Raw genomic sequence first — 284,107 nt, forward strand, 5'->3', positions numbered from 1 at the left:
GTAGATTTGTTGTCCTGGCCGGGTTTGGCCTCCAGGCACCGGGACCCTTCGTAGACCTGTTGTCCCCGGCCGGACTCGGCCTCCAGGCGCCGGGTCCCTGGGTAGACCAGTTGCCATGGCCGGCCTTGGCCTCCGGCCGACCTGCCTTTGGTAGACCTGTTGTCCATGTCGTCCTTGGCCTCCGCCCGCCAGGCCCTGTGGGTAGACCTGTGTCCCTGGCAGGCCTTGGCCTCCAGGCACCGGGGCCCGGGGTTGACCTGCTGTCTCGGCCCTGTCTTGGCTTACCTCTGCTCGGCCCTTGGGTAGACCTGTTGCCATGGCCTTCCTTAGCCTCCGGCCGACCGGCCTCGTGGGTAAACCTGTTGTCCTGGCCGGCCTTAGCCTCCGGCCACCCGGCCCGTGGGTAGACCTGTTGCCCTGGCAGTCCTTAGCCTCCAGGCGCCCGGCTCCAGGGTAGACCTGTTGTCCGTGCAGGCCTCAGCCTCCAGGCGCCCAGTTCGGGGTAGACCTGTTTCCCTGGACAGCCTCGGACTCCAGACGCCAAGGCCCTGGGTAGACCTGTTGTCTTGGCCCCGTGTTGGCTTTCCTCCGCCCGGCCCCTGGATAGACCTGTCTCCCTGTCCGGCCTTAGCCTCCGGTCGCCCAGCCCTTGGGTAGACCTGTTGCCATGGCCTTCCTTAGCCTCCGGCCGACCGGCCTCGTGGGTAAACCTGTTGTCCTGGCCAGCCTTAGCCTCCGGCCACCCGGCCCGTGGGTAGACCTGTTGCCCTGGCCGTCCTTAGCCTCCAGGCGCCCGGCTCCAGGGTAGACCTGTTGTCCGTGCAGGCCTCAGCCTCCAGGCGCCCAGTCCGTGGGTAGCCCTGTTGCTTTGGATAGCCTCGGACTCCAGACGCCAAGGCCCTGGGTAGACCTGTTGTCTTGGCCCCGTGTTGGCTTTCCTCCGCCCGGCCCCTGGATAGACCTGTCTCCCTGTCCGGCCTTAGCCTCCGGTCGCCCAGCCCTTGGGTAGACCTGTTGCCATGGCCTTCCATAGCCTCCAGCCGACCGGCCTCGTGGGTAAACCTGTTGTTCTGGCCGGCCTTAGCCTCTGGCCGCATAACCCCTGGGTAGACCTGTTTCCCTGGCCGGCCTCGGCATCAAGGCGACGAGCCTCTCTGTAGACCTGTTGCCCTTGCCGGCCTTCGCCTCCGGCCACCCGGCCCGTGGGTAGACCTTTTGCCCTGGCCGGTCTCAGCCTCCAGGCGCCCGGCCTCCGGGTAGACCTGTTTTCCTGAAAGGCCTCAGCCTCCAGGCGCCCAGTTCGTGGGTAGACTTGTTGCCCTGGATGGCCTTGGACTCCAGACGCAAAGGTCCTGGGTAGACCTGTCATCTCGGCCCCGTCTTGGCTTACCTATGACCGGCCCGTGGTTAGACATGTTGTCCTTGCCGGCCTTAGCCTCCGGCCACCCGGCCCGTGGGTAGACCTGTTGTCCTGGTCGGCCTTGTCCTCCGGCCGCCCAGCTCCGTTGGTAGACCTGTTGCCCTGGTCGGCCTCGGCCGCCAGGCGCCGGGCCGCTGGGTAGGCCTGTTGTCCCTGGCTGGCCTTGGCCTCCGCCTGCCCGGCTTGGTGGTAGACCTGTCGTCTCAGGCCCGTCTTGGCTTACCTACGCTCGACCCGTGGGTAGACCTCTTGCCCTGGCCAGCCTCGGCCTTCAGGCGCTGGGCCCGTGGGTAGATTTGTTGTCCTGGCCGGGTTTGGCCTCCAGGCACCGGGACCCTTCGTAGACCTGTTGTCCCCGGCCGGACTCGGCCTCCAGGCGCCGGGTCCCTGGGTAGACCAGTTGCCATGGCTGGCCTCGGCCTCCAGGCGCGGGGGCACAGGGTAGACCTGCTGTCCTCGGCGGGCCTCGGCCTCCAGGCGCCGGGACCGTGGGGAGACTTGTTGCCCATGCCGGCCTTAGCCTCTGGCCGACTGGCCCATGGGTAGACATGTTGCCCTTGCCGGCCTCAGCCTGCAGGCGCCAAGTCCGTGGGTAGACCTGTTGCCCTGGATGGCCTCGGACTCCAGGCCCCGGGGCCCTGGGTAGACCTGTTGTCTGGGCCTCGTGTTGGCTTTCCTCCGCCTGGCCCCCGGGGAGACCTCTCTCCCTGGCCGGCCTTAGCCTCCGGCCGACCGGCCCATGGGTAGACCTGTTGTCCTGGCCGGCCTTGGCCTCCGGCCGACTGGCCCTTGGGTAGACCTGTTGTCCATGTCGTCCTTGGCCTCCGCCCGCCAGGCCCTGTGGGTAGACCTGTGTCCCTGGCGGGCCTTGGCCTCCAGGCACCGGGGCCCTGGGTTGACCTGTTGTCTCGGCCCTGTCTTGGCTTACCTCTGCTCGGCCCTTGGGTAGACCTGTTGCCATGGCCTTCCTTAGCCTCCGGCCAACCGGCCTCGTGGGTAAACCTGTTGCCCTGGACGTCCTTAGCTTCCAGGCGCCCGGCTCCAGGGTAGACCTGTTGTCTGTGCAGGCCTCAGCCTCCAGGCGCCCAGTTCGGGGTAGACCTGTTACCCTGGACAGCCTCGGACTCCAGACGCCAAGGCCCAGGGTAGACCTGTTGTCTTGGCCCCGTGTTGGCTTTCCTCCGCCCGGCCCCTGGATAGACCTGTCTCCCTGGCCGGCCTTAGCCTCCGGTCGCCCAGCCCCTGGGTAGACCTGTTGCACTGGCCGGCCTCAGCCTCCAGGCTCCGGGGCACAGGGTAGACCTGCTGTCCCCGGCAGGCCTCGGCCTCCAGGCGCCGGGACCGTGGGGAGACCTGCTGCCCATGCCGGCCTTCGCCTCTGGCCGACCGGCCCGTGGGTAGACCTGCTGTGCTGGCCGGCCTTAGCCTCCGGCCGCCTGGCACCTGGGTAGACCTGTTGCCCTGGCCGGCCTCAGCCGCAAGTGCCGGGCCCCTGGGTAGACCTGTTGTCCCCTGCCGGTCTCGGCCTCCGCCTGCCCGGCTTGTGGGTAGCCCTGTTGTCTCGGCCCGGTCTTGGCTTTCCTCTGCCCGGCCCGTGGGTCGACCTGCTGCCCTGGCCGGCCTCGGCCTGCGGCCGACAGGCCCATTGGTAGACCTGTTGGCCTGGCCGGCCTCGGCCTCCGCCTGCCTGGCTTGTGGGTAGACCTGTTGTCCTGGCCGGCCCTAGCCTCCGGTTGCCCGGTCCCTGGGTAGACCTGTGGCCCTGGCCGGACTCGGCCTCCATGCGCCGGGTCTCTGGGTAGACAGGTTGCCCTTGCTGGCCTTAGCCTCCGGCGGCCCGGCCCATGGGTAGACCTGGTGTCCTGGCCGGCCTAAGCCCCAAGGGCCAGGCGGCCGGAAGCTAAGGCTGGCCAGCACAGCAGGTCTACCCACAGGCCGGTCGGCCAGAGTCTAAGGCCGGCATGGGCAACAAGTCTCCCCACGGTCCCGGCGCCTGGAGGCCGAGGCCCGCCGGGGACAACAGGTCAACAAAGGGTCCAGGCGCCTGGAGGCCGAATCCGGCCAGGACAACAGGTCTACCCAGGGGCACAGCGCCTGAAGGCCGAGGCTGGCCAGGGCAACAGGTCTACCCACGGAACCGGGCAGCCGGAGGCTAAGGCCGTCCAGGACAACAGGTCGACCCACGAGCCAGGCGGAAGTAAGCGAAGACAGGGCCGAGAAAACAGGTCTACCCAGGGCCCCGGCACCTGGAGGCCGCAGTCTGCCAGGGACACAGGTCTACCCAGCGGGCCAGGCGGCCGGAAGCTAAGGCCGGCCAGGACAACCGGTCTACCCATGGGCCGGTCGGCCGGAGGCCAAGGCCGGCCAGGACAACAGGTCTACCCACAAGCCAGGCAGGCAGAGGCCGTGGCCGGCCAGGCCAACAGGTCTACCAATGGGCCTGTCGGCCGCAGGCCGAGGCCGGCCAGGGCAGCAGGTCTACCCACGGGCCAGTCGTAGGTAAGCCAAGACGGGGCCGAGACGACAGGTCTACCCACAAGCCGGGCAGGCAGAGGCCGAGGCCGGTGGGGGACAACAGGTCTACCCAGGGGCCCGGCGCCTGGCGGACAAGGCCAGCCTTAGCCTCCGGCCAACCAGCTCCGTTGGTAGACCTGTTGCCCTGGCTTGCCTCGGCCGTCAGGCGCCGGGCCCCTGGGTACACCTGTTGTCCTCACCGGCCTCGGCCTCCGGCCGCCAGGCCCGTGGGTATACCTGTTGTCTCGGGCCCCTTCTTGGCTACCTCCACCCAGCCCATGGGTAGACCTGTTGTCTTGGGCCCCGTTTTGGCTTACGTCTGCCCACTCCCGTGGGTAGACCTGTTGCCTTGGTTGGCCTTGGCCTCTGGCCGACCGGCCCATGGGTAGACCTGTTGTCCTGGCCGGCCTTAGCCTCCAGCCGCCCGGCCCGTGGGTAGACCTGTTGTCCTGGCCGGCCTTAGCCTCCGGCCACCCGGCCCGTGGGTAGACCTGTTGCCCTGGCCGTCCTTAGCCTCCAGGCGCCCGGCTCCAGGGTAGACCTGTTGTCCGTGCAGGCCTCAGCCTCCAGGCGCCCAGTTCAGGGTAGACCTGTTTCCCTGGACAGCCTCGGACTCCAGACGCCAAGGCCCTGGGTAGACCTGTTGTCTTGGCCCCGTGTTGGCTTTCCTCCGCCCGGCCCCTGGATAGACCTGTCTCCCTGGCCGGCCTTAGCCTCCGGCCGACCGGCTTATGGGTAGACCTGTTGTCCTGGCCGGCCTTGGCCTCCGGCCGACCGGCCCTTGGGTAGACCTGTTGTCCATGTCATCCTTGGCCTCCGCCCGCCCGGCTTGGTGGTAGACCTGTCGTCTCAGGCCCGTCTTGGCTTACCTACGCTCGGCCCGTGGGTAGACCTCTTGCCCTGGCCAGCCCCGGCCTTCAGGCGCTGGGCCCGTGGGTAGATTTGTTGTCCTGGCCGGGTTTGGCCTCCAGGCACCGGGACCCTTCGTAGACCTGTTGTCCCCGGCCGGACTCAGCCTCCAGGCGCCGGGTCCCTGGGTAGACCAGTTGCCATGGCCGGCCTTGGCCTCCAGGCGCGGGGGCCCAGGGTAGACCTGCTGTCCTCGGCGGGCCTCGGCCTCCAGGCACCGGGACCGTGGGGAGATCTGTTGCCCATGCCGGCCTTAGCCTCTGGCCGACTGGCCCATGGGTAGACCTGTTGCCCTTGCCGGCCTCAGCCTGCAGGCGCCAAGTCCGTGGGTAGACCTGTTGCCCTGGATGGCCTCGGACTCCAGGCCCCGGGGCCCTGGGTAGACCTGTTGTCTGGGCCTCGTGTTGGCTTTCCTCCGCCTGGCCCCCGGGGAGACCTCTCTCCCTGGCCGGCCTTAGCCTCCGGCCGACCGGCCCATGGGTAGACCTGTTGTCCTGGCCGGCCTTGGCCTCCGGCCGACTGGCCCTTGGGTAGACCTGTTGTCCATGTCGTCCTTGGCCTCCGCCCGCCAGGCCCTGTGGGTAGACCTGTGTCCCTGGCAGGCCTTGGCCTCCAGGCACCGGGGCCCTGGGTTGACCTGTTGTCTCGGCCCTGTCTTGGCTTACCTCTGCTCGGCCCTTGGGTAGACCTGTTGCCATGGCCTTCCTTAGCCTCCGGCCGACCGGCCTCGTGGGTAAACCTGTTGTCCTGGCCGGCCTTAGCCTCCGGCCACCCGGCCCGTGGGTAGACCTGTTGCCCTGGCCGTCCTTAGCCTCCAGGCGCCCGGCTCCAGGGTAGACCTGTTGTCCGTGCAGGCCTCAGCCTCCAGGCGCCCAGTTCGGGGTAGACCTGTTTCCCTGGACAGCCTCGGACTCCAGACGCCAAGGCCCTGGGTAGACCTGTTGTCTTGGCCCCGTGTTGGCTTTCCTCCGCCCGGCCCCTGGATAGACCTGTCTCCCTGGCCGGCCTTAGCCTCCGGCCGACCGGCTCATGGGTAGACCTGTTGTCCTGGCCGGCCTTGGCCTCCGGCCGACCGGCCCTTGGGTAGACCTGTTGTCCATGTCATCCTTGGCCTCCGCCCGCCCGGCTTGGTGGTAGACCTGTCGTCTCAGGCCCGTCTTGGCTTACCTACGCTCGGCCCGTGTGTAGACCTCTTGCCCTGGCCAGCCTCGGCCTTCAGGCGCTGGGCCCGTGGGTAGATTTGTTGTCCTGGCCGGGTTTGGCCTCCAGGCACCGGGACCCTTCGTAGACCTGTTGTCCCCGGCCGGACTCGGCCTCCAGGCGCCGGGTCCCTGGGTAGACCAGTTGCCATGGCCGGCCTTGGCCTCCGGCCGACCTGCCTTGGGTAGACCTGTTGTCCATGTCGTCCTTGGCCTCCGCCCGCCAGGCCCTGTGGGTAGACCTGTGTCCCTGGCAGGCCTTGGCCTCCAGGCACCGGGGCCCGGGGTTGACCTGCTGTCTCGGCCCTGTCTTGGCTTACCTCTGCTCGGCCCTTGGGTAGACCTGTTGCCATGGCCTTCCTTAGCCTCCGGCCGACCGGCCTCGTGGGTAAACCTGTTGTCCTGGCCAGCCTTAGCCTCCGGCCACCCGGCCCGTGGGTAGACCTGTTGCCCTGGCCGTCCTTAGCCTCCAGGCGCCCGGCTCCAGGGTAGACCTGTTGTCCGTGCAGGCCTCAGCCTCCAGGCGCCCAGTCCGTGGGTAGACCTGTTGCTTTGGATAGCCTCGGACTCCAGACGCCAAGGCCCTGGGTAGACCTGTTGTCTTGGCCCCGGGTTGGCTTTCCTCCGCCCGGCCCCTGGATAGACCTGTCTCCCTGGCCGGGCTTAGCCTCCGGTCGCCCAGCCCTTGGGTAGACCTGTTGCCATGGCCTTCCATAGCCTCCAGCCGACCGGCCTCGTGGGTAAACCTGTTGTTCTGGCCGGCCTTAGCCTCTGGCCGCATAACCCCTGGGTAGACCTGTTTCCCTGGCCGGCCTCGGCATCAAGGCGACGAGCCTCTCTGTAGACCTGTTGCCCTTGCCGGCCTTCACCTCCGGCCACCCGGCCCGTGGGTAGACCTTTTGCCCTGGCCGGTCTCAGCCTCCAGGCGCCCGGCCTCCGGGTAGACCTGTTTTCCTGAAAGGCCTCAGCCTCCAGGCGCCCAGTTCGTGGGTAGACTTGTTGCCCTGGATGGCCTTGGACTCCAGACGCAAAGGTCCTGGGTAGACCTGTCATCTCGGCCCCGTCTTGGCTTACCTATGACCGGCCCGTGGTTAGACATGTTGTCCTTGCCGGCTTTAGCCTCCGGCCACCCGGCCCGTGGGTAGACCTGTTGTCCTGGTCGGCCTTGTCCTCCGGCCGCCCAGCTCCGTTGGTAGACCTGTTGCCCTGGTCGGCCTCGGCCGCCAGGCGCCGGGCCGCTGGGTAGACCTGTTGTCCCTGGCTGGCCTTGGCCTCCGCCTGCCCGGCTTGGTGGTAGACCTGTCGTCTCAGGCCCGTCTTGGCTTACCTACGCTCGGCCCGTGGGTAGACCTCTTGCCCTGGCCAGCCTCGGCCTTCAGGCGCTGGGCCCGTGGGTAGATTTGTTGTCCTGGCCGGGTTTGGCCTCCAGGCACCGGGACCCTTCGTAGACCTGTTGTCCCCGGCCGGACTCGGCCTCCAGGCGCCGGGTCCCTGGGTAGACCAGTTGCCATGGCTGGCCTCGGCCTCCAGGCGCGGGGGCACAGGGTAGACCTGCTGTCCTCGGCGGGCCTCGGCCTCCAGGCGCCGGGACCGTGGGGAGACTTGTTGCCCATGCCGGCCTTAGCCTCTGGCCGACTGGCCCATGGGTAGACATGTTGCCCTTGCCGGCCTCAGCCTGCAGGCGCCAAGTCCGTGGGTAGACCTGTTGCCCTGGATGGCCTCGGACTCCAGGCCCCGGGGCCCTGGGTAGACCTGTTGTCTGGGCCTCGTGTTGGCTTTCCTCCGCCTGGCCCCCGGGGAGACCTGTCTCCCTGGCCAGCCTTAGCCCCCGGCCGACCGGCCCATGGGTAGACCTGTTGTCCTGGCCGGCCTTGGCCTCCGGCCGACTGGCCCTTGGGTAGACCTGTTGTCCATGTCGTCCTTGGCCTCCGCCCGCCAGGCCCTGTGGGTAGACCTGTGTCCCTGGCGGGCCTTGGCCTCCAGGCACCGGGGCCCTGGGTTGACCTGCTGTCTCGGCCCTGTCTTGGCTTACCTCTGCTCGGCCCTTGGGTAGACCTGTTGCCATGGCCTTCCTTAGCCTCCGGCCAACCGGCCTCGTGGGTAAACCTGTTGCTCTGGACGTCCTTAGCTTCCAGGCGCCCGGCTCCAGGGTAGACCTGTTGTCTGTGCAGGCCTCAGCCTCCAGGCGCCCAGTTCGGGGTAGACCTGTTACCCTGGACAGCCTCGGACTCCAGACGCCAAGGCCCTGGGTAGACCTGTTGTCTTGGCCCCGTGTTGGCTTTCCTCCGCCCGGCCCCTGGATAGACCTGTCTCCCTGGCCGGCCTTAGCCTCCGGTCGCCCAGCCCCTGGGTAGACCTGTTGCACTGGCCGGCCTCAGCCTCCAGGCGCCGGGGCACAGGGTAGACCTGCTGTCCCCGGCCGGCCTCGGCCTCCAGGCGCCAGGACCGTGGGGAGACACTCTGCCCATGCCGGCCTTCGCCTCTGGCCGACCGGCCCGTGGGTAGACCTGCTGTGCTGGCCGGCCTTAGCCTCCGGCCGCCTGGCACCTGGGTAGACCTGTTGCCCTGGCCGGCCTCAGCCGCAAGTGCTGGGCCCCTGGGTAGACCTGTTGTCCCCTGCCGGTCTCGGCCTCCGCCTGCCCGGCTTGTGGGTAGCCCTATTGTCTCGGCCCGGTCTTGGCTTTCCTCTGCCCGGCCCATGGGTCGACCTGCTGCCCTGGCCGGCCTCGGCCTGCGGCCGACAGGCCCGATGGTAGACCTGTTGGCCTGGCCGGCCTCGGCCTCCGCCTGCCTGGCTTGTGGGTAGACCTGTTGTCCTGGCCGGCCCTAGCCTCCGGTTGCCCGGTCCCTGGGTAGACCTGTGGCCCTGGCCGGACTCGGCCTCCAGGCACCCGGTCTCTGGGTAGACAGGTTGCCCTTGCTGGCCTTAGCCTCCGGCGGCCCAGCCCATGGGTAGACCTGGTGTCCTGGCCGGCCTAAGCCCCAGGGGCCGGGCGGCCGGAAGCTAAGGCCGGCCAGCACAGCAGGTCTACCCACAGGCCGGTCGGCCAGAGTCTAAGGCCGGCATGGGCAACAAGTCTCCCCACGGTCCCGGCGCCTGGAGGCCGAGGCCTGCCGGGGACAACAGGTCAACGAAGGGTCCAGGCGCCTGGAGGCCGAATCCGGCCAGGACAACAGGTCTACCCAGGGGCACAGCGCCTGAAGGCCGAGGCTGGCCAGGGCAACAGGTCTACCCACGGAACCGGGCAGCCGGAGGCTAAGGCCGTCCAGGACAACAGGTCGACCCACGAGCCAGGCGGAAGTAAGCGAAGACAGGGCCGAGAAAACAGGTCTACCCAGGGCCCCGGCACCTGGAGGCCGCAGTCTGCCAGGGACACAGGTCTACCCGGCGGGCCAGGCGGCCGGAAGCTAAGGCCGGCCAGGACAACCGGTCTACCCATGGGCCGGTCGGCCGGAGGCCAAGGCCGGCCAGGACAACAGGTCTACCCACAAGCCAGGCAGGCAGAGGCCATGGCCGGCCAGGCCAACAGGTCTACCAATGGGCCTGTCGGCCGCAGGCCGAGGCCGGCCAGGGCAGCAGGTCTACCCACGGGCCAGTCGTAGGTAAGCCAAGACGGGGCCGAGACGACAGGTCTACCCACAAGCCGGGCAGGCAGAGGCCGAGGCCGGTGGGGGACAACAGGTCTACCCAGGGGCCCGGCGCCTGGCGGACAAGGCCAGCCTTAGCCTCCGGCCAACCAGCTCCGTTGGTAGACCTGTTGCCCTGGCTTGCCTCGGCCGTCAGGCGCCGGGCCCCTGGGTACACCTGTTGTCCTCACCGGCCTCGGCCTCCGGCCGCCAGGCCCGTGGGTATACCTGTTGTCTCGGGCCCCTTCTTGGCTACCTCCGCCCAGCCCATGGGTAGACCTGTTGTCTTGGGCCCCGTTTTGGCTTACGTCTGCCCACTCCCGTGGGTAGACCTGTTGCCTTGGTTGGCCTTGGCCTCTGGCCGACCGGCCCATGGGTAGACCTGTTGTCCTGGCCGGCCTTAGACTCCAGACGCCCGGCCCGTGTGTAGACCTGTTGTCTCTGGCCGGCCTTGGCCTCCAGCCGACCGGCTTGGTGGTAGACCTGTCGTCTCAGGCCCGTCTTGGCTTACCTACGCTCGGCCCGTGGGTAGACCTCTTGCCCTGGCCAGCCTCGGCCTTCAGGCGCTGGGCCCGTGGGTAGATTTGTTGTCCTGGCCGGGTTTGGCCTCCAGGCACCGGGACCCTTCGTAGACCTGTTGTCCCCGGCCGGACTCGGCCTCCAGGCGCCGGGTCCCTGGGTAGACCAGTTGCCATGGCTGGCCTCGGCCTCCAGGCGCGGGGGCACAGGGTAGACCTGCTGTCCTCGGCGGGCCTCGGCCTCCAGGCGCCGGGACCGTGGGGAGACTTGTTGCCCATGCCGGCCTTAGCCTCTGGCCGACTGGCCCATGGGTAGACATGTTGCCCTTGCCGGCCTCAGCCTGCAGGCGCCAAGTCCGTGGGTAGACCTGTTGCCCTGGATGGCCTCGGACTCCAGGCCCCGGGGCCCTGGGTAGACCTGTTGTCTGGGCCTCGTGTTGGCTTTCCTCCGCCTGGCCCCCGGGGAGACCTGTCTCCCTGGCCAGCCTTAGCCCCCGGCCGACCGGCCCATGGGTAGACCTGTTGTCCTGGCCGGCCTTGGCCTCCGGCCGACTGGCCCTTGGGTAGACCTGTTGTCCATGTCGTCCTTGGCCTCCGCCCGCCAGGCCCTGTGGGTAGACCTGTGTCCCTGGCGGGCCTTGGCCTCCAGGCACCGGGGCCCTGGGTTGACCTGCTGTCTCGGCCCTGTCTTGGCTTACCTCTGCTCGGCCCTTGGGTAGACCTGTTGCCATGGCCTTCCTTAGCCTCCGGCCAACCGGCCTCGTGGGTAAACCTGTTGCTCTGGACGTCCTTAGCTTCCAGGCGCCCGGCTCCAGGGTAGACCTGTTGTCTGTGCAGGCCTCAGCCTCCAGGCGCCCAGTTCGGGGTAGACCTGTTACCCTGGACAGCCTCGGACTCCAGACGCCAAGGCCCTGGGTAGACCTGTTGTCTTGGCCCCGTGTTGGCTTTCCTCCGCCCGGCCCCTGGATAGACCTGTCTCCCTGGCCGGCCTTAGCCTCCGGTCGCCCAGCCCCTGGGTAGACCTGTTGCACTGGCCGGCCTCAGCCTCCAGGCGCCGGGGCACAGGGTAGACCTGCTGTCCCCGGCCGGCCTCGGCCTCCAGGCGCCAGGACCGTGGGGAGACACTCTGCCCATGCCGGCCTTCGCCTCTGGCCGACCGGCCCGTGGGTAGACCTGCTGTGCTGGCCGGCCTTAGCCTCCGGCCGCCTGGCACCTGGGTAGACCTGTTGCCCTGGCCGGCCTCAGCCGCAAGTGCTGGGCCCCTGGGTAGACCTGTTGTCCCCTGCCGGTCTCGGCCTCCGCCTGCCCGGCTTGTGGGTAGCCCTATTGTCTCGGCCCGGTCTTGGCTTTCCTCTGCCCGGCCCATGGGTCGACCTGCTGCCCTGGCCGGCCTCGGCCTGCGGCCGACAGGCCCGATGGTAGACCTGTTGGCCTGGCCGGCCTCGGCCTCCGCCTGCCTGGCTTGTGGGTAGACCTGTTGTCCTGGCCGGCCCTAGCTTCCGGTTGCCCGGTCCCTGGGTAGACCTGTGGCCCTGGCCGGACTCGGCCTCCAGGCACCCGGTCTCTGGGTAGACAGGTTGCCCTTGCTGGCCTTAGCCTCCGGCGGCCCAGCCCATGGGTAGACCTGGTGTCCTGGCCGGCCTAAGCCCCAGGGGCCGGGCGGCCGGAAGCTAAGGCCGGCCAGAACAGCAGGTCTACCCACAGGCCGGTCGGCCAGAGTCTAAGGCCGGCATGGGCAACAAGTCTCCCCACGGTCCCGGCGCCTGGAGGCCGAGGCCTGCCGGGGACAACAGGTCAACGAAGGGTCCAGGCGCCTGGAGGCCGAATCCGGCCAGGACAACAGGTCTACCCAGGGGCACAGCGCCTGAAGGCCGAGGCTGGCCAGGGCAACAGGTCTACCCACGGAACCGGGCAGCCGGAGGCTAAGGCCGTCCAGGACAACAGGTCGACCCACGAGCCAGGCGGAAGTAAGCGAAGACAGGGCCGAGAAAACAGGTCTACCCAGGGCCCCGGCACCTGGAGGCCGCAGTCTGCCAGGGACACAGGTCTACCCGGCGGGCCAGGCGGCCGGAAGCTAAGGCCGGCCAGGACAACCGGTCTACCCATGGGCCGGTCGGCCGGAGGCCAAGGCCGGCCAGGACAACAGGTCTACCCACAAGCCAGGCAGGCAGAGGCCATGGCCGGCCAGGCCAACAGGTCTACCAATGGGCCTGTCGGCCGCAGGCCGAGGCCGGCCAGGGCAGCAGGTCTACCCACGGGCCAGTCGTAGGTAAGCCAAGACGGGGCCGAGACGACAGGTCTACCCACAAGCCGGGCAGGCAGAGGCCGAGGCCGGTGGGGGACAACAGGTCTACCCAGGGGCCCGGCGCCTGGCGGACAAGGCCAGCCTTAGCCTCCGGCCAACCAGCTCCGTTGGTAGACCTGTTGCCCTGGCTTGCCTCGGCCGTCAGGCGCCGGGCCCCTGGGTACACCTGTTGTCCTCACCGGCCTCGGCCTCCGGCCGCCAGGCCCGTGGGTATACCTGTTGTCTCGGGCCCCTTCTTGGCTACCTCCGCCCAGCCCATGGGTAGACCTGTTGTCTTGGGCCCCGTTTTGGCTTACGTCTGCCCACTCCCGTGGGTAGACCTGTTGCCTTGGTTGGCCTTGGCCTCTGGCCGACCGGCCCATGGGTAGACCTGTTGTCCTGGCCGGCCTTAGACTCCAGACGCCCGGCCCGTGTGTAGACCTGTTGTCTCTGGCCGGCCTTGGCCTCCAGCCGACCGGCCCTTGGGTAGTCCTGTTGTCCATGTCGTCCTTGGCCTCCGCCCGCCAGGCCCTGTGGGTAGACCTGTGTCCCTGGCAGGCCTTGGCCTCCAGGCACCGGGGCCCTGGGTTGACCTGCTGTCTCGGCCCTGTCTTGGCTTACCTCTGCCCGGCCCTTGGGTAGACCTGTTGCCATGGCCTTCCATAGCCTCCGGCCGACCGGCCTCGTGGGTAAACCTGTTGTTCTGGCCGGCCTTAGCCTCTGGCCGCATAACGCCTGGGTAGACCTGTTGTCCTGGCCGGCCTCGGCCTCCAGGCGCCAGGCCCGTGGGTAGACCTGTTGTCCTGGCTGGCCTTAGCCTCCGGCCGCCAGGTTCCATGGGTAGACCTGTTGCACTGGCCGGCCTCGGCCTTCATGCACCGGGCCCCTGGGTAGATCTGTTGTCCCCGGCCGGCCTCGGCCTCGGCCTGCCCGGCTTGTGGGTAGCCCTGTTGTCTTGGCCCCGTCTTGGCTTACGTCCGCCCGGCCCGTGGGTAGACCTGTTGCCCTGGCCGGCATTGCCATCCGGTTGACCGGCCCGTGGGTAGACCTGTTGTCCTTGCCGGCCTTAGCCTCCGGCCACCCAGACCGTGGGTAGACCTGTTGCCCTGGCCGTCCTTAGCCTCCAGGCGCCCGGCTCCAGGGTAGACCTGTTGTCCGTGCAGGCCTCAGCCTCCAGGCGCCCAGTTCGGGGTAGACCTGTTTCCCTGGACAGCCTCGGACTCCAGACGCCAAGGCCCTGGGTAGACCTGTTGTCTTGGCCCCGGGTTGGCTTTCCTCTGCCCGGCCCATGGGTCGACCTGCTGCCCTGGCCGGCCTCGGCCTGCGGCCGACAGGCCCGATGGTAGACCTGTTGGCCTGGCCGGCCTCGGCCTCCGCCTGCCTGGCTTGTGGGTAGACCTGTTGTCCTGGCCGGCCCTAGCCTCCGGTTGCTCCGTCCCTGGGTAGACCTGTGGCCCTGGCCGGACTCGGCCTCCAGGCGCCCGGTCTCTGGGTAGACAGGTTGCCCTTGCTGGCCTTAGCCTCCGGCGGCCCAGCCCATGGGTAGACCTGTTGCCATGGCCTTCCTTAGCCTCCGGCCGACCGGCCTCGTGGGTAAACCTGTTGTCCTGGCCGGCCTTAGCCTCCGGACACCCGGCCCGTGGGTAGACCTGTTGTCCTGGCCGTCCTTAGCCTCCAGGCGCCCGGCTCCAGGGTAGACCTGTTGTCCGTGCAGGCCTCAGTCTCCATTCGCCCAGTTCGGGGTAGACCTGTTTCCCTGGACAGCCTCGGACTCCAGACACCAAGGCCCTGGGTAGACCTGTTGTCTTGGCCCTGTGTTGGCTTTCCTCCGCCCGGCCCCTGGATAGACCTGTCTCCCTGTCCGGCCTTAGCCTCCGGTCGCCCAGCCCCTGGGTAGACCTGTTGCACTGGCCGGCCTCAGCCTCCAGGCGCTGGGGCACAGGGTAGACCTGCTGTCCCCGGCGGGCCTCGGCCTCCAGGCGCCGGGACCGTGGGGAGACCTGCTGCCCATGCCGGCCTTCGCCTCTGGCCGACTGGCCCGTGGGTAGACCTGCTGTGCTGGCCGGCCTTAGCCTCCGGCCGCCTGGCACCTGGGTAGACCTGTTGCCCTGGCCGGCCTCAGCCGCAAGTGCCGGGCCCCTGGGTAGACCTGTTGTCCCCCGCCGGTCTCGGCCTCCGCCTGCCCGGCTTGTGGGTAGCACTGTTGTCTCGGCCCGGTCTTGGCTTTCCTCTGCCCGGCCCGTGGGTCGACCTGCTGCCCTGGCCAGCCTCGGCCTGCGGCCGACAGGCCCATTGGTAGACCTGTTGGCCTGGCCGGCCTCGGCCTCCGCCTGCCTGGCTTGTGGGTAGACCTGTTGTCCTGGCCGGCCCTAGCCTCCGGTTGCCCGGTCCCTGGGTAGACCTGTGGCCCTGGCCGGACTCGGCCTCCAGGCGCCGGGTCTCTGGGTAGACAGGTTGCCCTTGCTGGCCTTAGCCTCCGGCGGCCCGGCCCATGGGTAGACCTGGTGTCCTGGCCGGCCTAAGCCCCAGGGGCCGGGCGGCCGGAAGCTAAGGCCGGCCAGAACAGCAGGTCTACCCACAGGCCGGTCGGCCAGAGTCTAAGGCCGGCATGGGCAACAAGTCTCCCCACGGTCCCGGCGCCTGGAGGCCGAGGCCTGCCGGGGACAACAGGTCAACGAAGGGTCCAGGCGCCTGGAGGCCGAATCCGGCCAGGACAACAGGTCTACCCAGGGGCACAGCGCCTGAAGGCCGAGGCTGGCCAGGGCAACAGGTCTACCCACGGAACCGGGCAGCCGGAGGCTAAGGCCGTCCAGGACAACAGGTCGACCCACGAGCCAGGCGGAAGTAAGCGAAGACAGGGCCGAGAAAACAGGTCTACCCAGGGCCCCGGCACCTGGAGGCCGCAGTCTGCCAGGGACACAGGTCTACCCAGTGGGCCAGGCGGCCGGAAGCTAAGGCCGGCCAGGACAACCGGTCTACCCATGGGCCGGTCGGCCGGAGGCCAAGGCCGGCCAGGACAACAGGTCTACCCACAAGCCAGGCAGGCAGAGGCCGTGGCCGGCCAGGCCAACAGGTCTACCAATGGGCCTGTCGGCCGCAGGCCGAGGCCGGCCAGGGCAGCAGGTCTACCCACGGGCCAGTCGTAGGTAAGCCAAGACGGGGCCGAGACGACAGGTCTACCCACAAGCCGGGCAGGCAGAGGCCGAGGCCGGCGGGGGACAACAGGTCTACCCAGGGGCCCGGCGCCTGGCGGACAAGGCCAGCCTTAGCCTCCGGCCAACCAGCTCCGTTGGTAGACCTGTTGCCCTGGCTTGCCTCGGCCGTCAGGCGCCGGGCCCCTGGGTACACCTGTTGTCCTCACCAGCCTCGGCCTCCGGCCGCCAGGCCCGTGGGTATACCTGTTGTCTCGGGCCCCTTCTTGGCTACCTCCGCCCAGCCCATGGGTAGACCTGTTGTCTTGGGCCCCGTTTTGGCTTACGTCTGCCCACTCCCGTGGGTAGACCTGTGTCCTTGGTTGGCCTTGGCCTCTGGCCGACCGGCCCATGGGTAGACCTGTTGTCCTGGCCGGCCTTAGACTCCAGACGCCCGGCCCATGTGTAGACCTGTTGTCTCTGGCCGGCCTTGGCCTCCAGCCGACCGGCCCTTGGGTAGTCCTGTTGTCCATGTCGTCCTTGGCCTCCGCCCGCCAGGCCCTGTGGGTAGACCTGTGTCCCTGGCAGGCCTTGGCCTCCAGGCACCGGGGCCCTGGGTTGACCTGCTGTCTCGGCCCTGTCTTGGCTTACCTCTGCTCGGCCCTTGGGTAGACCTGTTGCCATGGCCTTCCATAGCCTCCGGCCGACCGGCCTCGTGGGTAAACCTGTTGTTCTGGCTGGCCTTAGCCTCTGGCCGCATAACGCCTGGGTAGACCTGTTGTCCTGGCCGGCCTCGGCCTCCAGGCACCAGGCCCGTGGGTAGACCTGTTGTCCTGGCTGGCCTTAGCCTCCGGCCACCAGGTTCCATGGGTAGACCTGTTGCACTGGCCGGCCTCGGCCTTCATGCACCGGGCCCCTGGGTAGACCTGTTGTCCCCGGCCGGCCTCGGCCTCGGCCTGCCCGGCTTGTGGGTAGCCCTGTTGTCTTGGCCCCGTCTTGGCTTACGTCCGCCCGGCCCGTGGGTAGACCTGTTGCCCTGGCCGGCATTGCCATCCGGTTGACCGGCCCGTGGGTAGACCTGTTGTCCTTGCCGGCCTTAGCCTCTGGCCACCCAGACCGTGGGTAGACCTGTTTCCCTGGCTGTCCTTAGCCTCCAGGCGTCCGGCTCCAGGGTAGACCTGTTGTCCTGTCAGGCCTCAGCCTCCGGTCGCCCGGCCCCTGGGTAGACCTGTTTCCCTGGCCGGCCTCGGCATCAAGGCGACGAGCCTCTCTGTAGACATGTTGCCCTTGCCGGCCTTAGCCTCCGGCCACCCGGCCCGTGGGTAGACCTTTTGCCCTGGCCGGTCTTAGCCTCCAGGCGCCCGGCCTCCGGGTACACCTGTTTTCCTGAAAGGCCTCAGCCTCCAGGCGCCCAGTTCGTGGGTAGACCTGTTGCCCTGGATGGCCTCGGACTCCAGACGCAAAGGTCCTGGGTAGACCTGTTATCTGGGCCCCGTCTTAGCTTACCTCCGCCCGGTCCCTTGGTAGACCTGTCTCCCTGTCTGGCCTTAGCCTCTGGCTGCCCGGCACCTGGGTAGACCTGTTTCCCTGGCCGGCCTCGGCTGCCAGGCGCCGGGGCCCAGGGTAGACCTGTTGTCCCCGTCCGGCCTCGGCCTCCGCCTGCACGGCTCGTGGGTAGACCTGTCATCTCGGCCCCGTCTTGGCTTACCTTTGACCGGCCCGTGGTTAGACATGTTGTCCTTGCCGGCCTTAGCCTCCAGCCACCCGGCCCGTGGGTAGACCTGTTGTCCTGGTCGGCCTTGTCCTCCGGCCGCCCAGCTCCGTTGGTAGACATGTTGCCCTTGCCGGCCTCAGCCTGCAGGCGCCAAGTCCGTGGGTAGACCTGTTTCCCTGGATGGCCTCGGACTCCAGGCCCCGGGGCCCTGGGTAGACCTGTTGTCTGGGCCTCGTGTTGGCTTTCCTCCTTCCGGCCCCTGGGTAGACCTGTCTCCCTGGCCGGCCTTAGCCTCCGGCCGAACGGCCCGTGGGTAGACCAGAGTCCCTGGACGGCCTTGGCCTCCAGGCGCCAGGGCCCAGGGTAGACCTGTTGTCCCCGGTGGCCTCGGCCTCCAGGCACGGGGACAGTGGGTAGACATGTTGCTCATGCTAGCCTTAGCCTCTGGCCGACCGGCCCGTGGGTAGACCTGTTGTCTTGGCCCCGTCTTGGCTTTCCTGCTTCCGGCCCCTGGGTAGACCTGTTGCCCTGGCCGGCCTAGGCGGCCAGGCGCCGGGCCGCTGGGTAGACCTGATGTCCCTGGCTGGCCTCGGCCTCCGCCTGCCCGGCTTGGGGGTAGACCTGTCGTCTCAGGCCCGTCTTGGCTTCCCTACGCTCGACCCGTGGGTAGACCTGTTTCCCTGGCCGGCCTCAGCCTCAAGGCACCGGGCCTCTCAGTAGACATGTTGCCCTTGCCGGCCTTAGCCTCCGGCCGCCCAGCCCGTGGGTAGACTTTCTTCCCTATCCGTCCTTAGCCTCCAGGCGCCCGGGTCCAGGGTAGACCTGTTGTCCTGGCAGGCCTCAGCCTCCAGGCGCCCAGTCCGTGGGTAGACCTGTTTCCCTGGAAAACCTCGGACCGCAGAAGCCGGGGCCCTTGGTAGGCCTGTTGTCTGGGCCTCGTCTTAGCTTACCTCCGCCCGGTCCCTTGGTAGACCTGTCTCCCTGTCCAGTCTTAGCCTCCGGTTGCCCGGCTCCTGGGTAGACCTGTTGCCCTGGCCGCCATCAGCTGCCAGGCGCCGGGGCTCTGGGTAGACCTGTTGTCGCCGGCGGGCCTCGGCCTCCGCCTGCCCGGCTTGTGGGTAGACCTGTCATCTCGGCCCCGTCTTGTCTTACCTACGACCGGCCCGTGGTTAGACATGTTGCCCTTGCCGGCCTTAGCCTCCGGCCTCCCGGCCCGTGGATAGACCTGTTGTCTTGGCCTCGTCTTGGCTTTCCTCCCTTCGGCCCCTGGGTACACCTGTCTCCCTGGCTGGCCTTAGCCTCCGGCCAAGCGGCCTGTTGGTACATCTGTTGCCCTGGCCGGCCTCGGCCTGCGGCCGACAGGCCCGTTGGTAGACCTGTTGACCTGGCCGGCCTCGGCCGCCGCCTGCCTGGCTTGTGGGTTGAGCAAGAATGAGAGAGCGATATGATTGGTCGGTTTGCATGGCATTCCTGCGCTGATTGTTCCAGGCGCTGATTGCTTAGTTCGACGCTGAGGGTGGGGCACGGAAGCAAGTTGGCGTGGCTCATGTGCGGGGCTCCTAGCCCCAGTCTGGGGATCCCAGGCCCATCGCGAGTGGTCTCTGGATCTCCATGTCCTATTTCTGGTGGTCCTAAGCCCATGGGGAGGGGTCTCTGGTGGTCCCAGCCCCATTTCTGGGGAATTTAGGTTCATCGGGAAGGGGTGTGTGGGAGTCCCAGCCTCATTTCTGGAGTGCTCAGTCCATCGGTAGGCCTCTGGGGGTTCCAGCCTATTTCTGGGGTGGTCAGGTTTATGGGGAGGGATGTCTGGGGGTCCCAGCCCCATTTCTGGCGTGCCCAGTCCATATAGAGTGTGATTGCCCCGGGGGGCGCTCTGTAGGTGTCTGTGAGTTTGTCAACTCCCCATCGGGCAACTCCTGATGGCACTCGAGACAGCACCCTGTATCCTCCATCTTGTAGCCATCTACAATGTGCTAAAAAACCTAAAATCTGAACTTCGCACCCATGTGATATACTAAACTACTGCCTACAATCCATCAAATCCCTAAATACTCACTGGCCCGAGGGATGCTCTGTCTGTGTCCTCCCTCATCACCCCTGGGCATTTTCCACTGCTGGCCACCATCCGAGCCTGGTGGGAGCTCTGGGGCTCTTCCGGTGCTCCGCTGCCGCTCCCATCGCCGGGCCTGCACTGAGCCTTGCCCGCCAGCACCGTCCTTTTATAGTCCGGGAGAGCCCCGCCCTCTGGCCGACAGCCAATGGAAGCGCAGTGACGTCATACTGGAGAGGGGCTGTGCATCATGGCCGCTCGTGATGTCACAAAGAAGGAATTAGGCCTGAATGAGAGTGATCAGATAGGTCGATGCAGAAGGCGATCGCATGCTGATTGTTCCAGGTGCTGATTGGTTAGTTCAACACTGAGCCTGGGGTATAGCCGGGAGTGGGTGTGACTCAACTGTGGGGGTCCTAACCCCACTTCTGAAGGTCCCAGCCCCATTTCTGGTGGTCCCAGAGCCATGCGGAGGGGTCTCTGGTGATCCAGGATTCATTTCTGGAGTGCCCGGCCCCATGGAGAAGGGTCTCTGCAGGGTCCCAGCCCAATTTCTGGGGGTTTTAGGTTCTTAGGGAGGGGTCTGTGGGGGTTCCAGCCTCATTTCTGGACTGCCCAGTCCATCGGGAGGGGTCTCTTTGGGTCCCAGCCCCATTTCTGAGGTGTCCAGTCCATAAGGAGGGTGGTTGCCCCGGGGGGTGCTCTCTCGGTGTCTGTGAGTTTGCGGGCCCCACGTCGGGCAACTCCTGAGTGTACTCCAGACAACACCCTGTACCCTCCGTCTTGGACCCATCTACAATCTGCTAAAAAACCTAAAACCTAAACTTCGCCCCCTTGTGACATGCTGAATTGCTCCCTACAATCCATCAAATCCCTAAATGCTCGTTGCCCTGAGGAATGCTCTGTCCGTGTCCTCCTTCCTCTTACCGGCGGGATGCTGTGCCATTCTCCGTGGTCCTCCCAGCACCGTCGTCCTCGTTCAGGAGCGATGCACCGCCGCTCTCGGTGCTCGTTGCCCTGGGGCATGTTCTGTCGGTGTCGTCCCTCCTCACCTTAGGGCAGTCCCCACCGCTGGCCATCCTCCACAGCCGATGGCGGCTCCCAGGTGCTCATGGTGCTCTGCCACCGCTCCCATCGCTGGGCCCGCACTGAGCCCTGTGCTCCGGCACATGCCTTTTATAGTCCGGGCAAGCCACGCCCTCTCGCCGACAGCCAATGGGAGCGCAGCGACATCATAGTGGGGATGGGCTGAGCATCATGGCCACTTGTGATGTCACAATGAAGGAGTTGAGCAAGAATGAGAGAGCGATATGATTGGTCGATTTGAATGGCATTCCCGCGCTGATTGTTCCAGGCGCTGATTGCTTAGTTCGACGCTGAGGGTGGGGCACGGAAGCAAGTTGGCGTGGCTCATGTGCGGGGCTCCTAGCCCCAGTCTGGGGATCCCAGGCCCATCGCGAGTGGTCTCTGGATCTCCATGTCCTATTTCTGGTGGTCCTAAGCCCATGGGGAGGGGTCTCTGGTGGTCCCAGCCCCATTTCTGGGGAATTTAGGTTCATCGGGAAGGGGTGTGTGGGAGTCCCAGCCTCATTTCTGGAGTGCCCAGTCCATCGGTAGGCCTCTGGGGGTTCCAGCCTATTTCTGGGGTGGTCAGGTTTATGGGGAGGGATGTCTGGGGGTCCCAGCCCCATTTCTGGCGTGCCCAGTCCATATAGAGTGTGATTGCCCCGGGGCGCTCTGTAGGTGTCTGTGAGTTTGCCAACCCCACATCGGGCAGTTCCTGCTGGCACTCGAGACAGCACCCTGTATCCTCCATCTTGTAGCCATCTACAATGTGCTAAAAAACCTAAAATCTGAACTTCGCACCCATGTGATATACTAAACTACTGCCTACAATCCATCAAATCCCTAAATACTCACTGGCCCGAGGGATGCTCTGTCTGTGTCCTCCCTCATCACCCCTGGGCATTTTCCACTGCTGGCCACCATCCGAGCCTAGTGGGGGCTCCGAGGCTGTTCCGGTGCTCCGCTGCCGTTCCCATCGCTGGGCCTGCACTGAGCCTTGCCCGCCGGCACTCGCCTTTTATAGTCCGGGAGAGCCCCCCGCCCTCTGGCCGACAGCCAATGGAAGCGCAGTGACGTCATACTGGAGAGGGGCTGTGCGTCATGGCCGCTCGTGATGTCACAAAGAAGGAGTGGGGCCAGAATGAGAGAGTGATCAGATAGGTCGATGCAGAAGGCGATCGCGTGCTGATTGTTCCAGGTGCTGATTGGTTAGTTCAACACTGAGCCTGGGGTATAGCCGGGAGTGGGTGAGGCTCACCTGTGGGGGGCCTAACCCCACTTCTGAAGGTCCCAGCCCCATTTCTGGTGGTCCCAGAGCCATGCAGAGTGGTCTCTGGTGATCCAGGACTCATTTCTGGAGTGCCCGGCCCCATGGAGAAGGGTCTCTGCAGGGTCCCAGCCCCAATTTCTGGGGGTTTTAGGTTCTTAGGGAGGGGTCTGTGGGGGTTCCAGACCCATTTCTGAGGTGTCCAGTCCATAAGGAGGGTGGTTGCCCCGGGGGTGCTCTGCCGGTGTCTGTGAGTTTATGAGCTCCACATCGGGCAACTCCTGAGTGTACTCCAGACAACACCCTGTACCCTCCGTCTTGGACCCATCTACAGTCTGCTAAAAAACCTAAAACCTAAACTTCGCCCCCATGTGACATGCTGAACTACTCCCTACAATCCATAATCACTGTCCCTGCACCCCCTTTCCTTGGCTCTTAGCCTCTGAACCTCCTTTCCAACTCTACCAGCTCTTCATGTTGCCCCTTTCCTTGGCCTGTGGGCCCCCCTGGATCCCCAAACTTTCACTTTTAGCCCCCTCAGCTCACCCACATCTCCATGTCACCCCAGTTCTCCACTCCCCGCAGTTCCTGAAGTGGCACTGTTGGAGCCCAGCCCGGAGGTCCCGCAGTCCTTGATTGTGGGGGACGTGGACGGGACTCCCAGCGAGCGCTGTGACAGCGAGCGGGGCAGAATGGAGCCGCAGACAACGGGGATCTGGGTGGGAGCTGAGCTGGGACTTTGGGATAGCCAGAGCTGGGATATTAGGCTAGCCAGAGCTGGGACATTGGGATAGCCAGACTTTGGATACTGGGATAGCCAGAGCTGGGACTTTGGGATAGCCAGACTTTGGATATTGGGATAGCCAGAGCTGGGACAATGGGATAGCCAGACTTTGGATATTGGGACAGCCAGAGCAGGGACATTGGGATAGCCAGACTTTGGATATTGGGATAGCCAGAGCTGTATATTGGAACAGCCAGAGCTGGGATACTGGGATAGCCAGAGCCAGGATATTTGGAGAGCCAGAGCCAGGACATTGGTATAGCCAGAGTTGGGATATTGGGATAGACAGAGCTGGGACATTGGGATAGCCAGAGCCAGGATATTGAGATAGCCATAGCCGGGACATTGGGATAGCCAGGGCCAGGATATTGGGATAGCTAGAGCCGGGACATTGGGACAGCCAGGGCTGTGATATTGAGATAGCCAGAGCTGGGCCATTGGGATAGCCAGAGCCAGGATATTGGGATAGCCAGAGTTGGGATATTGGGATAGACAGAGCTGGGATATTGGGGTAGCCAGAGCCAGGATATTGAGATAGCCAGAGCTGGGACATTGGGATAGCCAGAGCCAGGATATTGGGATAGCCAGAGGTGGGATATTGGGATAGCCAGAACCAGGATATTGGGATAGCCAGAGCTGGGATATTGGGATAGACAGAGGTGGGACATTGGGATAGCCAGATCTGGCTCAAAGACAGGAATCAGCCTGTGGCCAACAGTGACCTGGAGACGGGGCTGGTACAACCAGAGCGGGGGGAGTGGGGGGAGCTGGGGGCTGGGATGGGATCTGTGGGAATGGAGGACTCTGAGGGGCTGGGATGGGATCTCTGGGGATGGGGGGGATCTCTGGGGCTGGGATGGGAATCCAGGGAGCTCCAAGGGGCTCTCTGTGGCTGGGACACGACTCCATGGGTCCGTTCTATCCTCGTTCCCAGGTCTCCACACGCTGCAGGTGGTTTCCAGCTGTGACCTCCTATCCAACGGAGCGTCCATGGATCCACCGGTATGGCTACGAGGGCTGGGATTTCATCTCCTTCCAGCTGGGATCCGGGAGATTTGCAGTGTCCGACGGTGCCGCCTGGATCACCCACAGGTTCTGGGAATCCAAAGGGATCATGGTGGAGCAGATGAAGCATTACCTGGGACACACCTGTGTGGAAGGGCCCCCAAAATACATCAGATATGGTCGGGAGGCTCTGGAGCACAAAGGTGGGTGTGAGAGGGGAAAGAAATGGGGGATTCAAGAATGGGGGACTTGGGAATGCAGGAAATGCCATGGAATTTCCATGGGCCAGATCTCACTCTCATCCCAGTCAGGTGAGAATTGCATGGATGGATCTCCCCTCTAACCCACTGCCATGGGAATTCCATGGGGAAATGATTTGAATTGATGACCAATGCAATGAGAGCAGTGCAATGAGAAGTAATCCCTGCTGGGATTCCATGGGACACCAATCCCAATCCTTTGCCCAGGTCGGCTCTGCTGTGCCCGTGACAGCGCCAGGGGAGTGCCCTGTCCCTGCCCTGAGCCCAGCACGAGCCTTTCCTTGGGTGTTGTGTGCCCTGCCCGGGGCAGGAGGGCACTGCCGGAGCAGCTTTGGTGGCCCCGGGCACCCGGCCAGGCTGCAGCCACTGCAGGGCTCCTGGGGAATGTTCCAGAGCAGAGCTGAAAGCAAACAACAGTTTCTGGAGGGGATTCTGACCCTGGGCCTGTGCTGGGACCCCAAGGGCAACAGCCCAAAGTGCTGGAGCTCAGTGTCCCTCGGCCAGGCCGTGTTCCCTGGCTGTGCCCTGTCCCTCGGCTGTGCCCTGTCCCTGTCTCCTGTCCCTTTGCTGTCCCCTGTCCCTGTCCCCTGTCCCTCAACTGTGCCCAGTCCCTTGGCTGTCCCCAGTCCCCTGTCCCTTGGCTGTCTCCTGTCCTTGTCCCCTGTCCCCTGTCCCTCAGCTCTGTGGGGCCACTGGTGACAACAGGACCTGGGGCAGCCCGGGGGGAGAACAACCCTGAGCCTCAGCTGGGCCAGTTCCCCCAGTTCCCCCCAGGACACTCCCAGCATGGGCCCTGTGGCTCCCAGTCACCCCCAGTATGGTCCCAGTCACTTCCAGTTACACTCAGTGTAATCCTAGTATCATCCTGGTCACTTTCAGTGTGATCCCAGTATCATCCCAGCATGTTTCCAGGTGTTCCGATTTACCCCTACTATAGTTCCAGGGACTGCCAGTTTGATTCCAGTCCTTCCCAGTATCATCCCAGTATGAACCCAGTCACTCTCATTACAGTGCCATATGCCCCCAGTATGGTCCCTGTCACTCCAAGTCACCCAGTTGATCCCAGTAGCTTCCAGTATGATTCCAGTTGCTCATTGCCACTCCCAGTCACCTCCAGCATGATCCAGTCACTTTCTATATATTCCATTTTCCCCAACATGGTCACAGTTGCCCTCAGCCTGCTCCAGGTCACTTCCAGTATGATCCCAGAATGACTCCAGTCACCCTCAGTGTGGTGCCAGTTGCTCCCAGTATGATCCCATTTGTTCCCAGCATGGTCCCATTTCCTCCCAGTATGATCCCAGCTGCCTCTAGCACAGACCCAGTCACTCCCAGTATGATCCTACTCTGATGCCACAGTGATCCCAGTGGCACCCAGCATGGTCCCAGTTGCTCCCAGTGTGATCCCAGTTGCTCTCAGTGGTCGCTCACATAGACCCAGTCACTCCAAGTGTGATCCCAGTATGTGTCCACTATGATCCCAGTCTTCCCCACCATGATCCCAGTCAATCCCAGTTGCCCCCAGTGTAGACTCAGTCACTCCCAGTTGCTCCAGGTGCCCATAGCCGAGACTGTGACTCCATCTCCAAAATTCCCTAAATCCAATGACTGGTCCCAGACAAAATCTGACATTCCTGACAAGTCTGGCTGGCCTTGGCCTAGTGAGGCTCTCACCTGCCTTCCAAGCACTGGGGCTCTGTGCTTTCCTTCCTATGGAAAAGAACTGTCCTTCTCGTCCAGGTGCCCATGGCAAGAACTGGGATTTCACCTCCAACACTGCCTGTTGTGACAGACTGGAGGCGATTGTTGGCTGGAAACATTTCATGTGTGGGGAGGAAGGGGCAGGTCCAGCCTTGCCCTGCCCTGGAACCCCAGCACTGCCCTGCCCTCGAACCCCAATCCCCCCAGAGCCTCTATCCCAGCCCAGCAGTGTCTGCCAGTCCCTGGCACAGCACAGGCAATGCTCCACAGCCACCTCTGGAGCCCCCAGCCCAGCTCCTGAGTGACCAAATGACCCCAAGTCCCACCTGGGGGAGGGCCCAGGAACACCAAGGGGTATTTAAGGCTGAGCACAAGGCAAGCACACATCTTGACCCTACCTCCTCTTGGAATTTCTATCTGAACACCACTGGAATCCAGGAGTTGGTAGCTGTCTGTGTGCTTCTCTATATATTTTTTTTTGTCTTTCTCTCTTTCTGTCGTCTTCTACTTCAATCCACTTACAAATGTTGATTACCTTACAACTGAACAGGCGGAGTGTTTGGGAAGTGAATGGGCCAAGTTAATGCTCTGAGAAGTGTTTTTTGTTCATTGAATGTTATATTAAACCTTTTGCCAAAGTTTCTCTGATCTTCTAAAGTTGCCAGTAAAGGCTGTTTTGTTGTTTGGAGCTCCTGAGAATCTCTTATTGGTATTTCTCCTGTTCATCCAACTCAGAGGACACAAACAATTGTAATTCCTCCTAAATGTTTCCTTGAGAGAGTTGTTTGGGGGATGGGGGTCAGGGCTTGTGTGTGCTGCTTGGCACAGCCCAGGCAGGGCTTTCACAGCCACATTCCACACTCCATTTCCCAGCTGGAGCCGCTGGTGCCTCTGAGTTCTGCTGCCCCAGCCCCAGGGACGCTCTCCTTTTCTGCCCATTCCCCCACGGTCTCTGGGCAGGGATGGCCTCAGTGGGGGCTGCTGACATCCTCAGCAACTTGGAGGCTGCTGCTGAATTTTACTGCTCCAGAGGCTTCTTCAGCCTTCAGCTCTTCAGTTCAGCAATTCAGTGTCCCAGAGCTCATTAACATTCAGAACAGATTAACAAGCCAAACCTCTGGGAATAATGTAAGTGTTCAAATAATTTGTGGTTAATTAGACCAATTACAAAAGCCTCTTCAAAGTGAATACACTAGATTTAAAAAGTCAGTGAGAAAAGATTTTTTTGGTCCTGTTTATTTTTTTTTTCCCTTTTAATACATTGATATGTGCACTCTCCTATTGACACTGAATCCAAGTACCTCCTCATGCAGTTGGAACAGATATGAAAATCAAGACCCTTCATGGCTGACAATCAGTCAGACTCTGTCCCTACCCCCACCCCACCGTCTCCCCCATCCAAGCCCTGGCACTCAGAGCAGCCTTGTGCAAATCTGAGCTCCCTCCAGCCCAGGCTGCACCTGCAGGTTTCAGCTCCTTGGCTCCAACTCCCACCTGCTTTCCCTGGAGAACGAGCTGCCCGAGACACAGAGGGATGTTCATTTCTTGTCAGCCAACAAAGCCAAGGGAAGGCACAGCTCCACCAAATGCAAAAGTCATTCCTCTGCTGGATATTAAATCCACTTTGCACAGCAGACAGTCTCAGAGCAATGGAAAACACCTTCTGTGCCCAGCACAGATTCCAAGGCCCCCCAACCCCTCCCTGCCCTGATTCTGCCCAGATTTGCTCTTTGCACACAGGAGTCACAGGCTGAAGTCAGGAGCTCCCTCCATGCCCAGAGGGGGGAAAAGAGAGAAAGTGGATGAAGAGCTCTCCTGTGCAGAGCCAAGGTCCAAGTGCCCCTGCAGTGGGAACCACAACTCATCAGGTTTGTGTCCTTTGGGCTCAGGGATGGTGACACTCAGAGATACAGAAAGGTTTCTTGCCAACAAACACAAGTTGAACATTTGAACAGTTTAATAACCATCACAGCTCTTCCCTCAGCTCTCTGTGATGTCCCAGCAGCATCTGACATGTCCCCCATCCCCAAGGGATTTTTGTACAGGAACAGTTTTAGACAAAGACACAAGAAAAGGTAATTCTACGATAGATATGAACACTAATGAAGATGTTGACTAATATGTTTTTTTTTTGAACTTCGGAAAGATTGGACCACTCCCTAAAGCTCAAAGCACGAAACCAGTCAGTTGAGAGGCACTTGAATGACCAGAAAGCATCTGGAGGAGAAATACTTGGAGCAATAGGAAGTACATAGATCCAGCTGGTCAAGTGAAGAGATTTCCTTAAACAAGGCCATTTAAACAGGAGAGTGGGAAACACCTGAAGGAAGAGGGAGATGATATAATAAACAGAATATTGGTGACTCAAGTAGATAGGAAGATCAGTATTTCTTCTCCTTCTCCCATCAGTACACTTCCAGGAAATTCCTGTTCCTGGAGGGAAAACTTTGCTATTTCTTAAAAATACTCAAGTGACCTAGATAATAAAAATGTGCCTGTATATTAAAAATATAAAAGATATTAAAACTTTTGCCCCGTTTCCAGGCAGACACCAGCTGTGTGCCCATGACCAGGCAGTGCCACTTGTGCCCTGAGGTGCCGAGCTGGGATTGGATCTCTCAGAGAGGAGCTGAGGGAGACCAGAGCACCTTGCAAGCTGCAGGTCCCTGCCAGCCCCGCAGGGCTCCTGTGCCATCAACATCTGCTCTGCTCCAGCCTGAAACAGGGCCCGGCATGGTGCCGGGACCATCAGAGAGCTGAGGTGTGTGCTGGAATTCAGTGCCCTCCCCATGGCACTTTCTGGGACACAGGAACTCTGCTCTGGGTAGATGGAGGGAGGTCCAAGTGCTACCACTGGAGTGGGAACCACAACTCATCAGGTTTGTGTCCTTTGGGGTCGGAAACTGGTGAGACTCAGAGGCACAGAAAGTTTCTCTTCATGGCCAACAGACCACGATTGAACAGGACACAATTTAATAACAATCACACTCATCCCTGAGCTATGTGCAACGTCCCAGCAGTGTCTGATGAGTCCACCATCCACAAGTGATTTCCATATTAAAATTAATTTTAGACAAATGTAGTTCTGTGATAAATAATAAACACAATTAAGATCTTGTATCAGAATGCTTGTCCTGGAGTGGGGGCAAAAAAGCTCAGAACACTTCCTGATTTGCAAAGGTGTCAGTGGTGGATGGAGAAGGGAGGTCAGGCTGCTTTTGCTGTTGAGGAAATGCTGAAACCAGCCTGACTCATTTCATCTCCTCCTGGCCTGGCTGATCTCCCCTCTTGCCCCTTCCACCCATTGGCTTCTGTCTCCCACCAGGGCCGCCGGTGAAGAGCCTGGCTCTGTGTTCTCCATCCCCTCCTCGCTGGCACTGCCAGGCTGGGATGAGGAGCCCCTCAGCCTTCCCTGCTCGGGGCTGGACAAGCCCAGCTCCCTCAGCCTCTGCTCACAGCCCAAGGGCTCCAGCCCCACCTTGGAGGCCCTTCCCTAACCCTGCTCCAGCTGCCAGACATCTTTCCTGCCCTGGGGAACCCAAACCAGGCCACAGGGACCTGGATAATCCACGTCCTTGATATCCTGGTCACACAGCCCTGGCCCCTTTTCCCCATGTCAGACTCTGGGGGGGATCCTGTGGAACATCCTTTGGTGGGGGCTGTGGCTCCAGGTGGACCGGGGTGATACCAGGGGACAGGGACCCCGCTGGGCATGAACAGCATTGGACTTGTTGGGAGAAACTGTGAGGGGGAGCTGGGGCGGAGTGACCAACCCAGTGACCTCACACAGCCCTCCTGGGATGTCACACAGCCCCTCTGTGATGTCACAGCCTGCTCTGTGATGTCACAGAGATGGCCTATGATGGCAAAGCTTCTTGATGATTTCACATAACCTACTCTGTGATGTCATAGCCCACTCTGTGACCTCATGTTACCAGATGATAAATTGTCTCCACCAGGTGAGCTGACACCTGGAGCTTGTTCTCCAAAACCCCAGGCCTATGGAAACCACACAATGCCCATTGTGTCAGAAGGGGAACTGGAAGTTCACCAGCCTCAGCGTCCTGCCAGCTCAGCCAGGCCCACTGGAACATTGGGGTCCACGACCACCAGGGACCACCAGAGAGACCCCCAGGACAGAAGAGATCATGGGTAAAGGGGAGGGGAAATATGTCAATGATTCTGGGGAAATGATTATCAGATGTGTGTTTAGTCCAGGACAATCAGTGAATATGTGTGCAAAATACAGAATATGAACAGAAACTTTCCTGTACTCAGCATGCTCAGCTTTGGGAGGAGCTATCCCGCGTGCACCCGGCTGAATAAAGAATGCTGCTTCTTAATGCTGCATTGGTGTGAAGGAGTTTTCTGTTTTACCAAATTTTTGGTAACACTCCCACTCCCAAGGAAAGCTCTGTCTCCTGCTGCTCACAAACAGAGAAGGGCTGGTGGCAGATGTGGGGGTCAGAGGCTGCCTGGGGCACAGTGACCAGGAAATAATCAAGTTTTCAATGATCTGTGAAAGAAGGAGGGGCAGCAACAAAACTTCCACACTGAAATTAGGAAGGGCAGACTTTGGCCTATTTAGGATGCAGATTTGGGGAGCACCGAATCAGGTACGGATTTTTTAAAGGGAAACAGCCCTTAAAAACAAAGGGGTCCAGGGAGGATGGACACATTTCAAGAAAGTAATCTTGAGGGGGATGGAGCAGCCTGTGCCACTGTGGCCAAAGATGAGCTGGTGAGGAAAATGACTGCCCTGGCTGCCCGTGGAGCTTTTGTGGGAAGTCAGGGGAAAAAAGGACCGGCAACTCAGGAAGTGTTTAAGGATGTTGTTAGGTCATGCAGAAAGACAAGTTGACAGGTGAAAGCTCAATTAGAACTCAACCTGGTAGCTTCTGTAAAAAAAATAAAAAATGTTTTTATAAAAAATTTTATGGCAAAAGGAGGAGGAAGGAGAAGTTCTACTTTTTATTGGATGCAGTGGAGAATATAGCAACTAAAGATAAGGAAAAGGCCGAGCAACTTAACATCTTGTTTGACTCAATTATCAATATAACGACAGGTTGTCCTCAGGACAAGAGTTCTCCTGGGCTGGTAGATGGGCACAGGGAGCAGAACAGCCCCCTGTAATCCAGGAGGAAGCAGCTGGTGACCTGCTGGGCCACTCAGATGCTCACAGGTGTATGGGATCAGATGGGATCCATCCTAGGGGGATGAGGGAGCTGGTGGATGAGCTCCCCAAGCTGCTCTCCATCATTTACCATCAGTCTTGGCTCACCAGGGAGGTCCCAGAGCACTGGAGGTGCCAGTGTGAGCCCATCCCCAAGAATGGCTGGGAGGAGGATCTGGGGAACTCCAGGCCTGTCAGCCTGACCTCAGTGCCCGGCAAGGTTCTGGAACAGATCACCCTGAGTGCCATCACAGGGCAACCACAGGATGGCTGAGGGGTCAGAGCCAGCCAGTATGGATATCAATGTCTGCATGGATGATCTGCATGACGGGATGGAGTCCAGCATCAGCAAATTTGCAGATGACACCAAGGTGGGTGTGGGTGTGGATGTGCTGGAGGATAGGAGGGCTCTGCAGAGGGACCTGGACAGGCTGGATCCAGGGGCCAAATACAACAAGGTGAGGTTAAACAAGTCTATGTGCTGATTCTTGCACTTTGGCCACAACATGGAGGGGCTGGATCATGTCCAGAGAAGGGCTACAAGTCTGGTGAGGAGCTGAAACTTTGGCAAAAGGTTTAATAAGACATTCAATGAACAAAAAACACTTTTCAAAGCTGTATATTGGTCCATTCAACTTCACAAACTCTAAGCCATCTGAGTTTTAAGTTACTCAAAATGTTCAAGAGGACAGAAATAAAAGAATAAGAGACAGATAACAGAGAATGATGAAAAAGATTTAGAGAAGCACACACAGAGCTACCAACTCCTGGATTCCAGCACTGTTCAGATGGAAATTCCAAGAGGAGGTAGGGTCAAGATGTGTGCTTGCCTTGTGGTCAGCCTTAAATACCCCTTGGTGTTCCTGGGTCCTTCCCCCAGGTGGGACCTGGGGTCATTCGGTCGCTCAGGAGCTGGGCTGGGGGCTCCAGAGGTGGCTGTGGAGCATTGCCTGTGCTGTGCCAGGGACTGGCAGACACTGCTGGGCTGGGATAGAGGCTCTGGGGGGATTGGGGTTCGAGGGCAGGGCAGTGCTGGGGTTCCAGGGCAGGGCAAGGCTGGACCTGCCCCTTCCTCCCCACACAGGAAATGTTTCCAGCCAACAATCTCCTCCAGTCTGTCACAACAGGCAGTGTTGGAGGTGAAATCCCAATTCTGGCCATAGGCACCTGGACAAGAAGGACAGTTCTTTTCCATATGAATGAAAGCCCCAGGTCTTGGCTCATTTCTGGTTTGATTGCCTGGATTCTGTTTGGTTTTGTTGTAGCTTTGTTTCATTTTCTGTACCTGCAGTGTCCAGTCAGGAGCAGAGTGACTCTTGCCAAGGAACTTTGTGGTGCTGTCGCTTAATATTAAATCTGGTTTTTGCTGATCCCTTGCTGGGGATTTTTTCAGCGCTCTCAAGCCCTCGTTGGTAACAGGGTGAAGGAGCTCTGGCCCAGGCTCTGGCCCTGGGGGACACGGGGACGCTGCCGGGGGGTCCCTATCCCCTTGTCCCGCCCCCCACAGCCCCAGCCCCCGTCCCCGTGTCAGGCTCTGGGGTCGATCTCGTGGAACATCCTCTGGGGGAGGCTGCGGCGCCGGGGGCAGGGAGACCCGGGGGGACAGGGGACCCCGCTGTGCACGAGCAGCGTTGGACTTCTCTGGGGGAACTGGGAGGGGGGGCTGGGGTGGAGTGACCTCACACAGCCCCTGTGGTGTCACACACCCCTGTGATGTCACACAGCTGCCCGGTGATGTCACAACCCACTCTCTGTTGTCACAGAGCCACCCTCTATGATGGCAGGATCTACTCTATTGCCTTATACCCTTCTCTATGATGTCACAGCCTGCCCTGTGATGTCACAACCCCCTCAGTGATGCCACAAAACCCTCCCTGTGATGTCATGCTGCCACTCTGTAATATCACAGCACACACTTTGACCTCACTGCCTGCTCTATGATGTCGTACAGCCATGCCATGATGTCACAGCCTGCTCTGTGATGTCACACAGTCCCCTCTGTCATGCCATAGCTGCTTGATGACCTCACACAACACGCTCTGTGATGTCATAGCCCAGTTTTTGACCTCACACAACCCACTCTGTGCAGTCACACAGCCCCTCTCTGACATCACAGCTGCTCTGTGCCTCCGTGACACAGCCACAGAGGTGCTGCTGTGACACAGCCCCCTCTGGGACACCCCACAGCCCCTGCCAGTGCTGAGCCCCTGTGAGCTCTGTCTGTGCCCTGCTCGTGTCCCTGGGGTGCCCTGGCAGTGCCCCAGCCCTGCTGGGCTGTGCACAGGAGCTGCTCCTGGCCAGAGCTGTCTCTCTGCAGCGCTGCCCTTGCCAGGAGCTGCCTCTGGGCCAGGAGCCCGGCCCAGCTCAGCAGCACAGACACAGCACCAGGACTTTAATGACCTCTGGGGCTTTGGTGCTGTTTGCATCAGACCCAGTCCCTCAGAGTGTGCTCAAAGAGCTTCTCAAGAACTCAAAAAGTCAGATTCAAAGTCCAAATTTCTTTAACTGTAAATGGGTTCCACTCAAGGACACAATTCATATCAAAGTGTCCCCAGGCCCCAGGCAGAGCAGAGAACTGGAGGCACTGATGACAGGTGGGGACAAACAAGGCAAAGGTGTCTCTGGCGCTGAGCAAACCTGGATGTGTCTCAGGAATGCAAAGGGCCAAGGCTGAGCCCCAGCCCCTGGCAAGGCAGATCCTGTCCCTCCCTCCTTGCTCAGGGCTCTTCCCGGGATGGGCACTGCCATGTGGGGATGTGCCATGCCAAGGGCAGGACCATGGGGCGGCCCCTGCCAGGCTGCTGAGCAGGGACAAGGAGGCCATGAGGCCCCAGGGCTGCAAGGGTCACTTGTCCCCTCGTGGCCTCAGGCCCAGGGCCAGCAGCCATGGCCAAAGGGCTGCACAGGTTGGCTCTGTCAGGGCCTTGCAGCTGCTGCACATCCCTGTGCCCTCTGCAGCCCAGGCTGTCCTGCGGTGTCCCTGCCCTGGCCTCTGTCCCTGCAGGCTGTCGTCATCCCCCGGCTGCCCCACCTCGCTGGCCCCTTCCTTTGCTGACAGCTCTGCCTCCTGCCTGCCCCTGCCTGGCCACACAAAGCCTTGGCCTTGAGACCCAAAGGGTTCATTCCATTTTTACCGTGCCTGTGAACTTCCAGCACAGGAACAAGGCATGCAGGGGCTGCTTTCCCAGCAAGGATGGCTGGAAGAGAAGAAGAAGACATCTGGCTCAAGGGTGCAGTGATAGAGAAAACAAGGACTGAATTTGGGAACTTGGGGTGGGATTTATGGAAATGGGTAAATTGTAATTGGCATTTAGCGACCGTATATGAGCAACACACTGGTAGAATTACATGTCCACGTCAGGTTAGGAGTTATCCCATGTTAGACCTCAGGCCTGAATAAACGATCCCCTCTGAAATAGCAAATGAGTGTTAAGGAGCCTCATTCTGATATTTCAGAGATTTGGTGGCAGCGGGGCCTCACAGAACCAAGGAGTCAGCTGTGACACTGAGCAAACTCATGGAACAAAGGGTCCATGGTGACACAGCAGAACCCCATGGAACCAAAATCCATTTTGGCACATTGGGGCCACACTGAACCAATGGTCCATTGTGATACTGTGGATCCAAGGAGACCATTGTGACACTGAGAAACCTCTTGGAACCAAGGGGCCATTCTGACACAGCAAGGCCTCGTGGAGCCATGGGTCCATGGTGACACTGTGAATCCAAGGAGGCCATTGTGACTGAGGAACCTCATGGAACCAAGAGTCCGTTGTTCCACTGTGGATCCTATGGAACCAAGGGGAGCACAGTGACATTGCGGGGCCTCATGGAACAATGGAGACTCTTCTGACACTTTGGACCCACTGGAGCCACGAGACCATTAGAGCATGGCAGGGCCTCGTGGAATCAAGGGCACTACAGTGAACACTGTGGGTGTCCATGGGATGAAGGGGCCATTCTGACACCGTGGAACCAAGGATGCCATTGTGACACTATGGGGCATCATGGAACCACAGGTCCACTGTGACACAGCAGGGTCTCATGGAACCTTGGAGGCCTTTTAGACACTATGAGGCCTTGTGACACCAAGGAGGCATTGTGGCACTCCAGAGCCCTGTGCAGCCAAGGGGACCATAGTGACTCTGTGGGGCTCAGTGAAACCAATGCTCTGTTGTGACACTGCAAGGCCCTATGGCATCATGGAGACCATTGTGACACCACAGGCCCCATGGATCCAAGGAGCCATTGTGACACTACAGGCCCCATGGATCCAAGGAGCCATTGTGACACTACAGGCCCCATGGATCCAAGGAGCCATTGTGACACTACAAGGCCTCACTGAACCAAGGGGCCATTGTGACACCATGGAGTCTTGGCAGGGCAAGGGGCATTTGTCACACTGCGTGGCACCATGGAACCAAGGAGTCCATTGTGACACTTCAGGGCCCCATGGAACTAAGGACCCATGGAACAGTGCAGGACTCCATGGAACCAAAGGTCCACTGTGACATTGCGGGGCCTCATGGAATCCTGGAGGCCATGGTGACACTTTGAGGCCTCGTTGAATCAAGGGGCTCTGCAGGGCCTCATGGAACCAAGGAGACCCTTCTGACACTGGGAGTCCCCATGGAACCAAGGGTCCATTGTGATCCTGAGGCACCAAGGACACCCCTGTGACACTGCAAGGCCTCATGGAAGCAGGGGTTTGGCCTCCCAGGGGGAACCTGACAGGTCCAGCTGATCTTGGAATGTTGAGGGCTGCCTCTCATCTGTCCCTGGAGAACTGGAGCTCTGTGCTTTCCTTCCTATGGAAAAGAACCATCCGTCTTTCCAGGTGCCCACAGCCAAAACTGATACTCCTCCTGAAAAATTCCCTATATGCAAGGGTTCTCCCAGACAAAAGCTGGCAGGACAGACACCTCTGGTTGGCCTGGTCCTCTGGTGGTCACCTCTCATCTCAAGGAAGTCCTGAGGAAAGTATTTGAGCAGGTTTGACTGCTGGAACATCAATGAGTCTCTCATCCTCTAAAAAACTCAGATGCTCTTCTGATCATATGTGTCTTTTCTTTCTCATTGTGTCTTATGCATGAAATACTATTTTCAGCTAAAAAATATTATTCTTCTCACTCTACTAGTGTTTGCTGACACAAAACAGCTCATCTACATATGGATCCAGGTCACCTGTATAAGCAAACACAATAAGGAATCCAGCAAGAATTGTTTGTCTCTGCTCCCATCTGTCACGTCTCCTCTGGAGCTGGAGGTGCAGCCCCAGCACTCGGGAGGGCTCAGGGGCTCACCAGCTCAGCTCCCACACAGAGAACTTGCAGACCCGGGGCTGTTCTCCTTGGCCCCTGCACGCTCAGCCAGGCTGAGATGGACACTGATGGTTTCTGTGCCAGGCTCTCTGAGCCCAGCCCAGCTCCCTGCAAGCTCTGCCAGCTGCCCTGAGCTCTGTGCAGCACCAAGGGCCTCTCCCCAGCACAGCCCAGCCGGCTCTGGCCCCACAGCTCTGCTCAGCCCAGGCTGCTCTGGCCACTGGCCCCACGGCCTCAGCCCCTGGCCAGGGCACAGCAGCAGCTGCAGCTCAGCCAGGACTCAGCCCCAGCCATGGGGGAAGGGGCTTGGCCAAGGCCAAAGGAGGCTCCCTGGGTGCCCTGCTCCCCTCGGGCTGAGGTGCTGAGAGCTCTGCAGCCCCTGCTGCCATCCCATCTGCCCAGGCCAGCACAAGAGCCCCGGCCTTGGGGCCCTCCAGAGCTGCTCCTGCTCCAGGCCCAGGGCCCATCCCAGAGCTGGGGCAGCCACAAAGCTGTGCCCATTGCTGGTCATTGCTGCTCTGATGGGGATGGATCCTCAGCCACTTGGAGGTTGCTGATGAATTTTACTACTCCAGAGGTCTCTTCTCTCTTGGGCTCTTCAGTTCAGGAATTCAGTGATTTGTTTAAAACTCCCAAAGAAAAAATGCCGCTGGGAATTATGGTAGCTTTCAATTCTTCTGTGGTTAATTAGACAGATTTCAGAAGTGTATTCAAAGTGAATAGACTGTATCGAAATAGTTTGTCCAGTTTCCTTTTCCTGTTTAGAGATGGATATCAGCAATGTCCAATTGATATTGACCCCCAGCACCTCCTAATGCAGTCTGAATAAATGTGAAAATCAAGACCCTTCATGGTTGACAATCAATAACACTTTGTCCCCAACCCCTCCCCACCATTTCCCTCATCCAACCCCTGGCACTCAGAGCAGCTGAGGAATGGAGTCACACCCAGGGGTGTCCCCAGGGCTCAGGATTGGGGCCAGGTCAGAGAAATCTCTTGATTGCTGATCTGGACGAGGCCATCGAAGGCACCCTCAGTCAGTTCCCAGGTGAGCCCAAGCTGGGTGGGAGTGTGGCTGTGCTGGAGGGCAGAAGCTCTGCAGAGGGATCTGGACAGGCTGGAGCCATGGGCCCAGGACAATTGGATGAGGTTCACCAAGGCCAAGGGCCGGGTCCTGCCCTGGGCTCACAACCACCCCAAATCCCTTGCTGTGCCCTGCCCCTGATCCCCACAGCTTGTCCTGTTTCCTTCATCCCTGCATTGCCAGGGACTTTCTGGGACAAGGGAACTGTGCTCTGGGGATGGAGGGAGGTCCAAGTGCCACCACTGGAGTGGGAACCACAACTCATCAGGTTTGTGTCCTTTGGGGGTCAGGACCTGGTGAGACTCAGAGGCACAGAAAGCTTCTCTTCATGGCCAAGAGACCATGGTTGAACAGGACACAATTTAATAACAATCACACTCTTCCCTGAGCTATGTGCAACATCCCAGCAGCGTCTGATGAGTCCAGCATCCACAAGTGATTTCCATATTAAAATTGATTTTATACAAACATGGTCTTGTGATAGATATAAACACAAATAATTTCTTGTATCAGGATGCTCGTCCTGGAGTGTGGGTAAAACAGCTCAAACATTTCCTGATTTGCAAAGCTGTCAGTGGTGGATGGAGAAGGGAGGTCAGGCTGCTTTTGCTGTTGAGGAAATGCTGAAACCAGCCTGACTCATTTCATCTCCTCCTGGCCTGGCTGATCTCCCCTCTTGCCCCTTCCACCCATTGGCTTCTGTCTCCCACCAGGCCTCCCGGTGAAGAGCCTGGCTCTGTGTTCTCCATCCCCTCCTCGCTGGCACTGCCAGGCTGGGATGAGGAGCCCCTCAGCTTTCCCTGCTCGGGGCTGGACAAGCCCAGCTCCCTCAGCCTCTGCTCACAGCCCAAGGGCTCCAGCCCCACCTTGGAGGCCCTTCCCTAACCCTGCTCCAGCTTCCAGACATCTTTCCTGCCCTGGGGAACCCAACCAGGCCACAGGGACCTGGATAATCCACGTCCTTGATGTCCTGGTCACACAGCCCTGGCCCCTTTTCCCCATGTCAAGCTCTGGGGTAGATCCTGTGGAACATCCTTTGGTGGAGACTGTGGCTCCAGGTGGAGTGGGGGGATACCGGGAGACAGGGACCCCGCTGGGCATGAACAGCATTGGACTTGTTGGGAGAAACTGTGAGGGGGAGCTGGGGCAGAGTGACCAACCCAGTGACCTCACACAGCCCTCCTGGGATGTCACACAGCCCCTCAGTGATGTCACAGCCTTTTCTGTGATGTCACAGCCCATTCTCTAATATCACACAGCTGGTCTCTGATGTCACAGCCAACTCAGTGATGTCATAGTCTGTTCTGTGATTTCAGACCTCTGCCGTGTGATGTCACAGCCATCTCTGAGAGGTCACAGAGGCAGTTTTTGTCATAGCTGCTCGATGACCTCACAAAAAACACTCTGTGATGTCATGGACCATTCTGTCATAGATCACTCATGTGATGTCATAGCCCACTCTGTGACCTCATGTTACCAGATGATAAATTGTCTCCACCAGGTGAGCTGACACCTGGAGCTTGTTCTCCAAAACCCCAGGCCTATGGAAACCACACAATGCCCATTGTGTCAGAAGGGGAACTGGAAGTTCACCAGCCTCAGTGTCCTGCCAGCTCAGCCAAGCCCACTGGAACATTGGGGTCCACGACCACCAGGGACCACCAGAGAGACCCCCAGGACAGAAGAACACATGGGTAAAGGGGAGGGGAAATATGTTAATGATTCTGGGAAAATGATTATCAGATGTGTGTTCAGTCCAGGACAATCAGTGAATATGTGTGCAAAATACAGAATATGAACAGAAACTTTCCTGTACTCAGCATGCTCGGCTTTGGGAGGAGCTATCCCCTGTGCACCCGGTTGAATAAAGAATGTTGCTTCTTAATGCTGCATTGGTGTGAAGGAGTTTTCTGTTTTACCAAATTTTTGGTAACACTCCCACGCCCAAGGAAAGCTCTGTCTCCTGCTGCTCACAAACAGAGAAGGGCTGGTGGCAGATGTGGGGGTCGGAGGCTGCCTGGGGCACAGTGACCATGAAATAATCAAGTTTTCAATGTTCAGTGAAAGAAGGAGGGGCAGCAACAAAACTTCCACACTGAAATTAGGAAGGGCAGACTTTGGCCTATTTAGGATGCAGATTTGGGGAGCACCGAATCAGGTACGGATTTTTTAAAGGGAAACAGCCCTTAAAAACAAAGGGGTCCAGGGAGGATGGACACATTTCCAGAAAGTAATCTTAAGGGGGAAGGAGCAGCCAGTCCCAGTGTGGCCATAGATGAGCTGGTGAGGAAAATGACTGCCCTGGCTGCCCGTGGAGCTTTTGTGGGAATTCAGTGGAAAAAAGAGTGTGCATTAACTTTGGACAAATGGTCAGGCAACTTAGCAAGTGTTTAAGGATGTTGTCAGGTCATGCAGTAAAAAAAAAAAAGAAAGAGGTGTAATCTCAATTAGAGATTAACCTGGCCACTACTGTGAAAAAAAAATAAATATGTGTCTATGAATATATTAATGGCAAAATGTGGAATAAGCTGAACCTCTACTCTTTATTGGATGCAGTGGAGAATATAGGAACTAAAGATAAGGAAAAGTCCAAGCTACTTAACACCTTGTTTGTATTAATTTTCAATATTAGGACAGGATGTCATCAGGACAAGAGTTCTCCTGAGCTGGCAGATGGGGTCAGAATGCAGAACAGGCCTCTGGAATCCAGGAGGAAGCAGCTGGTGACCTGTTGGGCCACTCAGATACTCACAGGTGTGGGATCAGATGGGATCCATCCTAGGGGGATGAGGGAACTGGTGGATGAGCTCCCCAAGCTGCTCTCCATCATTTACCATCAGTCCTGGCTCACCAGGGAGGTCCCAGAGCACTGGAGGTGCCAGTGTGACCCCATCCCCAAGAAGGGCTGGGAGGAGGATCTGGGGAACTCCAGGCCTGTCAGCCTGACCTCGGTGCCCGGCAAGGTTCTGGAACAGATCACCCTGAGTGCCATCACAGGGCACCCACAGGATGGCCGAGGGGTCAGAGCCAGCCAGCGTGGATTTCAATATCTGCATGGATGATCTGCATGAGGGGATTGAGTCCAGCATCAGCAAATTTGCAGATGACATAGAGCTGGGTGTGGGTGTGAATGTGCTGGAGGATAGGAGGGCTCTGCAGAGGGACCTGGACAGGCTGGATCCAGGGCCCAAATCCAACAAGGTGAGGTTTAACAAGTCCAAGTGCCGGGTCCAGCACTTTGGCCACAACAACCCCTGCAGTGCTCCAGGCTGGGGACAGAGTGGCTGGACAGCAGCCAGGCAGAAAGGGACCTGCAGGGACTGATGGACAGCAGGCTGGACATGAGCCAGCAGTGTGCCCAGGTGGCCAAGAAGGCCAATGGCTCCTGGCCTGGATCCGGAATGGTGTGGCCAGCAGGAGCAGGGCTTCTGTGCCAGCCCTGATCTGCCCCCAGCTCTGCACACAGACATTGCTGCTGCAGCTCCAGAGGAGCGAACAAAAGGAGGATTTCTGGTGAAAACTTTCCTGGGAGATCCTTTAGTTCATTTAAAGCCACTGACAGCACAGCTCCTCATTGACACCATCTGGGGCCACAGCAAAGGTTGAGAGAAACAAAATGAGAAATGGCACAAGGAATGGCCTTTGTGGACAATCTTAAAAAACTAAAACACAGGGGAAAAACCCCACAACCAAACCAACAGGAACAATCAAAGATGACTTTTCTTACAAATGATTTGCAGAAGCTGGCCAGCAATTTTGTCAGTGCTACCCAGAGTGCTTTTGTCACAGGAAACTCAGACTTTTTGTCACAGGCATCATGATTAGCAGATCTTGAAATGCTCTCAAGTCCCTGAGCACTAAGTCACGGAGAATTAAAGTCACACAGGCCACTTCTGCAGTTCTCAAACACAGCCCTGTTGCTGCTGCTGCTGCTGCTGAAATAGAATCAACTGACAGAGGCCATCACAGAAATTGCCTCTGGAGTGTCAAATCTAATAAAAAAATCCACCAGGAGAAAGAGAAACCAGAACTTCTCGACACACTTCATTGTTTCTTCCGAGCAGCAGAAGAAAATGGAGATGCCCAGAGATATTTCCAGCCGCTGCTGATCCCAGTGGAGCCCAGCCTGCTGCCCAGTCCCAGCAGGAACCTGAGCCCAGCCCAGGGAGCTCCTGCAGTGTCGGGAGCTCAGCGCACGCGGAGCCGGGCCCAGAGCCCCGGGCACGGCACAGACAGAATGTCCTGTGGCCCAAACCTCCTGCTCCTGCCTCACAGCACCCAGCGTTCTCCCCCTCCTGCTCCTCTCCCAGCACGGCACACATTCCAGCTCGGAGGAGGCTTCCCCAGAGAGGGCTCCGGCTCCTGTTTCAGCCTCAGTGTCCCTGCAGAGAAGCAGGGCATCTTTCAGGCACTTCCACAAGCTCCGGGTTCCCATTTCATGGGGAATCTAGGATGAAAATGGCCTTGTTAGGAAGGACAAAAGCGGAGGGAGTGGACTGAAAATTATTAGGAAAAAAATGACCATTCTTACAGACAAAGATCACCACGTCATTGCCTGCATTTCTCCTTTTCAGATTCTTTCAGTCATCTCCTGAGAGATCCAGCTTGGTCTGGTGCTTGTCATTGATTGATTGAACTCTTGAATTATATCAGTGCATGAGACGTAGAAGCATCTAAAGTGAATACAGAAACGAACTCCCCTGTCAGCCCATTTTCATCTTCTACATCACTTTCAAGATGCCCATGGGGATGTTGGAATGATTATCCCACAGCTCTCCATTTCTGGCTGCAGGCTCTGCAGATTCTTTCTCTGCATTCAGTCAGGCTTGCATTCCCTAATAATTTCCGGTAGCCCGTCATGGATTCTTACGGTATCACAGTAACAATGAAAACCTCACCGATGGCACAACTGCCCAGCCCACAAGGAAAAGAAAGAACAAGCTGTCAAGTTTTTCTAATATTAGTCCTGCTTTGCTGTAAGAGTCGTGCTGCACTCACGGTGTGGAAAGCCAAGAGAAGCTGCAGCTGGTGGCACATGTTGTGACAGGAGCTGCACCTCGTTCTCCAGGAAAGGTTCTTGGAAAGAGCAAACAGGACTGTGGAGAAGATTCTGGGAAAACTGAATGAGCTTTTAGGAAATGAAATGAAAATGGAAAGAAACAATCCAAGATGTTTTCCTCTGTTTATTTTTATGCTCCCCTTTTCCATCTTGCACTGCTTCTCCATCCCATTAATCCAACTGGATCTCACCTCTAAGATCCATGACATGGCAAGTTTGAGACACTGTAAAATACCATGAGCTACACACACTTTGCCTTCCCCTGGTTTTCTTGGAAAGCAGTGCTGGAGACTAAGTGCAGTGATTGGGTCAGGCACAAATTCTGCATTCAGGGAATGTGCTCCGATAGTGTTTGACCCTCAGCAGGGACAATGCACAGCAGCGACCAAGAGGATTTCTGTGCCGCTGTGCAGGAGTCCAGACTCTGGGTCTGGGCTGAACACGGCAAAGTTCCCGTGTTTGGACAGGCTCAGGGGCTGCCCCCGGGGAGCGGGGGGCTGGGCGTGGGGGCGAGTGGTCAACGGAAAAACGGACACGGGGACAAACGGCCCCGGAGCTTCAGTTGCAGCAGCAGCAGCAGCGGCGGCAGCAGCAGCGGCGGCAGCAGCAGCAGCAGCGGCGGCAGCAGCCAAAGCAGCGATTTTGTTGATTCCCTCTTGATTCTCCTCTCCTTCTCCCGCTGTCCCGCACCGTCTCCCGCTCTCCCTTTCCCGCTGTTCCCTCCTCTCCCAGTCTCCCTCTCCCCATTCCCGGCCGGGCCATGCCCCCGGCCCGCCCCCGGCTCCGGGCGGGGCTGCCCCATCCCCGCCCCCGGCCGTCCCGCCGGGGTCTCGCCTCCGCCCGGCTCTGGCCGTGCTGGCGGTGGCGCTTCTGGGCGGGCATCGCTGCCTGGGGCTGGGGCGGCATCGCCTCCCTCTGGCTCCGCCTGGCCCGAGCCTGGCCCCGGCCCCGGCTCCTCCCGGGCCCCGTGGAGGACACACGCGGCGCGGCCGCTGCCGCCGCCTCCGCTGCGGCTTCCCCGGCCCGAGCTCCGCCGCTCGGCAGCGCGGCCGCCGCCCCCGAGCCGCCGCTGTCCCGTTGCCGGGAGCGAACGCCTGGGGAGGGCCGGCCCGGGGCGGTCGGGGGGCGCTCGGGGGCCGCTCCTGGCCCCGGGCCGAGCGCTGACAGCCGCGTCCCGCCCGCAGGGAAGGCGCAGCAGGGCCTGAAGGAGCGGTACCGGCTGGGTTCACTGCTGGGCAGCGGCGGCTTCGGCAGCGTCTTCGCGGCCACGCGGCTCTCGGACGGCGCCCCGGTGAGCGGCGGGGCCGGCGGCGGGCGGAGGAGGAGGAGGAGGAGGAGGAGGAGGAGGAGGAGGGGGAGGAGGAGAAGGGAGAGGGGGAGAGGGGGGAGGAGCAGGAGGAGGAGGAGGAGGAGGATGGGGCTGGAGCTGGGGCTGGGGCTGGGGCTGGGCATGGCGGGCGGCGAGCTCAGCCCGCTGCTGCTCTTGGCTTGCAGGTGGCCATAAAAAGGGTGCCAAGGAACCGCGTCCGGCACTGGGGCGAGCTGGTGAGTGAGCGGGGCCAGCGGCAGAAGCCGGGCCGTGCCGGCGGGGATGAGCCGAGGCCCAGCAGGGTGGGAGCCACCAGGACGCCTCGAGGGAGAGCGGGCGTGGGGCCAGCGCAGGGCGCAGAGCATCCCGGGCTGGGTGAGGAGTTCCTGACCCCTGGCACGGCATCAGCCCCACTGACAGCATCGTGCTCCTCCTGCAGCCCGACGGCACCAGCGCACCCCTGGAGATCGTGCTGCTGGACAAGGTCTCCACTGGCTTCCCCGGTGTCATCCAGCTGCTGGAGTGGCTTCAGCTCCCCAAATACATCTTGATCGTGCTGGAACGCCCGAAGCGGTCTCAGGACCTGCATCATTTCATTCGGGCACGGGGGTTCCTGTCCGAGGAGGTGGCACGGGATCTGTTCCGCCAGGTGCTGGAGGCCGTGCAGCACTGCACCAGCTGTGGGGTCCTGCACAGGGACATCAAACCACAGAACATCCTGGTTGACCTGGCCACCGGGCAGGCCAAATTGATTGACTTTGGCTGTGGCACCTACCTGCAAGACACAGCCTACACTCGCTTTGCAGGTGAGCCCACGCAGGGGTGTGCTCTCGGTCCTGGCATCTCATGGCCCAACATCTCACAGCCCAAGCTGGCTGTGGCAGCAGGGATTCTCCCTTTTGCTGCCCTTCATGGCACTGAGATTTCAGCTGAGTTGCATTTGAGCAGGGCTGGGTGGGGAGCCAGCTTCCAGCCCTGCTGGCAGACTTTGCCCACCACTCTGGGCAGGACTGGGTCTGGGGCTGGGGCAGCCAGCCCAACAAAAACATGGGTGGGTGGGGGTAGCAGAGAGGGGGGCCGTAACCTGTGTCCCAGCTGGTTTGGTGTGCAGGTGACAAAGGGCTTGGACTGCTCCACTCACCTGGTTTGTTTTGGATTCATGATGTTTTTTGGGCAGTGCAGGCAGGGAGGATGAAGGCATGGTTTTCCCAAGAACTGGGTGGTTTTTTCCTCCTCATGGTTGGGCCTTGCCAGGACTTCTGCTGCCCTCTTCCAACCCCAGTGGCTTCTTTTCCAACCCCGAGTCTGTACACAAGTCCCAGGTGCTGGCCAGAGGGCAGCGGTCACCCCGTGTGCCACTGGGGCAGCCCCCACACGCCCAGGGATGCTGGGGCCAGGCTCTGGGAGCAGCAGCATCCCCCTGATGAACCCCATCTGTATTCCACAGGAACACCGTCATACAGCCCCCCGGAATGGATCCACTTTGGATTTTACTATGGCAAGCCAGCTACCATCTGGTCCCTGGGCATCCTGCTACACCAGATGGTCTGTGGGGAGCACCCTTTCAGGAGGAGCCAGAACATCAGCTGGGACCATCAGCTCTCGCTGCCAGGACGGCTCTCTCAAGGTGGATCCTCATCTCTGGCCACGGGGGCAATGCCAGTGCTGGGAGACAGCAGCAGCTCGTGAGCATCCTGCTCTGGCAGCTGCTGAGGAGGTGGCACATGTCCTGCTCTCCTGCTCTCCTCCAAAACAGGGAATTGATGGGGAAGTTTAGGCCCAGCTCTGAGCACATCCAGCATGGCCTGGGCACGGGAATAGTGGGGCAAAGCCAACAGGAGCCTTCTCCAGCTGACCGGCGGGTTCTGGTTTCTCTGCCCAGAGTGCCAAGATGTGATCAGGCGGTGTTTATCCATGCTGCACTCGGACAGGCCCTCGTTAGAAGAGCTGTTCTGTGATCCCTGGCTGCAGGATATTGATCGGCCCTAGAAAAAGGGAGAGAGCCACAGGCACACTTTGATGCAAGGCCCTGGTAAGTTGCAGCTCCACACATGCCTTGGCAATCAGAAGCAAAGGAACCCAAACATTTTGTCCTGCGTGTGTCACTGCCCAGGGGTCATCAGATGGGGACACGCAGCCCTTGTGCTGGAGCTGAGCTGCTCTGCCCAGCACTGGTGGCCGCCATCTGAGCTGGTTTTGCTTGTCCTGGTTCCCTGACAGCTCTGGGCCCTGGGCAGAACCCAGACAGCCTGGGCTCACCCCCAGGGAAGGAGAAGGAGCCCCTGGAGAAGCTGTACCAGGTGGGGCTGCTGCTGCTGCTGGGGACAGCGAGAACGACATCAATGATGACAACCTCTTCCTCCACCTGGCCACCGGCAGCTGAGGATGATGGACTTCGATTCTGGCACCTTCTCCAAAGCCAGGCTCCACAGGAAATTTGCAGGTGAGTCTACACACAGGGGAATGCTCCCAGATTTGGGCATTGCACAGCCTGGCCAGGAACCAAAGGTTCCCCCTTTGCTGGGGTGGATGCAGCTGATCCTTCAGTCGGCTGCCAGGCTGCTTTTGGCAGGGCTGGGGGATGGGCTGGGGCGGTGATGAAATGGGAGTGGGCTCCTGGCCCTGCCAACAGCCCCCAGCACCCACCGTGCCCCGGGCTGGGGCTGGGGCTGGGGCAGCCAGCCCGACACAAACAAACCCCCATGGTGGGAGCAGAGGTGGGACTCCAGAACCTGTGCAGGGGCTGCTTTGCTCTGCTGGCAAGGAAGGGCTTTGGATGCTCCACTGCCCCTGTTTGCTTTGGGATCACCGTTATTTTGGGGGGCAGTGCAGGGGGGAAGGGAGAAAGCCTGGGCTTCCCTCACCTGTGGGTGGGTTTTTCCCTGGCATGCAGGGGTTGGGCCTTCCTCAAGTCCCTGACAGTAATATGATTTTTGACCTTTTTTCTTGTTCCCCTCTGTAATCTATTTTCAATAATTTGTTGTGTGTTTTTCTAGAGGAACCGTTCTAGCTGGGGTCCAGTCTGGATCAGGAAGTGCTTGGGGGCAGCTGTGAGCGTGGATGGGCCGTGCCCTTGGAGAAGGCTGAGGACATGGTTTGGGACCGGCTTTTCTTCCAGCGGGGGATGGCGTCAGGTGGGTCCCGTCTGCTTGGCATGGTGGGATCAGAGCTTTGGGGAGATGGCAGCGAGCACAGGAGCATCCTGCTCTGGGCAGCTGCTGAGGGCTGGATGTGCCGTGGCCGGCTGCAGGCTGGGCACATGTCCTGCCCTCCTGCTCTGCTCCCACAGGCAGCAGGGATGGGCAGCTCTGGGCACAGCTCTGGGCACGGCCAGCATGGCCTGGGCACCGCGGGCGGCTGGGACAAGGGGACAGGAGCCTTCAGCTGACGGGCGCTTTCTGGTTTCTCTCCTTGCAGCCGGGCTCTGCAGGTGCTGAGGCTGCTCTGGGCTCTGCCAGGGCTCTGCTGGAGCTCAGCAGCGGGCCGCAATCAGCCAAAGAAGAAATGGGGTGACCTGCAGCACAGACCTGCTTGAGCATTTCAGCAACACAGCTCAAGGTTGCAGAGTGTACGCCTCCCAGGGAAAACATGACACCACCCCAAAATAAACTTGTTCAATAGCTTCTGAAATGAAATCAGTCTGGGATGATCCCAAATGACATTTTGCAGCTTGCTCAAGCTGTATCTCGGCCCTTCTCTGAACTGTTCTCTCCCCCACCTGCCTTGTACTTCCCAACTGCTCCCTCTTTTCCCCCAGTGAGTTCCCAGCCCATGGCAGTCTCCATCACACTGTTGCCTTCCTTGATGCCCCTCACCACAAGGAAGGCTGAGCCCCAGGCTTAGGGACTCATCCTGTCACTGGCTGAGGAGCAGCAATGTCTCAGAGGTCCAGTGGGATTTTAGTGTCATTCAGAGCTGCTCTCCAGCCCTCAGCTCTCCTCACTGCTGAGTTCCCACTCCCTTGTCCTCGTCCTTGCAGCAGGATGAGCTCTGTGAATCCCCTTGAGCCTCCCCACTCTTCCCAGCCCATGCACCCCCCTCAGTTAGGCTGAAGCTGCAGCTTCTCTGTCTCCTGTGGCACACCAGTCCAGTCCCCTGTGCGGGGAGCCCCAGCCCCAGAGCACAGCACTCAGCAGTGCAGTCCAGGCTGGAGCAGCTGCCCTGCAGCCCTGGCTTGGCTCTTTGTGGCAAGGGAATGCTCGCTGTTTGCAGCTGTCCCTGCAGGATGGCCCCAGGGCAGAGCCCTGCCGGGCTCCCACTGCAGCCCCTGAAGCTTGGGGCAGACAGTGGTCCCAGAACCGAGGTTCACAGGGAGCACCCAGAGCTGTGGCTTGCAGTCAGTGTTGGGAAATGTTGTGTTCTCATCTCCTGCAGCCTGTGGGGAAAGCCACCTGTGCTGCCAAACCTGTGTGTGCCAGGCCTGTGTGTGTCAGGGGCTCTTGGATGTCTCTGTACCCATGGACAGAAGGCTCTGTGTGTGCCAGGGGCTCTTGGATGTCTCTGTACCCATGGACAGAAGGCTCTGTGTGTGCCAGGGGCTCTTGGATGTCTCTGTACCCATGGACAGAAGGCTCTGTGTGTGCCAGGGGCTCTTGGATGTCTCTGTACCCATGGACAGAAGGCTCTGTGTGTGCCAGGGGCTCTTGGATGTCTCTGTATCCATGGACAGAAGGCTCTGTGTGTGCCAGGTGCTCTTGGATGTCTCTGTACCCATGGACAGAAGGCTCTGAGTGTGCCAGGGTTTCCATAATATCTCTGTACCCATGGGTATGGAATAGCATGGGCCCTGAAAGTGTCAGTCCTGTTGCTTGCACGCTCCTTCCTTTGTATACAAGACGCATCCATGCACACCCCAAAGTACAGATACATTAAAACATCTGGGAGGGACAGAGATTTCCCCCAGGGCTCTAACTTGGGCATAACTCACCTTTTAGCCGGTGGCCAGGGGATTTTTTTCCCAGCTCTGTGTGAGAAGGTGTCCAGGAGCTGAAGGAGCAGCATTTAGAAGCAATTTCAGGATTTCTAGGCAGGAAGTGGAGCTGACCACATAACTCGCCGTATTCATCAGGATGTGCTGCTGGTTCTTTGGGAATATGGCCCAATGGAGACACGAGCCTTGGAAAAATCCCAGCGCTCTGTGGATTTGTGCAAAGGGGGAGCAGCAGAAACACTTTGTGTCTGCTCTGGGGACACAAAGCCCAAGGAGCTGCGATGGCAGAGGGTGACCTGGGCTGGTGGCAGGTGAAGTCCTGGTTCATGACATCCCAGAGTGGCACAGGACAAAGCTCCAAGCACTCCCAACCCCACTGATGAAGTCTTTGTGATGCTGCGCATCCTATAGGAAAAGCTGCTGTCACACAATGCACTGGGATTTGTAAGTTTCATTTTCAATACTTTAGGTCCAAGTTTCAAACTGCAATATTTTTGCACTCAAGACACAATCGTGCACAATCCATCTCTCATCCTCCTATTGCTTCAACTCCAATTAAAAAAAAAATCCTAATATTGGAACAAAACCCAAAGTCTTTAAAAAAGGATGCTGAGGTCAGTCCGTAAGATGGATCCAGGCCATCAGAACATGCACAAAGTAAATGAGTTCTCCCTTTAAAAAGATCAGTTACTTCTTAATCCAAAGTTACAGAATATTTTCACTACACATTTGTTTCTTGTTTTTCATATTTTTCTCATTTTTCTTTTCCTTTCTTTTTTTTAAGAAGATAACACATTCTGAAAAAGAAATGTACAGCAAAATGAGATACATTTCTGATAAACAATGAAAATATTTACTCCTCTGTTTACTTTTCTCTGGATACCCCGATGTAAAAAATCTAGCAGATATGAGCAGAGGTGTCAAGTGTTTGCTTTGGACTAAGCTGGAGTTCAGCACTGCTGACATCCTGCTCCAGCCAAGAGCTGCAGAATTCTTTTGCACATCTCGAGCCATGTGTTTGCAGGCACAGCACCTGCAGTGCTGACACACCAGTGCATGTGAATAACTCTGTTACTCCCTCACAGAATTTGGGCTCTGCCCCAGAACGAGGTGCTCCAGCCCTTGGCTCCTGGTTCCCGTGGGGAGCAGCTCCCTTCCCTCTGGCTGAGCTGCTCAGGCAGAGCCCGGCAGCTCCTGGCCCTGCAGGGCTGAGGCTTTTCCCCGTTGCTGGGCACAGACGGATGGAGCAGCACTGCTGGACACGGGCACACAGAGGGACCAGCAGCAGCTGCCTTTGGCCACCTGAGGCTCCAAGGCCCAAACTCTGAGCAGACAGAGCTGGAAGAGACTCGCAGGCTCCCTGCTGGCTCTGCTGCCCCACTTGTGCCCACCTGGGAGCCCCCAGGGCCAGCAGGGACTTGAGATGGCAGCCCTGGGCTCCTGGAGCTTGTGCAAGGAACAGAGCTGGGGACTCCCTGTCCATGGGGAGCTTCCAGATGGAAAAGGCAGCTGTACCCAGGCAGCTCCAAGGGCAGAGAAAGGAGGGTCTCGTCCCCTGGATCCGTGCCAGTCCCACAGTCCTGGGCAGCAGCCACCGAGCCCTGGGGGAGCAGAGGGCACAGCAAGAGGGACAAAAGCAGGCAAGGTCAGAGACTGGAGAGAGCCAGACCCGGCAGCAGGAACAGCTGCTCCATTGCACTCTTGGAGAAAGCTCCTGGCTGGTTCAAAGCGCTGAAAGGCGTGCAGGGCAGAGAGGAGGCCACACCAAACACTGCTCCTGTTTCCACAGCCTCCCCTCTCCGTGTCCCAGAAGGAATTGGATGGACTGCGTTCTTCTCCCCGAGTCGTCCGGTTCAGCACGAGCAGCTGAGCACCAGGAGCTGAAGGAGCTGAAGCCTCAGGCCACAAGAGCTGGGCCTGAGGAGACTTTGTGAGCAAATGAATGCTGCTAACATGGACCTGGCTGAATGCAGCAGATAGACTCATGGAATTGTTATGTGTATTTTAGATAATTCGTGCTTGTGAGAAATAGATTTATGAAATATGTTATATTGGTAAGAAATATTCTGTAAGTTTTTTTAAGCACCCCACCAAGGACGGGAAGGTTGCTTCACAGTATTTCAAACCCGCAGCTGGCAGCAGGGAGAAGAGGACCTAATTTGCAAACGAATGGACGTGGCCGGCTCTGAGATGGGTGCTTTTCAGCACTGGTGGGTTCCTTTTTCTCCCTGGTGCTACACTACAGCTCCTGGCATGTAGATGTTAGCAAAAAGGATTCTCTTTGAGGAAAGATCTAATACTCAGATCCTTTGGCATTCATCATTTTTCAAGTATCTTATGTTACATTTTACATATCTGTCGTGGTTTGACATGGAAATGAACTTTTTCAGGAAGTTGGGTCAAACCAATCAGTGGTCAGGTTTGGATATTGGCACACTATTTTGAATTCTTCTGATGAAAAGCACCTACTTGGCTGCAGGCTCTTTACTGCCAAGCTCTCAGCAGGGTGGCTGGCTGGAGGTTTGCTTTGTCCCTCATCAGCTTCAAGGAGAAACCATCTCACCACCACAGTGACTGCTCAATGTCCCAGTGCAGAATTTTTAAAACACCGGGCTTCTGTTCCCCTCCTATTCTCCAGCATCAGCCAAGGTATTTCAGAATGTTTGTATTGATTTGCTGAATCCTTCTGGACATTTAGAAAGTAAAACATTACTGAACTGCTTTGCTGGCTGCTTTTGTTTTATTGGTAGCTGCACATTTGAGCTGGTAAAACGGTTTGCTGTTGCTATTCCAAAATTTGTTCACTAACCTACCATGCTATTCTATATGCTAATCTTTTTGTTTCTCTCTTCATTCTCTTTCCCTCACGCATCTCCATTCTCCTCTTTTTCTCATTTTATGAGCCAATTCTCTTTCTCTAATTCCCTTTTTCTGCGTCAAATCCCATATATACCAAAGTGTCCGAGATTTTACTCTGCAAGTTGTTGTATGTAATAAACTTCTGTATATCTTATCCAGCTGAACACAATGGCACCACTTACACGCCCTAAGTGACATGTACATGTTTGGAACGCCCAACGAGAAACACGCTATAAGTAGTTGAGAGTGAGATAACCAGAACCATCAGGGAGATACATCTGAATACCGAACTCCAGGAGCACGATCGATCGGACGGGTTCTGTTCAACTTGCCACAGTGAAGGAACTCCACATGAATAGGTGCAGCCCAGAAAAGAAGAAAGAGACTTTGCCTCAGGCAAGAAAAACCATATATAAATCACTTGGACAGAACAGTCGGGGTGAACATAGGGGACCCTATGCTGTAGTGGCCAAACCTGTGTCTCACCCAGCGCCGATCCCGGGCTCGGCACTGACCTTTTTTTGATAGTGGCTTTTCGTTGTTATTCTCTAAATTTATATTTGGACAATTTAATAAATTTTCTTTAATTAATAAATTGGAGCATTCATTTATAACAATCTTGAATCCATCTATAACATACTAAAAATCCTAAAGCTTAAATTTCTTACCCATGTGACATACTAAACTCCTCTCTACAATCTCTACAATCTATTTCACACTTTTGTGGTTTCTAGTTTACCTTGAGGCTTTGGAAGTTTTCTCCATGAATGAGGGTCAAAGTCAGTGCTCCCCTGGGGGTCAGGACACCCCAGAGCAGACAGAGAAATCCTCCCGGTGTCCTGGGTTTCTACATCATCCCTTCCTCCTTTATTCATTATACACAATTCACAAAGTTCTATTGTGACATTTGGGTCTTGGCCAGTCCTTTTCTGTAGGGTATTCAGTGTCACAGTGAGCAGCCAAAGGTGACATATTAGCATTGTCAGCCTTATTTCACATTATCAATTTTAAATTCTATCTGAAAAAAAAATGTATAATAATGTTCTATTTTTATATAACTGTTATTATGATGATAATAATAGTATTATATTTCACTTGCACAAATGAACCTCAGCTCAAGTTTTAACCTTCCTCTGTCCCTTCATGTGGGAGCATTCCAAAAGCAATTCTTCCTTCTGTTGGTGCTGTTTCCAATGTGCCATTTACAAACTTCACCCACATATTCCCAAACCCACAATTCTTTGCCTTCTTCCACATGCAATTTTTGGATGCATTTGAAGACAACCAGGGGTTCAGCCTCTTTTAACAGAGTGCCCCACTGCTGACACCAGTGCTCTGACCTCAGCCCACTCCAGAGCCAGGGAACTCCAGGGAAGGGCTTCCCATCTGGGAATTTCTGATGGGACTGATTCCTCACATTTACATTTAAAAAGTGACATTTTGTTGTGATCTGGCCAGGCTGTGCCAGTTTTGTTTCCCCAGTGGGCAGGGTCAGCACCAAAGACACAGACACCAACTGAAGGACTCAGTGTCATTGACTGTAGCTCAAAGCAGCAAAGAGTCCCAAAAGGAGCAGCTCAGCAATGCACCCAGCCATCAGCACCAGAGATTGCAGCAGTGATTAAGAAAGATCCAGCAGCAGTTACCCTCAGGCTTTACCATGCCCCAGATCCACACAGCAGCTGGGGAAGCTGTCACTGCCAAGGGCTGCAGAGCCACTCCTGGACACTGGGAATTCCTGCAGGTGCCTCCAGCCACAGGTGAGGCTCCAGCCTCGCTGGGAGAGGGCCCAGCTCTGACAGTGCTGAATGAACAAACTGACAGCGCTGCTGGTGTGGGAACATCTGGTTTCATCCTCCTCCTGGGTTCCTCCCAAAGCCTGGCCAGGGCCCAAGAGGAACCAAGGGAGGTGACTTTGACCATTCAGCCCCAGACAAGGCCAGATGTCAGATTTCATGGCCTTGTCTGGCTTCTAAACACAGAAAGGTCAATCCATGTTTCACTAATGAGTGGATACATCTATCACAGCGCTAATGACCATGCACATTTCATTAGTGAGCAGATACAAAGATAACCTTTGGTTGGAAGGTTCATCCAGAGGCCACCTTTGGCTCAGGGCCTCACTCAGGGCTGTTGTCCAGGCCTTGGCACTTCAGGGATGTGGTTTAGTGCTGGGCTCGACACTGCTGGGTGACCGGCTGGACTGGATGAGCTCAGAGGTCTTTTCCAACAGAAAGGATTCTGTGATTCCATGATTCCATCTGCTGCATTCAGCCAGGTCCATGTTAGCAGCATTCATTTGCTCAGAAAGTCTCCTCAGGCCCAGCTCTTGTGGCCTGAGGCTTCAGCTCCTTCAGCTCCTGGTGCTCAGCTGCTCGTGCTGAACCGGACGACTCGGGGAGAAGAACACAGTCCATCCAATTCCTTCTGGGACACAGAGAGGGGAGGCTGTGGAAACAGGAGCAGTGTTTGGGGTGGCCTCCTCTCTGCCCTGCACGCCTTTCAGCGCTTTGAACCAGCCAAGAGCTTTCTCCAAGAGTGTAATGGAGCAGCTGCTCCTGCTGCCGGGTCTGGCTCTCTCCAGTCTCTGACCTTGCCTGCTTTTGTCCCTCTTGCTGTGCCCTCTGCTCCCCCAGGGCTCGGTGGCTGCTGCCCAGGACTGTGGGACTGGCACGGATCCAGGGGTCGAGACCCTCCTTTCTCTGCCCTTGGAGCTGCCTGGGCACAGCTGCCTTTTCCATCTGGAAGCTCCCCATGGACAGGGAGTCCCCAGCTCTGTTCCTTGCACAAGCTCCAGGAGCCCAGGGCTGCCATCTCAAGTCCCTGCTGGCCCTGGGGGCTCCCAGGTGCCTCAGGCTGCTGTGACACCGCTGCACACGGGAGGGAAGAGTGGCAGGGGCTGTGCTGAAAGTCAGCTCCATGTGCTGCTGCTGCTGGGGGGTCATTTGTCCAGGCCTGCCCCAGTGTCAGGGATCAGATCCAGGCCCTGCTGCTGCTCCCTCGGGATCAGCCCCAGTTTGGGTGTTGCTGTCAGGGCCAGCAGAAGCGGTGGCTGCAGCAGCGGGTGCTGACAGGGCCCCAAGCCCCGGGGCTGGAGGGGTCCCTAGGCTGGGGCTGGGAGAGAGCTACTCCAGCCCGGAGTGCACTGCTGAGTGCTGTGCTCTGGGGCTGGGGCTCCCCGCACAGGGGACTGGACTGGTGTGCCACAGGAGACAGAGAAGCTGCAGCTTCAGCCTAACTGAGGGGGGTGCATGGGCTGGGAAGAGTGGGGAGGCTCAAGGGGATTCTCAGAGCTCATCCTGCTGCAAGGACGAGGAAAAGGGAGTGGGAACTCAGCAGTGAGGAGAGCCGAGGGCTGGAGAGCAGCTCTGAATGACACTAAAATCCCACTGGACCTCTGAGACATTGCTGCTCCTCAGCCAGTGACAGGATGAGTCCCTAAGCCTGGGGCTCAGCCTTCCTCATGGTGAGAGGCACCAAGGAATGCAACAGTGTGGTGGGGACTGCCATGGGCGGGGAACTCACTGAGGGAAAAGAGGGAACAGCTGGGAAGTACAAGGCAGGTGGGGGACAGAACTGTTCAGAGAAGGGCTGAGATACAGCTTGAGCAAGCTGCAAAATGTCATTTGGGATCATCCCAGATTGATTTCATTTCAGAAGCTATTGAACAAGTTTATTTTTTGGGTGGTGGCATGTTTTCCCTGGGAGGCGTACACTCTGCACACTTGAGCGGTGTTGCTGAAATGCTCCAGCAGGTCTGTGCTGCAGGTCACCCCATTTCTTCTTTGGCTGATTGCAGCCCGGTGCTGAGCTCCAGCAGAGCCCTGGCAGAGCCCAGAGCAGCCTCAGCACCCGCAGAGCCCGGCTGCAAGGAGAGAAACCAGAAAGCGCCTGTCAGCTGAAGGCTCCTGTCCCCTTGTCCCAGCTGCCCGCGGTGCCCAGGCCATGCTGGCCGTGCCCAGAGCTGTGCCCAGAGCTGCCCATCCCTGCTGCCTTTGGGAGCAGAGCAGGAGGGCAGGACATGTGCCCAGCCTGCAGCCGGCCACGGCACATCCAGCCCTCAGCAGCTGCCCAGAGCAGGATGCTCCTGTGCTCACTGCCATCTCCCCAAAGCTCTGATCCCACCATGCCAAGCAGACGGGACCCACCTGACGCCATCCTCCGCTGGAAGAAAAGCTGGTCCCAAACGATGTCCTCTGTGGATATTCTCAGTTCAGTCAGAGAGAAAAAGAAGGTATTCTAACCAGGCGAGAGCCTGGGAGACAGTTGGGAGAGAATGTAAATAATTCTCTAATCTCTCTTGTTGTTCACATTGTTTTTAGATAGGTTCTGCCACCGTGCGTCATTCACTGCACACCAATGGTGTGAGATGTTTTTACTCTAGGACCAATGAAATTAGTCCACACGATGTTCTCTATAAAAAGAGTGGTGCATTTGAAATAAATCAGAGTTCATTCTCTTTGCCTTTGATTTGGAGTCATTTTTGTTCCCGTCCTGCTCTACGGTGACATTGCACTACCAAGATTGTGGCCCCCAAATCCATCAGTATTTATGTCTCCAGCTGCTTGCACCAATGGCAGGGAATGTCCTCAACAGTGCTGGGGCACAAAGTTACCTTCCACAGGTCATCTGACAGGGCCTTTTTCTCCCTGTGCTTCCTGTCTTTCTCCTTATCTTCTACTTGCAATTTTGACAGGATTTATTCTTATTTTCTCTTGATCAGTGCTAAAATGCTGAATTTTACACGTACTGCTAACCTGAAAGTGCAACAGCTAACTTGGGGAGCAATTAGAGCCAGATCTCTTCTTCTACCAGCCTGTATTCAAATGTAAAGGAAATATAGCAGGGTGAGAATGTTAGTGCTCAGCTCCTAAAGTGCCTTGCTAAGGTGTTGTTAGAGTAATGGAGATAAAAATCTGGGTTCCCACTCCTAATTGTCAGTTTCATTGACTCTGAAAACAGCAGAGATGTGCACATCACACTTATCAATCCATTTGGGGATGTTTTAGGTTTGTAATGTAATAGCTTTTTAGATCTCTAGACAATGCTTCCAGGAGTCTAAATGACTGAATGACTTTCTCCTTTTCTCCTCAGTCTTTGCATTCCTGTGCACCAGAGATCTTCAGTGAATGAGTTCCACTCTACTCCAAGCTGAATCTCTCAGCTGTGTTTACAGTGGTTGTCTGTGGGTCTCGTCTGCACAGCGCAATTTTAAAATCTTCATTCCTTTTAATCTCTGTTTTCCCGCTCTCTGTGTTATCACACTTGTTACACAAGTTTTCTTTCTAAGACTACTAATCACAATATCCCAAAGTAATAAAAAATGGTTGGGAATTTGTTCCCCAAGCATTTACAAAAGAACAACTTAAAAACCTGTATAAATGCTGGATGCAAATTGCAAATAAAAATAAACTTGAGAGTTCTCCCAAAAACCTTAAGAAAAAAACCCCATGTATTCAATAAAAACCAGATAATTCATCTGCAGAATACAAAAAGGGGCATGTTCTAGAAGAGAAACTTTGTACAACAGTGCTGCACAGAATGAGATGCTTTCAAGCTTTTTGCACTTCAGGGGCAGTCTCATTCTCTGAACTGTAATGCTCTGCGCATGTTCTGCTCACCATGGCAGCTTTCTGCTCTCCCCTGGTACAGATCATCCTCCCAGCAAAGGGTGAGTGCAGCCACCACAACTCCCAGCACCTTCCCACACAGCGAGAACCTGAAGGAGAGAGATGGCTTTCACCAACTGCTGCGTGTTCTAATACTGCCGCCTCTCAGCTGCTGAAAGCCTGAATTTCTGTGCCTTTTTCTCCTTCCCCAAATGTTACATTTTGCACCCCAAACCTGCAAACCATTCCTCTCATCAAAGAGGAATGTCTACCCCACCTGTATTTCAATGCCACCACTTGGCTCAGCCTCCTTTCCTTAGACCTACAACTTTTTTTCCCAGTGTGTGAAATGCCTCCTCTTTAGAAAGGCATAATCCAGAACTTAGCAGAACAGCAGAGGTGATGCATGGATTGAGAGCAGCCCTGTGGGGAAGGACTGGGAGATCCTTGAGAAGGAAACATTGGCTGTGAGCTGTGTGCTTGCAGCCCTGAAAGCCCTCTGTGGCTGTGTCTAAAGAGGGATGTCCAACAGGTCCAGGGAGGGAGTTCTGCCCCTCTGCTCGAGGGAAAGCCAGGAACAGGATGCCCATGGCTGTTGTGGATGTCCCCTCATTGGGAGTGTTGAGGGTCAGGTTGGATGAGGGTCTGAGGAGCGAGGTCTAGTGAAGAGTGGCCCCGAGCATAGCGGGGTGCTTGGACTAGATGATCTCTAAAGGTCCCTTCCATCCCCACCCTTTCTGTCATTTCATCATTTCAGGGCTCACGGGACAGGAGAGAAAAAGAAATGAAAATGGGATCATGGCAGCAAGTTAATGGGGGGATATTCTGGGCCACAGATGCGCAAGGAACTCAAGATCAAACCAGCACCTTGGCCAAGACTCCTCTTAAAGCATGAAATGCACCTCCTGGGGTGCATTAGTTACCCCAGGAAAAAGGGAATATTTTGGTACTCTGAAATTCCAGCTGCTGCCTGCACATTTAGACCGTTAAAAGTCCAATTCCAAATGAAATGGAATATAACTGCATATTTTAGGAGGCACTTTCTCGAGCAAGGAGAAACACCCTCCCCTTAACAACACAAAGAAGTCCTGATGAACAAACTTCTGTCTTTTTCCATGTGTTTTGTTAAGCACCAAAGTATGGCAATGGACATTCTCAATTTGCACAGGTCTGAAGAGAGATCTCTGCACCCTGAGGCAGAGCCACATGGTGGTTGCACACAGCATCCTTGCCTCACAGCAGCCAAGCCTCAAACCAGGAGCAGTTAGTTCCAAGTGAAGAAAGAACTGCTTGGGCTGATGACTCTCAGGGATGACAACAGCCAGAGGCAGGAAGGGATGATGGCACAGCATGGCCCACGCGGTGATGGGTCCTGGGCTCTCCAGAGTCACGACAGGGTTCCTCTGGCCCTTGTACCCCACTCTGCTGGGACAGCAACTCCAGGTCCTTCCTGAGGCTCTGGAAAGGAGCACAAAGGCACTGAACTCCAGAAACACAGAAACTTGGCAAGTGGAGAGGGACCCGGCACTGTGGGCAAGTGCCAGCGGGAGTGGATGGGGCTGGAGCAAAACATTCCTTCCTGCTTCTCCCTGAAGCGAGGACACAACCCTGTCCCGGGGGGGGACACTCTCACCCAGGGCTGGCCACCAGCACCCAGGTTCTCCAAATCCCAGCAATGCCACGGAAAGGCAGTGACAGGAGGAGACATCATCCAGCCACAGGCCGTTCATGCTGACAGCTCCCACCACTCCGCTCCTCACAGAAAACCTTGGCAAGGTGTCAGGAGCAGGGATGAGACACGGCCATGGACACATGACACAGGTGGCCAAGGCAGAGCAATATGGAAGTGCAGAAGTTTTCTTCTTTCTCCTATCAACATGCACTGGCGTGGACATGGCCTCCTGATGGAGGGTGACATCACCGAGCGCAGGATTGTGACATGTCCCCCCTCGCTGCTTAAATACAGACGTAGGCAGAGCCGGTGCCAGTCTGGCTCTGGCCTGAACTCCTACCGAGCCTGACCGCGAGGTGTGGAGGGTCAAGCCAGGTTTCTCTGGTGCTGAGTGGTGCCTGTTCTTGGCAGGTCCCAGTGCCAGTCCCAGAGCAACCAGCAGGGTTTCCCCAGCCCTGCCTGGCTGGGGCAGAGCGTACCTGCAGCACTGGCAGGAAACGTCCCCTGGTCAGACATGGGCAGGTGACAGGGCTTTAGGGAGGTGGGAGGGTGTCCTTCTCCTTCCTCCCCTCTCCTGCAGGGTGTGACACCAGCAACAGAGAGCAGCTCCTGATCCTCAGCCCTCCCCAACGTGCTGCAGCAGCCAAATATGGCCACAGAGACAGATGGCAACTGTGCCATCTGCCAGGACACCTGGGATGACGTGGCTTCCACTCTGCCCTGTGGCCACCAGTTCTGCCGGGGCTGCATCCTGCGGTGGGCACAGACAAATCCATCATGCCCACTGTGCAGAGGAGCAATAGAGACTGTCAGGTTTTCTGATGATGCCGGTGACTCTCTAGAGATTGTCATCACAGCCCCTGAGCAGCTGCCAGCAGCCACGAGCTCATCAGAGCGAGCTCCCGGCGGCCAGGACGAGATCAGCCCCCATGGCCCTGTGCCGGCCCACCCCTCTTCTCCTCAGGAGACACCAGCCAGAGCTGTCGGCGGTGTCCTGCCCAAGGTCTGGGCAGGACTTTTCCGTCGACGACGGGAACATCTGGACCCTGTGCGGACTTGGCTGAACCAGAGGATCGAGGCCATCCAAAGGGAGCAGTGGTGGATGGCAAGGAGCACAGAGTGCCATCCTGTATGTTCTCTGTGTGTGTGGGCCAGACCAGGAGGTCATGATCCAGAGTCTGCAGGGCTTCCTGGAGGAACACACAGTGCCACTGGTCCAGGGCACCATCGACATCACTGTGAGACACTGCAGCTCAGGGGCCCAGAGTCTGCTGCACTCCCACGCTGCCGCAGATGAGGATGACAGCCCAGCAGCCAGCAGCTGCTCCAGCAGCTCCAGTTCCATCTTCTCCAGCCTCCCCAGCCTCTCCAGACCCAACAGCCACAGTTCCCCCAGCTTCTCCAGCCCAAACAACCCCAACTCCTCCAGCCCTAACAGCCCCAGACCCAGCTCTTGGACTCTACCCAGCAGCCCTCAAGTCCCCACAGAGGAAGAAGAGGAAGCTGCCACAACGGAGACCCCCCCCAGCAGGGGTCAAAGCCATCCCCCAGTTGTGCCGGTGTCCCCAGAGCAGGACCAGCCCCAGGATGAGGCAGGTCCCTCTGATCCATCTGTCCAGAGCACCAGCCTCAGACCCTCTGGTCCTGCCCAAGGCAGGCACTGCTTGCCTAGGTGTCCCCGGCGGTCCCTAAAGAGAAAGGCCTCGAACTCTCCCCACCCCTGCAAGAGGCCCCCCTGCCAGCAGAACTAGCAAGGCTCTTCAACTCCTTTAGAAAAATAAATAAATTGTTGTTATTTCCCCCACAGAATCTCTGCGCTCTGCTTCCTCAGCCTTCCCCTTGTGCCCCACCGTGGGTGGCACCCATGTCCTGGGGGGCACCAGCCTTGCGCCCAGGGCCATATGGGCAGCTTAATTGTCTTCAAGGCCATTCTTTCCTAAGAAGAAGTTGCCTGGACTTTCATTCGTCTCAATGTCAATTCCACTCTTGGAGTTTTTCCCAGCTTTGTCCTTCCCAAGGCCGTTTGTGCTTAAATATCTCAGTACTCCATCCTGGATCTTATGAACATCTGCAAACAGCTGTTTTGTGATGCTAATTACATATCACTTTCCCCTATTACTTTTTAACAAATATTTTCTAAAATATCGATATAGTTACAATTATTGGCACAAATCATATTCATTTATCACATCTCTATCTGGCTTTGTTTGAAGGTGTAGGCTCAAAGCAAACTCCCTTAGTTCCTCCCTGAGCCCTGGCCAAGAGGAGGATGAAACCAGATGTTCCCGCACTAGAAGTTGTGGTAGCTTGTTTATTCAACAGTATAAAATCTGGGCCCTCTCACAGCAAAGTTGGCAGCCTCGCCTGAGGGTGGGCGAACCACATAGGAATTCCCAGTTACTGGGAGTGCTTCTCCAATCCCTTGGTGTGACAGGGCATCCCCAGCTGACGTGTGTGTCGGGACAATGGTCAAGTATTAGGGTAACTAGTGATGTATCTTTCTGAATCCCTACAGGCAATATTTTCTAGTAATAATCAGGTGCATTGCTTAGCTTATCCTTTTGTACTTCTGTGCTGCTTTGCCCTACAGTCAATGACACTTCTTCCTTATGCTGGGGTGGGTGTCTTTGGTGCTGACCCTGCCAGCAAGCCATTCCCTTCAGAATTGGACTCGGTGGATCCCTTCCAACACAGAACATTCTGTGATTCTGTGATCACTTCTACAAAGTTTGCTCAGAATGAGTTTCAGCTAAAACACTTGGAATTATTTGCTGAAATTAGAGTTGGTAGATGGAACTCTTGCTGGTAAACAATGGAGGGAGAGAACAGCTTCATGTGGGTTTTTGGGGCGTTGCCCCAATTTTGTGGGTTCCTCCCTGCATTTTGGGATCTCACACCTCCGTTTTGGGGGTCTCCACCCAGCGATTTTGGCTTCAAATCCTTCAACTTTTGGGTCCCCCTTTAATTTTGTGCACCCCATCCCCATGTTCCACACATGCCCAGCGGCCCCAGTGTGCACTGAACGGCCAGCAAGGGACTGGGGAATGCCGGGACCCACAGTGATGTCAGTCATCCCTCCTGGTTACACACAGGACTCCTCGGCCCTTTTTGGGGTGCCCTGGAGTGCCAAGGCCACGGGGAGGAAATGTCTTTGCTGCCATGCTGGGCAGGATCTTGCTTGGCCCATTATGGCCTCATGTCCCCTGTCTCTCATTGTCCTCTGACAGCCCCTGTGTCCCTGCACCCCTCTCAAGAGCAGGACTTTGGTGCCAGCACCCCCAGGCTCCAAATCCCCGCGTTGGCTCTGTCCCTATGGTATCCCCACGCGGCCGTTGCGCCGGGGCCGTTGTGGCGACAGCCGGCGAGCGGCGCCATGGCGGAGCTGCCGCTGCCCGCCGGGCTCAGAGCCAGCGCCTTCCCCGCCAAGCTGTGGCGCCTGGCGAACAGCCCCCGCGTCCGCTCCGTGCGCTGGGACAGCCGGGCCCGGGGGCTGCTCATCCACCGCTCCCTCTTCGAGCGGGAGCTGCTCAGACCGGGCGACGCCCGGGGCCCGGCCCCGCACACCTTCAGGGCCACGCAGTTCCGCAGCTTCGTGCGCCAGCTCTACCGCTACGGCTTCCGCAGGGTGCCGGGCCGGGTTGGCTCAGCTGCGCCGGGCGATGCCGGGGCTTGGCTCCACTACAGCAACCCCTGCTTTCGCCGCGACCGCCCCGACCTCCTGCTCCGCATCAGGCGCCGGAGCGCGGCCAACAGGCAGCGGCCGGCGGCGGGGCGGGAGGGCCGCAGGCGCCCGCCCCGCGGCTCCCAGCAGCTCCCCGGGGCGCGGCCGCTGCCGCACGGGCGGGACGGGCGCAGTCGCTTCCAGCCGCTCTCCAGGGAGCGGCCGCCGCTGCCGCCCGGGCGCCCGCCCAGCGGCTTCCTGCTGCTGCACAGGGAGCGGACGCTGCCGGACGGGCGGGAGCTGCGCAGCCCCCGGCCTGGCCGCTTCCAGCCGCCCCCCGGGCAGCGGCCGCTGCTCGCCCGGCGCCCGCCCTGCGGCTTCCACCTGCTGCACAGGGACCGGCCGGTGCCGGCCCGGCAGGAGGGACCGAGCCGCTTCCAGGAGCTCTATGGGGAGCGGCCGCCGCCCGCCGAGCGGGAGGTGCTGCGGATCCCGCCCTGCGGCTTCTTCGGTTTCTACGGGGAGCCGCTGCTGCCGCTCGGGCGGGAGGGGCCTCGCAGCTGCTTCCAGCAGCTCTACGGGGAGCTGCTGCCTCCGATCGACCGGGAGGTGCTCAGGATCCAGCCCTGCAGCTTCCAGCAGCTCCACAGGGAGCAGCAGCCCCCAGCCTACGACCCGCGAGGTAGGAAAAGAGTTGTAGCCTTGCATTTCCCCAAAAGGTCATGAAAAGTGACTGTTTGGAGTATTTTTCCACAAGGCTCTGTCATTTTCAGCCCAAAATTCTCAAGCTTATTTAGAAGGGGCACCTAGAAAGGCAAAAGATTCTCTGCCTGGTTTTCCTGCCTGCTTCCTGTGATGGTTGATCCAAGGCAGCAACAGAGATCTGTGTCCCAGAGCCACATTGTAGAGTGTGACCAATGTCTTTGGATTCTTGCAGCCACCTCGGGCACTTAAGCCCCCAGCGCTCCACCTGGCAGTGCAGGTTGTGCAGCATCGATGGCCTCCGGCTCAGCCTGGAATGCACCTGGCGAAGAGCAATTGCCACCAGTGGATCTTGGCTTGGCCGTCGAGCAAATGATCCGGGAGATCAGGAGATCCCTGCCTGAAAGGTCTCCCTCTGCTCAGGTAACCCATTGGAGGGGAATGGAAGAGGCTGGGCTGAAAGCTTTTGAACGCTGTTACATGGAGAAGGAGAGTAACTGTATCCTTGATGTGATTCCAGCAAAATACTGAATGATCTTTAGTTTTCTTTTTTTTCTGTTGTTCTTTCAAGGGCAATATGAATGTTGCCCCTGAGTCTTCAGGAGGGGAGCCTGTGAACCGGGCTGCAGCAGAGGAAACTTCATCTGGCACCGAGAGCTGCGAGAACAGTTCCCCAGAGCCCGAGGAGCCTGGTAAGGACAGAGCCCCCGTTGGTTTAGAGAGGTGTGAGACGGCTGCTCTGAGCCTGCCTCTGGCAGGAAGGGAGAGGAGAAGAGTTGAGTTCTTGTCTGCAGGGTTGGTGCTTCCTGGTGCCTTTAGTTCAAAGGCACATGCACAACCTGCCCGAGCTCTGCCCTCCACGCTTCGCCAGAGGCTTGGGCACTGAGTCCTCTGCTGTGGCAAGAGAGCAGGGAATAAACCTGACCTTGTGGGAGTTGTTGCCACCAAGCTGGGTGTCTCAGTCTGGTTCATACCTCAGCCCCCAGCAGCCTTCAGCCATTTCGGTGAGGACTGTGGTCTCTCTGTCACTGGGACTGTCTGTGTTTCAAGCTCTCGTGGGTGCCATTTGCACTGTGGGTGCTGAGACTTTATTAGAATACTTAAATACTTTACACACTTCCGTTTTGAAAACTTGGAAGGATCCCTGTTCTTTATAGAGCAGGCTTGAAATTGCCAAGTGAGAGTCTGCCTTTCAGGCCATCTTTTAATGTCCCTGATAGAAGGACAATTGGTGCTCAAGGGGCGCTTGAACAAGGGCCAGTATTGTCTCAGTGTTCCCTTTGCTTCCCAGATCCCGTGTGATCAACTTGTCCAGGAGGGCTGCCCTGTGCGCCAGGAAGAGACAGAGGGAGAGCCTGTGACCATTGGGCAGGTAGAATTCCTCTGTCTCTAGTTATATTTATAGATGTGTATAGTTCTATTTATTGATATATGTTGTTGTCTTTATAGATTTATGTAGTTCCATTTATCTATCTACATAGACAGAGATTTGTCTAGTTAATTTATTTTTAGTTTTAGGTGTATATATTTACATTTTTAGATGTGCAGTTATAGTTGTAGATGTCCGTAGTTACATTTATACATGCATATAGGTGTAGGCCTCTTTTTATACACCTGTATAGGTGTAAGCCTCTTTTTAACCTCTTCCCCTGCTCTGCTTCCTCCCTCACCTCTTGCTTTTCCCCCGTGCCCCCTGTGTCCCCTCTCCCTGTGCTGGGTCCGAGCTGGCGGCCGGGCCGGGCGGAGCAGCAGTTCCAGCCCCGGATGTCCCTGGAGCGGTGGGAGCTGCCAGTGGCCCCAGGCACTGTCCCCTGAGGAGCTGCTGAAGGACGGTGAGACTGAGGGGGCTGAGGGGGCGGTGACGCTGAAGGGACGGTGACCCTGAGGTGCTGCTGGGGCTGAGGGCTGTGGGGCAGCCGAGGGCGATGGTGGCACTGAGGTGACAGGGAAGTGGCACAGGCCGAGGGGTGGCGGGTCTAGGGGGACGGGATGGGTCAGAAGGGACTGAGGGGCTGAGAGGACTGTGAGGGGCTGAAGAAACTGAAGGGAGCTGGGGTTTTGCCGAGAGCATGGCGGGGCTGAGGGGATGGAGGGGGCCGGCAGGGAGCACAGAGGGCTCCGGGACATCAGCTCTGCCAGGCCTTGGAACCACTTGCAGAGCCTCCACTTTTGCCACAGCTGCAGTGGAGACCTTGAGGACAGCCGGAGACTGACAGGAGCCAGCAGGCAGAAGCAGAAGGCCAGCAGCAAGAGCAGGGAACGGGGACCTGCTGCTGCCATGCTGGAGAGAGCCCGGGTGAGGCCCCAGGGCCGGGGAGGCAGGGTGGGGCTGAGGGTGGCGTGGGCTGTGGCCGTGGGCACTGCCCGGCGGGGCAGCAGCGGGCCCTGCCCGTGCCGGGGCTGCTCAGCGCAGCTGCCCTGGCCGGCACAGGGGCTGTCCTTGGGCAAGGCAGCTGTGCCGACAGGGCCCGGGAGCTGTGCCGGCTGTGCCGGGCTGCCGGGGCTGCGGGACAGTCCCGCCGCGGCTGCGCTCACCACAGCCTGGCCCGCTCGGCTGCTTTTTCTTTCTAACCCTCCTGGGGAGGCTCTGAGATCTTCCCTTCCCTGATGGAAGTGCAGCTGCTGCCAAGGAAAACGTCCCCATACTGACTCAGTGCTCCCTTTGCTTCCCAGCTGTGCCATCTGCCGTCCCTGTCCAGGAGAGCTGCTCTGCACGGGAGGAAGAGCCCGAGGGAGAGGCTTTGAAGATGGGGCAGCAGCAAGAGCAGGGAACAGGTGTTATAAGTTAAAGTAAATAATTTGTCTGACCCTTTAGGGATTGATAAAAGGAATTTTATTGATTACAGCAAGCAATGACAAGCAAACAGCGCTGGGTGCAGCCGGGGAGTCAGTGCTCCGCCAAGGCTCACACCGCTTCCCTTTTCCCACGGTCCTTTATTCTCCCCCTTCTTCCGCGTTTGTGGCTTTTCCGGGAGTACTCTGCGCGTGCGCCTCCAGTTGCTAGGGGGTCACCACCTGCTCTCTGGTGGTCGTCTGGATGAAGGCTCTCCTCCTCTTCCTCGTTGGGGGTTTATGACCCTGTAACAATCTTTCCATAGATGGTTACACACCTCCCGACCCTAGTTGTACCATCAACTTAAGGATTCAGCATATCCTCGGGTTTCCTGTATTCACAAAAAACCTCTTCCTTTGCCTGAGTTCCTGTTTAATGATGAACAAAGAGACTTCTCTTATCTATTACAAGGGGTCTGGAACACAAGTCCTGTGAGGAATGCCTGAGGGAGCTGGAGTTGTTTATCCTGGAGAAGACTCAGAGGTGACCTTATCACTCTCTACACTCCCTGAATGGTGGTTGCAGTCAGGTGGGGGTCGGTCTCTTTCCTCACAGCAACTGACAGAACCAGGGGACACAGTCTTAAGCTGCACCAAGGGAAATTTAGGTTGGATATTAGGAAAAAAGTTTTTGATGGAAAGGGTGATAAATTCCTGGAATTGTCTGTCCAGGGATGTGGTGGAGTCACCACCATGGGATGTGTTTAAAAAAAGACTGGATGTGGCACTCAGTGCCATGGTTTAGCTGAGGTGGTGTTAGGGCATGGGTTGGACTTGATGACCTTAAAGGTCTCTTCCAACCCAGCAATTCTGTGATTGTGTGACATCACAGACCAGGTTGTGACATCATATAGTTGGCTGTGACATCACTGGTTTATTGTGTGACATCACAGAGCAGGCTGTGACATCAGAGCATGCCTGTATGACATCACAGAGCAGAGCAAGCTGTGAGGTCAAAGAGTGTGCTGTGACATTATAGGGTGGCTATGTTCCATCACTGAAGGTGTTGTGACATCACAGGGTGGGTCTGTGAGCCCACAGAGGTGCTGTGTGACATGCTAAGTGAGTTCTGCCATCACAGAGCAGGCTGTGACATCACAGAGCAGGCTGTGACATCACAGAGGAGGTTGTGATGTCACAAAGTCGGCTGTGACATTAGAGGCTGGCTGTGTGACATCACAGAACGGGCTGTGAGGCCACAGAGAAGACTCTGCCATCATAGAAAAGGGCTCTGTGACATCACAGAGCAGCTGTGTGATGTCACAGAGAAGGCTGAGACAATACAGAGTGGGTTGTGAAATCACAGAGCTGACTGTGAAATCACAGAGCAGGCTGTGACATCACAGCGAGGCTGCATAACATCACAAAGGTGGCTGTGACATCATAGAGCTGGCTGTGACATCACAGGGTGTCTGTGGCATCACAGGCTGGGCTGTGACATCACAGGGCAGATTTTGTGACATCACAGAGCAGACTGGGACCTCAAAGAGCAGGCTGTGACATTACAGGGCAGCTGTGTGACATCACAGGTGACCTGTTACATCTCAGAGTGGGCTGTGTGACATCACAGGGGCTGTGTGAGGTCACTGGGGAGGTAACTCTGCCCCAGCCCCCCCTCCCAGTTCCCCCAGAGAAGTCCAACGCTGCTCGTGCACAGAGGGGTCCCCTGTCCCCCCGGGTCCCCCCGCCCCCGGCGCCGCAGCCTCCCCCAGAGGATGTTCCACGAGATCGACCCCAGAGCCTGACACGGGGACGGGGGCTGTGGACAGCTGGGGTGGGACAGGGGGACAGGGACCCTCCGGCAGCGTCCCTCTGTCCCCCAGGGCCAGAGCCTGGGCCAGGGCTCCTTCACCCTGTTACCAACAAGGGCTTGAGAGTGCTGAAAAAATCCCCAGCAAGGGATCAGCAAAAACCAGATTTAATATTAAGCAACAGCACCACAAAGTTCCTTGGCAAGAGTCACTCTGCTCCTGACTGGAAACTTCAGGTACAGAAAAGGAAACAAAGCAACAACAAAACCAAAAAAAAAATCCAGGCACTGAAATCAGAAATAAACTGATAACTGGGGCTTTCATTCATATGGAAAAGAACTGTCCTTCTCGTCCAGGTGCCCATGGCCAGAACTGGGATTTCACCTCCAACACTGCCTGTTGTGACAGACTGGAGGAGATTGTTGGCTGGAAACATTTCATGTGTGGGGAGGAAGGGGCAGGTCCAGCCTAGCCCTGCCCTGGAACCCCAGCCCTGCCCTGCCCTGGAACCCCAATCCCCCCAGAGCCTCTATCCCAGCCCAGCAGTGTCTGCCAGTCCCTGGCACAGCACAGGCAATGCTCCACAGCCACCTCTGGAGCCCCCAGCCCAGCTCCTGAGTGACCAAATGACCCCAAGTCCCACCTGGGGAAGGGCCCAGGAACACCAAGGGGTGTTTAAGGCTGAGCACAAGGCAAGCACACATCTTGACCCTGCGTCCTCTTGGAATTTCTCTCTGAACCCAGCTGGAATCCAGGATTTGGTAGCTGTGTGTGTGCTCCTGTGTATCTTTTTTGTCTTTCTCTTTCTGTGTCTTCTTCTTCTAAATATGTCCCCTCACAAATTTTGATTAACTTAAAATAGAACAGGCTTAGAGTTTGTGAATTTGAATGCGCCAAGGTAATGTTTTGAGAAGTGTTTTGTGTGAATTGAATGTAATATTAAACTTCCGCCAAAGTTTCCCTGATCTTCTAAAGTTGCCAGTAAAGGCTGTTTTGTTGTTTGGAGCTCCTGAGAATCTCTTGTTGGTATTTCTCCAGTGCATCCAACTCAGAGGACACAAACAATTGTAATTCCTCTTAAATGTCTCCTTGAGAGAGTTGTTTGGGGGATGGGAGTCAGGGCTTGTGTGTCCTGCTTGGCACAGCCCAGGCAGGGCTTTCACAGCCACATTCCACACTCCATTTCCCAGCTGGAGCTGCTGATGCCTCTGAGTTCTGCTGCCCCAGCCCCAGGGACGCTCTCCTTGTCTGCCCATTCCCCCACGGTCTCTGGGCAGGGATGGCCTCAGTGGGGGCTGCTGACATCCTCAGCAACTTGGAGGCTGCTGCTGAATTTTGCTGCTCCAGAGGCTTCTTCAGCCTTCAGCTCTTCAGTTCAGCAATTCAGTGTCCCAGAGCTCATTAACATTCCAAACACCTTAACAAGCCAAACCTCTGGGAATAAGGTAAGTGTTCAAATCATTTGTGGTTAATTAGCCCAATTATAAAAACCTCTTCAAAGTGAATACACTACATTTAAAAAGACAGTGAGAAAAGATTTTTTTGGTCCTGTTTAGTTTTTTTTTCTGTTAATACATTGATATGTGCACTCTCCAATTGACACTGAATCCAAGTACCTCCTCATGCAGTTGGAATAGATATGAAAATCAAGACCCTTCATGGCTGACAATCAGTCAGACTCTGTCCCTACCCCCACCCCACCATCTCCCCCATCCAAGCCCTGGCACTCAGAGCAGCCTTGTGCAAATCTGAGCTCCCTCCAGCCCAGGCTGCACCTGCAGGTTTCAGCTCCGTGGCTCCAACTCTCACCTGCTTTCCCTGGAGAAGGAGCTTCTTGAGACACAGAGGGATGTTCATTTCTTGTCAGCCAACAAAGCCAAGGGAAGGCACAGCTCCACCAAATGCAAAAGTCATTCCTCTGCTGGATATTAACTCCACTGTGCACAACAGACAGTCCCAGAGCAATGGAAAACACCTTCTGTGCCCAGCACAGATCCCAAGGCCCCCCAACCCCTCCCTGCCCCGATTCTGCCCAGATTTGCTCTTTGCACACAGGAGTCACAGGCTGAAGTCAGGAGCTCCCTCCATGCCCAGAGGGAGGAAAAGAGGGAAAGTGGATGAAGAGCTCTCCTGTGCAGAGCCAAGGTCCAAGTGCCTCTGCAGTGGGAACCACAACTCATCAGGTTTGTGTCCTTTGGGCTCAGGGATGTTGACACTCAAAGGCACAGAAAGGTTTCTGGCCAACAAACACAAGTTGAACATTTGAACAGTTTAATAACCATCGCAGCTCTTCCCTCAGCTCTCTGTGATGTCCCAGCAGCATCTGACATGTCCCCCATCCCCAAGGGATTTCTGTACAGGAACAGTTTTAGACAAAGACAAAAGAAAAGGTAGTTCTGTGATAGATATGAACACTAATAAGGATGTTGACTAATATGGTTTTTTTTTGAACTTCAGAAAGATTGGACCACTCCCTAAAGCTCAAAGCACAAAATCAGTCAGGTGAGAGGCACTTGAATGACCAGAAAGCATCTGGAGGAGAAACACTTGGAGCAATAGGAAGTACATAGATCCAGCTGGTCGAGTGAAGAGATTTCCTTAAACAAGGCCATTTAAACAGGAGAGTGGGAAACACCTGAAGGAAGAGGGAGATGATATAATAAAGATAATATTGGTGACTCAAGGAGACAGGAAGATCAGTATTTCTTCTCCTTCTCCCATTAGTACACTTCCAGGAAATTCCTGTTCCTGGAGGGAAAACTTTGCTATTTCTTAAAAATACTCAAGTGACCTAGATAATAAAAATGTGCCATTATATTAATAAAATAAAAGATATTAAAACTTTTGCCCCGTTTCCAGGCAGACATCAGCTGTGTGCCCATGACCAGGCAGTGCCACTTGTGCCCTGAGGTGCCGAGCTGGGATTGGATCTCTCAGAGAGGAGCTGAGGGAGAGCAGAGCACCTTGCAAGCTGCAGGTCCCTGCCAGCCCCGCACGGCTCCTGTGCCATCAACATCTGCTCTGCTCCAGCCTGAAACAGGGCCCAGCATGGGGCCGGGACCATCAGAGAGCTGAGGTGTGCGCTGGAATTCAATGCCCTCCCCATGGCGCAGCAGCCCTGCATTTCCCTGCTCCAGCCTTGGTCTCCAGCACAGCCATGGAGGCTCTTTGGGCTCCTGAGTGTTCCTGCTGTGTCCATGCCCCCAAGGGCACAGAGCAGCCTCCTCTCTCGGGCACTTGCCTGTTTTCCATGCCTTGCACAGGCGCTGGCCCTGCCCCACAAGGCCTGGGCTGAGTCCTGCCCTGCACGCTCAGCCAGGCTGGGATGGACACTGATGGTTTCTGTGCCAGGCTCTCTGAGCCCAGCCCAGCTCCCTGCAAGCTCTGCCAGCTGCCCTGAGCTCTGTGCAGCACCCAGGGCCTCTCCCCAGCACAGCCCAGCCGGCTCTGGCCCCACAGCTCTGCTCAGCCCAGGCTGCTCTGGCCACTGGCCCCACGGCCTCAGCCCCTGGCCAGGGCACAGCAGCAGCTGCAGCTCAGCCAGGACTCAGCCCCAGCCATGGGGGAAGGGGCTTGGCCAAGGCCAAAGGAGGCTCCCTGGGTGCCCTGCTCCCCTCGGGCTGAGGTGCTGAGAGCTCTGCAGCCCCTGCTGCCATCCCATCTGCCCAGGCCAGCACAAGAGCCCGGCCTTGGGGCCCTCCAGAGCTGCTCCTGCTCCAGGCCCAGGGCCCATCCCAGAGCTGGGGCAGCCACAAAGCTGTGCCCATTGCTGGTCACTGCTGCTCTGATGGGGATGGATCCTCAGCCACTTGGAGGCTGCTGATGAATTTTACTTCTCCACAGGGCTCTTCTTTCTTGAGCTCTTCAGTTCAGGAATTCAGTGAGAAAAGCTCATAAACATTTGTTCAAAACACCCAAGACAAGAAAAGCCCTTGGGAATAATTGAAGTTTTCAATTCTTCTGTGATGAATTAGACAGGTTTCAGTAGTGTATTTAAAGTGAATGTACTGTTTTGAAAACTTTGCAGAGAGAACTATTTTGTCCTGTTTTCTTTTCCAGTTTTTCCTGTTTAGAGATGGATATCAGCAATGTCCAGTTGATATTGACCCCCAGCACCTCTTAATGCAGTCTGAATAGATGTGAAAATCAAGACCCTTCATGGCTGACAATCAATAACACTTTGTCCCCAACCCCTCCCCACCATTTCCCTCATCCAACCCCTGGCACTCAGAGCAGCTGAGGAATGGAGTCACACCCAGGGGTGTCCCCAGGGCTCAGGATGGGGGCCAGGTCAGTGAAATCTCTTGATTGCTGATCTGGACGAGGCCATCGAGGGCACCCTCAGTTCCCAGGTGAGCCCAAGCTGGGTGGGAGTGTGGCTGTGCTGGAGGGCAGAAGCTCTGTAGAGGGATCTGGACAGGCTGGAGCCATGGGCCCAGGACAATTGGATGAGGTTCACCAAGGCCAAGGGCCGGGTCCTGTCCTGGGCTCACAACCACCCCAAATCCCTGGCTGTGCCCTGCCCCTGATCCCCACAGCCTGTCCTGTTTCCTTCATCCCTGCATTGCCAGGGACTTTCTGGGACAAGGGAGCTCTGCTCTGGGGATGGAGGGAGGTCCAAGCGTCACCGCTGGAGTGGGAACCACAACTCATCAGGTTTGTGTCCTTTGGGAGCCAGGAACTGGTGAGACTCAGAGGCACAGAAAGTTTCTCTTCATGGCCAACAGACCATGGTTGAACAGGACACAATTTAATAACAATCACACTCTTCCCTGAGCTATGTGCAACATCCCAGCAGCATCTGATGAGTCCAGCATCCATAAGTGATTCCCATACTAGAACTGATTTTAGACAACCGTGGTTCCGTGATAGAAATAAACACAATTAAGTTCTTGTATCAGGATGATTGTCCTGCAGTGGGGGCAAAACAGCTCAAACAATTCCTGATTTGCAAAGCTGTCAGTGGTGGATGGCGAAGAGATGTCACAGAGCCCTTTTCTATGATGGCAGAGTCTTCTCTGTGGCCTCACAGCCTGTTCTGTGATGTCACACTGCCAGCCTCTAATGTCACAGCCGACTTTGTGACATCACAACCTCCTCTGTGATGTCACAGCCTGCTCTGTGATGGCAGAACTCACTTAGCATGTCACACAGCACCTCTGTGGCCTCACAGACCCACCCTGTGATGTCACAACACCTTCAGTGATGGAACACAGCCACCCTATAATGTCACAGCACACTCTTTGACCTCACAGCTTGCTCTGCTCTGTGATGTCATACAGGCATGCTCTGATGTCACAGCCTGCTCTGTGATGTCACTTAATAAACCAGGGATATCACAGCCAACTATATGATGTCACAACCTGGTCTGTGATGTCACACAATCACAGAATAGCTGGGTTGGAAGAGACCTTCAAGATCATCAAGTCCAACCCATGCCCTAACACCACCTCAGCTAAACCATGGCACTGAGTGCCACATCCAGTCTTTTTTTAAACACATCCCATGATGGTGACTCCACCACATCCCTGGACAGACAATTCCAGGAATTTATCACCCTTTCCATCAAAAACTTTTTTCCTAATATCCAACCTAAATTTCCCTTGGTGCAGCTTAAGACACTGTCCTCTGGTCCTGTCAGTTGCTGTGAGGAGAGAGACCGACCCCCACCTGACTGCAACCACCATTCAGGGTGTGTAGAGAGTGATAAGGTCACCTCTGAGTCTTCTCCAGGATAAACAACTCCAGCTCCCTCAGTCATTTCTCACAGGACTTGTGTTCCAGGCCCCTCACCAGCCTTGTTGTCCTTCTCTGGACACGCTCCAGCCTGTCCATGTCCTTCCCAAATTGGGGAGCCCAGAACTGGACACAGCACTCAAGGAAAGGTGCCAGTACAGGGGAAGAATGCCAAACACACCAGTGCCAAGTACAGAGGAAGAATGACCTCCCTGCTCCTGCTGGCCACACCATTCCTGGTCCAGCCCAGGAGCTATTGGCCTTCTTGGCCACCTGGGCACACTGCTGGCTCATGTCCAGCCTGCTGTTCACCAGTGCCCCCAGGTCCCTTTCTGCCTGGGCACTGTCCAGCCACACCGTCCGCAGCCTAGAGCATTGCAGGGGGTTATTGTGGCCAAAATGCAGGACTGGTGTCGTGGTTTGACATGGAAGTGATTTTTTTTTTTTTCAGGAAGTTGGGTCAAACCAATCAGTGGTCAAGTTTGGATATTGGCACCTGAAGTGACCACTGAAGATAGGGATACACCTCTGAGAACACAGGGTGTTAAAGGAGGAACTCCCAAGAGCTCGCTCTCTTTGGTTCCGGTCAAGGTGCTGTGTAGACCTCCCCTGCCCAGTCATGGGGCTGGGTGGGGCAGGGGGAGCCATGAGGCCTGGTCGAGGTGAGCCGAGGGGTAGAAGGACTGGAACTGAGCCAGCTCCTGTGGACGGAAGGGTGGAGAAAAGCGGAGAAGTCTTTGTCATTCCCCCCTCAGAGGGAAGAGATAGAGAGTCCGGACGGCACCTGTAACTTTGCCGGCGCGGAGGAGAAGGAGCGGGGGGAAGGCGCCCAGCCTTGGCCTTGGGAATCGGCTGCTGGGAAGAGATATCAGCCGTCCAGAGAGTCTGAGCTTTTAACCCTTTCCTGAGAAATGAAGGCTTTGTAAAATATTGCTCCTCCTTGATTTGAAGTAGAAGAGAGACAGTCTGGGATCCGAGATGATGGAAGAAGAAATTCTCGAGTTGGAAGGAGATGATGGAGTGGCTTGTGGCTGGACTTCTCTTGTTAGCCATAGACTGAACCAAATTCTCCTAACAGAAGCTGCACTTAGGGTGGTGCGTTGGTGTGCCAGGAGACCTGTTTCAGTGATTACCAGCAGAGGAGTAGAGAGAAGGTGTGGAGAAGCCCTCTATCTTCAAGGAAGAAGAAGAGGAGAAGAAGACCTCTGTTCTTGGACCCTCAGCCCCAGGGGAAAATGGGGGGGACTGTAGTCCCAAAATGAGAAACTGAACTGTTGTCTCTTTTGGTCCACGGCAAAGCATCCTTAAAGGAGCCCTGTGAGCAGTCTGTCCATGCACGGTGGTGAGAGCACTGTGACATGGAAAGGAGAGTGTCACCATGGCAGATTTTCTCCGGGCGGTTGCCATGTGTGGCATGGAAACACAAGGGTGGCAATTGTGTTTCCTGGGGAGTCGGTGGCACAAGAGAGATTCCCGTCTCCCTTGAAAGATTGAGTATGTGGATATCTGAAGAGTAACAACTTGATCAAGATCCTGGGTGGTGTCTCACTGTTGAGTTTGTTTAGAAATTAGGTGGGAGGAGGAGGGGTGTTTTGGAAAATCTTCATCCAGGATTTAGTGTTTGTAGTTTTTATAGTAGTAGTAGTTTAATAAAGTTCTTTCCTTTGGGAAAGAATGTTCTTTCTAAGTTTGGGCCTGCTCTGCTCTGTTCCTGATCACATCTTACAGCAATTATTTAAAAAGGTACATTTTCATGGAGGCGCTGGCATTGCGCCAGTATCAAACCATGACAAACATCCTCTGGGGGAGGCTGCGGCGCCAGGGGCGGGGGGACCCGGGGGACAGGGGACCCCGTTGTGCACGAGCAGCGTTGGACTTCTCTGGGGGAACTGGGAGAGGGGGCTGGGGTGGAGTGACCTCCCCAGTGACCTCACACAGCCCCGGTGATGTCACAGAACCCCTGTGGTGTCACACAGCCCCTGTAATGCACACAGCCCACTCTGAGATGTAGCAGGCGACCTCTGATTTCATACTGGTGCCCTGCGATGTCACAGCCTGCTCTTTGAGGTCCCAGTATGCTCTGTGATGTCACAAAATCTGCCCTGAGATGTCACAGCCCAGCCTGTGATGTCACAGCCAGCTCTATGGTGTCACAGCTCTACCTTTGTGATGTTATGCAGCCTCGCTGTGATGTCACAGCCTGCTCTGTGATTTCTCAGTCAGCTCTGTGATGTCACAACCCACTCTGTATTGTCTCAGCCTTCTCTGTGACATCACACAGCTGCTCTGTGATGTCACAGAGCCCTTTTCTATGATGACAGAGTCTTCTCTGTGGCCTCTCAGCCCATTCTGTGATGTCACACTGCCAGCCTGTAATGTCACAGCTGTCTTTGTGGCATCACAACCTCCTCTGTGATGTTACAGCCTGCTCTGTGATGGCAGAACTCACTTAGCATGTCACACAGCACCTCTGTGGGCTCACAGACCCACCCTGTGATGTCACAACACCTTCAGTGATGGAACACAGCCACTCTATAATGTCACAGCACACTCTTTGACCTCACAGCTTGCTCTGAGATGTCATACAGGCATGCTGTGATGTCACAACCTGCTCTGTGTTGTCACAGAATCACTGAATCACAGAATTACTGGGTTGGAAGAGACCTTCAAGATCATAAGTCCAACCCATGCCCTAACACCACCTCAGCTAAACCATGGCACTGAGTATCACATCCAGTCTTTTTTTAAACACATCCCATGCTGGCGACTCCACCACCACCCTGGACAGACAATTCCAGTACTTTATCACCCTTTCCATTAAAAACTTTATTCTTAATATCCAACCTAAATTTCCCTTGGTGCAGCTTAAGACACTGTCCTCCGGTTCTGTCAGTTGCTGTGAGGAGAGAGAGACCGACCCCCACCTGACTGCAACCACCTTTCAGGAAGCTGTCGAGTGATAAGGTCACCTCTGAGTCTTCTCCAAGCGAAACAACTCCAGCTCCCTCAGTCGTTCCTCACAGGACTTGTGTTCCAAGCCCCTCACCAGCCTTGATGCCCTTCTCTGGACACACTCCAGCCCCTCCATGTCCCTCCTAAATTGGGGAGCCCAGAACTGGACACAGCACTCGAGGTATGTTGCCAATACAGGGGAAGAATGCCAAGTACACGAGTGCCAAGTACAGGGGAAGAATGACCTCCCTGCTCCTGCTGGCCACACCATTCCTGATCCAGTCCAGGAGCCATTGGCCTTCTTGGCCACCTGGGCACACTGCTGGCTCATGTCCAGCCTGCTGTCGACCAGTGCCCCCAGGTCCCTTTCTGCCTGGGCACTGTCCAGCCACGCTGTCCCCAGCCTAGAGCATTGCAGGGGGTTATTGTGGCCAAAATGCAGGACTTGGCACATGGATTTATTAAATTTAAACTTATTGAACTCTGCCATCTATCCAGCTGTTCCAGGTGTCCCTGCAGAGCCCTCCTACCTTCCAACAGATGGACACACGCTCCCAGCTTAGTGTCAACTGCAGATTTACTAATGAAAGCCTCAATTCCCTTCATCCATGTCGTCAATAAAAATATTGAACAGAGCTGGCCCAGCACAGAGCCCCGAGGGACAGCACTGGTGACTGTCCCCAGCTGGATGCAGCACCGCTCACCACCACTCTCTGGGCCGGCCATCCAGCCAGTTCTGAACCCAGCACAGAGTGCTCCTGGCCCAGCTGTGGGCTGCAGCTTTTCCAGGAGTGTGCTGTGGGAGACAGTGTCAAAGGCCTTGCTGGAGTCCAAACAGACACATCCACAGCCTTTCCTGCATCCACCAGGAAGGTCACCTGGTCATAAAAGGAGACCAGCTTGGTCAGACACGACCTGCCCCTGCTAAACCCCTGCTGGCTGGGTCTGACACCCTGGCCATCTGTCACGATCCGCTTGTGCGGGGTGTCGCGATGGTTCTTTTCACCAATCTCAAAAGTGCAATAAGGCAAACAACAAGGGACTATCAGTTAATCACAACAAATGCACCTTTATTAAGGGCCAAAACAGTAAATGCAATAGTGGGGATCAGAAAGGAGATAAAAGGATAGAGAGAGAGAGAGAGAGAGAGAAAAGAGGGGGATGGGAATAGCTACCAACACAGGCGAGATCCTCACAGTTATAGTCCACAGAGGAAAGACGGGGGAACATGTAGGACAATGAGAGTCTATTGTGATTGCTGTGGGGGAACAGGTGAGTCCACTGAAACCACCAAGGCAGGACGAACACAATGAAGAATAAGTCCATTGGAATGACTGAAGAAGAACAGGTCGTGTCATTAGTGGTTTCCACACTCACTGTGGTAGGGGTCTCAGTCTCAGTCCTTAGGAAGAGAGTTTTCCATCTCCATCCATCTGTCACAGTGGTAACGGGGCAGATGCGAGGTCTTCAGTGAGGGACCACTAGGGACACCCCAAAAGTTCATTCGGCTTCAGGAGGAGAGTGGGCAAATATGCAGTAGGTCGTTCCTTGCTGGGTTCATGCCAGGTCCTTGCCAACTCCTTGCCGAGTCCTTGCCAGGCCTTGTTCGGAACAGCTAACGTAACGGTGCAGCAGCTGCACCTGCACTGCCGCTCTCTCCAAGCCGGAACTGTAGTGAGGGAAGGGGTTTCTCCTCATGGCAATTGGTAGGCAAATGTGGGGGCTTCAGACGGCCTCTTACACCTTCCCCGAGCTGTCTGCAGAGGAATCCACACCAGCCCAGGCTGGGTTGGTCAGTGGCCGGTCAGTTCCATTGGCTGGACGTGGCTCGGGACACTTCCCTTGGAGCCTTTTCAGGGAGGGAATGCTGGGGCTGTCATGGCTGGGGTGTCACAGGCAGGGGAACGCTGGGGCTGTCAGTGTTGGGGTGTCACAGACAGGGGAACGCTGGGGCTGTCAGTGTTGGGGTGTTACAGACAGGGGAACGCTGGGGCTGTCAGTGTTGGGGTGTCACAGACAGGGGAACGCTGGGGCTGTCACCCCTGGGGTGTCACAGGCAGGAGAGCGCTGGGGTCTGTCTGCAATATGATAGGACATTCTGCTTCTCAAGAAATAAAGAGGGGATGGACCCAGACAATAAAAGAAAAAAGGGTTGGTTATAGGATGTATCAAGAAATACCACAGGAAGGGTAAAATAAAGGTACAAAATCTAAAAAAAAAAAAATTAAGAGTTCTTAAGAGCACCAAATAAGTAGAGTATGGAATAGTTACATGGGTTCAAGGGAAAATTCACAGGTAGCTAAAAATAAAAATGTAAAGTTTTTAAGAGAAAAGCACGAATTAATGTATTTATATAAAATACGTATTGTTATGTGTATTTTAGATAATTCGTGCTTGTGAGAAATAGATGTATGAAATATGTTATATTGGTAAGAAATATTCTGTAAGTTTTTTTAAGCACCCCAGCCGGGGGCGGGAAGGTTGCTTCACAGTATTTCAAAACCGCAGCTGGCAGCAGGGAGAAAAGGACCTAATTTGCAAACGAATGGATGTGGCGGATGAGGAACACATGATAAGTACCTGAGAGTGAGATAACCAGAACCATCAGGGAGATACATCTGAATACCGAACTCCAGGAACACATCGGACGGGTTCTGTTCAACTTGCCACAGTGAAGGAACTCCACATGAATAGGTGCAGCCCAGAAAAAAAGAAATGGACTTTGCCTCAGGCAAGAAAAACCGTATGAAAATCGCTCGGACAGAACAGTCGGGGTGAACATAGGGGACCCTATGCTGCAGTGGTCAAGCCTGTGTCTCACCCAGCGCTGATCCCGGGCTCGGCACTGACCTTTTTTGATAGTGGCTTTTCGTTGTTATTCTCTAAATTTATATTTGGACAATTTAATCAATTTTCTTTAATTAATAAATTGGAGCATTCATTTATGACACCCCTGAATCCCCCATTTCTGGACATCAGGGCCCCCTGCTCCCCTTTTCCCCGCCATCCCATGGCTCCCAGCCTCCAGACTTCCCCTGGGCTTGGCCCTGGGACACCCTGGAACGCCTTGGACCCCAACTGCTGCCTGTGCCAGCCCCCAGCCCGACCTTTGTGCAAAACCAGAGACCCCCTGAACTCCCCCTTCCCGGACACCCCGGGTGTCCCCTTCCTGGTTCCCCCTTTTTGGGAAACTCTGGACTCCCCTTTCCTGGGCTTAAGGACCCCCCTGGAACTCCCTTCTACCTCTCCACATCCCTGCCCCCCATTTCTGTGATACTGAGACCCCCCCTGCACCCCCATTCCTGAGAACTGACACACCCTTTTATCCCTTTGCCCGGCACTGAGACCCCCCTGCACCCCCTTATCCGGCACCAACACAACCTGTTCCCGGCCCCCCACCTCTCCCAGCCCCCAGCCCCACCCTTTACCCTGACCAGGGACCCCTGGGCCCCAATTCCTGCCTTTCCCAGCCCCCAGCCCCTCCTTTCCTCACACTCAGGAGCCCTGGCACCCCCTTTCCTGGGCACAGGATTCCCTGGACACCCCATCCCAGCTCTCCCAGTCCCTGCACCCCTTTCCTTGGCTCTGAGCCTCTGAACCTCCTTCCCAGCTCTGCCAGCCAGGACATTGGGATAGCCAGAGCCAGGATATTGAGATAGCCAGAGCTGGGATATTGGGACAGCCAGAGCCAGGATATTGGGACAGCCAGAGCCGGGACATTGGGATAGGCAGAGTTGGGATATTGGGATAGCCAGAGCTGGGACATTGGGATAGCCAGAGCTGGGATATGGGGATAGCCAGAGCTGGGACATTGGGATAGCCAGAGCCAGGATACTGGGATAGACAGAGCTGGGATATTGGTATAGCCAGAGCTGGGATATTGGGATAGCCAGATCCGGCTCAAAGACAGGAACCTTGCAAAACCTTGGCCAAGTGTCCCTTTGCTGTGCTGAGAAGAGTAAAAAAAAACCTTCACATTTACCCTGATGCACAGCTCATGAGGGATCCCTGCACACCTTAGGAGAGGCCAGAAATATCCCTGTGTGCCTCGTGAGGGATCCCTGCACACCTCAGCAGAGACCCCAAAATGGGGCAAGCACATTTCTCTCTCTCTCAGGATTTTTATGAAGGTGCACAGAGAAAAGTGAAAGAGAAAACAATTTCTATTTCTTCTCCTTGTTTTTCTCATGTGGAATGTGTTTGGAGAATTGTTTACCTAGAACGAATGCCTGGTTGGATCACAGTGGATTGTTTGGGCCTGATGGCCAATTGGATCCACCTGTGTCTGGACTCTGGAGAACAGGGTCACGAGTTGTGAGGGAGTGAGATATGATAGAGAGAGTAGCATGTAGTTTTTAGTATCCTCTTTTATATAGTATATTAATGTATCATAGCATAATTATAATAAAGAAATCATTCAGCCTTCTGAACTAAGTCAGACATCATCATTCTTCCCATTGGGTTCGCCGACATCTACAACACATGCCCTAGAGGAAGTTATCCCAGGGAGGCTGGGACTAGATGATCTTTAAGGTCCCTTCCAATCCAGGCCATTCTATGACTCTGTATCCTGTCGTCCTTGGAACCACTGTGGAACTGTTCGCTGCCTTGCAGCAAGTCTTTAAGCCTCTGTCCAAAAATTAAGAAATCTTTGTTGCAAATATTTGACTGCTGAGCTTTAAAGTGTTGACCATAGAGATCTGGGTACAGCTCTTTGGATACAGGCACAGCTGTTCAGGGAGAAAAAGGCAAGCTGAATGTGTGCTCCCTGGTGATGGGGAAGCAGGGGTAGTTTTAGCCTGCAGCTCGAATGACAGCTCTGAAGACCCACAGAGCATACATTAATTCCTTCTGTTCCCTCTGTCTCCCTTCCCAAGGTGGATGCCCAGCTGCAGGTTGTATGTAAGCTGGAGGAGAAGGAACAATTACTGCAGAGCAGCATTGGAACGGGAGAGAAGGACCTGGGTCTGCGAACACAGGCCCTGGAGATGAGCAAACGCAAGGTGAGCGATGCCTTCGTTTCCTCTTGGGTTGTGAGGTGGAGCTCATGCCTTGTGGGAGGCATGGAAGGCTCTGAGCTCTCACTGGGATTAGAGAACCTGGTATTCCCTGCTTTTGGATGAGTATATCAGAAGGCTGAGGAGTCCTGGAGAGAATTATGATTAAAGTACTGGAGACTGATGTTTTCCTTTGATAAGGAGAAGCAGGTCATATGTTTTTCTGTGTAACCTGTGGTGAAGAGAGAGACAGCAGCCAGATGAACTGGGGTCAAAGCTTTTGTAGCAAAGATGGGATAAGCAAAAGGAAATACAGCTGGGGAATGTGAACACTTTCAACAAATGCCTAAGACGAGTAAAGTAACCAGTGTTACCAGTAAAATAAGTCTAAGTTTGTAGCTGATGCTGCCTTTGTTGTTAAGTTTTAGTAGAAATGCAGAAATTACATTAAAACAAGCAGAAAGGAAAGCAGGAATATCCCTGTGAAGAGGAGCTGGGGAGAATTCAGCAGTGACCTGTGTTTAATAGGACAACTTGTGGTATTAAGGGCACTTGGTTATTAAGTCAGAAGAGAACTGGTGAAGAGAGATTGTTAGAAATAGGTATCGTGCAGTTCTGTCTAGTACAGCGATAGAACTGCCTCTGAACACTTTAATAGAGAAGACACGGAAGCTGGAAGGCTGAAAATAGGTTAAGAAGAGAATTGGATGATCATTGGTGTTTTTGTAAGAGATATGCCTTGCAGTGTGCCAAGGTTTGGCTCTGCCCAAAGGAATCTTGAAGCTAAATGATTAGAACTTGTTGATAATAAGGTAAGAACAAGGGACTAGAGACCACCAGAGCTGTTCTTCTGTGCTTGGTCCTTATATACTGGTTTTCTTTCTCAGGCCATGGATGCAGCCCAGCTTGCAGATGATCTGAAGGCCCAGCTAGAGCTGGCTCAGAAGAAGTTACATGATTTTCAGGAGGAGATTGTGGAAAACACAGCAACTAGAGAGAAGGAGTTGTTCAACCTCAAAAGGGCTGAGGTATATACCCTATGCACAATCCTTCAAGATCTGTCTGCTTTAGTGTCCTTCTCCTTGTACACTGAGCTTGCAGAGGGTTTCAGCTGAACTGCTCTTGGTATCCAGTTTCACTTTGACTTTGGCTTCATCGGGTCTTGGCTCTTTCAGATTTTGTCCTCTGATAACTGACAATACTTGTGGCATCAGATGATCATGTTGTCTCTTGGATTATAGGGGATGAAATTATGGCTGGCATGACTTAGCCAGGTACACGTTCTCTTTGGTCCCTGAAGAAGCTGACAGAGAATGTACTGCTCCTTCGCTTGGTCTCCTGTTTTTCTGCAGGAAGATATTTCTAGGTTGTGCAGGAAGCTGGAGACCACAAAGAAGCCTGACATGGTTCCCAACTCTGATGAGATCCTGATGGAGGAAATCAAGGATTACAAGGTGAGTGTCTGTGTCCGTCAGCTTCCCTTTTTACTTTAGTCAGAAGGTGTGTAGGCACACTTTCAGTGTCTGACATCTCTCGTCTGTACTCTGGCACTGGAGAAACCACCTTGTCCTTCTGAGGGATGGAAGCACCTACATGTTGAGACATCTCTGAGCACTGCAGCTGGGCTGCAGGGCCCCTCACAGCTCTGTGTGTGTGTCTGTGCGTCTGTGTGTGTGTCTGTGAGTGTGTCTCTCTGTGTGTGTGTGTGTGTGTGTGTGTGTGTCTGTGTCTGTATCTGTGTCTGTGTGTCTGTGTGTCTGTGTGTGTGTGTGTCTGTGTGTGTCTGTGTGTCTGTGTGTCTGTGTCTGTGTGTGTGTGTGTCTGTGATGCAGGCCTGCCTGACGTGCCTGTGCTGCAACATCCTCAAGAAAGACGCGGTGCTCACCAGGTGCTTCCACGTCTTTTGCTTCGAGTGTGTGAAGACGTGCTACGACACGCGGCAGCGCAAGTGCCCCAAGTGCAACGCGGCCTTCGGGGCCAACGACTCCCACAGGGTCTACATCGGCTGAGGCCCTCTCAGAGCCCCTGCTGGTGCTGGGCCAGCCTCCTTCCCTCCCTCTCAGCTTCTGCTGCCTGAGCTGCAGTGTCTTCTGGGAGGAGCCTTCAGGGTCTCCAAAGAAATACACTCTGGATCTTGCTTCCTTTCTTGGCCCTGTCCCTTTGGTCATGCCCTCAGTTTTTGTGTGCTCTTTGTGCCTGAGAGGAAGTTTCCCATCCCTTGCTTTCACACTGCCAAGGCGGGAACGTGCAGCTGAAGTGCTGCCTTGGTGGGATGGAAGCTGAGCTGCAGCAGAGATTAGTGAGAGCTTTATTTGAGGGCTCTGCTTTGGATGCTAATTGAGTCCCATCAAGGAATGGCACTGCTCCTGGGAGGGAAGTGTTTCCCAATTAACAGGCCCAATAGAGACCAAGGAAATTAATCTGTAGACTCAGTGGAGCAATTCCTTAGGTACCTGTGCACCTTCCTGAGTCAGGGCAAGAACCCTCGAGGGCTGGTGCACTAGGAAACCCTACCCCAAACAAACAGGTCTGAATATCCACCAGAGGAGAAAGGAGAGATCTTGGAGACCCTTAGAAAACAGCATTCCACTGACAAGCCCTGGTTGATGTGCTCACCTTCCCCTAGGCTGAAGCATTGCTGCCATTGTCCTTCTCAGAAAAGGGCTTTTAGTGGTTCCTTTGCTGCAGCTTTACCACAAAGATTGACCTTGTTATGTACAAATTCTTCTTATAGCTGTTCTTTGGTTTATTTTTCTGGTTCTCCTGCCTCTGGTACTGTCTGCTCTCCCATCCTTTGTCCAGTTCTTGGAAACATTTCTCACAAGCTTTAAACTTCTACAGTAGAGACACTTGATCTCTTCCTTCTTCTCCTTTCAAGATATGCTCAGCTAGAACAACTTTTGTCCCTTTGGCTCTATCCCCAGTAGCTTATTCCTGACACAACAGGAGGGCCAGGATGCTGCATTATTTCTGCAGCCATTTTGTCATGGCTGCTGGGAATTTTGGCAGGGATGTGGTGTGGCTTAGAGTCTCGGTGCTCCCTGTGCTTGGAGCATTTGAAGCCTGTTCCTAAAATCAAAATGGGAACTTGTTGATTTGTGACATTTCTTCCTGGGATGTAGTGTTTAAGTAAACAGTAGTATTTAAGTAAAATTTGCCTGGAAGGTGCACCTCTCAGAGGTTTGTCTCATGGGTGTCCCTTCCCTGAAGCATGGAATCTCCTGCCTTCCTCCATCCCCTCCCTGCAGGAAATACCAGATACAAAGTAAAAGGAGCTCATCGCAGGCTCTTACACTATTCATTATCTTGGGGAAAACATTCAGAATATATGAGTAAAGCCTTGTAAATGATGAGGAATCCTGAGAAGTGAGAAGGAGCACTGCATCCTGCCTTTCCAAGGGGAACCTGGGCTGCTGAGAGCACCTGCCATGGTGTAAGAGCTGTTAGAAGGAATGAGAGTAGAACCCGCTCCCCTTTCCCTGGAAATTGCTCCCGGGGTTACAGGTTCTGGCAGCAAGTTGGCTAAGGAATGATGTGGTAATGCTGCTGGTAGATTTTGGGGTACAGATGCTTCTTCATGGCACCAGGACCTGGCTCATGAATAAACTGTCTGCATCTTCAAACACCTTGGCTAGAGCAGCAGGAGTTCCTTTCACAGCTGTGAACAGCAGCCTGAACTTTGCAGCCCCAGCAGAGCTGCAAAGCCCCTCTGTCCGTCCCCAGTCACTCTTGTATCACCTTTCTACTGAAATGAGCTTTGTGTGAACTCTGCCCAGGTTGGCATCCCTCTGCTCCTGGCAGGAAATGGATACTTCAAACAATTTGTATTAGTTCCACGGAGGAGTTTGGGAAACTCCTGTTCTCCCTTAGCAAGAAAAAAGTCTTGGTTTTGTTTTAAAACAAAAGCTTATTTCAAGCTCATTTTGGAAGTGACTGAGTTTCCCTAGGTGGACATAATTTTAACACTTAGAAACAATGAAAATGTTGGGTTTGTTCTAAAGTAACAGCTTATTTCAAGCTCATTTCTGAAAGAACTGAGTTTCTCTGTGCTTTTAATTAAACCACCGAGAAACAGAATGTATGGAAATAATTAACATTTATCAGGACCAGTAAGTATTGGGGTAAAAAGAGTAAAGCGGTGACAGTATTCTTTATGAAAGCATTCTCTAAATTCAGTGTCTTAGACAAGAAAGAAAAAACCTCATCTCCAGTCTCCCGTGCACCTGCTGTCACAGCAGATCCTCCCCTCTGCCACAGTCTGCAGGCACTGATGTGCCTGTGCCACTCCCCTTCCCACAGAAACCCACAGCAATCTCTTGTCCCCAGGGGATCAGGCTGGAGCAGTGGCTGAAGGAGAAAATAGCATGTCTTTGTTGGGCAGCAGTAAGTTGAGTCTTTTGGGAAAAGGCACAGTTGGTGATGCACTAATTCAGAGCAATCTGTATTTTGCATTTGACATGGGAGAAACTCCTCAGACAGCCACCAGAAATAATACTTGCTTAATAGTAGTTATTAGGTGGTTGACAGTTTTCCATTTATATTTTTGCTTTTAGATGAGGTCTGTTTTGTTGAAGGATTTGGTGTTTGGAGCTTTGAAGCAAAACATTTTTGTTTAAGATATGACTAATATTTTAATTTTTTTTTTTATAACATGTTTCTGGGCTCCTGTGTAGAGATAAGAACATAAAAGCCTTGATAAAAATACTTACAAAATTGGCCTGAAATACTTCTTTCCTAGTGTTTTGATGATAGGAGCAATATTCACGTGTTCTAAACAAGTCATGTTGGAGGTTGTGAGGCACCAGATGCTACACAAAGAAAAAGCTCTTTCTAGAAAATTGATCATCTGAAGGGTGGAGGCAGGGGAAGGGAAGGCAACAAAAGTGACCTCAGTGCCTTGCCCATCAAGTTTGTCATGAATGTTGGGCCATCCCAGATCTATTATACCTACCAAGGTGCAGGCCTGTGGATCCCACTTCTTTGTTTTACATCCTAATTTCTCTTCCCCGTGTTCCTGCTCTGGAAGGAGCAGACACACAAAATCAGAGAACAAGCCCTGAGCAGGGAACAAAGAGCAGCTCTTGAGGCTAATTCGTCTGGGTCTCACTGCGATCAGCTTTTGGTGCTGATGCAGAGCTTTTCATACACAAGGGCTTTTCAAAGGTTGGAGATGCAAATAGGTAGAATGTCTTCCTCAATGCGCCTGCAGCCTTTGAACTGCACCTGACAAGAACAGCCCAGGAACGGCCCCGCCCAGTGCGGCTGGGCGCGCGCGGGCCCGAGCGCAGCGCCCCCCTCAGGCCGCGCGCCGCCGGCGCAGCCGCGGCCGTTGCGCCGGGGCCGTTGTGGCGACAGCCGGCGAGCGGCGCCATGGCGGAGCTGCCGCTGCCCGCCGGGCTCAGAGCCAGCGCCTTCCCCGCCAAGCTGTGGCGCCTGGCGAACAGCCCCCGCGTCCGCTCCGTGCGCTGGGACAGCCGGGCCCGGGGGCTGCTCATCCACCGCTCCCTCTTCGAGCGGGAGCTGCTCAGCCCGGGCGACGCCCAGGGCCCGGCCCCGCACACCTTCAGGGCCACGCAGTTCCGCAGCTTCGTGCGCCAGCTCTACCGCTACGGCTTCCGCAGGGTGCCGGGCCGGGTTGGCTCAGCTGCGCCGGGCGATGCCGGGGCTTGGCTCCACTACAGCAACCCCTGCTTTCGCCGCGACCGCCCCGACCTCCTGCTCCGCATCAGGCGCCGGAGCGCGGCCAACAGGCAGCGGCCGGCGGCGGGGCGGGAGGGCCGCAGGCGCCCGCCCCGCGGCTCCCAGCAGCTCCCCGGGGCGCGGCCGCTGCCGCACGGGCGGGACGGGCACAGCCGCTTCCAGCCGCTCTCCAGGGAGCGGCCGCCGCTGCCGCCCGGGCGCCCGCCCAGCGGCTTCCTGCTGCTGCACAGGGAGCGGACGCTGCCGGACGGGCGGGAGCTGCGCAGCCCCCGGCCTGGCCGCTTCCAGCCGCCCCCCGGGCAGCGGCCGCTGCTCGCCCGGCGCCCGCCCTGCGGCTTCCACCTGCTGCACAGGGACCGGCCGGTGCCGGCCCGGCGGGAGGGGCCGAGCCGCTTCCAGGAGCTCTATGGGGAGCGGCCGCCGCCCGCCGAGCGGGAGCTGCTACGGATCCCGCCCTGCGGCTTCTTCGGTTTCTACGGGGAGCCGCTGCTGCCGCTGGGGCGGGAGGAGCCTCGCAGCTGCTTCCAGCAGCTCTACGGGGGACAGCTGCCTCCGATCGACCGGGAGGTGCTCAGGATCCAGCCCTGCAGCTTCCAGCAGCTCCACAGGGAGCAGCAGCCCCCAGCCTACGACCCGCGAGGTAGGAAAAGAGTTGTAGCCTTGCTTTTCCCCAAAAGGTCATGAAAAGTGACTGTTTGCAGTATTTTTCCACAAGGCTCTGTCCTTCTCGGCCCAAAATTCTCAAGCTTATTTAGAAGGGGTACCTAGAAAGGCAAAAGATTCTCTGCCTGGTTTTCCTGCCTGCTTCCTGTGATGGTTGATCCAAGGCAGCAACAGAGATCTGTGTCCCAGAGCCACATTGTGGAGTGTGACCAATGTCTTTGGATTCTTGCAGCCACCTCGGGCACTTCAGCCCCCAGCGCTCCACCTGGCAGTGCAGGTTGTGCAGCATCGATGGCCTCCGGCTCAGCCTGGAATGCACCTGGCGAAGAGCAATTGCCACCAGTGGATCTTGGCTTGGCCGTCGAGCAAATGATCCGGGAGATCAGGAGATCCCTGCCTGAAAGGTCTCCCTCTGCTCAGGTAACCCATTGGAGGGGAATGGAAGAGGCTGGGCTGAGAGCTTTTGAACGCTGTTACATGGAGAAGGAGAGTAACCGTATCCTTGATGTGATTCCAGCAAAATACTGAATGATCTTTAGTTTTCTTTTTTTCTATTGTTCTTTCAAGGGCAATATGAATGTTGCCCCTGAGTCTTCAGGAGGGGAGCCTGTGAACGGGGCTGCAGCAGAGGAAACTTCATCTGGCACCGAGAGCTGCGAGAACAGTTCCCCAGAGCCCGAGGAGCCTGGTAAGGACAGAGCCCCCGTTGGTTTAGAGAGGTGTGAGGCGGCTGCTCTGAGCCTGCCTCTGGCAGGAAGGGAGATGAGAAGAGTTGAGTTCTTGTCTGCAGGGTTGGTGCTTCCTGGTGCCTTTAGTTCAAAGGCACATGCACAACCTGCCCGAGCTCTGCCCTCCACGCTTCGCCAGAGGCTTGGGCACTGAGACCTCTGCTGTGGCAAGAGAGCAGGGAATAAACCTGACCTTGTGGGAGTTGTGCCACCAAGCTGGGTGTCCCAGTCTGGTTCATACCTCAGCCCCCAGCAGCCTTCAGCCATTTCGGTGAGGACTGTGGTCTCTCTGTCACTGGGACTGTCTGTGTTTCAAGCTCTCGTGGGTGCCATTTGCACTGTGGGTGCTGAGACTTTATTAGAATACTTAAATACTTTACACAGTTCCGTTTTGAAAACTTGGAAGGATCCCTGTTCTTTAAAGAGCAGGCTTGGAATTGCCAAGTGAGAGTCTGCCTTTCAGGCCATCTTTTAATGTCCCTGATAGAAGGACAATTTGTGCTCAAGGGACACTTGCACAAGGGCCAGGATTGTCTCAGTGTTCCCTTTGCTTCCCAGATCCCGTGTGATCAACTTGTCCAGGAGGGCTGCCCTGTGTGCCAGGAAGAGACAGAGAGCCTGTGACCATTGGGCAGGTAGAATTCCTCTGTCTGTAGTTATATTTATAGATGTGTATAGTTCTATTTATTGATATATGTAGTTGTCTTTATAGATTTATGTAGTTACATTTATCTATCTACATAGACAGAGATTTGTCTAGTTAATTTATTTTTAGTTTTAGGTGTATATATTTACATTTTTAGATGTGCAGTTATAGTTGTAGATGTCCGTAGTTACATTTATACATGCATATAGGTGTAGGCCTCTTTTTATACATCTGTATGGGTGTAGGCCTCTTTTTAACCTCTTCTCCTGCTCTGCTTCCTCCCTCACCTCTTGCTTTTCCCCCGTGCCCCCTGTGTCCCCTCTCCCTGTGCTGGGTCCGAGCTGGCGGCCGGGCCGGGCGGAGCAGCAGTTCCAGCCCCGGGTGTCCCTGGAGCGGTGGGAGCTGCCGGTGGCCCCAGGCAGTGTCCCCTGAGGAGCTGCTGAAGGACGGTGAGACTGAGGGGGCTGAGGGGGCGGTGACGCTGAAGGGACGGTGACCCTGAGGTGCTGCTGGGGCTGAGGGCTGTGGGGCAGCTGAGGGCGATGGTGGCACTGAGGTGACAGGGAAGTGGCACAGGCCGAGGGGTGGCGGGTCTAGGGGGACGGGATGGGTCAGAAGGGACTGAGGGGCTGAGAGGACTGTGAGGGGCTGAAGAAACTGAAGGGGGCTGGGGCTTTGCCAAGAGCATGGCGGGGCTGAGGGGATGGAGGGGGCCGGCAGGGAGCACAGAGGGCTCCGGGACTGCAGCTCTGCCAGGCCTTGGAACCAGTTGCAGAGCCTCCGCTTTTGCCACAGCTGCAGTGGAGACCTTGAGGACAGCCGGAGACTGACGGGAGCCAGCAGGGAGAAGCAGAAGGCCAGCAGCAAGAGCAGGGAACGGGGACCTGCTGCTGCCACGCTGGAGAGAGCTCGGGTGAGGCCCCAGGGCCGGGGAGGCAGGGTGGGGCTGAGGGTGGCGTGGGCTGTGGCCGTGGGCACTGCCCGGCGGGGCAGCAGCGGGCCCTGCCCGTGCTGGGGCTGCTCAGCGCAGCTGCCCCGGCCGGCACAGGGGCTGTCCTTGGGCAAGGCAGCTGTGCCGACAGGGCCCGGAAGCTGTGCCGGCTGTGCCGGGCTGCCGGGGCTGCGGGACAGTCCCGCCGCGGCTGCGCTCACCACAGCCTGGCCTGCTCAGCTGCTTTTTCTTTCTAACCCTCCTGGGGAGGCTCTGAGATCTTCCCTTCCCTGATGGAAGTGCAGCTGCTGCCAAGGAAAACGTCCCCATACTGACTCAGTGCTCCCTTTGCTTCCCAGCTGTGCCATCTGCCGTCCCTGTCCAGGAGAGCTGCTCTGCACGGGAGGAAGAGCCCGAGGGAGAGGCTTTGAAGATGGGGCAGCAGCAAGAGCAGGGAACGGGTGTTCTAAGTTAAAGTAAATAATTAGTCTGATCCTTTAGGGATTGATAAAAAGAATTTTATTGATTACAGCAAGCAATGACAAGCAAACAGCGCTGGGTGCAGCCGGGGAGTCAGTGCTCCGCCAAGGCTCGCACCGCTTCCCTTTTCCCACGGTCCTTTATTCTCCCCCTTCTTCCGCGTGCCTTGTGGCTTTTCCGGGAGTACTCTGCGCGTGCGCCTCCAGTTGCTAGGGGGTCGCCGTCTGCTCTCTGGTGGTCGTCTGGATGAAGGCTCTCCTCCTCTTCCTCACTGGGGGTTTATGACCCTGTAACAATCTTTCCATAGATGGTTACACACCTCCCGACCCTAGTTGTACCATCAGCTTAAGGAGTCAGCATATCCTCGGGTTTCCTGTTGTTCACAAAAAACCTCTTCCTTTGCCTGAGTTCCTGTTTAATGATGAACAAAGAGACTTCTCTTATCTATTACAAGGGGTCTGGAACACAAGTCTTGTGAGGAATGCCTGAGGGAGCTGGAGTTGTTTATCCTGGAGAAGACTCAGAGGTGACCTTATCACTCTCTACACTCCCTGAATGGTGGTTGCAGTCAGGTGGGGGTCGGTCTCTCTCCTCACAGCAACTGACAGGACCAGAGGACAGTGTCTTAAGCTGCACCAAGGGAAATTTAGGTTGGATATTAGGAAAAAAGTTTTTGATGGAAAGGGTGATAAATTCCTGGAATTGTCTGTCCAGGGATGTGGTGGAGTCACCACCATGGGATGTGTTTAAAAAAAGACTGGATGTGGCACTCAGTGCCATGGTTTAGCTGAGGTGGTGTTAGGGCATGGGTTGGACTTGATGATCTTAAAGGTCTCTTCCAACCCAGCAATTCTGTGATTCTGTGATTTTGTCACAGACCAGGTTGTGACATCATATAGTTGGCTGTGACATCACTGGTTTATTGTGTGACATCACAGAGCAGGCTGTGACATCAGAGCATGCCTGTATGACATCACAGAGCAGAGCCAGCTGTGAGGTCAAAGAGTGTGCTGTGACATTATAGGGTGGCTGTGTTCCATCACTGAAGGTGTTGTGACATCACAGGGTGGGTCTGTGAGCCCACAGAGGTGCTGTGTAACATGCTAAGTGAGTTCTGCCATCACAGAGCAGGCTGTGACATCACAGAGGAGGTTGTGATGTCACAAAGTCGGCTGTGACATTACAGGCTGGTTGTGTGACATCACAGAATGGGCTGTGAGGCTGCAGAGAAGACTCTGCCATCATAGGAAAGGGCTCTGTGACATCACAGAGCAGTTGTGTGATGTCACAGAGAAGGCTGAGACAATACAGAGTGGGTTGTGCCATCACAGAGCTGACTGAGAAATCACAGAGCAGGCTGTGACATCACAGCGAGGCTGCATAACATCACAAAGGTAGAGCTGTGACACCATAGAGCAGGCTGTGACATCACAGGCTGGGCTGTGACATCTCAGGGCAGATTTTGTGACATCACAGAGCAGACTGGGACCTCAAAGAGCAGGCTGTGACATCACAGTGCAGCTGTGTGACATCACAGGGGTGTGTGACATCACCGGGGCTGTGTGCGGTCACTGGGGAGGTCACTCCACCCCAGCCCCCCCTCACAGTTCCCCCAGAGAAGTCCAACGCTGCTCGTGCACAGAGGGGTCCCCTGTCCCCCCGGGTCTCCCCGCCCCCGGCGCCGCAGCCTCCCCCAGAGGATGTTCCACGAGATCGACCCCAGAGCCTGACACGGGGATGGGGGCTGGGGCTGTGGGGGGTGGGACAGGGGGACAGGGACCCCCCGGCAGCGTCCCCGTGTCCCCCAGGGCCAGAGCCTGGGCCAGGGCTCCTTCACCCTGTTACCAACGAGGGCTTGAGAGCGATGAAAAAATCCCCAGCAAGGGATCAGCAAAAACCAGATTTAATATTAAGCGACAGCACCACAAAGTTCCTTGGCAAGAGTCACTCTGCTCCTGACTGGACACTTCAGGCACACCAAGGAAACAAAGCAACAACAAAACCAAACAAAATCCAGGCAATCAAATCAGAAATTAACCGAGAACTGTCTGTGTGTGTGTGTGTGTGTGTGTGTGTGTGTGTGTGACAAAAGGGCAGTGAGGGCAAGGTGTGAAAAATGCATATTTTATGATTGGCTTTTGTCACAAATATTAAAACAAATATTATATGTGCAGTGATAGAAAGTTATGCTGTATTAATTCTCTTAAGTATTGTGTTAAATGTAGTTCTAGGTTATAACACAATGTTAAAATAGAAACTCTGCAATGTCAGATATTTTTACTAGCTCAAGAAAAGGGATAAGATAATCAAGAAACTTCGCACAGAAATAAGAGCGACAAGACACATAAAGAGTTACTGCCTCCTTATCAGAAAAGACAAACATTCTTCCACCTTCTCTCCATTTTTATGGAACCACTAGGATTAAGGGGAAGAAGTTGACAACAACCAGAAAAATTCTTAATTTGCAAGGAATTTATGCATCATGTATGAGATATATGAATATGCAACAGGCTGTTGCTGTTAAGGGTTATTCCTTTGTTCACAAGGCATGTTTTTGGCAGCTTAGTGCCCAAAAACATCCGGACATCTATAATTCTTTACTTTTTATTGTCTTGTAATTGTCCTAATCCTCATTGTCCAAATTTTTATTACTCTAATTTTACTGCTATTTTTATAACTATTTTATTACTAATAAACTTTTAAAACTAAAAAAACCCCAAATGATTGGCTTTTTTCACACTATCAAGCCACCCCCCCACTTCACACCCAGCCTCCTGCTTCTCAAAACCTACCTTTACCCCCTCCAATGATCCCTGCCCCTTCTCTATCTCCTCAGGGAATCTCCATGCCATTTTTACCCCCTCCAACAACCCCACTCCCCCATATATATCCACCCCTTGGTGTTTTTTCCCCGTTGCCTCCTACCCCCACTAACATACAACTTGCTTCACTTGTAAGTCAGAATACAACACCTTTCCCTGAGAAAAAACCTCTGGATATATCCTCCAACCTAACAACTGAGCCCTCCCAACGTGATAAAAAAGAATTAGTGAGCCAGTCAAATAAGTCTTCAGATGCTGCCCCTTACTGTAATACCAGATCAAAAAGTGGTGTAAGGCCAGAGGTAAATCCTGACAGGCTGCTTCCCCTGAGGGAAGTTCCACTAGGTGTGGGGGTAGGAGGAATAGGTGTTATAAATGTACCCCTGACAGCTTCTGAAGCAAGAATATATAAGAAAGAGCTAGTTGGTTTAATAGAAGATCCAACTGGCACCGCACAGCAAACAGATCAGTTCCTGGGTCCCAATATACACACCTGGGAAGAGCTGCATCCTATTATGAACATCCTCTTCTCCCCAGAGGAGATTCACCATCTAACCCACTGGTTTGAGGCATTCCCCACGAGAAGGGAGACAGCCCAAACTGTGACAAAAGTTCTCTTAGAAGAAATTATTCCGAGATACGGGCTAGTAAATATTATTGATTCAGACCGTGGCCCCCACTCTACATCCAGTGTTCTGCAACAAGTCCTCGGGGCCCTGGGAATGAAGTGGGAGTTACACACCCCTTGGCACCCTCAGAGTTCTGGGAGGGTCGAGAGGGTAAATCAAACCTTAAAGAATATTTTAACAAAATTGGTCTTAGAAACCCAATGGAATTGGGTCAAATGTTTACCACTAGCCCTATGACGAATAAGAACAAGACCCAGAACAGATCTAGGGGTCTCTCCTTGTGAAATGTTGTTTGGGCTGCCTTTCTTACTTACCCCATACAGTACTGGGGAACATCAAGAGGGGGGGATGACCATGCAAAAATATATAGAAACAGTAACAACAACCCTGGAAGAACTAAGGAAAAAGGGCTACCTTCCTCAAACTTCCCCACTGGACTGTAAAATACATGGTACTAACCCAGGAGACTGGGTGTTGATGAAATCATGGAAAAACCCTCCACTAACTGCTTGCTTTGAAGGCCCCTTCCAGGCACTGCTTGCAGCAAACACCACAGTGAGAACAAAGGAGCAGGGCTGGACTCATGCAAGTCGAGTGAAGGGTCCAGTACAACCCCCAGCTGAGGCAAGCGAATGGACTATAGCCAGCAGAGACGATAAAGACTTGAAACTGGTCCTGAGGAAAGCACCAAAAGAAGTGCAACCCTGAACACAACCCCCCCACAGGAAACCTCTACATTGTTATCCGTATATCCTTAAAGTTTGCTAATGTTTGTTATAGTTATAGGATAAATTTAAGTTTTGTTTAGCTAAGAATTGACAATCAGAATAACATCTCAGTTTCCAGTACTGCTCCATAGAGCACTCCCCTTGCAACCCTCATTGGGACCAAATTGAGGGAAGGGAGTTGGTGAGATAAGGGTCATGGCAGAATGTCTCCAGAAGGAGGGAAAACCAGAGGTGGGAGGCAAGACTGGATCAGGAACTACCTCTGGGAAAGACTCTCAGGGCACTGAGAAAAGCCCTGTGGATCGAGAGGTGAGGAGGCCAGCCCGTACCAGACTCCCACTGGTAGCAATGCTGCTACTCATCCACTTCGGAGGAAGTGGAGGAAACACTTGTGAGAAGAGTTACTATCCCTTGTGTAGAGGAGATACAGTAAGTGCATTCATCAGAGTGCACACCAACATGAATCCCAAATGTATCGACCACTCCCAGTTAACAACCTGTAAAGAGGATAATGAAATATATTGGCTGGCTAAAACTATTGCAAACCCAAGTCAGAGGATCTCAGGAGAGTGCCCCATGAAAGAAAGATGGGTATGTTTTGAACAAGAAAGTAAAACCAACTTAGAGGATACATTCAAGGAGAAAGAAGTGCAATTGAAAGGACAAAGGGATAGGGAGGGACAAATAAATGGTAAGAATCTTTTTATCGATATGGTGGAAAAGATTACAAAAGAATTTAATTTGACTGATTGTTGGGTGTGCAAGGGGACACACTTAAAATTTGTCCATAGGATGGTATCAGTTTGGGTCCCCTAGACATTTTAAAACGGATTACATGAAAAAAAAGTATGGTAGTACCCAAAAGAAGGGAAGGAGAGTGGAAGCTCAAATCCACAATAATAGGGGAAGAGTGTTTATCAAGAAAAGGGAAAATGTATACTATAGAAGCAGGAGAAACACCATGTGAAAGATATCTAGCAGCAAATGACACACACACCCCAGGTGGATCCCAGAAACCCCCCATTCATATTGGTCAATAGAAAAAACTGAAAGTAGATGTGTATACAGTGAAAAACTGTTTGAATGCTTAGGAGATTATATTAACCCATTCTGGGCAATAGAAACCCTATCCAAATATTGGAAACATACAACAAATCAAGATTCTAATTTCTGGGATGCACCTAAAAGTTTTTTTTAGGTCTGTGGTAACACGGCATATGTGAAGTTACTGGGAGGGTGGACCAGGAGTTGCACAATTGGAGCAGTAAAACCATCCTTTTTGTTACTGCTTAAGGATGTGAAATCACACTTGGGAGTCCCAGTATATGATGATCTGGCCAGAAAGAAAAGGAGTTTATTTGGCGGAACCCAAAATTGGAACAATGAAATTTGGACCCCACAAAAGATTATCGATACTTATGGGCCGGCTGCCTGGGCCCAAGGTGGATGCTGGGGGTACAGAAGCCCAGTATACATGCTCAATCGAATCATCCGTTTACAAGCAGTACTTGAAATAATGTCCAATCAAACAACTCTGACCATTGATCTCTTGAGCCAGCAGCAACCACAAACATGATCACTAATTTACCAAATTCGATTGGCAGTGGACTACCTCCTCGCAGAGGAAGGAGGGATCTGTGGGAAATTTAACATTTCAGAATGCTGCCTAGAAATCAATGACCACAGTCATGTAATTAAAAACATTACTCAAAATATTAGGAAACTAACCTATGCTGGAATGCAAAAATGGACCCCTTTTTGGAGACCCCGATTGGCGGGACAACTTGTTCACCTGGAACAGTAAATGGTGGAAGAAATTGGTCTTCTTTGTAGTGCATGCACTAGTAAGTGTAATATTTCTACATGTGCAATTCCACGTCCAGTCCCTGATAGTACCCAGCATTGGCCAAGGCAGCATCATGCTGCAAGGTAACGTAGAAGGGAAAAATGGCAAAAAAGTAACTCTAATAAAAGAACAGAGTGATCAGATGCCAGAGATATGCTTGAAAATTATGAGAAACTGAGAAAATTAGGAAATTGGACTTTAAAGGGTTGATGCAGGCTAGAAGACTGATCAAATCGTTAGAGGGGGGATTGTTAAACTAGGTTAGAAACTATTGTAAAATAGTTGATCGCTGTTGAGCGTGTACTGTTGGTTTGGTTATGGTAAAAGGGGTTTGAAGGGTAGTTAGAAGAAATACGGTACTCCACGTACCGTATTACACCTAAGTGAAGTGCATCCCCCCAAGGGAAAGGAGCCAGCTGGACTGAACTGCCGCGGGCCAATCGAGCGCCTTAAACCCTCATGCAAATGAGGGATCCAAAAAGAAACCGATCCAAAGGGACAAAAAACAGGATAAAAGGGGCCTCTGACCCACGGAACCTGTGCTGCTCCACCTGGAACGTCGGGGACGTCGCTGCTCAGAAGACCCAGCGCCGGCGCTGCAGCATCCTTGAGGGGAGCGCTCCTGCTCAGCCCGCGGGCCTCCATGCTTTAGGCCTTTCTTTTTTTATTACATTAAATGCTGAAATCATTTTTCGTACCGGGAATGTTTCTAGCAAGTATGCTTGTGTTAAAGTGCCTGCTTGGATGGCAATGAAACAGGATGAGGACACCTGTACAGATCTGCCAACGATCAGCACTCACCGTCTGAAGGCAGTGAGGGCCGGGGCAAAACTGAAGATGATGATAAAAAAGGACTAAAACCACAACCAAGGAATACACATGCTCTAAAAGGGTGGAACCGAGGAGGGGGAGCCACTCTGAACAGTTCCTGGAGATGTAAACTAGTTTGGGAAAAGAGTTTACTATGCATAAGGGTCTATGAATATGCAACAGGCTGATGGGAGGGGAAAGGTATTTAATGGGCATCTCCGGAGATAAGTGTGCTCCTGGTTCAGTGCCAAGATGCACCCGGCCGTAACAACCTTTGCTCTATGGTCCTTGTCTCCTATCGTCCTGTATAAAATGTTAAATTTTCACAGGAGAGTGAGCGTGTTTTTCACAGCCCCGAGCAGAGAGCTCTGCCCGGGGGCTCCCGGGAAAGGCGGCGGCGCTCGGCAGCGGCCCCAGCCCGCGGGAATTCCCCCGCACCGGGACAAAATCCTGCCCCGAAGGAGGCACTTGGAACGCCCGCCTGCGGCTCTCCCTGCCCCAAAGATCCCGGCAGCGGCCCCGCTGTCGCAGCTGCGGCTCTGGAGCAGGGAGGCTCCGCGGGACCCCCGGGCTGTGCCCCCTCCAGGCCGTGCCCGCCCCGGTGCTGATGTTCCGCCCGGGCTCTCTCGCTGCTCCCGGCTCCCGCAGTCCCGCCGTGACCGGGCACCGACCGCCCGGCGCCGCAGGGCCCCGAGCCCCTGCCCAGCAAAGGGTCGGTGTCCATCGCCGGCCCTTGCCGGGGCTCCGGCCATTGCCCGGCCCCGGCACAACCTGCAGCTCCCAGCGCAGCTCCCCCGAGCCGGCACTGCGGCTTCCGAACGAGGCAGAATATTCAGCTCCCGGAATCTCTGTGAGCTCTGCTGACATGTGCAAAACCAGCTGCTGCTGAGGCAATCCCAGCTCCGACTGAAGCCTTCCCACCCAAAATGCTGCCTTCGGTTCGGACACACCATTAAGAAATCAAGAGCAAACTGAAGCTGATTAGAGAATCTTGGAAAATCACATCCGAGAGCATTTTGTGATAAAATCACAAATGTTAACAGAAGCTGAGAAAGTCAACAATGTTAGAAAACAAGCTTCCAACACTGGACTAGAAGAGCTCGGGCAATCCATTTGAATGGAATGAGCCCTCTCTTTCTGACATGTGAGCAATGCCATGGAATTTCCCAAACCAGGGGAAATGGGGAGCCCTGGCAGCAAGCGGCTTCACACGCAGCAATGACACAGAACAGGGCAGGGCAAGAGGGCTGACGAAGTTCTAACTTCTACTTGCAATGAAGAACCTGTTTCTACTATAGCCCACATAGCCACTATTAATATAGAGTCAAAAAGACTAAAAATACTAGTAATAACAACTGTACCATTAATAGCAGAAATAGAGATCATTGAAATAATAATGGTAATGAAAACCCTACCATACTTATACGAGGTTTGCATGGCCAGGTTTTGGTAAGGGAGGGGCTCTAGGAGCACCTTCTGGTAGAGCAGCTGCTCCTCCATGTCCCACAGAGTCAATTCCAGCCCACTCCAGGATGGACCAGCCACCAGCCAAGGCTGGGTCAGTTAGAAATGGTGGTAATGCCTTTGGGATAAGAGATTTAAGAAATCAAAAACTGGTGATCGTGTAGTTGTAACTGTGAGCAGGGAAGAGCAGGGTGAGAACATGTGAGAGGAACAGCTCTGCACACCCCAGGGCAGGGCAGAAGGGGCAGGAGCTGCTTCAGGTGCTGGAGCTGATTGCCCTGAGATTGCCTGGTGCAGTCCCTGGTGAGGCAGCTGGGCCCCTGCAGCCCATGGAGGGCACGGAGAGCAGAGATGCACCTGCAGCGCCTGGAGGAGCCCGTGCCGGAGCAGGGGGATGCCTGAGCGGAGCTGTGACCCCACGAGAAACCTGTGCTGGAGCAGGGACCTGGCAGAGACCTGCAAACCCCTGGAGAGAGGAGCCCACGCTGGAGCAGGGTCCTGCTAGGACCTGTGAGCCCATGGAAGAGCGAGCCACGCTGCAGCAGTTTGTGAAGAACTGCTGTCCCTGAGATGAACTCACCTTGGAGAAGTTCATGGAGAAGTGTCTCGGGGAGGGACCCAGCACAGCAGGGGAACGACTCCTCTCCCGAGCAGCAGGAGAAACAAGAGGTGATGACCTGACCAGAACCCCCATTCCCTGTCTCCCTGCACCCACTGGGGGAGGAGGTAGAGCTGGGAAGGAGGGAGGGATGGGCAGAAAGTGTTTTTAAAGCTTTATTTTACTTCTCACTATCCTACCCTGATCTGGATAGCAATAAATTCCACTAATATCTCTGATTTCGAAAATGTTTTGCCCCTCATGGCATTTGCTGAATGATCTGCCCCAGTCCTTAACTCAACCCCTGAAGCCTTCCTTCTGTTTTCTCTCTCCTGGCCATCTCTGGAGGGGAGTGAGAGAGCAGCTTTGGTGGGTGCCTGGCATCCAGCCAGGGTGAAGAGACAACACTTCCTTTCCTTCATTCTTTCTTTCTTTCCAGAGGTCACCGTGCAGAGGTTGAGTGGGGCTTTGATGGAGGGAGTGAAGGTGGTGGGGAGTGGTGGGGACAGGAGCCACAGAAACGTGGGACAGGCATCAGAGGGGCCCGGGCAGCTGGCAGGGGGCAAGGCCTGTCCCCCTGGCCCAGCAGCAGCCCCGTGCCCTGCCCAAGGCGCTCCCAGCAGGGGCTGGGCCCCAGAGGCAGGGGGAGAGCCCAGTCCCGGGGGCGGCGTTTCTGCCCCGACCCCCGTCCAGCCCAGCCTGCCCCGTGTGCGCAGTGACCGCTGGCACGGGCTGCACTGGACACTGTGACCTGCTGGGGACACTGAGAGCTGCCCCCGCTGGGACACTGCCCTTGGCACTTCACAGGCACAAACAGACCCCAGCCAGGACCGCCCCTGGTCATGTCCCAGGCACCGGGAGAGCATCACAGCCAGCCCCGCTCCTGGTGGTGTCCCAGGCACCAGAGCACATCCCAGCCCCGCTCCTGGTGATGTCCCAGGCACCAGAGCACATCCCAGCCCCGCTCCTGGTGGTGTCCCAGGCACCAGAGCACATCCCAGCCCCGCTCCTGGTGATGTCCCAGGCACCAGAGCACATCCCAGCCCCGCTCCTGGTGATGTCCCAGGCACCAGAGCACATCCCAGCCCCGCTCCTGGTGATGTCCCCAGGCACCAGAGCACGTCCCAGCCCTGCTCCTGGTGATGTCCCAGGCCCTACGAGTATCCCAGGTGTGGGAAGAGCTCCTCACACAGCCCAGCCTTGACCCAACACCAACAGAGGCACCACCAAGGGCAACCCTGTGACTGCCCCCAGTGTGGGAAGAGCTTCGTGCGCTGCTCCAGCTCCATCCCCCCACAGGAGGATCCGTGCTGGATGATCCCCAGTGAGCCCCGGTGGGCAGAGCCCCGGTGATCCGTGGTGCCGCTGATCCGTGTTGGGAAGACACCTGGCTGGGGGCTCCACATCCTCCTGGCTCCCCTTGGCCTGGATTTTTCTTTTCATTTCTCTTTGCCCTTTCAAACCCTCAAAAGCAGGTAAAAATAAAGACGTTGAGCTAAGATAAGGATGGGGACATGGGGGTCTTGCAGGGAATGTGGGGGTTGCTGGGTTCGAGGGACCGGAGGGTTCCTGGGAGGGCCCTGGGGGCTGCTCAGGGCTTTGGGGACACCAGGCTGAGCGGCTCCGGTTGCACTGGGAGACCCTGGTGGAGGTTCTGGGGAAGCTGGTCAAGGACCCCCTGTCCCTGTCCCCATTCCTGGTCCCATTCCCAGTCCTATTCCTGGTCTCTGCCCCCATTCCCGGTCCCATTCCCAGTCCCTGCCCCCAGTCCTGGTTCCTGTCCCCATTCCCAGTCCCTGTCCCCATTCCCTGTCCCTGTCCCCATTCTCTGCTCCTATTCTCAGTCCTATTCCTGGTCTCTGTCCCCATTCCTGGTCCCATTCCCATTCCCTGTCCCCATTCCCGGTCCCTGTCCCCATTCCCGGTCCCTGTCCCCATTCCCATTCCCTGTCCCCATTCCCGGTCCCTGTCCCCATTCCCATTCCCATTCCCATTCCCTGTCCCCATTCCCATTCCCTGTCCCCATTGCCGGTCCCTGTCCCCATTCCCGGTCCCTGTCCCCATTCCCGGTCCCTGTCCCCATTCCCATTCCCTGTCCCCATTCCCATTCCCTGTCCCCATTCCCGGTCCCTGTCCCCATTCCCGGTCCCTGTCCCCCATTCCCATTCCCTGTCCCCATTCCCGGTCCCTGTCCCCATTCCCATTCCCTGTCCCCATTCCCATTCCCTGTCCCCTCTCACCGACGCCGCCGCCATCGCTCCAGCCCCCCCGGCCCTCACGTGACCGAGCAAACCCCGCGCTGCTCCCGCCGTATTTGCATAGCCCCGCCCCTTGGTCTGGCCCCGCCCCCCGCCCTGCAGCCGCGTCCGGGCGCTGTTTGCTCCCAGTTCCCTCCCAGTGCTCCCAGTGAGGCGGTACTGGGAGGGAGAGCGCTCCCAGCTCCTTCCCGGTGCTCTCACCATCGTTCCCAGTGCTCCCAGTAAGGCGGTACTGGGAGGGAGAGCGCTCCCAGCTCCTTCCCGGTGCTCTCACCATCGTTCCCAGTGCTCCCAGTAAGAGCGGTACTGGGAGGGAGAGCGCTCCCAGCTCCTTCCCGGTGCTCTAACCATCGTTCCCAGTGCTCCCAGTAAGGCGGTACTGGGAGGGAGAGCGCTCCCAGCTCCTTCCCGGTGCTCTAACCATCGTTCCCAGTGCTCCCAGTAAGAGCGGTACTGGGAGGGAGAGCGCTCCCAGTTCCTTCCCGGTGCTCTCACCATCGTTCCCAGTGCTCCCAGTAAGAACGGTACTGGGAGGGAGAGCGCTCCCAGTTCCTTCCCGGTGCTCTCACCATCGTTCCCAGTGCTCCCAGTAGCGCTCCCAGTGCCGGGCGGGGCGGGGCCGCTTTGGAACCCCCCCAGGGCAGAGCGCGGCTGCTTTTGGGTGTCGGCACCGCCCGGGCCGGGCTGGGAACGGAGGAGGAGCGGGAGGGAGAAGAGGGAGAGAGGAGGGAGAAAAGGAAAGGGAAAAAGAGGAGCGGGAGGAAAAGAAGGACCAGGAGGAAGAGGAGCGGGAGGAGGGACAGCGGAGGAGCGGGAGGAGGAGCAGCCCCAGCCCCAACCCCACGCGTTTCCCCCGCTCGGGCCGCGGCTCCTGCGGCTCCGCCAGCATCGCCCCCCCAGAACCGCAGGGGAGCGGGGAGGGGGAGCTCGCCCCAAATCCATCGGGGGTTCTCCGGCAGGGTTGTTTGGCAGGGCAGGGGATGTTTGGGTCTTGCAGGACCCCAAAGCTGAGCCGGAAATGGCCCTGCAGGGACCTTGGGGGGTGCCACGTGGCGATCACCCGGTACCGGCAGGCAGAGGAGGGATATCAGATATGAGAAGGTCGGAGACCGCCCAGCCCCGAGCACCCTCAGCGCTGAGAGGGACACAGAGCCCCTGGTCCCCAGCCCTGCACAAGCATTCCCTGAGGCCAGAGGGATGGAGACCCCCCGAGCATCCCCCAGGGTGAAGGGACAGAGACTCCGAGCATCCCCTGGGCTGAGAGGGACAGAGACTGCCCCGAGCACCCCCTGGCAAAGGGTGAGAGGGAGGGAGACCCCCCAGGCATTCCCTGGGGTGAGAACAATGGAGACCCCCTGGAGAATGGCCTGGGGTGACAGGGATAGGGACACCCCCTGGAGAATGGCCTGGGGTGACAGGGACAACCCCCCAAGCCCCTCCCAAGCATCACCCAGGGCGAGTGGCACAGAGACGCCTCGAGCATCCCCTGGGGACCGGACAAAAAAAACTTGAGTTTTTTGAGTTTTTAAACAGATATAAGAAATCAAACTTAACTCTGCATAAAATACTTGACGGATATTTGATTTTCCCACAAGTCACTTGTGATGGAAACGCAAACAAATCCCAAACATGAATAAACTGACAATAGAAGCAATTCTGTGGCAATTCCAAGTTTCATCGGTTCCTGCACAGCTCCAGCTCAGCTGCTGGCAGGTTCTGATAAAGAAAAGTGAAAATTTGTCCCAATACAGATTTTTAAAAGGAAGGCAAATCTATGTGCAGCTGTCACAAAGGAGACAGGGACGAAGAAAATAATGATTCTCACATTTGGCAAAGCCCCCAAGCCTGTGAATTCGGGAGTTATTTGGGAATTTAGACACTTGAGCTGGGCTTCTGGTAGGACTTTAATAGCCTTGTGTTCCTCACCTTGTGGTGAATGATCCTTGTCAGTCTCGCTGGTATCATTTGCTCCCTTTCCTGCAGTGATTTTAACAAACTTTTCTAGGGAGGACAACAAAATATTTTCTTTACACTGGCCACCCACAATAGCCATTTTCCTCATAAATTCTCCCAAAAGTCGCACAGAAGAAGCTGCATTGAAGTTTTCAAGAGATCCTCCAGAATGAGCCAGAACCTCCTGAGAGGAGGGAACCATGCTGTTGTCAAAGGCACTCGGGGTCAGACATCAGTGCCCTGAACTCACTGTGCCAAAATAATGTCTCATTCTGGTTAATAAAATTGTTAGAGAGATGCCTCTGCCCCAATTAAGGTGCTAACGAGACCAAATCCCAAGTGGATTTTATTGAACAGTAAATGTGAGGTAGAGGGAGAGATGGAAGAAAGAGAAAAGGGGGGAGAGCAAGGGAGTGACAGGGACAGAGACCTCCCCTGAGGTGGAGCAAGTGTGACATTGTCCCCTGTGTGCGTGGCCTTCCCAGGGTGGGGGTTTTACACCTGAGCCAGTTTGGGAAAGGGGGGTGGTGTTCACCCCCCACCCCGAGCAGGGATTGCCTCACTGTTTCAGGGTGCAATGTAAGATGTAACCCAAAGTATGTTTTCAGTCACCATCTTCATAAACTGTGATAAACAGGTGGGGCAGTGTTCTTTATCTCTTCCATGGCTCAGCCCTGATAACGCCCTCCAGGGGCTATCTTCTGTTAATGGGCCATTGAGTGCCACTGCAGGACTGATAAAATTACATCATCCCATTGTGGGATGCTCCGCCCAGGGGGCGGAACCAAGCATTCCTACCTGGATATAATCTCACCCTTGCAACACCAGGACCACCTTGCCTACTGGATTCCCAGAGGACAAGAGCTCCGTAACCACCACTGGACCTTCAGAGGAAGACCAGACCCTTCTACAGGATCACCGCTTTGACAGAATCACGTTCATCACTCCAACAGGACTGCAGACACCATTTCATCCGACGGCTACCACCACCCTGACCAACAGGGTGTCAGGTTAAATCCTGACTCTGTCAATCTAAGCCAGTGTTTCTATATCATTGCCTTGATCTTAATATTCTTACTAAATTGTAATTCTGGCTTAGACTCTCCCCCTGGTTTGCCTTCAAACCAGTATAAAACTCATTGTGCTCATCCCTTGTTTTTCTCCCAAAACAGAATTTCCTATCTCCAAACCTTCACCAGATGGAGGAGGTAGCTGCGAGGAAGAAGAAGGAGGCCTGGCACCCCCGGGCAGCTGAGGAGGAAGTCAGTGCCCCTTTCCCCGTCTCTCCTGCTCCATCTCCCAGCCCAGCGTGGCTCCCGGCTGCAGGACAACGATGCTGTCGACGCCATCCTGCCAGGGACACACTGGGGGGATTCTCTTCCCCTTCCCTCTGGCATGGAGGCAAATCCCATCCTCTCCTTGTCCTTCCTCCCCCAGGGAAGGAGCTGAGGATGGAAACCAGGGAGGACAAATCCCCGCGGCAGAACCTTGTGGAAGAGGCTGTTTTGAGCAACTCCATGGCGCAGAAATCCAACAGGGAGGAAAAGCCCCGGAGATCCCGCAGGAGGAGGGGCTGCAAACCCAACCCAGGGTGCTCTGAGGAGGAAAGACCCACCCTGTGCCAGGAAGGTGGACAGAGCTTCAGCCAGAGCTCAGAGCTGGTGGGCCATGAGCAGGTTCACCATGGGGAGAAGCCCTACAAGTGCTTGGAGTGTGGGAAGAGCTTCAGGAGGAGTTTCAACCTGATCTGCCACCAGATGATCCACACCGAGGCATGGCCCTACAAGTGTGGGGAGTGTGGGAAGGGCTTCAGCTGCAGCTCTGCCCTCGTCATCCACCAACGCATCCACACGGGGGAGAGGCCCTACGAGTGTCCCGAGTGTCAGAAGAGTTTTCAGACCAGCTCCAGTCTCCTCCGTCACCAGCGGATCCACACCGGGGAGAGGCCCTATGAGTGTGGGGAATGTGGGATGACCTTCAGCCAGAGCTCCAGCCTGATCTGCCACCAGAGGATCCACACCAGGGAACGGCCCTATGAGTGTGGGGAATGTGGGAAGAGCTTCCGCCAGAAGTCCCACTTGATCAGCCACCAGAGGATCCACACTGGAGAAAGGCCATACAAGTGTGGGGAATGTGGCAAGGGCTTCAGCCAGAAGTCCCAACTGATCATCCATCAAATGATCCACACTGGAGAGAGGCCATACGAGTGTCCCGCGTGTGAGAAGAGGTTTCCAACCAGCTCCCAACTCCTCCTGCACCAGCGCATTCACACAGAGGACAGGCCCTTCCACTGCCCCGACTGCAGGAAGGGCTTCAAGCACAGCTCCACCCTTGTCAAGCACCGGCACATCCACACCGGGGAGAGGCCCTACACGTGTCCCCAGTGTGGGAAGAGCTTCACCCAGAGCTCTCACTTGACCAGACACCAACGGAGGCACCAGTAAGGAAAGCTCTGTGAGTGCCCGGACTGCAGGAAGAGCTTTGTGCACTGCTCCAGCTTCATCCCCCATGGGAGAACCCATGTTGGGAAGAGCCCTGGTGAACCATGTTCCCTGTGATGCATGCTGGGAAGAGATCTTTTCCTGCCCTTGCCAATGACATGGTGTGGGATCAAAGAACATGAGGGTCTGGCATGGCCCTGTCATTACATTCACTCCCACCTCAGGTCATTGCCAGGGGCAGGAAAGGGACTCTCTCTCTCTCTCTCTCTGTCCCCGAGGAGAAGGGTGTCCTTTCCAGGCAGGAGGAAATACATGGCCAGGAAGAGCCAGTCAGTTGTGATGTAGTCTTCCATGTAAATAGTTTTTCTTATCCCTTCTGTTATCAGTATTTTTTCTGTTCCTGTTTGTTCCTTGTCTCGTTGCTGTTCCCAGTAAATTGTTCTCCTCCCAGCCCAGGATCTTTGCCTTTTGTGCTTTCCATGGGAGGCGGGAGGGCAGTGAGCGGCAGCACGGTTTTTAGGGGGAGCAGGAAATTGGGGAATCCCATTCCTGAACCCCGGCCCTTGGAAACCGAGCGTCCCAGCTGGTCCCAGCCCTGGTGGCCATGGCAACAGCCTTGGGAGCGGGTCCCTGGCTGGGGCTGTGGGAACCTCTTCACTCTGGTGCTCAGGGACAGGACTGGAGGGAGCAGCTGCAGCTGAGTCAGGGCAGGCTGAGGTTGGATCTCAGGAAAAGGTTTTTGCCCAGGAGCTGCTGGGGCACTGCCCAGGCTCCCCAGGGAAGGGTCACAGCTCCAGGGCTCTCTGAGCTCCAGCAGCGTTTGGACACCGCTGCCAGGCCCAGGCTGGCATTGTTGGGGTGTCATGTGCAGGGCCAGCAGTTGGACTCGAGGATCCTGATGGGTCCCTCCCAGCTCAGCCAGTTCTGTGGTTCTGGGATCCCATGGCCCTGGGGATGGGACTGCCAATGGTTGCCATGGCAACGGGCTCTGGCTCCAGGCCTGAGCTGGTGTCCATGGCAACCACACCCTGGCATGGGGTCTCCATGGAGCTGCCCAGGGACGGACCATAGCAACAGGGGCTGGTGATGGTTGTCATGGAAACTGACCATAGCAACAGGGGCTGGTGATGGTTGCCATGGAAACTGACCATAGCAACAGGGGCTGGTGATGGTTGCCATGGAAACTGACCATAGCAACAGGGGCTGGTGATGGTTGCCATGGAAAACAGAGTATGGCAACAGGGGGCTGGTGATGGTTGCCATGGAAACTGACCATAGCAACAGGGGCTGGTGATGGTTGCCATGGAAACTGACCACAGCAACAGGGGTTCCTGGTGATGGTTGCCTGCTAAGGATCAGATTTGTCACAGGCACTCAGAGGGGTTCCATGGGAATTTCCAAGAGTCTCCAGGCTGTTCAAGAGCTGGAATGTCACAGGCAGAGACAGGGGCTCCATGGAGACCTCCCAGGGGTTTCTGGGGATGGTAAAGAGCCGTGTGGTCAGAGGCAGTCACAGCCATCCCATGGTGACATCCCAGTGGACCTTGGGCTGCAAAGGCACCGATCTGTCACAGGCACTCACGGGGGCTCCACAGTGACATCCCAGGAGTCCCCAGGCTGACAAAGAGCCGGGATGTCACGGGCACTCACAGGGGTTCCTGTCGTGGGCAGAGTGGGAGCTTCAGGCAAAAGCTTTATTTCCTTACTGGAGAAACTCCTGCTGAGTCATGAGGTGGAGAAATGTCCCCCAACAGCCACCATAGAATCCTGAAAGCCCTGCAGCACCCCAGAATTCTAGACTTCTAGAATTCCTTCTAATAGAAGAGACTGGCAGCGGCTGGATCCCATCCCGACCCTGCAGATTGGACAGGTGGAATTGAACCTTAATGCAATTTGTCCCAAAAGATTAATGATGTAATACCAGATAAATCTGTATAAATACAGCTATGATTGATTCTGATCATTATTAGATAAAATGGTCTATTTACAACACAGAATAAAATTTAAAAAATAGTTATTTACTCCTCAATATAGGAGCTATACCAATTATAGACTATTCTGCTCTAGGAAGCAATTTTGAAGTCACCAGGGCCTTGCTAGAGTGGTTTGAGCCCACCGCAGGCAGAGCCTCCTGCTCCAGCAGGAACTGCCTTTCCTGTGCCAGGAGCAGGGCAGGTCCCGCTGCAGGAAAAGCCCCAGGCCAGCCCCAGCACAGGGAAGGCCTCGGGCACAAGGGCAGAGTGCCGTGCTGGGAGCTGTGCCAGGGAGAGCCTGAGGCACCGAAGGCGCCTTGGCAGCAGCAGCTGCTTGCAGGGCATGGCCAGAAGCCTCCCTTGGCAAGCCGGCCTGGTGGCCACCACTGCAATGTCACTGTTGAGTAAGAAATGTCACAGGCTCATCAGAAGGCTGATTGGCATAATGTGCCATATGTTTGGAACTGCTCCTTTTTATATGCTGCTCCGATCCAGGTTGATAAAATCCCAGTGGCACATATCAGAGGTTTGTTAGGGAAGACAGTGTGGATCAACTCTGCCTCGAGTACAGACAAACCCATTTGTGGGATTGTCTTTGCTCAGGGACCAGGTTGTACACGGTGAATAATGCAGAAATAGGGAAGAACACGATGTGTACCTCAGGGAGATCTCATACGCAAATATCACTGTTTGTTGGATGTTACTGCCACTGTCTGTACATTAAACCACACCGACATGAGACAGAAGGAAATGTGTAAGTGTCAAAGGTTTGTGCAAGTGATATAGAAGGAAATGTGTGTCAAAGGTTTGAGCAAGAGAGATGGAAGGAAATGTGTCTGAGTAAGTGAAAGATGGAAGTTTTTACTTGATGAAGTTTTTACATGATGTTTGGTAGTATGTTGACGATTCGGAGATAAGGGGTGGAATGTCCTCGGGTGACATTATGGTGCTTGCATCCCCTGTCGTGTGTTCTGTTTAGGCTTGATGTTATGTTCTGTGCCTTCAGGACTGGCTCCGAAAAGTGAAGGTTGGTTTTGTCTTGTTTCCAGCCGGCTCACCTCTCCCCAAAGTCTGTGTCTAGGAGAGGCTAGGGCTTGCTGGCTTGCTTGCTTTCGCTTTGCTCTTGCTCCTGCCTTTTGCTTTTGCCCTTGCTTTTGCTTATTAGTTAGTTTAGCTAGGCAATCCAATTTTTTCCCTGGACTGTTTTTTTTTCTTTCCCTTTCCTGAATACCATTTGAACCTGCTCAGGACTGGGACATGGGAGACACCAAGACACACCGAGAGCCAGCATTTTGTGACCTGCAGCAGCCATCTCCAGCACCGGAGACCGATAACTGGGCAACCACTCCCAGCAGAGACTTTCTGAATTTGTCACCTCTTCAGAGCGTAGAAAGACTTTTTGTCATCTGGTGTTGTTCATTTTTTGTGCTGGGGAGTGCTTTGCCTGCTCAATAAACAGGTTGTTTCCACTACTCTCTGAGGAAATTCTTCCCGAACCAGGTGGGGGAGGGGCGGTGGGGGGTTTGCTTTCTGGGGGCTCCTTCTGGAGGTTTTCTCTCAAATTTGCCCAAAACCAGGACACATTACTACATAAGCAGGCTGTTCTTTGGTGAGATCCAGCAGGGCCCTGTTCAGCCTGTGCTCAGCAAACTGACTGGCCATGAGCCACTGGTGGATGTAGCTCACCATGGCAGGCACCTGGAGAAGGCACGGGGGGACTTGGAAAGCTGCCAGAGGGAGGAATGTCCCCAGCTTCCCCAGAGAAGTGCTTTCCTTCCCACCACACTGCCATGGCCTCAAAGGCTTCCAGTGAGCAGTAGCCATGGCTTGGGAGGCCAACCAGTTCCTGGGAGGATCAAACCCTGGCCACAGGCTGCTTACTTGCTTTGGATTGCAAAACCCCTCCTCTACGAGCATATCCAGCAGGGCAGCACAGGTCTCCTGGGCAGGGCCAGCTCCAGGGCCCTCTTCCTCTTCCTCCACCCAGGACAGCTTGGGCACTCTCGGGGGTCTCTGCTCCATGTCAGTGACTGGATTTGTGGCTACTTGCAGGAGAGATGCCTCGGAAAAGCTCCGAGTCAGCAAGGCCTGCAGTCGTGCCTGGAAGGCACCTTCAAGAGAGAAGCCTCAGGAAGGCGACAGGACAGCAAGTCCTGCACTCTGGTCTCGAGGGCTCCTGCCACAAGGACAGGAGACTCCTGTCAAGGATTGTGGTCAGGCCTCGAGGGCACTGGTGGCAGGGATGGGAGATGCCTCTGGGGCACCAAGTCCCACGGTCTGCTCTTGAGGACACCTGCAGGAGAGAAGCCTCGGGGACGCCATAGGTCACCAAGTCCTGTGGTCTGGCCTCAAGGTCAGCTGCAGGAATGACGCCTCAGAAAATTTCCGGGTCAGACAGGAACGAGTGCGCTGTGCGGGGGCTCCTCACGGCACCACTCTGTCCCGTCCTGTCCCGTCGCGTGCTCCGAGCACTGTGGCGTGGTCTTGTCACCGCCAGCTCCTATGTCACCCCGTGTCACAAAGGGCCCTTGGACACGCTGTCCCGTTCCATGCCACGGTGACCGTGCTGCACCGTGTCACAAAGGGCCCCTGCACACACTGCTCCCTGCCCTGGGGCCACCCCCAGCCCACCCAAAGTGGCTCAGGTTGGAAGGAATCCCTCACCCCAAGTGTCTAAGACAGCCCGACAGGATCTTTAGGAACGGCTCAAACCATCAGCAAACCCTGCCCTGCTCTGCGGGCTCAGGGCAGCAGAAGGAGCCCCCAGGGCTGCCGACGCAGCCGTGCTGGGAAGGGCACGGGGCCTTCACAGAAGCTGGCACGGCCTCCTTGGGACACGTCCCGGCTGGTGGCCATCCTAAACCCGCGGGTGTTACACAGACAAGGAACGTGTGGGCCAGGGCACGAATGCTGCTCTGACCCCTGGGGCCCGGAGAGCGCTGACATCAGCAGGTGTGGCAGGGTCCCTGCCCAAGCAGACCTGCCACCCCCCGAGCCCTGGCAGCACCGGTGCCCGTCTCCTGCCCCAGAGACCTGTGCCCGTGGGGGGCTTCTGTGCCAGAGGGAGCCAAAGCCCACGTGCATTGGGGGCTGCGCTCCTGCCTGCAGGGGCTGTTGGCAGGAGCACCTGGAGCAACGCTGGCAACACTTGGTCTCTGTCAGAAGCTCTTACACCATGCTGAAATTATTTTCTCATTGAAGTTATTGCCTTCAGCACAAAAACACCTTAGTGGCAAAGGCACAGAAGAATCTGGAAAGTGAGAATCCTCAATTCAGGAGAGCTTTACTTCCCATTGCTCAACTCAAGTAGTTCCAAGAAGTTGCAAACTTCCCAAACTAATTGGGATGGCCTGAGGAGGTGAAGAGTTGGAATTTTGTTTCCAATCTCAAAGCAGCAAATCATTTGCCTTAACCTCATCCACTGAGGGTCACTTTACAGAACAGAGCACTACACAAAAAAGGGAAAAACTGAGGGCCATTCTTTGGTTTTCTATGAACAGATGATCATATCCTAATTCTCTAAAGAAATAAAAGCTCTCAAGAAATCAAATTCCACTCAGTGGTAGAAAAGTAGCTCAAAGAATTGAGTAGATGGCAAAAGGGCTAATCCTCCCCCTGGTACAGATATCTGAGTGGCCAGTAAAGTACAGCTCTGCCCTCTTGTTCCCTGCAGGAGAATCAGGACCATGAAGAGGAAAAGTCACAGATATTCCTTCTGCCCTCCGTAACCAAAGCTGTGCCAAAGCACAGATGCTGCCTTCAAACTGACTCAGATTCCAGCCTAGACCTCTCACCTTCCAGACAACTCCTTCTCCAACACCCCACCAGCACCAAGCCCCCCAAACTCCCGCACAGAAGCCCTAACACCCCGCCAGGAGCCCCAGCTGTCCCCGTCCCTCCGCAGAGCTTTCCCACCCTCCAGCAGACGCCCTGGTTCCCTGCAGGTGCCGTGGGATGGCACTCAGGAGGATCTGCTCCAAGGCCTTCCCCTGGAGCACGCTCAGGCTGCCAGGCCTATGGATCCTGGATCATCCTTCCCACCGAGCCTTCCTGTGCACGGCTGTTCCATTTGCACCTTTGCGCTCAGCTCGGACTTCTCCACTTCACCAGGAGTGCTGGGAAAGGATGGAGAGCAGCCTGGCAAGCTCTTTCTGCAGCTCCCTCTTTACCCTTGGGGAGGGAGAACATTCCACAGGAAAGCAACTGGTGCCACAAGGAGCGGGTGGCCTCAGGCACCTTTGGGGATGGAACAAGGCCTTGGTTTGACATAAGTAAGCACAAGCAATTCACATGAGTAAACAAGTAATTAGCACAGACATGCCTAAGTACTTAGCACCGGTTAGCATAACAAAAACCTGGCAGGCCTAACTTGAGATGAGAGTGACCTGACAAAAAGCTTTAGACACAGTCTACCAGAAGAACTAAGGGCAAGTGTGGAATCAGCCTTGTGCAGGGAAGCCCTGAGGAAGACTTTGTGCTGCTTTGGGGCATCGAGATCGCTCCTGGCCAGGGCCTGGACATCAGCTTCAAGTATGGGAATCTGACACCATGTATTTCTAACCGCCTGCCTATGGAATCACCTCAGCAGTGTAAAGATGGATGGTGTTTTTGATACAACTCCTACATCAACCCACTGAAATTTATACATGGTGGAGAAACATTTCAGTGGGTGCAGACCCTTGCCCACCTGCCAGGTCAATAAAAGGGCTTTTGGCTGACAATGCATTTGTCTGCTGATTTGTTTGAATGAGGGAGACCCCTCAGGACTGCTGTATCCTGAGGGAACACCATTGGCCTTGGCCTGTAGGCACCTGCACAAGCTTAAAATCAGCTGCCTCAGCTTCCAGGACCTCTCTTGGCCAGCATCCTGACGTGGATGCAGGACAGCTGTGAGGCACTGCTGGGACCCAGCGGGACAGGACCGGCTGTCTCGTGTCCACATAGCACCCCTCACACAGCCAGGGCCATCCCGAAACCAGACAAACACTCACGTGTCAGCACAGGGGAGCATGGACCACTGGGCTGCTCTCAGGGCATCTCAAAGTTCGAGAATCCACCACAGCACTGGTAAATTTTTGGGGGGACCAAGGAATTTGAGTATCAAAAGGGAAACTCCAATTTGTAGGGAGGGAAGTAAAATGCCTGGGACATGTGATTTGTCAAGGGAGCTGGCGGCTGAACCCTGAGAGAATTGCAGGGATAGCCTCACTCCCATGACCAAAAACTAAGAGGGAAGTCAGAAGGTTTTTAGGCCTGTTGGGATATTGCAGGCTATGGATTGAAGGATTCACGCAGGCCATCATGTTCTTGTATGAAAATTTAGTAGAAGAAGAGATTAGGTGGGAAGAAGACGACAAGCAAATTTTGAAGCTTTAAAGCAAAAATTAGTCAGTGCAGCAGCACTGAGTCTTCCTGCCTTAGACAAACCCTTCTATCTGTTTGTGGATATAGAAAAAGGGGCAGCACATGGAGGGTTAGCCCAGGACGGGGGAGGATCCAGGAAACCAGTGGCCTATTTATCAAAACTGCAAGACCCTGTCAGCTGAGGTTGGCCAACCTGCATTCAGGCTGTGGCAGCGAGCGCCCTGCTCGTAGAAGAAAGCAAAAAATTAACCTTTGGGAGAAAATTGAAAATATATACCACTCACTCAGTAAGGAGTATCCTCAGCTAAAAGGCTGAGAAATGGCTCACAGATTCCCGAGTGCTAAAATATGTAGCCATCTTAATAGATAATGGTTTAGAGCTAGTCGTGAGTAGCCAACTCAACCCTGCCCAGTTTTAGATGGAAAACCAGGTGAGGAATTAATATGTAATTGCCTAGAAGTTATAAATTATCAAACTTAAGTAAGAGAGGACCTAACAGATCAACCACTCCAAGGTGGAAAACGATTGTACATCGATGGATTTTCATGGGTAATCCAGGGCACAGGGTATTGGGGTGGGCTATAGCAGATGAAGAGTTAGTGGCCCTAGAAAATGGAAAGTTACCTTCCAACTGGTCAGCCCAAGCATGTGAGTTGTATGCCCTAAAGTGAGCTCTGGAAATATTCACACAGAAAAGAGAAACAATATATACAGACTCAAAATATGCTTTTGGAGTACTGCATACCTTTGGAAAAATTTGGGAAGAGAGTGGGCTATTAAATTCAAGGGGAAAGGAACTAAAAACTTCTTCTAGAAGTGTTAGAAACTTTACAATTACCAGAAGAAGTGGCAGCAGTATATGTTAAAGGACATAAAAAGGGGGTGACTCAAGAAGCACAAGGGAACCATTTACAGATTTAGATGCTAAGAATTCAGCTGAATCAGGGACAGGAAAATTAATGATAGCATTAACCCCCATTAGAGAAATGCAAGAAGTCCCCGTATTCGGTAGGAAAGAAGAGAAAGAATTCCTTAAAACAGGAGCCAAGAAAGAAAACAAAGGGAAGTGGAGATTAGCAGATGGGAGGCAAATGTTGAATAAACCCCTTGCCAGGAAAATGCCCAAAGGCATACATGGAACAACACACTGGGGACACCAGCGCTAAGTGATCAATTACTAAGGGACTGGGGCTGCATAGGAATTTTTGGGATAGCTAAGCAGGTAATTGAAATGTTTGTGGTATGTCAACAAGTAAATGAGAAGGTCATGAGGAAAACACCAGGGGAGAGCGAGAACTAGCCTTACAGCCCTTTCAAAACATCCAAGTAGACTTTACTGAGCTTCCCCAGGTACAACGGTGGAAGTTTTTACTAGTGATAGTAGGTGACCTGACTCATTGGGTAGAGGCGGTACCCACGGTTAAAGCCAATGCCAATGTTGTGAGTAAAACACTTCTAGAATCAATCATTCCCCGATATGGGATGGTGAACAGGATTGATTCAGACCAAGTGTAAAGCCGTCTGAAGCCCCCACTTGTCGCCCTGATTTCTTAGGATTTTCTAAAGCCTTCTGAATTTACATTCTTGTAGAGAACTTCCTCACGCAACTTTCTGTAAACAACCTATTATTTTGCATTCTTTCATAGAGGCGGAGAAATTTGATAGACTGGTAGTTTGTCCCGTGTCGTTGGAGAGGTGGCACGTTCACCTTCCAATCCACTGGCACCTTTTGAGAACTATAAATGATTGGAGTCAGAAAAAATAAATTAGTCTCTTTATGGTGACCAAAGCTGTGGTGCGTCATTTTTCCTTGTGTCCTCTGGTGACACCCACTTTTGCCTACCGATTGCCACGAGGAGAAAACCCTTCCCCCCCTACAGTTCCAGCTTGGAGAGAGCGGCAGTGCAGGTGCAGTTGCTGCACCGTTACGTTAGCTGTTCCAAACAAGGCCTGGCAAGAACTTGGCAAGGAATCGGCAAGGACTTGGCAAGGAATCGGCAAGGACCCGTCATGAACACAGCAAGGAATAGCCTGGTGTATCTTTGCCCACTCTCCTTTTGAAGCTGAATGAACTTTTGGGGTGACCCTAGTGGTCCCTCACTGAAGACCTCTCATCTGCCCCGTTACCACTGTGACAGACGGACAGAGATGGAAAACCCTCCTCCTAAGGACTGAGACTGAGACCCCTACCACAGGGAGGGGGAAACCACTAATGACATGACCTGTTCTTCTTCAGTAATTTCAGTGGACTTATTCTTCATTGTGTTTGTCCTGCTTCAGTGGTTTCAGTGGGCTCACTTGTTCCCCTGCAGCAATTGCAACAGACTTTCATTGTCCTGCATGTTCCCCTCTTTTTTCCTCCGTGGAGTATAACTAGACCCCTGAGTTGACCAGAACTTCGAAGACTTCCCCGACACGACCAGACGGATCCCCATCGTCCGGACCAGTGAGGATCTCGCCTGTGTTGGTAGCTATTCCCATCCCCCTCTTTTCTCTCTCTCTCTCTATCCTTTTATCTCCTTTCTGATCCCCACTATCGCATTTACTGTTTTGGCCCCTAATAAAGGTGCATTTGTTGGGATTAACTGATAGTCCCTTGTTGTTTGCCTTTTTGCACTTTTGGGATCAGTGAAAAGAACCATCACGACACCCCGCACAAGCGGATCGTGACACCAAGGAGCTCATTTCACCTCTAAAATATTGCAAAAAGTTGTTCATACCCTGGGAGTAAATGAGAATTACACACTCCATGGCATCCACAGAGTTCTAGTCACATTGAGAGGATGAATCAAACTCTTAAAAGAGCTCTAGATAAGCTAATGATTGAAACCCAAATGTCATGGATGAAATGTCTCCCTTTGTCCTTATTAAGACTTAGAACTCAACCCCAGTCAGATCTGGGGGTGTCACCCTATGAAATGACATTTGTGTTACCCTTTTTGACCTCACCCCAGAGGGTTGCCACCTATGAGGAAGGGGAAGCCAATGCCAAGAAATATGTTATGTCTATAGTAGAAACCTTAGGAGGGCTAAGACATAAAGGGGCTATTCCTCAAACTACCACCCTGGATTTCAGAATCCATAATATTAATCCTAGGGACTGGGTGATGATCAAGTCATGGAGAGATCAGTCTTTAACTCCTCAATGGGAAGGTCCCTTTCAGGTACTGCTCACCACCGAATCGGCCGTGTGAACTGCAGAGTGGGGATGGACTCATGCCAACAGATGGACTCATGCCAACACAGTTAAAGGCCCAGCAGGAAAAACACAAAGAATCGACTACATATAACATCCAGACCAGGTGAAACGAGACTGAATCTCAAGCAGAGACTGAAAGACAACCAGAAAAACACCAAGACACCCAAAGTCAAGTTTCCACCAACCAGTTTGAGAACTGTCTTCCTGTTTTAATGGGTGAGAATTACCAGCATCTGCTGAGGGGAAGTACACAAGGGACTGTAAAAGGTAATGGGACATCTTCTTTAAGAAAATAAGACAAAGGAAGGAGGGCAAGACCCCTTTGTTCACTTCCAAGAAGATGGCATAGCCTTGCTGTGGGTAGCAACCCCGTAGGCATGGTAAGGTAGGGACAAAAGGCCATATCGGACCACTGTCATTCCCCAGCTGTCTTTGAATACAACAGCAACTGGAGGGCGAGACCGAGCTGGCCTCTGGACCCCTAAGACACACTGACTATGGGTAGCAACCACATAGGCATGATAGATGGGAGTCAAAGCCATCCTGGACCTCTGTTAGGCCCTTTTGTCCATTCCAAATAAGTGTGTCTAAGGAAAACCTGAGATTTTTCTCCTGTTCCCACTGTCTTTGCCCACATCAACAGATGCTAGTATGACTCTTTCAATAAAAAAAATTCTTACTTAATTGTTCAAGCATAATGACATATAGAAAAAGAAAATGGGGGGTTTGTTATAGATGAGTAATCCTATGGTTGACTCTCACAATTAAGGGGTGAATATTAAGTATATGTTAAGTGAAGTTGTGTAGGTGGATAGTTATCTTTCCCTTCCCCCTTGCATTGTTATCATGGGATGCCCTCAGTAGTCAGGGCATTTGGGAGGGTCGGCTTGTTGCTATTGCAGCGCCTGAGCTCCAATCAAGCTGTAAGAAAGTGATCTCCACCACTGGACAGCGAAGGAGGAGTGGATTGACAAGACTTTGGGAGGGGCTGGAGCTATAAAAGACAGAACATCCATTTTGTAGATGAGCACACGGTGACTGAATCCTTTGCTCCTGGCGCTGTATTCTTTACTTTATTCACTCTTCTGTTGTATTTTGATAAGGTCTTAATAAACCATTTAAATTATTCAAAGTTAAAATTGTTTCTCACATGGGGTTGGGGAATGTGGAGCAAGGTTGTCCACACTGGGTCAGACCTGAGGGTGAAACTTCTCTGACCTGGCCAGACCTCCTTAGGAGGGGCCCTACATCAATATCAATCACAAAATACTGCAATCTGCTCTTCTCTAAAGAGAACAGTAATAAAGACACTCTTTAAAATAGGAATACATATTTCCTAGAAGCTCTTTGAAATATTTCTCCATAACTGTAAAAAGCAAGCTTCTTAATGAACTACATTAGAGCAGAGGGAAATAAAGGCAGAGCCATGGCTTCTCAGGACTTGCTTGATCCTAATGAGCCCCGTGGTGCATTTGGAACTGAGCCCTGGATACTCAGGGCCTGAGAGGAGATTGCACAAACCTGTCCAGGAGTCAAAGTCAGAAGAAAACCCCAAAGTTTCTCGAGCCATTAATGGGTGCCACTGAGGTCCATCCTCAATGCAGGCTCCTCATGGACTCCTTGGAGGAGAGAACTGGAGGACAGGATGGCACAAAATCCTCTCAGAGACTCAAACTGGACAAAAACCTCTCAGAGACTCAGAGTGAAAAGGACAATCCAAAACCTCTCAGAGACTCAGAGTGAAAAGGACAATCCAAATTACCTTAAAATCCTTGAGTATCTCAAAGCATCAATGAGCCCCACTGAGTGTCAGTGCAAAGCTCTCAAGGGACTCCTTAAAGCAGATAATTGGGGCCATGATTGCACAAACCTCTCACAGAGTCTGGATCAAAAGGGAAACACCAAGTACCTTAAAAGAACTAAAGCACCTTGAAGCATTAATGAGCCCCACTGAGTGTTGTTCCTGACAAAGCCTCTCCAGGGACTAATTACAGCAGATAATTGGAGGCCATGATTGCACAAAGCTCTCAGAGAGTCCAAGGCAAAAGCCAAAGCCAAAGTGCTTTGAAAAACCTGCAGTCCTTGGGAGTATGAAGGAGCCCCCAGGGCCATTCCTGAGCAAGGCTCCCCAGGGACTCCTTCCAGCAGATCCTTGAGGCCACTGGGATGTGGGCTAGGGGGGGATGCTGAGGGCAGGACCAGGAGCTGACAGTGCCCAGCCTGGCTGGGGCTGTGCCAGGAGGCCCCAGTGCCTCAGGACAAGGTGTCTCCTGACAGCCCTTGGTGGCACAGACCCTGCTGTGCCCCAGGGCACCAGGACTTGGCTTTTTTTTGTCCCCACCTGTCATCAGTGCCTCCAGTTCTCTGCTCTGCCTGGGGCCTGGGGACACTTTCTCAGTCGTGTCCCTCAGTGGGACCCATTAAAAGTGAAAGAAACTTTGGAGTTGGATTCTGACTTGGGAGTTCTGGAGAGGTTTCTGCAGCTCCCTCTCAGGGCCTGATGTTCAGGGCCTGAGCACAAAGCTCCAGAGGGTCATTAAAGTCCTTGTGCTGTGTCTGTGCTGCTGAGCTGGGCCGGGCTCCTGGCACAGAGGGTGATCCTGGCAACCAAGGAGAGCTTCAAAAGCACATTTCTCTGGATGAGCAGCTCTTCTCCCAGCCCAGCAGGGCTGGGGCACTGCCTGCAGCCAGCCCGGGCACAGCACAGAGGCACAGAGATCTTCCATCAGTCAGGGCTGGGAAGGTGCTGAGAAGTGCCTGGGGCAGAATCACTGGCAGCCCTTGGCACAGGAACCTCTGGCCGCAGGACAATGCAGCTGCAGCTCCTGGAGTGATCTCCTACAGCTGGAACATCCCAATGCCCACAGACCCTGTGAGTACAACTCTTTAGTATTTTTGGTACGGGGGGGGGGGGGTAAATGCTCATGAATCTCTGACATGCTGAGGGGTTCTGATCAGTCATAGAATATTTCCAAGGCAAGGATTTTGATAAAAATGAGGAAATCTCCAAAGACTTTGTATCCAGTTTCCTACTACTGGAGAATGGCAGGGATGGAAAGATAAATAATAAAGGATTATTATGAATTATTGATTATGAATTTTGACAAGCACCTGAGACATCCAAACTGTTACTTTTAGTGATCAGTCAGTTCACAGTAGATCCCTAATGTGCCTGCGGCCACTCTGCCCATGGACAGCACCAGCATCACGTCTGCTGGAGCCATCAGGCTCAGTCTGAGCTGTCCTTTCTCCAAGCTGCAAACAGAACCTGCCCCCAGCCAGTGCCCTGCAAACAGGCAGGGTTCTGTCAGGCCAAGGAGAGTGCACAGAGATTTGGGCTCTGTGAGTGCTGGCAGGGAGAGCTCAGGCACAGGGAAACACCTGCAGGAGGAAAATCCCCAGGAAGCAGAGAGAAGATCAGGGAAGGAGAGAAAGCAAAACCCAGAAATGCTGTGTCAGGGAGAGTTTAGAGATGTCCAGAGGATCCCCTCCAGTGCAGCCCCTCCCTCTGAACAAGCCCCCTCCCTCCTGTCCCCCCAGCCAAGCCTCTGCCCTCAGGGCCGGGGCTCCAAGGCGTGCAGCCCCTCCTGTGCAGGCAGAGCTGCAGCAGAGCCGTGGGGCAGCTCTGCAGCCCCGGGCCCAGTTCCCTCTGCAGAGCACAGGGCTGGGAGCAGCTGCCCGGCACTGGGGGCTCTGGGAGGGGGCACAGCTGGCTCAGGGTGACACAGCTGTCCCCAGTGCCCAGCTCTGGGCAATGCTGTCAGTGCAGCCAGGGAAGGAGCTGCATCTCCCTTCATCCAGTGCCATCAGAAGGACACTTGGAAGTCTCCCTGAGATTTCAGTCCAAGCTGGGAGCTCCAATCCAGGATGCAAACCTGTCCTAGAGCATCTCTGAGTTATAAAATTGATGGGGAAAGGCAGAGGTGTTGTGACACTGAAAATGCTGTTGGGTTGATGAAATGAGCAATGTGAGTCCTTGGCTACAAATGTGGAGCTGGGCTGTGCTGGATCCATCTGGTCTCAGCAGTACATGGTGATATTTTAGGAGAAGCGTGCGAAAGTGATAACCCTCCACCTGAGAGAGGTTAAAGCCTGGAGAAACTCTGAAGAGGTCAGAATGACAGACCATCTGCCCTCACTCTCCTCTCATCACTTTGCCTCACAGAACTTGCTCTGTTCTCTCTGGAGGCAGTGGAAATGCTGAGGGTTTCTGATATCCAAGAATACAAGCAGTGATATGGGGATGCTTATAAAGAAAATCCCAGGTCTCGTAAACACTAAAACCATGTCTGTGTGTTCCAGAGTAGGGTGTATGGGAAATAGCTTTGATTTTGGTTACAGGTATCTCCTCTAATTCTTCACTGTCCTTTCTGCCTGAACAGGTCCCCATGTGCAGCCACAGCCAATGTCCAACAGCAGCTCCATCAGCCACTTCCTCCTGCTGGCACTGGCAGACACGCGGCAGCTGCAGCTCCTGCACTTCTGCCTCTTGCTGGGCATCTCCCTGGCTGCCCTCCTGGGCAACGGCCTCATCATCAGCGCCGTAGCCTGCGGCCACCACCTGCACACGCCCATGTTCTTCTTCCTGCTCAACCTGGCCCTCAGCGACCTGGGCTCCATCTGCACCACTGTCCCCAAAGCCATGCACAATTCCCTCTGGGACACCAGCACCATCTCCTACACAGGATGTGCTGCTCAGCTCTTTGTCTTTCTGTTCTTCATCTCAGCAGAGCTTTCCCTCCTGACCATCATGTGCTACGACCGCTACGTGTCCATCTGCAAACCCCTGCACTACGGGACCCTCCTGGGCAGCAGAGCTTGTGCCCACATGGCAGCAGCTGCCTGGGCCAGTGCCTTTCTCAATGCACTGCTGCACACGGCCAATACATTTTCCCTGCCCCTGTGCCATGGCAATGCCCTGGGCCAGTTCTTCTGTGAAATCCCCCAGATCCTCAAGCTCTCCTGCTCCAAATCCTACCTCAGGGAACTTGGGCTCATTGGTGTTAGTGCCTGTTTAGCATTTGGTTGTTTTTTGTTCATTGTTTTCTCCTATGTGCAGATCTTCAGGGCCGTGCTGAGGATCCCCTCTGAGCAGGGACGGCACAAAGCCTTTTCCACCTGCCTCCCTCACCTGGCCGTGGTCTCTCTGTTCCTCAGCACTGCAGCATTTTCCTACCTGAAGCCCCCCTCTATGTCCTCCCCATCCCTGGATCTGTCAGTGTCAGTTCTGTACTCGGTGGTGCCACCAGCCCTGAACCCCCTCATCTACAGCCTGAGGAACCAGGAGCTCAAGGCTGCAGTGTGGACACTGATAGACTGGATGCTTTCAGGGACATTAAACTGCTGGCCAATTCTGCCAAATCACTTGTAATAAAATCATCTTTGATACTTCTTGTTGGTTTCATTTTGGAGGTTCTTTTTCTTTGTTTTACTTACTCCATATTGTCCACAAGGAAATGTCATTGTTTGTGCCATTTCTCATTTTGTTTCACTCCACCTTCCCTGTGGCCACAGACTGTGTCAATGAGGGGCTGCACTCTCGGTGGCTTTAAATGAATTCAAGAATATCCCAGCAAAGTTTTCTGCAGAGATGCCCTTTTGTTGCCTTCTCTGGAGCTGCAGCAGCAATGTCTGTGTGCAGAGCTGGGGGCAGATCAGTGCTGGCACAGCAGCTGTGCCCAGCAGCAGCAGCACTTGGTGTTGCCAGTGCTGCTCCCGTGGCCCTGCCCCGCTGCCCTGGTGGCCCTGGTGTTGCTGCAGGGCCTGAGTGCTCTCGGGGCAGGGCACAGTCCTGGGGGTGGCAGTGCCGGGGCTGCAGCAGGGACAGCCCATGGGCACTGCTGGGGCAGCGCTGACGCCTCAGGCAGGGCCTGGGGGCTCCAGGCTCCTTGCCCAGGCTCTCTCAAGGACACGGCCAGGCCAATGCTCAGCACAGAAAACCCCCGTGAGCAGCCCCAGGCTGGCCGTGGGCAGGCTGGGGGCAAACAGCATGGCTGGTGCTCTGCAAGGGCCCTGGGGGAGACGGGAAGGAACAGCAGAGCAGGGGCTGATCCATCCCCAGTGTGCTGGACAGCCCAGGGCAGCGTCCCAGAGCGTCCTCATGGAGCTGCCAACAACATCCCCCCTCTGCAGCCCTGGCCTCTCCCCCAGCTCACACAGGTGCCGCATCCTTGCAGGCACAGCCACGGCAGCACTGGCTCAGGAGCCCCTGTTTGCTTTGCACACAGCAGGCGGGAGCACCCCCATGCTGCTGCTGTGGGGACATGAACCTGAGGGAGCACAAATGCCATCAGCCCCTGGGGCCAGGAAGGGCTGGGGGATGCCAGGGAAACCACTCAGCTTTGTCCTGGCCTCTGCAGTCAACCAGAAAGTTTGTTCCCATCAGCTGGGAGTTTCCTGTCCACTGCAGACGCTGCTGCTCAGAGCCAGGGCTGCCTGGCAGCCACCCCCAGACTGCCCTGAGCATTTCCTTGGCTTCACCTTTGCTTTCTTTACTCTTCCTGATACAAATTTCTTCCCAATGCCCACCCCTGTTCCCTCCCCTGCACACAGCCCATCCCTGTTTGCCCTTTCCTCTCTGGCCCCACTCCCCATTCCAGTTCCTGACTTGGCACCATGGGAACGTCCTTTGGGGAGCAGGATCATCCCACAAGTGCTGCAGGAATTGTCTGCAGGCTCCTGCAGTGCCTGGTGCTGTCGTGCTGCTCCCTTGCCAGAGGCAGCCCAGGCCAGGGGGGCACATCTGGGCTGCTGTGTCTGGCTGTGGGGCTGCCTGTTCTGGGCAGTGAGGAGGGGCTGCAGAGGCTCTGCAGGACTGACAGGATGGGCTTTGGGGCTGTGAGGAGAAGCTGAGGGACCTGGGCTGCTGGAGCTTCTGAAGAGGAGGCCCAGGGCTCCTCCTGCAACTGCTCCAAGGGTGGTTTCACCGAACCACAGAATCAGAAAGTCTGGAAAAGACCTTGGAGATCATCAAGTCCAACCTGTGCCCGGACACCGCCTTGTGTCCCCTGAGCCTCCCCTTCTCCAGGATAAGCAACCCCAGCTCCCTCAGCCGCTCCTCACAGGACTTGTGCTCCAGACCCCTCACCAGCCTTGTTGCCCTTCTCTGGACACGCTCCAGCCCCTCCATGTCCTTCCTAAATTGGGGGGCCAAGAACTGGATGCAGCACTCGAGGTTCTGCCCAACCAGTGCCCAGCACAGGGGAAGAATCCCTGCCCTGCTCCTGCTGGCCACACCATTCCTGATCCAGGCCAGGAGCCATTGGCCTTCTTGGCCACCTGGGCACACTGCTGGCTCATGTCCAGCCTGCTGTCCATCAGTCCCTGCAGGTCCCTTTCTGCCTGGCTGCTGTCCAGCCACTCTGTCCCCAGCTGCAGCTCTGCCGGGGTTGTTGTGGCCGAGTTGCAGGACCTGGCACTTGGACTTGTTAAACCTCACCTTGTTGGTCCCTCCCCTGGATCCAGCCTGTCCAGGTCCCTGTGCAGATCCCTCATGCTTTCCAGAATATCAACACCCCCAGACAACTTGGTGTCACCAGGGTTCCATGAGGCCCCAGAGTGTCCCTATGGTCTCCATGATTCCATGAGGCTTCCCAGTGTCACAATGTCCCTCTGGTGTCACAAAGTTCCTTGGATCCTTGGGCCCTGCAGTGTCACAATGGCACCGTGGTGCCCCAGGGCCCTGCAGTGTCACAATGGATCCTTGGTTCCATGAGGTCTGGCAGGGCAGCAATGCTCTCCTTGGTTCCCGCTGTCTCCCACACCTCCCACTGTCAGGCTATAGAAGGACACCTGGCTGATGAAGGGGAGTGGGAGTGGGTACCTACTCGAGGAGGTAATAATATAAATCCTTCCCAACCCCCTCTCCCAAGCCAGGTGCCATTTCAGATTAGGTATGATCCCCTGGATCTGGAGAGTCAGCCAGATGGTTTAGAAGAAAATTATCTGCCGAGTGAGCCTCCCAGTTATGATTCATCTGTGAGACAGATCAGCACCTCTAACATCAAAAAGAAAAGAAGGGTAATCGTGGTGGGTGACTCCCTCCTGAGGGGAACAGAGGGCCCCATATGTTGACCAGACCCACCCCACAGAGAGGTCTGCTGCCACTCTGGGGCCCGGGTACGGGATATCACTGACACACTGCCTGGGCTGATTCAGTTCTCTGAACAAAGTACAGGTCCAGACTCTTGTCTCCAGCAGTGTCACGTTGCTCCTTGTCACCCTGCCTTGGGTGCCACCCGCCCATCCATCGCTGTGTACCCCGGGTTTTTCTCTCCCTGCTGGTGTTAGCTCTGGGAGCTGCCGCTGCCCCTGGGAGCTGGGCGTCCTCAGGGTGATCCGGCATCTCTGGGCATCGTCCTGGTGCTGGCCCCGGGCTCACTCCTCCAGTTGCCCCCTTAGGCAGCTGAAGGAGAAAAGGCGGTGCAGAGCCCGCCGGGCTGTCTCCCCGGGAGCTGGGGGCTGCGGGACAGCTGCGCTGCCAGCGGGGCAGGCAGGAACGCTGCGCTGCCAGGGGCTGGGCAGGCACCGGGAAAGCTCTTGCAGCAGCTCATCCCTGCAGGGCTTTTCCTGGGGAGGGGCAGGCTGGGCACGGTCAGCCTCCATGCCGCCTTCTTCGGCCTCGTCCGCAGGGCCAGCAGGCAAGGCACAACCCACAGACATATTTGGGTCTTCGAGTGAGGCCGTGGGGAGGGGCTCGCTGTGCAGCTCGATGCAGGGATCGCTGTCCATGGGAGAAGCTGGTGGTTCTGCCTCCTCCTCTTGCAGCGGGAGAGACAACGGGCTCTCTGGCTCGCTGTCACTCCCTCCTGCCACTGCTCTGTCTTGGAGCTCTTTTTCCTCCCACATTTCCAGGAGCTCGTCTAGAAAGGCGCAGGATGGCGAGTCACCAGAGACAGGGCACAGGCCTGCCAACAGGTCAGGATGTGCAATCCCTGAGTTGTTTCCTGTCTCTCCTGTGGAGTCCTTGAGGAGAGCATCGCATGACAGCGAGTTGTCCCAGACAGGGCACAGCTCAGCCAGCAACTGGTCAAGAGACACAAGTTCTGAGGACGTTTGTGTCTCTCCTGTGGCATCATCAATCACACTGCAAGTGCTGAGTGGGACCCAGGGGCCTGCAGCTGGCTCCAGGGTGAGGCTTGATGCATCCTTGAGGATGCACTTGGACCTCATGTGGCTTTCTGCATCATCCAAGGAGGAGAAGATGGCTCTAAACATCTCTTCATGGACTTTGCCTTCCACCTCCTCCAGCTCCTCCCTCTTTTTCCGCAGACGCTGCATCAAAGCCTCCTCATCCTCTGGGCACAGCCGCTTGAGCCGCGCAGTTTCCTCGGCTGGCTGACGAATTCCCTCTGCCTCTTGGCGGGCACTTAACCACTTGGGGGTTCTCAAGGTGGACCTGACGGACCTGTTCTCACGCAGGTATGGGCCCAGGCCTCTCAACAGCTCACTGCAGGTGTTGCCCCCATGCCCTTCCTGCACCTTGACGAGCTCCTCTATCTCAGAGCACCCCAGGTGCTTCCAAGCCGGCTGGGTCCCAGTGCGGATCTGCAGGCTGTGTGCGGGTTGCACCGGTGGCAGATGATGGCCCTGCCTTGCTGCTGAGCCACACCAGAGCCCTTCTGTTCTCCTTGCCAGGGAAGGCATTTCCCAGGCCCCACCAGCAGCCAGAGTGCCCCTTGGTGAAGGTGGTACCCTCTCTGGCTGGCCTCTGGCCACGGGGCCCACAGCACGTGCTGTGCCTCCGGGAGAAAACCCAGGGGCTGCTCCTGCTGCTGGTGCTGGCAGATGGGGCAGCTTGACCCTCGCAGAGGCTGCTCTTTGCATTTCAGGGCTGAGCTGGCAGGGAGGTACCAGTGGCAGCTGAGGGCCACGGAGAGACAGCAAGTCCAACACGGACAGTCTCTGTGGCCCTGTGACACTGCTGTGAGGCGTGTTGTTCGTCCAGGTGACCTGAGGTGCCGCCTGTGGCTGCCTGTGGGTCACCTGTGGGAAGCAGGAGGAGGCACGGGATGGAGGTGGCTGTGTGGGCACAGTGTCCCCCATGTGCCAGCATGCCCAGGCCTGGCCCCAGGGCAGGTGCTGGCCACAGCAGCCAGGCTGGGCCAGGTTCCCAGCTGGGCTCGCTGCCTCTGGGGCATTGCTGTGCCTGGCCCATCCCAGCACTGTTCCCTCCACAGAGCATGGCCTGGTGCCCGGCCTGGCTGTCTCTGCCCCAGGGCTGTCCCTCTGGAAGCTCTACCTCCATCCCTGTCCCTCACCTTTTGCTGCATGGATCTGAGTGGCTGCCCCTCACGGGGCTGGCCGTGGGCATTCTCCTCCTCCTCCTTCAGCATTGTGGCAGTGCTCTGGTGAACACTGGCCACAATCACCCAGGGGAGCTGCTGCCTCCAGAGAAGCTGCTGCCTCCTCAGAGAGCTGCTCTCCTGGCAGTGGCAACTGCAGGGACTGGCAGCCCCAAGGGTCAGGACATGCACCCGCGTCACAATGGCCTCTGAGCACGATGTCACCGTGGGTCACAAAGGCCTGGTGGACATGGCCACCCTTCCTCCCAGAGACATCTTGTCCCACCTTTGTTCCTCCCCTAAACATCCCCAAGGAATTCCTTTGCTAAAGTGCCAAAGTGCTTTTCCCACCCAGCCCACCCTGGGTCCCAGCCCTCAGCCCCGACCTCCTGGAGAAAGAACATCAGGAAGGCAAAAGCTCCATTTTGACTTAATCTGGTGGCTACTGTGAAAGACTATAAAAAGTGTGTTTTTTAAAAAAAGATTAATAACAAAGTAGGGCCAAAGAAAATGTCCATTCTTTATTGCAGGGACTGGGGGCAGGGTGGGGAGGGAGGGATTCTGGTCAGGAATATGCCAGGGGCATCCTGGTTGTCTGTGCCAGCAATAGTGTCGGCAGCAGGACCGGGCTCTGATTGTCCCTCTCTGCTGGGCACTGGGGAGGCCACACCTCATATCCTGTGCCCGGCTCTGAGTCCCTTTACCCTGTGGCTACATTTAATACAAATTACCAACTCCTTGAATGGTAATTCAGTTATCTCTTGCATCTTTGTCAAAAATATGTGGCGTATTGCAGATTAGAGGTAAGGGTACAGTTAATTGAAAAGTTTTCTAATTTATGGTTCAGAAATACTGCAATTATATTACATTTCATGTACTGAGTTCATTGTATGTGGTTTACATGTTGGATGGATATAATTTGGTTTATCTTCTGACAGGATATACAGGATGAATATAAACAGTAAGCAGAATATAGCCAAAACAAACAAAACTACAACATTAAATTCAAAATTCCAGTTGCTCTGTGTAGCAATCCAAAAACAGTTTCCCACCAGCAATGTTCTCTATCTTTCTTCCCTCTTTCAGGACATGGTGTATCTTCTCTGCCTGACGATGGGTCATAATGCGGGTTCCTTGTCTGGTGTGCTATTGTCCATTTCAGCATGGACTCAGACCATTGCAACAGTTTCTTGCCAATGCCAGATTCACTCCAGCAGTGACAGGCAATGAAACTTGACACGGTGTGCAGTTGGACTGTAGCAATTGGTGAGTTGTGAGGGAGCTGAATTGCTAAAGCTGCAGCCCATCATTTTGCTAAAACTACAGATATAGCTATTAGAGCGATCAGATGTCTCTCAGGTGGTGTTTTCTGTAAACATAGAATCACACAGAGTTCTCATACAGATACATTCATTTCCAACATATGCAAGTACAGTTGCTGGGGTTTCAACATAATATTGACATTTTCTTAGAGGTCAAGGCAAATGTCTTAGTTGTCAATAGTATTATTTTCACAAATAAATCCTTGCTGTTCCTGTCCAGTCAGGCATCAGCATCCACAGTTGGCCATGGGCTCCCATTTGGGGCTCACACTTGTATGTTCTAACAGACAGAGGACAGTTCCATTGGGATTTAATCAGCACTATAACTGGGTATAAGGCATAGAGTATTGTTAAAAGAAAAGCTGTGGCTTTGTGGCTTTACCCTCAATGGGATAATAAGTGTCATTAACAAGATGTCACCAAGATTGGAAACCCTTTGAAAGAGACTGTCATAATCCCAAATTGCCTTTAGTTTATCAGTGGTCAAAGTGCCGTTATCACCTTCCCTTTTAATTGCTATTACAGCAGATTGCAACCGCATCTGTGGAAGACATGTGGTGCATGGCGCAGAATTGAACTAAAGTTACATTTATTATGATTTTTGTTATTCAATTGGCATAAATAAAGAAGTGAGGGTCTTCAGCGCGTGGGCCAAGCTGTGTGTATGTGTATTTTGGGTTCTCCTTTGAGAACGATCAGCAGTCCAGGAGATCGTCTGCAAAAGTCAATAACAGGGAATTTATTTAACAATAAATGTGCAGTAGACAGATAGAAAGGGATAGGAGACAGGAGAGTGAGAAGGAAAGAGAGGGAAATGGAGGATGGGGTGGGGAAGGAAAGAGTGGGGGTGCATGGGTGTGGGAAAGATCAGGAGTGGGGTGGGGAAGAGATCAAACAGAGGACAGCACACGACTCTTGGCTCCAGCAGTGTCCCATCCGTCCTTGGTCACCTTGCGCTTCTCTGCGCTGGAGTCCCGGTGGTTCTTGTGGAGGTGGGGAAACAAGGTCATTCATCTGGGGTTATCTTTCTCTGCTCCATGTTGCAGGTAGCCAGGGAACTGTTTTCCTCTTTGCCATGTGAAGAGAGAATGGGTTTGCCTTCATTTACCTGCAATGCTGATGCCCAAGGAGCATTTCTAAGCTCCTAAACCACCCTCCCTGGGGCAGTGTGGGGATGCACCCCCATAATGCCGCTTAGCAGGTGGGTTGTGTTGTGCGCGTTCGTCCGTGCAGGTGCATGGCGGGGGTTTTCTCGTCTGCGGTGTGAAGCAGGAGCCTTAAAAGAGGCCTCTGGGGAGTGCGGTGACCCGGAGCAGGCAAGCAGGGGCATGGCACGGCTTTGAGGGCGTGGCATGGCAGTTTGTGTAGCAGTTTGCATGGCAGTTTGCGCAGGCAGGGTTGCAGGTTTCCAGGTGGCCCCTGTTGGAAAGGTTTGCTGTGTGTTGCTTTCGGTGTTTTTGTTGTTTGGTTTCAGGGTTTCTGTTAGTAATGGTCTTCACACAACCAAAAACGCTAGTTAGTGCAAATCTGTGTAACCAAATGGAACCCTCCAGGCAGGATGTGTCTGTACAGACTCATTCTTGTGTGGACTGTTTGAGCTTAGCAGTGGTTTCAGGGGCATTGCAGAGGAAATCTGCCTGCGGTGTGAACAGGTCAATGATCTCCTCACACTGGTGGCCGAGCTTAGAGAGGAAGTTGAAAGACTAAGGAGTATCAGGGAAAGTGAAAGGGAAAGAGATTGGTGGAGTTCAGCCCTTCCATCCTTACGGGAGGCCCACCAAGGGTCAGAGGACTCCCATGCCTCCCACTGTCAGGCAACAGAGGAACGCTTGGTGGATAAAGGGGACTGGAAATGGGTCCCTGCTCGGGGAAGTATTAATAAAAACTCCTCTCGGCCCCCAACCCTTATTCAGGTGCCACTTCAGAACAGGCATGAGCTCCTGGATCTAGAGAGTCAGGAAGACTTAGAAGAAAATTTTCTGCCCAGGGAGCGTCCCAATTCATCTGTGAGACAGATCACCACCTCTAACATCAAAAAGGAAAGAAGGGTAATCGTGGTGGGTGACTCCCTCCTGAGGGGAACAGAGGGCCCCATATGTTGACCAGACCCACCCCACAGAGAGGTCTGCTGCTGTCCTGGGGCCCGGGTAGGGGATATCATTGACACACTGCCTGGGCTGATTCAGCCCTCTGATTATTACCCACTGCTGATACCCCAGGCTGGCAGGGATGAGATTGAAAAGAGGAGTGTCTGGGCAATTAAAAGGGACTTTAGGGCATGGGGTCAGGTGGTTAATAGGACAGGGGCACAGACAGTCTTTTCCTCAGTCCCTCTGGAGTCTGAGAAAAAGGCTGAAAGCAATAGGAGAGCTCACATTATCAATGAGTGGCTCGAGGGTTGGTGTCATCATCAAAATTTGGTATTCTTTAATCATGGGGAAACTTTTACAGTACCTGACCTGCTTGGAGCAGACGGGTTCCATCTTTCTGTGAAGGGCAGAAGAATTTTAGCTCATGAACTGTCCGAACTTGTTGAGAGGGCTTTAAACTAGGTCTGAAGGGGAAGGGAGATGCAGCTGGGTTATCTGGAAGCAGGGTCGTGGGTGGTAAGCCTGAGTTAGGGGTGAAATCAGCAGCCCAGCTGAGGTGCATGTACACCAATGCACACAGCATGGGTAACAAACAAGAAGAGCTGGAGGCCACGGTGCAGCAGCAGAGCTGTGATGTAATTGCCATCACAGAAACAGGGTGGGATGACTCACATGGCTGGAGCGCTGCACTGGATGGCTGCAAGCTCTTCAGGAGCGACAGGAAAGGGAGAAGAGGTGGAGGGGTGGCCCTTTACATTAGTGAGGCTTTTGACACCATAAGTATTGAAACTTAGGAAGATGGAATTGAATGTCTATGGGTGAGACTTAGGGGGAAGGCCAACAAGGCTGACATCCTACTGGGAGTCTGTTATCAGCTACCCAACCAGGAAGAAGAGGTGGAAAACTCTCTCTATAAGCAGCTAGAGAATGTTTCAGGATCATCAGCCCTTGTTCTTGGAGGTGATTTCAATCTGCTGGACATCTGCTGGGAACTCAATACAGCTGAAAAGAGGCAGTCCAGGAAATATTTAGAGTGCACGGAGGACAATTTTTTCTCGCAACTGGTGAGTGAGCCCACCAGGAGAGGGACTATGTTAGATCTGTTGTTTGTAAATCGAGATGGGCTGGTGGGAGATGTGGTGGTTGGAGGTCACTTGGGGCACAGTGATCATGAAATTATAGAATCCTCAATATTTGGTGAAGTCAGGAGGAACACTATTAAGACTTTTACATGGGACTTCGGAGGGCAGACTTTGGCCTACTTAGGAGACTTATTCAGAGAGTTCCTTGGGAAGCAGCCCTTAAAAACAAAGGAGTTCAGGAAAAGGGGTGTGCTTCAGAGATCTTGAGGGCACAGGATCAAACTGTCCCTGTGTGCCCAAGGATGAGTCGACGAGGCAAATGCCCAGCCTGGATTGGCAAGGAGGTTTTGAAGGAACCTAGGAATAAAAAGAGGATGTATCGTCTTTGGAAAGAGGGTCAGGTCTCTCAGGAAGTATTTAAGAGGGTTGCTAGGGCATGTAGGAAAGAAATTAGGGAAGCCAAAGATAAGTTTGAACTTCAAATGGCAACTTCTTTAAAGGAAAATAAAAAATGTTTTTACAAATATATCAATGGTAAAAGGAAGGGTAAGACCAATCTTTGTTCTTGATTAGATGTGGAAGGGAATTTAATAACTGCAGATGAGGAGAAGGCAGAGGTGCTTCATGCCTTTTTTTGTCTCAGTTTTTAGTGAGAAGACAATTTGCCTTCAGGACAACTGTCCTCCTGGGCTGGTTGATGGTGCCAGGGAGAACAATGGTGCACCCATTATCCAAGAGGAGGCAGTCAGAGAACTGCTGAGCTGCTTGGATGTTCATAAATCCATGGGACCAGATGGGATCCACCCCAGGGTGATGAGGGAGCTGGCAGATGAGCTTGCCAAGCCGCTCTCCATCATTTACCAGCAGTCCTGGCTCACTGGTGAGGTCCCAGATGACTGGAAGCTGCCCAGTGTGACACCCATTCACAGCAAGGGTGGGAAGGAGGATCCTGGTAATTACAGGCCAGTCAGCCTGACCTCAGTACCCGGTAAGGTCATGGGAAAGTTCACACTGAGTGCCATCACACAGCACTTCCAGGATGGCCAGGGTGTCAGACCCAGCCAGCAGGGGTTTAGGAGGGCTAAGTTGTGTTTGACCAAGCTGGTCTCCTTCTATGACCAGGTGACCCTCCTGGTGGATGCAGGAAAGGCTGTGGATGTGTCTTTTTGGACTCCAGCAAGGCCTTTGATGCTGTCTCCCACAGCACACTCCTGGAAAAGCTCTGTGCACTCTGTGCTGGGTTCAGAACTGGCTGGATGGCCGGCCCAGAGAGTGGTGGTGAGCGGTGCTGCATCCAGCTGGGGACAGTCACCAGTGCTGTCCCTCAGGGCTCTGTGCTGGGCCAGCTCTGTTCAATGTTTTTATTGACCACATGGATGAGGGGATTGAGGCTTTCATTAGTAAATCTGCAGATGACACTAAGCTGGGAGCGTGTGTCCATCTGTTGGAAGGTATGAGGGCTCTGCAGGGACACCTGGAACCGCTGGATAGATGGAAGAGTTCAATAAGTTTAAATTTAATAAATCCAAGTGCCCAGTCCTGCATTTTGGCCACAATAACCCCCTGCACTGCTCTAGGCTGGGGATGGCGTGGCTGGACAGTGCCCAGGCAGAAAGGGACCTGGGGGCACTGGTCTACAGTCGGCTGAACATGAGCCAGCAGTGTGCCCTGGTGGCCAAGAAGTCCAATGGCTCCTGGCTTGGATGAGGAATGGTGCGACCAGCAGGAGCAGGGCAGTGATTCTTCCCCTCTACTCCGCACTGGTGTACTTGGCATTCTTCCCCTGTAGTGGCACCGTACCATCAGTGCTCTGTCCAGTTCTGGCCCCTGTGTTTGGGAAGGACATTGAGATGCTTGAGAAGAGCGACAAGGCTGGTGTGGGGCTTGGAACACAAATCCTGTGAGGAACAACTGAGGGAGCTGGGATTGCTTAGCCTGGAGAAAAGGAGACTCAGAGGTGACCTTATCGCTCTCTACAACTTCCTGAAAGGTGGTTGTAGTCAGGTGGGGTTGGTCTCTTTCTCCAGGCAGCAAATGTCAGAACATGAGGACACAGTCTCAAGCTGTGTCAGGGGAAATATAGGTTGGATACTAGGAGGAAGTTTTTCACAGAAAGAGTGATAAAATATTGGAATGGCCTGCCTGGGGAGGTGGTGGAGTCATCATCCCTGGGAATGTTCACAAAAAGACTGGATATGGCACTTGGTGCCATGGGTCAGTTAAGGTGTTTAGGGCATGGGTTAGACTTGATGATCTTGAAGGTCTCTTCCAACCCAGTCATTCTGTGATGCTGTGAAAGCAGCCCACACCTGAAGTCAACATCTGTGCAGATCAAAAGGCAACGCTGTCATCCTTCCTCAGCCCGCTCTCCCTGACCAGGCTGCCTTGCTGTTGGCATGGGTGGTGGGGCAGCAGGGTCATGACATGCACATGTGTCACAATGGCTCTGGGCACGATGTCACCGCGGGTCACAAAGGCCTGGTGGGCATGGCCGCCTTTCTGCCAGAGGCCTGGTGGTTTCCATGCAGATGCCCCTGGACACAAAGGCCTTCTTAATGCCTTTGCCCCTTGACTTTGCCTACCCTTGTTCCTCTCTCAATGATCTGCAGCTCTCTCTTGTCCCACCTTTGTTCTTCCCCTAAACATCCCCAAGGAAGCTCTGTGCAAAAGTGCCAAAGTGCTTTTCCCACCCAGCCCACCCTGGGTCCCAGCACTCGGCCCCAATTTCCTGGAGAAAGATCATCAGGAATGCAAAAGCTCCATTTGGACTTAATCTGATGGCTACTGTGGAAGACTATAAAAAGTGTGTTTATTAAAAAGATAAATAACAAAGTAGGGCCAAGGAAAATGTCCATTCTTTTTTGCAGGGATTGGGGGCAGGGTGGAGAGGGAGGGATTCTGGTCAGGAATATGCCAGGGGCATCCTGGTTGTCTGTGCCAGCCACAGTGTGGGCAGCAGGACCGGGCTCTGATTGTCCCTCTCTGCTGGGCACTGGAGAGGCCACACCTCATATCCTGTACCCAGCTTTGAGTGCCTTTACCCTGTGGCTACATTTAATACAAATTACTGTCACCAGAGGACACAAGGAAAAATGACGCACCACAGCTTTGGTCACCATGAAGAGACTAATTTATTTTTTTCTGACTCCAATCATTTATAGTTCTCAAAAGGTGCCAGTGGATTGGAAGGTGAACGTGCCACCTCTCCAACGACACTGGACAAACTACCAGTCTATCAAATTTCTCCGCCTCTATGAAAGAATGCAAAACAATAGGTTGTTTACAAAAAGTTGCGTGAGAAAGTTCTCTACAAGAATGCAAATTCAGAAGGCTTTATAAAATCCTAAGAAATCAGGGCAACATCTCACCCTTCTCAGTTTAAAAAAAAGAAAAAGGAAAAAGAAAAATGAACAGTGTTCAGTGTCCATTCCTGGAGGAATCATCAGAGTGATCACTCGCATTGTCTGCATCCTAGTCATCACTCAGCGATTCACCCACTTGATGCCTTTCAGGTTGGTCACGGTTTCCATGTTGCCCGTCGGCCGGATTCTGTCTCTGCGGTCGCAGGTCAGGGCGAACACACTTCGAAGGTACCCAGCGTGCCCCAGTATCTGTGGACACACAAGCATACCCACGCCCCGAAGCGATAAGGTCATAAGGACCTTCCCACTGTTTGGTGACTAAATTCCGCACTCGAACCTTTGCTCGAGGCTGATGTGCCTCGTCCGCAGCCTGCAACGAGAAATGATGGTTCAAAATGACAGGGTTATTTGAGTTCTGTTGCACCGTAAGATGATTGATGGTGTACAATGCTTTTTCCAACCGACTGTGCGGGGTTTCACCCTGCATTCCCCTTTTCTGTTTTTGAAGAACCCGCTTCAGGGTACCATGAGCGCGTTCTACAGTAGCTTGACCAGTCAGAGAATGAGGGATACCAAACTTGTGTGACACACCCCACAACTGCAGGAACTGCCGCACCTTTTGCGATGCGCAAGCAGGACCATTGTCGGTTTTCACAGCAGAAGGTACCCCCAGGACGGCAAAAGCCTGCCGCCAGTGGGCAATGACATCGCGGGCCTTCTCTCCAGTGTGAGCAGAAGCCCACATTGCAGAAGAGAACGTGTCCACTGTGACACGCAAATACTTAAGCCGGCCAAACTCGGCAATCTGGGTGACATCAGTCTGCCAAAGCTCCAAAGCCCTAAGGCCTCTGGGGTTTACCCCTGCTGGTAAAGGCGGAGCAAGCGCATGGCAGTCGTCACAGGACTCGACAATGTCCCGAGCCTCCGTTGGCGTCAGCTGAAACTGCTTCTGCAAGGTATGTGCGTTCTGATGGAAAAACCCATGTGATGCCTTGGCCTGCGCTAGTGTATCAGGCTGAGGTGCTACCCACGCCGGGTTAGCCAACCTGTCAGCCCTCGCGTTACCTTCTGCCACAAATCCTGGCAAGTTGGTGTGACTCCTTACATGCAAAACATAAAATGGATGAATCCGGGCCTGAATGGCACACCACAATGTCTTCAGTAAATGAAACAAGGCAGGATTACTGACCTCCTTCAACACTGAATGACCCAATCGCTGTGCAATGTCAGCCACATAGGCGGAATCCGTGACCAAATTGAAAGGTTCCTGGGAAAATCTCTCAAATGCCATAACAGCAGTCCTTAATTCAACCAATTGGGCTGATCCATCCTGATGCCCTTCCAGAACCTGCTATTCAGATCCATCCTGCCAGGTAGCAATGGCCGTTCCAGTCTTCCCCGAGCCATCAGTAAAGACGGTGGGCCCTTGCACGGGTTCCTGACTATTTTTGGGCCGCAAAGAAATTTGGGTGGATTTCGCCACCTGCAGTAGCTTGTGGCTGGGCAGATGATAATTGATCTGCCCTGAAAAGTTTTCCAGAGCACATTGCAGGGATACGCTATGTGCAAGGCTCCAGTCAAAATCCTCCCGGGATACCGGGAGTATGATCTTTGCGGGATCCGTGCCCATCAATTGCAAACACCGTTGCCGGCATTTGATTATTAAGCGAGCAAGCAACTCAGCCAATTCAGTTGCCGTCTTCTGCGGCCGATGGGGCAGGAAAACCCATTCCAAGATGTGCAAAGGATCAGACCATTTGTCACTCCACTGGCCAATGATACCTGTGGGATGCGAATCTGGAATGGTAACGAATACAGTGACATCAATGGAGAAATCAATGCGATAAACTTGGCGGGCAGAAACAGCCCGCTGAACCTCCTCCAGCACCTGACGTACCTCAGGGGTCAACGTGCGAGGCGACTTTAGATCAGAGTCTCCTTTCAACAAATCATACAGAGGAGACAGCTGTGCGTCGGTTAGTCCCAGGTACGGACGTAACCAAGTGATGACACCCATCAGCTTCTGGGCATCATTCAGTGTCTTCACCGAATGCACAAATTGCACCTCCTGGTGTTGGATTGTCCGTTCCAGAATTTTGACCCCCAAATACTTCCAAGGAGGTTGTCGCTGAACCTTTTCTGGAGCCACCTGCAGTCCATGCTCATGCAAAGCATCGAGCAACCGAGGCTGAATCCTCAGCAGCTCATCCTGGGTAGAAGCAGCCACCAAAATATCGTCCATATAATGATACAGACGTGCACCAGGAAACTGCTTGCGAACTCCAGACAAGGCACGAGCCACATACCACTGACATATGGCAGGGGAATTACGCATCCCCTGGGGCAACACTCTCCATTGATATCGCTGTGCGGGCTCAGCATTGTCGATTGCTGGCACTGAAAAGGCAAATTTTGGTCTGTCATCGGGATGCAAAGGAATTGTAAAGAAACAATCCTTCAAATCCACGATGAAGACTGGCCAATCTGCAGGAAGCATGGTAGGCGATGGCATGCCTGCCTGCAAGGTTCCCATACTTTCCATCACGGCATTGACCTTTCGGAGGTCTTGTAACAACCTCCATTTCCCAGATTTCTTCTTGATGCAGAAAACAGGAGTGTTCCAGGGACTGGTAGAAGGCTCCAGATGACCCTGGTCCAACTGCTCCTGCACCAAATCCCGAAGGGCGCTCAATTTATCGTGAGGGAGGGGCCACTGGTTCTCCCAAACAGGTGTGTCCACCAGCCACCGTATAGGAGGCGTGGGACACTCTGTGCCCTTCGTCGCAGTGGCCCCCATCAAAAACCCGTCCCGATGTGCACCCCCCATGCAGACAGAACATCCCTTCCCCAGAGGTTAGCAGGAGTAGAAGTAACATGTGGCCTAACCCAGGCCGTCTGTCCCTCTGGGTTTGTGATCAGCACAGACCGCTGGCTCACGTAACATCGTGCCGTCCCCCCCAGTCCTGCGATGGATGTCTCCACGGGACTCAGAGGCCAGTCCGGAGGCCAGGTGGCAAGGGAGAGAACCGTGACGTCAGAGCCGCTGTCGAGAAGCCCGTGGAGGTGGATCTCCGATGGCGTCGCACCGGGGATGGACAGAGTACATGACATCTCGGGACGGTCTTTGGTCAGGACAGCAGTCCAGTGAATTTGAGGCGGCCCAGTGGACCCAAAACTGCTGACTCCACGCGACCGGCCAGCTGTCCTGCGAACAGAAGACTTAAAAGGTACAAGTTGAACAAGCCGTGTCCCTTTCGGGATCGTGACTGGGGGGGGGGGGTGTGGAAACCATTGCACAAATCTGCCCCGTGAAGTCTGCATCAATGAGACCCAGGTGCACAATGATGCCCTGAAGGGTGGCACTAGACCTTCCCATAAGGAAAGCACTCATGCCTTCACCCAAAGGACCCAAAGCATCCAGAGGAACCTTGTGTATTTGACTATATTCTAACACAACTGTCGCTGCTGTGCAGACATCCACATCTGCTGATCCACGGGTGCTGGCTGCAAGCTGGCTGAGCAAACCTCCATGGGCTCCGGGGTCTGGAGAGGAACTTGTGTCTGGGCGCGTTCCCCCTTCGCGCTCCACTTCCTGTTTCCCGGGCCCGGCAGCGCCTGGCCATTAACATGAACAGTTGCCTTACAGGCGTATGACATGTGGTCAGGCCTTCCACACCAGCCACACAAGAACATGGGAAATTTTCCCTTCTGCACTTTCTTTCCCTGTTTGGTGCTGGCCCGAGCAGTCCCCCGCTGTTGTTGCCAGCCCTGTGGCACCGCCCAGACCGGCTGCGGAACGGTAGTCCAGGCAGCTGTCTTTTGAACCAAGGGGCTGAGGTCTGCACAGGCCTCTACCATCTGCGAGACAGTAGCCGTACCAGGAAGAGCCCCTATGACTCTCCTACAGTCTGCGTTACAGTTGCTCCTGGCCAGGTTCGCAAGCACAATTCTCCTCGCCTCAGGATCTGCTAACTGCCTCTCCACAGAGGCAGTCAGTCTCCCTGCAAATTTCATGAAAGGCTCATCTACCCCTTGGACAATGGTTGCAAACGGCTGCAGAGGAGCAGCCATTTCCAGGGTCTGAACCAGTGCTGCCAAGCCTAGTGTCTGGCACTGGTCAAGCACAAGGGGATCATATCCAGCTTGCCCCTGAGGATCAACATAATTGCCTGTGCCCAGCAACATATCAGTGCCAACCGCACTCCTGGGATCCTGTGGCCCCCACGTAGCATTCTTTTGCACTGCGCTGGCTACCAAACGAGCCCACTTGTCCTCAAAAACGTCAAACTGCACAGGGTCAAAAAGAGCATGTGCCACAGAACGGATGTCGGAAGGTGTCAGCATCTCAGCAACAAGCATGCGAAGCGTCTGCATAACTTCAGCAGAACCAACACCATGCTGGGCAACGGTATCACGGACTTCCTTCAGTGTCTTAAATGGTAAAGGTTGATGTGTGTTGTGAGTAACACCCCTAAGCACAGGGAAAGCCTGGGGACCCCTTGTCAAGGTCGCATCACCCGCCGCGTCCCGTCCCGTCCCATGGGCTCCACAGGGACAACGGCAGCCGCCTGACTGCGGGGCAGTGCAACATCACTTGACACCACGCTCCCCGCAGCATCAGCAGAGCCAGAGGAGCCTCCTCCGCGATCCTGCAGGCGCTGCGAGGAGGCAGAGTCGCACATCTCCTCAGCCTTATCTAGGACCTCCTGCCAAAACCGCCCGCGGTCCCTGGGACGCACGGTCACCTGGCAGGGGGGAAGGGTCCACAGGGCCGATGGAGAGGATCCGCGGCCACGGGAACCCACCGGTCTCCCGCCGGCCGCGTCAGCAGTCGCGCTAAAGGTAAACACCCCCGCGCCCCGCTGTACCGCAACCTCAGCCCCCGCGGCAGGCGGGGAAGGCGGAGCCGAAGCAGCCGACAGCTCGGCGGTGCCGCCCGCCGCAGCGCTGGCAGAGGGCACCGCGGCGGACACAGGCTGCGGCGCGGAACGCAGACCCGGCGCGGCGCCCCCCGCCCCCGGCGCAGGGGAAGGATGGGGCACAGAGAGAGACGCGGTGTGCGGAGCCGCGGCACCGCGGGCCGACACGAGGGAGCCCGGCACAGCCCAAGGAGCGTCGCACCCGCACCGCCCCCGCCGGGCGGAGCGGGGCGGGCTGCCCGCCTGCTGGGCCGGGGCCCGACGGAACAGCGGCCAGCGCCCCGGCTCCGGCGGCTCCCACTGCCGCCGCACGCCCAGCAGGCTGCGCGGGCTCGGGAACGGGAGACGACCTTCCCCCAGAAGACGAGCCCGAGATCGAAACGGGCGAACCCCCTCTCGCTGCCCCCAGGGATAGGTCGTAGAAACACCGCAATTTGGACAAAGTGTTGTCACCGAATCAGACGCAATCAGAGGCGAGGACTGATCCACAGGCCCCTCTCCGCCCCCGAGCGCCGGGAAGGCACAAAGAGAGGGCGATTTCTCCCACGACTCACTACATCTGCGGCGCGGGGCGGGGCGAGGCGGCCGAGCCGGCTCCACCGACCGCTCGCTTAAGGCCAGCGGGCTGGGAGCCCGATCCACCTCAGAGGAGGAACCACCTGCCAGCTCATCGTCTCGGGGAGAAGGGGAAGCACCCGCATCCTGCATAAACTCAAAGTCCCCGTCGTCCACGTCCGAGACAGACGGTTCCCCCAAAGAGCTCCGAGAGCTACCAAATTCAGATCCCGGCCAAGCCGCGTCTAATATTTTCCATTGCACCAGCAGTGGTCCAACGTCCACAGAGCAATCATCAAACAGGGCGTCCATGAGACTGACCCCCAACTGAGACCACACTTCCCGGGACATCACCTCCCTAAAGTCAGAAAAGAACCCCTGCTGCCTTGCCCACAAAAACAGCCTTTCAAAATCACTCCAGGAGACGGAAACACGATTCCTCTCCAGGACATTCCTCCAGAGATCCAACATCAGAGATTCCATCCCGAAACCCATAGAGGTTTCCATCACTAACACAGCAGGCAAAACGCCAAAGAGGAGGGGGGGTGAGCTCACTCTCACCCGACCTAAGCTGTAGTACACGCCGGCGGCCACCAGATGTCACCAGAGGACACAAGGAAAAACGACGCACCACAGCTTTGGTCACCATGAAGAGACGAATTTATTTCCTCTGACTCCAATCATTTATAGTTCTCAAAAGGTGCCAGTGGATTGGAAGGTGAACGTGCCACCTCTCCAACGACACTGGACAAACTACCAGTCTATCAAATTTCTCCGCCTCTATGAAAGAATGCAAAACAAGAGGTTGTTTACAGAAAGTTGCGTGAGAAAGCTCTGTACAAGAATGTAAATTCAGAAAGCTTTAGAAAATCCTAAGAAATCAGGGCGACACCCAGGGGCTACCTGACAGGTCCAGCTGATCTTGGAATGTTGAGGGCTGCCTCTCATCAGTCCCTGGAGAACTGGAGCTCTGTGCTTTCTTTCCTATGGAAAAGAACCATCCGTCTTTCCAGGTGCCCACAGCCAAAACTCATACTTCTCCTGAAAAATTCCCTATGTGCAAGGGTTCTCCCAGACAAAAGCTGGCAGGACAGACACCTCTGGTTGGCCTGGTCCTCTGGTGGTCACCTGTCATCTCAAGGAAGTCCTGAGGAAAGTATTTGAGCAGGTTTGACTGCTGGAACATCAGTGAGTCTCTCATCCTCTAAAAAACTCAGATGCTCGTCTGATCACATGTGTCTTTTCTTTCTCACTGTGTGTTATGCATGAAATACTTTTTTCAGCTAAAAAATATTGTTCTTCTCACTCTACCAGTGTTTGCTGGCACAAAACAGCTCGTCTACATATGGATCCAGGTCACCTGTGTCAGCAAACACAATAAAGAATCCAGCAGGAATGATTTGTCTCTGCTCCCATCTGTCACATCTCCTCTGGAGCTGGAGGTGCAGCCCCAGCACTCGGGAGGGCTCAGGGGCTCACAAGCTGAGCTCCCACACTGAGAACTTGCAGACCCTGGGCTGCTCTCCTTGGCCCCTGCACGCTCAGCCAGGCTGGGATGGACACTGATGGTTTCTGTGCCAGGCTCTCTGAGCCCAGCCCAGCTCCCTGCAAGCTCTGCCAGCTGCCCTGAGCTCTGTGCAGCACCCAGGGCCTCTCCCCAGCACAGCCCAGCCGGCTCTGGCCCCACAGCTCTGCTCAGCCCAGGCTGCTCTGGCCACTGGCCCCACGGCCTCAGCCCCTGGCCAGGGCACAGCAGCAGCTGCAGCTCAGCCAGGACTCAGCCCCAGCCATGGGGGAAGGGGCTTGGCCAAGGCCAAAGGAGGCTCCCTGGGTGCCCTGCTCCCCTCGGGCTGAGGTGCTGAGAGCTCTGCAGCCCCTGCTGCCATCCCATCTGCCCAGGCCAGCACAAGAGCCCGGCCTTGGGGCCCTCCAGAGCTGCTCCTGCTCCAGGCCCAGGGCCCATCCCAGAGCTGGGGCAGCCACAAAGCTGTGCCCATTTCTGGTCATTGCTGCTCTGATGGGGATGGATCCTCAGCCACTTGGAGGTTGCTGATGAATTTTACTACTCCAGAGGCCTCTTCTTTGTTGAGCTCTTCAGTTCAGGAACTCAGTGAAAAAGGCTCATAACTATTTTTTTAAAATTCCCAAACAAGAAATGCCGCTGGGAATAATTGAAGTTTTCAATCCTTCTGAGGTTAATTAGATAGATTGCAGAAGTGTATTTCAAGTGAATATACTGTTTTGAAAACTATGCAGAGAGAACTGTTTTGTCCTGTTTTGTTTTCCTGTTTTTCCTGTTTGTAGTTTGATATCAGCAATGTCCAATTGATATTGATCCCCAGCACCTCCTAATGCAGTCTGAATAGATGTGAAAATCAAGACCCTTCATGTTTGGCAATCAATAACACTTTGTCCCCAACCCCTCCCCACCATTTCCCTCATCCAACCCCTGGCACTCAGAGCAGCTGAGGAATGGAGTCACACCCAGGGGTGTCCCCAGGGCTCAGGACTGGGGCCGGGTCAGTGAAATCTCTTGATTGCTGATCTGGACGAGGCCATCGAGGGCACCCTCAGGCAGTTCCCAGGTGAGCCCAAGCTGGGTGGGAGTGTGGCTGTGCTGGAGGGCAGGAAGCTCTGCAGAGGGATCTGGACAGGCTGGAGCCATGGGCCCAGGACAATTGGATGAGGTTCACCAAGGCCAAGGGCCGGGTCCTGCCCTGGGCTCACAACCACCCCAAATCCCTGGCCGTGCCCTGCCCCTGATCCCCACAGCTTGTCCTGTTTTCTTCATCCCTGCATTGCCAGGGACTTTCTGGGACAAGGGAGCTCTGCTCTGGGGATGGAGGGAGGTCCAAGTGCCACCACTGGAGTGGGAACCACAACTCATCAGGTTTGTGTCCTTTGGGGGTCCGGAACTGGTGAGACTCAGAGGCACAGAAAGTTTCTCTTCATGGCCAACAGACCATGGTTGCACAGGACACAATTTAATAACAATCACACTCTTCCCCAAGCAATGTGCAACATCCCAGCAGTGTCTGATGAGTCCACCATCCACAAGTGATTTCCATACTAGAATTGATTTTACACAAATGTGGTTCTGTGATAGGTATAAACACAATTAAGTTCCTGTATCAGGATGATTGTCCTGCAGTGGGGGCAAAACATCTCCAACAATTCCTGATTTGCAAAGATGTCAGTGGTGGATGGAGAAGGGAGGTCAGGGTGCTATTGGTGTTGAGGAAATGCTGAAACCAGCCTGACTCATTTCATTTCCTCCTGGCCTGGCTGATCTCCCCTCTTGCCCCTTCCACCCACTGGCTTCTGTCTCCCACCAGGCCCCCGGTGAAGAGCCTGGCTCTGTGTTCTCCATCCCCTCCTCGCTGGCACTGCCAGGCTGGGATGAGGAGCCCCTCAGCCTTCCCTGCTCGGGACTGGACAAGCCCAGCTCCCTCAGCCTCTGCTCACAGCCCAAGGGCTCCAGCCCCACCTTGGAGGCCCTTCCCTAACCCTGCTCCATCTGCCAGACATCTCTCCTACCCTGGGGAACCCAACCCAGGCCACAGGGACCTGGATAATCCACGTCCTTGATGTCCTGGTCACACAGCCCTGGCCCCTTTTCCCCATGTCAGACTCTGGGGGGGATCCTGTGGAACATCCTTTGGTGGGGGCTGTGGCTCCAGGTGGACCGGGGGGATACCGGGGGACAGGGACCCCACTGGGCATGAACAGCATTGGACTTGTTGGGAGAAACTGTGAGGGGGAGCTGGGGCAGAGTGACCAACCCAGTGACCTCACAGAGCCCTCCTGGGATGTCACACAGCCCCTCTGTGATGTTATAGCCTGCTCTGTAATGTCAGACCTCTGCCCTGTGACGTCACAGCAGGATCTCAGATGTCACAGAGGCAGTTTATCTCAAAGCTGCTTGATGATTTCACATAACCCACTCTGTGATGTCATAACCCACTCTGTGACCTCATGTTACCAGATGATAAATTGTCTCCACCAGGTGAGCTGACACCTGGAGCTTGTTCTCCAAAACCCCAGGCCTATGGAAACCACACAATGCCCATTGTGTCAGAAGGGGAACTGGAAGTTCACCAGCCTCAGTGTCCTGACAGCTCAGCCAGGCCCACTGGAACATTGGGGTCCACGACCACCAGGGACCACCAGAGAGACCCCCAGGACAGAAGAGAGCATGGGAAAAGGGGAGGGGAAATATGTTAATGATTTTGGGGAAATGATTATCAGATGTGTGTTTAGTCCAGGACAATCAGTGAATATGTGTGCAAAATACAGAATATGAACAGAAACTTTCCTGCACTCAGCATGCTCGGCTTTGGGAGGAGCTATCCCCCGTGCACCCGGCTGAATAAAGAATGCTGCTTCTTAATGCTGCGTTGGTGTGAAGGAGTTTTCTGTTTTACCGAATTTTTGGTAACACTCCACTCCCAAGGAAAGCTCTGTCTCCTGCTGCTCACAAAGAGAGAAAGGCTGGTGGCAGATGTGGAGGTCAGAGGCTGCCTGGGGCACAGTGACCATGAAATAATCAAGTTTTCAATGTTCTGTGAAAGAAGGAGGGGCAGCAACAAAACTTCCACACTGGAATTAGGGAGGGCAGACTTTGGCCTATTTAGGATGCTGATTTGGGCAGTACTGAATCAGGTACTGATTTTTTAATGGGAAACAGCCCCTAAAAACAAAGAGGTCCAGGAAGGATGGACACATTTCCAGAAAGTAATCTAAAGGGGGAATCTGTCCCAGTGTGGCCAAAGATGAGCTGGTGAGGAAAATGACTGCCCTGGCTGCCCATGGAGCTTTTGTGGGAACTTAAGGGAAAAAAGAGGGTGTATTAACTTTGTACAGAAGGTCAGGCAACTTAGCAAGTGTTTAAGGATGTTGTTATGTCATGCAGAAAAAAAAGCTGAGAGGTGAAATCTCAATTAGAGCTTAACCTGGCTACTTCTGTGAAAAATAATATAAAATGTTTCTTTAAAAAATTAATAGCAAAAGGTGGGATAAGGAGAATTCCTTTCTAGGATGCAGTGGAGAATGCAGTAACTAAAGATAAGGAAAAGTCTAAGCTTCTTAACACTGTGTCTCAATTTTTAATATATGGACATGTTGTCCTCAGGACAAGTGCTCTCCTGAGCTGGTAGATGGGCACAGGGATCCATCCTAAGGGGATGAGGGAGCTGATGGATGAGCTCCCCAGGCTGCTCTCCATCATTTACCATCAGTCCTGGCTCACCAGGGAGGTCCCAGAGCCCTGGAGGTGCCAGTGTGAGCCCATTCCCTAGAAGGGCTGGAAGGAGGATCTGGGGAACTCCAGGCCTGTCAGCCTGACCTCGGTGCCCGGCAAGGTTCTGGAACAGATCACCCTGAGTGCCATCACAGGGCACCCACAGGATGGCCGAGGGGTCAGAGCCAGCCAGCATGGATTTCAATGTCTGCATGGATGATCTGCATGAGGGGATTGAGTCCAACATCAGCAAATTTGCAGATGAAACCAAGCTGGGTGTGAGTCTGGATCTGCTGGAGGGCAGGAGGGCTCTACAGAGGGATCTGGACAGGCTGGATCCAGGGCCCAAATCCAACAAGGTGAGGTTTAACAAGTCCATGTGCCAGGTCCTGCACTTTGGCCACAAAAACCCCTGCAGCACTACAGGCTGGAGACAGAGTGGCTGGACAGCAGCCAGGCAGAAAGGGACCTGCAGGGACTGATGGACAGCAGGCTGGACATGAGCCAGCAGTGTGCCCAGGTGGCCAAGAAGGCCAATGGCTCCTGGCCTGGATCCGGAATGGTGTGGCCAGCAGGAGCAGGGCATTGAAGGACATTGTGCGGCTGGAGCATGTCCAGAGAAGGGCAACAAGGCAGGTGAGGGGTCTGGAGCACAAGTCCTGTGAGGAGCGGCTGAGGGAGCTGGGGTTGTTTATCCTGGGGAAGAGGAGGCTCAGGGGAGACAAGGCGGTGTCAGGGCACAGGTTGGACTTGATGATCTCCAAGGTCTTTTCCAGACTTTCTGATTCTGTGGTTCGGTGAAACCACCCTTGGAGCAGTTGCAGGAGGAGCCCTGGGCCTCCTCTTCAGAAGCTCCAGCAGCCCAGGTTCCTCAGCTTCTCCTCACAGCCCCAAAGCCCATCCTGTCAGTCCTGCAGATCCTCTCCAGCCCCTCCTCACTGCCCAGAACAGGCAGCCCCACAGCCAGACACAGCAGCCCAGATGTGCCCCCCTGGCCTGGGGTGCCTCTGGCAAGGGAGCAGCACCAGGCACTGCAGGAGCCTGCAGACAATTCCTGCAGCACTTGTGGGATGATCCTGCTCCCCAAGGGACGGTCCCTCGGTGCCAAGTCAGGAACTGGAATGGGGAGTGGGGCCAGAGAGGAAAGGGCAAACAGGGATGGGCTGTTTGCAGGGCAGGGAACAGGGGTGGGCAGTAGGAAGAAATTTATAGCAGAAAGAGGAAAGAAAGCAAAGGTGAAGCCAAGGAAATGCTCAGGGCAGTCTGGGGGTGGCTGCCAGGCAGCCCTGGGTCTGAGCAACAGCGTCTGCAGTGGGACAGGAAACTCCCAGCTGATGGGAACAAACTTTCTGGCTGACTGTAGCGGCCAGGACAAAGCTGAGTGGTTTCCCTGGTGTCCCCCAGCCCTCCCTGGCCCCAGGGGCTGATGGCATTTGTGCTCCCTCAGGTTCATGTCCCCACAGCAGCAGCATGGGGGTGCTCCCGCCTGCTGTGTGCAATGCAAACAGGGGCTCCTGAGCCAGTGCTGCCGTGGCTGTGCCTGCAAGGATGCGGCACCTGTGTGAGCTGGGGGAGAGGCCAGGGCTGCAGAGGGGGGATGTTGTTGGCAGCTCCATGAGGACGCTCTGGGACGCTGCCCTGGGCTGTCCAGCGCACTGGGGATGGATCAGCCCCTGCTCTGCTGCTCCTTCCCGTCTCCCCCAGGGCCCTTGCAGAGCACCAGCCATGCTGTTTGCCCCCAGCCTGCCCACGGCCAGCCTGGGGCTGCTCACGGGGGTTTTCTGTGCTGAGCATTGGCCTGGCCGTGTTCTTGAGAGAGCCTGGGCAAGGAGCCTGGAGCCCCCAGGCCCTGGCCTGAGGCGTCAGCGCTGCCCCAGCAGTGCCCATGGGCTGTCCCTGCTGCAGCCCCGGCACTGCCACCCCCAGGACTGTGCCCGGCCCCGAGAGCACTCAGGCCCTGCAGCAACACCAGGGCCACCAGGGCAGCGGGGCAGGGCCACGGGAGCAGCACTGGCAACACCAAGTGCTGCTGCTGCTGGGCACAGCTGCTGTGCCAGCACTGATCTGCCCCCAGCTCTGCACACAGACATTGCTGCTGCAGCTCCAGAGAAGGCAACAAAAGGGCATCTCTGCAGAAAACTTTGCTGGGACATCCTTGAGTTCCTTTAAAGCCACCAAGAGCGCAGCCCCTCATTGACACAGTCTGTGGCCACAGGGAATGTGGAGAGAAACAAAAGGAGAAATTGCACAAACATTGACATTTTCTTGTGGTCAATATTGAAAAACTAAGGCAAAGGAAAATAAACGCCACAACTAAATCAACAAGAAGTATCAAAGATGACTTTTATTGCAAGTGATTTACAGAAATTGGTCAGCAATTTAATGTTCCTGAAAGCATCCAGTCACCAGTCTCCTCACTGCAGCCTTGAGCTCCTGGTTCCTCAGGCTGTAGATGAGGGGGTTCAGGGCTGGAGGCACCACTGAGTACAGAACTGACAGTGACAGATCCAGGGATGGGGAGGACATGGAGGGGGGCTTCAGGTAGGAAAATGTGCCAGTGCTGAGGAACAGAGAGACCACGGCCAGGTGAGGGAGGCAGGTGGAAAAGGCTTTGTGCCGTCCCTGCTCAGAGGGGATCCTCAGCACGGCCCTGAAGATCTGCACATAGGAGAAAACAATGAACACAAAACAGCCAAGTCCTAAACACACACTCAAAGCAATGAGCCCAAATAACCTGAGGTAAGATTTGGAGCAGGAGAGCTTGAGCATCTGTGGGATTTCACAGAAGAACTGGCCCAGGGCATTGCCTTTGCAGAAGGGCAGGGAAAATGTATTGGCTGTTTGCAGCAGAGCATTGAGAAAGGCACTGGCCCAGGCAGCTGCTGCCATGTGGACACAAGCTCTGCTGCCCAGGAGGGTCCCGTAGTGCAGGGGTTTGCAGATGGACACGTAGCGGTCGTAGCACATGATAGTCAGGAGATAAAACTCTGTTGCAAGAAAGAAGAAAATCAGAAAGACTTGGGCAGCACATCCTGTGTAGGAGATGGTCCTGGTGTCCCAGAGGGAATTGTGCATGGCTTTGGGGACAGTGGTGCAGATGGAGCCCAGGTCGCTGAGGGCCAGGTTGAGCAGGAAGAAGAACATGGGCGTGTGCAGGTGGTGGCCGCAGGCTACGGCGCTGATGATGAGGCCGTTGCCCAGGAGGGCAGCCAGGGAGATGCCCAGGAAGAGGCAGAAGTGCAGGAGCTGCAGCTGCCGCGTGTCTGCCAGTGCCAGCAGGAGGAAGTGGCTGATGGAGCTGCTGTTGGACATTGGCTGTGGCTGCACATGGGGACCTGTTCATGGAGAAAGGACCGGGAAGAATTAGAGGAGATACCTGTAACCAAAACCAAAGCCATTTCCCATACCCCCCGCTCTGTAACACACACAGTCACAATTCTGTGTTTAAGATTTCTGGGGTTTTCTTCATAAGCTCCCCAGTATTTTTCCTAGTATTCTTGGATATCAAAATCTCCGCATTTCTGATTCTGCCAGGGAGAACAGAGCAAGATCTGTGAGGCAAAGTGATGAGAGGAGAGTGAGGGGAGATGGTCTGTCATTCTGACCTGTTCAGAGTTTCTCTGGGCTTTAACCTCTCTCAGGTGGAGGGTGATCACCTTCCCATGCTTTCACTAAAATGTCACAGGGTACCGCTGGACAGATGGATCCAGCACAGCCCTGCTCCACATTTGTAGCCAAGGACTCACGTTGCTCATTTCACTAACCCAACAGCATTTTCAGTGTCAGAACACCTCTGCCTTTCCCCATCAATCTTATAACTCAGAGATGCTCTAGGACAGGTTTGCACCCTGGATTGAAGCTCCCAGCCTGGACTGAAATCTCAGGGAGACTTCCAAGTGTCCTTCTGATGGCACTGGATGCAGGGAGATGCAGCTCCTTCCCTGGCTGCACTGACAGCATTGCCCAGAGCCGGGCACTGGGGACAGCTGTGTCACCCTGAGCCAGCTGTGCCCCCTCCCAGAGCCCCCAGTGCTGGGCAGCTGCTCCCAGCCCTGTGCTCTGCAGAGGGAACTGGGCCCGGGGCTGCAGAGCTGCCCCACGGCTCTGCTGCAGCTCTGCCTGCACAGGAGGGGCTGCACGCCTTGGAGCCCCGGCCCTGAGGGCAGAGGCTTGGCTGGGGGGACAGGAGGGAGGGGGCTTGTTCAGAGGGAGGGGCTGCACTGGAGGGGATCCTCTGGACATCTCTAAACTCTCCCTGCCACAGCATTTCTGGGTTTTGCTTTCTCTCCTTGCCTGATCTTCTCTCTGCTTCCTGGGGATTTTCCTCCTGCAGGTGTTTCCCTGTGCCTGAGCTCTCCCTGCCAGCACTCACAGAGCCCAAATCTCCTCTCTCCTTGCACTCTCCTTGGCCTGACAGAACCCTGCCTGTTTGCAGGGCACTGGCTGGGGGCAGGTTCTGTTTGCAGCTTGGAGAAAGGACAGCTCAGACTGATCCTGATGGCTCCAGCAGAGGTGATGCTGCTGCTGTCCATGGGCAGAGTGGCTGAAAGCACATTAGCGAACACCTGTGCACCTATTGATCCCTAAAAGTAATAGTATGGATGTCTCAGGTGCTTGTCAAAATTCATAATCAACCTTTATTATTTATCCCTCCCTCCCTGCCATTCTCCAGTTGTAGAAAACTCAATATAAATTCATAGGAAATGTAAAAACTCAATATAAATTCATAGAAAATTCATCCTAATTTTTACCAAAAGCATTGTCTTGGAAATATTCTATGACCAGTCAGAACCCCTCAGCATGTCAGAGCTTCATGAGCATTTCACCTCCCCTGCACCAGAAATACTCAGAGTCGTACTCACAGGGTCTGTGGGCATTGGGATGTTCCAGCTGTAGGAGATCACTCCAGGAGCTGCAGCTGCATTGTCCTGCAGCCAGAGGTTCCTGTGCCAAGGGCTGCCAGTGATTCTGCCCCAGGCACTTCTCAGCACCTTCCCAGCCCTGACTGATGGAAGCTCTCTGTGCCTCTGTGCTGTGCCTGGGCTGGCTGCAGGCAGTGCCCCAGCCCTGCTGGGCTGGGAGAAGAGCTGCTCATCCAGAGAAATGTGCTTTTGAAGCTCTCCTTGGTTACCAGGATCACCCTCTGGGCCAGGAGCCCGGCCCAGCTCAGCAGCACAGACACAGCACAAGGACTTTAATGACCCTCTGGGGCTTTGTGCTCAGGCCCTGAACATCAGGCCCTGAGAGGGAGCTGCAGAAACCTCTCCAGAACTCCAAGTCAGAATCCAACTCCAAAGTTTCTTTGACTTTTAATGGGTCCCACTGAGGGACACGACTGAGAAAGTGTCCCCAGGCCCCAGGCAGAGCAGAGAACTGGAGGCACTGATGACAGGTGGGGACAAAGAGAAGCCAAGTCCTGGTGCCCTGGGGCCCAGCAGGGTCTGTGCCACCAAGGGCTGTCAGGAGACACCTTGTCCTGAGGCACTGGGGCCTCCTGGCACAGCCCCAGCCAGGCTGGGCACTGTCAGCCCCTTGTCCTGCCCTCAGCATCCCCCCCTAGCCCACATCCCAGTGGCCTCAAGGATCTGCTGGAAGGAGACCCTGGGGAGCCTTGCTCAGGAATGGCCCTGAGGGCTCCTTCATGCTCCCAGGGACTGCAGGTTTTTCAAAGCACTTTGGCTTTGGCTTTTGCCTTGGAGTCTCTGAGAGCTTTGTGCAATCATGGCCCCAATTATCTGCTTTAACGAGTCCCTTGAGAGCTTTGCACTGACACTCAGTGGGGCTCATTGATGCTTTGAGGTACTCAACTTTTGTAAGGTACTTTGGATTGTCTCTTCCATACTGAGAGGGTTTTGTGCCATTTTGAGTCTCTGAGAGGTTTTTGTGCAATCCTGGCCTCCAATTCTCTCCTCCAAGGAGTCCATGAGGAGCCTGTGTTGGGGATGGACCTCAGTGGGACCCATTAATGCTTTGAGACACTTTGGGGTTTTCTTCTGACTTTGACTCATGGAAAGGTTTGTGCAATCTCCTCTCGGGCCCCGAGGTTCAAGGGCTCAGCTTTAAATGCACCACGGGGCTCATGAGAATCAAACAAATCTTGAAAAAACATGACTGTGCCTTAATTTCGCTCTTGTCTGAGGCAGTTCATCAGGAAGTTTCTGTATTGGTTTTGGTTCACCAATTTGAGAGTGGCTAATTACCAGGGCACTCACTAGAATATATTTACTCATTTCCTGCTCTGAGATAGGATTAGGAGAAAGACAAAGTGGGCTCAAAACTTTAAAAGGGTATAAAGCAAAGTTTATTAACAGTAACTAAAATAAAGAGTAATAAGAATCAGAACAAAACTTTCAGAACACTTCCTCTCTCCATACAACCTGACAATGAAGAGAGAAAAAACCTAAAATTTCAGTCAGTTTACCACCATCTAGAATAGTCTTTCTTCACTTAGGGAGAGAAGCTCCTCTTGTAAATGTTATGAAGACTTCTCCACAAGAAAACAGTTGTCTCATGGCTTTTTAGTTCCACGAATAGCAGCTGCCAGGAAAAATCTGGAATCATGAAGTCCCTCCCATTTTTTCACAGCTTTTCCCACAGCTGTGTTTATGGGCCATGTCAACTTATGGGGTATTAGTTTACAGATGAGCTGTTTAAGAGCAAAGGTTCTCTTCATCTATTTCTGAAACCATCTTCATCTCTGGGAACAGAGGTCGTCTTCTTCTCTCCCTGGGGGCATAGGGTCTCATCACTCTGCTGTCTTTCATTGTTCAAACTTCTCATGGGATCACAGCTACTTCAACATTTCCTTACATTAGCATGGAGGCCTTTACTGAACAAGTCATCTCCCAATTCTTTTCAATGTGTAATAGGGAAAAAGAGAGTCTGATGTATCAATTACATCCTTCTCCATAGCTTTACCAGAGGATTTCAGCCCCAAGATCAAGGCATCTCCTCATCCCTCCCATCTGGGCCTCAACTTCCTCTTCACTGACCTCGGTGTCTTCATGTTGCTCCTGTGTGTGCCTGCACTTTGTCCTTTTCTCTCACTCGAGGGAGGATGGAAGCACTGGAAGAGTCAATATCTCAGCCGGGGCCTGCAGATGGTTCCGTGACCCCGGCCGGGCTCGGTACTTGCGGCCGGAGCTGTTTTACCATGGAGGTTTCTGCAGCAGCTGTGCTGGGGCTGTGTCAGGCTGGGCTGCGCTGGGGCAGGGCCAGGATCTCAGCAGCCAGGCCAGAGCACAGCAGCAGCACGGCCGGGGCCCATGGCTTCTCCTCCCCTGCCCGCTGGTTGCGGGCGAACCCCAAGGGCGGCAGAACCTTGGCCGAGCCGGCCCGGCCCGGGGCTGCTCCCGGGGCCCGGCGGATCCTGGCTGGGCCCGGGCTGGCGGCGGGGCAGGGCTCGGTAGCGGCCAGATGTCAGCAACCGCAGCCACGGCCCGGCCCGGCCTCGGCCCCGCGGCCTCCCCTGCCCTGCCCGGCAGCCGACGGGGCCTGGCGGCTCCCTGGGAAGGGGCCCGGCCCCACGGCAGGAGCCGCCCGGCCTGGCCTGGCTGAGACGGGGGCTGGGCCGGCCTGGTCACCTCTTTGCTGGCCAGAAGGGAAACAGACCCAGCCAGGCTTCTCCATCTTTAACTTGTGTCTTCACAGAGGCGTGTGCAGTTTCCTTAGTGGTTTAACAGATTGTCAGCTCTCAAAGCTAATTACTGATTGGTTTTTTGTCAGACACCGAGGAAACTGCTAGCAGCTTCTCTCAGGACATCACTTCCGTGATGCGAAACCACCACAACAGCACAGAGCACAGAGCTCCTTTGTCCATATGTAGTGGTCATGTGCCTGAGGCCCCAAAACCCCACCTTGGGGGATCTCCGGGCCCTCTCCAGGGTGTTTTCAAGTGAAAACATTCAGCTCATAATCTAAGAAAATCACCAGAGAACAGGGCCAGCCTGACCTGTCTGTCCTGGCTACTTTTGTCTGGGCACAATCCTTGGATATACGGAATTTGGGAGGCCAAAGTCTAATTTTTGCCATGGTCTTTGGCAAGAAGGCTGTTTTTTATCCATAGGAAGGAAGGAACAGAGCCCCTCTGTTTCAGGGGCAGATGAGAGGTGACCACTGGAGGCCAAGGCCAGCCAGAGCTAGCAGGTTTTTCTGAGACATACCTTTGCATGGAGGAAATTTTAAGGGAGCTTACCAATTTTGGCAATGGGCATCTGAAAAGAGGGAAAGTTCTTTCCCTTAGCAAGGAAAGCACAGAGCCCCAGTGCTCCAGGAGCTGATGAGAGGCAGCCCTTAACATTCCAACATCAGCCAGAGCTGTCAGGTGGCCCCTGGGAGGCCAAGCCAGCCAGACCTGTTCCATGTTCCCTCGGTTCCATGGGGCCCCACAGTGTCCCAATGGTCCCTTGCTTCCATGAGGCCCTGAGGTGTCACAATGCCCCCTTGGTGACACGAGGCCCTGAAGGGTCAGAATGGTCTCCATGGTTCTGACAGGCCCCACAGAGTCATAATGGTCTCTGGGTCCATGAAGCCCCACTGTGTCACCTTGGTTCCATGGGCTCCAGTGGTGCCACAATGATCCCCTTGCTTCCATGAGGTCCCCACAGTGTCACAATGATCTCCATGGGAAGGAAAGAACCGAGCCCCAGTGTGGCAGGGGCAGCCACCAGAGGCCAAGGCCAGCCAGAATGGATGGTACTGGCAGATTTTGCCTGGGAGCAACCCTTGGATATACAGAAGTTTAGAGGTGAAATCCCAATTTCAGACATGGACACCTGGGAGAGGAGGACAGTTCTTTTCCATAGGAAGGAAAGCATGGAACACCGGTGTTTCAAGGGTAGATGGCCACCAGAGGCCTAAGGCAGCCAGACCTCTCTGTACTGGTAGCTTTTGTCTGAAAGCAACCCTTGAGTATAGGGAATTTGGGAGGTGGAACCCCAATTTTGGCCATTTCTGCATAGATAAGAAGGATGGTTCTTTTCCACAGGAAGGAAAGCCCAGAGCCCAAGTGTTTCAAAGGCAGAAGAGGAGAGAGGTGGCTCCTGGGAGGCCAAGCCAGCCAGACCTGTTTGTCCTGGCAGCTTGTGTCGTGAAGGGATCCTTGGATATATGGAATTTGGGAGGAGGAATCTCAATTTTGACCATGGACACCTTGAGAAGAAGGACGGCTCTTTTCCATAGGAAGGAAGGCATCGAGCCCCAGTGTTTCAAGGCAGGTGAGAGGCAGTTCCCAAGAGGCCAAGGGCAGCCAAACCTTTAAGTCCTGGCTGCTTTCACTGGGGAGCAATCCTTGGATGTACGTAGTTTTGGAGGTGGAATCCCAGTTTTGGCCATGGGCGCCTGGTCAGGATGGATGGTTTTTTCCTATAGGAAAGAAAAGCACAAAATGCAAGTGTTCTGGAAGAAGATGAAAGGTGGCCACCCTTAGGCCAAGCCAGCCAGACCTGTCTCTCCTGGCACCTTCTGTCTAGGGGCTATCCTTGGACACAGGGCATTTTGGAAGTGGAATCTCAGTTTTGGCTGTGTGTGCCTGGACAGGAAGAGGAGTTCTTTTCATTAGCAAGGAAAGCACAGAGCCCCAGTGTTTCAGAGGCACATGAGTGCCAGCCCTCAGGAAGCCAAGGCCAGCCAGACTTGTCTCCCCTGGCAGCTTTTGTCTGGGAGCTATGCTTGGATATAGGGAATTCTGGAGGCAGATGCCCCATTTTGGCCATGGGTGCCTGGTTGAGATGGATGTTTTTTTCCCATAAGAAAGAAAAGTACATGGTCCCAGTGTCTCAAAGGCAGATGAGAGGTGGCCCTTCGGTGGCCAGGGCAGCTAGACCCGTTTTTCCTGGCAGATTTCATGTGGGAACAATCCTTGCATATAAAGAAATTTGGAGAAGGAATCCCGGTTTTGGCCCTGGGTCCCTGGAGGAGAAGGCCAGTTCTCTCCCATAGGAAGGAAAGCCCAGAGCCCCAGTGCTTCAGGGGCAGGTGAGAAGCAGCCCTTGACATGCCAAGGTCAGCTGGACCTCTCAGGTTGTCCCCAGGAGGCCCAGCCAGCCAGACCTGTTCCATGTTCCCTTGGTTTCATGTGACCCCACAGTGTCACAATGGTCTGCTTGGTTCCATGAGGCCCTGGAGTGTCACAATGTTCCCCTTGCTTCTGCAGTGTCACAATGGCCCTGTGCTTCCATGGGGCCTTGCAATGTCACAATGGCTTCGTGGTTCCACAAAGCCCTGATGTGTCCCAATGGCTCCTCGGCTCCATGCGCCCTCGCTGTGTCACAACGGCTCCTCTGTGACACTGCGGGCTCCACAAGGTCACCATGGACCCTTGGTTCCTTGGGGCCCCCATGTTCACAATGGTCTCCTTGATTCCATGGGGCAGCACAGTGTCACAACTGACCCATGGCTCCATGAGGTTCTGTAGTGTCACCGTGGTCGCTGTCAGAGGCTGGATGAGATCGATGTCCCCAGACACCTTGGGATTCTCGGAATGCCCGTGTGGGGCCAGGAGCGGGTCAGGCCTTGGTTTGTGGTGGGACAGAGCCCCGCCCCCAGCCCTGGCCTGGCACAGCTGTCAATCACATGGAAGGGGCGGTGTTAACCCAGCTCTGATTGGCTGAGCTGTCAGTCAATCACACAGCAGGCAGGGCTAACCCAGCTCTGATTGGCCCAGCTGTCAGTCAATCACACACCAGCAGCTGGTGCCTAACCTGACTCTGATTGGACAAGCAACTGGCAGTCCCACCCCAGGGGCGGGCCCATGAAGGCCCAGGGGTTTAAAAGCCGGAGCACGAGGCCGGCCCATGGTCTGGATCCTGCCTTCTCCTGGGGTTCCTCTGTTCGTGACGCTGGAACCTGAGCAGTTTGTATCTATGTGTGTGTCTTTCTACAGATCTTCTGTCTTTCTATTGTTCTCTATTTCTTCTTCTTCTAATCCTGCTTACCTGGAACATTTTTGGGTAACTTATCATCGTAAGGGTTAAAGGTTTTTAGGTAAAGTGGGCTAAGTTAACAAAGTAATGTTATGGTAAGCGTTTTATGCTGAAGTGGATGTTGTATGAAACTCTTTGCTCAAGTTCCTTGATTGTCTATATTTTGTCAGTAAAATTTTGTGTTATTTTGATCTCTTAGCTCCATTGGTTAGAGCATGGTGCTGGTATCACCGAGGTTGTGGGTTCCATCCCTGTGTGGGCCATTCACTAAAGAGCTGGGTCCCTTCCTACCAAGAAAACTCTTTCCTCTGGCCATGGTGAGAATACCTGGTTGGTGTTTCTCCTGTGCACCAAACTCAAGTAAAGGAACCTTTGGTGACCCCCAGCATTTCAGTGTTCTGGGGTGTTACAGCCCTGCAGGCTCACAATGGCCTCTTGTTTCCATGAGGCCCCACAGTGTCACACTGGCCCCTTGGCTCCATGCGGATCTGGAGTGTCACACAGGTTTGTGACATTTGTCCTTGCTGCCCCTCACATCCCCCTGCCCCACAAACAGCCCCGAGCCAGCCGTGAGGGACAGGCCCTGCTGTGCCAGGCTGGGCTCAGGGCTTGGCCTTTCTGCTTCCTGCAGCCAAGCCAGGCCTTGCTCAGCATCGCAGTTCCCTGCTCTGAGCCTTGGGCTCCCTGCAATCCTGGCCTCAAGGATCTGCTCTCTGCACTCCCTGGGGAGCCTCTGGCACTCCCTGTCCTCGCTGGGGCCCAGGGATGCCCCCAGGGACTTGGAGTTTTGCTTCTGCCTCCTTGAGCAGCTTCTTCATCCTTCTCCCAGTGCCTGAGGGTCCTGGATCCAGCCCCAAATCCACCGTGGGGCCGATGAAAATACAGAAAGCCCTCAGGAGCTCTTTGTCTTCCTTCCATGGTCTTCAAGGCTCCAGGGCTTGTGCAGTGACTGGAGTCGGTTTGGAGTTCTGTGCAGGAGTGTGAAATACAAAGTTGTGTTTTGTGTCAGGTAAATAAAGGCAGCCTGTGCAGTTGTGGTTATGAAATGGAACACGGCCATGGGACAGTTTTAAAGATGAGTTCTAATACCTAACCAAGGAAAGCATGGAAGAAGGCTTTTGAACCAATCTTTTATTTACAAATAACAATTACAAGTCTTAAACTGTTTTGTAATAAGAGTATTTGAATTCTAACTTTAGAATGCTGCTTCTGATAAGAACTTTTTACTTGTAATTAAGTCTTAAGCTGTTTTGCAATAAGAACCTTTGAATTACAACTTTGGAATGTTGCTTAGCATTAAGGATTTTAAACTGTAGCTTTGGAATATATAAAGGATTTAAACAGAAAGGGAAGTGACCCTATCCCAAGCTCCTGGAAAAGGAAGATGGACATCAAGGTTGCTGATTAATGATTGCGAAAGGGGAAGCTGGACATCACTACCATAGATTAATGATCCTAGAAAATAGAAGCTGGACCCACCTCAGGAAGATGGACCCCACCATGTGGGACACACATCCCGGGATATTGAAACCTGGAATAGATCACAACAGAGAATAGAAATTGGAAAGGAACCAGACATCACCATCACAGATTTACGATCCTAAAGTATAGAATTGTGACGTCAAAAGGTAGAAATAGAAACTGCTGAAAGCTCACGTCAAAATGGGAAATAGAAGCTGCTGGGGAAAGCTGATGAATATGCATGAACATGATCAATACACACCAGCAAGCCCAACAACCGGTGCGCAGTTGGAGGGGAAAACCCCCACCACTGCACCCAGCGCTGTCTCTGCTCATGCGTTACCATATTAATTAATAAATTTAATTGCTGCTTGATGTATTGGCTGAGTCAAGCTTCTCATTTCTAACAGAATGGAGAAGAATGAGCCCCTTTTGGGCTGACCCTGTTTGGACAACCTGCTCCTCACCTCCAGCGTCACCATGTCTGACACCGCCCACCTGGGACTGACACGCCAAAATACCCAAAAATGCTCACGTGATTTATTCTCTTATTTCTATTCTGTAACACATTATTTTGTGTTAACAACTGTGAAAACCACCAATCGCTTCATTTTTAAAATTTAAAAAGTTTAATAATAATGAAATGATTATAAAAATAGTAATACAATTAGAGCAATAAAAATTTAGAGTTAGGGCAATTACAAGACAATAAAAAGCAAAGACTTACGGACGTCCGGATGCTCTCGGGCACTTAAGCCTGATAAGCACGTTTTGTGAACAAAGGAGCAACCCTAAAAACCATACACTGTTGCATATTCATACATACTTCATGGTTATGCATACATTCTATTTAAAACAAGCAACTCTGGTATTTTTCAACTGCTTCCTTTAATCCCCAGGGCATCTTTGAGTCTGAGCAAGGCCTGAAGGAATCAGCTTCTTCTGATGCGAAAACCATAAATTCCTCTTCTCTGGAAGATTTAGGTGTTCTGTGACTGTTAGCTCGAAGCCAGTGTCTCATTCCTTTAAAAAAACCCCACATACAGAGTTCCTGTTTTAACTACTAAAGCTTCATATTAGCTACAAAACTACATTTACTGTACTATTAAAATGTTAATACAGCACAACTAATCAATATAACACAATACATATAGTAACTATCTGCGTAGAGCCATATAATATCCATTTTTCACATATTTAATTATTTCGAGATGTATTAAATTTATTTCTAATAATAGTATTTGTTTTTCTTACCTAGTTTTAATATTTACATTAAAAATCTATACACTTTTAGTAGCCAAGAAAACAAATGTTCTTTGTATCTTAGTAACACAATTCCCTTCATTAATGAATTAAGATGTATTGGCTATTTATTTCTTCCTGTTTATGGCAATTAGCAATATTTCCAGTCATTTTGTCATCTTTTTTATCATCTTTTTATCACACGAGGTTAAGGAGGGGCCACTTTGGGATCCCTGGAGACATTTCTGGGGCACATTTGGGGCAGTTCTGTGCCTGGGGAGGGAATTCAGAGAGAACTTGAGGCTCTGGAGGACACTTGGGGGAGCCGGGTGGGCACTTGGAGGGGCACTTAGGGGTTCTGAGGGACAGCTCGGGGTCCGGGGGAGCCCTTGGGGGTCCAGGGGGGCCCTTGGAGGTCAGGGAGGGGAATTTGGGGCCATGCGGGGCCCGGGCGGGCACTTGGGGGGCTCCAGCGGGGCTCTCCGGGGCGCGGGGGGTGATGGGAGTTGTAGGCGCGGGTAGAATACGGTTGAACGGGGCCGCGGAGCATCACGGGAGTTCTAGGCGCAGCTGCGATGGGGCGCGGGGCATAACGGGAGATGAAGTCACGGCTGCAATCGTGCGGGACGTGCGCCGCGGAGCATGATGGGAGCTGTAGTCCCGGCAGTGGCTGGGACGCGGCGTTTGGGGGTCCGGGAAGGCCCTTGGGGGACACTTTTGCGTCCGAGCCGCGACTTGAGGCCCTCGGGGCGAACGTAAACGGTTCGGGAGAACTTAGGGGCAGCTCGGAGAGCTCTACCCGGGCTCCTTAGGGCGCGGGGTACGGCAGGCGGTTTAGGCGCGTGACTGTGTTCTGAGGGGCTCTGGGGCCGCGGGGGATGAGAGGAGATGAATTCCCAGCAGTGGCTGTGCCGGGCATCCGTGGGGTCGGGAGCACTCCGGGGATCCGGGGGCGCCATTGGGGGGTCCCGAATGGGCGCTGAGGGGCACTTGGGGATCCTGGAGGGTCTGGGGGACACTTACGGGACAGATGGGGGCGGGTACCGAGGGGGTTCTGTGGAGCGCGGGGCATGACGGGCGTTGTAGTCCCGGCTCCAATGGGGCTGAATCGGGCCGCGGGGCATGACGGGAGTTGTAGGCACTAGCGGAAGTATGGCGCCGACTCCAGGCACCGCCCCAAGCCCACAATCCCTGGCGCTGATTGGCTGCGGGCGGTGATGGGCGGGAGCCCCGGCAAATGGGAGGCGGCGGAGGCGGGAACAGCCCATCCAACCCCTCCAGTCCAGCCCAGTGCATCCCCAGTACAGCCCAGTACAGCCCCAGTGCTCCTCCAGTCCCTCCCAGTACAGCCCAGTGCAACCCCAGTACAGCCCAGTACAACCCCAGTGCTCCTCCATTCCCTCCCAGTACAGCCCAGTGCAACCCCAGTACAGCCCAGTGCAACCCCAGTACAGCCCAGTACAGCCCCAGTGCTCCTCCAATCCCTCCCAGTACAGCCCTGTCCCTCCCAGTACACCTGAGTTCATTCCCTGTCCCTCCCACTTTTCCCCAGTGTCATCCACAGTCCCCTCCAGTATCCCCCAGTCTTCCCCACAGTGTTCCTAGTGTCCCCTGTTTGTCCCAGTATCCCCCAGTATCACTCCCAGTATGTCCCAGCATGTTTCAGTGTGTACCCCCACAGTCCATCCCAGTCCACCCAGATTCCCCTCAGCATTCCTCGTGTTCCCAGGCTGTCCCAGTCCTTCCCAGGGTCACTCCCAGTATGTCCCAGTGTCTCCCACTGCGTTCCCAGTGTCCCCCAGTATGTCCCAGTCCTCCCCAGTGTTTCCAAGGACAGTTTAATGTCTCAGGGTTGCTGTGGCAGCCAAACCCAGCAGTGGGGTCAGTGCAGTGTCCATGGCCACGGCCCCTTGCAGTGGCCCAGTGCAGCTTGGGCTGATGATCCACCCTCACAGCTGGCCCAGGGCAGGTCTGCAGTGGTTTTGGTGGCACCTTGGGCTGGCACACACCTGAGGAGTGTGTCTGTTTTCCTGGGGAAACTCGGGAGTTTTAGATTGCTTCAAAAATAGACAAAGGGAAAGCCCCTCTCAGGCTGGGTGCAGCCAGCTCTGCAAGCACAGCAGGTCCCAGGTGAGCGAGGACAGACACGATGGGCTTGGGCAATGTGGAGCAAGGCTGTCCACACTGGGCCAGAGCTCAAGGCACAGCTTCTCTGAGCAGGCCAGAGCTCCTGAGGGGAGAGCCTGGGTCAGTATCAATCACAGAACGCTGCAATCGCCTCTGCTCTAAAGAGAAATTTAATAAAATACACCCTTTGAAAGAGGACAGTGTATTTCTTACAAGCTCTTTGAAATCTTTCTCCATAACTGCACTAGGAGAAACTTTAATGGCCCTCTCAGGGCTCTGGTGTTGTTTACATCAGACTCAGTCCCTGAGAGTGTCTTCAAAAAACTTCTCAAGAACTCAAAGTTAAAGTCCAAAGTTTCTTGAAGTTTTAATGGGTCCCACTGAGGGACACGACTGAGAAAGTGTCCCCAGGTTCCAGTTAGAGCAGAACACTGGAGGCACTGATGACAGGTGGGGACAAACAAGGCAAAGGTGTCTCAGGTGCTGAGCAAACCTGGATGTGTTTCAGGAATGCAAAGGGCCAAGGCTGAGCCCCAGCCCCTGACAAGGAGATCCTGTCCCTCCCTCCTTGCTCAGGGCTCTTCCCGGGATGGGCACTGGCATGTGGGGATGTGCCATGCCAAGGGCAGGACCATGGGGCGGCCCCTGCCAGGCTGCTGAGCAGGGACAAGGAGGCCATGAGGCCCCAGGGCTGCAAGGGTCACTTGTCCCCTCGTGGCCTCAGGCCCAGGGCCAGCAGCCATGGCCAAAGGGCTGCACAGGTTGGCTCTGTCAGGGCCTTGCAGCTGCTGCACATCCCTGTGCCCTCTGCAGCCCAGGCTGTCCTGCGGTGTCCCTGCCCTGGCCTCTGTCCCTGCAGGCTGTCGCCATCCCCTGGCTGCCCCACCTCGCTGGCCCCTTCCTTTGCTGACAGCTCTGCCTCCTGCCTGCCCCTGCCTGGCCACACAAAGCCTTGGCCTTGGTACCCAAAGGGTTCATTCCATTTTTACCATGCCTGTGAACTTCCAGCACAGGAACAAGGCATGCAGGGGCTGCTTTCCCAGCAAGGATGGCTGGAAGAGAAGGAGAAGACATCTGGCTCAAGGGTACAGTGATAGAGAAAACAAGGACTGAATCTGTGAACTCGCGGTGGGATTTATGGAAATGGGTAAATTGTTATTGGCATTTAGTGACTGTATATGAGCAACACACTGGTAGAATTACATGTCCACGTCAGGTTAGGAGTTATCCCATGTTAGACCTCAGGCCTGAATAAACGATACCCTCTGAAATAGCAAATGAGTGTTAAGGAGCCTCATTCTGATATTTCAGAGATTTGGTGGCAGCGGGGCCTCACAGAACCAAGGAGTCAGCTGTGACACTGAGCAAACTCATGGAACAAAGGGTCCATGGTGACACAGCAGACCGCATGGAACCAAAATCCATTTTGGCACATTGGGGCCACACTGAACCAATGGTCCATTGTGATACCGCGGATCCGAGGAGACCATTGTGACACTGAGAAACCTCTTGGAACCAAGGGGCCATTCTGACACAGCAAGGCCTCGTGGAGCCATGGGTCCATGGTGACACTGTGAATCCAAGGAGACCATTGTGACTGAGGAACCTCATGGAACCAAGAGTCCATTGTTCAACTGTGGGGTCCTGTGGAACCAAGGGGAGCACAGTGACATTGCGGGGCCTCATGGAACAATGGAGACTCTTCTGACACTTTGGACCCACTGGAGCCAAGGGGCCATTAGAGCATGGCAGGGCCTCGTGGAATCAAGGGCACTACAGTGAACACTGTGGGTGTCCGTGGGATGAAGGGGCCATTTTGACACTGTGGAACCAAGGATGCCACCGTGACACTATGGGGCATCATGGAACCACAGGTCCACTGTGACACAGCAGGGCCTCATGGAACCTTGGAGGCCATTTTGACACCTTAAGGCCTTGTGACACCAAGGAGGCATTGTGGCACTCCAGAGCCCTGTGCAGCCAAGGGGACCATAGTGACTCTGTGGGGCTCAGTGAAACCAATGGTCTGTTGTGACACTGCAAGGCCTTATGGCATCATGGAGACCATTGTGACACTACAGGCCCCATGGATCCATGGAACCATTGTGACACTACAGGCCCCATGGATCCAAGGAGCCATTGTGACACTACAGGCCCCATGGATCCAAGGGGTCATGGTGACACTACAGGCCCCATGGATCCAAGGAGCCATGGTGACACTACAGGCCCCATGGATCCAAGGAGCCATTGTGACACTACAGGCCCCATGGATCCAAGGGGTCATGGTGACACTACAGGCCCCATGGATCCAAGGAGCCATGGTGACACTACAGGCCCCATGGATCCAAGGAGCCATTGTGACACTACAAGCCCCATGGATCCAAGGGGCCATTGTGACACTATGGAGTCTTGGCAGGCCAAGGGGCACTTGTCACACTGTGTGGCACCATGGAACCAAGGAGTCCATTGTGACACTTCAGGGCCCCATGGAACTAAGGATCCATGGAACAGTGCAGGACTCCATGGAACCAAAGGTCCACTGTGACATTGCGGGGCCTCATGGAACCCTGGAGGCCATGGTGACACTTTGAGGCCTCGTTGAATCAAGGGGCTCTGCAGGGCCTCATGGAACCAAGGAGACCCTTCTGACACTGGGAGTCCCCATGGAACCAAGGGTCCATTGTGATCCTGTGGCACCAAGGAGACCCCTGTGACACTGCAAGGCCTCATAGAAGCAAGGGTTTGGCCTCCCAGGGGCTACCTGACAGGTCCAGCTGATCTTGAAATGTTGAGGGCTGCCTCTCATCAGTCCCTGGAGAACTGGAGCTCTGTGCTTTCCTTCCTATGGAAAAGAACCATCCGTCTTTCCAGGTGCCCACAGCCAAAACTGATACTCCTCCTGAAAAAATTCCCTATATGCAAGGGTTCTCCCAGACAAAAGCTGGCAGGACAGACACCTCTGGTTAGCCTGGTCCTTGGGTGGTCACCTCTCATCTCAAGGAAGTTCTGAGGAAAGTATTTGAGCAGGTTTGCCTGCTGGAACATCAATGAGTCTCTCATCCTCTAAAAAACTCAGATGCTCTTCTGATCATATGTGTCTTTTCTTTCTCACTGTGTCTTATGCATGAAATACTATTTTCAGCTAAGAAATAGTGTTCTTCTCACTCTAGCAGGGTTTGCTGACAAAAAACAGCTCATCTACATATGGATCCAGGTCACCTGTATAAGCACACATAAGAAAGAATCCAGCAGGAATGATTTGTCTCTGCTCCCATCTGTCACATCTCCTCTGGAGCTGGAGGTGCAGCCCCAGCACTTGGGAGGGCTCAGGGGCTCACCAGCTCAGCTCCCACACAGAGAACTTGCAGACCCGGGGCTGCTCTCCTTGGCCCCTGCACGCTCAGCCAGGCTGAGATGGACACTGATGGTTTCTGTGCCAGGCTCTCTGAGCCCAGCCCAGCTCCCTGCAAGCTCTGCCAGCTGCCCTGAGCTCTGTGCAGCACCAAGGGCCTCTCCCCAGCACAGCCCAGCCGGCTCTGGCCCCACAGCTCTGCTCAGCCCAGGCTGCTCTGGCCACTGGCCCCACGGCCTCAGCCCCTGGCCAGGGCACAGCAGCAGCTGCAGCTCAGCCAGGACTCAGCCCCAGCCATGGGGGAAGGGGCTTGGCCAAGGCCAAAGGAGGCTCCCTGGGTGCCCTGCTCCCCTCGGGCTGAGGTGCTGAGAGCTCTGCAGCCCCTGCTGCCATCCCATCTGCCCAGGCCAGCACAAGAGCCCGGCCTTGGTGCCCTCCAGAGCTGCTCCTGCTCCAGGCCCAGGGCCCATCCCAGAGCTGGGGCAGCCACAAAGCTGTGCCCATTGCTGGTCACTGCTGCTCTGATGGGGATGGATCCTCAGCCACTTGGAGGTTGCTGATGAATTATACTACTCCAGAGGCCTATTCTTTCTTGAGCTCTTCAGTTCAGGAACTCAGTGATTTGTTTAAAACTCCCAAACAAAAAATGCCGCTGGGAATTATGGTAGCTTTCAATTCTTCTGTGGTTAATTAGACAGATTTCAGAAGTGTATTCGAAGTGAGTAGACTATATTGAAAAAGTTTGTCCAGTTTCCTTTTCCTGTTTAGAGATGGATATCAGCAATGTCCAATTGATTGACCCCCAGCACCTCCTAATGCAGTCTGAATAGATGTGAAAATCAAGACTCTTCATGGCTGACAATCAATCACACTTTGTCCCCAACCCCTCCCCACCATTTCCCTCATCCAACCCCTGGCACTCAGAGCAGCTGAGGAATGGAGTCACACCCAGGGGTGTCCCCAGGGCTCAGGATTGGGGCCAGGTCAGTGAAATCTCTTGATTGCTGATCTGGATGAGGCCATCGAGGGCACCCTCAGTCAGTTCCCAGGTGAGCCCAAGCTGGGTGGGAGTGTGGCTGTGCTGGAGGGCAGGAAGCTCTGCAGAGGGATCTGGACAGGCTGGAGCCATGGGCCCAGGACAATTGGATGAGGTTCACCAAGGCCATGGGCCAGGTCCTGCCCTGGGCTCACAACCACCCCAAATCCCTGGCCGTGCCCTGCCCCTGATCCCCACAGCCTGTCCTGTTTCCTTCATCCCTGCATTGCCAGGGACTTTCTGGGACAAGGGAGCTCTGCTCTGGGGATGGAGGCAGGTCCAAGCGCCACCACTGGAGTGGGAACCACAACTCATCAGGTTTGTGTCCTTTGGGGGTCCGGAACTGGTGAGACTCAGAGGAAACAGGCAGGTTTCTCTTCATGGGCAAGAGACCATGGTTGAACAGGACACAATTTCATAACAATGGCACTCATCCCTGAGCTATGTGCAACGTCCCAGCAGTGTCTGATGAGTCCACCATCCACAAGTGATTTCCATACAAAACCAGATTTTAGACAAACATGGTTCTGTGGTAGAAATAAACACAATTAAGTTCTTGTACAAGGATGCTCGTCCTGGAGTGGTGCAAAACAGCACAAACAATTCCTGATTTGCAAAGCTGTCAGTGGTGGATGGAGAAGGGAGGTCAGGCTGCTTTTGGTGTTGAGGAAATGCTGAAACCAGCCTGACTCATTTCATCTCCTTCTGGCCTGGCTGATCTCCCCTCTTGCCCCTTCCACCCATTGGCTTCTGTCTCCCACCAGGCCCCCGGTGAAGAGCCTGGCTCTGTGTTCTCCATACCCTCCTCGCTGGCACTGCCAGGCTGGGATGAGGAGCCCCTCAGCCTTCCCTGCTCCGGGCTGGACAAGCCCAGCTCCCTCAGCCTCTGCTCACAGCCCAAGGGCTCCAGCCCCACCTTGCACGCCCTTCCCTAACCCTGCTCCAGCTGCCAGACATCTTTCCTGCCCTGGGGAACCCAACCCAGGCCACAGGGACCTGGATAATCCATGTCCTTGATGTCCTGGTCACACAGCCCTGGCCCCTTTTCCCCATGTCAGGCTCAGGGGTGGATCCTGTGGAACATCCTTTGGTGGGGGCTGTGGCTCCAGGTGGACCGGGGGGATACCAGGGAACAAGGGACCCCACTGGGCATGAACAGCATTGGACTTGTTGGGAGAAACTGTGAGGGGGAGCTGGGGCGGAGTGACCAACCCAGTGACCTCACACAGCCCTCCTGGGATGTCACACAGCCCCTCTGTGATGTCACAGCCTGCTCTGTGATGTCATAATCTGCTCTGTGATGTCAGACATCTGTCCTGTGATGCCAAAGCCTGCTCTGTGATGTCACAAAGATGGCCTATGATGTCATAGCTTCTTGATGACCTCATATAAACCACTCTGTGATGTCATGGACCATTCTGTCATAGATCACTCATGTGACGTCATAGCCCACTCTGTGACCTCATGTTACCAGATGATAAATTGTCTCCACCAGGTGAGCTGACACCTGGAGCTTGTTCTCCAAAACCCCAGGCCTATGGAAACCACACAATGCCCATTGTGTCAGAAGGGGAACTGGAAGTTCACCAGCCTCAGTGTCCTGCCAGCTCAGCCAGGCCCACTGGAACATTGGGGTCCACAACCACCAGGGACCACCAGAGAGGCCCCCAGCACAGAAGAGAGCATGGGTAAAGGGATGGGGAAATATGCTAATGATTCTGGGGAATTGATTTTTAGATGTGTGTTTAGTCCAGGTCAATCAATGAATATGTGTGCAAAATACAGAATATGAACAGAAACTTTCCTGCACTCGGCATGCTCGGCTTTGGGAGGAGCTATCCCCCGTGCACCCGGCTGAATAAAGAATGCTGCTTCTTAATGCTGCATTGGTGTGAAGGAGTTTTCTGTTTTACCGAATTTTTGGTAACACTCCCACGCCCAAGGAAAGCTCTGTCTCCTGCTGCTCACAAACAGAGAAGGGCTGGTGGCAGATGTGGGGGTCAGAGGCTGCCTGGGGCACAGTCACCATGAAATAATCAAGTTTTCAATGTTCTGTGAAAGAAGGAGGGGCAGCAACAAAACTTCCACACTGGAATTAGGAAGGGCAGACTTTGGCCTATTTAGGATGCTGATTTGGGGAGTACCAAATCAGGTACTGATTTTTTAAAGGGAAACAGCCCTTAAAAACAAAGGGGTCCAGGAAGGATGGACACATTTCAAGAAAGTAATCTTAAGGGGGAAGAAGCAGCCTGTCCCAGTGTGGCCAAAGATGAGCTGGTGAGGAAAATGACTGCCCTGGCTGCCCATTGAGCTTTTGTGCGAACTCAAGGGAAAAAAGAGTGTGCATTAACTTTGGACAAATGGTCAGGCAACTTAGCAAGTGTTTAAGGATGTTGTCAGGTCATGCAGTAAAAAAAAAAAAGAAAGAGGTGTAATCTCAATTAGAGATTAACCTGGCCACTACTGTGAAAAAAAATAAATATGTGTCTATGAATATATTAATGGCAAAATGTGGAATAAGCTGAACCTCTACTCTTTATTGGATGCAGTGGAGAATATAGGAACTAAAGATAAGGAAAAGTCCAAGCTACTTAACACCTTGTTTGTATTAATTTTCAATATTAGGACAGGATGTCATCAGGACAAGAGTTCTCCTGAGCTGGCAGATGGGGTCAGAATGCAGAACAGGCCTCTGGAATCCAGGAGGAAGCAGCTGGTGACCTGTTGGGCCACTCAGATACTCACAGGTGTGGGATCAGATGGGATCCATCCTAGGGGGATGAGGGAACTGGTGGATGAGCTCCCCAAGCTGCTCTCCATCATTTACCATCAGTCCTGGCTCAGCAGGGAGGTCCCAGAGCACTGGAGGTGCCAGTGTGACCCCATCCCCAAGAAGGGCTGGGAGGAGGATCTGAGGAACTCCAGGCCTGTCAGCCTGACCTCGGTGCCCGGCAAGGTTCTGGAACAGATCACCCTGAGTGCCATCACAGGGCACCCACAGGATGGCCGAGGGGTCAGAGCCAGCCAGCGTGGATTTCAATATCTGCATGGATGATCTGCATGAGGGGATTGAGTCCAGCATCAGCAAATTTGCAGATGACATAGAGCTGGGTGTGGGTGTGAATGTGCTGGAGGATAGGAGGGCTCTGCAGAGGGACCTGGACAGGCTGGATCCAGGGCCCAAATCCAACAAGGTGAGGTTTAACAAGTCCAAGTGCCGGGTCCAGCACTTTGGCCACAACAACCCCTGCAGTGCTCCAGGCTGGGGACAGAGTGGCTGGACAGCAGCCAGGCAGAAAGGGACCTGCAGGGACTGATGGACAGCAGGCTGGACATGAGCCAGCAGTGTGCCCAGGTGGCCAAGAAGGCCAATGGCTCCTGGCCTGGATCCGGAATGGTGTGGCCAGCAGGAGCAGGGCTTCTGTGCCAGCCCTGATCTGCCCCCAGCTCTGCACACAGACATTGCTGCTGCAGCTCCAGAGGAGCGAACAAAAGGAGGATTTCTGGTGAAAACTTTCCTGGGAGATCCTTTAGTTCATTTAAAGCCACTGACAGCACAGCTCCTCATTGACACAGTCTGGGGCCACAAAGGTTGAGAGAAACAAAATGAGAAATGGCACAAGGAATGGCCTTTGTGGACAATCTTAAAAAACTAAAACACAGGGGAAAACCCCACAACCAAACCAACAGGAACAATCAAAGATGACTTTTCTTACAAATGATTTGCAGAAGCTGGCCAGCAATTTTGTCAGTGCTACCCAGAGTGCTTTTGTCACAGGAAACTCAGACTTTTTGTCACAGGCATCATGATTAGCAGATCTTGAAATGCTCTCAAGTCCCTGAGCACTAAGTCACGGAGAATTAAAGTCACACAGGCCACTTCTGCAGTTCTCAAACACAGCCCTGTTGCTGCTGCTGCTGCTGCTGAAATAGAATCAACTGACAGAGGCCATCACAGAAATTGCCTCTGGAGTGTCAAATCTAATAAAAAAATCCACCAGGAGAAAGAGAAACCAGAACTTCTCGACACACTTCATTGTTTCTTCCGAGCAGCAGAAGAAAATGGAGATGCCCAGAGATATTTCCAGCCGCTGCTGATCCCAGTGGAGCCCAGCCTGCTGCCCAGTCCCAGCAGGAACCTGAGCCCAGCCCAGGGAGCTCCTGCAGTGTCGGGAGCTCAGCGCACGCGGAGCCGGGCCCAGAGCCCTGGGCACGGCACAGACAGAATGTCCTGTGGCCCAAACCTCCTGCTCCTGCCTCACAGCACCCAGCGTTCTCCCCCTCCTGCTCCTCTCCCAGCACGGCACACATTCCAGCTCGGAGGAGGCTTCCCCAGAGAGGGCAGGGCATCTTTCAGGCACTTCCACAAGCTCCGGGTTCCCATTTCATGGGGAATCTAGGATGAAAATGGCCTTGTTAGGAAGGACAAAAGCGGAGGGAGTGGACTGAAAATTATTAGGAAAAAAATGACCATTCTTACAGACAAAGATCACCACGTCATTGCCTGCATTTCTCCTTTTCAGATTCTTTCAGTCATCTCCTGAGAGATCCAGCTTGGTCTGGTGCTTGTCATTGATTGATTGAACTCTTGAATTATATCAGTGCATGAGACGTAGAAGCATCTAAAGTGAATACAGAAACGAACTCCCCTGTCAGCCCATTTTCATCTTCTACATCACTTTCAAGATGCCCATGGGGATGTTGGAATGATTATCCCACAGCTCTCCATTTCTGGCTGCAGGCTCTGCAGATTCTTTCTCTGCATTCAGTCAGGCTTGCATTCCCTAATAATTTCCGGTAGCCCGTCATGGATTCTTACGGTATCACAGTAACAATGAAAACCTCACCGATGGCACAACTGCCCAGCCCACAAGGAAAAGAAAGAACAAGCTGTCAAGTTTTTCTAATATTAGTCCTGCTTTGCTGTAAGAGTCGTGCTGCACTCACGGTGTGGAAAGCCAAGAGAAGCTGCAGCTGGTGGCACATGTTGTGACAAGGAGCTGCACCTCGTTCTCCAGGAAAGGTTCTTGGAAAGAGCAAACAGGACTGTGGAGAAGATTCTGGGAAAACTGAATGAGCTTTTAGGAAATGAAATGAAAATGGAAAGAAACAATCCAAGATGTTTTCCTCTGTTTATTTTTATGCTCCCCTTTTCCATCTTGCACTGCTTCTCCATCCCATTAATCCAACTGGATCTCACCTCTAAGATCCATGACATGGCAAGTTTGAGACACTGTAAAATACCATGAGCTACACACACTTTGCCTTCCCCTGGTTTTCTTGGAAAGCAGTGCTGGAGACTAAGTGCAGTGATTGGGTCAGGCACAAATTCTGCATTCAGGGAATGTGCTCCGATAGTGTTTGACCCTCAGCAGGGACAATGCACAGCAGCGACCAAGAGGATTTCTGTGCCGCTGTGCAGGAGTCCAGACTCTGGGTCTGGGCTGAACACGGCAATGTTCCCGTGTTTGGACAGGCTCAGGGGCTGCCCCCGGGGAGCGGGGGGCTGGGCGTGGGGGCGAGTGGTCAACGGAAAAACGGACACGGGGACAAACGGCCCCGGAGCTTCAGTTGCAGCAGCAGCAGCAGCGGCGGCAGCAGCAGCGGCGGCAGCAGCAGCAGCAGCGGCGGCAGCAGCCAAAGCAGCGATTTTGTTGATTCCCTCTTGATTCTCCTCTCCTTCTCCCGCTGTCCCGCACCGTCTCCCGCTCTCCCTTTCCCGCTGTCCCCTCCTCTCCCAGTCTCTCTCTCCCCATTCCCGGCCGGGCCATGCCCCCGGCCCGCCCCCGGCTCCGGGCGGGGCTGCCCCATCCCCGCCCCCGGCCGTCCCGCCGGGGTCTCGCCTCCGCCCGGCTCTGGCCGTGCTGGCGGTGGCGCTTCTGGGCGGGCATCGCTGCCTGGGGCTGGGGCGGCATCGCCTCCCTCTGGCTCCGCCTGGCCCGAGCCTGGCCCCGGCCCCGGCTCCTCCCGGGCCCCGCGGAGGACACACGCGGCGCGGCCGCTGCCGCCGCCTCCGCTGCGGCTTCCCCGGCCCGAGCTCCGCCGCTCGGCAGCGCGGCCGCCGCCCCCGAGCCGCCGCTGTCCCGTTGCCGGGAGCGAACGCCTGGGGAGGGCCGGCCCGGGGCGGTCGGGGGGCGCTCGGGGGCCGCTCCTGGCCCCGGGCCGAGCGCTGACAGCCGCGTCCCGCCCGCAGGGAAGGCGCAGCAGGGCCTGAAGGAGCGGTACCGGCTGGGTTCGCTGCTGGGCAGCGGCGGCTTCGGCAGCGTCTTCGCGGCCACGCGGCTCTCGGACGGCGCCCCGGTGAGCGGCGGGGCCGGCGGCGGGCGGAGGAGGAGGAGGAGGAGGAGGGGGAGGAGGAGAAGGGAGAGGGGGAGAGGGGGGAGGAGCAGGAGGAGGAGGAGGAGGAGGATGGGGCTGGAGCTGGGGCTGGGGCTGGGGCTGGGCATGGCGGGCGGCGAGCTCAGCCCGCTGCTGCTCTTGGCTTGCAGGTGGCCATCAAAAGGGTGCCAAGGAACCGCGTCCGACACTGGGGCGAGCTGGTGAGTGAGCGGGGCCAGCGGCAGAAGCCGGGCCGTGCCGGGCGGGGATGAGCCGAGGCCCGGCAGGGTGGGAGCCACCAGGACGCCTCGAGGGAGAGCGGGCGTGGGGCCAGCGCAGGGCGCAGAGCATCCCGGGCTGGGTGAGGAGTTCCTGACCCCTGGCACAGCATCAGCCCCACTGACAGCATCGTGCTCCTCCTGCAGCCCGACGGCACCAGCGCACCCCTGGAGATCGTGCTGCTGGACAAGGTCTCCACTGGCTTCCCCGGTGTCATCCAGCTGCTGGAGTGGCTTCAGCTCCCCAAATACATCTTGATCGTGCTGGAACGCCCGAAGCGGTCTCAGGACCTGCATCATTTCATTCGGGCACGGGGCTTCCTGTCCGAGGAGGTGGCACGGGATCTGTTCCGCCAGGTGCTGGAGGCCGTGCAGCACTGCACCAGCTGTGGGGTCCTGCACAGGGACATCAAACCACAGAACATCCTGGTTGACCTGGCCACCGGGCAGGCCAAATTGATTGACTTTGGCTGTGGCACCTACCTGCAAGACACAGCCTACACTCGCTTTGCAGGTGAGCCCACGCAGGGGTGTGCTCTCGGTCCTGGCATCTCATGGCCCAACATCTCACAGCCCAAGCTGGCTGTGGCAGCGGGGATTCTCCCTTTTGCTGCCCTTCATGGCACTGAGATTTCAGCTGAGTTGCATTTGAGCAGGGCTGGGTGGGGAGCCAGCTTCCAGCCCTGCTGGCAGACTTTGCCCACCACTCTGGGCAGGACTGGGTCTGGGGCTGGGGCAGCCAGCCCAACAAAAACATGGGTGGGTGGGGGTAGCAGAGAGGGGGGCCGTAACCTGTGTCCCAGCCAGTTTGGTGTGCAGGTGACAAAGGGCTTGGACTGCTCCACTCACCTGGTTTGTTTTGGATTCATGATGTTTTTTGGGCAGTGCAGGCAGGGAGGATGAATGCATGGTTTTCCCAAGAACTGGGTGGGTTTTTCCTCCTCATGGTTGGGCCTTGCCAGGACTTCTGCTGCCCTCTTCCAACCCCAGTGGCTTCTTTTCCAACCCCGAGTCTGTACACAAGTCCCAGGTGCTGGCGAGAGGGCAGCGGTCATCCCGTGTGCCACTGGGGCAGCCCCCACACGCCCAGGGATGCTGGGGCCAGGCTCTGGGAGCAGCAGCATCCCCCTGATGAACCCCATCTGTATTCCACAGGAACACCGTCATACAGCCCCCCGGAATGGATCCACTTTGGATTTTACTATGGCAAGCCAGCTACCATCTGGTCCCTGGGCATCCTGCTACACCAGATGGTCTGTGGGGAGCACCCTTTCAGGAGGAGCCAGAACATCAGCTGGGACCATCAGCTCTCGCTGCCAGGACGGCTCTCTCAAGGTGGATCCTCATCTCTGGCCACGGGGGCAATGCCAGTGCTGGGAGACAGCAGCAGCTCGTGAGCATCCTGCTCTGGCAGCTGCTGAGGAGGTGGCACATGTCCTGCTCTCCTGCTCTCCTCCAAAACAGGGAATTGATGGGGAAGTTTAGGCCCAGCTCTGAGCACATCCAGCATGGCCTGGGCACGGGAATAGTGGGGCAAAGCCAACAGGAGCCTTCTCCAGCTGACCGGCGGGTTCTGGTTTCTCTGCCCAGAGTGCCAAGATGTGATCAGGCGGTGTTTATCCATGCTGCACTCGGACAGGCCCTCGTTAGAAGAGCTGTTCTGTGATCCCTGGCTGCAGGATATTGATCGGCCCTAGAAAAAGGGAGAGAGCCACAGGCACACTTTGATGCAAGGCCCTGGTAAGTTGCAGCTCCACACATGCCTTGGCAATCAGAAGCAAAGGAACCCAAACATTTTGTCCTGCGTGTGTCACTGCCCAGGGGTCATCAGATGGGGACACGCAGCCCTTGTGCTGGAGCTGAGCTGCTCTGCCCAGCACTGGTGGCCGCCATCTGAGCTGGTTTTGCTTGTCCTGGTTCCCTGACAGCTCTGGGCCCTGGGCAGAACCCAGACAGCCTGGGCTCACCCCCAGGGAAGGAGAAGGAGCCCCTGGAGAAGCTGTACCAGGTGGGGCTGCTGCTGCTGCTGGGGACAGCGAGAACGACATCAATGATGACAACCTCTTCCTCCACCTGGCCACCGGCAGCTGAGGATGATGGACTTCGATTCTGGCACCTTCTCCAAAGCCAGGCTGCACAGGAAATTTGCAGGTGAGTCCACACGCAGGGGGATGCTCCCAGATTTGGGCATTGCACAGCCTGGCCAGGAACCAAAGGTTCCCCCTTTGCTGGGGCAGATGCAGCTGATCCTTCAGTCGGCTGCCAGGCTGCTTTTGGCAGGGCTGGGGGATGGGCTGGGGCGGTGATGAAATGGGAGTGGGCTCCTGGCCCTGCCAACAGCCCCAGCACCCACCGTGCCCCGGGCTGGGGCTGGGGCTGGGGCAGCCAGCCCGACACAAACAAACCCCCATGGTGGGAGCAGAGGTGGGACTCCAGAACCTGTGCAGGGGCTGCTTTGCTCTGCTGGCAAGGAAGGGCTTTGGATGCTCCACTGCCCCTGTTTGCTTTGGGATCACCGTTATTTTGGGGGGCAGTGCAGGGGGGAAGGGAGAAAGCCTGGGCTTCCCTCACCTGTGGGTGGGTTTTTCCCTGGCATGCAGGGGTTGGGCCTTCCTCAAGTCCCTGACAGTAATATGATTTTTGACCTTTTTTCTTGTTCCCCTCTGTAATCTATTTTCAATAATTTGTTGTGTGTTTTTCTAGAGGAACCGTTCTAGCTGGGGTCCAGTCTGGATCAGGAAGTGCTTGGGGGCAGCTGTGAGCGTGGATGGGCCGTGCCCTTGGAGAAGGCTGAGGACATGGTTTGGGACCAGCTTTTCTTCCAGCGGGGGATGGCGTCAGGTGGGTCCCGTCTGCTTGGCATGGTGGGATCAGAGCTTTGGGGAGATGGCAGTGAGCACAGGAGCATCCTGCTCTGGGCAGCTGCTGAGGGCTGGATGTGCCGTGGCTGGCTGCAGGCTGGGCACATGTCCTGCCCTCCTGCTCTGCTCCCACAGGCAGCAGGGATGGGCAGCTCTGGGCACAGCTCTGGGCACGGCCAGCATGGCCTGGGCACCGCGGGCGGCTGGGACAAGGGGACAGGAGCCTTCAGCTGACGGGCGCTTTCTGGTTTCTCTCCTTGCAGCCGGGCTCTGCGGGTGCTGAGGCTGCTCTGGGCTCTGCCAGGGCTCTGCTGGAGCTCAGCACCGGGCTGCAATCAGCCAAAGAAGAAATGGGGTGACCTGCAGCACAGACCTGCTTGAGCATTTCAGCAACACAGCTCAAGGTTGCAGAGTGTACGCCTCCCAGGGAAAACATGACACCACCCCAAAATAAACTTGTTCAATAGCTTCTGAAATGAAATCAGTCTGGGATGATCCCAAATGACATTTTGCAGCTTGCTCAAGCTGTATCTCGGCCCTTCTCTGAACTGTTCTCTCCCCCACCTGCCTTGTACTTCCCAACTGCTCCCTCTTTTCCCCCAGTGAGTTCCCAGCCCATGGCAGTCTCCATCACACTGTTGCCTTCCTTGATGCCCCTCACCACAAGGAAGGCTGAGCCCCAGGCTTAGGGACTCATCCTGTCACTGGCTGAGGAGCAGCAATGTCTCAGAGGTCCAGTGGGATTTTAGTGTCATTCAGAGCTGCTCTCCAGCCCTCAGCTCTCCTCACTGCTGAGTTCCCACTCCCTTGTCCTCGTCCTTGCAGCAGGATGAGCTCTGTGAATCCCCTTGAGCCTCCCCACTCTTCCCAGCCCACGCACCCACCTCAGTTAGGCTGAAGCTGCAGCTTCTCTGTCTCCTGTGGCACACCAGTCCAGTCCCCTGTGCGGGGAGCCCCAGCCCCAGAGCACAGCACTCAGCAGTGCAGTCCAGGCTGGAGCAGCTGCCCTGCAGCCCTGGCTTGGCTCTTTGTGGCAAGGGAATGCTCGCTGTTTGCAGCTGTCCCTGCAGGATGGCCCCAGGGCAGAGCCCAGCCGGGCTCCCACTGCAGCCCCTGAAGCTTGGGGCAGACAGTGGTCCCAGAACCGAGGTTCACAGGGAGCACCCAGAGCTGTGGCTTGCAGTCAGTGTTGGCAAGTGTTGTGTTCTCATCTCCTGCAGCCTATGGGGAAAGCAATCTGTGCTGCAAGGCCTGTGTGTGCCAGGCCTGTGTGTGTCAGGGGCTCTTGGATGTCTCTGTACCCATGGACAGAAGGCTCTGTGTGTGCCAGGGGCTCTTGGATGTCTCTGTACCCATGGACAGAAGGCTCTGTGTGTGCCAGGGGCTCTTGGATGTCTCTGTACCCATGGACAGAAGGCTCTGTGTGTGCCAGGGGCTCTTGGATGTCTCTGTACCCATGGACAGAAGGCTCTGTGTGTGCCAGGGGCTCTTGGATGTCTCTGTACCCATGGACAGAAGGCTCTGTGTGTGCCAGGGGCTCTTGGATGTCTCTGTACCCATGGACAGAAGGCTCTGTGTGTGCCAGGGCTCTTGGATGTCTCTGTATCCATGGACAGAAGGCTCTGTCTGTGCCAGGGTTTCCATAGTGTCTCTGTGCCCATGGGTATGGAATAGCATGGACACTGAAAGTGTCAGTCCTGTTGCTTGCACGCTCCTTCCTTTGTATACAAGACGCATCCATGCACACCCCCATGTACAGATACATTAAAACGTCAGGGAGGGACAGAGATTTCCCACAGAGCTCTAACTTGGGCATAACTCACCTTTTAGCCGGTGGCCAGGGGATTTTTTCCCAGCTCTGTGTGAGAAGGTGTCCAGGAGCTGAAGGAGCAGCATTTAGAAGCAGTTTCAGGATTTGTAGGCAGGAAGTGGAGCTGACAACCATCCACGTAACTCGCCGTATTCATCAGGATGTGCTGCTGGTTCTTTGGGAATATGGCCCAATGGAGACACGAGCCTTGGAAAAATCCCAGCTCTCTGTAGGTTTGTGCAAAGGGGGAGCAGCAGAAACACTTTGTGTCTGCTTTGGGGACACAAGGCCCAAGGAGCTGCGGTGGCAGAGGGTGACCTGGGCTGGTGGCAGGCGAAGTCCTGGTTCATGACATCCCAGAGTGGCACAGGACAAAGCTCCGAGCACTCCCAACCCCACTGATGAAGTCTTTGTGATGCTGCACATCCTATAGGAAAAGCTGCTGTCACACAATGCACTGGGATTTGTAAGTTTCATTTTCAATACTTTAGGTCCAAGTTTCAAACTGCAATATTTTTGTACTCAAGACACAGTCGTGCACAATCCATCTCTCATCCTCCTATTGCTTCAACTCCAATTAAAAAAAAATCCTAATATTGGAAACAAAACCCAAAATCTTTAAAATGGATGCTGATGTCAGTCCGTAAGATGGATCCAGGCATCAGAACATGCACAAATTAAATGAGTTCTCCTTTTAAAAAGATCAGTTACCTCTTAATCCAAAGTTCAAGAAGATTTCACTACACATTTGTTTCTTTTTTTTTCTCTTTAATATTTTTCTCGGTTTTTTTTTCTTTTTTCTTTTTCTTTTTTAAGAAGATAACACATTCTGAAAAAGAAATGTACAGAAAAATGAGATGCATTTCTGATAAACAATGAAAATATTTACTCCTCTGTTTACTTTTCTCTGGATACACTGATGTAAAAAATCTAGCAGATATGAGAAGAGGTGTAAAGTGTTTGCTTTGGACTAAGCTGGAGTTCAGCACTGCTGACATCCTGATCCAGCCAAGAGTTGCAGAATTCTTTTGCACATCTCGAGCCATGTGTTTGCAGGCACAGCACCTGCAGTGCTGACACACCAGTGCACGTGAATAACTCTGTTACTCCCTCACAGAATTTGGGCTCTGCCCCAGAACGAGGTGCTCCAGCCCTTGGCTCCTGGTTCCCGTGGGGAGCAGCTCCCTGCCCTCTGGCTGAGCTGCTCAGGCAGAGCCCGCCAGCTCCTGGCCCTGCAGGGCTGAGGCTTTTCCCCGTGGCTGGGCACAGACTGATGGAGCAGCACTGCTGGACACGGGGGCACACAGAGGGACCAGCAGCAGCTGCCTTTGGCCACCTGAGGCTCCAAGGCCCAAACTCTGAGCAGACAGGGCTGGAAGAGACTCGCAGGCTCCCTGCTGGCTCTGCTGCCCCACTTGTGCCCACCTGGGAGCCCCCAGGGCCAGCAGGGACTTGAGATGGCAGCCCTGGGCTCCTGGAGGTTGTGCAAGGAATGGAGCTGGGGACTCCCTGTCCATGGGGAGCTTCCAGATGGAAAAGGCTGCTGTGCCCAGGCAGCTCCAAGGGCAGAGAAAGGAGGGTCTCGACCCCTGGATCTGTGCCAGTCCCACAGTCCTGGGCAGCAGCCACCGAGCCCTGGGGGAGCAGAGGGCACAGCAAGAGGGACAAAAGCAGGCAAGGTCAGAGACTGGAGAGAGCCAGACCCGGCAGCAGGAACAGCTGCTCCATTGCACTCTTGGAGAAAGCTCTTGGCTGGTTCAAAGCGCTGAAAGGCGTGCAGGGCAGAGAGGAGGCCACACCAAACACTGCTCCTGTTTCCACAGCCTCCCCTCTCCGTGTCCCAGAAGGAATTGGATGGACTGTGTTCTTCTCCCCGGGTCATCCGGTTCAGCACGAGCAGCTGAGCACCAGGAGCTGAAGGAGCTGAAGCCTCAGGCCACAAGAGCTGGGCCTGAGGAGACTTTGTGAGCAAATGAATGCTGCTAACTTGGACCTGGCTGGATGCAGCAGATGGAATCATGGAATTGTTATGTGTATTTTAGATAATTCGTGCTTGTGAGAAATAAATGTATGAAAAATGTTATATTGGTAAGAAATATTCTGTAAGTGTTTTTAAGCACCCCAACAAGGACGGGAAGGTTGCTTCACAGTATTTCAAACCCGCAGCTGGCAGCAGGGAGAAAAGGACCTAATTTGCAAACGAATGGACGTGGCCGGCTCGGAGATGGGTGCTTTTCAGCACTGGTGGGTTCCTTTGTCTCCCTGGTGCTACACTGCAGCTCCTGGCATGTAGATGTTAACAAAAAGGATTCTCTTTGAGGAAAGATCTAATACTCAGATCCTTTGGCATTCATCATTTTTCAAGTATCTTATGTTACATTTTACATATTTGTCGTGGTTTGACATGGAAATGAATTTTTTCAGGAAGTTGGGTCAAACCAATCAGTGGTCAGGTTTGGATATTGGCACACTATTTTGAATTCTTCTGATGAAAAGCACCTACTTGGCTGCAGGCTCTTTACTGCCAAGCTCTCAGCAGGGTGGCTGGCTGGAGGTTTGCTTTGTCCCTCATCAGCTTCAAGGAGAAACCATCTCACCACCACAGTGACTGCTCAATGTCCCAGTGCAGAATTTTTAAAACACCGGGCTTCTGTTCCCCTCCTATTCTCCAGCATTAGCCAAGGTATTTCAGAATGTTTGTACTGATTTGCTGAATCCCTCTGGACATTTAGAAAGTAAAACATTACTGAACTGCTTTGCTGGCTGCTTTTGTTTTATTGGTAGCTGCACATTTGAGCTGGTAAAACGGTTTGCTGTTGCTATTCCAAAATGTGTTCACTAACCTACCATGCTATTCTATATGCTAATCTTTTTGTTTCTCTCTTCATTCTCTTTCCCTCACGCATCTCCATTCTCGTCTTTTTCTCATTTTATGAGCCAATTCCCTTTCTCTAATTCCCTTTTTCTGCGTCAAATCCCATATATACCAAAGTGTCCGAGATTTTACTCTGCAAGTTGTTGTATGTAATAAACTTCTGTATATCTTATCCAGCTGAACACAATGGCACCACTTACACGCCCTAAGTGACATGTACATGTTTGGAACGCCCAACGAGAAACACGCTGTAAGTAGTTGAGAGTGAGATAACCAGAACCATCAGGGAGATACATCTGAATACCGAACTCCAGGAGCACGATCGATCGGACGGGTTCTGTTCAACTTGCCACAGTGAAGGAACTCCACATGAATAGGTGCAGCCCAGAAAAGAAGAAAGAGACTTTGCCTCAGGCAAGAAAAACCACATATAAATCACTTGGACAGAACAGTCGGGGTGAACATAGGGGACCCTATGCTGCAGTGGTCAAACCTGTGTCTCACCCAGCGCCGATCCCGGGCTCGGCACTGCCCTTTTTTGATAGTGGCTTTTCGTTGTTATTCTCTAAATTTATATTTGGACAATTTAATAATTTTTCTTTAATTAATAAATTAGAGCATTCATTTATAACAATCTTGAATCCATCTATAACATACTAAAAATCCTAAAGCTTAAATTTCTTACCCATGTGACATACTAAACTCCTCTCTACAACCTATTTCACACTTTTGTGGTTTCTAGTTTACCTTGAGGCTTTGGAAGTTTTCTCCATGAATGAGGGTCAAAGTCAGTGCTCCCCTGGGGGTCAGGACACCCCAGAGCAGACAGAGAAATCCTCCCGGTGTCCTGGGTTTCCACAACATCCCTTCCTCCTTTATTCATTTTGCAAAATTCACAAAGTTCTATTGTGACATTTGGGTCTTGGCCAGTCCTTTTCTGTAGGGTATTCAGTGTCACAGTGAGCAGCCAAAGGTGACATATTAGCATTGTCAGCCTTATTTCACATTATCAATGTTATAAACGCCAATCACTTGGTTTTCAAAATTTTAAAAGTTTAATAATAATAAAATGGTTATAAAAATAGTAATACAATTAGAGTAATGAAAATTTAGGACAATTACAAGACAATAAAAAGCAAAGAATTACAGACGTCCGGATGCTCTCGGGCACTTAAGCCCAATAAGCATGCCTTGTGAACAAAGGAATAATCTTTAAAATCACTAGCCTGTTGCATATTCATACATCTCATACATGATGCATAAATTCCTTGCAAATTAAGAACTTTTCTGGTTTTTGTCAACTTCTTCCCCTTAATCCTGGTGGTTCCATAAAGACAGAGAGAAGGTGGAAGAATGTTTGTCTTTTCCGATAAGGAGGCAGTAATTCTTTATGGGCCCCCATCATTGTCATCTCTGTGTGAAGAGTTTCTTCATTATCTCATCTCTTGCTTGAGTTAGTAAAAAAAACCCCACATACATAGGCTCTATTTTAACTACAAAACTACATTTACCATACTATTAAAATGTTAATACAGCACTTCTAATCAATATAACATAATACATATAGTATTCAATTTAATATTTGCGAAAAGCCAATCATAAAATATGCATTTTTCACAATCAAATTTAATTCTATCTGAAAAAAAAATGTATAATCATGTTCTATTTTTATATAACTGTTATTAATGATGATAATAATATTATTTTTCACTTGCACAAATGAACCTGAGCTCAAGTTTTAACCTTCCTCTGTCCCTCCATGTGGGAGCATTCTAAAAGCAATTCTTCCTTCTGTTGGTGCTGTTTCCAATGTGCCATTTACAAACTTCACCCACATATTCCCAAACCCACAATTCTTTTCCTTCTTCCACATGCAATTTTTGGATGCATTTGAAGACATCCAGGGGTTCAGCCTCTTTTAACAGAGTGCCCCACTGCTGACACCAGTGCTCTGACCCCAGCCCACTTCAGAGCCAGGGAACTCCAGGGAAGGGCTTCCCATCTGGGAATTGCTGATGGCACTGATTCCTCACATTTACATTTAAAAAGTGACATTTTGTTGTGATCTGGCCAGACTGTGCCAGTTTTGTCTCACCAGTGGGCAGGGTCAGCACCAAAGACACAGACAGCAACTGAAGGACTCAATGTCATTGACTGTAGCTCAAAGCAGCAAAGAATCACAAAAGGAGCAGCTCGGCAATGCACCCAGCCAGCAGCACCAGAGATTGCAGCAGTGATTAAGAAAGATCCAGCCCCAGTTACCCTCAGGCTTTACCACGCCCCAGATCCACACAGCAGCTGGGGAAGCTGTCACAGCCAAGGGCTGCAGAGCCACTCCTGGACACTGGGAATTCCTGCAGGTGCCTCCAGCCGCAGGTGGGGCTCCAGCCTCGCTGGGAGAGGGCCCAGCTCTGACAGTCCTGAATGAACAAACTGACAGCGCTGCTGGTGCGGGAACATCTGGTTTCATCCTCCTCCTGGGTTCCTCCCAAAGCCTGGCCAGGGCCCAAGAGGAACCAAGGGAGGTGACTTTGCCCATTCAGCCCCAGACAAGGCCAGATGTCAGATTTCATGGCCTTGTCTGGCTTCTAAACACAGAAAGGTCAATCCATGTTTCACTAACGAGTGGATACATCTATCACAGTGCTAATGACCATGCACATTTCATTAGTGAGCAGATACAAAGATAACCTTTGGTTGGAAGGTTCATCCAGAGGCCACCTTTGGCTCAGGGCCTCACTCAGGGCTGTTGTCCAGGCCTTGGCACTTCAGGGACGTGGTTTAGTGCTGGGCTCGACACTGCTGGGTGACCGGCTGGACTGGATGAGCTCAGAGGGCTTTTCCAACAGAAAGGATTCTGTGATTCCATGATTCCATCTGCTGCATTCAGCCAGGTCCATGTTAGCAGCATTCATTTGCTCACAAAGTCTCCTCAGGCCCAGCTCTTGAGGCCTGAGGCTTCAGCTCCTTCAGCTCCTGGTGCTCAGCTGCTCGTGCTGAACAGGACGACTCGGGGAGAAGAACACAGTCCATCCAATTCCTTCTGGGACACAGAGAGGGGAGGCTGTGGAAACAGGAGCAGTGTTTGGGGTGGCCTCCTCTCTGCCCTGCACGCCTTTCAGCGCTTTGAACCAGCCAAGAGCTTTCTCCAAGAGTGCAATGGAGCAGCTGTTCCTGCTGCCGGGTCTGGCTCTCTCCAGTCTCTGACCTTGCCTGCTTTTGTCCCTCTTGCTGTGCCCTCTGCTCCCCCAGGGCTCGGTGGCTGCTGCCCAGGACTGTGGGACTGGCACAGATCCAGGGGTCGAGACCCTCCTTTCTCTGCCCTTGGAGCTGCCTGGGCACAGCTGCCTTTTCCATCTGGAAGCTCCCCATGGACAGGGAGTCCCCAGCTCCGTTCCTTGCACAACCTCCAGGAGCCCAGGGCTGCCATCTCAAGTCCCTGCTGGCCCTGGGGGCTCCCAGGTGGGCACAAGTGGGGCAGCAGAGCCAGCAGGGAGCCTGCGAGTCTCTTCCAGCCCTGTCTGCTCAGAGTTTGGGCCTTGGAGCCTCAGGTGGCCAAAGGCAGCTGCTGCTGGTCCCTCTGTGTGCCCCCGTGTCCAGCAGTGCTGCTCCATCCGTCTGTGCCCAGCCACGGGGAAAAGCCTCAGCCCTGCAGGGCCAGGAGCTGGCGGGCTCTGCCTGAGCAGCTCAGCCAGAGGGAAGGGAGCTGCTCCCCACGGGAACCAGGAGCCAAGGGCTGGAGCACCTCGTTCTGGGGCAGAGCCCAAATTCTGTGAGGGAGTAACAGAGTTATTCACGTGCACTGGTGTGTCAGCTCTGCAGGTGCTGTGCCTGCAAACACATGGCTCGAGATGTGCAAAAGAATTCTGCAACTCTTGGCTGGAGCAGGATGTCAGCAGTGCTGAACTCCAGCTTAGTCCAAAGCAAACACTTGACACCTCTTCTCATATCTGCTAGATTTTTTACATCAGGGTATCCAGAGAAAAGTAAACAGAGGAGTAAATATTTTCATGGTTTATCAGAAATGCATCTCATTTTGCTGAACATTTCCTTATTCAGAATGTGTTATCTTCTTAAAAAAGAAAAAGAAAAAATAAAAAAAAACCCGAGAAAAATATTAAAGAGAAAAAAAAAGAAACAAATGTGGAGTGAAATCTTCTTGAACTTTGGATTAAGAGGTAACTGATCTTTTTAAAAGGAGAACTCATTTAATTTGTGCATGTTCTGATGCCTGGATCCATCTTACGGACTGACATCAGCATCCATTTTAAAGACTTTGGGTTTTGTTTCCAATATTAAGATTTTTTTTTTTAATTGGAGTTGAAGCAATAGGAGGATGAGAGATGGATTGTGCACAACTGTTTCTTGAGGGCAAAAATATTGCAGTTTGAAACATGGACCTAAAGTATTGAAAATGAAACTTACAAATCCCAGTGCATTGTGTGACAGCAGCTTTTCCTATAGGATGTGCAGCATCACAAAGACTTCATCAGTGGGGTTGGGAGGGCTTGGAGCTTTGTCCTGTGCCACTCTGGGATGTCATGAACCAGGACTTCACCTGCCACCAGCCCAGGTCACCCTCTGCCACCGCAGCTCCTTGGGCCTTGTGTCCCCAAAGCAGACACAAAGTGTTTCTGCTGCTCCCCCGTTGCACAAACCCACAGAGAGCTGGGATTTTTCCAAGGCTCGTGTCTCCATTGGGCCATATTCCCAAAGAACCAGCAGCACATCCTGATGAATACGGCGAGTTACGTGGATGGTTGTTAGCTCCACTTCCTGCCTAGAAATCCTGAAATTGCTTCTAAATGCTGCTCCTTCAGCTCCTGGACACCTTCTCACACAGAGCTGGGAAAAAAATCCCCTGGCCACCGGCTAAAAGGTGAGTTATGCCCAAGTTAGAGCCCTGGGGGAAATCTCTGTCCCTCCCTGACGTTTTAATGTATCTGTACATGGGGGTGTGCATGGATGCGTCTTGTATACAAAGGAAGGAGCGTGCAAGCAACAGGACTGACACTTTCAGGGCCCATGCTATTCCATACCCATGGGTACAGAGACATTATGGAAAGCCCGGCACAGACAGGGCCTTCTGTCCATGGGTACAGAGACATCCAAGAGCCCCTGGCACACTCAGAGCCTTCTGTCCATGGATACAGAGACATCCAAGAGCCCCTGGCACACACAGAGCCTTCTGTCCATGGGTACAGAGACATCCAAGAGCCCCTGGCACACACAGAGCCTTCTGTCCATGGGTACAGAGACATCCAAGAGCCCCTGGCACACACAGAGCCTTCTGTCCATGGGTACAGAGACATCCAAGAGCCCCTGGCACACACAGGCCTGGCACACACAGGCCTGGCAGCACAGGTGGCTTTCCCCACAGGCTGCAGGAGATGAGAACACAACATTTGCCAACACTGACTGCAAGCCACAGCTCTGGGTGCTCCCCGTGAACTTCAGCTCTGGAACCACTGTCTGCCCCAAGCTTCAGGGGCTGCAGTTGGAGCCTGGCTGGGCTCTGCCCTGGGGCCATCCTGCAGGGACAGCTGCAAACAGGGAGCATTCCCTTGCCACAAACAGCCAAGCCAGGGCTGCAGGGCAGCTGCTCCAGCCCGGAGTGCACTGCTGAGTGCTGTGCTCTGGGGCTGGGGCTCCCCGCACAGGGGACTGGACTGGTGTGCCAGAGGAGACAGAGAAGCTGCAGCTTCAGCCTAACTGAGGTGGGTGCGTGGGCTGGGAAGAGTGGGGAGGCTCAAGGGGATTCACAGAGCTCATCCTGCTGCAAGGACGAGGAAAAGGGAGTGGGAACGCAGCAGTGAGGAGAGCTGAGGGCTGGAGAGCAGCTCTGAATGACACTAAAATCCCACTGGACCTCTGAGACATTGCTGCTCCTCAGCCCGTGACAGGATGAGTCCCTAAGCCTGGGGCTCAGCCTTCCTCGTGGTGAGGGGCATCAAGGAAGGCAACAGTGTGATGGAGACTGCCATGGGCTGGGAATTCACTGGGGGAAAAGAGGGAGCTGTTGGGAAGTAAAAGGCAGGTGGGGGAGAGAACAGTTCAAAGAAGGGCTGAGCTACACCTTGAGCAAGCTGCAAAATGTCATTTGGGGTCATCCCAGATTGATTTCATTTCAGAAGCTATTGAACAAGTTTATTTTGGGGTGGTGTCATGTTTTCCCTGGGAGGTGTACACTCTGCACACTTGAGCTGTGTTGCTGGAATGCTCCAGCAGGTCTGTGCTGCAGGTCACCCCATTTCTTCTTTGGCTGATTGCGGCCCGGTGCTGAGCTCCAGCAGAGCCCTGGCAGAGCCCAGAGCAGCCTCAGCACCCGCAGAGCCCGGCTGCAAGGAGAGAAACCAGAAAGCGCCCGTCAGCTGAAGGCTCCTGTCCCCTTGTCCCAGCCGCCCGCGGTGCCCAGGCCATGCTGGCCGTGCCCAGAGCTGTGCCCAGAGCTGCCCATCCCTGCTGCCTTTGGGAGCAGAGCAGGAGGGCAGGACATGTGCCCAGCCTGCAGCCGGCCACGGCACATCCAGCCCTCAGCAGCTGCCCAGAGCAGGATGCTCCTGTGCTCGCTGCCATCTCCCCAAAGCTCTGATCCCACCATGCCAAGCAGACGGGACCCACCTGACGCCATCCCCCGCTGGAAGAAAAGCTGGTCCCAAACGATGTCCTCAGCCTTCTCCAAGGGCACGGCCCATCCACACCACAGCTGCTCCCAAGCACTTCCCCATCCAGACTGGACCACATCTAGAACGCTTCCTCTAGAAAAACACACAACAAATTATTGAAAATAGATTACAGACAAAAAGGGGAACAAGAAAAAAGGTCAAAAATCATATTACTGTCAGGGACTTGAGGAAGGCCCAACCCCTGCATGCCAGGGAAAAACCCACCCACAGGTGAGGGAAGCCCAGGCTTTATCCCTTCCCCCCTGCACTGCCCCCCAAAATAACGGTGATCCCAAAGCAAACAGGGGCAGTGGAGCAGCCCAAGCCCTTCCTTGCCTGCAGAGCAAAGCAGCCCCTGCACAGGTTCTGGAGTCCCACCTCTGCTCCCACCATGGGGGTTTGTTTGTGTCGGGCTGGCTGCCCCAGCCCCAGCCCGGGGCACAGTGGGTGCTGGGGCTGTTGGCAGGGCCAGGAGCCCACTCCCATTTCATCACCACCCCAGCCCATCCCCCAGCCCTGCCAAAAGCAGCCTGGCAGCTGACTGAAGGATCAGCTGCATCCACCCCAGCAAAGGGGGAACCTTTGGTTCCTGGCCAGGCTGTGCAATGCCCAAATCTGGGAGCATCCCCCTGCGTGTGGACTCACCTGCAAATTTCCTGTGGAGCCTGGCTTTGGAGAAGGTGCCAGAATCAAAGTCCATCATCCTCAGCTGCCGGTGGCCAGGTGGAGGAAGAGGTTGTCATCCTTGATGTCATCCTCGCTGTCCCCAGCAGCAGCAGCCCCACCTGGTACAGCTTCTCCAGGGGATCCTTCTCCTTCCCTGGGGGTGAGCCCAGGCTGTCAGGGTTCTGCCCAGGGCCCAGAGCTGTCAGGGAACCAGGACAAGCAAAACCAGCTCAGATGGCAGCCACCAGTGCTGGGCAGAGCAGCTCAGCTCCAGCACAAGGGCTGCGTGTCCCCATCTGATGACCCCTGGGCAGTGACACAGGCAGGACAAAATGTCTGGGTTCCTTTGCTTCTGATTGCCAAGGCATGTGTGGAGCTGCAACTTACCAGGGCCTTGCATCAAAGTGTGCCTGTGGCTCTCTCCCTTCTTCTAGGGCCGATCAATATTCTGCAGCCAGGGATCACAGAACAGCTCTTCTAACGAGGGCCTGTCCGAGTCCAGCATGGATAAACACCGCCTGATCACATCTTGGCACTCTGGGCAGAGAAACCAGAACCAGCCGGTCAGCTGGAGAAGGCTCCTGTTGGCTTTGCCCCACTATTCCCGTGCCCAGGCCATGCTGGATGTGCTCAGAGCTGGGCCTAAACTTCCCCATCAATTCCCTGTTTTGGAGGAGAGCAGGAGAGCAGGACATGTGCCACCTCCTCAGCAGCTGCCAGAGCGGGATGCTCACGAGCTGCTGCTGTCTCCCAGCACTGGCATTGCCCCCGTGGCCAGAGATGAGGATCCACCTTGAGAGAGCCGTTTTGGCAGCGAGAGCTGATGGTCCCAGCTGATGTTCTGGCACCTCCTGAAAGGGTGCTCCCCGCAGACCATCTGGTGCAGCAGGATGCCCAGGGACCAGATGGTAGCTGGCTTGCCGTAGTAAAATCCAAAGTGGATCCATTCCGGGGGGCTGTATGACGGTGTTCCTGTGGAATACAGATGGGGTTCATCAGGGGGATGCTGCTGCTCCCAGAGCCTGGCCCCAGCATCCCTGGGCGTGTGGGGGCTGCCCCAGTGGCACACGGGGTGACCGCTGCCCTCTCGCCAGCACCTGGGACTTGTGTACAGACTCGGGGTTGGAAAAGAAGCCACTGGGGTTGGAAGAGGGCAGCAGAAGTCCCGGCAAGGCCCGACCATAAGGAGGAAAAACCCACCCAGTTCTTGGGAAAACCATGCCTTCATCCTCCCTGCCTGCACTGCCCAAAAACATCATGAATCGAAAACAAACCAGGTGAGTCGAGCAGTCCAAGCCCTTTGTCACCTGCACACCAAACCGGCTGGGATACAGGTTACGGCCCCCCTCTCTGCTACCCCCACCCACGGGTGTTTTTGTTGGGCCCCAGCCCCAGCCCCAGACCCAGTCCTGCCCAGAGTGGTGGGCAAAGGCTGCCAGCAGGGCTGGAAGCTGGCTCCCCACCCAGCCCTGCTCAAATGCAACTCAGCTGAAATCTCAGTGCCATGAAGGGCAGCAAAAGGGAGAATCCCCGCTGCCACAGCCAGCTTGGGCTGTGAGATGTTGGGCCATGAGATGCCAGGCCCGAGAGCACACCCCTGCGTGGGCTCACCTGCAAAGCGAGTGTAGGCTGTGTCTTGCAGGTAGGTGCCACAGCCAAAGTCAATCAATTTGGCCTGCCCGGTGGCCAGGTCAACCAGGATGTTCTGTGGTTTGATGTCCCTGTGCAGGACCCCACAGCTGGTGCAGTGCTGCACGGCCTCCAGCACCTGGCGGAACAGATCCTGCGCCTCCTCCTCGGACAGGAACCCCCGTGCCCGAATGAAATGATGCAGGTCCTGAGACCGCTTCGGGCGTTCCAGCACCATCAAGATGTAGTTGGGGAGCTCAAGCCACTCCAGCAGCTGGATGACACCGGGGAAGCCAGTGGACACCTTCTCCAGCAGCACGATCTCCAGGGGTGCGCTGGTGCCGTTGGCCTGCGGGAGGAGCACGATGCCGTCAGTGGGGCTGATGCCGTGCCAGGGGTCAGGAACCCCTCACCCAGCACGGGATGCTCTGCGCCCTGCGCTGGCCCCACGCCCGCTCTCCCTCGAGGCGTCCTGGTGGCTCCCACCCTGCCGGGCCTCGGCTCATCCCCGCCCGGCACGGCCCGGCTTCTGCCGCTGGCCCCGCTCACTCACCAGCTCGCCCCAGTGCCGGACGCGGTTCCTTGGCACCCTTTTGATGGCCACCTGCAAGCCAAGAGCAGCAGCGGGCTGAGCTCGCCGCCCGCCATGCCCAGCCTCAGCCCCAGCCCCAGCTCCAGCCCCATCCTCCTCCTCCTCCTCCTCCTCCTCCTCCCCCCTCTCCCTTCTCCTTTTCCTTCTATCCCTCCTCCTCCCCCTCCTCCCGTTCCCCTCCTCCTCCTCCTCCGCCCGCCGCCGGCCCCGCCGCTCACCGGGGCGCCGTCCGAGAGCCGCGTGGCCGCGAAGACGCTGCCGAAGCCGCCGCTGCCCAGCAGCGAACCCAGCCGGTACCGCTCCTTCAGGCCCTGCTGCGCCTTCCCTGCGGGCGGGACGCGGCTGTCAGCGCTCGGCCCGGGGCCAGGAGCGGCCCCCGAGCGCTCCCCGACCGCCCCGGGCCGGCCCTCCCCAGGCGTTCGCTCCCGGCAACGGGACAGCGGCGGCTCGGGGGCGGCGGCCGCGCTGCCGAGCGGCGGAGCTCGGGCCGGGGAAGCCGCAGCGGAGGCGGCGGCAGCGGCCGCGCCGCGTGTGTCCTCCGCGGGGCCCGGGAGGAGCCGGGGCCGGGGCCAGGCTCGGGCCAGGCGGAGCCAGAGCGAGGCGATGCCGCCCCAGGCGCAGGCACCGATGCCCGCCCAGAAGCGCCACCGCCAGCACGGCCAGAGCCGGGCGGAGGCGAGACCCCGGCGGGACGGCCGGGGGCGGGGATGGGGCAGCCCCGCCCGGAGCCGGGGGCGGGCCGGGGGCATGGCCCGGCCGGGAATGGGGAGAGGGAGACTGGGAGAGGAGGGGACAGCGGGAAAGGGAGAGCGGGAAACGGTGCGGGACAGCGGGAGACGGTGCGGGACAGCGGGAGAGGGAGCGGGACAGCGGGAGAAGGAGAGGGAGAGGAGTAAGAATCGGAAGTCAACAAAATCACTGCTGCCGCTGCTGCTGCTGCTGCCGCCGCCGCTGCTGCTGCTGCAACTGAAGCTCCGGGGCCGTTTGTCCCCGTGTCCGTTTGTCCGTTGCCCGCTCACCCCCACGCCCAGCCCCCCGCTCCCCGGGGGCAGCCCCTGAGCCTGTCCAAACACGGGAACTTTGCAGTGTTCAGCCCAGACCCAGAGTCTGGACTCCTGCACGGGGGCAGAGGTATCTCCTCGGTCGCTGCTGTGTATTGTCCCTGCTGAGGATCAAACCCTGTCGGGGCACATTTCCTGGCTGAAGGATTCCCTGGTCCTGGCCCTGCACTTATGGCTCCAGCGTTGCTTTCCAGTGAATACTGGAAGGCAAACTGTGTGGCTCATGGTACTTTAGAGTGTCTAGAACTCGCTAAGTCACTGATCTTAGAGGTGAGATGCATTTGGAATTAATGGGATGGAGAAGTAGTGCAAGATGGAGAAAGGGAGCAGAGAAATAAATAGAGGAAAACATCTTGGACTGTTTCTTTCAATTTTCATTTCACTTCTGGAAAGCTGTTTCAGTTTTCCAGGAATCTTCTCCACAGTCCTGTTTGCTCTTCTCAAGAACCTTTCCTGGAGAACCAGGTTGAGCTCTTGTCACAAGATGTGCCACCACCTGCAGCTTCTCTTGGCTTTCCACAGCGGGAGTGCAGCAGGACTTGCAGCAGAGCAGGACAAAGGTTTGGAGAACTTGACAGCTTGTCCTTTCTTTTCCTGGTGAGCTGGGGAGTTGTGCCATTGGTGAGGTTTTCATTGTGACTGTTCCAGCCTTGGGAAACAGGAGGTGGAACCAGGACTTGTTAGGGAATACAAGCCTGACTGAATGCAGAGAAGGAATCTCCAGAGCCTGCAGCCAGAAATGGAGAGTTGTGTGATAATCATTCCCACATCTCCATGGACACCTGGAAAGTGATCTAGAACATGAAAATGGGACAGAGGGAGTTTGTTTCTGTGTTCAGTTTGGGTGATTCTACATCTCCAGTGCTGGTATAAATCAAGAGCACAGTCAGTTCATGATAAGCACCAGAACAGGCTGGACCTCTGAGAGTAGGTGACGGAAAGAATTTGAAAAGGAGAAATGCAGGGAATGACTTGGTGGACTTTGTCTGGAAGAAGGGTAGTTTCTTCTAATTATTTCTAGTCCATTGCTTCTGCTTTTGTCCTTCTTACAAGGCCATTTGCATCCCAGATTCCTCATGAAATGAGATCCCTGAGCTTCTGGAACTGCCTGAAATATGCCCAGTTCTTGCAGGGACACTCAGGCTGAAACAGGAAGCAATTTTGAAGCAATTGTATTAAACAAAAACCAGTTCTTAAGCAGAGATTGACGTCACTGCCCCCGACCAACCACCATGGGCAAATCTCTGGCTCAGCCTGGAGCAGTGACCTTGAGGGGTGTCCCCACTGCAGGGAGGAATCTCCACAGCCTCCAAGGATGGAAATGTCAGGAGACACTGCCATTAAAATTTGGATGGGGCTTTTCTAGTCTGAAGTGCTGCCCTGTCAGTCAGATGTGCCCAGGCTGGGCCAGCTCAGCAGCTCTGCAGGAGCTCTCAGTGGTGTCACTTGGTTGTTCCTTTCTCTGGGGATTTTTCCAGCCCTGCCACAGCTTCATCTCCCTCTGGGGATGTAGAACTTTGGGATGGAGGAGTCAGGCTGGTTTCAGCATTATTCACCCCAACGGCAGCGTGACGCCCCTCCTTCATTTCCCACTGGGGTTTTGCAAACAGGGCCTTGCGGGACTGGTTTGAGCCCATTGCAGGCAGAGCCTCCTGCTCCAGCAGGAACTGCCTTTCCTGTGCCAGGAGCAGGGCAGGTCCTGCTGCAGGAAAAGCCCCAGGCCAGCCCCAGCACAGGGAAGGCCTCGGGCGCAAGGGCAGAGTGCCGTGCTGGGAGCTGTGCCAGGGAGAGCCTGAGGCACCAAAGGCACCTTGGCAGCAGCAGCTGCTTGCAGGGCATGGCCAGAAGCCTCCCTTGGCAAGCCGGCCTGGTGGCCAGCACTGCAGAGCTGCTGCCTCAGGGCTCATTTCTGGCTGGGCTCTGCCCCAGCCCACAGAGTGTGACCTCAGCCCTGACTCTGCCACGGCCCTTGTGCCTGAGCCCTGCAAAGCCCAAAGGTCACCTGTGCCCCCCTGGCTGTGCCAGCCCCTGGGGCAGGGGGAGGAAAGGCAGAGAAGGGGCTGGGTTTGGCTGTGGGATGTGGGGTCCAGCAGAGACCATGAGGAGTCAAGGCAGTGGATGGAGTGCACTGAGCAGCCCCTTCTGCCCATGCAGTCCTGGAATGGTTTGGATGGGAAGAGCTCTGCAGTGCTCATCTCATCCAAACCCCGCCATGAGCAGGGACATCTTTCACCAGATCAGGTTGTTCAGAGCCCTGTCCCAACTGGACTTGAATGTTTCCAGGGATGGGGCACTGACCACCTCCCTGGGAACCTGTCCTGGTGTATCACCACCCTCATCATCAAACATTTCCTCCTTATCTGTTCTTATCTGAACCTCCCTTCCTTTAGTTTAAAACCACCCCCCTTTGTCCCGTTGTGCCAGGCCCTACTAAAACCTTTGTCCACCCTTGTATTCCCAATGAGCCGGGTTTCCATGGCAACTGCCAGGACAGGTGACCCAGGTGTCACCCCCAGTGAGGGCTGCCATGGAAACAGTGCCCAGCACTGCCCCTTTCTGTCGGGCTGACCTGGCCTTTGGCCCTGGCCCTGGCGTTTGCTGCTGGTTCCGCGGCGCCTGACCGGCCAGCGCGGCACAGGGCAGGTGGCCATGGCACAAGCCCCCAGCAAGGGATCCCCTCTGGCTCTGGGCAGTGACACCAGCCCTGAGCAAGGGGCCAGGGCAGGTTTCCATGGCACCAACCATCACAACGGCTCCAGGCCTCGGTTGCCGTGGCACCAAACTAAGTAACGGTCCCCGTGGCCATTGCCATGGCACCTGGCGGCACCAACAAGTGTCCCTGCAATTGGACCTGGAACAGCCCCGGCACCGCTTTGTCCTGAGGGCTGCCATGGCAGCCGAGGGCAGCAACAGCTCTGCAGGCAAGTGGCCATGGAACCTGGCTGCAGAAATGGCTCCTTGGGGTGGTTCCCAAGGAAACCTGAACTGATGAGGGATGCCATGGCACCCAAACCCAGCAGTGGGGTCAGTGCAGTGTCCGTGCCAAGAGCCCCTTGCAATGGCCCAGTGCAAGTTGGAATGATGATCCACCCTCACAGCTGGCTCAGGGCAGGTCTGCAGTGGCCTTGGAAGCACCTTGGGCTTGGCACACACTTGAGAAGGGTGTCTGAATTCAACAGAGAAACTCAGGACTTTAGAGTGCTTCAGAAATAAAAGAAGGAAAATCTCTCTTGGGCTGATTGCAGCCAGCTCTTGATGGGTCTCACTCCCTGATTGGGATGGCCCAGAAAGGTGGAAAAGTCTCTCCTCCAACCCGTGCCTCCAAAGAAAGGCTCAGTAGTCTTCAGTCGTCAGTTCTCAAGGTAGTTTATTGTATGTTACCTAAAAGATTTCTCCCTGAGCTGCTGCGTTCCGTTCAGCAGTCAGGCAAGGGCACACTTTGACGCCCAGGGAGCTGGTGCCTTCTTTTATATCACATATTACGTGTTAAATGTTTATGGTTTTTCCCCAATGCCCATCACCTATATTGAACAGTGACTTTCTACTGTAAACCAATCTGTGAGTGCCAACATCACCAAGAGCATGGAGGTTAGGAAGAAGAAGGAAAAAGGACAGGACACACCCAAGTCCCTCCATCTTATAACTTCTGTCCCCCATGTACAAAACTCAGACCCCTCTGTACAAGGCCTAAAACCCCCCTGTACAGCACTCAAAAAATCTTCCTTTCAATTTCTGACTACTTCTACTATACTATCTAAACTTTTGTGATTTCTTGTTCTTCCTGCAAGGTTGGTAAATTGTTCCATGGATCAGGTCCAAAGCCACAGGGGTCTGTGGCTGCATTCCAGGGTCTCAAATGCTTTTGACCTGGGCCTGGAACATGCAAGAGTGTCCAAGGGACATTCTGGGTTCTGACAAGTTCTCTGGGCAAAGCAGATCCCAGGTGAGTGAGGAGAGACCAGATGAAGCTGGGGATTGTGGAGCAAGGTTGTCCACACTGGGTCAGAGCTCAAGGCACAGCTTCTCTGACCTGGGCAGACAAACTCAGGAGAGTCCCTGGGTCAGTATCAGTGAATACTGCAATCAAATCTTGTGTAATAAAAACAGTAGGAAAATACCCCCTTTAAAATAGGAATACATATTTCCTATAAACTCTTTGAAATATTTCTTTATAACTGCAGTAGGAAACCTTCCTAATGAAATGCACTAAAGCAGAGGGAAATCAAGGCAGAGCCATGGTTTTTCAGGACTTGCTTTGTCCTAATGAGCCCCGTGGTGCATTTGGAGCTGAGCCCTGGAACCTCAGGCCCTGAGAAGAGATGGCACAAACCTTTCCAGGAGTCAAAGCCAGAAGAAAACCCCAAAGTTGTTGGAGTCACAAACCATAAATGGGACTGCCTGAGGTCCATGCCCAACACCGGCTCCTCAGGCAGTCCTTGGTGGAGAGAATTGGAGGCCAGGATTGCACAAAAACCTCTCAGAGACTCAAAATGGCACAAAAACCTCTCAGCGTGGAAAGGAAAACCCAAAGTACCTTAAACTCCTTGAGTATCTCAAAGCATCAATGAGCCCCACTGAGTGTCAGCACGAAGCTCTCAAGGGACTCGTTAAAGCAGATAATTGGGGCCATGATTGCACAAACCTCTCACAGAGTCTGGATCAAAAGGGAAACACCAAGTACCTTAAAAGAACTGAAGTACCTTGAAGCATTAATGAGCCCCACTGAGTGTTGTTCCTGACAAAGCCTCTCCAGGGACTAATTACAGCAGATAATTGGAGGCCAGGATTGCACAAAGCTCTCAGAGACTCCAAGGCAAAAGCCAAAGCCAAAGTGCTTTGAAAAACCTGCAGTCCCTGGGAGCATGAAGGAGCCCCCAGGGCCATTCCTGAGCAAGGCTCCCCAGGGACTCCTTCCAGCAGATCCTTGAGGCCACTGGGATGTGGGCTAGGGGGGGATGCTGAGGGCAGGACAAGGGGGTGACAGTGCCCAGCCTGGCTGGGGCTGTGCCAGGAGGCCCCAGTGCCTCAGGACAAGGTGTCTCCTGACAGCCCTTGGTGGCACAGACCCTGCTGTGCCCCAGGGCACCAGGACTTGGCTTCTCTTTGTCCCCACCTGTCATCAGTGCCTCCAGTTCTCTGCTCTGCCTGGGGCCTGGGGACACTTTCTCAGTCGTGTCCCTCAGTGGGACCCATTAAAAGTCAAAGAAACTTTGGAGTTGGATTCTGACTTGGAGATCTGGAGAGGTTTCTGCAGCTCCCTCTCAGGGCCTGATGTTCAGGGCCTGAGCACAAAGCCCCAGAGGGTCATTAAAGTCCTTGTGCTGTGTCTGTGCTGCTGAGCTGGGCCGGGCTCCTGGCACAGAGGGTGATCCTGGCAACCAAGGAGAGCTTCAAAAGCACATTTCTCTGGATGAGCAGCTCTTCTCCCAGCCCAGCAGGGCTGGGGCACTGCCTGCAGCCAGCTCAGGCACAGCACAGAGGCACAGAGAGTTTCCATCAGTCAGGGCTGGGAAGGTGCTGAGAAGTGCCTGGGGCAGAATCCCTGGCAGCCCTTGGCACAGGAACCTCTGGCTGCAGGACAATGCAGCTGCAGCTCCTGGAGTGATCTCCTACAGCTGGAACATCCCAATGCCCACAGACCCTGTGAGTACATTCTCTGATCATCTCTTGTGCAGAGCAGCCAGGGGTGCCCAGGGCTGTCCTGCAGAGCAGGGTCCTGCAGCCCAGGGCGCTGTGCTGGGCCAGGGACTCTGCTGCCTGCCAGGGACAGCTCTCAGCCGGCCCGGGGAGCTGCTCCCAGCACTGGGGGACAAGATGTGGGTGGAAGGAGACAGCTGGTAGGGCTTGGAATTGTTCTCCGTGTGTGGTGAGATTGCTACATTGTTCAGGACTGCTCTCAGCATGGCATTTAACTGCAGAACATTTCCAAGTATATTATATGGGAGCACAGCAAGGCAGGGGCAGCATAAAAGGGAAAATCCTGCTTTTTTAATCTACTGATCTGTGTGGATTGGATGGGAAATTGCACATAGATATTCATCACTCAGTTCAGGCTGAGAGAAAAATAAAAATGTTTTCTCTCAGGAGTTAATAAACCAGGCAGTGACAGAAATCAGCACAGAGCCCCTCACAGGCAGCATCAGTGTCGCTTTTCCAGCCTTCTCAGGGTTGCTCTGGCATTGCCATCAGAGCCTGCAGAGCTAAAGCTGCCCCTGGGCAGTGCCTGAGCTGGGAAGGGTCTGCAGGGCAGAGCGGAGCCCCCAGGGCTGGGCTGGGTTCTGGCAGCACTGGCAGGGCCCAGCCCTGGGCACAGGGAAGCAGCTGCTGGCAGGGACAGCTCCAGGCAGCAGAACCCTGGGCAGGCAGAGAGGGAAAGAGCCCCCAAGCTGGGCTGGGATATTTAAAGTCCTCTCCAAACCCAACTGTTCCATGATTACTTTTCTTACAGATCCCTATGTGCAGCCACAGCCAATGTCCAACAGCAGCTCCATCAGCCACTTCCTCCTGCTGGCACTGGCAGACACGCGGCAGCTGCAGCTCCTGCACTTCTGCCTCTTCCTGGGCATCTCCCTGGCTGCCCTCCTGGGCAACGGCCTCATCATCAGCGCCGTAGCCTGCGGCCACCACCTGCACACGCCCATGTTCTTCTTCCTGCTCAACCTGGCCCTCAGCGACCTGGGCTCCATCTGCACCACTGTCCCCAAAGCCATGCACAATTCCCTCTGGGACACCAGCACCATCTCCTACACAGGATGTGCTACACAGCTCTTTTTCTTTCTGTTCTTCATGTCAGCAGAGTTTTATCTCCTGACCATCATGTGCTACGACCGCTACGTGTCCATCTGCAAACCCCTGCACTACGGGACCCTCCTGGGCAGCAGAGCTTGTGCCCACATGGCAGCAGCTGCCTGGGCCAGTGCCTTTCTCAATGCTCTGCTGCACACGGCCAATACATTTTCCCTGCCCCTGTGCCATGGCAATGCCCTAGGCCAGTTCTTCTGTGAAATCCCACATATCCTCAAGCTCTCCTGCTCCAAATCCTACCTCAGAGAACTTGGGCTCATTGCTATTAGTGTCTCTTTAGGACTAGGTTGTTTTGTGTTCATTGTTTTCTCCTATGTGCAGATCTTCAGGGCCGTGCTGAGGATCCCCTCTGAGCAGGGACGGCACAAAGCCTTTTCCACCTGCCTCCCTCACCTGGCCGTGGTCTCTCTGTTTGTCTGCACTGGCATACTTGCAAACCTGAAGCCCCCCTCCATGTCCTCCCCATCCCTGGATCTGTCACTGTCAGTTCTGTACTCAGTGGTGCCTCCAGCCCTGAACCCCCTCATCTACAGCCTGAGGAACCAGGAGCTCAAGGCTGCAGTGAGGACACTGATGACTGGATGCATTCAGGGACATTAAACTGCTGGCCAATTTCTGCAAATCACTTTTAATAAAAGTCATCTCGGTAACTTCTTGTTGGTTTCATTTTGGAGGTTCATATTTTTACTTTTTTGATATTGTCCACAAATAAAAAATACAGTCTGTGCCATTTCTCACTTTGTTTCTCTCCACCTTCCCTGTGGCTACAGACTGTGTCAATGAGGGTCTGCCCTCTTGGTGGCTTTAAAGGAACTCAAGGATGTCCCAGCAGAGTTTTCTGCAGAGATGCCCTTTTGTTGCCTTCTCTGGAGCTGCAGCAGCAATGTCTGTGTGCAGAGCTGGGGGCAGATCAGTGCTGGCACAGCAGCTGTGCCCAGCAGCAGCAGCATTTGGTGTTGCCAGTGCTGCTCCCGTGGCCCTGCCCCGCTGCCCTGGTGGCCCTGGTGTTGCTGCAGGGCCTGAGTGCTCTCGGGGCCGGGCACAGTCCTGGGGGTGGCAGTGCCGGGGCTGCAGCAGGGACAGCCCATGGGCACTGCTGGGGCAGCGCTGACGCCTCAGGCCAGGGCCTGGGGGCTCCAGGCTCCTTGCCCAGGCTCTCTCAAGAACACGGCCAGGCCAATGCTCGGCACAGAAAACCCCCGTGAGCAGCCCCAGGCTGGCCGTGGGCAGGCTGGGGGAAAACAGCATGGCTGGTGCTCTGCAAGGGCCCTGGGGGAGACGGGAAGGAGCAGCAGAGCAGGGGCTGATCCATCCCCAGTGCGCTGGACAGCCCAGGGCAGCGTCCCAGAGCGTCCTCATGGAGCTGCCAACAACATCCCCCCTCTGCAGCCCTGGCCTCTCCCCCAGCTCACACAGGTGCCGCATCCTTGCAGGCACAGCCACGGCAGCACTGGCTCAGAAGCCCCTGTTTGCACTGCACACAGCAGGCGGGAGCACCCCCATGCTGCTGCTGTGGGGACATGAACCTGAGGGAGCACAAATGCCATCAGCCCCTGGGGCCAGGAAGGGCTGGGGGATGCCAGGGAAACCACTCAGCTTTGTCCTGGCCTCTGCAGCCAGCCAGAAAGTTTGTTCCCATCAGCTGGGAGTTTCCTGTCCCACTGCAGACGCTGTTGCTCAGAGCCAGGGCTGCCTGGCAGCCACCCCCAGACTGCCCTGAGCATTTCCTTGGCTTCACTTTTGCTTTCTTTACTCTTCCCTTGTACATATTTCTTCCTGTTGCCCAGCCCTGTTCCCTCCCCTGCAAACAGCCCATCCCTGTTTGCCCTTTCCTGTCTGGCCCCACTCCCCATTCCAGTTCCTGACTTGGCACCATGGGATCGTCCCTTGGGGAGCGGGATCATCCCACAAGTGCTGCAGGAATTGTCTGCAGGCTCCTGCAGTGCCTCGTGCTGCTCCCTTGCCAGAGGCAGCCCAGGCCAGGGGGGCACATCTGGGCTGCTGTGTCTGGCTGTGGGGCTGCCTGTTCTGGGCAGTGAGGAGGGGCTGCAGAGGCTCTGCAGGACTGACAGGATGGGCTTTGGGGCTGTGAGGAGAAGCTGAGGGACCTGGGCTGCTGGAGCTTCTGAAGAGGAGGCCCAGGGCTCCTCCTGCAACTGCTCCAAGGGTGGTTTCAGAGAATCCCAGAATCAGCAAGGCTGGAAAAGACCTTGGAGATCATCAAGTCCAACCTGTGCCCTGACACCGCCTTGTCTCCCCTGAGCCTCCTCTTCCCCAGGATAAACAACCCCAGCTCCCTCAGCCGCTCCTCACAGGACTTGTGCTCCAGACCCCTCACCAGCCTTGTTGCCCTTCTCTGGACATGCTCCAGCCCCTCCATGTACTTCCTAAATTGGGGGGCCCAGAACAGGACACAGCACTGGAGGTGCTGCCCAACCAGTGCTGAGCACAGGGGAAGAATCACTGCTCTGGTCCGGCTGGCCACACCATTCCTGATCCAGGCCAGGAGCCATTGGCCTTCTTGGCCACCTGGGCACACTGCTGACTCATGTCCAGCCTGCTGTCCATCAGTCCCTGCAGGTCCCTTTCTGCCTGGCTGCTGTCCAGCCACTCTGTCCCCAGCCTGTAGTGCTGCAGGGGTTGTTGTGGCCAAGGTGCAGGACCCGGCACTTGGACTTGTTGAACCTCACCTTGTTGGATTTGGGCCATGGATCCAGCCTGTCCAGGGCCCTCTGCAGAGCCCTCCTGCCTTCCAGCAGATCAACACCCCCAGACAACTTGGTGTCACCACGGTTCCATGAGGCCCCAGAGTGTCCCAATGGTCTCCATGATTCCATGAGGCCTCCCAGTGTCACAATGTCCCTCTGGTGTCACAAAGTCCCTTGGATCCTTGGGCCCTGCAGTGTCACAATGGCACCGTGGTGCCCCAGGGCCCTGCAGTGTCCCAATGGATCCTTGGTTCCATGAGGTCTGGCAGGGCAGCAATGCTCTCCTTGGTTCCCGCTGTCTCCCACACCTCCCACTGTCAGGCTATAGAAGGACACCTGGCCGATGAAGGGGAGTGGGAGTGGGTACCTACTCGAGGAGGTAATAATAAAAATCCCTCCCAACCCCCTCTCCCAAGCCAGGTGCCACTTCAGATTCGGTATGATCCCCTGGATCTGGAGAGTCAGCCAGATGGTTTAGAAGAAAATTATCTGTCCAGTGAGGCTCCCAGTTATGATTCATCTGTGAGACAGATCAGCACCTCTAACATCAAAAAGGAAAGAAGGGTAATTGTGGTGGGTGACTCCCTCCTGAGGGGAACAGAGGGCCCCATATGTCGACCAGACCCACCCCACAGAGAGGTCTGCTGCCTCCCTGGGGCCCGGGTACGGGATATCACTGACACACTGCCTGGGCTGATTCAGCCCTCTGATTATTACCCACTGCTGATACCCCAGGCTGGCAGCGTTGAGATTGAAAAGAGGAGTGTCAGGGCAATTAAAAGGGACTTTAGGGCATTGGGTCAGGTGGTTAATAGGACAGGGGCACAGACAGTCTTTTCCTCAGTCCCTTTGGAGTCTGAGAAAAACGCTGAAAGCAATAGGAGAGCTCACATTACCAACGAGTGGCTCGAGGGTTGGTGTCATCGACAAAATTTCAGATTCTTTAATCATGGGGCAGCTTTTACGGCACCCGGCCTGCTTGGACCAGACGGGCTCCATCTTTCTGTGAAGGGCAGAAGAATTTTAGCTCATGAATTGGCAGAACTTGTTGAGAGGGCTTTAAACTAGGTCTGAAGGGGAAGCAGCTGGTTTGTCTGGAGAATGCTTGTGGGTGGTAAGCCTGAGCTAGGGGTGAAATCAGCAGCCCAGCTGAGGTGCATGTACACTAATGCACACAGCATGGGTAACAAACAAGAAGAGCTGGAGGCCACGGTGCAGCAGCAGAGCTGTGATGTAATTGCCATCACAGAAACAGGGTGGGACGACTCACATGGCTGGAGCGCTGCACTGGATGGCTGCAAGCTCTTCAGGAGAGACAGGAAAGGGAGAAGAGGTGGAGGGGTGGCCCTTTACATTGGGGAAGGGTTTTGATGCTGTGGGTGTTGAAACTAATGATGATGGAGTTGAATGACTATGGGTGAGACTTAGGGGGAAGGCCAACAAGGCTGACATCCTACTGGGAGTCTGTTATCGTCCACCCAGCTGGGAAGAAGAGGTGGACAACTCATTCTAAAAGCAGCTAGAGAATGTTTCTGGATCATCAGCCCTTGTTCTTGTAGGTGACTTCAACCTGCTGGACATCTGCTGGGGACTCAATACAGCAGAAAAGAGGCAGTCCAGGAAATTTTTAGAGTTTGTGGAGGGCAATTTTTTGTTGCAGCTGGTGAGTGAGCCCACCAGGAGAGGGACTATGTTAGATCTGTTGTTTGTAAATAGAGATGGGCTGGTAGGAGATGTGGTGGGTGGGGGTCACTTGGGGCACAGTGATCATGAAATTATAGAATTCTCATGGTGAAGTCAGGTGGAACATTAATAGGACTTTTAGATTGGACTTCGGAGGGATGACTTTGGCCTATTTAGGAAACTTATTCAGAGAGTTCCTTGGGAAGCAGCCCTTGAAAACAAAGGAGTTCAGGAAAGGTGGGAAGCTTCAAAACAGAGATCTCGAGGGCACAGGAACAGACTGTCCCTGTGTGCCAAAAGAAGAGTCGACAAGGCAAACATCTAGCCTGGATGGGCAAGGAGGTTTTGGAGGAAGATAGGAATAAAAAGAGGATGTATCATCTTTGGAAGGAGGGTCAGGTCTCTCAGGAAGTATTTAAGGGGCTTGCTAGGGTATATAGGAAAGAAATTAGGGAAGCCAAAGTTCAGTTTGAACTTAAAATGGCAGCTTTTGTAAAGGATAATGAAAAATGCTTTTACAAATATATTAGCAGTAAAAGGAAGGGTAAGACCAACCATTGTTCTTTATTAGATGTGGAAGGGAATTTAATAACTGCAGATGAGGAGAAGGCAGAAGTGCTTAACGCCTTCTTTGCCTCAGTTTTTAGTGAGAAGATAATTTGCCTTCAGGACAACTGTCCTCCTGGGCTGGTTGATGGTGTCAGGGAGCAGAGTGGACCACTGTTATCCAAGAGGAGGCAGGCAGAGAACTGCTGAGCTGCTTGGATGTTCATAAATCCATGGGACCAGATGGGATCCACCCCAGGGTGATAGGGAACTGGCAGATGAGCTGGCCAAGCCACTCTCCATCATTTACCAGCAGTCCTGGCTCACTGGTGAGGTTCCAGATGACTGGAAGCTGCCCAATGTGATGCCCATTCACAGCAAGGGTGGGAAGGATGATCCTGGTAATTCCAGCCCAGTCAGCCTGACCCCAGTACGTGGTAAGGTCATGGAACAGTTCACACTGAGTGCCATCACACAGCACTTCCAGGATGGCCAGGGTGTCAGACCCAGCCAGCAGGGGTTTAGGAGGGCTAGGTCGTGTTTGACCAAGCTGGTCTCCTTTCATGACCAGGTGACCCTCCTGGTGGATGCAGGAAAGGCTGTGGATGTGTCTATTTGGACTCCAGCAAGGCCTTTGGCACTGTCTCCCACAGCACACTCCTGGAAAAGCTGCAGCCCACAGCTGGGACAGGAGCACTCTGTGCTGGGTTCAGAACTGGCTGGATGGCCGGCCCAGAGAGTGGTGGTGAGCAGTGCTGCATCCAGCTGGGGACAGTCACCAGTGCTGTCCCTCAGGGCTCTGTGCTGGGCCAGCTCTGTTCAATATTTTTATTGACCACATGGATGAGGGGATTGAGCTTTTCATTAGTAAATCTGCAGATGACACTAAACTTGGAGCATGTGTCCATCTGTTGGAAGGTAGGAGGGCTCTGCAGGAACACCTGGAATAGCTGGATAGATGGAAGAGTCCAATAAGATGAAGTTTAATCAGTCCTAGTGCCAAGTCCTGCATTTTGGCCACAATAACCCCCTGCACAGCTCTAGGCTGGGGGCGGTGTGGCTGGACAGTGCCCAGGCAGAAAGGGACCTGGGGGCACTGGTCGACAGCAGGCTGGACATGAGCCAGCAGTGTGCCCAGGTGGCCAAGAAGGCCAATGGCTCCTGGCCTGGATCAGGAATGGTGTGGCCAGCAGGAGCAGGGAGGTCATTCTTCCCCTGTACTTGGCACTGGTGTGCTTGGCATTCTTTCCCTGTACTGGCACCGTTCCTCGAGTGCTGTGTCCAGTTCTGGGCCCTCCCACTTAGGAAGGACATGGAGGAGCAGGAGCATGTCCAGAGAAGGACAACAAGGCTGGTGAGGGGTCTGGAACACAAGTCCTGTGAGGAATGACTGAGGGAGATGGGGTTGTTTATCCTGGAGAAGACTCAGAGGTGACCTTATCACTCTCTACACTCCCTGAAAGGTGGTTGCAGTCAGGTGGGGGTCGGTCTCTTTCTCCTCACAACAACTGACAGGACCAGAGGACAGTGTCTTAAGCTGCACCAAGGGAAAATTAGGTTGGATATTAGGAAAAAAGTTTTTTGTGGAAAGGGTGATAAAGTACTGGAATTGTCTGTCCAGGGAGGTGGTGGAGTCACCATCATGGGATGTGTTTAAAAAAGACTGGATGTGGCACTCAGTGCCATGGTTTAGCTGAGGTGGTGTTAGGGCATGGGTTGGACATGATGACCTTAAAGGTCTCTTCCAACCCAGCAATTCTGTGATTCTGTGATTGTGTGACATCACAGACCAGGTTGTGACATCATACAGTTGGCTGTGACATCACTGGTTTATTATGTGACATGACATAGCAGGATGTGACATCACAGAGGAGGTTGTGATGTCACAAAGTCGGCTGTGACATTACAGGCTGGCTGTGTGACATCACAGAATGGGCTGTGAGGCCACAGAGAAGACTCTGCCATCATAGAAAAGGGCTCTGTGACATCACAGAGCAGCTGTGTGATGGCACAGAGAAGGCTGAGAAAATACAGAGTGGGTTGTGACATTACAGAGCTGACTGTGAAATCACAGAGCAGGCTGTGACATGACAACGAGACTGCATAACATCACAAAGGTGGCTGTGACCTCATAGTGCTGGCTATGACATCACAGGGTGTCTGTGACATCACAGGCTGGGCTGTGACCTCACAGGGCAGATTTTCTGATATCACAGAGCAGACTGGGACCTCAAAGAGCAGGCTGTGACATCACAGGACACCTGTATGAAATCACAGGTGGCCTGTTACATCTCAGACTGGGCTGTGTGACATCACAGGGGCTGTGTGACATCACAGGGGCTGTGTGAGGTCACTGGGGAGGTCATTCCACCCCAGCCCCCCCTCCCAGTTCCCCCCAGAGAAGTCCAACGCTGCTCGTGCACAGAGGGGTCCCCTGTCCCCCCGGGTCCACCCGCCCCCGGCACCGCAGCCTCCCCCAGAGGATGTTCCACGAGATCGACCCCAGAGCCTGACACGGGGACGGTGGCTGTGGCTGTGGGGGGTGGGACAGGGGGACAGGGACCCTCCGGCAGCGTCCCCATGTCCCCCAGGGCCAGAGCCTGGCCCAGGGCTTCTTCACCCTGTTACCAACGAGGGCTTGAGAGCGCTGAAAAAATCCCCAGCAAGGGATCAGCAAAAACCAGATTTAATATTAAGCAACAGCACCACAAAGTTCCTTGGCAAGAGTCACTCTGCTCCTGGAGCCGTTGTGATGGTTGGTGCCATGGAAACCTGCCCTGGCCCCTTGCTCAGGGCTGCTGTCACTGCCCAGAGCCAGAGGGGATCCCTTGCTGGGGGCTTGTGCCATGGCCACCTGCCCTGTGCCGCGCTGGCCGGTCAGGCGCCGCGGAACCAGCAGCAAACGCCAGGGCCAGGGCCAAAGGCCAGGTCAGTCCGACAGAATGGGGCAGTGCTGGGCACTGTTTCCATGGCAGCCCTCACTGGGGGTGACACCTGGGTCACCTGTCCTGGCAGTTGCCATGGAAACCCGGCTCATTGGGAATACAAGGGTGGACAGAGGTTTTAGTAGGGCCTGGCACAACGGGACAAAGGGGGGTGGTTTTAAACTAAAGGAAGGGAGGTTCAGATAACAGATAAGGAGGAAATGTTTGATGATGAGGGTGGTGATACACCAGGACAGGTTCCCAGGGAGGTGGTCAATGCCCCATCCCTGGAAACATTCAAGTCCAGCTGGGACAGGGCTCTGAACAACCTGATCTGGTGAAAGATGTCCCTGCTCATGGCGGGGTTTGGATGAGATGAGCACTGCAGAGCTCTTCCCATCCAAACCATTCCAGGACTGCATGGGCAGAAGGGGCTGCTCAGTGCACTCCATCCACTGCCTTGACTCCTCATGGTCTCTGCTGGACCCCACATCCCACAGCCAAACCCAGCCCCTTCTCTGCCTTTCCTCCCCCTGCCCCAGGGGCTGGCACAGCCAGGGGGGCACAGGTGACCTTTGGGCTTTGCAGGGCTCAGGCACAAGGGCCGTGGCAGAGTCAGGGCTGAGGTCACACTCTGTGGGCTGGGGCAGAGCCCAGCCAGAAATGAGCCCTGAGGCAGCAGCTCTGCAGTGCTGGCCACCAGGCCGGCTTGCCAAGGGAGGCTTCTGGCCATGCCCTGCAAGCAGCTGCTGCTGCCAAGGCACCTTTGGTGCCTCAGGCTCTCCCTGGCACAGCTCCCAGCACGGCACTCTGCCCTTGCGCCCGAGGCCTTCCCTGTGCTGGGGCTGGCCTGGGGCTTTTCCTGCAGCGGGACCTGCCCTGCTCCTGGCACAGTCCACCAAGTCATTCCCTGCATTTCTCCTTTTCAAATTCCTTCCGTCACCTACTCTCAGAGGTCCAGCCTGTTCTGGTGCTTATCATGAACTGACTGTGCTCTTGATTTATACCAGCACTGGAGATGTAGAATCACCCAAACTGAACACAGAAACAAACTCCCTCTGTCCCATTTTCATGTTCTAGATCACTTTCCAGGTGTCCATGGAGATGTGGGAATGATTATCACACAACTCTCCATTTCTGGCTGCGGGCTCTGGAGATTCCTTCTCTGCATTCAGTCAGGCTTGTATTCCCTAACAAGTCCTGGTTCCACCTCCTGTTTCCCAAGGCTGGAACAGTCACAATGAAAACCTCACCAATGGCACAGCTCCCCAGCTCACCAGGAAGAGAAAGGACAAGCTGTCAAGCTCTCCAAACCTTGGTCCTGCTCTGCTGCAAGACTCCTGCTGCACACCCACTGTGGAAAGCCAAGAGAAGCTGCAGGTGGTGGCACATCTTGTGACAGGAGCTCAACCTGGTTCTCCAGGAAAGGTTCTTGAGAAGAGCAAACAGGACTGTGGAGAAGATTCCTGGAAAACTGAAACAGCTTTCCAGAAATGAAATGAAAATTGAAAGAAACAGTCCAAGATGTTTTCCTCTATTTATTTCTCTGCTCCCTTTCTCCATCTTGCACTACTTCTCCATCCCATTAATTCCAAATGCGTCTCACCTCTAAGATCAGTGACTTAGCGAGTTCTAGACACTCTAAAGTACCATGAGCCACGCAGTTTGCCTTCCAATTTTTGCTGGAAAGCAACGCTGGAGCCATAAGTGCAGGACCAGGACCAGGGAATCCTCCAGCCAGGGAATGTGCCCCGATAGGGTTTGATACTCAGCGGGGACCTCTGAGATACTTCTGACCTCGTGCAGGAGTCCAGACTCTGGATCTGGGCTGAACGCGGCAAAGTTCCCGTGTTTGGACAGGCTCAGGGGCTGCCCCCGGGGAGCGGGGGGCTGGACGCAGGGGCGAGCGGGCAACGGACAAACGGACACGGGGACAAACGGCCCCGGAGCTTCAGTTGCAGCGGCGGCAGCAGCGGCGGCAGCAGCAGCAGTGAAAGAAGCGACTTTATTTACTTTCTATTGCTTCTCCTCTCCCTCTCCCGCTGTCCCACACCCTCTCCCGCCCTCTCTTTCCCTGTGCCCCCTCCTCTTCCAGTCTCCCTCTCCCCTGCCGGGCTGGGCCATGCCCCCGGCATGCCCCCGGCCCCGGGCGGGGCTGCCCCGCCCCCGTCCCAGCCCCCGTCCCCGTCCCCGTCCCCGTCCCCGGCCGTCCCGCCGGGGTCTCGCCTCCGCCCGGCTCTGGCCGTGCTGGCGGTGGCGCTTCTGGGCGGGCATCGGTGCCTGGGGCTGGGGCGGCATCGCCTCCCTCTGGCTCCGCCTGGCCCGAGCCTGGCCCCGGCCCCGGCTCCTCCCGGGCCCCGCGGAGGACACACGCGGCGCGGCCGCTGCCGCCGCCTCCGCTGCGGCTTCCCCGGCCCGAGCTCCGCCGCTCGGCAGCGCGGCCGCCGCCCCCGAGCCGCCGCTGTCCCGTTGCCGGGAGCGAACGCCTGGGGAGGGCCGGCCCGGGGCGGTCGGGGGGCGGTCGGGGGCCGCTCCTGGCCCCGGGCCGAGCGCTGACAGCCGCGTCCCGCCCGCAGGGAAGGCGCAGCAGGGCCTGCAGGAGCGGTACCGGCTGGGTTCGCTGCTGGGCAGCGGCGGCTTCGGCAGCGTCTTCGCGGCCACGCGGCTCTCGGACGGCGCCCCGGTGAGCGGCGGGGCCGGCGGCGGGCGGAGGAGGAGGAGGAGGAGGGAGAGGAGGGGGAGGAGGGGGAGGGGAAGGAGGGGGTGGAGGAGGAGGAGGGATAGAAGGAAAAGGAGAAGGGGGAGGAGGAGGAGGAGGAGGAGGATGGGGCTGGAGCTTGCGCTGGGGCTGAGGCTGGGCATGGCGGGCGGCGAGCTCAGCCCGCTGCTGCTCTTGGCTTGCAGGTGGCCATCAAAAGGGTGCCAAGGAACAGCGTCCGGCACTGGGGCGAGCTGGTGAGTGAGCGGGGCCAGCGGCAGAAGCCGGGCCGTGCCGGGCGGGGATGAGCCGAGGCCCGGCAGGGTGGGAGCCACCAGAACACCTCGAGGGAGAGCGGGCGTGGGGCCAGCGCAGGGCGCAGAGCACCCCGGGCTGGGTGAGGAGTTCCTGACCCCCGGCATGGCATCAGCCCCACTGACAGCATCGTGCTCCTCCTGCAGCCCGACGGCACCAGCGCACCCCTGGAGATCATGCTGCTGGACAAGGTGTCCACTGGATTCCCCGGTGTCGTCCAGCTGCTGGAGTGGCTTGAGCTCCCCAAATACATCTTGATGGTGCTGGAACGCCCGAAGCGGTCTCAGGACCTGCATCATTTCATTCGGGCACGGGGGTTCCTGTCCGAGGAGGTGGCGCGGGATCTGTTCCGCCAGGTGCTGGAGGCCGTGCAGCACTGCACCAGCTGTGGGGTCCTGCACAGGGACATCAAACCACAGAACATCCTGGTTGACCTGGCCACCGGGCAGGCCAAATTGATTGACTTTGGCTGTGGCACCTACCTGCAAGACACAGCCTACACTCGCTTTGCAGGTGAGCCCACGCAGGGGTGTGCTCTCGGTCCTGGCATCTCATGGCCCAACATCTCACAGCCCAAGCTGGCTGTGGCAGCGGGGATTCTCCCTTTTGCTGCCCTTCATGGCACTGAGATTTCAGCTGAGTTGCATTTGAGCAGGGCTGGGTGGGGAGCCAGCTTCCAGCCCTGCTGGCAGCCTTTGCCCACCACTCTGGGCAGGACTGAGGCTGGGGCTGGGGCAGCCAGCCCAACAGAAACATCAGTGGGTGGGGGTAGCAGAGAGGGGGGCCGGAACCTGTGTCCCAGCCGGTTTGGTGTGCAGGTGACAAAGGGCTTGGACTGCTCCACTCACCTGGTTTGTTTTGGATTCATGATGTTTTTTGGTCTGTGCAGGCAGGGAGGATGAAGGCATGGTTTTCCCAAGCACTGGGTGGGTTTTTCCTCCTCATGGTTGGGCCTTGCCAGGACTTCTGCTGCCCTCTTCCAACCCCAGTGGCTTCTTTTCCAACCCCGAGTCTGTACACAAGTCCCAGATGCTGGCGAGAGGGCAGCGGTCACCCCGTGTGCCACTGGGGCAGCCCCCACACGCCCAGGGATGCTGGGGCCAGGCTCTGGGAGCAGCAGCATCCCCCTGATGAACCCCATCTGTCTTCCATAGGAACACCGTCATACAGCCCCCCGGAATGGATCCTCTTTGGATTTTACTACGGCAAGCCAGCTACCATCTGGTCCCTGGGCATCCTGCTGCACCAGATGGTCTGCGGGGAGCACCCTTTCAGGAGGAGCCAGAACATCAGCTGGGACCATCAGCTCTCGCTGCCACAACGGCTCTCTCAAGGTGGATCCTCATCTCTGGCCACAGGGGCAATGCCAGTGCTGGGAGACAGCAGCAGCTCGTGAGCATCCCGCTCTGGCAACTGCTGAGGAGGTGGCACATGTCCTGCTCTCCTGCTCTCCTCCAAAACAGGGAATTGATGGGGAAGTTTAGGCCCAGCTCTGAGCACATCCAGCATGGCCTGGGTACGGGAATAGTGGGGCAAAGCCAACAGGAGCCTTCTCCAGCTGACCGGCGGGTTCTGGTTTCTCTGCCCAGAGTGCCAAGATGTGATCAGGCGGTGTTTATCCATGCTGCACTCGGACAGGCCCTCGTTAGAAGAGCTGTTCTGTGATCCCTGGCTGCAGGATATTGATCGGCCCTAGAAGAAGGGAGAGAGCCACAGGCACACTTTGATGCAAGGCCCTGGTAAGTTGCAGCTCCACACATGCCTTGGCAATCAGAAGCAAAGGAACCCAGACATTTTGTCCTGCCTGTGTCACTGCCCAGGGGTCATCAGATGGGGACACGCAGCCCTTGTGCTGGAGCTGAGCTGCTCTGCCCAGCACTGGTGGCCACCATCTGAGCTGGTTTTGCTTGTCCTGGTTCCCTGACAGCTCTGGGCCCTGGGCAGAACCCTGACAACCTGGGCTCACCCCCAGGGAAGGAGAAGGAGCCCCTGGAGGAGCTGTACCGTGTGGGGCTGCTGCTTCTGGGGACAGCGAGGATGACATCAAGGATGACAACCTCTTCCTCCACCTGGCCACCGGCAGCTGAGGATGATGGACTTCGATTCTGGCACCTTCTCCAAAGCCAGGCTCCACAGGGAATTTGCAGGTGAGTCCACACGCAGGGGGATGCTCCCAGATTTGGGCATTGCACAGCCTGGGCAGGAACCAAAGGTTCCCCCTTTGCTGGGGCAGATGCAGCTGATCCTTCAGTCGGCTGCCAGGCTGCTTTTGGCAGGGCTGGGGGATGGGCTGGGGTGGTGATGAAATGGGAGTGGGCTCCTGGCCCTGCCAACAGCCCCAGCACCCACCGTGCCCCGGGCTGGGGCTGGAGCTGGGGCAGCCAGCCCGACACAAACAAACCCCCATGGTGGGAGCAGAAGTGGGACTCCAGAACCTGTGCAGGGGCTGCTTTGCTTTGCAGGCAAGGAAGGGCTTGGGCTGCTCCACTGCCCCTGTTTGCTTTGGGATCACCATTATTTTGGGGGGCAGTGCAGGGGGGAAGGGATAAAGCCTGGGCTTCCCTTACCTGTGGGTGGGTTTTTCCCTGGCATGCAGGGGTTGGGCCTTCCTCAAGTCCCTGACAGTAATATGATTTTTGACCTTTTTTCTTATTCCCCTTTTTGTCTGTAATCTATTTTCAATAAGTTGTTGTGTGTTTTTCTAGAGGAAGCGTTCCAGGTGGGGTCCAGTCTGGATGGGGAAGTGCTTGGGAGCAGCTGTGGCATGGATGGGCCGTGCCCTTGGAGAAGGCTGAGGACATCGTTTGGGACCAGCTTTTCTTCCAGCGGGGGATGGCATCAGGTGGGTCCCGTCTGCTTGGCATGGTGGGATCAGAGCTTTGGGGAGATGGCAGCGAGCACAGGAGCATCCTGCTCTGGGCAGCTGCTGAGGGCTGGATGTGCCGTGGCCGGCTGCAGGCTGGGCACATGTCCTGCCCTCCTGCTCTGCTCCCAAAGGCAGCAGGGATGGGCAGCTCTGGGCACAGCTCTGGGCACGGCCAGCATGGCCTGGGCACCGCGGGCGGCTGGGACAAGGGGACAGGAGCCTTCAGCTGACGGGCACTTTCTGGTTTCTCTCCTTGCAGCTGGGCTCTGCGGGTGCTGAGGCTGCTCTGGGCTCTGCCAGGGCTCTGCTGGAGCTCAGCACTGGGCCACAATCAGCCAAAGAAGAAATGGGGTGACCTGCAGCACAGACCTGCTTGAGCATTTCAGCAACACAGCTCAAGTGTGCAGAGTGTACACCTCCCAGGGAAAACATGACACCACCCCAAAATAAACTTGTTCCTTAACTTCTGAAATGAAATCAATCTGGGATGACCCCAGATGACATTTTGCAGCCTGCTCAAGCTGTAGCTCAGTCTTTCTCTGAACAGTTCTCTCCTCCACCTGCCTTTTACTTCCCAACTGCTCCCTCTTTTCCCCCAGTGAGTTCCCAGCCCATGGCAGTCTCCATCACACTGTTGCCTTCCTTGGTGCCCCTCACCACGAGGAAGGCTGAGCCCCAGGCTTAGGGACTCATCCTGTCACTGGCTGAGGAGCAGCAATGTCTCAGAGGTCCAGTGGGATTTTAGTGTCATTCAGAGCTGCTCTCCAGCCCTCAGCTCTCCTCACTGCTGAGTTCCCACTCCCTTGTCCTCGTCCTTGCAGCAGGATGAGCTCTGTGAATCCCCTTGAGCCTCCCCACTCTTCCCAGCCCACGCACCCACCTCAGTTAGGCTGAAGCTGCAGCTTCCCAGTCTCCTGTGGCACACCAGTCCAGTCCCCTGTGCGGGGAGCCCGAGCCCCAGAGCACAGCACTCAGCAGTGCAGTCCGGGCTGGAGCAGCTGCCCTGCAGCCCTGGCTTGGCTCTTTGTGGCAAGGGAATGCTCCCTGTTTGCAGCTGTCCCTGCAGGATGGCCCCAGGGCAGAGCCCAGCCGGGCTCCCACTGCAGCCCCTGAAGCCTGGGGCAGACAGTGGTCCCAGAGCTGAGGTTCACGGGGAGCACACAGAGCATTTCCTCCACTGTTGCATCAATGCTCATTGTGTTAAGAATACTTCTAGTAGAGGTATTACAATTTTCTAAAACACACTGTCGTAATAGGGTTCTCTTCATGAAGTCCTGTACATCAGCTAAATTGATAGCTTCGGTCACCCAATCCACAAAGGAATAAAAAGCTCATTTCTGCCTTGCTTAATAGACATAGAAGAAGGAGATACTGGTTTTGTCCTAACCATGGAGATTGCTTCTCTAGTTAATGGTATGGTAGCTTTTCATACTTTAGCCCCTACTTTGCCTGCATTTCAGTTGTAGTGAATTGCCCAACACTTATTAATTGTTCAACAGCTATCCCAAATAAGGGCTCATTCTGCTGTCGTGGAGTCTTTGCAAAATGATTACATAATTTATGCTAGTGGGCTTGCCACAGTCTTAACTGAGACTGTGTCATAATTATTCTTATGATACTTTTAATATCTTTTGGAAGAAGTAAACCTGAGCCCCATATGGAATTAAGCATTTGCTTTGCAGGTTCCCCGTGTAGCCCACAGTCATTAACTGCGGCTCTCAATTGTGAAAGCAATTTCCAATCCACAGGATGATAATTGGTTGTTTCTCCCCCTCCTGCATTTGGTGTATAAGCAACAGGAAAAGCTTGGCAATCTATGTCAGTAATAGTAGAACAAGTCATAATCTTTATTACTTATTGCTTCTTTTTGGATACTCAACCAATTCATTCTGTGTATTCCTGGTAAAATTTTAGGATGTTCTTGCTTAAAAGGATTACTAGCAGATGTCACTAAAACTCTTTTGTGGCTGTTCTGAACAGTTTCATCCTGCAGCTGCTTTCTTTTAGCCTGTGGAAGTCTTTCACCATTTATTACTGATTGTTCATTCCCGGGGAGGGGATCTGTGTCTGACTGAGCAGCATTAAAGGCAGGATTAAAAGCAGGGGGAGCAGTAGGTTGCTTATCACTCGATCTGCTCTTAATTTCAATAATATTTCTTACTGGAGGACTAGGATTGTAATCAACCTCTAAAGAATGCATTCCTGGTTTAACCCCTTCTAAAGTGGCAGTAGCAACAGCAGCAACTTTCTTTTCTGCTTGATACTTCTGCAAACAATTTATGACTGAGCGCCACGACCTCATTAGCTCTCGGGCAGCCTTATCATCATCAATCACCTTAAACTAAAGAATGTTCTCTAATCCACGCCACTCTTTCTCATCAGAGAGATCCCCTGAGGCTTTAAATAAGCCTTGAGCCCGACCATAGGTGTACAAAGCTGGCGGATCTTTATCTAAATCTATGTCAGCTAAATCACGTTTCTGTAAGTAATTGAAGAGCTACTTTGCTTTCCATAATCTGACCCTTAAGTGCAGCCTTTGTACCTTGCAAGCCGGCAGCTCTTCCCCGGATGGCGAGTCTTGTCCTGACTCCCCAGATGGCAAGTCTTGCTCTGACCCAGGCTCGAGAGGACTCCTTATGCCAGCATCGAGTAGACTTCCAGCCCTCTGAACACTGCATATTCAGCGCTGCTCCGGGCTCACCGCCTTAGTCAGAGAGGCACCGGGACCCCTGAGGGTTGCAAGGGTCCCTGTTCTGGGTGCCAAGATTTGCCGTGGGCAGTGAGGGAAGACAAGCACACAATCAATATGATTGATAAGCAAGCTCTGATTTATTCAAAGATCCTGTCAGTTTATACAGTCTTTCACAAGCAATGTTAGCAACAAGCTCTCATTGGTTAATTCATAAAGGTTCATTGTTACATGCTCTCCTACGTGCGGTTTCAGCTGCAGCTAAGTGTTTCATCTGCTAGCTTGATATATTTTACTTTGCTAGGTACATCTTGTTTTACATCCTGTTCTTGTACAACTCATATCTCAAGGATATGCTGCTTTTTTGCTATCTGTACATGCACAGTGTACTGTTCCTAGGCTAGGCACAGTGCTGTTTCCCAGACCCAGACACAATGCTGTTCCCAGGCCAGTTTCCCAGGCCAGAGCTCCTCCCGGGCACAGAGCTCAGGTCTGGGGTCTCAAACAGAGGATTGCTGGAACAATTGTTCCATCGATCCATGACCCTGTTCCTGCAGCCATTCCCCAACACCTGGTGAAGCTGTGACAGCTCCTGCTGAAGGTGTGTCCTCCTCTGCTGAAGATGTGACAGCTCCTGTACCCATCTGTGAAAAATGCATATTTTATGATTGGCTTTTCGCAAATATTAAATTGAATACTATATGTATTATGTTATATTCATTAGAAGTGCTGTATTAACATTTTAATAGTATGGTAAATGTAGTTTTGTAGTTAAAATAGAGGCTATATATGTGGGGTTTTTTTTTACTAGCTCAAGCAAGAGATGAGATAATGAAGAAACTCTTCACACAGAGATGACAATGATGGGGGCCCATAAAGAATTACTGCCTCCTTATCGGAAAAGACAAACATACTTCCACCTTCTCTCCGGCTTTATGGAACCACCAGGATTAAGGGGAAGAAGTTGAAAAAAACCAGAAAAGTTCTTAATTTGCAAGGAATTTATGCATCATGTATGAGATATATGAATATGCAACAGGCTACTGCTTTTAAAGATTATTCCTTTGTTCACAAGGCATGCTTATCGGGCGTAAGTGCCCGAGAGCATCCGGACGTCTGTAATTCTTTGCTTTTTATTGTCTTGTAATTGTCCTAACTCTAAATTTTCATTACTCTAATTGTATTACTATTTTTATAACCATTTTATTATTATTAAACTTTTAAAATTTTAAAAACCAAGTGATTGGCGTTTATAACAATCTACAATATGCTAAAAATTGTAAAACCTAAACTTCTCATCCATGTGACATACTAAACTACTCTCTACAATCCCTAAAATCCCTAAATGCCCGTTGCCCCCGGGGGATGCTATGTTGGTATTCTCCTTCCTCAGCCCCGGGGATGCTCCGCTGGTTGCCCTGGTCCTCCCAGTTCCATCGTCCTCGTTCCAGGGCGATGCCCCGCCGCTCTCGGTGCTCACTGTCCCATGGGATGCTCTGGCGGGGTCCTCCCCCCTCTCCCCAGGGCATTCCTCACCGCCGTCCATGGCCAGAGGTGGCTCCGGGGCGCTCCCAGGGCTCTGACGCCGCCAACGCCGCCGCTCCCATCGCTGGGCCCGCACTGAGCCCTGTGTGCCAGCACACGCCTTTTATAGTCCGGGCAAGCCCCGCCCTCCCGCCGACAGCCAATGGGAGTGCAGTGATGTCATAGTGGTGAGGGGCTGAGTGTCAAGGCCGCTTGTGATGTCACAATGAAGGGGTGGGGCCAGAATAAGAGTGCGATCTGATTGGATGATGCAGAAGGCGTTCCTGCACTGATTGTTCCAGGCGCTGATTGGTTGGATTGACGCTGGCGGAGGGGCAAGGCGGGGAGTGGGCGTGGCTCACATGGGGGGAGTCCCAGCCCCATTCTGGGGATCCCAGGCCCATAGGGAGGGGTCTCTGGGGGTCCCTGTCCCATTTCTGGGGGTTGTAGGTTCATGGAGATGGGTCTGTGGTGGTTCCAGTCCCATGGGGATGGGTCTCTGGGGGTACCAGCACCATTCTGGGGGGTTTTAGGGTAATGGGGAGGTTTCTCTGGAGGTCCTAGCCCCATTTCTGGGGTGGCCAGTCCATAGGGAGGGGTCTTCTGGGGGTCCCTAGACTATGGGGAAGGGTCTGTGTGCTCCCAGTCCCACATTTGAGGGGGAACTTTATGATTCGTGTGGGTGGTGAGCGACTCGTGGGGACAGCAAAGATCAGCCACAGAATTTAATAAGATTTTTTGCCAATTTTACTTTGGAAAACACCTTACCTTTGGAGGATGCTCCGGTGGGGGTCCATGCTCCTTCTGCCTGATCCCGGCACTGTCTTCATCGTTGCCTCGTGGGGATGCTCTGCTGGTGTCCTCCCTCCTCACCCCGGGGCATTCCCGGCCGCTGGCCGCCGTCCATGGCCGGAGGTGGCTCCAGGGCGCTCCAAGTTGCTGAGGATGTCAGCAGCCCCCACTGAGGCCATCCCTGCCCAGAGACCGTGGGGGAATGGGCAGACAAGGAGAGCGTCCCTGGGGCTGGGGCAGCAGAACTCAGAGGCACCAGCGGCTCCAGCTGGGAAATGGAGTGTGGAATGTGGCTGTGAAAGCCCTGCCTGGGCTGTGCCAAGCAGGACACACAAGCCCTGACTCCCATCCCCCAAACAACTCTCTCAAGGAGACATTTAAGAGGAATTACAATTGTTTGTGTCCTCTGAGTTGGATGCACTGGAGAAATACCAACAAGAGATTCTCATGAGCTCAAAACAACAAAACAGCCTTTACTGGGAATTTTAGAAAACCAGAGAAACTTTGGTAAAAGGATTAGCGTGACATTCAATCAACAAAAACACTTCCCAAAGCATTACCTTGGCCCATTCAACTTCACAGACTATTAGCTCATTCAATTTTAAGTTAATCAACATTTGCACGAGGACTGAAATAGAAGAAAGAGACACAGAAAGTGAGAAAGACAAAAAATATACAGAGAAGCACACACAGAGCTACCAACTCCTGGATTCCAGCAGTGTTCAGATAGAAATTCCAAGAGGAGGTGGGGTCAAGATGTGTGCTTGCCTTGTGGTCAGCCTTAAACACCCCTTGGTGTTCCTGGGCCCTTCCCCCAGGTGGGACTTGGGGTCATTTGGTCACTCAGGAGCTGAGCTGGGGGCTCCAGAGGTGGCTGTGGAGCATTGCCTGTGCTGTGCCAGGGACTGGCAGACACTGCTGGGCTGGGATAGAGGCTCTGGGGGGATTGGGGTTCCAGGGCAGGGCAAGGCTGGTCCAGCCCCTTCCTCCCCACACATGAAATGTTTCCAGCCAACAATCTCCTCCTGTCTGTCACAACAGGCAGTGTTGGAGGTGAAATCCCAATTCTGGCCAACCATTTTTTATTCCTTTGGGATATTGTGATTAGTATTCTTGGAAAGAAAACTTGCTGAACAAGTGTGATAACACAGAGAGCGGGAAAACAGAGATTGAAAGGAATGAAGATTTTAAAATTGCGCGGTGCAGAAGAGACCCACAGACAACCACTGTAAACACAGCTGAGAGATTCAGCTTGGAGTAGAGTGGAACTCATTCACTGAAGATCTCTGGTGCACAGGAATGCAAAGACTGAGGAGAAAAGGAGAAAGTCATTCAGTCATTTAGACTCCTGGAAGCATTGTCTAGAGATCTAAAAAGCTATTACATTACAAACCTAAAACACCCCCAAATGGATTGATAAGTGTGATGTGCACATCTCTGCTGTTTTCAGAGTCAATGAAACTGACAATTAGGAATGGGAACCCAGATTTTTATCTCCATTACTCTAACAACACCTTAACAAGGCACTTTAGGAGCTGAGCACTAACATTCTCACCCTGCTGTATTTCCTTTACATTTGAATTCCGGCTGGTAGAAGAAGAGATCTGGCTCTAATTGCTCCCCAAGTTAGCTGTTGCACTTTCAGGTTAGGAGTACGTGTAAAATTCAGCTAATCACTCTCTCTATCCATGAATATTCCACTACTGAACTGACATACAGAAACATCCTTTTTCTCTTTGTACCTTCCTAAGTGGTGCCCTAATTAACAGGAGACTTGTGTAAATCACACAGGGAATCACCAAAATTGCTGAAATTGACTCTCAATTTCATTAAAAAGGCTTCTGAGAAAAGGCTCGACAGGATCACTAAACAAACTGAAACTTGGAAGAGAAACATGCATTTTAGCACTGATCAAGAGAAAATAAGAATAAATCCTCTGAAAATTCCAAGCAGAAGATAAGGAGAAAGACAGGAAGCACAGGGAGAAAAAGGCAGGGCTTTAGGGAGGTGGGAGGGTGTCCTTCTCCTTCCTCCCCTCTCCTGCAGGGTGTGACACCGGCAACAGAGAGCAGCTCCTGATCCTCAGCCCTCCCCAACGTGCTGCAGCAGCCAAATATGGCCACAGAGACAGATGGCAACTGTGCCATCTGCCAGGACACCTGGGATGACGTGGCTTCTACTCTGCCCTGTGGCCACCAGTTCTGCCGGAGCTGCATCCTGTGGTGGGCACAGACAAATCCATCATGCTCACTGTGCAGAGGAGCAATAGAGACTGTCAGGTTTTCTGATGATGCCGGTGACTCTTTAGAGATTGTCATCACAGCCCCTGAGCAGCTGCCAGCAGCCACGAGCTCATCAGAGCGAGCTCCCGGCGGCCAGGACGAGATCAGCCCCCATGGCCCTGTGCCGGCCCATCCCTCTTCTCCTCAGGAGACACCAGCCAGAGCTGTCGGCGGTGTCCTGCCCAAGGTCTGGGCAGGACTTTTCTGTCGACGACGGGAACTTCTGGACTCTGTGCGGACTTGGCTGAACCAGAGGATGGAGGCCATCCAAAGGGAGCAGTGGTGGATGGCAAGGAGCACAGAGTGCCATCCTGGATGTTCTCTGTGTGTGTGGGCCAGACCAGGAGGACATGATCCAGAGTCTGCAGGGCTTCCTGGAGGAACACACAGTGCCACTGGTCCAGGGCACCATCGACATCATTGTGAGACACTGCAGCTCAGGGGCCCAGAGTCTGCTGCACTCCCACGCTGCCGCAGATGAGGATGACAGCCCAGCAGCCCGCAGCTGCTCCAGCAGCTCCAGTTCCATCTTCTCCAGCTCCCCCAGCCTCTCCAGACCCAACAGCCACAGTTCCCCCAGCTTCTCGAGCCCAAACAACCCCAACTCCTCCAGCCCTAACAGCCCCAGACCCAGCTCTTGGACTCTACCCAGCAGCCCTCAAGTGCCCACAGAGGAAGAAGAGGAAGCTGCCACAACGGAGGCCACCCCCAGCAGGGGTCAAAGCCATCCCCCAGTTGTGCCGGTGTCCCCAGAGCAGGACTAGCCCCAGGATGAGGCAGGTCCCTCTGATCCATCTGTCCAGAGCACCAGCCTCAGACCCTCTGGTCCCACCCAAGGCAGGCACTGCTTGCCTGGGTGGCCCCGGCGGTCCCTAAAGAGAAAGGCCTCAAACTCTCCCCACCCCAGCAGTAGAACTAGCAAGGCTCTTCAACTCCTTATTTTTAGAAAAATAAATAAATTGTTGTTATTTCCCCCACACAGTCTCTGCGCTCTGCTTCCTCAGCCTTCCCCTTGTGCCCCACCGTGGGTGGCACCCCTGTCCTGTGGGGCACCAGCCTTGCGCCCAGGGCCATATGGGCAGCTTAATTGTCTTCAAGGCCAATCTTGCCTAAGAAGAAGATGCCTGGACTTTCATTCGTCTCAATGTCAATTCCACTCTTGGAGTTTTTCCCAGCTTTGTCCTTCCCAAGGCCTTTTGTGCGAAAATATCTCAATACTCCATCCTGGATCTTATGAACATCTGCGAACAGCTGTTTTGTGATGCTAATTACATATCACTTTCCCCTATTACTTTTTAACAAATATTTTCTAAAATATCGATATAGTTACAATTATTGGCACAAATCATATTCATTTATCACATCTCTATCTGGCTTTGTTTGAAGGTGTAGGCTCAAAGCAAACTCCCTTAGCTCCTCCCTGAGCCCTGGACAAGAGGAGGATGAAACCAGATGTTCCCGCACTAGAAGTTGTGGTAGCTTGTTTATTCAACAGTATAAAATCTGGGCCCTCTCGCGGCAAAGTTGGCGGCCTCGCCTGAGGGTGGGCGAACCACATAGGAATTCCCAGTTACTGGGAGTGCTTCTCCAATCCCTTGGTGTGACAGGGCATCCCCAGCTGACGTGTGTGTCGGGACAATGGTCAAGTATTAGGGTAACTGGTGATGTATTTTTCTGAATCCCTACAGGCAATCTTTTCTAGTAATAATCAGGTGCATTGCTTAGCTTATCCTTTTGTATTTCTGTGCTGCTTTGCCCTACAGTCAATGACACTTCTTCCTTAAGCTGGGGTGGGTGTCTTTGGTGCTGACCCCGCCAGCAAGCCATTCCCTTCAGAATTGGACTCGGTGGATCCCTTCCAACACAGAACATTCTGTGATTCTGTGATCACTTCTACAAAGTTTGCTCGGAATGAGTTTCAGCTAAAACACTTGGAATTATTTGCTGAAATTAGAGTTGGTAGATGTGACACGCGGAGCCAGACCCTAAAACTCAGAGACAGAGTGAGTTTTAAAGTAGGTATGTTTATTCGGCCGGACGCATGTGGGACATTTCCCAAATACTTGCATACCCCTTGCTTACACACGTGTTCTTTTATCCCCTGGAGTGTTACATATGCATTAAGTTTCCCCATGGGTCATTTCCTGGCTCCCCTCCCTCTCCGCTCTGTATGCTAATCAGCTTGTCGGTCCTCTGCGCCTGCGCAGCTGTCTCTGGTGGTCGTCCCAGGCTTCGGGGGTCGTAAAAGGGATGAAGTAAAGAATGGTCTTCTTCAGGCTGACTTTTCGACCCCACTGCTTTGCACATGCCCATTGATTCCTTGGCCACGGTCCAAGCCAGGGGCCAGGATCCATCTGTTTCCAGAACATAAGGGGCCTCATTTTTCAGTTGTCTTTACACCCTGTATCCTGTTTTCCATATACATTCCTTCTCCTTATCAGGTCTCTCCTTGCTGCTCTGCACGTAGTCTCTTCCTTTCCCATAGGCCAGGATACGGTATATTCTCACGTAACCTAAGGATGTGGCCCTAAGCAATATCCATTATTTTATATGCCTATATTCAATATTCAATACCTTCTAATTTCTATGATTAATATCTTCTACTTCTAACCCCATGTTTCAGATGGAACTCTTGCTGGTAAACAATGAAGGGAGAGAACAGCTTCATGTGGGTTTTTGGGGCGTTGCCCCAATTTTGTGGGTTCCTCCCTCCATTTTGGGATTTCACACCTCCGTTTTGGGGGTCTCCACCCAGCGATTTTGGCTTCCACTCCTTCCACTTTGGGGTCCCCCTTTAATTTTGTGCACCCCATCCCCATGTTCCACACATGCCCAGCGGCCCCAGTGTGCACTGAATGGCCAGCAAGGGACTGGGGAATGCTGGGACCCACAGTGATGTCAGTCATCCCTCCTGGTTACACATAGGACTCCTCGGCCCTTTTTGGGGTGCCCTGGAGTGCCAAGGACACGGGGAGGAAATGTCTTTGCTGCCATGCTGGGCAGGATCTTGCTTGGCCCATTATGGCCTCATGTCCCCTGTCTCTCATTGTCCTCTGACAGCCCCTGTGTCCCTGCACCCCTCTCAAGAGCAGGACTTTGGTGCCAGCACCCCCAGGCTCCAAATCCCCGCGTTGGCTCTGTCCCTATGGTATCCCCACGCGGCCGTTGCGCCGGGGCCGTTGTGGCGACAGCCGGCGAGCGGCGCCATGGCGGAGCTGCCGCTGCCCGCCGGGCTCAGAGCCAGCGCCTTCCCCGCCAAGCTGTGGCGCCTGGCGAACAGCCCCCGCGTCCGCTCCGTGCGCTGGGACAGCCGGGCCCGGGGGCTGCTCATCCACCGCTCCCTCTTCGAGCGGGAGCTGCTCAGCCCGGGCGACGCCCGGGGCCCGGCCCCGCACACCTTCAGGGCCACGCAGTTCCGCAGCTTCGTGCGCCAGCTCTACCGCTACGGCTTCCGCAGGGTGCCGGGCCGGGTTGGCTCAGCTGCGCCGGGCGATGCCGGGGCTTGGCTCCACTACGGCAACCCCTGCTTTCGCCGCGACCGCCCCGACCTCCTGCTCCGCATCAGGCGCCGGAGCGCGGCCAACAGGCAGCGGCCGGCGGCGGGGCGGGAGGGCCGCAGGCGCCCGCCCCGCGGCTCCCAGCAGCTCCCCGGGGCGCGGCCGCTGCCGCACGGGCGGGACGGGCGCAGTCGCTTCCAGCCGCTCTCCAGGGAGCGGCCGCCGCTGCCGCCCGGGCGCCCGCCCAGCGGCTTCCTGCTGCTGCACAGGGAGCGGACGCTGCCGGACGGGCGGGAGCTGCGCAGCCCCCGGCCTGGCCGCTTCCAGCCGCCCCCCGGGCAGCGGCCGCTGCTCGCCCGGCGCCCGCCCTGCGGCTTCCACCTGCTGCACAGGGACCGGCCGGTGCCGGCCCGGCGGGAGGGGCCGAGCCGCTTCCAGGAGCTCTATGGGGAGCGGCCGCCGCCCGCCGAGCGAGAGCTGCTACGGATCCCGCCCTGCGGCTTCTTCGGTTTCTACGGGGAGCCGCTGCTGCCGCTCGGGCGGGAGGGGCCTCGCAGCCGCTTCCAGCAGCTCTACGGGGGACAGCTGCCTCCGATCGACCGGGAGGTGCTCAGAATCCAGCCCTGCAGCTTCCAGCAGCTCCACAGGGAGCAGCAGCCCCCAGCCTACGACCCGCGAGGTAGGAAAAGAGTTGTAGCCTTGCTTTTCCCCAAAAGGTCATGAAAAGTGACTGTTTGGAGTATTTTTCCACAAGGCTCTGTCATTCTCGGCCCAAAATTCTCAAGATTATTTAGAAGGGGCACCTAGAAAGGCAAAAGATTCTCTGCCTGGTTTTCCTGCCTGCTTCCTGTGATGGTTGATCCAAGGCAACAACAGAGATCTGTGTCCCAGAGCCACATTGTGGAGTGTGACCAATGTCTTTGGATTCTTGCAGCCACCTCGGGCACTTCAGCCCCCAGCGCTCCACCTGGCAGTGCAGGTTGTGCAGCATCGACGGCCTCCGGCTCAGCCTGGAATGCACCTGGTGAAGAGCAATTGCCACCAGGGGATCTTGGCTTTGCCGTCGAGCAAATGATCCGGGAGATCAGGAGATCCCTGCCTGAAAGGTCTCCCTCTGCTCAGGTAACCCATTGGAGGGGAATGGAAGAGGCTGGGCTGAGAGCTTTTGAACGCTGTTACATGGAGAGGGAGAGTAACCGTCTCCTTGATGCGATTCCAGCAAAATACTGAATGATCTTTAGTTTTCTTTTTTTTCTATTGTTCTTTCAAGGGCAACATGAATGTTGCCCCTGAGTCTTCAGGAGGGGAGCCTGTGAACCGGGCTGCAGCAGAGGAAACTTCATCTGGCACCGAGAGCTGCGAGAACAGTTCCCCAGAGCCCGAGGAGCCTGGTAAGGACAGAGCCCCCATTGGTTTAGAGAGGTGTGAGATGGCTGCTCTGAGCCTGCCTCTGGCAGGAAGGGAGACGAGAAGAGTTGAGTTCTTGTCTGCAGGGTTGGTGCTCCCTGGTGCCTTTAGTTCAAAGGCACATGCACAACCTGCCCAAGCCCTGCCCTCCATGCTTCGCCCGAGGCTTGGGCACTGAGTCCTCTGCTGTGGCAAGAGAGCAGGGAATAAACCTGACCTTGTGGGAGTTGTGCCACCAAGCTGGGTGTCCCAGTCTGGTTCATACCTCAGCCCCCAGCAGCCTTCAGCCATTTCAGTGAGGACTGTGGTCTCTCTGTCACTGGGACTGTCTGTGTTTCAAGCTCTCGTGGGTGCCATTTGCACTGTGGGTGCTGAGACTTTATTAGGATACTTAAATACAAAGTTCTGTTTTGAAAACTTGGAAGGATCCCTGTTCTTTATAGAGCAGGCTTCAAATTGCCAAGTGAGAGTCTGCCTTTCAGGCCGTCTTTTAATGTCCCTGATAGAAGGACAATTGGTGCTCAAGGGGCGCTTGAACAAGGGCCAGTATTGTCTCAGTGTTCCCTTTGCTTCCCAGATCCCGTGTGATCAACTTGTCCAGGAGGGCTGCCCTGTGTGCCAGGAAGAGACAGAGGGAGAGCCTGTGACCATTGGGCAGGTAGAATTCCTCTGTCTCTAGTTATATTTATAGATGTGTATAGCTATATTTATTGATATATGTTGTTGTCTTTATAGATTTATGTAGTTATATTTATCCATCTACATAGAAAGAGATTTGTCTAGTTAATTTATTTTTAGTTTTAGGTGTATATATTTATATTTTTCGATGTGCAGTTGTAGTTGTAGATGTCCATAGTTTCATTTATACATGTGCATGGTTACATTTACATATATATGGTTATATTTGTAGATAGGCATATTTATATTGATATATGGGGGTTTAGTTACATAGATTGATATCTGTATAGGTGTAGGCCTCTTTTTAACCTCTTCCCCTGCTCTGCTTCCTCCCTCACCTCTTGCTTTTCCCCCGTGCCCCCTGTGTCCCCTCTCCCTTTGCTGGGTCCGAGCTGGCGGCCGGGCCGGGCGGAGCAGCAGTTCCAGCCCCGGGTGTCCCTGGAGCGGTGGGAGCTGCCGGTGGCCCCAGGCACTGTCCCCTGAGGAGCTGCTGAAGGACGGTGAGACTGAGGGGGCTGAGGGGGCGGTGACGCTGAAGGGACGGTGACCCTGAGGTGCTGCTGGGGCTGAGGGCTGTGGGGCAGCCGAGGGTGATGGTGGCACTGAGGTGACAGGGAAGTGGCACAGGCCGAGGGGTGGCGGGTCTAGGGGGACGGGATGGGTCAGAAGGGACTGAGGGGCTGAGAGGACTGTGAGGGGCTGAAGAAACTGAAGGGGGCTGGGGGTTTGCCAAGAGCATGGCGGGGCTGAGGGGATGGAGGGGGCCGGCAGGGAGCACAGAGGGCTCCGGGACTGCAGCTCTGCCAGGCCTTGGAACCAGTTGCAGAGCCTCCGCTTTTGCCACAGCCGCAGTGGAGACCTTGAGGACAGCCGGAGACTGACGGGAGCCAGCAGGGAGAAGCAGAAGGCCAGCAGCAAGAGCAGGGAACAGGGACCTGCTGCTGCCACGCTGGAGAGAGCCCGGGTGAGGCCCCAGGGCCGGGGAGGCAGGGTGGGGCTGAGGGTGGCGTGGGCTGTGGCCGTGGGCACTGCCCGGCGGGGCAGCAGCGGGCCCTGCCCGTGCTGGGGCTGCTCAGCGCAGCTGCCCCGGCCGGCACAGGGGCTGTCCTTGGGCAAGGCAGCTGTGCCGGCAGGGCCCGGGAGCTGTGCCGGCTGTGCCGGGCTGCCGGGGCTGCGGGACAGTCCCGCCGCGGCTGTGCTCACCACAGCCTGGCCCGCTCGGCTGCTTTTTCTTTCTAACCCTCCTGGGGAGGCTCTGAGATCTTCCCTTCCCTGATGGAAGTGCAGCTGCTGCCAAGGAAAACGTCCCCATACTGACTCAGTGCTCCCTTTGCTTCCCAGCTGTGCCATCTGCCGTCCCTGTCCAGGAGAGCTGCTCTGCACGGGAGGAAGAGCCCGAGGGAGAGGCTTTGAAGATGGGGCAGCAGCAAGAGCAGGGAACGGGTTTTATAAGTTAAAGTAAATAATTTGTCTGATCCTTTAGGGATTGATAAAAAGAATTTTATTGATTACAGCAAGCAATGACAAGCAAACAGCGCTGGGTGCAGCTGGGGAGTCAGTGCTCCGCCAAGGCTCACACCGCTTCCCTTTTCCCACGGTCCTTTATTCTCCCCCTTCTTCCGCGTGCCTTGTGGCTTTTCCGGGAGTACTCTGGGCGTGCGCCTCCAGTTGCTAGGGGGTCGCCGTCTGCTCTCTGGTGGTCGTCTGGATGAAGGCTCTCCTCCTCTTCCTCACTGGGGGTTTATGACCCTGTAACAATCTTTCCATAGATGGTTACACATCTCCCGACCCTAGTTGTACAATCAACTTAAGGAGTCAGCATATCCTCGGGTTTCCTGTTATTCACAAAAAACCTCTTCCTTTGCCTGAGTTCCTGTTTAATGATGAACAAAGAGACTTCTCTTATCTATTACAAGGGGTCTGGAACACAAGTCCTGTGAGGAATGCCTGAGGGAGCTGGAGTTGTTTATCCTGGAGAAGACTCAGAGGTGACCTTATCACTCTCCACACTCCCTGAAAGGTGGTTGCAGTCAGGTGGGGGTCGGTCTCTCTCCTCACAGCAACTGACAGGACCAGAGGACAGTGTCTTAAGCTGCACCAAGGGAAATTTAGGTTTTATATTAGGAACAAAGTTTTTTATGGAAAGGGTAATAAATTACTGGAACTGTCTGTCCAGGAAGGTGGTGGAGTCACCACCATGGGATGTGTTTAAAAAAAGACTGGATGTGGCACTCAGTGCCATGGTTTAGCTGAGGTGGTGTTAGGGCATGGGCTGGACTTGATGACCTAAAAGGTCTCTTCCAACCCAGCAATTCTGTGATTCTGTGATTTTGTCACAGACCAGGTTGTGACATCATATAGTTGGCTGTGACATCCCTGGTTTATTGTGTGACATCACAGAGCAGGCTGTGACATCAGAGCATGCCTGTATGACATCAGAGAGCAGAGCAAGCTGTGAGGTCAAAGAGTGTGCTGTGACGTTATAGGGTGGCTGTGTTCCATCACTGAAGGTGTTGTGACATCACAGGGTGGGTCTGTGAGCCCACAGAGGTGCTGTGTGACATGCTAAGTGAGTTCTGCCATCACAGAGCAGGCTGTGACATCACAGAGCAGGCTGTGACATCACAGAGGAGATTGTGATGTCACAAAGTCGGCTGTGACATTACAGGCTGGTTGTGTGACATCACAGAATGGGCTGTGAGGCCGCAGAGAAGACTCTGCCATCATAGGAAAGGGCTCTGTGACATCACAGAGCAGCTGTGTGATGTCACAGAGAAGGCTGACACAATACAGAGTGGGTTGTGCCATCACAGAGCTGACTGAGAAATCACAGAGCAGGCTGTGACATCACAGCGAGGCTGCATAACATCACAGAGGTAGAGCTGTGCCATCATAGAGCTGGCTGTGACATCACAGGCTGGGCTGTGACATCTCAGGGCAGATTTTGTGACATCACAGAGCAGACTGGGACCTCAAAGAGCAGGCTGTGACATCACAGTGCAGCTGTGTGACATCACAGGGGTGTGTGACATCACAGGGGCTGTGTGAGGTCACTGGGGAGGTCACTCCACCCCAGCTCCCCCTCCCAGTTCCCCCAGAGAAGTCCAACGCTGCTCGTGCACAGCGGGGTCCCCTGTCCCCCCGGGTCTCCCCGCCCCCGGCGCCGCAGCCTCCCCCAGAGGATGTTCCACGAGTTCGACCCCAGAGCCTGACACGGGGACGGGGGCTGGGGCTGTGGGGGGTGGGACAGGGGGACAGGAACCCCCGGCAGCGTCCCCGTGTCCCCGAGGGCCAGAGCCTGGGCCAGGGCTCCTTCACCCTGTTACCAATGAGGTCTTGAGAGTGCTGAAAACATCCCCAGCAAGGGATCAGCAAAAACCAGATTTAATATTAAGCAACAGCACCACAAAGTTCCTTGGCAAGAGTCACTCTGCTCCTGACTGGACACTTCAGGCACACCAAGGAAACAAAGCAACAACAAAACCAAACAAAATCCAGGCAATCAAATCAGAAATTAACCGAGAACTGTCTGTGTGTGTGTGTGTGTGTGTGTGTGTGTGTGACAAAAGGGCAGTGAGGGCAAGGTGTGAAAAATGCATATTTTATGATTGGCTTTTGTCACAAATATTAAAACAAATATTATATGTGCAGTGATAGAAAGTTATGCTGTATTAATTCTCTTAAGTAGTGTGTTAAATGTAGTTCTAGGTTATAACACAATGTTAAAATAGAAACTCTGCAATGTCAGATATTTTTACTAGCTCAAGAAAAGGGATAAGATAATCAAGAAACTTCGCACAGAAATAAGAGCGACAAGACACATAAAGAGTTACTGCCTCCTCATCAGAAAAGACAAACATTCTTCCACCTTCTCTCCATCTTTATGGAACCACTAGGATTAAGGGGAAGAAGTTGACAACAACCAGAAAAATTCTTAATTTGCAAGGAATTTATGCATCAGTATGAGATATATGAATATGCAACAGGCTGTTGCTGTTAAGGGTTATTCCTTTGTTCACAAGGCATGTTTTTGGCAGCTTAGTGCCCAAAAACATCCGGACATCTATAATTCTTTACTTTTTATTGTCTTGTAATTGTCCTAATCCTCATTGTCCAAATTTTTATTACTCTAATTTTACTGCTATTTTTATAACTATTTTATTACTAATAAACTTTTAAAACTAAAAAAACCCCAAATGATTGGCTTTTTTCACACTATCAAGCCACCCCCCCACTTCACACCCAGCCTCCTGCTTCTCAAAACCTACCTTTACCCCCTCCAATGATCCCTGCCCCTTCTCTATCTCCTCAGGGAATCTCCATGCCATTTTTACCCCCTCCAACAACCCCACTCCCCCATATATATCCACTCCTTGGTGCTTTTTCCCCGTTGCCTCCTACCCCCACTAACATACAACTTGCTTCACCTGTAAGTCACAATACAACACCTTTCCCTGAGAAAAAACCTCTGGATATATCCTCCAACCTAACAACTGAGCCCTCCCAACGTGATAACAAAGAATTAGTGAGCCAGTCAAATAAGCCTTCAGATGCTGCCCCTTACTGTAATACCAGATCAAAAAGTGGTGTAAGACCAGAGGTAAATCCTGACAGGCTGCTTCCCCTGAGGGAAGTTCCACTAGGTGTGCGGTAGGAGGAATAGGTGTTATAAATGTACCCCTGACAGCTTCTGAAGCAAGAATATATAAGAAAGAGCTAGTTGGTTTAATAGAAGATCCAACTGGCACCGCACAGCAAATAGATCAGTTCCTGGGTCCCAATATACACACCTGGGAAGAGCTGCATCCTATTAGGAACATCCTCTTCTCCCCAGAGGAGATTCACCATCTAACCCACTGGTTTGAGGCCTTCCCCACGAGAAGGGAGACAGCCCAAACTGTGACAAAAGTTCTCTTAGAAGAACTTATTCCGAGATACGGGCTAGTAAATTTTATTGATTCAGACCGTGGCCCCCACTCTACATCCAGTGTTCTGCAACAAGTCCTCGGGGCCCTGGGAATGAAGTGGGAGTTACACACCCCTTGGCACCCTCAGAGTTCTGGGAGGGTCGAGAGGGTAAATCAAACCTTAAAGAATATTTTAACAAAATTGGTCTTAGAAACCCAATGGAATTGGGTCAAATGTTTACCACTAGCCCTATGACGAATAAGAACGAGACCCAGAACAGATCTAGGGGTCTCTCCTTGTGAAATGTTGTTTGGGCTGCCTTTCTTGCTTACCCCATACAGTACTGGGGAACATCAAGAGGGGGGGGTGACCATGCAAAAATGTATAGAAACAGTAACAACAACCCTGGAAGAACTAAGGAAAAAGGGCTACCTTCCTCAAACTTCCCCACTGGACTGTAAAATACATGGTACTAACCCAGGAGACTGGGTGTTGATTAAATCATGGAAAAACCCTCCACTAACTGCTCGCTTTGAAGGCCCCTTCCAGGCACTGCTTGCAGCAAACACCACAGTGAGAACAAAGGAGCAGGGCTGGACTCATGCAAGTCGAGTGAAGGGTCCAGTACAACCCCCAGCTGAGGCAAGCGAATGGACTATAGCCAGCAGAGACGATAAAGACTTGAAGTTGGTCCTGAGGAAAGCACCAAAAGAAGTGCAGCCCTGAACACAACCCCCCCACAGGAAACCTCTACATTGTTATCTGTATATCCTTAAAGTTCGCTAATGTTTGTTATAGTTCTAGGATAAATTTAAGTTTTGTTTAGCTAAGAATTGACAATCAGAATAACATCTCAGTTTCCAGTACTGCTCCATAGAGCACTCCCCTTGCAACCCTCATTGGGACCAAATTGAGGGAAGGGAGTTGGTGAGATAAGGGTCATGGCAGAATGTCTCCAGAAGGAGGGAAAACCAGAGGTGGGAGGCAAGACTGGATCAGGAACTACCTCTGGGAAAGACTCTCAGGGCACTGAGAAAAGCCCTGTGGATCGAGAGGTGAGGAGGCCAGCCCGTACCAGACTCCCACTGGTAGCAATGCTGCTACTCATCCACTTCGGAGGAAGTGGAGGAAACACTTGTGAGAAGTGTTACTATCCCTTGTGTAGAGGAGATACAGTAAGTGCATTCATCAGAGTGCACACCAACATGAATCCCAAATGTATCGACCACTCCCAGTTAACAACCTGTAAAGAGGATAATGAAATATATTGGCTGGCTAAAACTATTGCAAACCCAAGTCAGAGGATCTCAGGAGAGTGCCCCATGAAAGAAAGATGGGTATGTTTTGAACAAGAAAGTAAAACCAACTTAGAGGATACATTCAAGGAGAAAGAAGTGCAATTGAAAGGACAAAGGGATAGGGAGGGACAAATAAATGGTAAGAATCTTTTTATCGATATGGTGGAAAAGATTACAAAAGAATTTAATTTGACTGATTGTTGGGTGTGCAAGGGGACACACTTAAAATTTGTCCATAGGATGGTATCAGTTTGGGTCCCCTAGACATTTTAAAATGGATTACATGAATAAAAAGTATGGTAGTACCCAAAAGAAGGGAAGGAGAGTGGAAGCTCAAATCCACAATAATAGGGGAAGAGTGTTCCCTATATATCAAGAAAAGGGAAAATGTATACTATAGAAGCAGGAGAAACACCATGTGAAAGATATCTAGCAGCAAATGACACACACACCCCAGGTGGATCCCAGAAACCCCCCATTCATATTGGTCAATAGAAAAAACTGAAAGTAGATGTGTATACAGTGAAAAACTGTTTGAATGCTTAGGAGATTATATTAACCCATTCTGGGCAATAGAAACCCTATCCAAATATTTGAAACATACAACAAATCAAGATTCAAATTTCTGGGATGCACCTAAAAGTTTTTTTTAGGTCTGTGGTAACACGGCATATGTGAAGTTACTGGGAGGGTGGACCAGGAGTTGCACAATTGGAGCAGTAAAACCATCCTTTTTCTTACTGCTTAAGGATGTGAAATCACACTTGGGAGTCCCAGTATATGATGATCTGGCCAGAAAGAAAAGGAGTTTATTTGGCGGAACCCAAAATTGGAACAATGAAATTTGGACCCCACAAAAGATTATCGATACTTATGGGCCGGCTACCTGGGCCCAAGGTGGATGCTGGGGGTACAGAAGCCCAGTATACATGCTCAATCGAATAATCCGTTTACAAGCAGTACTTGAAATAATGTCCAATCAAACAACTCTGACCATTGATCTCTTGAGCCAGCAGCAACCACAAACATGATCACTAATTTACCAAATTCGATTGGCAGTGGACTACCTCCTCGCAGAGGAAGGAGGGATCTGTGGGAAATTTAACATTTCAGAATGCTGCCTAGAAATCAATGACCACAGTCATGTAATTAAAAACATTACTCAAAATATTAGGAAACTAACCTATGCTGGAATGCAAAAATGGACCCCCTTTTTGGAGACCCTGATTGGCGGGACAACTTGTTCACCTGGAACGGTAAATGGTGGAAGAAATTGGTCTTCTTTGTAGTGTGTGCACTAGTAAGTGTAATATTTCTACCATGTGCAATTCCATGTCTAGTCCTGATAGTACCCAGCATTGGCCAAGGCAGCATCATGCTGCAAGGTAACGTAGAAGGGAAAAATGGCAAAAAAGTAATGCTAATAAAAGAACAGAGTGATCAGAATGCCAGAGATATGCTTGAACAGTATGAGAAACTGAGAAAATTAGAAATTGGACTTTAAAAGGTTGATGCAGGCTAGAAGACCGATCAAATCGTTAGAGGGGGAATTGTTAAACTAGGTTAGAAACTATTGTAAAATAGTTGATCGCTGTTGAGCGTGTACTGTTGGTTTGGTTATGGTAAAAGGGGTTTGAAGGGTAGTTAGAAGAAATACGGTACTCCACGTACCGTATTACACCTAAGTAAAGTGCAGCCCCCCCCAAGGGAAAGGAGCCAGCCTGGACTGAACTGCCACGGGCCAATCGAGCGCCTTAAACCTTCATGCAAATGAGGGATCCAAAAAGAAACCGATCCAAAGGGACAAAAAACAGGATAAAAAGGGGGCTTCTGACCCACGGAACCTGTGCTGCTCCACCTGGAACGTCGGGGACGTCGCTGCTCAGAAGACCCAGCGCCGGCGCTGCAGCATCCTTGAGGGGAGCGCTCCTGCTCAGCCCGCGGGCCTCCATGCTTTAGGCCTTTCTTTTTTTATTACATTAAATGCTGAAATCATTTTTCGTACCGGGAATGTTTCTAGCAAGTATGCTTGTGTTAAAGTGCCTGCTTGGATGGCAATGAACACAGGATGAGGACACCTGTACAGATCTGCCAACGATCAGCACTCACCGTCTGAAGGCAGTGAGGGCCGGGGCCAAGACTGAAGATGATGATAAAAAAGGACTAAAACCACAACCAAGGAATACACATGCTCTAAAAGGGTGGAACCGAGGAGGGGGAGCCACTCTAAACAGTTCTTGGAATATGTAAACTAGTTTGGGAAAAAAGTTTACTATGCATAAGGGTCTATGAATATGCAACAGGCTGATGGAATGGAAAAGGTATTTAACGGGAATCTCCGGAGATAAGTGTGCTCCTGGTTCAGTGCCAAGATGCACCCGGCCGTAACAACCTTTGCTCTATGGTCCTTGTCTCCTATCGTCCTGTATTAAAATGTTTAAATTTTCACAGGAGAGTGAGCGTGTTTTTCACAGCCCCGAGCAGAGAGCTCTGCCCGGGGGCTCCCGGGAAAGGCGGCGGCGCTCGGCAGCGGCCCCAGCCCGCGGGAATTCCCCCGCACCGGGACAAAATCCTGCCCCGAAGGAGGCACTTGGAACGCCCGCCTGCGGCTCTCCCTGCCCCAAAGATCCCGGCAGCGGCCCCGCTGTCGCAGCTGCGGCTCTGGAGCAGGGAGGCTCCGCGGGACCCCCGGGCTGTGCCCCCTCCCAGGCCGTGCCCGCCCCGGTGCTGATGTTCCGCCCGGGCTCTCTCGCTGCTCCCGGCTCCCGCAGTCCCGCCGTGACCGGGCACCGACCGCCCGACGCCGCAGGGCCCCGAGCCCCTGCCCAGCAAAGGGTCGGTGTCCATCGCCGGCCCTTGCCGGGGGCTCCGGCCATTGCCCGGCCCCGGCACAACCTGCAGCTCCCAGCGCAGCTCCCCCGAGCCGGGCACTGCGGCTTCCGAACGAGGCAGAATATTCAGCTCCCGGAATCTCTGTTAGCTCTGCTGACATGTGCAAAACCAGCTGCTGCTGAGGCAATCCCAGCTCCGACTGAAGCCTTCCCACCCAAAATGCTGCCTTCGGTTCGGACACACCATTAAGAAATCCAAGAGCAAACTGAAAGCTGATTAGAGAATCTTGGAAAATCACATCCGAGAGCATTTTGTGATAAAATCACAAATGTTAACAGAAGCTGAGAAAGTCAACAATGTTAGAAAACAAGCTTCCAACACTGGGACTAGAAGAGCTCGGGCAATCCATTTGAATGGAATGAGCCCTCTCTTTCTGACATGTGAGCAATGCCATGGAATTTCCCAAACCAGGGAAATGGGGAGCCCTGGCAGCAGCGGCTTCACACGCAGCAATGACACAGAACAGGGCAGGGCAAGAGGCTGACAAAATTCTAACTTCTACTTGCAATGAAGAACCTGTTTCTACTATAGCCACTATTAATATAGAGTCAAAAAGACTAAAAATACTAGTAATAACAACTGTACCATTAATAGCAGAAATAGAGATCATTGAAATAATAATGGTAATGAAAACCCTACCATACTTATACGAGGTTTGCATGGCCAGGTTTTGGTAAGGGAGGGGCTCTAGGAGCACCTTCTGTGAGAGCAGCTGCTCCTCCATGTCCCACAGAGTCAATTCCAGCCCACTCCAGGATGGACCAGCCACCAGCCAAGGCTGGGTCAGTAAGAAATTGTGGTAATGCCTTTGGGATAAGAGATTTAAGAAATCAAAAACTGGTGATCGTGTAGTTGTAACTGTGAGCAGGGAAGAGCAGGGTGAGAACATGTGAGAGGAACAGCTCTGCACACCCCAGGGCAGGGCAGAAGGGGCAGGAGCTGCTTCAGGTGCTGGAGCTGATTGCCCTGAGATTGCCTGGTGCAGTCCCTGGTGAGGCAGCTGGGCCCCTGCAGCCCATGGAGGGCACGGAGAGCAGAGATGCACCTGCAGTGCCTGGAGGAGCCCGTGCCGGAGCAGGGGGATGCCTGAGCGGAGCTGTGACCCCACGAGAAACCTGTGCTGGAGCAGGGACCTGGCAGAGACCTGCAAACCCCTGGAGAGAGGAGCCCACGCTGGAGCAGGGTCCTGCTAGGACCTGTGAGCCCATGGAAGAGCGAGCCACGCTGCAGCAGTTTGTGAAGAACTGCTGTCCCTGAGATGAACTCACCTTGGAGAAGTTCATGGAGAAGTGTCTCGGGGAGGGACCCCAGCACAGCAGGGGAACGACTCCTCTCCCCGAGCAGCAGGAGAAACAAGAGGTGATGACCTGACCAGAACCCCCATTCCCTGTCTCCCTGCACCCACTGGGGGAGGAGGTAGAGCTGGGAAGGAGGGAGGGATGGGCAGAAGGGGTTTTTAAAGCTTTATTTTACTTCTCACTATCCTGCCCTGATCTGGATAGCAATAAGTTCCACTAATATCTCTGATTTCGAAAATGTTTTGCCCATGATGGCATTTGCTGAGTGATCTGCCCCAGTCCTTAACTCAACCCATGAAGCCTTCCTTCTGTTTTCTCTCTCCTGGCCATCTCTGGAGGGGAGTGAGAGAGCAGCTTTGGTGGGTGCCTGGCATCCAGCCAGGGTGAAGAGACAACACTTCCTTTCCTTCATTCTTTCTTTCTTTCCAGAGGTCACGGTGCAGAGGTTGAGTGGGGCTTTGATGGAGGGAGTGAAGGTGGTGGGGAGTGGTGGGGACAGGAGCCACAGGGACGTGGGACAGGCATCAGAGGGGCCCGGGCAGCTGGCAGGGGGCAAGGCCTGTCCCCCTGGCCCAGCAGCAGCCCCGTGCCCTGCCCAAGGCGCTCCCAGCAGAGGCTGGGCCCCAGAGGCAGGGGGAGAGCCCAGTCCCGGGGGCGGCGTTTCTGCCCCGACCCCCGTCCAGCCCAGCCTGCCCCGTGTGCGCAGTGACCGCTGGCACGGGCTGCACTGGACACTGTGACCTGCTGGGGACACTGAGAGCTGCCCCGCTGGGACACTGCCCTTGGCACTTCACAGGCACAAACAGACCCCAGCCAGCACCGCCCCTGGTCATGTCCCAGGCACCGGAGAGCATCACAGCCAGCCCCGCTCCTGGTGATGTCCCAGGCACCAGAGCACATCCCAGCCCCGCTCCTGGTGATGTCCCAGGCACCAGAGCACATCCCAGCCCCGCTCCTGGTGATGTCCCAGGCACCAGAGCACATCCCAGCCCCGCTCCTGGTGATGTCCCAGGCACCAGAGCACATCCCAGCCCCGCTCCTGGTGATGTCCCAGGCACCAGAGCACGTCCCAGCCCCGCTCCTGGTGATGTCCCAGGCACCAGAGCACATCCCAGCCCCGCTCCTGGTGATGTCCCAGGCACCAGAGCACATCCCGGTCCCGCTCCTGGTGATGTCCCAGGCCCTACGAGTATCCCAGGTGTGGGAAGAGCTCCTCACACAGCCCAGCCTTGACCCAACACCAACAGAGGCACCACCAAGGGCAACCCTGTGACTGCCCCCAGTGTGGGAAGAGCTCCGTGCGCTGCTCCAGCTCCATCCCCCACAGGAGGATCCGTGCTGGATGATCCCCAGTGAGCCCCGGTGGGCAGAGCCCCGGTGATCCGTGGTGCCGCTGATCCGTGTTGGGAAGACACCTGGCTGGGGGCTCCACATCCTCCTGGCTCCCCTTGGCCTGGATTTTTCTTTTCATTTCTCTTTGCCCTTTCAAACCCTCAAAAGCAGGTAAAAATAAAGACGTTGAGCTAAGACAAGGATGGGGACATGGGGGTCTTGCAGGGAATGTGGGGGATGCTGGGTTCGAGGGACCGGAGGGTTCCTGGGAGGGCCCTGGGGGCTGCTCAGGGCTTTGGGGACACCAGGCTGAGCGGCTCCGGTTGCACTGGGAGACCCTGGTGGAGGTTCTGGGGAAGCTGGTCAAGGACCCCCTGTCCTGTCCCCATTCCTGGTCCCATTCCCAGTCCCTGTCCCCAGTCCTGGTTCCTGTCCCCATTCCCTGTCCCTGTCCCCATTCTCTGCTCCTATTCTCAGTCCTATTCCTGGTCTCTGTCCCCATTCCTGGTCCCATTCCCATTCCCTGTCCCCATTCCCGGTCCCTGTCCCCATTCCCGGTCCCTGTCCCCATTCCCATTCCCTGTCCCCATTCCCGGTCCCTGTCCCCATTCCCATTCCCTGTCCCCATTCCCGGTCCCTGTCCCCATTCCCATTCCCTGTCCCCATTCCCGGTCCCTGTCCCCTCTCACCGACGCCGCCGCCATCGCTCCAGCCCCCCCGGCCCTCACGTGACCGAGCAAACCCCGCGCTGCTCCCGCCGTATTTGCATAGCCCCGCCCCTTGGTCTGGCCCCGCCCCCGCCGGCTGCAGCCGCGTCCGGGCGCTGTTTGCTCCCAGTTCCCTCCCAGTGCTCCCAGTGAGGCGGTACTGGGAGGGAGAGCGCTCCCAGCTCCTTCCCGGTGCTCTCACCATCGTTCCCAGTGCTCCCAGTAAGAGCGGGTACTGGGAGGGAGAGCGCTCCCAGCTCCTTCCCGGTGCTCTCACCATCGTTCCCAGTGCTCCCAGTAAGAGCGGTACTGGGAGGGAGAGCGCTCCCAGCTCCTTCCCGGTGCTCTAACCATCGTTCCCAGTGCTCCCAGTAAGGCGGTACTGGGAGGGAGAGCGCTCCCAGCTCCTTCCCGGTGCTCTAACCATCGTTCCCAGTGCTCCCAGTAAGAGCGGTACTGGGAGGGAGAGCGCTCCCAGTTCCTTCCCGGTGCTCTCACCATCGTTCCCAGTGCTCCCAGTAAGAACGGTACTGGGAGGGAGAGCGCTCCCAGTTCCTTCCCGGTGCTCTCACCATCGTTCCCAGTGCTCCCAGTAGCGCTGCCAGTGCCGGGCGGGGCGGGGCCGCTTTGGAACCCCCCCAGGGCAGAGCGCGGCTGCTTTTGGGTGTCGGCACCGCCCGGGCCGGGCTGGGAACGGAGGAGGAGCGGGAGGGAGAAGAGGGAGAGAGGAGGGAGAAAAGGAAAGGGAAAAAGAGGAGCGGGAGGAAAAGAAGGACCAGGAGGAAGAGGAGCGGGAGGAGGGACAGCGGAGGAGCGGGAGGAGGAGCAGCCCCAGCCCCAACCCCACGCGTTTCCCCCGCTCGGGCCGCGGCTCCTGCGGCTCCGCCAGCATCGCCCCCCCAGAACCGCAGGGGAGCGGGGAGGGGGAGCTCGCCCCAAATCCATCGGGGGTTCTCCGGCAGGGTTGTTTGGCAGGGCAGGGGATGTTTGGGTCTTGCAGGACCCCAAAGCTGAGCCGGAAATGGCCCTGCAGGGACCTTGGGGGGTGCCAGGTGGCGATCACCCGGTACCGGCAGGCAGAGGAGGGATATCAGATATGAGAAGGTCGGAGACCGCCCAGCCCCGAGCACCCTCAGCGCTGAGAGGGACACAGAGCCCCTGGTCCCCAGCCCTGCACAAGCATTCCCTGAGGCCAGAGGGATGGAGACCCCCCGAGCATCCCCCAGGGTGAAGGGACAGAGACTCCGAGCATCCCCTGGGCTGAGAGGGACAGAGACTGCCCCGAGCACCCCCTGGCAAAGGGTGAGAGGGAGGGAGACCCCCCAGGCATTCCCTGGGGTGAGAACAATGGAGACCCCCTGGAGAATGGCCTGGGGTGACAGGGATAGGGACACCCACTGGAGAATGGCCTGGGGTGACAGGGACAACCCCCCAAGCCCCTCCCAAGCATCACCCAGGGCGAGTGGCACAGAGACGCCTCGAGCATCCCCTGGGGACCGGACAAAAAAAACTTGAGTTTTTTGAGTTTTTAAGCAGAGATAAGAAATCAAACTTAACTCTGCATAAAATACTTGACGGATATTTGATTTTCCCACAAGTCACTTGTGATGGAAACGCAAACAAATCCCAAACATGAATAAACTGACAATAGAAGCAATTCTGTGGCAATTCCAAGTTTCATCGGTTCCTGCACAGCTCCAGCTCAGCTGCTGGCAGGTTCTGATAAAAGAAAAGTGAAAATTTGTCCCAATACAGATTTTTAAAAGGAAGGCAAATCTATGTGCAGCTGTCACAAAGGAGACAGGGACGAAGAAAATAATGATTCTCACATTTGGCAAAGCCCCCAAGCCTGTGAATTCGGGAGTTATTTGGGAATTTAGACACTTGAGCTGGGCTTCTGGTAGGACTTTAATAGCCTTGTGTTCCTCACCTTGTGGTGAATGATCCTTGTCAGTCTCGCTGGTATCATTTGCTCCCTTTCCTGCAGTGATTTTAACAAACTTTTCTAGGGAGGACAACAAAATATTTTCTTTACACTGGCCACCCACAATAGCCATTTTCCTCATAAATTCTCCCAAAAGTCGCACAGAAGAAGCTGCATTGAAGTTTTCAAGAGATCCTCCAGAATGAGCCAGAACCTCCTGAGAGGAGGGAACCATGCTGTTGTCAAAGGCACTCGGGGTCAGACATCAGTGCCCTGAACTCACTGTGCCAAAATAATGTCTCATTCTGGTTAATAAAATTGTTAGAGAGATGCCTCTGCCCCAATTAAGGTGCTAACGAGACCAAATCCAAAGTGGATTTTATTGAACAGTAAATGTGAGGTAGAGGGAGAGATGGAAGAAAGAGAAAAGGGGGGAGAGCAAGGGAGTGACAGGGACAGAGACCTCCCCTGAGGTGGAGCAAGTGTGACATTGTCCCCTGTGTGCGTGGCCTTCCCAGGGTGGGGGTTTTACACCTGAGCCAGTTTGGGAAAGGGGGGTGGTGTTCACCCCCCACCCCGAGCAGGGATTGCCTCACTGTTTCAGGGTGCAATGTAAGATGTAACCCAAAGTATGTTTTCAGTCACCATCTTCATAAACTGTGATAAACAGGTGGGGCAGTGTTCTTTATCTCTTCCATGGCTCAGCCCTGATAACGCCCTCCAGGGGCTATCTTCTGTTAATGGGCCATTGAGTGCCACTGCAGGACTGATAAAATTACATCATCCCATTGTGGGATGCTCCGCCCAGGGGGCGGAACCAAGCATTCCTACCTGGATATAATCTCACCCTTGCAACACCAGGACCACCTTGCCTACTGGATTCCCAGAGGACAAGAGCTCCGTAACCACCACTGGACCTTCAGAGGAAGACCAGACCCTTCTACAGGATCACCGCTTTGACAGAATCACGTTCATCACTCCAACAGGACTGCAGACACCATTTCATCCGACGGCTACCACCACCCTGACCAACGGGGTGTCAGGTTAAATCCTGACTCTGTCAATCTAAGCCAGTGTTTCTATATCATTGCCTTGATCTTAATATTCTTACTAAATTGTAATTCTGGCTTAGACTCTCCCCCTGGTTTGCCTTCAAACCAGTATAAAACTCATTGTGCTCATCCCTTGTTTTTCTCCCAAAACAGAATTTCCTATCTCCAAACCTTCACCAGATGGAGGAGGTAGCTGCGAGGAAGAAGAAGGAGGCCTGGCACCCCCGGGCAGCTGAGGAGGAAGTCAGTGCCCCTTTCCCCGTCTCTCCTGCTCCATCTCCCAGCCCAGCGTGGCTCCCGGCTGCAGGACAACGATGCTGTCGACGCCGTCCTGCCAGGGACGCACTGGGGGGATTCTCTTCCCCTTCCCTCTGGCATGGAGGCAAATCCCATCCTCTCCTTGTCCTTCCTCCCCCAGGGTAGGAGCTGAGGATGGAAACCAGGGAGGACAAATCCCCGCGGCAGAACCTTGTGGAAGAGGCTGTTTTGAGCAACTCCATGGCGCAGAAATCCAACAGGGAGGAAAAGCCCCGGAGATCCCGCAGGAGGAGGGGCTGCAAACCCAACCCAGGGTGCTCTGAGGAGGAAAGACCCACCCTGTGCCAGGAAGGTGGACAGAGCTTCAGCCAGAGCTCAGAGCTGGTGGTGCATGAGCAGGTTCATGATGGGGAGAAGCCCTACAAGTGCTTGGAGTGTGGGAAGAGCTTCAGGAGGAGTTTCAACCTGATCTGCCACCAGATGATCCACACCGAGGCATGGCCCTACAAGTGTGGGGAGTGTGGGAAGGGCTTCAGCTGCAGCTCTGCCCTCGTCATCCACCAACGCATCCACACGGGGGAGAGGCCCTACGAGTGTCCCGAGTGTCAGAAGAGTTTTCAGACCAGCTCCAGTCTCCTCCGTCACCAGCGGATCCACACCGGGGAGAGGCCCTATGAGTGTGGGGAATGTGGGATGACCTTCAGCCAGAGCTCCAGCCTGATCTGCCACCAGAGGATCCACACCAGGGAACGGCCCTATGAGTGTGGGGAATGTGGGAAGAGCTTCCGCCAGAAGTCCCACTTGATCAGCCACCAGAGGATCCACACTGGAGAAAGGCCATACAAGTGTGGGGAATGTGGCAAGGGCTTCAGCCAGAAGTCCCAACTGATCATCCATCAAATGATCCACACTGGAGAGAGGCCATACGAGTGTCCCGCGTGTGAGAAGAGGTTTCCAACCAGCTCCCAACTCCTCCTGCACCAGCGCATTCACACAGAGGACAGGCCCTTCCACTGCCCCGACTGCAGGAAGGGCTTCAAGCACAGCTCCACCCTTGTCAAGCACCGGCACATCCACACCGGGGAGAGGCCCTACACGTGTCCCCAGTGTGGGAAGAGCTTCACCCAGAGCTCTCACTTGACCAGACACCAACGGAGGCACCAGTAAGGAAAGCTCTGTGAGTGCCCGGACTGCAGGAAGAGCTTTGTGCACTGCTCCAGCTTCATCCCCCATGGGAGAACCCATGTTGGGAAGAGCCCTGGTGATCCATGTTCCCTGTGATGCATGCTGGGAAGAGATCTTTTCCTGCCCTTGCCAATGACATGGTGTGGGATCAAAGAACATGAGGGTCTGGCATGGCCCTGTCATTACATTCACTCCCACCTCAGGTCATTGCCAGGGGCAGGAAAGGGACTCTCTCTCTCTCTCTCTCTGTCCCCGAGGAGAAGGGTGTCCTTTCCAGGCAGGAGGAAATACATGGCCAGGAAGAGCCAGTCAGTTGTGATGTAGTCTTCCCTGTAAATAGTTTTTCTTATCCCTTCTGTTATCAGTATTTTTTCTGTTCCTGTTTGTTCCTTGTCTCGTTGCTGTTCCCAGTAAATTGTTCTCCTCCCAGCCCAGGATCTTTGCCTTTTGTGCTTTCCATGGGAGGCGGGAGGGCAGTGAGCGGCAGCACGGTTTTTAGGGGGAGCAGGAAATTGGGGAATCCCATTCCTGAACCCCGGCCCTTGGAAACCGAGCGTCCCAGCTGGTCCCAGCCCTGGTGGCCATGGCAACAGCCTTGGGAGCGGGTCCCTGGCTGGGGCTGTGGGAACCTCTTCACTCTGGTGCTCAGGGACAGGATTGGAGGGAGCAGCTGCAGCTGAGTCAGGGCAGGCTGAGGTTGGATCTCAGGAAAAGGTTTTTGCCCAGGAGCTGCTGGGGCACTGCCCAGGCTCCCCAGGGAAGGGTCACAGCTCCAGGGCTCTCTGAGCTCCAGCAGCGTTTGGACACCGCTGCCAGGCCCAGGCTGGCATTGTTGGGGTGTCCTGTGCAGGGCCAGCAGTTGGACTCGAGGATCCTGATGGGTCCCTCCCAGCTCAGCCAGTTCTGTGGTTCTGGGATCCCATGGCCCTGGGGATGGGACTGCCAATGGTTGCCATGGCAACGGGCTCTGGCTCCAGGCCTGAGCTGGTGTCCATGGCAACCACCCCTGGCATGGGGTCTCCATGGAGCTGCCCAGGGACGGACCATAGCAACAGGGGCTGGTGATGGTTGTCATGGAAACTGACCATAGCAACAGGGGCTGGTGATGGTTGCCATGGAAACTGACCATAGCAACAGGGGCTGGTGATGGTTGCCATGGAAACTGACCATAGCAACAGGGGCTGGTGATGGTTGCCATGGAAACAGAGTATGGCAACAGGGGGCTGGTGATGGTTGCCATGGAAACTGACCATAGCAACAGGGGCTGGTGATGGTTGCCATGGAAACTGACCACAGCAACAGGGGTTCCTGGTGATGGTTGCCTGCTAAGGATCAGATTTGTCACAGGCACTCAGAGGGGTTCCATGGGGAATTTCCAAGAGTCTCCAGGCTGTTCAAGAGCTGGAATGTCACAGGCAGAGACAGGGGCTCCATGGAGACCTCCCAGGGGTTTCTGGGGATGGTAAAGAGCTGTGTGGTCAGAGGCAGTCACAGCCATCCCATGGTGACATCCCAGGGGACATTGGGCTGCAAAGGCACCGATCTGTCACAGGCACTCACGGGGGCTCCACAGTGACATCCCAGGAGTCCCCAGGCTGACAAAGAGCCGGGATGTCACGGGCACTCACAGGGGTTCCTGTCGTGGGCAGAGTGGGAGCTTCAGGCAAAAGCTTTATTTCCTTACTGGAGAAACTCCTGCTGAGTCATGAGGTGGAGAAATGTCCCCCAACAGCCACCATAGATCCTGAAAGCCCTGCAGCACCCCAGAATTCTAGACTTCTAGAATTCCTTCTAATAGAAGAGACTGGCAGCGGCTGGATCCCATCCCGACCCTGCAGATTGGACAGGTGGAATTGAACCTTAATGCAATTTGTCCCAAAAGATTAATGATGTAATACCAGATAAATCTGTATAAATACAGCTATGATTGATTCTGATCATTATTAGATAAAATGGTCTATTTACAACACAGAATAAAATTTAAAAAATAGTTATTTACTCCTCAATATAGGAGCTATACCAATTATAGACTATTCTGCTCTAGGAAGCAATTTTGAAGTCACCAGGGCCTTGCTAGAGTGGTTTGAGCCCACCGCAGGCAGAGCCTCCTGCTCCAGCAGGAACTGCCTTTCCTGTGCCAGGAGCAGGGCAGGTCCCGCTGCAGGAAAAGCCCCAGGCCAGCCCCAGCACAGGGAAGGCCTCGGGCACAAGGGCAGAGTGCCGTGCTGGGAGCTGTGCCAGGGAGAGCCTGAGGCACCGAAGGCGCCTTGGCAGCAGCAGCTGCTTGCAGGGCATGGCCAGAAGCCTCCCTTGGCAAGCCGGCCTGGTGGCCACCACTGCAATGTCACTGTTGAGTAAGAAATGTCACAGGCTCATCAGAAGGCTGATTGGCATAATGTGCCATATGTTTGGAACTGCTCCTTTTTATATGCTGCTCCGATCCAGGTTGATAAAATCCCAGTGGCACATATCAGAGGTTTGTTAGGGAAGACAGTGTGGATCAACTCTGCCTCGAGTACAGACAAACCCATTTGTGGGATTGTCTTTGCTCAGGGACCAGGTTGTACACGGTGAATAATGCAGAAATAGGGAAGAACACGATGTGTACCTCAGGGAGATCTCATACGCAAATATCACTGTTTGTTGGATGTTACTGCCACTGTCTGTACATTAAACCACACCGACATGAGACAGAAGGAAATGTGTAAGTGTCAAAGGTTTGTGCAAGTGATATAGAAGGAAATGTGTGTCAAAGGTTTGAGCAAGAGAGATGGAAGGAAATGTGTCTGAGTAAGTGAAAGATGGAAGTTTTTACTTGATGAAGTTTTTACATGATGTTTGGTAGTATGTTGACGATTCGGAGATAAGGGGTGGAATGTCCTCGGGTGACATTATGGTGCTTGCATCCCCTGTCGTGTGTTCTGTTTAGGCTTGATGTTATGTTCTGTGCCTTCAGGACTGGCTCCGAAAAGTGAAGGTTGGTTTTGTCTTGTTTCCAGCCGGCTCACCTCTCCCCAAAGTCTGTGTCTAGGAGAGGCTAGGGCTTGCTGGCTTTCTTGCTGGCTTGCTGGCTTGCTTGCTTTCGCTTTGCTCTTGCTCCTGCCTTTTGCTTTTGCCCTTGCTTTTGCTTATTAGTTAGTTTAGCTAGGCAATCCAATTTTTTCCCTGGACTGTTTTTTTTTCTTTCCCTTTCCTGAATACCATTTGAACCTGCTCAGGACTGGGACATGGGAGACACCAAGACACACCGAGAGCCAGCATTTTGTGACCTGCAGCAGCCATCTCCAGCACCGGAGACCGATAACTGGGCAACCACTCCCAGCAGAGACTTTCTGAATTTGTCACCTCTTCAGAGTGTAGAAAGACTTTTTGTCATCTGGTGCTGTTCATTTTTTGTGCTGGGGAGTGCTTTGCCTGCTCAATAAACAGGTTGTTTCCACTACTCTCTGAGGAAATTCTTCCCGAACCAGGTGGGGGAGGGGCGGTGGGGGGGTTTGCTTTCTGGGGGCTCCTTCTGGAGGTTTTCTCTCAAATTTGCCCAAAACCAGGACACATTACTACATAAGCAGGCTGTTCTTTGGTGAGATCCAGCAGGGCCCTGTTCAGCCTGTGCTCAGCAAACTGACTGGCCATGAGCCACTGGTGGATGTAGCTCACCATGGCAGGCACCTGGAGAAGGCACGGGGGGACTTGGAAAGCTGCCAGAGGGAGGAATGTCCCCAGCTTCCCCAGAGAAGTGCTTTCCTTCCCACCACACTGCCATGGCCTCAAAGGCTTCCAGTGAGCAGTAGCCATGGCTTGGGAGGCCAACCAGTTCCAGGGGGGATCAAACCCTGGCCACAGGCTGCTTACTTGCTTTGGATTGCAAAACCCCTCCTCTACGAGCATATCCAGCAGGGCAGCACAGGTCTCCTGGGCAGGGCCAGCTCCAGGGCCCTCTTCCTCTTCCTCCACCCAGGACAGCTTGGGCACTCTCGGGGGTCTCTGCTCCATGTCAGTGACTGGATTTGTGGCTACTTGCAGGAGAGATGCCTCGGAAAAGCTCCGAGTCAGCAAGGCCTGCAGTCGTGCCTGGAAGGCACCTTCAAGAGAGAAGCCTCAGGAAGGCGACAGGACAGCAAGTCCTGCACTCTGGTCTCGAGGGCTCCTGCCACAAGGACAGGAGACTCCTGTCAAGGATTGTGGTCAGGCCTCGAGGGCACTGGTGGCAGGGATGGGAGATGCCTCTGGGGCACCAAGTCCCACGGTCTGCCCTTGAGGACACCTGCAGGAGAGAAGCCTCGGGGACGCCATAGGTCACCAAGTCCTGTGGTCTGGCCTCAAGGTCAGCTGCAGGAATGACGCCTCAGAAAATTTCCGGGTCAGACAGGAACGAGTGCGCTGTGCGGGGGCTCCTCACGGCACCACTCTGTCCCGTCCTGTCCCGTCGCGTGCTCCGAGCACTGTGGCGTGGTCTTGTCACCGCCAGCTCCTATGTCACCCCGTGTCACAAAGGGCCCTTGGACACGCTGTCCCGTTCCATGCCACGGTGACCGTGCTGCCCCGTGTCACAAAGGGCCCCTGCACACACTGCCCCCTGCCCTGGGGCCGCCCCCAGCCCACCCAAAGTGGCTCAGGTTGGAAGGAATCCCTCACCCCAAGTGTCTAAGACAGCCCAACAGGATCTTTAGGAACGGCTCAAACCATCAGCAAACGCTGCCCTGCTCTGCAGGCTCAGGGCAGCAGAAGGAGCCCCCAGGGCTGCTGACGCAGCCGCGCTGGGAAGGGCACGGGGTCTTCACAGAAGCTGGCACGGCCTCTTTGGGACACGTCCCGGCTGGTGGCCATCCTAAACCCGCGGGTGTGACACAGACAAGGAACGTGTGGGCCAGGGCAGGAATGCTGCTCTGACCCCTGGGGCCCGGGGAGCGCTGACATCAGCAGGTGTGGCAGGGTCCCTGCCCAAGCAGACCTGCCACCCCCCGAGCCCTGGCAGCGCCGGTGCCCGTCTCCTGCCCCAGAGACCTGTGCCCGTGGGGGGCTCCTGTGCCAGAGGGAGCCAAAGCCCACGTGCATTGGGGGCTGCGCTCTTGCCTGCAGGGGCTGTTGGCAGGAGCACCTGGAGCAACTGCTGGCAACACTTGGTCTCTGTCAGAAGCTCTTACTCCATGCTGAAATTATTTTCTCATTGAAGTTATTGCCTTCAGCACAAAAACACCTTAGTGGTGAAGGCACAGAAGAGTCTCCCAAGTAAGAATCCTCAATTCAGGAAAGCTTTACTTCCCATTGCTCAGCTCAAGTAATTCCAAAAAGTTGCCAACTTCCCAAATGAATTGGGATGGCCTGAGGAGGTGAAGAGTTGGAATTTTGCTTCCCATCTCAAAGCAGCAACTCATTTGCCTTAATCTCATCCACTGAGAGTCACTTTACAGAACATAACACTACACAAAAAAAGGGCAAAACTAAGGGCCATTTCTTGGTTTTCTCTGTAGGGATGATAATATCCTAATTCTCTTAAGAAATAAAAGCTCTCAAGAAATCAAAGTCCACTCAGTGGTAGAAAAGTAGCTCAAAGAATTGAGTAGATGGCAAAAGGGCTAATCCTGCCCCAGGTATAGATATCTGAGTGGCCAGTAAAGCACAGCTCTCCCCTCTTGTTCCCTGCAGGAGAATCAGGACCATGAAGAGGAAAAGTCACAGTTATTCTTTCTGCCCTCCCTAACCAAAGCTGTGCCAAAGCACAGATGCTGCCTTCAAACTGAGTCAAATTCCAGCCTAGACCTCTCACCTTCCAGACAACTCCTTCTCCAACACCCCACCAGCACCAAGCCCCCCAAACTCCCGCACAGAAGCCCTCAACACCCCGCCAGGAGCCCCAGCTGTCCCCGTCCCTCTGCAGAGCTTTCCCACCCTCCAGCAGACGCCCTGGTTCCCTGCAGGTGCCGTGGGATGGCACTCAGGAGGATCTGCTCCAAGGCCTTCCCCTGGAGCACGCTCAGGCTGCCAGGCCTATGGATCCTGGATCATCCTTCCCACCGAGCCTTCCTGTGCACGGCTGTTCCATTTGCACCTTTGCGCTCAGCTCGGACTTCTCCACTTCACCAGGAGTGCTGGGAAAGGATGGAGAGCAGCCTGGCAAGCTCTTTCTGCAGCTCCCTCTTTACCCTCAGGGAGGTAGAACATTCCACAGGAAAGCAACTGGTGCCACAAGGAGCGGGTGGCCTCAGGCACCTTTGGGGATGGAACAAGGCCTTGGTTTGACATAAGTAAGCACAAGCAATTCACATGAGTAAACAAGTAATTAGCACAGACATGCCTAAGTACTTAGCAGCAGTTAGCATAACAAAAACCTGGTGGCCTAACTTGACATGAGAGTGACCTGACAAAAAGCTTTAGACACAGTCTACCAGAAGAACTAAGGGCAAGTGTGGAATCAGCCCTGTGCAGGGAAGCCCTGAGGAAGACTTTGTGCTGCTTTGGGGCATCGAGACCGCTCCTGGCCAGGGCCTGGACATCAGCTTCAAGTATGGGAATCTGACACAATGCATTTCCAACCGCCTGCCTATGGAATCACCTCAGCAGTGTAAAGATGGATGGTGATTTTTGATACAACTCCTACATCAACCCACTGAAATTTATACATGGTGGAGAAACATTTCAGTGGGTGCAGACCCTTGCCCTCCTGCCAGGTCAATAAAAGGGCTTTTGGCTGACAATGCATTTGTCTGCCGATTTCTTTGAATGAGGGAGACCCCTCAGGACTGCTGTATCCTGAGGGAACACCGTTGGCCTTGGCCTGTAGGCACCTGCACAAGCTTAAAATCAGCTGCCTCAGCTTCCAGGACCTCTCTTGGCCGGCATCCTGACGTGGATGCAGGACTGCTGTGAGGCACTGCTGGGACCCAGCGGGACAGGACCGGCTGTCTCGTGTCCACGTAGCACCCCTCACACAGCCAGGGCCATCCCGAAACCAGACAAACACTCATGTGTCAGCACAGGGGAGCAAGGAGCACTGGGCTCCTCTCGGGGTATCTCAGCTGGGCTCGCTCCACAACACACCCCCATTTTAAGGCCTGCTGATGCCCAGCTGCCAGAAATGCCTACCTTGTCCTCTCCAGGGTGCACAGGGAGAGCCAATGAGCAGGACGCCTTGGGAGGCAAAACTTCCCAGCCTTTTCTGAGGCCAGGGACACACCAAGATCAGCCAAGACTCTCCACGCTGCCTGGCCCACCCAGCCCAACTCTGTGCTGGCCCTGGGCCACAGCAGCTTCCACCAAGCAAGAGCCACATGCACATTGCCAAGAGTTGAAACACAGCAGACAGGGAAGAGGTGAAAAGTGTGTGTGTAAAGGCCTTTTAATTCACAGCTCTCAGAGAGAGCTCTGGGGCTCACGGCTGGACAGAGATGCTCCTGCTCACGCCTCTGTCCAAAGAGGGGAACACACCCTGCTGCAGGTGCTTGGGTTGGTCTCCACAGGTCCAGGCGGATGCCAAACCTGCTCTTCACAGCCTTCTCCCTTGCCCTGCCCCTCTGCCAAGTGCAACGGGCCTCAGGCAGTGAAAGGACCACAGAGAGCCAAAGGGGGACCCTTGCACCTGCCTCGCTGTGAGCTCCCTGGGAAGCACTTTCCTTGAGAAGCAAGCCCCTTTCCTCCAAAGGCATTTCCCCAAATGTATAGCTGTCCTGGGGAACACCAACACACTCTTAAGAAAAGCTGGCAAGGCTGAATGACTTCAGGTCCTTTCAGGACAGGCATTCCAGCTGTAGCTCATATTCTCCCAAGTGCTTTTCTAGGTGGAGGTTCAGAGGGGCAGCTCCAGGCCCTCTACAAACACAAGCTGCCTGCTGCCTCTTCACCTGCCTCAACTCCTGCCTGTGGTCACTGCAGCAAAACCAGGCTGTTCCAGCCAGAGCCCAGAGCCCTGTTCCCACAGGACACTCTTGCCAGCACCTTCCAGGACTCTCCGCTGTGCATGCAGCACTTTTCATGCCAGCTCTCAACAGTGGGATTTGAGGGGCAGCAAGGACAAATGTCACAAACCTGTGTGACACTCCAGATCCTCATGGAACCAGGGGGCCAGTGTGACACTGTGGGAAGTTGTGGAACCAAGGGGATCACTGTGGCACTGTTGGGGCCCATGGAACCAAGGGGCCAGTGTGACACTGTGGGGCCTCATGGAAACAAGAGGCCATTGTGAGCCTGCAGGGTTGTAACACCCCAGAACACTGAAATGCTGGGAGTCACCAAAGGTTTCTTTACTTGAGTTTGGTGCACAGGAGAAACACCAACCAGATATTCTCACCATGGCCAGATGAAAGAGTTTTCATGGTAGGAAGGGACCCAGCTCTTTAGTGTATGGCCCACACAGGGATGGAACCCACAACCTCGGTGATACCAGCACCATGCTCTAACCAATGGAGCTAAGAGATCAAAATAACACACAATTTTACTGACAAAATATAGACAATCAAGGAACTTGAGCAAAGGGTTTCATACAACATCCACTGCAGCATAAAACTCTTACCATAGCATTACTTTGTTAACTTAGCCCACTTTACCTAAAAACCTTTAACCCTTATGATGATAAGTTACCAAAAAATGTTCCAGGTAAGCAGGATTAGAAGAAGAAGAAATAGAGAACAACAGAAAGACAGAAGATCTATAGGAAGACACACACATAGATACAAACTGCTCGGGTTCCAGTGTCACTAACAGAGGAACCCCAGGAGAAGGCAGGATCCAGACCATGGGCTGGCCTCGTGCTCCGGCTTTTAAACCCCTGGGCCTTCATGGGCCCGCCCCTGGGGTGGGACTGCCAGTTGCTTGTCCAATCAGAGTCAGGGAAGGCACGAGCTTCTGGTGTGTGATTGACAGCTGGGCCAATCAGATCTGCCTGCTGTGTGACTGACTGACAGCTGGGCCAATCAGAGCTGGGTTATCCCTGCCTGCTGTGTGATTGACTGACAGCTCAGCCAATCAGAGCTGGGTTAACACCGCCCCTTCCATGTGATTGACAGCTGTGCCAGGCCAGGGCTGGGGGCAGGGCTCTGTCCCACCACAAACCAAGGCCTGACCCGCTCCTGGCCCCAGCGGGCATTCCGAGCATCCCAAGGTGTCTCGGGACATCGATCTCATCCAGCCTCTGACAGTGACCACGATGACACTACAGAACCTCATGGAGCCATGGGTCAGTTGTGACACTGTGCTGCCCCATGGAATCAAGGAGACCATTGTGAAAACGGGGGTCCCAAGGAACCAAGGGTCCATGGTGACCTTGTGGAGCCTGCAGTGTCACAGAGGAGCCGTTGTGACACATCAGGCTTTGTGGAACCACGAAGCCATTGTGACGTTGCAAGGCCCCGTGGAAGCACAGGGCCATTGTGACACTGCAGAAGCAAGGGGAACATTGTGACACTCCAGGGCCTCATGGAACCAAGCAGACCATTGTGACACTGTCGGGACACACGAAACCAAGGGAACACGGAACAGGTCTGGCTGGCTGGGCCTCCTGGGGACCACCTGAGAGGTCCAGCACACCTTGGCATGTCGAGGGCTGCTTCTTACCTGCCCTGAAGCACTGGGGCTCTGGGCTTTCCTTCCTATGGGAGAGAACTGTCCTTCTCCTCCAGGGACCCAGGGCCAAAACCAGGATTCCTCCTCCAAATTTCCTTATATGCAAGGATTGTTTTCAGATGAAATCTGCCAGGAGAGACAGATCTGGCTGCCCTGGCCACCCAGGGGCCACCTCTCATCTGCCTTTGAAACACTGAGACCATGTGCTTTTCTTTCTTATGGGAAAAAACATCCCTCTCAACTAGGCACCCATGGCCAACATTGGGGATCTGCCTCCAGAATTCCCTATATCCAAGGATAGCTCCCAGACAAAAGCTGCCAGGGGAGACAAGTCTGGCTGGCCTTGGCTTCCTGAGGGCTGGCACTCATGTGCCTCTGAAACACTGGGGCTCTGTGCTTTCCTTCCTAATGAAAAGAACGCCTCTTCCTTTCCAGGCACACACAGCCAAAACTGAGATTCCACTTCCAAAATGCCCTGTGTCCAAGGATAGCCCCTAGAGGAAAGGTGCCAGGAGAGACAGGTCTGGCTGGCTTGGCCTAAAGGTGGCCACCTCTCATCTTCTTCCAGAACACTTGGATTTTGTGCTTTTCTTTCCTATAGGAAAAAACAGCCATCCTGACCAGGCGCCCATGGCCAAAATTAGGATCCCACCTCCAAAACTCCGTACATCCAAGGATTGCTTCCAAGTGAAAGCTGCCAGGAGAGACAGGTCTGGGTGCCCTTGGCCTCTTGGGAGCTGCCTCTCACCTGCCTCAAAACACTGGGGCTCGATGCTTTCCTTCCTGTGGAAAAGAGTCGTCCTTCTTCTCAAGGTGTCCATGGTCAAAATTGAGATTCCTCCTCCCAAATTCCATACATCCAAGGATCCCTTCATGACAAAAGCTGCCAGGACAAACAGGTCTGGCTGGCTTGGCCTCCCAGGAGCCACCTCTCTCCTCTTCTGCCTTTGAAACACTTGGGCTCTGTGCTTTCCTTCCTGTGGAAAAGAACCGTCCTTCTTATCTATGCAGAAATGGCCAAAATTGGGGCTCAACCTCCCAAATTCCCTATATCCAAGGGTTGCTTTCAGAAAAAAGCTGCCAGGACAAAGAGGTCTGGCTGGCCTAGGCCTCTGGTGGCCACCTTTCATCTGCCCCTGAATCACCGGTGTTCTGTGCTACTCTTTGTATGGAAAAGAATTGTGCTTGTCCTCCGGGTGTCCATGTCTGAAATTGGGATTCCACTTCTAAAATTCCCTATATCCAAAGGTTGTTCCCAGCCAAAATCTGCCAGTACCGTCAAGTCTGGCTGGCCTTGGCCTCTGGTGGCTGCCCCTGCCACACTGGGGCTCGGTTCTTTCCTTCCCATGGAGATCACTGTGACACGGTGGGGACCTCATGGAAGCAAGGGGATCATTGTGGCACCACTGGAGCCCATGGAACCAAGGGGCCATGGTGACACAGCGGGGCTTCATGGTCCCAGAGACCATTATGACTCTGTGGGGCCTGATGGAACCATGGAGGCCATTAGGACCCTTCAGGGCCTCGTGTCACCAAGGGGGCATTGTGACACCTCAGGGCCTCATGGAAGCAAGGGACCATTGGGACACTGTGGGGCCCCATGGAACCGAGGGAACATGGAACAGGTCTGGCTGGCTTGGCCTGCCATGGGCCACATTACAGGTCTGGCTGATCTTGGAATGCCAAGGGCTGCCTCTCATCAGCTCCTGGAGCACTGGGGCTCGGTGCTTTCCTTGCCATGGAAAAGAACTGTCCCTCTTTTCACATGCCCATTGCCCAAATTGGTAAGCTCCCTTAAAATTTCCTCTATGCAAAGGTATCTCTCAGAAAAACCTGCTAGCTCTGGCTGGCCTTGGCCTCCAGTGGTCACCTCTCATCTGCCCCTGAAACACAGGGGCTCTGTTCCTTCCTTCCTAGGGATAAAAAACAACCTTCTTGCCAAAGATCATGGCAAAAATTAGACTTTGGCCTCCCAAATTCCGTATATCCAAGAATTGCACCAAGACAAAAGTAGCCAGGACAGACAGGTCGGGCTGGCCCTATGCTCCGGTGATTTTCTTAGACAATGAGCTGAATGTTTTCATTTGAAAACACCCTGGAGAGTGCCCAGAGATGTCCCAGGCTGGGATTTTGAGGCCTTGGGCACATGACCACTGCATATGGACAAAGGAGCTCTGTGCTGTTGTGGTGGTTTCACATCACGGAAGTGATGTCCTGAGAGAAGCTGCTAGCAGTTTCCTCGGCGTCTGACAAAAAAACAATTAGTAATTAGATTTGAGAGCTGACAATCTGTTAAACCACTAAGGAAACTGCACACGCCTCTGTGAAGACACAAGTTAAAGATGGAGAAGCCTGGCTGGGTCTGTTTCCCTTCTGGCCAGCAAAGAGGTGACCAGGCCGGCCCAGGCCCCGTCTCAGCCAGGCCAGGCCGGGCGGCTCCTGCCGTGGCGCCGGGCCCCTTCCCAGGGAGCCGCCAGGCCCCATCGGCTGCCGGGCAGGGCAGGGGAGGCCGCGGGGCCGAGGCCGGGCCGGGCCGTGGCTGCGGTTGCTGACATCTGGCCGCTACCGAGCCCTGCCCCGCCGCCAGCCCGGGCCCAGCCAGGATCCGCCGGGCCCCAGGAGCAGCCCCGGGCCGGGCCGGCTCGGCCAAGGTTCTGCCGCCCTTGGGGTTCGCCCGCAACCAGCGGGCAGGGGAGGAGAAGCCATGGGCCCCGGCCATGCTGCTGCTGTGCTCTGGCCTGGCTGCTGAGATCCTGGCCCTGCCCCAGCGCGGCCCAGCCTGACACAGCCCCAGCGCAGCCGCTGCAGAAACCTCCATGGTAAAACAGCTCCAGCCGCAAGTACCGAGCCCGGCCGGGGTCACGGAACCATCTGCAGGCCCCGGCTGAGATATTGACTCTTCCAGTGCTTCCATCCTCCCTCGAGTGAGAGAAAAGGACAAAGTGCAGGCACACACAGGAGCAACATGAAGACACCGAGGTCAGTGAAGAGGATGTTGAGTCCCAGATGGGAGGGATGAGGAGATGCCTTGATCTTGGGGCTGAAATCCTCTGGTAACGCTATGGAGAAGGATGTAATTGATACATCAGACTCTCTTTTTCCCTATAACACATTGAAAAGAATTGGCAGATGACTTGTTCAGCAAAGGCCTCCATGCTAATGTAAGGAAATGTTGAAGTAGCTGTGATCCCATGAGAAGTTTGAACAATGAAAGACAGCAGAGTGATGAGAACCTATGCCCCCAGGGAGAGACGAAGACCTCTGTTTCCAGAGATGAAGATGATTTCAGAAATAAGTGAAGAGAACCTTTGCTCTTAAACAGCTCATCTGTAAACTAATACCTCATAAGTTGGCATGGCCCATAAACACAGCTGTGGGAAAAGCTGTGAAAAATGGGAGGGACTTCACCATTGCAGGCAGCTGCTTTTCATGGAAATGAAAAGCCATGAGATAACTGTTTTCTTGTGGAGAAGTCCACATAACATTTACAACAGGAACTTCTCTCCCTAAGTGAACTGAAGAAAGACTATTCTAGAGGTGGAAAGCTGACTGAAAATTTTAGGTTTTGTCTCTTTACATTGTCAGGTTGTATGGAGAGAGGAAGTGTTCGGAAAGTTTTGTTCTGATTCTTCTTACTCTTTATTCTACTTACTATAAATAAACTTTTCTTTATACCCTTTTAAAGTTTTGAGCCCACTTTGCCTTTCTCCTAATCTTATCTCAGAGCAAGAAATTAGTAAGTATATTCTAGTGAGTGCCCTGGTAATTAGCCAACACTGAACCCACCACAGTAATTAACACATTTGCCGAGAAATCTCAAATTGGAGAAGCAAAGCCAATACAAAATCTTCCTGATGAACTGCCTCAGACAAGAGGGAAATCAAGGCACAGCCATCGTTTCTCAGGATTTGTTTGTTCCTCATGAGCCCCGTGGTGCATTTGGAGCTGAGCCCTTGAACCTCAGGGCCCGAGAGGAGATTGCACAAAACTTTCCAGGAGCCAAAGTCAGAAGAAAACCCCAAAGTGTCTCAAAGCATAAATGGGACCACTGAGGTCCATCCCCAACACAGGCTCCTCATGGACTCCTTGGAGGAGAGAACAGGAGGCCAGGATGGCACAAAAACTTCATGGCTGGAGCTTTTCCAGGAGGCCCCAGTGCCTCAGGACAAGGTGTCTCCTGACAGCCCTTGGTGGCACAGACCCTGCTGTGCCCCAGGGCACCAAGACTTGGCTTCTCTTTGTCCCCACCTGTCATCAGTGCCTCCAGTTCTCTGCTCTGCCTGGGGCCTGGGGACACTTTCTCAGTCGTGTCCCTCAGTGGGACCCATTGTCAGGGTCCGCAAATGCATGCAGGGTCCCTGATAGGTTCTTTTTGGAGATCTCAAAGCACAAAAGACACAGCAGGGGACACAACACTTTGCTTAAACAAAAATGCACTTTTATTTAGTGCCAACAACTGCGATAGTGGGAGAGAAATAAAGAGATAGAGTGAAAGATAGAGAAAGAGGGGAAGGGGATTATAGCTACCAGTCTGAAGAGACGAGGCCCTCGGAGCTTGACGAGATGCTCATAGGCTGTCTTCTCCAGGTGGGGTCCGGACAAAGTCCTCAAAACTCCTTCAGTCTTTTATAGGGTTCCTCAAAGCGGGTGGCATCTGGCCAAAGCGGCAGCTCTCCTGGCTACATGGTGGGTGTGGACTCGTTGTTTTGGGAACCAGTTGTAACCGTCACGTCAGTGCAGGACCAAGAGTACAGGACCAAAGGTACAGGACGAACTGATTAGGGCTCAGTCCACCATGACCAGTCCATTGTTCTCGCACTGAGTTCCCATGGCATGGCATACCAGTCCTTAAGGCTTGGCAGACTTTCCACCTCAGCCAGGCTAGAGCTACTTTCAGGGTCTAGGGTCTCAGTCCTTGGAGACAGTTGTGAGGCAAACATGAGGGATTTTCAGACAGACCCTGACAACTGTCTGCATCTTCAAACACCTTGGCTACAGCAGCAGGTGTTCCTTTCACAGCTGTGAACAGCAGCCTGAACTTTGCAGCCCCAGCAGAGCTGCAAAGCCCCTCTGTCCGTCCCCAGTCACTCTTGTATCCCCTTTCTACTGAAATGAGCTTTGTGTGAACTCTGCCCAGGTTGGCATCCCTCTGCTCCTGGCAGGAAATGGATACTTCAAACAATTTGTATTAGTTCCACGGAGGAGTTTGGGAAACTCCTGTTCTCCCTTAGCAAGAAAAAAGTCTTGGTTTTGTTTTAAAACAAAAGCTTATTTCAAGCTCACTTTGGAAGTGACTGAGTTTCTCTCGGTGGACATAATTTTAACACTTAGAAACAATGAAAATGTTGGGTTTGTTCTAAAGTAACAGCTTATTTCAAGCTCATTTCTGAAAGAACCGAGTTTCTCTGTGCTTTTAATTAAACCACCGAGAAACAGAATGTATGGAAGTAATTAACATTTATCAGGACTACTAAGTATTGGGGTAAAAAGAGTAAAGCGGTGACAGTATTCTTTATGAAAACATTCTCTCAATTCAGTGTCTTAGACAAGAAAGAAAAAACCTCATCTCCAGTCTCCGGTGCACCTGCTGTCACAGCAGATCCTCCCCTCTGCCACAGTCTGCAGGCACTGATGTGCCTGTGCCACTCCCCTTCCCACAGAAACCCACAGCAATCTCTTGTCCCCAGGGGATCAGGCTGGAGCAGTGGCTGAAGGAGAAAATAGCATGTCTTTGTTGGGCAGCAGTAAGTTGAGTCTTTTGGGAAAAGGCACAGTTGGTGATGCACTTATTCAGAGCAATCCGTATTTTGCATTTGACATGGGAGAAACTCCTCAGACAGCCACCAGAAATAATACTTGCTTAATAGTAGTTATTAGGTGGTTGACAGTTTTTCATTTCTATTTTTGCTTTTAGATGAAGACGGATTTGTTGAAGGATTTGGTGTTTGGAGCTTTGAAGCAAAACATTTTTGTTTAAGATATGATAGACATTTTAAATTTTTTTTTATAACATGTTTCTGGGCTCGTGTGTGGAGATAAGAACATAAAAGCCTTGATAAAAATACTTACGAAATTGGCCTGAAATACTTCTTTCCTAGTGTTTTGATGATAGGAGCAATATTCACGTGTTCTAAACAAGTCACGTTGGAGGTTGTGAGGTACCAGATGCTACACAAAGAAAAAGCTCTTTCTAGAAAACTGATCATCTGAAGGGTGGAGGCAGGGGAAGGGAAGGCAACGACAGTGACCTCAGTTCCTTGCCCATCAAGTTGGTCAGGAATGTGGGGACATCCCAGATCTATTATACCTACCAAGGTGCAGGCCTGTGGATCCCACTTCTTTGTTTTACATCCTAATTTCTCTTCCCCGTGTTCCTGCACTGGAAGGAGCAGACACACAAAATCAGAGAACAAGCCCTGAGCAGGGAACAAAGAGCAGCTCTTGAGGCTAATTCGTCTGGGTCTCACTGCGACCAGCTTTTGGCGCTGATGCAGAGCTTTTCATACACAAGGGCTTTTCAAAGGTTGGAGATGCCAATAGGTAGAATGTCTTCCTCAATGCGCCTGCAGCCTTTGAACTGCACCTGACAAGAACAGCCCAGGAACGGCCCCGCCCAGTGCGGCTGGGCGCGCGCGGGCCCGAGCGCAGCGCCCCCCTCAGGCCGCGCGCCGCCGGCGCAGCCGCGGCCGTTGCGCCGGGGCCGTTGTGGCGACAGCCGGCGAGCGGCGCCATGGCGGAGCTGCCGCTGCCCGCCGGGCTCAGAGCCAGCGCCTTCCCCGCCAAGCTGTGGCGCCTGGCGAACAGCCCCCGCGTCCGCTCCGTGCGCTGGGACAGCCGGGCCCGGGGGCTGCTCATCCACCGCTCCCTCTTCGAGCGGGAGCTGCTCAGCCCGGGCGACGCCCGGGGCCCGGCCCCGCACACCTTCAGGGCCACGCAGTTCCGCAGCTTCGTGCGCCAGCTCTACCGCTACGGCTTCCGCAGGGTGCCGGGCCGGGTTGGCTCAGCTGCGCCGGGCGATGCCGGGGCTTGGCTCCACTACAGCAACCCCTGCTTTCGCCGCGACCGCCCCGACCTCCTGCTCCGCATCAGGCGCCGGAGCGCGGCCAACAGGCAGCGGCCGGCGGCGGGGCGGGAGGGCCGCAGGCGCCCGCCCCGCGGCTCCCAGCAGCTCCCCGGGGCGCGGCCGCTGCCGCACGGGCGGGACGGGCGCAGTCGCTTCCAGCCGCTCTCCAGGGAGCGGCCGCCGCTGCCGCCCGGGCGCCCGCCCAGCGGCTTCCTGCTGCTGCACAGGGAGCGGACGCTGCCGGACGGGCGGGAGCTGCGCAGCCCCCGGCCTGGCCGCTTCCAGCCGCCCCCCGGGCAGCGGCCGCTGCTCGCCCGGCGCCCGCCCTGCGGCTTCCACCTGCTGCACAGGGACCGGCCGGTGCCGGCCCGGCGGGAGGGGCCGAGCCGCTTCCAGGAGCTCTATGGGGAGCGGCCGCCGCCCGCCGAGCGGGAGCTGCTACGGATCCCGCCCTGCGGCTTCTTCGGGTTCTACGGGGAGCCGCTGCTGCCGCTCGGGCGGGAGGGGCCTCGCAGCCGCTTCCAGCAGCTCTACGGGGGGCAGCTGCCTCCGATCGACCGGGAGGTGCTCAGGATCCAGCCCTGCAGCTTCCAGCAGCTCCACAGGGAGCAGCAGCCCCCAGCCTACGACCCGCGAGGTAGGAAAAGAGTTGTAGCCTTGCTTTTCCAAAAGGTCATGAAAAGTGACTGTTTGAAGTATTTTTCCACAAGGCTCTGCCATTCTCGGCCCAAAATTCTCAAGCTTATTTAGAAGGGGCACCTAGAAAGGCAAAAGATTCTCTGCCTGGTTTTCCTGCCTGCTTCCTGTGATGGTTGATCCAAGGCAGCAACAGAGATCAGTGTCCCAGAGACACATTGTGGAGTGTGACCAATGTCTTTGGATTCTTGCAGCCACCTCGGGCACTTCAGCCCCCAGCGCTCCACCTGGCAGTGCAGGTTGTGCAGCATCGACGGCCTCCGGCTCAGCCTGGAATGCACCTGGTGAAGAGCAATTGCCACCAGTGGATCTTGGCTTTGCCGTCGAGCAAATGATCCGGGAGATCAGGAGATCCCTGCCTGAAAGGTCTCCCTCTGCTCAGGTAACCCATTGGAGGGGAATGGAAGAGGCTGGGCTGACAGCTTTTGAACGCTGTTACATGGAGAAGGAGAGTAACCGTATCCTTGATGTGATTCCAGCAAAATACTGAATGATCTTTAGTTTTCTTTTTTTTTTCTATTGTTCTTTCAAGGGCAATAAGAATGTTGCCCCTGAGTCTTCAGGAGGGGAGCCTGTGAACCGGGCTGCAGCAGAGGAAACTTCATCTGGCACCGAGAGCTGCGAGAACAGTTCCCCAGAGCCCGAGGAGCCTGGTAAGGACAGAGCCCCCGTTGGTTTAGAGAGGTGTGAGACGGCTGCTCTGAGCCTGCCTCTGGCAGGAAGGGAGACGAGAAGAGTTGAGTTCTTGTCTGCAGGGTTGGTGCTTCCTGGTGCCTTTAGTTCAAAGGCACCTGCACAACCTGCCCTAGCCCTGCCCTCCACGCTTCGCCAGAGGCTTGGGCACTGAGTCCTCTGCTGTGGCAAGAGAGCAGGGAATAAACCTGACCTTGTGGGAGTTGTGCCACCAAGCTGGGTGTCCCAGTCTGGTTCATACCTCAGCCCCCAGCAGCCTTCAGGCATTTCAGTGAGGACTGTGGTCTCTCTGTCACTGGGACTGTCTGTGTTTCAAGCTCTCGTGGGTGCCATTTGCACTGTGGGTGCTGAGACTTTATTAGAATACTTAAATACTTTACACAGTTCCGTTTTGAAAACTTGGAAGGATCCCTGTTCTTTATAGAGCAGGCTTCAAATTGCCAGGTGAGAGTCTGCCTTTCAGGCCGTCTTTTAATGTCCCTGATAGAAGGACAATTGGTGCTCAAGGGACACTTGCACAAGGGCCAGTATTGTCTCAGTGTTCCCTTTGCTTCCCAGATCCCATGTGATCAACTTGTCCAGGAGGGCTGCCCTGTGTGCCAGGAAGAGACAGAGGGATAGCCTGTGACCATTGGGCAGGTAGAATTCCTCTGTCTCTAGTTATATTTATAGATGTATATAGCTATATTTATTGATATATGTATTGTATTTATAGATTTATGTAGTTTTTCTTATCTATGTACATAGACAGAGATTTGTCTAGTTAATTTATTTTTAGTTTTAGGTGTATATATTTACATTTTTAGATGTGCAGTTATAGTTGTAGATGTCCGTAGTTACATTTATACATGCATATAGGTGTAGGCCTCTTTTTATACATCTGTATAGGTGTAGGCCTCTTTTTAACCTCTTCCCCTGCTCTGCTTCCTCCCTCACCTCTTGCTTTTCCCCCGTGCCCCCTGTGTCCCCTCTCCCTGTGCTGGGTCCGAGCTGGTGGCCGGGCCGGGCGGAGCAGCAGTTCCAGCCCCAGGTGTCCCTGGAGCGGTGGGAGCTGCCGGTGGCCCCAGGCAGTGTCCCCTGAGGAGCTGCTGAAGGACGGTGAGACTGAGGGGGCTGAGGGGGCGGTGACGCTGAAGGGACGGTGACCCTGAGGTGCTGCTGGGGCTGAGGGCTGTGGGGCAGCCGAGGGCGATGGTGGCACTGAGGTGACAGGGAAGTGGCACAGGCCGAGGGGTGGCGGGTCTAGGGGGACGGGATGGGTCAGAAGGGACTGAGGGGCTGAGAGGACTGTGAGGGGCTGAAGAAACTGAAGGGGGCTGGGGGTTTGCCGAGAGCATGGCGGGGCTGAGGGGATGGAGGGGGCTGGCAGGGAGCACAGAGGGCTCCGGGACTGCAGCTCTGCCAGGCCTTGGAACCAGTTGCAGAGCCTCCGCTTTTGCCACAGCTGCAGTGGAGACCTTGAGGACAGCCGGAGACTGACGGGAGCCAGCAGGGAGAAGCTGAAGGCCAGCAGCAAGAGCAGGGAACGGGGACCTGCTGCTGCCACGCTGGAGAGAGCCCGGGTGAGGCCCCAGGGCCGGGGAGGCAGGGTGGGGCTGAGGGTGGCGTGGGCTGTGGCCGTGGGCACTGCCCGGCGGGGCAGCAGCCGGCCCTGCCCGTGCCGGGGCTGCTCAGCGCAGCTGCCCCGGCCGGCACAGGGGCTGTCCTTGGGCAAGGCAGCTGTGCCGGCAGGGCCCGGGAGCTGTGCCGGCTGTGCCGGGCTGCCGGGGCTGTGGGACAGTCCCGCCGCGGCTGCGCTCACCACAGCCTGGCCCGCTCGGCTGCTTTTTCTTTCTAACCCTCCTGGGGAGGCTCTGAGATCTTCCCTTCCCTGATGGAAGTGCAGCTGCTGCCAAGGAAAACGTCCCCATACTGACTCAGTGCTCCCTTTGCTTCCCAGCTGTGCCATCTGCCATCCCTGTCCAGGAGAGCTGCTCTGCACGGGAGGAAGAGCCCGAGGGAGAGGCTTTGAAGATGGGGCAGCTGGGATCCCTCTGCTTGCTGTTCTGTTTAAAGTTATGTTGCAGTGATGTTTGTATTGATGCAGTTGGATGGGTATTTACCTTAGCACAGTGATATTTGTATATTTATAGACGGGTTTGGTTTACATATCTATTGATATATATATATGTATGTATGTCTGTTGTATGTAGCATGTGATGTTTAATCTATATTTACATCTGTAGACTGTTATACTTGTATGTGCATTTATGTATATGTGCATGTACATATGTATTTAATTTTATTTTAAGATGTATGGAGGGCATTGTTGTATAAGTCTATTGATTGAATTCTTAGTGTAGGGCTATTTAGAGAGGGTATGCCTATTTCTGTATTTCTATATGGGCTCTACATTTGTAGAAATATGTAATAAATTAAGTTGTTAAACACGTAATAACCTTTGTGTATAGTGAGTTGCTGTAGAGGTTGGCAATAAATTAAGTTTTATTAACTGAAGTTGGTATTTGTATATTTTTACCTAGACTGGTTGTAATAATCTAATAAATTCCTGGTTTTAACCTAAATTGAGATTTGTATAGTTCTGTATTGTCAGTGTGGGTGTAGCAATTTGTAATAAATGACATTTTCCAATGGATGAAATGGATTCTCGTGTGTTTGTCGATCAGCAGTGCGGCTGTAGCAATCTGCAGGAAATGCCATTTGTCAACTGCAGTGGGTGTTTTGTGATTTGTGCCACCCAAAGCCAGGAGCAGATGTAAATGCAGGAGGATTTTGGCCATGAAAATCTCAGCCATGCCCAGCACATGCCCCACTTGCACTCAGGCTGGGCAAGGGAAGGGCAGATTTGGGATGGCAGCAGAGCCACACGTTGGCTCAGAACTCGCTGCAAAGGCCTGCTGAGGAGACTCCGGGACTCCACTGGGAGTAGAACTCCGAGCAGGAGCCACCCTGGCAGCAGAAATCATTCACCATGAAAAAAAGAGAGCAAATGTGGCAAAGCAGATGTGGGGATGCTCTGTGAGTCTGATAAAATGCTCTCAATCACCGCTGCCTAGGCACGTCTCCTGCAAAAATATTTTGTTAAAAACTGAACACCTCCCATGAAAGATAGATTGCGCTTTCCCCTTCACTTACCTTGCTGTGCGAGTGGAGACACTCTGTCCTTCTCACTGAGAATTTGTGCCCCTCAGCACCTGACATTAACTCAAAGATTATGTACTACCACTTGGCACCATAAAGGAAAAGAGCCCTGCCCTCGTGACAGTGTTTGCAAAGTCTTCCCTCCTCCTGTCCCCACATGTCCCAAACGGAACCATCCCCTTGCTGTCCAAACTGTGCCTGGGGTGACTGAGGGCTCCAGGAGCTCAGGAGGGTGCAAGAGCACTGCAGGTGGAAGCTCTTGCAAAGCTTCCTGAGCATCAGTAAACTCTGGCTTTGCCAGGCTTCCCCTGGAAGGTTGTCCTACTCAAGAATGATCTTGGAGGACACTGTGCCTCCAGCTCACTCAAGTAAAGTTTGTTTTCTTCAAGGCTTGAATAGAGGAAAATGAAAATTGTGATTGCTAGAGTGAAATTTGGGGTTTGGTGCAGCTGGGTTTGCTCCATTCTTTATTGCGGAAAGTACGGTAAAAGCTTTAAATTCCCAGCAGAAGCTGACTACCAGCCCACACAGACCTGAATGAGGCCCAGGTGTGCTTGCTGCATGCTGGTCCAAGGGAAAAGCTGGACCCAAGTACCCTTTTATTGCAGATGGAGCCTGTCTGTACTGTTGTCTCCAGGGCTGTCTGTGGTAAGACACGGCAATCCAGCCGGGAGCTGTGGCTATGAGAGTTCCAACAGCAACCTGCTTCTCCAGAGTGAGGGACGAGGCCAGCCCGAAAGCCTGAAAGGTGTTCTGGGTACTGGAGGAGGCCAGGCTGTCCTTGTGCAGGGATGGCCTTCAAGGGGGACCTCACACCTTGTGCTGCTGACAGAGGGCAGCTGGTGGCCTTCCACAAAATGCTTCTTTTGTCCAGCTCTTTGAAATGTTCCAGCCAGCAACAATTCCTGCTGCTCACACCAGCCCCTTTCCACACCAGGAGGATTTTTTTTTGTGTAAGCAGCCTGACAGCTCAGTGGCAGGAGAATAAAATACTCAGCTGAGTGTTATCAACTCTCTGCCAGAAGCTGCATCCTCAGCCCCTTATCTCTTCAGTTGTCTCAGACATGGAGGAAGCAGCAGGAAATCACTGATCCTGGAAGGGAAAGCAGAAGGAGGAGTGTTGCCTTGATTTCTCAGGATTTTCTAAAGCCTTCTGAGTTTACATTCTTGTAGAGAATTTTCTCAGGCAACTTGCTGTAAACAACCTCTTGTTTTGCATTCCTTCATAGAGGCAGAGAAATTTGATAGACTGGTAGTTTGTCCAGTGTCGTTGGAGAGGTGGCACGTTCACCCTCCAATCCACTGGCACCTTTTCAAAACTAGAAATGATTGGAGTCAGAAGAAATAAATTAGTCTCTTCATTGTGACCAAAGCTGAGTGCAACGTTTTTCCTTGTGTCCTTGGGTGACAGAGGCGAGGTAGTGGCTGCTCCCTGGGGCCTTGGGAGCAGTGAGAGCCATCCAAAATAGGATCTCTGATGGGCTGTGGAGATAAGAGTGACCAGCCAGCAATGCTCTGTGTGAGACTGGAGCCATCTGTGAATGTGAGCATGGAAAGCTGACCTTGCAAAACAGAGAAAAAGGGGTCCTTGGGTTATTTGCCACAGCTTGGAGGGGCTCTGAGTCACCTGCTCCAGTGGAAGACGTCCCTGCCCGTGGCAGAGGGGGCTGGATCTAGAGGGTCTTTAAGGTCCCTTCCAACTCAAGCCCCTCTGTGAGTCTGGATTACAAACCCACGATGACAAAGAGAACACAGCAAACCTGGGTCCCGCTACATTATTGGAGGCTGCCGTAGTCACTTGTGTCACCTGGAGACTGGTTTGTATCTGGAGGAATTTTCATGGTCCCACAGTCTTTAGGTGTGACATTCCTGGTTTAGGGCCCCAAAAATGCCAGAAGAGATTATTTGCAAGCACAGAATTGGTTGAGCTGCCTGTGAACCTGATGGGAGAAGTGTACTCATGTTATTGCAGTGTTTTTGCTGTACAGGTAATATTTAGTTTCCATTTGGAATCTGCGATGTTCTTGCACAATGCTTGTATATGCATAAATACTGGCTGTAAATCCTAATTCCATCTTCACGCAAGGATGTGTAATCCATCAAGAATATTTAACAAGGAGCCATATTAGCTTTGGCCTTGATGGTACGGGTTGCTTAAAGTGTGTGATGAGTAATGGTAGCTCTAACAAATATCCTCTTGTTGATTTGTGGTGGGGAAGATGAAATAGGAAAACCTTATAAATATGATTGCCTGGCAAAAGATTTGGAAAATCCAGACATTGAGATGAGAACTAGATTTGAAATAACAAACCTTGACTACTGAATAACTAGAAAACAATAGTATAGCCAGGTTGAAAGCAATCCCCCCTTCTGATTAAACAATACCCTTTACCTGCAGATAGGTCCAAAGGTCAAATGGAATGCTCTGTCTCACCCCCAATGTATGGTTCATCCCACACCTGTGACCCTCCCCTGAAGTATCAGAGATCTGGGACCCCATTGGCCCAAGTCCTGTTCCAGCCCACCTTGAAGCCCCCTGATAAGGTGTGCCCAAGGGACCGGACGGTCTCTTGGACCTTCCTCTGGGACCCTCACCTGGAACCCTCGCTCCCTCTCTTTCCCTCTCCCTCTCTCCCTGGGCCTGCCACGAGTTGCGCCTGGCAACTCCAAGCAGGGCCTTTCATCCCTTTTAATAAACCACATTTTCTGAGACCTGACTTCAGAGATCTCTCATCCATCCAAACCGTCCTGGAGACCCACGCTCGCTACAAATTTGGGTCAGTCCTTTATCAACCCTGTTGCATAGAAATCACAGTGTTTTAATCCCTGTGTTAGCTTTCACCATCCCCTTTCTGTTCTGAAAAATGGCTCAGAATGCTTCTGTTTGCTTCTGTATTGCTCCATTATGTTGACATGTAAGTTTTGCTGAATTTGCCTACAGAAGCCGTGCAGCATGGAGGGAGATGCTGTCTTGGAACCACATCCATTTGACCACAATTGCTTGAAAAAGAGACTTACCATCACTGTCACGAGCATGTGCAGGAGGTGCTCTGGCTACTTTGTGTCCACTTCGACCCCAAAAAGATTCTATCCCGAGAAAGTAATTTTCAGTCTAAAAAAGTTTTCATTTTAAGAAACAAGGAACTGCACAACACTGAAATGGTTGTAGTTGGAAGGAAAGGCTGTTACAAATATTGGTTTATAACATAAAGGAAGGAAAAATCTTTGCTTTAAAAAAAAAAAAACAACAAAGAAAGATATATGAAATAGTAACATAAAAAAACCCAAAAAACAGCCATAAACCAAACATGCACCCATCCACCACCATCACTCCCCAAAACAAAAAGAATTCAACCAACCAAGCTACCAAACCCAAACTAAAACCAAATATATCCAAGGAAATAGGGACTAATAGAAAAAAAAATTACTGTAGTAATGTTAAGCCCTGTGCTAGCTTTCACCATCCCCTTTCTCTTCTGAAAAAAGTCTCAGAAAACGTTTCTCTTAGCGCTAGTTTTCATGTTCCCTTATTAATGCTTTTTCTCTTCAAGCCAGGTCTCCTAAGCTCTCAGAGATAAGCATTATACCCTTGGTAGCTCAGCTACCTCAGGTGGCATAAAGAAGCAGGATGGCTTCTGTGACAGTGTTGGAAACAAAAAGTTTTAATAAAAGGCAAAATAAAAAGGCTCTTTACCGAGAAAACCCGAGCCAGGGCAAGAGGTTCTTGCTCCTGCTAAAACACTTCACAAAAGCGATGAACTCTTTTGTTCTCTTCTTTTTCTAGGGAATTGCTTAGGTGGGACTTTTTGGCTCCTGTCCAATTAGCTATCCTTAAGTTTGAGGTGAAGTCCCCAAGGTCCTATGAGGTGTCTTTTAACCAAACTGAGGAGAGAACCTTCTGGGCTTTTTTCCTTTTTGAGGAGACATGGGGTAACTTGTTTACTCTGTCAACAGGGGGCACATTCCTACGCCTGATGTTTATATTTAAGTGTTGTTTGCCTACAGAAGCCGTGCAGCATGAAGGGAGACGCTGGCTGGGGACCCACATCCCAGTGACTGCAATTGCTTGAAAAGCAGACTTACCCTCAGGAGCAGGAAGAGGAGCTGGAGCAGGAGGTGTACCATCAGTTTTGGGTTCAAAGTGAGCTTGCAAAGATTCTTTTTGGAGAAAGTAACTTTTAAAAAGTAAGGAAATGCAGAATACTGGAATGGTTATGGTTGCAAGGAAAGGCTATTACAAAATGTTAATGGTTTCTAATAGAAAGAACGGGAAAAGACTTTGTTTAAAAAAAAGAAAAGTAAAAGGAAGAAAAGAAAGAAAAGAACAAACCCCTTCCATTTTCCCCTGCCACGTGGCAGGTGATAGCCAGTTACCCCAAGGTGCTGGCCGTGCTCCTCCTGGCTGCTGCAAAAATTACCCCTGTCCTGGCCGGATCCAGGACACAGGATCTGCCCTGCGGGTCCTGGCTCTTTCTCTGGGTGAGAGACCCCCATGGCATCTGCCCCGGCAAAAGGGACTTTGGGACAACCGATCACTTATTGACATTCCCCCCTCTGCCCTGCACATACTGAACTGGCAGGAAGGTGACCCACATGTCACTCTAGGCACACTCTAGGCAGCAAGGACAAAGAAAGTTTTTGAGGGGCCTGGGTCTCAAGGTCTTTATTTCCAGAAGTACCACCTGTTACTTTCAGATTCTGCTCAGGGATAACCAGTGACCTCCTTTTTGCTCCACACCAGACAAAACCATGTGTGGCACATAAACTGTCACTTTTCCCCCCATTTATTTTCAAGTACATTCTCTCAGTAAGGACCACGGTGGCTCCTGCTCTGAGGTACATTTGCCATCCCTCTAGTACATTGTTTAGATGTTTTTTGAGAAATAGGCTCAAAATGCCACAGGGTTACTTCCTTCATTCCTTCATTCTTGGAGCTAAATATGGAGTTCCTGTGCAAGGCAAAGGCACTCCCATATGAGCAGTGCAAAGGGGTCAATCAAATCTGGTAACTGCAGAGCAGGGGTTGTCACCAATAACCTTTAAAAGATATAGAAAGGCTGTTGGACATTCTGGAGTCTAGTGTAACACCTCCATGGATTCCTTTAATGATTCCTACACAGGCTTTTCCAATAGTTCCTAACGGGGGATCCGTAATCAACACCATCCAGTCATTCCCAAAAAGGGACACAAGTGTGGGCTCTGGTGTTTGACAAATTGCTTCCTCCCTTTCTTTCCCCAAACTGCACTGTCCTTGTGAGTGGGACAGCCAGGAAATCAGACATGGGTAGGTATAGACATGGTCTTGAAAACAAATACAAGATGTCATTGAAAATGTGCTTTGGATGGTAATATTCAACACATTCTCAACTGCATGCTCTTATTCCCTCTCCCTGTAATGACTGGACAACACTTATTTTTGGTGCCAGCTGGCTTAAATCAGGAATAATCTTGGGTAGGGGGAAAAAGACAATGAAACCATCATAAACTGAGTATAAAATGTTTATCTGCATGTGTCAGTAACTCCAACGGCCAGCTGCAGTCAGCACAATTATCAGCCTGTAATTGTGCTCAGGGCCAGCATGGGCCTTTCCACGTCAGCTCCTCCTGCACAGCACATGGGGGCCTGGGCTTGCTGCTGGCTTGTTTCCTTTTAGGAGACTGGGATGAGGAAAGGCTGGGGGGTTTTGTCAAAGAGATAATATTTGAGTGACCGTGTATGTGCTGGAAGCCTCACAGACTGACTGGCCCACGACAGGATCACCCAGTGCTGGGGGAGGAGGGGGCTGCACCTTGCTGCCCTGGTTAGGGGTGTTAAGCTGCTCCTTTGCCTCAGAGAGGGCCAAGTGCAGCACTTTTGTGCAGAAACACTTCATTAGCCCTGGTTTGCAAAGCTACTGCAGCAACTGGTGTGGCCAGAGCACCCCTTTCTGCACTTGGAAATGAGCTGAGTCAGTCATTGGACAAGGCAGGGCATTCCCCTGTGTGCCCATTGTGAATTCACTGTGCCCCGACTGTGTTGCATCCCGCTCCTCAGTGACATCCCGCCCAGCCTGGAACATGGAACTCCCCGTTTCCAAGGACACGTGGCCATTGTCACCAGCACACAGCAGGACCGGTCAGACCCTTCAGCGGCTGCGTCGAGAGCGGAGGTGTTGGAGCGATAGCGAGTGTTGTTCTAGCTTGGTTGGTTCTAGCACACGCTGTTCAAGAGGCCAATCCACACACTGAGTGGAGGTAATTATTTACAGTTCTGTGCAGAAAGGGGGGGGCTCAGGGACAAATTCACAAAGTCAGCACACAAAGAATCAGAGTGTCTTTGTATTTCTACATTTTAGCAAAGAAAGGAATTAGTGTTCACTGACTGCAAGTTCACTAGTTGTCTTCATAATTAGTATTCTGTCTGCTGCTGGGTAATGATCCTCTCACTTCTCATGCTCAATAGTCTGCATGCTCAGACTCTCCCTTCTTCTTAGTGAGAGGCTTCTTGAGTGGATAGCCGTGGTCTGCCCCAGCTGGAATGGCCTTTTACCTCGCAGGAGGTGATTCAGCACAGTTTCTGCATTGGCTTTATCAGTTTGTTCCTTTCCTTGGGCATTCTGCCAAATGTCCTTGTGCCCATAAATTCTCCATTCTTTGTGTCCACCATCAGTGGTACACCCTTCTTCCCAAGCCTTGCTAACCTCCCCTGTGTCTGAGGAAACTGAAGCCTGTCAAGCCCTACACCTCCACAAGGCCATTCAGCCAAGAAGCATCCTGCCTTTCAAAGGCCTGGCCATCACTTAGAGCTTGTTGGCTACTTCTTGTTTCATGGGAATAATCTCCCTCCTTGTTGGTGAGCCTTGAAAGCCACAAAGGAGAAACATCAGAGAACACATTTTCCTAACAAATATTTTGCATTTTGCAGATTTTTCAGCAGGATCAGTGGCTGTGTGGGAGCCAGAGCACCCGAGGCAGAGCGGGATGGCGGAGCTGTGGGCCTGGGCATGATCCAGAGCGTTCGGCAGGGCCCCAACCCGCACTGCGTCCCGCAGGGCCCCCAAGAGCACTGCGATGCCTGTCTGGGTGACCCAGGGGTCCCAGGACCAACAGGTGAGGGGCAGCTGTCGGGCTCTGCAGGTTGCCAGCGGGTGGGGGCTTGGCCGTGGTGTTGGTGTCAGGTGCTGCTGACCCCGCGGGACCTGTCGGGCAGGGCTGGGGCCCCACTGGTGCCCCAAGGGCCCCTTTGAGGCAGCTGCCCCGGTGGAAACGACTCACAGGGATGACACGGAGGAGGTGCCAGTGGAAGTGGGAAGTTCTCTGATGGAAGTGGTTCTCAGGGATGCCATTGAGGAGGTGCCAGTGAAAGTCAGATGTTCTCCATGCTGGGACACTCAGGAAATTCGTGCTCTGGGCATGGCTCTTGGTCAAAATGCATAGATTTCTCATTGTTCTGTCTTTGCCCTGCACTCACCGAACATGTCAGGAGAAAGGAAATGCTCTAACAGTATTTTTTACTATTAGGAGTAGCCATTTCTTTATTCTCAGCTGTGATGCATGGTGGAGAGCTCCATCTACATGCACACCATTTTCAAAGCTTTTCCAAACAAAGAAATTTTAGCATTTTTAGCAGCCAAAGCCATGAATCTTCATTGGTTCTAAATTACATCAGTTCTTCAATTAAGTAATATTCTATCTTCGGTATTGATGTCTCCCTTCACATGGTAATTAGTGCACATCTTTCAGTCCATTTATCATAGCTTTTCAGATTTTTTCTCAGGCAATTTTGCCTACGGAATGAAGCAGTTGGATGGCAGTAGTTGTTTTCATTAAAAAATGTACTTAGGCTGATGAACATTTTAACCTCCAGCGGAATGCAATACATTCTGTATTAAATGATGAGATCAGCCAAGCAACCCAAATTTTGTAATATCTGATTAACCTAGGATAAACTGCTTCCATTTCACACCTGCAAAGAATTGCATCTAGAGCTGAGGACAAGAGAAAGGAAAGAAATTTTGACTCTCATGCCTGTTGAGAGTCAAAATTCACCTTATGCAGGTGAAATTCTTCTTGGAGCTGACTCCAGGATGTGCTTCCTTAATACCAAATAAATCCCAGCATCAGGTCGTGTCCAAAATTCTTATATTTTTGTCAACCACTCTCACCTGGATTGTTAGCTGAACACTGGCCAGTTCAGTTGTACTCAGGCACTTGATTTCAAGGGAAGCCTGTGCCTATAAATTCCAGCAATTGGGAAAGGATGACTTGCTACTTGAACGCTAGGCTGCATTAGAGGCTAAGGGAGGGTTGCTCTCTCAGGGCAGTTTTGTAGCCGGCTGCTTGCAGAGGGAGAACTGTGTCAAAGCAGCCCTTTTTAGTGATGTGACAGCAAGCCTTCTCAAATACAGCTCTTGTTTAAAGTGAAGGGCCTAGTTAATCAGCAGTGATGGAGAGTAGGCTGAAGTTTTTACAGAAAATATCTTTTTCCTTTTAGCCAAATGCCAGCGAGGCATTGCACAATGGAAGTGCGCAGAATGTCCAATTGTATAACCCACTTGGAGGTATGGTTGCCTTTCACATTTTGCTCAATATCTGTAAGACTTTCAACTTGGTAATTCAGTCTTGCAGCATATTCTCGGGACAGGGGATCTCTTGTGTTCAGAGATCTTGGCTGGAGGTGGTATGCCCTCAGGTCAACCTTGCAGTCTCTTGTCACTGCATGTAGCCACTGGTTTGTTTTCCCCTGAGAAAGCCTGCCAGTCCTTCCTTGCTCCCATACTGCTTGATGGGATGCAATTTGGAGCATTGAGGTCAAGGTTTGGACCACTCCATGCACCTAAATTCACTGCCTTGGTAGCTAAGCTTTTGGTTTTGGAGTATCTAGGCACTGTCGTTATCCTTTAAATTTAATTGGGAATTGAAAGAAAATGACCTTGAGGAAGTTGCGTAGAGAATTTCACAAGGTCAGCATGGGAAACTTTGCTTGATTTAATTTTTTGTCTTGGTCGTTGATAAGCGAGTGTTGCCACAACACTGTGTTGGGTTCTTTTGAAGGAAATGGAAAGGAAGATGCTGATGTCATCTTCCCCACGGATTCCATAATTTCCCACAAAGCACAACGTGCTTGGGCGATGTCATTTGTTATTAATCTGCTCTCAGTGCTGTTTCCCCAAGGAGCCTGGCTCCAGGCAGACTCGAGGTGCACATTCCCCGTACAGGCACTCAGTGGTGCTGCCTGCAGCAGTGAGCTGAGCCAGGTACAGCCAGCTGCCCTGAGAAAAGCAGGCTCTCACCTGGCTGTGGCTGCAGTCACCTGCCTGCAGGGACTTCCCTGCCACTGCAAGTGCAGCTCTTGCTCTGTCTTAGCCTCGTGCAGAGCATTTTAAACTAGCATCATGGTGGCTTTCCGGAGAGACAAAGCTAAACTTCAGATTTCTCCCTGGGGACGTTCTGTTTCACATGTGGATGATGATTTGTGTGATTCTTGGTGGTGGTCTACACAGATCCTAAGGGAATATTTAACATTCAGTAACTGGGGTGTGAGGACTGGCAGCAGTGAGACAATTGTGGAACTTGGTGCCGCTTTGGCTTTAGGCTGGCACAGAGAAACTCAGGTGAGACAGGTCTGGTTGCTGGTAGGGTACAGGGTGCCTTTGCAACCTGCTCCATGCAGTACCAGTTAGGGACTGGGCTTTGTCACAGAATCAGAGAATCAGAATCAGAGTTGGAAGGGATCCACAAGGATATGCAAGTGCAGCTGTGTCCCCAAGAATCCCACCAGGTGCCTGTGGAACTTGTCCAAATGTTTTCTGATCTCTGGTGGACTTGGTACCATAAGCAGCCTTGTGAGGAGCCTGTCCCAATGCCTGATCACCCTCTGGGTGAAGAACTCTTACCTAATTTTCATCTTAATGCTTGGTTATGGTTTCAGGTAATTTTCTTTAAAAGTCATTCAGGGGTATGGTTTTAGGAGGTGTTTTGTTTGAATGCTGTGGGAAGTTTCTCTATCCACATTGGATTGAACTTCTCAAACATTAGTAGTGTCTTCACTCGACAACTGGCATGTTTACAGTGTTCTCAATAATTGAAGTGTGTGATGTTTTTGCAATTAGGTTTGCAGACAAATACCAGAGAGGCATGGTCCAAGGAACAGGAAGTGGAGAAAGGCATTAAAAATTTGACCTACATTGAAAGACTGAAGGAGCGTGTAAAGAAAGGTCAGTCTCCGTGTGTGTGATGGCAGGGACAAAGCTCCCGGATTTCTCACCAATACGCATGAAGTCTCCAGCAGCCACTAAGCAGGAGTTCCTGGTTTCAAAACAGCGCCTGCTGCGTCATATCCCCTCCCTTGACCTGCTGGCCACGCTTCACCTGATGCAGCCCAGGACACGGTTGCCTTTCTGGGCTGCCAGCACACGTTGCCAGCTCATGCCCAGCCTCTCATCCACCAGCACTCCCAAGTCCTCCCCACCTTCATCCCAGCCGCCCCATCCCATCGCAGCATCCCTGCCCAGCAGGGACAGGCCTTGTCCCAACTCCAAAGATGCAGCACTTTGCACTTGGCCTTGTTGAATCTGATGAGGTTCCCAGGGCCCTACTTGCCAAGGTTCTCCATGTCCCTCTGGATGGCATCCCAGGCCTCTGGTGTTGTCAAACTTGCCAAAGGTGCATTTAATCCCACTGTCCATATCATTCTTGACATAGCTCAGTGCTTGAGCTTACAAAGAGGAGAAATCAAATGAAAACCACCATGCATATAAAGAGTTTTTCATAAATACCTCCCCTCCAGTATCGCTCCTTTACATGGCATTTTTAATGACTGTTCCTTCCTAATGCTTTACTGTCTGGATTCGTACTGATCTATAAATTCTGAACAAATAGAGTTTCAACAGTCTTGGTACATCCTTTTGCGTCAACTACCTTGCTTCCTCCCACTCCCCATTTGACAATTCGTTTTCTGTTTTTTCTTTACTGAAGTGAAAATACCAGAGCTCAGGAGAGCCCCACACAGCTCTCCAGATCTTGTGCCCGAGAGAAAGAGAACCATGCCCACGAACCCTGCAAAATTCTTCCAGAGACCTTTCAGTACTGTTTCTCAACGACCCATCAGAAACAGGGTGATTCATTTACTGGCTCTGAAGAATTACAAGAAGTCAAAGCTACTTGCCTGCTTAGAGAGAGAGGGAGTTGTGGAAAAGGACAAGGAATCCCTTGGAAAGACCCTTCAGGAGGTGAGATCCTGGAGCTGCTGCCTGCAATGCTAACTCTTAGCGGTCTTACTTCAGGTTTCAATTAGAATCTAATGAGAGGCTCAGGAAATGCACCTTGTTTACATTTTCCCATAAATTTTACCCAGTTTCCACGCAACTGCAAGTCCATGTGACAAAAAGAAAGAAATCCTCAAAACTTGTTGTTGTTTTACTAGAATAGCTGGCAGTGATAAATTCTTTGTAATGTTGTTGCTTCTCATGTCTTATTTGAATCCTCCCTCTTTTCCTTGCACTGTTGAACTGCTTGATGAAGTAACTTCACAGGGTGAAACTCTCAAGTGGGTGAAACACTTAGCTGAGGTCCTTAAAATACCCTGGGACAAGTTTCAGAGGAGAGAATTTTGGTAGCTGCACAGGACAGTATTTCATTTGAACGGACTTGGTGGCCTCTCAATGGTATTTGCTTCTACTGGGGTCTGTGGGGGTTGCCTTCCAGGGAAGGGTGTTCCAGGCAAATCCTACATGAGAAAGGTGGTGGCCCAACTTTGAGCACAGAGTTTCTTTGCTCTTGTGTGGATTGAGTCTTCAACTTCCTTGGCATCTATTATTTCTCATAATTTTCCAGTTGTCCTTTTAGTGCCACTGGTATTTCTTTATTACAGCCATTCATCCAATTCACATTGACTGAAGGATGCAGTGGCTGTTTCCTTCCTTGTTCAATAGTCCCCGTCAGTGTAGGCTGTTGCTGAATTATGCAAGCATTAACGTATCAAGTAGCAATATTTCATTTTTAGCTAGGAAAAAAGTGATGGTAAGATTTCAAAGCTCAGCTCCTTAGAGGGCAAGAGATGAAAGAAAATTCTCCTTTCTGTTTCTTCTTGTTAATGTTTAAGGAGATTTTGAAGGAGTAGTTTCTTGTTTGCAGTGTGAATTGCCTCAAGATACTGGTTTGCATTCTGAAAGGGCTTTGTGAACAGCACTACATCCTGAAAACGGTTATTCACATTTTTCTTAACTTCATGGGGAGGTGGTGTTATTTTTTGCTATACATGAAAAACCAGTAGGGAGAACTTGCTGAGCTCTTATACTCACAGCCTTCCTTCTCTTTCCACACAGCCTTAGTTCTGATTTTAAGAAGTGAATTCCTGATTCTGGGTATCTTTGTTACTTTTAAGCTGTTGAAGTGTAGCTCTAGGTAGGTTATCTCCTGTAAGAGTTCCATAGGAAGCTGTAGTTTCCTCTGAGCAGACACTTGAGAAAGAAAAGCAGTTCTGTTTGCAGAGACAAATGCCAGCATCCTGTGGTGCTTCATGGGATGATGAAAACATGCCCCGTTACAGGTCCAGGCTGTGCTCTGCCATGGCAATGTAGCTGGGGGAAACAAGAGGGCAGCAGGTGTCCTCCTGAGGGTGGAAAAATATGGACTTGCTCATGGAGATGATGTTCTCCAGGTCCTACTCAAAAGAAAAGGAAGACAGAAAGGAAAAACCTGGCCTCTCCATGTATTTCAAATGGTGAAGACTGAGAGTTCTGGCATAGTGTACCTTGATTCTCAAAGCTGCGTTAAAGACCAAAAAACCTGGATCTCTGGTGCAGGGAGAGGTTTTCATAGCATCCATTTCCTCCATGCTTGCAGCACTTTGGCATTTACTTACATCCAAATTTCTACAGCCCAAATGGACCACAGCTGTTTAATCTTGTTGCCTCTTACATGACAGCTGCTTTGTTCTTCACATCAAACAAAAGTCCTGGAAAACTGGTGCATGATTTTCTTTTCAGCTTTGCTTTAGCTTTGCACTACCAGTTTTACATCTGTAGTCTGCCTTTAGGTGTAATGAATATTGACGTTTTAAATGTCTGCCCGTAGCTAGCCAGCCTGGATGCAAATGAGAATTCTTTCAGTCTGAAGGAACATTTCTTCAAAGATATTCAGGTTGATTGGCCTGGCTACGGTGAAAGAGATAGAAAGACATTGGAGGTGACCCTTTTTCAGTAAGTTCAGTCAGGACAACAGCCATTTCAAAAAAACCCTCTGGGAAATGAAGGTCTGTTTTCGCTGTGAGGAAAGAGCGATGACTGCTGATATTTTTGCCTTGTAACCCGAAATGTTGGACCATCCTTACAGAAAAACATCTCCATCTCCAAATGCCACCAGCACCAGCCAGTCACCGTCTCTGGGACCTTCTGAAAGAAATACTCCACCGAGAACGGCTCAGGTATTTTGTGAATTTTTAAACATTCTCTACCCTAGATGATGTTTTATCCCACTTGCTCTTGGTTTCCAAGCTGTGATATGAAGCAGTAGTGTTGTCTTTATATCATATAAACCCGAAGTGTGTACTTCTAATGGGATTCCTGTATACTTTCCAAGATGCTTACAATGTCAAAGCCTGCCACAAGCTTGCACACATGACTTGTTTCTTATGGTGCGTAGGAAACTCTGCTAAGGACAAGGTGTGGACATGTTTTTGGTACCTAGCTGTGTCTGTGCAGGGTTCTTGATGACATGGCAGCTCTAGTACCTAAATCATGCACGGTAATGCCAGTGCTACTGTTTGAAGAGAAATCTTAGGGAAGTCTAGCATAAGGACAAATTCCAGTACTGAGGCATTTGTAGGAAACTTGTTTTTCTGTCCTAAGCAGCATTTAGACTCCCATTTCGATTCAGGCTATCCCACGTGTGAGGAGGGGAGTCTGAATCATCAGGGAATACCTTGGACTTGTCAGGCTTAAAATCAAGAGATGGCCAGTACAAGAGGGCAAGGAAAAAGGTTTGAAAGAATCTTGGAAAACACTGCATGAAAGGTATATTTTCTATACCTTAAAGAATTCTCTTTAAACAGGAGGGAGGACACAGCTCTGGTTTTCCCTAGCTCTTTTCCCAGCCAGAGCAGGAAATGCTGCAGTGCCCAGCATCCTCTTATGTCCTACCTCCATGCCCACAGCATTTCTGTCAGCGGGCTGGCACAGAGCTGTGTCTGGCAGTCCTGCTCTGAGCTGCTGATGTGCACGGGTGGGAGCAGCGTGTGCTTGGTAGGGAAGAGGCTGTGACCCAGGGTTTCCTTTGGAGAACAGCAGCAATGAGACCTGCAGCCAGACTGGGGATTCTCTCTGTTGTTATCATCTCTGCACTGGACACGCTGTGATCAGCACTGCACCGGCGGCTTGTTGGGGCTGCTTTAGTGAATCGTGTGGGTGTGTGACAGCAAGAGTTGAGTGTGTTCCTGGTGTGTCTAAGCAGAAATAGGGAGCAAGATAAAGCCAACCTGAGCTCCTCATTTTGGGGAAGCCTTTGATAGAGGTGCTGAAGGGAATGTTTTTCTCCCAAAGCCATTTAGCTACAGAGTTGGAGGAGGACTTGCTGAATACTCAGGTGAGAAAGTAGGAATGAAATAGCGAACATATTTAGCTGCAGCACCGCCTTGTATGACAGGCCGTTTTAGGTAAGAAAGGTGTGTGTTCAACCATTGCCAGGTCAGAAATGCTGCTTTTTCAGAGCAAAACTAGTTGGGATCGTCTTTGCAGAAACAGCCTCTAGCTTCTGCCTTTATCAGTCCTGTGATGACCAAGAAGCAGAGGATTGACCAAGAGCCCAGTCATATCCAGCCAGCAGCTGGTGGCCACTCTCCTTCTTCCTTGGACCTGCCTTCCACATCCTGCTCACCTTTGAACCTGTCGCCAAGTGTCAGCTCCATTTCCACCTCCACCCATGAGCTACAAGAGAAAGATAAAATTCGGACTCCGTCTGGAATCCCAGTGCCTGTCAGGGTGCAGGGGAAGACTCCCAACTCCAAAGGTGAGAAAACAGAGTTAGACAGAGTGAAAAAACTCCATCCTTTGGAATTCGCTTGCCATGAGCAAAGCCAAAGAGATGAGCAGAGAGTGCAGGACCCAAGCAGAAAAGGAGTCACACGGTCCAAGTGCAAAGGGTATTAAAGCGATGGACCACTTTTAGATATGCTTCCATTTCATTTTTTACTGGATGTCTGTATGGTTTTTTAGACATATCTAACCTCCCCTCCACCGGCACCTCCAAGTCCTCCCCACCTTCATCCCCAAGCCTGTCTTGGTGCCAGGGAATGCCCCAACCCCAAAGATGCAGCACTTTTCACTTGGCCTTGTTGAATCTGATGAGGTTGCAAGGGCCCCACTTCCTGGTCCTTCCGGATGGCATCCCATGCCTCTGGGTTTGGCAAACTTGCTGAGGGTGCACTTAATCCCACTGTCCATGTCATTCTAGATATAGCTCAGTGCTTGAGCTTACAAACTGGGGAAATCATATAAAAGCATCATGCATAAAAATAATTTTTCATAAAAACTTCCCATGCAGTATCACTCCTTTACCAGCTTTTAATGACGGTTTCTTTTTAATGCTTTACTGTTTGGATTCTTGGTGATCTGTAAATGCCGAACAAATAGAGGCTCAACAGTCTTGGTACATGCTTTTGAATCAACTTGCTTGCCTTCTCCAAACCTCCAATTTGAACTATTTGTTTCTGGTTTTCCCTCACTTTAGGAGGAAAAGCAGACGTCAGAGGAGCCCAACAAAGCAATTCAGGTCCTGTGCCTGAGAAGAAGAGGATGATGCCTGTGAGACTTGCAGACATCGACTGGAGCGGTTGCGCTGCTGTTTACGGCCGACCCTACAGGGACAGGGTGATTCATTTACTTGCTCTGAGGGATTACAAGGAGCCAGAGTTACTTGCTCGGCTTCAGAGAGATGGAGTCAGGCAAAAGGACAAGGATTCCCTTGGCAAAATCCTTCAGGAGGTGAGATCGTGGAGCTTGTGCCAGCACCTCTTCCATCATGCTATTCTGCTGTTCATCATTTTACTGCTTCCTCACCTGTTTAAATTAGAGACTTTTCCAATACTCCTTTGAGTTAAGTTCCACTGGGATTTCCTTCTCATAGGCTTTCATACAATGCACACCCATTGAAAGATGTAGTAGATCCTTCCTTCCTTTCTAAATATTCCCCATCCACATAGGCTTGTGCTGAATAATGCAAGCATTAATATATCAAATAGGAATATTTTCTCTTTAGCTAGGGAAAAGCGTTTTGGAACCTAGTCAAAGGACTCAAATTCAACATGGATACACTTTCAGTTGATCCTACAGTGGCTGTAAGGAACTGATTCCCTGAGCCTGTGAAGTTTGTTGCTGTGTTTGCCCAGGGCAGTGGCAGGGATTTTTTCACCCTGAAGACATTCACAATATAATGAGAGCCATGTTTTGCCATCCCAACTGAAGTAGCCCATTTAGATTTCTGTAGTTTGCATAGAGGTGTAATGAACATTTGTTTTCCGAAATGTCTGCCTGTAGGTTGCCGACCTGAACGCAAAGGATAATTCCTTCAGCCTGAAGGAGCATCTGTTTCAAGCCCTTCAGACTGATTGGCCTGGCTACAGTAAAATCGATCAAGCGAATTTGAAGTTAATACTTTCTAGGTAAGTTCAGTCTTTTGGGGAAGGAAAAGAGCCTTTTCAGAAGAAAGCCCTGGGAAATGAAGCCTAGGTTCTTAGAATATGCTGAGATAGCAGAGACCTGCCAGGACCCTGGCCCTGCACAGGACACCACATGAATCACACCAGGTGCCCAAGAGTGCTGTCCAAACACTTCCTGAAGCCTTGCTGCAGTGGCCACTGGCCTGGGGAGCCTGTTGCAGTGTTCAAGCACCCTCTGGGGCACAAATGTTTTCCTGATATCCTGCCTAAAGCTCCCTCAACTCAGCTTCATGCTGTTTCCTTGAGTCCTGGCACTGAAGGTCTGCAAGGAAAGGACTATGGCAGTTGATATTTTGGCCTTGTAACTTGAAGTATCGGACCATCCTTACAGAAAAACAGCTCCATCTCAGAACCCCACCAGCAGCAGCCAAGCGACATCTCCAGGGCCTTCTGAGAGAGATGCTCCCGCAAGACCTGCTCAGGTATTTTGTGCATTTTTAAAAATTCTGTACTCTGTATTAAGTTTCAGCAGACTTGCTGGTGGTATAAAAGCTGTGGTGTGAATGTGCAGGACCAGGCCTAAGCGTGTTTTGCCTCAGACTTTCTGAGTGCTGTGACAGGAAGGCTGTGATGAGAGGATCCTGCAGGGGTGGAGCAGCACTGTCCTGAGCCAAATTTCTGCTCTGCCTGAAGACTTGAGCTCAGTCCCCACCCTCAACCCATTCCCTGGAGAAGGCCTCAAAGGGCTGGCTCTGCAGGAAAAATCTCCTGTCCATAAGAGGCTGCACCAGGGCGGGGCAGATGGGGCCCTCTCGCTCTCTGGTCCCTGTCTCTCTGTCACTCTCATTGCTGACTCCAGCTCTGCACTATCCACGTGGCTGCACCAACACAGGATCTGCAGAATGGTGATATTCCCTCAGTCCTTCCTCTGCCTCTATTTCTCTCCTCCCTCACTCTGCCAGGGCACACACGGCTGTCCTGTTCTACTCCATCCTCAGTTGGGAAGTTTGCTGGGGGTGTGGGGAGCTTGTGGCTATGTGTTGTGGCTTGTGAGTCAGCAGCTTTGAGAAGGTCCTTAGGAGGAGCTGAGAGATGATTGAAGGGCACTGAGCAACAGTGAGGGCTTGTTGGTGACCTCTTGTGAAACTCTCTTGTACAAATTTAAGGGCTTGTTAGCCAACAGCTTTTGAGTCTGCACAGCAGGTAGCCTGCTGCATTTAAGACAACTGCACATAAAAGCACAAGAGTTTCTTGACATGTGGCTGCTGTCTTTGTTCATCCTGATGAGAATTCACAATCAACCATCACACCCTGTACTCTTGCTGGATTTAAGACAACTGTACCTAGAAGCACAAGAGTTTCTTGACGTGTGACTGCTGTCTTTGTTAATCTTGATGAGTATTCACAACCAACCATCACACCCTGTACTCCTGGGTTCTAATAGTGAAGCACTAATCTCATTTCTAACACATGAGACTCTAAAACAGCCAGGTGCCTCTTCAGTAAATCATGTGGGTGTTTGACAGCAAAAGCTGAGTCTTTTCCTGGTGTGTGCAAGCAGAAATTGGGACCTAGATAAAACTTACTGGACCTCCCCTTTGGGGGAGGCTTTGCTGGAGCTGCTGAAGGGAGTGTCTACCTCCCAAAACCTTTTAGCAGTAGACTTGGAGAAGGACTTGCTATGTGCTAAGATGAGAAACTAGGAATGCAATAGAGCCGATATTTACCTGGAGATCTTCCATGTTTGACAGATATTTTTATTTAAAAAACATGGGTTTTCAACCTTTGCCAGTTAACAAATCCTGCTTTTTTAGAATGGGAGCAAAACCTGTTCCGGGTCAGAGATTAATGAATTGTTTTGTTATTGTTGTAGAAACGGCCTTGGGCTTCTGGCTTGACCAGTCCTGTGATGAGCAAGAAGCAGAGGACTGAGCAGTAGCTCAGTTACCTCCAGCCAGCACCTGGTGGCCCCTCTTCTTCCTGGGTGCTGGCTTTGACATCCCATTCTACTTCCTGCCTGTCTCCAAATGTCGGCTCCATTTCCCCTGCACCCTTTAGTTTCAAGAAAGACACAAATTTCTGAGTTCTACAATGACAGCACTCATGTGCTGAAGACTACCATGTCAAAAAAGATGTGAAGAGAATTTGGGAGGCTGAACCACTAGTGACCCTTGGATCTCAATGAAGGTATAAATGTGCAGCTTTTCCTAACTCCAGTGTGGATAATGATGGAGTAAAGATTTGATGATTAAGAGAAGCCTCTGCATGAATTAAGAGGCAAGAAAGACCATATGCCAGAGTCAATAGCACAGACATTATTTAATAGTAAATGTGAACTAGGGAGATAGAAAGCTAAAGAAGGAGATGGGCCAGGTGGGGAGAAGAGCTGAGATGAACACCGAGGAGGGTTGGGCCCGGACGGGCCCTCCCTTCCTGCAGTGCAGTTGCACAGGCTCAGCTGCAGCAGTGGTGCTGCATCCCCTCATCGTATTTGCAGGGCAGGAGGGGAGGGAGAATTGTGTGTGCATGTGTGTGTGTGTGTGTATGGTAAAAAACTCTGGAAATTGCTGAAACCTTGTGTTGGAGCAGTGGCACCTTAGCTCCATGCGGTTCTGTTGTGTCACAAGGGAAACCTTCCTTTCTTCATATCACAATGGCTCCTTGGCTCCATGCAGCCTTACCTGTTGCTTTAATCATCTTCCATCATGTCACAATAACTACTTGGTCTGAAAAAGCTGCACTGTGTCGCAATGGCCCCTTGGTTCCATGTGGTTCTGTTAGGAATCCTTGCTTTCTTCATGTCACAATGGCTCCTGGGCACCATATGGCCTTACCTGTGAGTTTGATCATCTTCCATCATGTCACAATGGTCACCTTTGTATGAAAAAGTTCCAATGTGTCACAGTGGCCCCTTGTTTCAATGTGGTTCTGTTAGGCCACAATGGAAACCTTGGTTTCTTCGTGTCACAATGCCTCCTTGGCTCCATGTGGCCTTACCTGCTGGTTCAATCATCTTCCACCATGTCACAATGGTCTCCTTGGTTTCAAAAAGCACCATTGTGTCACAGTGGCCCCTAGTTCCATGCGGTTCTGTCGTATCACAATGGCATCCTTGCTTCCTTCGTTTCAGAATGGCTCCATGACACCATATGGCCTTACCTGTGAGTTTGATCATCTTCCATCATGTCACAATGGCCTCCTTCGTCTGAAAAAGCTCCACTGTTTCACAGTGGCTCCTTGATTCCATGTGGTAATGTTAGACACCACTGGAATTCTTGCTTTCTTCATGTCACAACGCCTCCTCGGCTCCATGTGGCCTTACGCATGGGTTCATTCATCTTCCATCATATCACAATGGCCTCCTTGGCTTCAAAAAGCTCCACTGTGTCACAGTGGCCTCTAAGTTCCATGCGTTTCTGTTGTGTCACAATGGAAACCTTCCTTTCTTCGTGTCACAATGGCTCCTTGGCTCCATGCGGCCTTACCTGTTGGTACAATCATCTTCCATCATGTCACAATAAGTCCCTGGTCTGAAAAAGCTCCACTGTGTCACAATGGATCCTTGGCTCCAAGTGGTTCTGTTAGGCACCACTGAAATCCTTGCTTTCTTCATGTCACAATGCATCCTTGGCTCCATGCGGCCTTACGTCTGGGTTCAATCATCTTCCATCATGTCATAATAATCTCCTTGGATTGAAAAAGCTCTACAGTGTAACCATGGCTCCTCCGTTCCATGTGTCCTTACCTGTGAGTTCAATCCTCTTCCATCATGTCAAAATGGTCTCCTTGGTTTCAAAAAGCTCTATTGTGTCACAATGGCTCCTCCGCTCCATGCGGCCTTGCCTCTGGGTTCAATCATCTTCCATCATGTCACCATAATCTCCTTGGTTTGAAAAAGCTCCACAGTGTCACCATGGCTCCTTCATTCCCTATGGCCTCACCTGTTGGTTCAATCATCTTCCATCATGTCACAATGGTCTCCTTGGTCTGAAAAAGCTCCAATGTGTCACAGTGGCTCCTTGGTTCCATGTGGTTCAGTTAGGCCACAATGGAATCCCTACTTTCTTAATGTCACAATACCTCCTTGTCTCCATGTGTCCTTTACCTCTGGATTCAAACATCTTCCATCACGTCACTAAATCTCCTTGGTTTGAAAAAGCTCTACAGTGCCGCCATGGCTCCTTCATACCATGGGGCCTTACCTGTTGGTTCAATAATCTACCATCATGTCACAATGGTCTCCTTGGTCTGAAAAACCTCCACTGTGTCACAGCGGCCCCTTGGTTCCATGCAGTTCTCTCATGTCACAATGGAATCCTTGCGTTCTTCATGTCACAATGCCTCCTTGGCTCCATGTGGCCGTACCTCGGAGTTCAATCATCTGCCATCATGTCATAATTGCCTCCTTGGATTGCAAAGCTCTACAGTGTCACCATGGCTCCTCCGTTCCATGTGGGCTTACCTGTTGGTTTAATCATCTTCCATCGTGTCACAATAACTCCTTGGTCTGAAAATGCTCCTCTATGTCACATTGGCTCCTTAGCTCCATGCGGTCGTACATCTGCGTTCAATCATTTTTCACCATGTCACTGTGGCCCCTTGGTTCCATGCGCCATGCGGATCTGTCGTGTCACAAAGGAGTTCTTGCATTCTTCATGTCAAAACGACTCCTTGGCTCCATGTGGCCTTATCTATGAGTTCAATCACCTTCCATCATGTCACAATGGTCTCCTTAGTCCACAGTGGCTCCTTGGTTCCATGTGCCACAACAGAATCCTTGCTTTCGTCATGTCACAATGCCTCCTTGGATCCATGTGGCTTTACCTGTGAGTTCAGTCCATCTTCCATCATGTCACAATGGACTCCTTGGCCTGAAAAAGCTCCACTATTCAACAGTGGCTCCTTGATTCGATGTGGTTCTATTAGGCATCACTGGAATCCTTGCTTTCTTCATGTCACAATGGCTCCTTGGCACCATGTGGCCTTACCCCCGAGTTCAATCATCTTCCATCATGTCATAATAGTCTCCTTGGATTGCAAAGTTCTACAGTGTCACCATGGCTCCTCCATTTCATGTGGCCTTGCTTGTAGGTTTAAACATCTTCCATCATGTCTCAATGGTCTCCGCGGTCTGAAAATGCTCCACTGTGTCACAATGGATCCTTGGCTCCATGTGTCCTTTCTCTTGGGTTCAATCATCTTCCATCATGTCACAAAGGGTCCCATGGTTTATTGCCGTGGCCCCTTGGTTCCATGTGGTTCTGTATTCCACAATGGAATCCTTGCTTTCTTCATGTCACAATGCCTGCTTGGCTCCATGTGGCCTTACCTCGGAGTTCAATCATCTTCCATCATGTCATAATAATCTCTTTGGATTGCAAAAGCTCTACAGTGTCACCATGGCTCGTCCGTTCCTTGTGGCCTTACCTGTTGGTTCAATCCCATTCCATCATGTCACAATGGTCCCTTTGGTTTCCAAAAGCTCCACTGTGTCGCAATGGCTCCTTAGCTCCATGCGGTCCTACCTCTGTGTTCAATCATTTTCCACCATGTCACAATAACTCCTTGCTATGAAAAAGCTCTACTCTGTCACAATGGATCCTTTGCTTCATGTGTCCTTTCTCCTGAGTTCAATCATCTTCCATCATGCCACAATGGTGTCCTGAGTTTGAAAAAGCTCCTCTGTGTCAAAGTGGCCCCTTGGTTCCGTGAGGTTCATTTACACCACAATGGAATCCCTGCTTTCTTCATGTCACGCTGGTTCCTTGGCTTATGTTGGCCTTTCCTTTGGTATGGACATCTTCAATCATCTCAAAATTATCTCCTTGTTTTAAAAAAACTCTACTGTGTCGCAGTGGATCCTCGGCTCCATGTGGCCTTACGCATGTGTTCATTCATCTTCCATCATGTCACAATCATCTTCTTGGTCTGAAAAAGCACCACTGTGTCACAGTGTCTCCTTAGTTCCATGTGGTTCTGTTAG

At 54.1% G+C, this 284,107-nt stretch overlaps 1 protein-coding gene and 3 long non-coding RNA genes across 4 annotated transcripts; all 4 read left to right on the forward strand.

Annotated features, from left to right (window-relative positions):
- The first annotated feature begins 89,098 nt into the window (after nucleotides 1-89,098).
- Nucleotides 89,099-90,206, forward strand: LOC137465779 (uncharacterized). The gene is made up of 3 exons (XR_010994831.1): nucleotides 89,099-89,281; nucleotides 89,628-89,745; nucleotides 90,123-90,206. It is a non-coding gene; the product is annotated as an uncharacterized lncRNA (long non-coding RNA).
- Nucleotides 90,207-104,811: 14,605 nt separating this feature from the next.
- Nucleotides 104,812-240,448, forward strand: LOC137465776 (zinc finger protein 420-like). Its single transcript, XM_068177798.1, has 3 exons — nucleotides 104,812-105,791; nucleotides 120,251-120,257; nucleotides 239,573-240,448. The coding sequence occupies exons 1-3, from the start codon at nucleotides 104,869-104,871 to the stop codon at nucleotides 240,323-240,325; spliced, it is 1,683 nt and encodes a 560-aa protein (XP_068033899.1). The 5' UTR covers nucleotides 104,812-104,868; the 3' UTR covers nucleotides 240,326-240,448.
- On the forward strand, nucleotides 223,818-224,908 carry LOC137465777 (uncharacterized). Its single transcript, XR_010994830.1, has 3 exons — nucleotides 223,818-223,989; nucleotides 224,336-224,453; nucleotides 224,831-224,908. It is a non-coding gene; the product is annotated as an uncharacterized lncRNA (long non-coding RNA).
- Nucleotides 240,449-269,962: 29,514 nt separating the features above from the next.
- On the forward strand, nucleotides 269,963-272,576 carry LOC137465780 (uncharacterized). Its single transcript, XR_010994832.1, has 3 exons — nucleotides 269,963-270,031; nucleotides 271,583-271,687; nucleotides 272,448-272,576. It is a non-coding gene; the product is annotated as an uncharacterized lncRNA (long non-coding RNA).
- Nucleotides 272,577-284,107: the final 11,531 nt, after the last annotated feature.

Source organism: Anomalospiza imberbis, unplaced genomic scaffold, assembly GCF_031753505.1.
Source record: "Anomalospiza imberbis isolate Cuckoo-Finch-1a 21T00152 unplaced genomic scaffold, ASM3175350v1 scaffold_109, whole genome shotgun sequence".
Lineage (NCBI taxonomy): Eukaryota > Metazoa > Chordata > Aves > Passeriformes > Viduidae > Anomalospiza > Anomalospiza imberbis.

Coding starts and splice junctions, on each gene's coding strand:
- LOC137465776 (XM_068177798.1), top strand. CDS start 104,869: ATGGCGCAGAAATCCAACAGGGAGGAAAAGCCCCGGAGATCCCGCAGG.